Source organism: Asterias amurensis, chromosome 12 (genome assembly GCF_032118995.1).
Source record: "Asterias amurensis chromosome 12, ASM3211899v1".
Lineage (NCBI taxonomy): Eukaryota > Metazoa > Echinodermata > Asteroidea > Forcipulatida > Asteriidae > Asterias > Asterias amurensis.
Genome location: NC_092659.1, coordinates 16,895,459 through 17,166,922, shown reverse-complemented (window position 1 = coordinate 17,166,922; position 271,464 = coordinate 16,895,459). Strand labels below are relative to the sequence as shown.

Below are 271,464 nucleotides of genomic sequence, written 5' to 3'. Positions count from 1 at the left end.
AAGTGTCTTGCCTAAGGACGCAAGTGTCAAGACGGGGATTCAAACCCACTCTCTGCTGGTGATAGGCCTTTCTCAGACATCTGAAAGCACACAGTTCTGTGGAAAAAGGGTTGTTTCTTCTTTCACTATTTTCTAGAAACTTTGAAGACCATTTAGGTGTGACAAATTTTGTTTGTTTTTTGATACAGTATGTTGGGGTACACCAAATGAGAACGTTGGTCTTTGACAATTACCAAAAGTATACCCTGCCTTTAAGCAGCTCCGAGAAATTGGGGCCCAGACCTACATACTAAGTAGCATCCTGTTGTGTTGTGGCTTCCTTTGGCCATAATTTTAATTTCACAACAGAAATTTACAGACAAGCACAGATGGGACTAATGCCAACCACTGGAGTTGGTATTAATGAAATCACTTGGGGGAAAGGAGGGGGGTCGATGTGATGATAAACAGATGCGGAAATATAAGATTACGACATTGAGTCCAATCATTAATGGCTGATATACAGAGAGTGGAAATCAATCGTCATAAACGATTACAAAGTACATTCATTTGTCATATCAGACATTCGTACATTACCATGGATAGATCAATCGTCGGTTGTTCATTAAATGTACAAAGTGTCTCTAAAATGGAAACCCAAGTAGCAAAATTCTATGTAGGCTAATCGTTCAAGACTATTCCACAATTTATGAAGAATCTTATCTTCAAGCAAAGAGCAAGGACACCGTACTTGAAAATACCCAAGGCGTTGAAAGCTGGTAGTATGTTTTCTCCCTGGTGCCCAACCTCCTGAAACTGATTATGCCCATCCTCCTGAAACTGATTACAATTAGAAATACATAGGGAGACAATGGATTAGACGAGTCTGTCGATAGCCTAGGTTAAGTAATCGGTACCCTGCAGCAATGGTACCCTGTAGCCAATGATACCCAAGAGCTAATGTACATTAGAGTCAAACGATGTGGTGAATAGATCCACAGTATACAGTCAACCCTCCTACTGTCTGACCATTCAATAAAATCCACTATGGTTTTGAATGATTAATGAACTATGTAGGCCAGCCTTCATAACTCTCCACAGAGTTTAAGCTTTTCCAATAGAAGTTGCCATTTGCAAAATGAAAACTACCCGCCTTCTCAAAAATGAAATTCAGAACCTGTGTTAGCATACAGACCTTTCAAGAAAAAAAAATAGGGTTGTGGAAGACATGGCTTAGAGTATGACTAATAAATACCCGGGGGAAAAGTCTTTTGACAGTCTTTCTAGGTACAGCAACTAATCTTGGAGGAAATCCACTCTTGACTGACAGTACATTGGATTAGTCAGCAGAGTTTGAACTTCAAACTTTGTCAATTTATGGGTTGCCTCGTTGGAATTCTCATCCCCTATACGCCCCCCCCCCCCCTCGATTGAGAAGGATACAAGAAGGTAAAAGGGATACAGGGAACTTCCAATGATTTGTTACTGAACTGTGACGAGCGTCGATGTTCGGCTTGAAACATTCATCTGTCGAGGAGAGAGTACCTTGAAATGACAAGCCTCTTCTTGCACTGACGTCAAGCCATAGAGTTATATATATAAGAACTAGAGGGCGCACTGGTGATGCTTCTTGCACAAACGCAATGGGACCTCAAGGAGACATGCGCGCGCCATTCTGTACGCGCGTTGAATACGAAACACACGTTGGAGTTTGTGTTTATTGAACGCTACGCGATGCTGTTTTGTCAACTTACAAAATTGCCGCACAAACACACGGTGTGCGATGCTGTTTTGTCAACTTAGAAAAAGGCCGCGTGCTTGCATGTCGGGCCACGTATAATTACCAGTGCGCCCTCTAGTTCTTATATATATGCGTCAAGCGAAGCTTCAGTCTGCCCACTGTCTGCCATTTTAGTTATCATGCCAGGTACAATGTATATTGGGTCAAATGATCTGTGAAGGCAAAGATTTCTTCCAGCAATTTGGCGTAGCAAAAATATTTGGAAAGAATTCCTTTGGTACACACCGAATGCTAAATTAAGATTCTTTAGTAGCAATTGATATCCTGCATGTTGTGTAGCATTTTGCTGAATATGTACTCACTGATGTACATGTATACATGTGGGGTACAATTTGTGATCAGATCAACGAATTGTACACTTACATGTACCCATGTGCGAGAAATCCTGTTATTAGTTCCCATGTGAGATTGAGGAAGTCTGTTGGAAGTGAGTTCAAGGTTGATTGGATCAGTTGGAAAGATTATTACACCATTTCAGTTCTTGGAACATTCTGGTCGCTTGACAGCCAGTAGGGAATGAGTAAGAGTTGACCAAAAGGTCAAAAGGTCAATAGGTCAAAGGTCAAGAAGTGTTTGAATGCACATGTGCAAAACCAAAGAGGCATGACTTATTTTTATTTTGTTAAACGACTAAAAACTAAAAACATTTTTAAACACATTGACAAAAAATCCCCAAATCCCAAAACCATTTCCATTTCAAATGTGAGTTTTTAAAACCTTTTTGTTTTCTCCAGAGGTGTACAATGTCAAGATATCTTATATGATTATATTCCAAAGTCCCTTTTACAAATAATTTGCTCTGTTCAATTCTTCTTGTTGATACTAAACCCAGTCCAGTAGTCTTTCAACCTAACAAATTGAATACAAACATAATACAAATTCTTCCCACGGGTACTGTATGCTTTACAATGATTCCTAACTCCATGGCATTACACACTGTGTACACTGTACAGTACACCTAGAGGCCTCCCCAATTGAACTCTCTTGAGCAGTCCTAAGGGGGGAAATGACAGGCCTGAGTAGTCAAGGTCATTCGCATGGAGCCTGCCAGAACTACATGTACACAGTCAAGTTCACTCCACAATGACAACTTTATCATCTAGAAGCAGATCAACATGTAGGAAGAGACAAATTATAGCCCCCTCTATTGACTATATACTGCCAGGTACCAAAGTGGTTTTCACATAGTCTGAACATCTAACGTCACAATTTGAGACTGAATTACGCCAGGTACCAGCCATACTTGCATTCATTTCACATGAAGATTTGCAGTTTTAGCTTTACTTTCTTAGCAATAGTGTGGAGTGTTATTTGCTCTTAACAATTAAGCTGGATTTGAAACTTTGCATGGTGGAAATACGATATAGAAAGGTTTGCGGTAACACCATGTAATGACTACCTCTAATGAGTTGGGGTGGTTCTGAAAAGAACCGTTGGTTTCAACTCGACGTTTCGATCAGTCGAAACATCGAGTTGAAACCAAGGGTTCTTTTCAGAACCACCCCAACTCATTAGAGGTAGTCATTACATGGTGTTACCGCAAACCTTTCCATATCTCTTAACAATTGCTTCATCTGATAAGGCCTCTACTCACATACTTTATTTGGTGTTTTGTTCATTTCAAATATGATTATATAAGGATCCATAATTTGTGGCATAGCTGTCTCCTGAATTTCACAGGTGTGTCTATTATATGGAGAGTGAATTCTATTGATTTAGGTCGCAAAGAAATGTTCATTTATTATTGAGCTAAGAAAAGGAAAGTACATTGTACTCATTCATCAATAACGTGAACATTAATTTTTAAGAAGTCTCTTCTCACTTCCTTCCATGCTCTCTCTCTTACTTAAATCAACCCAAACCCTCCAGAATCCTTCCCTATGGGTCCTCTTTGCAGAAAAAAGGGATTCAGAAGGACTGGGGGCAAACAGCCAAACTAACAATTTCTTTTCATTTTAGGTATTTCAATCTTTTCCAAGTCCAAGCATGTTGCTGTTGTGAAGTAACATATAGGAGGATATTTGAGGATGAAGGTCACATGTCATGCATGTAGGAAGGCATTTCCACCTTTAACTAGATCCCTGGAGTTATTGATTCCAAGGAGTTTTTGTTTTTGTAAACAATCATCATAGCTGGAGAAGTAGATCAACAAACATGATTTCCATTCAGAAAATAACAGCTTAGTTTAAAGACACTGGACACTATTGGTAATTGTCAAAGACTAATCTTCTCACTTGCTGTATTTCAACAGCTGCATAAAATAACAAAGCTGTAAAAAATTTCAGCGCAATCGGTCGTCGAAGTTGCAAGATATTAATGAAAGAAAAAAACACCCTTGTCGCACCATGGTCACACAAAGTTGTGGGCTTTCAGATCCTTGATTTCGAGACCTCAAATTCTAAATCTGAGGTCTTGAAATCAAATTCATGGAAAATTACTTCTTTCTCGAAAACTACGTCACTTCAGAGGGAGCCGTTTCTCACAATGTTTTATACTATCAACCTCTCCCCAATACTTGTTACCAAGAAAGGTTTTATGCTAATAACTATTTTGAGTAATTACACTTAGTGTCCCCTGCCTTTAAGGTCTCCATGTCATGCACGAAGACAAACATGCCTCTGAGAGAGGTATTTCCACCTTTTGCTAGATCCCTGGATTTATTGATTCAAGGGAGTTTTTTTAATAATCCTCATAGCTGAAGAAGTAGATGAACGGACATGATTTCCTTTCAAAAAACAACAGCTTATTTTCAGACACAAAGACATCAGAATTCAGATGTATACAATTCTGCTGCAACGCCACCAAATTGATGAACTCAATAGATTGATATGATTGGGTTCTTTAAAAGAGTGTTTTCATCTATGACTCATCCAGCCAGCACATTAATGTAATATTTATGATGTCTGGAGACCGTCTTACAGTACCGTCTACCGGGAATGATCCATGATTACATTAATGTAGTAGACACCGGGTATGACTCAGACATGATTTTCAAATGACTGTTTATGTTGGGTTCCCTATTCACAAAGTAACCTTTTCTAATGACAATAAAGAGGTACCAGACTGTTTTTCCCTGCAAGCCTCAGTTTAGATACTTGGGGCCATAATTGAAACCACGGCTTAGATATTTTTGCGCTGGCTTAGGAACAGGTCAAAGTCCGATACTGAAAGTGCATGTTTTCTTCAGCCCAAGTCGAAGCCCCAGCCACAGAGCCAGAAATGATGTTGGTGAAATAAAGTTTCAATCATTCACACACATACAAGAAAAGTGTAGACACATTTTGTTTCTGCCGCAATGTGTGCACGCGCATCAATTGCAATTCGCGCACGTATCAGCCTAAAACGATAGCATTTGCATTATCGTTTGTCTCAAATCTTCTTAAAATGGCATTGTTTTGAGTTGTCAAAACATTTACGTGTATCCACATCTGATTACTCTAACTCTGGAGATTCCTGGATACTATCAATCAAAGAGGAAGGAAAGCCACTTCCTGGTTTCTGACACAGCGATCCAGATCTGGAGGTCATTCTAAACTGTCAAAATGATCTTTTCACTGTGTGTACTCATTCAATGTACCGGTACACTTTATGTTCATACCTGAGCAAAATTTCATGATTCTGCTAACGAACGCAGAGAATCGGCGCTTACTGAGCAGGGAATTTCGCGCTTACACATGTACCTCAAGTGTATTTCAAGTTTTATCAGGGAGTTTTTGCTTTTCTTGCGTGCCTTTTCCATGTTGCATTCTTCGCTCACACGGCTAGCGCAGAAATTCAGCTTTTGCACAGAAAGCGAAGAATGGTGATCGTAACACAGTTAGCAGACCCGCGAAAGTTTGTCTGTACAAAAAGTAGTTAAATTACTTTTCGGTTGAAAAAAAAAAGGTTCTAGTATCAACTTCATTATAATCAGTTGGCGTTCAGACTAAAACAAAACAATGATTCTTTTTATCCTTATTAATCCTGTTAAATAATACAATTGAAGGCTGATAATCCTGCTGCATTTACCAGCAAGGAATCAAAGAATGTGATCAGGATGTGATCTTCACCTCCAGTAGACACTGATCAACATTGATGTCCTGACTACAGGTAGACAGGATTTATGCGACCCTTAAAGGCACATGGACACCTTTTGGTAATATTGTCAAAGACCAGGATTCTCACTTGGTGTATCCCATGCATAAAATACATAACAAAACTGGAAATTTTGACTCAATTGGTCAACGAAGTTGCAAGAGAACAATGAAAGAAAAAAAACACCCTTTTTGCACAGTGCTTTCAGATGCCTAAAAATAGCTTCAGGCCTGAAGTCTTTTAATATTTTGAGTGAGAATAGCTCTTTCTCAAAAACTCAGTACTTCAGAGGGAGCAGTTTCTTACAATGTTTTATACTATCAACAGCTCTCCATTGCTCGTTACCAAGTAAGTTTTAATGCTTACAGTTATTTTGAGTAAACTACCAATAGTGTCAAGTGCATTTAAAGGGAAGGTATATGTTAAGTAATCACTCTGAAAATTAATGGCAACAACAAAATCTTTGGTTAGAAGCCTACAGTAGCATTTGATTATAAAGCATTTCAAGAAACATTTCACTTCAAATTAATTTGGTTACACTGAATATTCCTACATGTATTACGGAATATTCTTTCTGCGTGGAAATATTTTACCCGGATTTCTCCGGCTCATGTTCACCTGCATGTGCAGTACAATATTATTGACATGGAGGTGATTTGTATGACCCTTTAATGAACTGCCTACATGTCAGGTGGCACGTACGGTGATGAAATGGGGACGAAATTGTAGCATTGACGCAATGTATTTATAATGTACTGTATGTGACACAATGTGTTTATGTGACACGAAACAAAACTACGCAACTTATCATTCAGAATCACTGCAAATTTAACTCATATCCCTGAGAACTAAGACCCCAAAATGAAACTTTACATATTTGTTTTATATTTTATAAAGTATTCTTCAAGCAAAAAAGGTAAATTTCTTCAACAAAACTAACATTCTTTGAAGAACTTAGAGAGTTAAAAAAATTTGCAAATTCAACCACTGTCGAAAGATTGAAAATACCAAGAGATGGTTACTTAAGAGCAACAAACTCAAATTGTGGTGTTACGAGGGTGTGGGTTCAAGTCCCAGTCTTGACACTTGTGTCCTTGAAAGCCTTAACCATTATTGCCTCGCCTTTGGATGGGACGTAAAACTATAGGTCCCGTGTATTATTATCAACATACGGAAAAGACACTTATTATCGCTAAGACATGGGGTAAGCCTGCGTACTTTATGTATGTCTGACAGTGTGTAAATCTTCAATCATTTGAAGGCACGTCTCAAAAAAGGAAGAAGGAAGGACAAGATCATTAACAATGTTGACAGTAATTGGTCATTATCATTCGGAAAAATTACATATATGTACACAATAACAAAATGATTTAAATATATTTGACTGCAGATCCTTGCTAAAATTGTTTGACCAATGACCAATAATCATTATAATTGATTGGTCATAGACTAACTTGTGTAATTTCCTAATTTGCAGTGCATGCCTCCCTAAATAAAAAGCCAGCAAGGAGGGGGGTTAACATACAGTGAGACTCATATTTCATACTGGCTGTAACCCCACACTAATCTCGATCTTGTTACACCTTCTCAGACAATGCATGACACAGGAGACCAGACCTAACGATGCATCCTTCCCTTAATAAAAAGCCAGAAAGGGGGGGGGGGTACAACATACAGTGAGATTCATATTTCATACTGGGCTGTAACCCCACACCAGTCTCGATCTTATTACACCTTCTCAGACAATGCATGACACAGGGGACCAGACCTAACGATGCGTACTATCCTTCCCTTGATGGGGTGCACTGACCATTGCATGGAACCCTGGTGTGGACAGACAATATCCCACTCACCCCAGCAGGAGTAAATACTTCAAAAGTAGGTTCGGTTTCACAAGTAGAACATATTGCTCAATAATTTTCCGCTGAGCGTCAATGAGCAACATACCAGTCGTGTGACATGAGCCTAATTGCATAAAGTCTGTGTAGGCACAAAAACTTGCTGATTACGAAAAAAATTATTGCTTATCAAAATTAGGTAACCAGCCTGTTAGTAACCATTGCTGCGACTGATACCCCGCATCATATCTTGCTTAGCCAAGAAATTTGCTAAGCAAACATTAGGCCTTTTTCAGTTTGCAAAGGGCACAGTTTCATTTGAAAACTCATAAAGTCTATGGGAAAGGGGCACAAAGGCCAAGACATGGGGCAACAGAGGCCACTTCCTCTATGGCCTTAGTGTAATTCCTGGCCTGCCAGATGCCTGTAAAAATAGTTACACACCTACATTGTGTGTTTGGACAGACACCCCTATCCCCGAAACCCTTATTGTATTTTCCTATAACCCTAACCCTAACCTTAACCCTAACCCTAATACCCTAACCCTATCACCTAACCAAGTCCCTAACCCTTAACCCTAACATACATAACAAGGTTTTTTTTTATAACCTAGGGTTGTCCATGGAGGTAGAGCATAATGGTGTCTAAGGGTGTCTAAGCAAAGGGTGTCCGAATACAGAGCAGTCACCATGAAAGTTGTCTAGTTGTGTGACAATTAATTTAAAAAAATATTTATTGGCCTGACATCTCAAAGGCTCAATGACAATACATCAAACATGAACAGGTTTACAACTAAGTGTAACAATTCATTTTAGTCACAACAGGGAACTTGCACCATTAATGTGGTTTTGGGTTTTTTTGTGGATTTTTTTTGCATAAAATGCAGTTGATAGACAAATATTTTGTGGGTATGAAAGGGGTCTGTAGTTTCACTTTTTCTTGGTCACTTCTCCAGTTTCATTTTGGGAAAAATCACACCTGTGTGGTCTTCTCATAAAAACAGATGGCAGGAACAAAGGAGGCCAGTGTTTGTAACTCACAACGTGAATGTTGTGTGTGTGTGTTCTACTTGAAGTGTTAAGATCTCATCTTGATTTTTATTACCAAGGCCAAGGTTGTCGACGGGCACAACTGTTAAGAAGGCACACAGCAAATGCGTTTGTATCCAACAGCAGATCAAATTAATCATTTCAGGAAACTGTGGGGGACACAAGGTCTGGGCTCGTCACAAGGGGTAACGGATCGCTAAGCACTAATTAGCAGCCTAGTATGCGGGATGCCTTCTTAATGAGTTTAGATGGTGTCCATTACTTCAATCATTCATAATTACAAGTGTACCACCGAGTTAAGAACAATATCAGGCCTTGAAACCATCAGAACTAAACTTCACAAAAGTGGGTCTCAAAAGTGAAATTGAAAATTGAAATTTTTTAAATCCGATTGTTCTGGTCTTTTATATTTGTGATGATTCAATATCAACAAACTAGATAATAGGATGGGTTTGGCGCATTGTTATTTTTGTTCCGTAATCAGCAGATAAAAGTACAATCCTAAAAGTTCATTTCCTGCAGTAAACTTGAGGTAATAAATTATGTTGAAATCCTTAATTTTAAGGAGTGCTACTTTGTCCACTCATTGGACAAGATTTAACCCTGACAGTTTGGCTGAAGTGTGGCTCAAACCCTCTATTTCCTCATCTCTTACTGTGTACATCACTCCACAAAAGAAATCAGTTTTTATCCCCCGGTCAGAAACATTTATCACAATGTGTTCTACAATTTTGGATCATTGTTTTTTTTTCCGGCAATATCTCAAAAACACTACCAACATTTGAAATGAAATTTGGACGGGTTAGTTTTTATATATCATGCTTCCCTTTAACCCTACATGTATTTAAGGGAAGCATACATGTACAGTTAAGCAGCCACCATACAACAAAATTAATAAGTCATGAGATAATTAGTTGTACAAATGAAATAATAAGTCAAACGAACAAGACAATCAAACAGTTCCAAAAACCAAAGGATATACATCATTCCTGTTAAAACGGAAGTGACGTGGCCGAGCGGTTAAGAGCACCAAACTCAAACTCTGGTGTTTCAGATCAGCAGAGTGTGGGTTCGAATCCCCAGCCGTGACACTTGTGTCCTTTAAAAGCAAGACACTTAACCATTGCCTCGTCCTTCGGATGGGATGTAAAGCCGTTGGTCCCATGTGTTGTGTAACGCATGTAAAATAACCCAGTGCTCTTATCGAAAAGAGAAGGGGTTCGCCTCGGTGTTCCTGGCTGTGGCTGCTGTATGCGCCGTAGCACCTTGTAAACCCTTATAAGGTGCTTCATAATTGGGTCTCATAATTCATCACTTCAATAACCTATCTTTCTGAAAGTTTGTATATACTCAGCGCCTTGAGTACCTTGTTTAGTAGATACGTGCTCTATATAAGACTTCGATATTATTATTATTATTAAGCACAAACTCTACTTAAAAATGATGGTCAAGAACTAAGAGGGACTCAGTCTAAGAAGGAACACCGCCTACAAACCAAAGTACACACACTGTTGTGGACCACCCCTTTAAAACCATCTTAAAAGTGAAGGGAGGAAATGTCTTTAAAAAAGTTCAAGGTGTTAAGAATCGCAGATTAATTTGATATTTGAATGACAGGGACTTTCTGTAATCAAAAGGAAACTAGTGACGTAAAACGTTTGGACTTCACAGGATGTCGTTTGATGAAACTCGCACCTACGACGGTTAGGAAGCGCCGTACAGGGAACTCACACCCCAGCGTCGAGGAAAGATTAATGGATACGAGGAGATCGCAGATGGGTACATGTGGAGGACAGATTGGCCGGGAAAATATTCCAATCATCTGAAAATTATAAACACTCACGGTATGGTATGTCGCCTGGGACCTGGTCAGTTTTTTGATGGAATAACACTTAGCGTTACTATGTTTGTAAGGACTGAATGACGAACACGGGACGAACAAATTCCTTGGATAACATTGGAGATTCAGTTTCATAAGAAAGGGATAAATGTAGCTAGGATTGCATTAGAGGTGCATCTTGCAATCAGGGATTGCATCTTGCAATCAGGGAGATTTTGAACATCAATCTGTTTTCCACAGAACACGGGAAAGTACGTGGGTACTGAGAAATACACATCGTTGTAAGGGTAAAAACAAATTTAACTCTTTATCCCGAATTTAAAGTTACAAAACATCTATTAAATCGTTCTGTAACCGCTGCTAAAACTTGGGATCAAACTGCCTCTAGCCACCGGGCTAGCTCAATGGTCTAGTGGTAAGACATCTGCAATGCAAAGTGCTTGTGGATATTACTTTGCAACTCTATAAAATTCAGTCCTGGTCCTTTACTTTTACCACTGGTCTCCAGCTTTGAAGTTGAGAAAATAAGCATTTTGCATAAGAAAAACCATTGATAAAAAATTATATGATCAAAATTGCCAGTTTTGATAGCCACTCATATGAAAAATCCTGACAAAAACATCAGCAATTATTGTTATTATTATTTTCATTAAAAAAAATAGGGGAACACCTATTCAAATTTGATAAACATCTTATTGCTCAAACACAATACTTTTACTTTTACACGACCACTTCTTTCCGTGGTGGGCATACCCAAGACTACGCCTTGATTATTTTTCATAATTAACGACCCGCATACTGCATAACAGCCCACGAAATTGATTATCTAGAGGCATTGTCCCCAGAACCTTAAGACTTGGTGAACCCGGGACGAGGCAATGCCAGGCAGTTATTGTGGAAATTAAATCAGGGGTGTATTCAACGCAATTACAGCGGAAGGTCACGTGAGAATAGCGCTTGTACTTTTTTTCTGTTAAGGATGGAGGCGTTAAAGGGGTATGTTAATCGATGTTAATTTGATTTTTTTGCTGGGGATCAGTTAGTTGAAGTTAATACCGAGTACTGTTGTTATAGCTATCATATCCTTTCCGGTAATGAAACCAAGAAGGTCCTCGAAAGTGCCTTGCACTGTGACCCTACAGCTACAGGCCTGAAGATGGTGAGAAGATGTTAAAAGAAACCTCAGTTTTAGACCATAGATAATAACAAATTAATAATAACAAATTCTTATATAGCGCATTTCACAATAACCGTATCAATGCGCTTTACATTAGTGCCCTGGTCATAGGGCCAATAACATCCCTTTTTAATGTTTCTCAGCTCCCTGGGGAGTACACAGCCCTGAGCTGCCTATAAGGTGCTTGTGGCTTTTTCATACACAATATCAACCTCTACCCTCGCAGGTACCTATTTATACCCCTGGGTGAAGAGAAGCAATTATAGTAAAGACACAAGTGTCACGACCTGGATTTGAACCCACACTCCGGTGACTGCATGCACCAGAACTTAAATTTGATGCTCTTAATCACTCAGCCATGACACTCTACAGTGGGTAGGAGGGAAAACCCAGGACTAACGTAGGAACAGACAGGCTTTGAAATAACCCACAGCACCCACAGCAATCACAATGGTGCCCTGTGCTTTTGCTCTGGTGCCCCTTTGACAAAGTTCCAAAAAATTTTTACATTTTCCTCCAAGAAGTGCCCCTTACCAGAGAGAAACTGCTGTTCCCCTTCAAGACTGAAGTTCAAGGTCGAGACAGAAAAGAAAACCCAATCAAAAATCGTCAAATGAGATCATATTTAGAATTTCATTCTCAGAGCCTTTAGATCGATATTTTTGGAAGTCATTGGGAGACTTTTGGGGCGCTTGGTGGCAGCAGACTTACCAGGTAAAATCCATTGTCAGAACTACAAAAACAATGGAAATTTACCTGTAAAGTCTGCTGACACCTAGCGTTTCAAAGTCTCCCATTAAAAGGAATTTTGAGACAAGCTTGAAACATCAGAGTTGAAACATCAGAAACCCAGTTAGAATTCTCGCTTCCAGCTCGCTAGTTCAGTTTTGGAAAGCCTCCCTACATGTACTATGTGAATAACACACCAAATATTGTCCGACTTGTCAGCAAGACCTTCACTGTCTATCCCCTTTAACTTCCGATTTCAAACATCGGCGAAGACGAACACGGAATTAGCTTTCCACATGTCAACATCTTCTTCAGCAGCTCATTTATATGCAGTCGGTCTTATTGGTCTTAATACCTCATAAATGATGTCATGTTCAATTGCACTGACCTAATGAAGTAGGCCATGCAAGGTTTAATCAGACTCCGTTTTTACGGCTGTCAGATGTTCGTCATCAACAAAAAAAGAGCAACCCCAAATCCACTTAGGGTGCTTTGATTTATTTGCGCTTTTATGTTGACAAATCAGATTTGGGAGTTTGGAAATAAGATTGGTTTTGCATCACATGAAACTATCTTCCCAATGTACTGTTTCTGGTTGTAAAAAGAGTGACGCTACTGTCAGTTATGCTTGGCTCAAATTAACATTTGGGGGATAAAAACTTATATATTTTTCCATAACCACATTACTTCAAAATGAAATGATTCTCAAAATCCTTGTTCTAGAGAAAGCTGAGCCCGTACGTACTTCTAACCAATAAGTTTTTATTGACATTCTTACCTTCCCTTTAAAGGCAGTGGACACTATTGGTAATTGTCAAAGACTAGCCTTCACAGTTGGTGTATCTCAACATATGCATAAAATAACAAACCTGTGAAAATTTGAGCTCAATCGGTCATCGAACTTGCGAGATAATAATGAAAGAAAAAACACCCTTGCCACACGAAGTTGTGTGCGTTTAGATGGTTGATTTCGAGACCTCAAGTTCTAAACTTGAGGTCTCGAAATCAAATTTGTGGAAAATTACTTCATCTAGAAAACTATGGCACTTCAGAGGGAGCCGTTTCTCACAATTTTTTACACTATCAACCTCTCCCCATTACTTGTTACAAAGTCAGGTTTTATGCTAATAATTATTTTGAGTACCGGTAATTACCAATAGTGTCCACTGCCTTTAATAAGAATCTATTAAACTCTCATCTTTTTGACGAGCAAATAACCCAAATTTGTGGTTTTGGCAGGAAGTGTCTGTTTTTTGGGCATAGACCGTCACACAAATTTACAAAGTACACAATAAACCTTATACAAAGTCATGATTTCCATTACACAGTCAAACTGAGGACATGGCGATTGTAGCCTCCATAGCCTCCATGTATTTACAGACCTGACACTGTGTCAGATCAAACTAATTTGAAGCATTCCCCCTCCCATTTTTTAATATTTTTACCCCATGTCAGAAATTTGACCTTTTACCTCTTCATACAAAATACTGGAAAACATTTTATTGTTATTTACATGTCCATAATTTAAAACGCACAAATTATGCACACACATGTAATTTTAAAGCCCCTTGGGAGGTTATGATTTTCATGGTCACTAATTCCTCACTAAGTCAAATCGATCAATAAACTTGTTCTACATGTACAATGTACATGCACTTATCCGATCCCAAACAGGGCTTGAATATTACGCTTGACCAGGTTAAAGGAACACATTGCCTTGGATCGGTCGAGTTGGTCTTTGAAAAGCGTTTGTAACCATTTTTTATAAAGTTTGTTACCGTTTGTTATAAAATACATATGGGTAGAAAGATGTTGTACAAGTAGAATACAATGATCCACACAAACATGCCTCTAAATTGCACGGTTTTCCTTTTACCTCGTCGACTAACACAGTCGGCCATTTATGGGAGTCAAATTTTGACTCCCATAAATGGCCGACCGTGTTAGTTCGCACAGTAAAAGGAAAACCACGCATTTTCGAGGCAAACTTGTGTGGATCACTGTATTCTACTTTTAAAACATCTTTTCAACCATATGCATTTTATAAAAAAGGGGTTACAAACGGTTTTTATAGACCAACTCGTCCGATCCAAGGCAACGTGTTCCTTTAAGTGATAGTTTTAGCACCAGGCCAGTAAGCTCATGACTGGACAAGTCTAGTGCGCGTGTTTTATCAATTGAATAACAATCTTTACTGTGTTGGCGTTTGAGTTTTATAAACTACCTTTGAATGTTGTCTATCAAGTGGACTTGACCCATTCTGACAGAGATTATCCTCTCTAATGTCTTTTATAACTTATTCAAATAGTACCAAAAATTAAAAACAAATCGCATTTTGATTCAGTGCTGTTTCACAAAACACTAATGTTTTGTCTTAAGATGAGTAATCGTGACAATACATAACACTTTGCTGAGCAATACAGATTGAATCACTTCTTTAGATAATTCTTAAGCTGTTTGTGAAATCAAAACCTGGACTTGTAAAACAAAATCTAGTCCAGCAGACATTTTTAAACAACAAGCCCAATAGCCTTGTGCATTTTTCCCCCAAAATTCAAGCCCTACCATAACCCACAAACGACACCCTAAGGATACAAAATTAAACCCCAAATTAACTTGAAACAAATAAAAAGATCTTCTTACATGGATGAGCATATCCACGGTGTCCAAGGCTTCACTTTCCATCCTGTACGAAACCGAAACTCCGAGACGACGAAAAGTAACCAATAGCCAATGTCTCCAACTCCGAGATCCTTTAAATACCTCTTCAGGAGGAGTGTGTTATTTCAGCAGAACATCTGAGGAAAAATCTCGAGTTGAGATAGATCCAGTTTTTTATTGAGATGGGGGACTAATGCTAGTAATAATATCACTGGATACAGTGCCACAGCGTTTCCTGCAAGCCCACAGTTCATCTGACACTGTTAATGAGGCCGGTATGTATTTCAACGAGTCGGCCGTGTAGGGGATCGGGGGCCGTTGGAGGAGACCGGAGAGAGCTGATGAGGATGATGATGACAAATTACTTGAAGGATGCTCGTGAGATAAACACAGAGCGAGAATACTGGCTCGAGTAGGATAGTTCTGAATCAAAATACTTATTATTATTATGATCCACGTCAGTTACCGTAACTTGATGTTTTCACAGACGTTTCCACAGCAGAAAAAAAAATCATCACAAAGTGTACATTCTTAATGGGTCGCCTCAAATGATGAAACCTTCAACTGTAGTGTACAAATTGTATGTAGATATATCCAAAGAGTTTGTATTAACAAAATGTACAAAAGACTCCAACTGGAACAACGTTTCTCAAACTGTGTGGGAATACTGGCTCATGTACATTAGAGAATGCTTCCTTCGTATGAATCAAAAATACTTATTATGATTCACGTCAGTAGTTTGATGGCTGCACAGGCGTTTACTTTCCAATAGAAGAAACCATCAAAGTGTATAATGGATCCCTTCAAAGGAGGAAACCTTCAACTGTAGTGTAGGCGTCCAAACACACATAACAAATGCACAAAAGTCTCCAGCTGGTTGAAGGTTTCTCAGAAATTTAGTTCCTCAGTTTTACAGATCGCGATGGTATCCATAAAATGACAAACGTCCAACTACTGAGTCAGGAGAATGGCACATTAAATTTCAAAAGAAAATTTGTCAGTCACAAGTGAAATCCAAGAATCGCTCCACTGTAGTAAATCACCAACAAACAATGATTTATAAGATTCCTACATGTACTTCCCCACCATCGAAGTCCATCCAGCAAGATTTCATAAAATTATTTAAGCTTAGTTGGTTCTGGGTTTGAACCCCACCAAAACAAGTACTCCCATCAGACACATGAAAAGAACACCATACAAATTCTCAAAGGTATCATCCGGCAAGATTTCATCAAACTATAAGTTTAGTTGGTTCTGCGTTTGAAACCCACCAACACACATACTCCCATCAGAAACATTTTTTAAAAAACAATAAAAATCCTCAGATGTCTCCCAAAAGAGTAACGTTTTGACAACTGCTCAAATCTCCGTCAAAATTTGCTTCCCCAAAGAGCCTCAGAGCGGGCATCATCTCTCCAGTCTAGACGGTTAGAACAACATAGACCATGTAGAGAGAGGGCATCAGTTAGCATACAGACCCTCCAAGCAGAAAACCAAGCACTTCAATTAGTAATAGTACAGCACCATCCTCCCTCCTTCCATCAGAATATCATCCCTACTCTTGTCGCCGTGCAAACCCACATCAGAAATGCATCTCAGGGCTACAGGGAACAACCCCCTTTTTTTTTTACGTCAATGGGTAGGGTTTGGTGTTCCGTCATCAGAGACCAAGAATTATCTGTATCACTGCTCTGTGTGTATGTGGTGTTTGTGAGAAGAGCTGGTTAGGTTCATGGGAAGGAATACCTCTCTGGAGGTGCGGCGCGTCAATAGTATGTTTATTCGACTGTTCCATGGATTTTTTTTTTTTTTTTGGCGAATGCCGCCTTAGGGATCTGTCTGTATTTGCATCATGCTTATTAATAGCGCCATCGTTGCTTCGGGGAAGACTTGGTATTTTTTGTTAAAGAGTATTCGCTTATGGTTCGTGTAGTGCTTAGGAATGTAAATTGCTACACTGAAAATTAAATTGATTTCTATTATTGTTTATGCATTAACTATTATTGCATCTTTTACGGTAATGAAATTGAGGAGGCTTGAGAAGTGCGCTGCACTGTGACACGTAGCTGACTGAAGATGGCAGTGATAAAAGAGAAATCACAATTCTACATGAAGATGTGGGAGGGAAAACCAGACATTTTATTTATTGTTGGAGCGTGCAATACACACAGGCGCCATTCCAGCAAGCAAACGTTTTGTTATTCAGTGAGCAATGGTCGTTGTCAACACTGATCTAATTATGCAGCGAAGGAGTTGCTTGCTAAAAGTTTAAGTCCCCAACTTCCTAATCATTTAAAAAGAAAAACCCACTCAGTGGAATACCTACGCAATCATGTGCAGTGTAGGGACTGAAAACCCAATCCACAAGCTAAATTCTGACCTGACATTGGATTTGAACCAGAGTCCACACAAATGATAGGCAAGGGAAAAAAAAGTCATCCAACCTGGGCCTAATTTCAGAGTTGCTTTTGCCAAAAGAAAATTGTGCTTACCAGAACAAGGTTACCAGCCAAAATACCATGCCACGTTTGTGTCTGGTATCCTGCACATTTTTGCTTAGCAGAAAAATGTTAAGTGAAAACAGTCTGCTTAAGCAGTATGAAATTGAGCCCAGGAATTTGAGATTAAAGCAGCAGGATTACATGCATAAAATGAACATTATGCACACAGACTAATTGCAGGATACAGGCTGCTTACAAGATATTTCAACACAAAGCAGACTGTTCCTTTAATTGCATACACCTTTTTAAGTACGTCTGACCCCTAACAGAGCGACTTCATGAAGAAAAAAAACCTCTGATAAAGTTCATGTTATTCCAGCGATTTTAACTCCTCATTTTAACACAATGGCACACCGTTAATTTATGCCCTCCGTAACCTCATAAATAATACAGTGTGATGTTAAATTCATGCTAGACGAATGGGCGGCACGTCAGGTTTAAGGGCAAGTGCCTACATTAACGAGTCCTTGGATAAACAATTTATTCTTAGAGGCTCACTCATGAATATTTTATTTTGAACATCATTCTGAACCCAGTCTACACATCTTGCCACAAGATATGACATCATTCATAGGGGGTTTGTGAAAAGGTCTGTTGGACTCAATAAACTTTTGACCTTGACCCCATTGGTTGGTCTTAACTCACTTCAACTTTGACCCCATCATTTTGTCTTAGCACACTTTCAACTTTAACCTTTTTGATTTCTTATAGCCAACGTTCAACTCTGACCCCAATGGCTGATCTTTGCCAACTTTGAACTATGACCCTACTGGTTGGTCTCTTACAATGTAGCATACCTTTGAGATATCGCCGAAACACTGGAGCGAATAAAGTTCACGCAGGAAGAATAATCCCATACGGAATACAAAATCAGTCTGAAAAAGGTTACTTACAGAAACGCTTCTCAGATTTAAATCTGAAGCAAAAAAATGGTATCTTTTTACAAACCACATGTGACATACTTCAAAGTGAAATGTTTCTCAAAATGTTTACTATCGAAAGCTGATGTAGTCTTCTAAATAGTTTGTATTGCCATTAATTTTAAGATTGATTACCAAATGTAAAACTTCCCTCAAATATATTCAGAACTTGAAAGATTCTAAGGACATTAAAGGGACACGTTGCCTTGGATCGGTCGATTTGGTCTTTGAAAAGCGTTTTTGACCGTTTAATATAAAATGCATATGGTTAGAAAGATGATGTAAAAGTAGAATACAATGATCTACACAAATATGCCTCGAAATTGCGTGGTTTTCTTTTTACCTCGTCCAATAACACGGTCGGCCATTTATGGGGGTCAAAATTTTGACCCCATAAATGGCCGACCGTGATAGTTCGCGACGTAAAAAGAAAACCGTGCAATTTTGAGAGATACTTGTGTGGATCATTATATTCTACTTTTAAAACATCTTTCTAACCATATATATTTCATAACAAACGGTTTCAAACGCTTTTTATAGACCAACTCGTCCGATCCAAGGCAACGTGTTCCTTTAAAACAAAATTGGAATCCAAACTATTCACCGTCCACACAAAATTTAACACTGGGTCAATATTGAATGTGAGCTGAGGTGAAACGCACCTTGGCAAACAGTGCTGATGCCCTAAGTGAGACAGTACACAATTTGGAGCTATAAAATTATATAGCTTTGCATGCATGGCCGGTCACTAGTGGGCGTTTGATAATGAACATGGTACGTGCAGTAGCGGCACTTTATGAGATAGGAACTAGCGGTTATACTGTATAGACGATGTGACCTATGTTTACATTCAAACCGCCCTCTGTTGACAAAACACTCTATACGTCATGTTTAGCCGGGCACTGAGTTGCGCAGTCACAGTAAGATTGCGTACACTTTCTAGCTGGCTGCCAAAACACAAAGGTTTTGCCCGGCGGTATGCTCGCGAATCATGTTATGTTTTTCGTGTGACGTCAGAGGTCACATCGTCTATACAGTCGACTCTTGTTGTAACAAGATCGCTGGGAATGGCCAACTTAATAGGAGCATTGTTACAAGAGCAGTCCTCAAAATAACCAACTGCACCCACAGCAACTGCCAGGGTGCCCTGTGCTTTTGCGGTGGTGCCCTTTGCAAAGTTTTAATACACATCCTCATAGAAATGCCCCTTACGAACACATGTACCAGAGGTTTTTTACCAACAAAAAAACAAAACAACGAAACACGACGTGGCAGAACTGAGATTGAGGACTTAAGAATTTACTCTTCATGACAATGAGCCTTTATAACACCGGTTTTCTGCAGACCAGGAATTTTATCTTTAAGAGGGCAAGGCCATTTTAATTTTGCAAGGGGCACTTTTATTGTAAAATGTCTATTGGAGACTTTTGAAGGGGCACAAAAGCCAATACCAGGGCAACAGAGGACACGGCCTACATGTACAATGTATGGCCTCTGTGTAATTCCAGGCCTGTGACTATACTGTACATTACTATGCACCAGAGAATGTGATCGATTGTCAGGCCTTGACTTTGCTCTTGAAGAGGCACAGCAATTTTCCTCTGGCAAGGGCGTGGGGAAAATGTAAGATTGTATTGGAACCTTGCAGAGGGCACCACGGCAAAAACCCAATACACCATGGCAATTGCTGTGGGTGCAGTGTAAATTATTTTCGAGGCCTGCATGGGAGAGCATGTGACCAAAGGTGATTTTACTGGATGGGAGTTTATGAGTTAATAAAATGTGATCTTAGGGCACCAAGGCAATTGCTGTGGGTGCAGTGTTATTATTTTCGAGGCCTGCTTGGGAGAACGTCTTAAATGATCGATGGTGACTTTACTGGATGGGAGTTTGTGATAATGATTATGAATACGTTGTGATGCTTGAGCAGCATTATAATGGATAGGAGCTTTTAGTAATGAACCTGTGTAAAACTGACAGGTGTACGCATGAATGAACGGACACTGCTGAGATTAGTATGAGACACATCCAAGGGTATTTCTGAAGAGTGCAATGCCTCCAAACACAAAATTATACACTGCACACTACAGAGTTCTCTGTACAGTATTTTTCGAAACTCTGGGAAATCTGCCACACAAATTTGAAGTTTTGTTATCATAAAATATTCCATACTACACGTACGTACAATGTATGTCACCGTTGGATTAAATTAGTTTCACTGATGAATGTTTGATACCTTTTTCATTAAACATCTTCATCAACGTGCGCTTCGATGTTTGGAAACGTTATTAAATTATTGTTACACCCTCCTAATACGTACGTATGTCACATCTGCCAATTCAATATCATCCACTATGCTTCTGAATGACATACAACATACATCCCTGTGTACAAACCATGACAGAGTCATGAGAGAGGTGATGAATGGTACACAGTCCACCCTCCTACTATCTGACCATTTAATGTCATCCAGTGTGATTTGAATGACAAACAAACTACACCACTAACATCAGCCTGCAATGTGAAATGCATGCACAGTACAACCCTCCTACTATCTAACCATTCAATATCATCTGTGGTTTTGAACGATAGACACACACCACCATCCAGCAAAATATGATGATACATGTACATGTACCATGTAATGAATGCATGAATTTTCTGTGCATAGTAATCACCAAACGTCCAACACAGCTGAAGGATTTCAAATGGCTGTTCTGCAGTCAACTTTCAGGCAGACAGGGCCAAGGTCAGCGATATTAACTGGTACTCATCTTCAACAACATGTGTTGGGTACTAATATCGGCCTCTCATGGACAAGGTCCTTGGGTGAACTTGGCCAAGGGTGTCGGGGTTAGATATAGCAGAGTAGCGCATTTGTTGCAAAAGGCTGTATACTCCTCAGGGAGCTGAGATGGATTAAGGAATGATTTAAAGGAACACGTTGCCTTGGATCGGTCGAGTTGGTCTTTGAAAAGCGTTTGTAACCGTTTTTTATAAAATACACATGGGTAGAAAGATGTTGTAAAAGTAGAATACAATGATCCACACAAACATGCCTCGAAATTGCGTGGTTTTCCTTTTACCTCGTCGACTAACACGTCGGCCATTTATGGGGGTCAAAATTTTGACTCCCATAAATGGCCGACCATGTTAGTTCGCACAGTAGAAGGAAAACCACGCAATTTCGAGGCAAACTTGTGTGGATCATTGTATTCTACTTTTAAAACATCTTTCCAACCATATGCATTTTATAAAAAACGGTTACAAACGCTTTTGTTTTGACAAACTCGTCCGATCCAAGGCAACGTGTTCCGTTAAGGTCCAGAAACCAGGGGTAATAGTTTGAAGCGCTTTGGGACACCCTTCGGATAAAATAAATAAATAAATAATGAGACTTGTAATGCGCACATATCCACCCTGCTGGGTGTTCAAGGCGCAGTAAAGCCAAAAACAAAACAAAAACAAAACACAACACAAAGAAAAACAGACACAACAAAATAAGTCATTGAAAACCTGTGACAATAAGATAAGTTTTGAAAAGAGACTTGAATTCGATACAGAGACAAGATCGAGAGTTCCAGATGCGTGGCGCGGCTAAAGAAAAAGACCTGTCACCCCATGGGGGTGATAGAACAGGATGTGAAAAGCTCTATATAAAAACTTAATATTATTATTACATTTCAATTCTTGCTTTCCTACAAGAGGTAGGCCGTAGGAATATAATTTCAAAACCTTGTGTTGTCTGCAAGGCACCACAGCAGACCTTTGTACTATTTCAAATACATAACCCTTATATCGGTGACACTGACAAACAGTTAAAGGAACATGTTGCCTTGGATCGGACGAGTTGGTCTATAAAAAGCGTTCGAAACCGTTTGTTATAAAATGCATATGGTTAGAAAGATGTTTTAAAAGTAGAATATAATGATCCACACCAGTATCACTCAAAACTGTAGGGTTTTCTTTTAACACGCGAACTAGCACGGTCGGCCATTTATGGGAGTCAAAATTTTGACTCCCATAAATGGCCGACCATGTTATTGGACGAGATAAAAAGAAAACCACGCAATTTCCAGGCATATTTGTGTAGATGTTGTATTCTACTTTTACAACATCTTTCCAACCATATTGCATTTTATAACAAACGGTTACAAAATGCTTTTAAAAGACCAACTCGACTGATCTAAGGCAACTTGTTCCTTTAATTTTAAAGAGCTAATTAGTAAAGCTGCGATCAATGCAGTATGGTAATGGCTGGTGATTCATGTTCTGAACAGTGTACAAACAAAACACTTAATCTTGAAATATCCTAATTGTCTTGATTAGGCCAACAATATAGATTGTACAAATAGCCACTCCTCTTCACAATGAGTATTTGTACAGTGAGATACATTGGTTTCGTCTACATTGTTAATTAAAAATGTAAAGATGCGAGCCACAATATACCTGTACTTAGCCCCTGGGAATGTATTGTTCGCTGGCTAGACATGCTTCAGTCTGCTGGGCATTACAGTCTTGTTGGAAATGTTCACAGGCAACCTGGGCCAAATGCCACATGAAAGCAAAAAGGATTTCCCTAGATTTACAGTACATTTTAACATCGGACTCGGCCTTACTGGGCTTAATTAGCGGGGAGCCAGTTGCAAGTACTGCTCTTGAGCTAGTACTTTAGCTGGTAACCAATTTCTGCCACAAGCAATAATGTGATTAGCAAATTGTTCTGTTTTTAGGAATGGAGCAATAATAATAATAATAACCAGTTCTTATATAGCACATTTCACAATAAACCGTATCAATGCGCTTTACATTAGTGCCCTGGTCATAGGGCCAATAACATCCCTTTAATCTTTCTCAACTCCCAATTGGGAGTATACAGCCCCGAGCTGCCGTGGCGCTCCGAAAGCTTTTTCATTCACAATATCAACCTCTACCCTCGCAGGTACCCATTTATACCCCTGGGTGAGAGAAGCAATTATAGTAAAGTATCTTGCTCAAGGACACAAGTGTCACGACCGGGATTCGAACCCACACTCCGGTGAATTAGCACCAGAACTTGAATTCGATGCTCTTAACCACTCGGCCGCGACACCCTAGCACTTGTTTATTCAGAGACTTTTTTTTTTTCTCCATGGTTAATGTATATTGAAGTAGTCCGAGTAATGTTGGCACATGAATTTTAACCCGTACAAGGCTAGGCATTACAATCGTCTGCTAGTCATGCCATGGTTGAGGTCCGCCTGGAAACTAGATAACATGCTCCATAGAGCTGGTTATCCTAAGAGTCAATAGAAGACTCTGCATCAGGGTGTACTGTACATGCAGTCACCGGGTAGGAAGCCATGTGAGATAGACAAGATACACCAACTGATAATTACTTGCACACTTCACCATGCCATCCCCAGGTGTATTGTAATTTTATAACAATGTATAAAATGAGTGTTCAGCTGTAGGCTGTTCATTACAATTTATCAAGTATTGAATAATATTAAACATTAACAATGTCAAATGTAGGCTGCCCTTAACCAATCCCTTATTGGCTAACTTCAGACATGTATCACGTTTTTGTGGCCTCTGGCTATGGCTGCAATAGACCGATATGCACAAACTAAACTTTAAATTACTTATTTCCCCTAAATCATCAAGATTAAACCCTTTAATTGTTGGCCCGAAATGCTTGAGAATGACCGCTAGTGCATTTAAAAATTAAGATAAACAAATCAAAGTAAATTTAAGCATCCCGAAGACCTCTCTTCAATTCAGCGTCCTTCGGTCAAACTTCCAAAATTTGGGTCCAGAGGGACCCGAAGTAAAAACAACAAAAAAACGTGTACAAAAATGAGTCCATGACTGCATGTAGGCTATACCCCATTCGTAGAGAATTTTAAAAACACTATACTTGCTCAGTCATTTCATCCATTGTACTGTACACTGTACATGAACACGTACCTTCACGGTAATAAACATAAAGGAATTTTTCATGCTTGTGGCCTCTTAATATAATAAACACAATCATAAATCAAGTGCTTTTTTTCTTTAAGCTCAAGAATGCTGGCTTTCTTTTGTCAGCACAAATACATTGTATAAAAAACACTAAGTATTGGTTCCTGATATTTTACAGGGTTTTTTCGTGACAAAGGGATTAGCAAATAATTGTATGAAAAGTGGAACGGCAACAACCATACTGACTTGCAGTTGAAAAACAACACAATGAACTGTATTGATGCAGGCATGGAAACAACCCAAGGCATCCACAGCAATTGCCATGGTGTATGGTGCCCTGTGCACTTTCCTCATAGAAGTGTCCCTTACCAGAGGGAAACTGCTGTAAGCTTGGGCGAATACCACGATATTATACACATAATGAATGTTTATGAGTGCAATGGTGCGAATATGTTCATGAGTTGAAAAATGGAATGTTCTATTCAACGAGGCGGAGCCGAGTTGAATAGAACATTCCAGCTTTCAACGAATGAACATATTCGAAAAACATTCATTATTTGTTTTATATAACATCCAAGTAGATCTTTGTCATTTTGATTGATAGATACAAAATAAACAAAGCGTAGGCCTACAATTTTTAATTTTTAATTGTAGAAGTCGAATGCTAGTAATATTTACTAATAACAAAATGCCTTGCAGTAACACTGCTGCGTTACTACACGCGCACGCAGTGATGTTTTTACTCAGCTTTTTCTTTCCATCCGAAAAGTACCATTGCACGCTGGCAGCGTGCAATGGTACTTTTCGGATGGAACGAAAGAGCACGGTGAGTTACTCAGCGTGCAATGGTACTTTTATTTGCTATCACGTGACGGACAATCCTCCAATCAAATGGCAAGGATCTGCTTGGGTGTTATATAATATCAAATATCGCAATACTAATTTGGAAACTAATTTCGATTCGGATCGATATATGGTTTTAATCGAAATATCAATATATCACGATATATCGCGATATATCGCGATATCGATGAAGTATCGCAATATCGCGATATCGATTAAGTATCGCAATATTTCCTAGCTGAGACATCTTGCACCCCATAGGTTTGGAGTAAAACTAGAAGAATATGTCATTAGAACACCTCTCTTATGCTATGAATGTCTCTTCTACAATTTTCAGTGGGAGTTTGAAGACTGATGATGTCAAATTTAATTAATCGCGATTATATCGAATATCGCGATATATTGTCGGCGATATACCGTGAATAAAATAAATCGATATCGTCCAAGCTTAAACTGCTGTGTCCCTTCTAGAGCGAAGTTCAAGGCCTGAAATATGCAGGACTTCATGGAGACAACTGCGGCAAAAGTCTTTGCGGGATATAATTTTTTTTTTTTTAACATAAAGTCGCTGACACCACTACATGCTGCAGAAGAGATACGCATCCTGTAGCTATGTGTAACATCAGCACAAACAGTACAATATGCAAAGGAAATACAGTTTAATTTACTCCACGAACTTCCCCAACTTAAGTGGTTTCTGACTTCCACTATTCAATCTGAATTAGAAAAGTGACTGCATGAAGTGTTTGTGGAGCTGCATTGTTGATGGCCTCTTTCATGTCTTTCTCACTGCCTAGTGAGTAAGAGGTGGTCATTCCCTCACTGTTCACCATAGTCAAGAGGAAGGGTAAACATCCCACATAATTGCAAAAAGTTGGGGTTTTTTTTTGAAAAGGCAGACCCATAAACAGCAAACCCTGCTGGTTGTAGAGAATCTGTGATTGAAATAAATTTGAGATGTTCTGAAGGAAAGTTACCCTTTCAATAAGTATAAAGTACTTTCCCGAGTTCTGTGAAAAAAATACACACAGTAGGCAAATCACTTGGGTGAGGTTAGAACCCGCCACCCAACCTTGCGTTGCTATAGAGCTACATGTAGTACATGTAGTACACAAGACAACCGAACTAGCCCAGTGGCTAGAGGCAGTTCAACCTTTACAGGTTATATGTGTTACATTAGCAGTGGGTACCGCAACGAAGGAAACTTGATGGCAGTTATTGCAAACTCGTGACAGCAAAACAGAGACCAATATTACATACATTGTAGGCCTACATGGTTGTTTTTGCTTTTGTTTGCTAACTACCAATTAATACTTAAAAGGCCAAATTCACCCCAAAACAAAAACCTAAAAGTTGTAATGTATTTAGTGTACAGCACAGAGAGCAGTGTGTAATATTACACCAACGCCAAATCGTCTGACTAGTATTAGTTAAGTCAACAGCGTTGTCATCCCCACTTCCTACAATGTTTAACATTACATGAACAATTTATTTTAGACAACGCCCTATAGTTTCATTCATGCTGCGACAGCACTATGAGGAGATTGTTTTACAAACCACAGATAGTGATATGTGGAGATGGTCTGTAAACTGTTTCAGAGCTCAACCTTAACACTACCCCCAGCATACATTGTCTCGTAAAAACTGCTATGGGCTAATACACACCACTTATCAACTTGCATTATGTCCATGCAACCTACTTGTAACTAACTTTGTTTTGTAAGTGGAAGTTAGTTTTGAGTGTGTGACTGTGTTCTTCATTTGTTACATTTTTAAGCTGGTTGCGATCACTACCATTCTTCTTCTTCTTCCATTCCCAAGTAAAGTGCAGACTTCATGGTATGAAATGCACTAGTTATCAAAACTAATAAAAAAGTTATAAATACAAAGCATAATGTTTAGAATTCATGAGAGAAAATATCAACCAAATTCGACCAGGGAATTCCAAGAGAAATTTCTTGAGTGTGAAAGGGGTATCTGAATTCAGTGTTTCCTAATACAGCTTGCTTCTGAGGACCAGGCAAATTATGTCCAAGTCCTTGAGGTCGGTCCAGCATACCAGCATTTAAGAGACAGGCTACAAACACATCTCTGATGGCCATTACGTTTTAATTAGTTTCCTTAAGTTGTTTGTTTTCATATCAGAATTGTTCTTGTTTCCGCCTCCTAAAGACGAGCAGAGTAAACTTTTTGAAATGTTGAGACCAAATCGGCTCTCATAACTCCCTCAAAAGAGATTTATTACATGGTTGTACCCGCAAGTTTACTATTATTTAATATTCTTAATCACTGATTGGTTCATATGGCTTCAAGATCCGGTACCACGATGACAATGATGAAAGAAAATGTTGAAGGATGTGGACCAGTGAAAAAGCTTCAAATCTAATGGAATGACAAAGCAACTATAACTGGTCCCGCTGACCAGTTACTGAAAAGATTACAAGCAAACCCTGTTTAATTTTGGAAGATTTTGTACACATATCCAAGGCCTACACAAATGTACACACTGTTTGATGGATACAAGTTTCAGTGAGAGTGTGTGTGCTAGAATAAATGTTACACGGATTCTTTAAATGTTAAATGTAAACATGTGTGGGATGCCAGTCATCAGCTCTACCAGTATGGTTCAACCTCAGAGGATTATGTACACATCCTTCATGTATTGAAAGTTTGTTTACAATACTTTTACAGTCTCACCTCACTGGGGCTTTGGTCAAGGGTGTTGCGGTCTAGTCAAAGTTAATTCTCGGTAGTATGTGGTCTAGTCAAATATTGGTTTAAAGGAGTAATACAGAATTGGTTTTTACAAAAAAAAACAGTTGCTGGCAGTGTAAACACTTTATGTTATCCACCAGATACATAAACTGACAAACCTGTAGAAGTTTGGGATCGATCAGCCATCTGGATCACGAGAGAATAGTGGAAAACCGATTACAAATTTTGCATTGCATCGATGCCAAAATAAAAATGAATAAAACGCTCACTGAGCGATAAACTCCAAACGCGAAGTTAGGTTATTTATTTTTCATCAAATATGACATTTCAGACAGAAATATTTCAAGGGACGTTTTCAACCATCATCATCATTAGACCATGTAAGTTTTATGTAAATCTGTGATCTTCACGATTTTCGTTTCTTACCAATTCTGTAACGTTCCTTTAAATGTAAATGAGGGATGCTAATTTTTTCATCAGCTCTGGTTCATTTTTGAAAGTTTGTTTACAAACTTGCACAGCCTATAGAGTCACTAGGGCTTGCTTTAATGTAACCCCGCATGCAAAAATGTCAGTGTACTTTGGGGAGGCAATCGCCTACATGCCCCAAAGTCATTGCTTTTGTGCACTGAATTTTTACTTTCAACAAAGGTTTCCATGTCTCTAGCTAGAAGTTTTAAAAACGAATGTTTGAGAGAGATTGGCTGTTGCCAGCTTGGTGCTAAATATTATCCCCTTGTTTAATGTTGGAGTTTTAAATGAGTTCCCTTGTTGGAAAGATCATCTTAGAAACAGTCAAACAAACAGACAAACAAGTACACCCTATAGGATGGTTAATTTAAGATTAACATTTACAGCTTCACGGATTATAAGTGCGTTTCACATGTATTTTAAGTTTACAACTATGTTTTTGTTTACACTGAATTTATTCTTTTTGTTTCAAAGCTTTCACAGAGAAAGGAAATGTATTCAAAAGCTCCTTTTTATGTACAGAGAAGAAGTTGCATACAGTGTTAGTGCTTAAGAATTTGCAAACTATTTATAACAAACATTGAAATTTGATTTTCACCGTCAGGTGAGATACTACCAGGTGAGTATAGTTTATTGCTCCACCATGCTTCAATACAATACACGTAAGTAAACATTTTTAATTTTTAAATAACTTGTGCTATGTTGTTTTAATCATAAAATAATTTTAAAAATCCTTCTCATTATATTAATGAAACTGAAAAATGTTTTTTATTTAATTTACAGAGCAGAGAGAAAGACTGAGCCCTCATGGTGGGAGCTAGATACAATTACAACAAGCATGACAAGCTGGCACAGACTTCCCGCAGACCTGCTAAAGTTCTCAATCATAGTTTCAATTTGTGATAAGATTATTTACTTCCAAATGTTAAACTGAATACCCAAAATGCAGCCAAGAAACCGCCGAGGAGACTCAGTGACGCACGACCGGGTCGCCAGTGGCATTCGAACGGGGAAAACGGAGCGCGTGGTCGGCTTCCCTCTCCGGTCGACACTCAGCTCACAAAACCAACTCCAGGCAGTTCCGGGTATAAAAGAGACCAGATAAAACCACATTTCGTCCAGCTACAGTTATTACCACCACCACAGAATCATCAATAGAAATTTGGTGGATGCATTTATGGAGTGGTAGAGACAAATATTGATTTTTAATAAAGAAAATAAGGGGATAAAATGATAAACAATTGTACGGTTTTTGGACCGAAATGGTCACGGCAACTTACCCCGAGTGAGCGACTTTCGCGGACAGCCAACGATACCTTCTCTCTCACGACGGAGGCAGAGTCCACAACACTCTTTCTGAGCATCCTCGCATGAGGCCTTTCCCCAGACATTTTCACTTAATACTTTTCAAACTACCGGAAAATTGTTAATTATGGTTTTAACTTAAACGGGAAGTTATGACTCAATTCGTTCTCCAACATCACGCAGAAGTCCATGTTCTGCTGTCAGCCATTTTGGGTTTAAGCGCTATGAATTATGGGAATACCACATAAGAGGTGGGGCGTTCCCCCAAAACTGCGAATGCAATATTTACAAATGTCAATCAAACTTATTGATAACACGATATCGGCATATATTGGGGCAATCGATTAATTGTTAATTTAATTTGCAACTTATTAAAATTACAAACATTTTATAAGTGGCAAAAACACTGACAGTCCGAGTTCTCAGGACATCAGTTACATTGCGATCTAATAATATTATAATCAATTAATTGCGCTTCAGAACCTCTTTGCACCGCCCACAATTACTAGACTTCTTTTCTTCCCAATTGTCACATCGTTATGAGATTTGTAAACAATCTTTAAAGTTTACCGATGCTAAAGTTAAGATCAATATTCATCCTCCATTGACATTTTAAAATGTTTATGAAATTGTACTTTTTAAAGACAGGCCTATATCTGGGCCTATGTCCTTGCTCTATGAATTAGTGTTACTTTCTTGTCAACCTTTTTCTGTTGTTGTTGGCTTATTATATGAAACAGAAAACTAATAAAACAGCTTTTGAATATCTGTTTATCCTATATAAAATGTTGTTCGGCGCGCTTGTGGCAACGGCCCTGTGCCGTTTAAAGTTTATCGCTTGTACAACAGATCTTGGTCAGTGACATTTTGATGGCCAGGGTCGAAAATACGCAGCCAGGGCCGGCTATCTCTGGAAAGAGGAAAACGACAACTGGAGAAAACCAGTATACAATTGGGCAAACATATTTATATTTTAACAAGAAAAAGAAGATAAAATACCCATTGCCAAGCTTGTCAATTTCATCCTGATTGAACTATTATTATGTTTTTACCAGGAAAAGCCGTTGAAACTACTGATACCAGAGACCTTTAATCTATTCATCTGTGTTGAGGCGTTATTTTGTTCTTTGTGTAAAGATTATAATTGTAAAGCACTTTTTTGATGTTCGGGGTGGGTGGGTGGAAACAATAATTGCGAGAGAAATTTTTATTTTTTTTATATTGACTTCTCTGAATTGACCCTTATAGTTAAAGGAACACGTTGCCTTGGATCGGTCGAGTTGGTCTTTGAAAAGCGTTCTGTAACCGTTTGTTATAAAATCGATATGGTTAGAAAGATGTTGTAAAAGTAGAATACAATGATCTACACAAATATGCCTCGAAATTGCGTGGTTTTCGTTTTACCTCGTCGACAAACACGGTCGGCCATTTATGGGTGTCAAAAATTTGACTCCCATAAATGGCCGACCGTGTTATTTCGCGACGTACAATGAAAACCGTGCAATTTTGAGTGATACTTGTGTGGATCATTATATTCTACTTTTAAACTATCTTTCTAACCATATGCATTTCATTACAAACGGTTTCAAACGCTTTTCATAGACCAACTCGTCCGATCCAAGGCAACGTTTCCTTTAATTAACAGCCCGTGCATGGGTGGCCAGGCAGTAGGCGGGGAGTGAAGTACGTATCCACAACTAATTTGCATAGTCTCACTGTGTTTCCAGTTTCCACATGAGAAAATGACTTTTGTAGAATTTCAAAACGCAAAGTTCATCTGAGTGAACTCATGCGTGAATATACATCATAACAATAAAATACCTCTATAGCCATCCGAGATGCATTCATGCGTAACTAAGTGTCACGTGACCTATTTGTTGTCAAGCTTACAATTGAAACTGTCACAAGGTCAAATGTAGAATAAGTATAGAACTCAGGCTCTCATGCGATATACCAACAACCTAAAATGTATTATCATTTTTGTAAAGATATATTTTGTTTTAATGTAGTCTGAAGAGCATAAAGCCCTGAAACGCCCATGTATGATGATGATGTTACTCTTTTTTTACAATTTGTTTATAGTGCATGCATAAATTTGACACATGTGTGCGTGTGTTAGCACTGCATACTCAGCTCTGTGAAACGAATCACAGGCATATTACTCGGGTGGGACTCGAACCCACGACCTTTGTAATTATTCAGAGCAGTATCTTGTTCTACCTCCATGGGTCTGCAGCATTTGTTTCTAACTGGATCGTCCAGTTTGTTATTTCTTGCCTATATTCCTGTAAACATTTCTTGCATTTTTTTTTTCTGACTCGGTTATTATTTTTTACTACTCCCTTTTCATCGTCAAAATTGTCTCAACAGTTTTGGTATTATGTTCTGAGGTCACATGGTTTGTGGTTGTGGCGGGGGCGCGACAGTATAGACCTTTCTTTTGTTGATCAACAAACCGCCTTGGTTGGCATGGTCGGCCGAATGTTAGTAAAACACTAAATCGTAAAAACAAATGTTTAAACAATATTCAACATTTTCTGCTAACTTTCAGTTAAATTAAATACCTCTCATAATTAGTTGTTTTGCTTTAAACGAAATCGACAAATTTGGTTACATTATCACAAAAAATAGCAATCTTTTCTTGATTTGCACTTTTGGCTTTCCATAGTTGTCCAATCTGGGTTGGCAAAAGCTCGGGCTGTGACGTTGCAAAAGAAAGGTCTATTATTCACACCTTTGAAGTGCACGTGACATATCGTCCCTCCAAGGAAACTTCCCCTGCTATCCACTTTGGTTTCACCCAATGACCTCATGTGACCTCGGCACATGCAAAATTTGCATCGCAGTTGTATATTGCAGTGAAATGGTTGAGCTGTCGTAATCGTGATACAAATTTTGCATACAATCTTCCCGTAAAAGTTCGATTATTGAAATCATCTGCTTGGCTAAAATCTGAAAATCCACCGTCATGAAGAAGAAGGTAAGTTCATTTCGTGGTTTATTCAGAAATCGCCGTGAAGTTCACAATACAATACAACAAGTGAATGTTTGGTGTTGACAGTTTTCTCGATGGGTGATTTGTTTTTCTCCGTTCTGTTGTGCACAAACTAACTGTACCAGTACCGTGAAAAATAGTTTTGGATAATTTGGCGTACATCCATGATCCGACTGCTTACTTTTTCACTGCCATGACTGTCAGTGATTGGTTTATTTAAGTGTTACAATCTTCTTGTTATTGCTGTCATATAGTTGTAAGTTGTATTCTTGTTCAGTGAGTTACGACTTTACGTTTATCAGGCAGGGGCGATCAATTCAATTTCTTCAAATACGTTTGTTATTTTTGGCATCTAATTCTAAAAAATCAACTCAATGTCAAATTCAAAACGTATTAGTGTTTATTAAATTATTGGCATCAGGCTAGTGGGGTGCAATTTTTCAGCTGATCAGCTGATTTCCTCTTTTTCTATTAAAAACAGTGCCAGATTGTCAAAATTTCCTGTTCTTATTGCAACTAGAAAGTTGCATCCTCTGTATCGAGAGATGACCACCCTCGGGCAGTATTCAGCCAATAACAACATTCAGAGTAGTGTAGAACTCGCATGTTGTTCTGGAACATTCATGTTCAATGTTGAGACCACCTTCAATCAAAGGCATAAAGTGCAAGAGAACGCTTGGTTTCCTACATCATGGTCCCAACATGAACTAAGTTGTTCTCATCATGATCAAGTAATAAAGCTGCTGGTAAACCACATTCGTTCGGCCTATCATCATCGAGTATGCCACGGTGCATGGGTTCCTCCAACTAAAAAAACATCTCCCAAATCGAGTCTGTCCAACATTTCAAGGGTTTGCCCGTTGCTTGGTAAAAGTTTCATGGACGACTACTCCAAAGAAAGTAGTTTCAACACCATGCTTTGTAATCTGGGTTGGGAGTCTCTGCAACAGCGAAGAGCCATCTCCAACAAGGTCATAATGCTGTACTGGGCTGACTCATTGAAATCCCTGAAAACAAGCTTAAATCCCAAACTCCTTGTTCCATACACCCGCACTAATTCATTACTGAAAGGCTCTTTCTTCCTCAGTCAACTCCCCTGACTCTCCCCCAGGCCCCAGCAAAGTCGCCTCTCACTTACAAAGTCACCCCTCTCAAAGTCGCCCCCTCTCAAAAGCACCCCTCCCAAAGTCGCCCCCAGCTGTCAAAGTCGCCCCTCTCAAAGTCACCCCTCTCAAAGTCACCCCTCTCAAAGTCACCCCCTCTCAAAGTCGTTCCTCTCAAAGTCACTCCCTCTCAAATCACCCCTTCTCAAAGTCAACCCCTCTTAAAGTCACCCCTCTCAAAGTCGCCCCCTCTCAAAGTCACCCCTCTCAAAGTTACCCCTCTCAAAGTCATTCCCTCTCAAAGTCACCCCCTCTCAAAATCACCCCCTCTCAAAGTCACCCCTCTCAAAGTCACCCCTCTCAAAATAACCCCCTCTCAAAGTCACCCCTCACAAAGTCACCCCCTTTCAAAGTCACCCCCTTCTCAAAGTCACCCCTCTCAAAGTCGACCCTCTCAAAGTCACCCCCTTCTCAAAGTCACCCCCTCTCAAAATCACCCCCTGTAAAAGCCTCCCCCTCTAAAAGTCACCCCTACATTCTTGAAGTCTTTAATGAAAAATAATGAAGCACAAAGATGGTTTGTTTTACTTGTTTTGCATTTTACAGTGGTTCACACACCACTTCTGGTGGTCAAAATTACTGTGAATTTAGATAAAACTTCATCATCTAACAATTGGACCTTGATATCATTAAATGATGATAAAGAGGCAATTGCCTACATTGTATGCCCCAGGTACACATTGTAGTATGCAGTTGCCTTGGTGCCCATTGAAGTTGCCCTGGGCTGATTTCACAAAAATAGTCCTAACTTAGGACTAGTCTCTGGGGTGGATTTCACAAAGGTAGTCCTAACTTAGGACTAGTCCTAGGCAATGCTAAGAGATAGGACCAGTCCTAAGTTAGGATGAGTTACTGGTCCTAGCTTAGGACCAGTCCTATCTCTTAGCATTGCCTAGGACTAGTCCTAAGTTATGACTACCTTTTTGAAATCCACTCCTGGGCTCTCTAGAGTTCCTATGAGTTATTAAAAACTAAAGGCTAGTCCTAAAATAGGACGAGGAATTACTTGTCCATTTCATATGTAACTCGAGATAATAACTAGTCTTAACTCAGACAGTGTATCAGCTGTTCAATACCAGGTAAACATGGTCATGTGACCACCTTTCTACCAATAGGACTGCCTAAACTGTCTGGGGCATTTATGATTGTGTAAAAGTAGGGGCCTGGCTATACATGTAGCATCAAGAGATAAAATGCATAATGAGGCACTCAATATACACGTACCACACTGTACGTAAATAATGTGATGAATATACATGGTGTAACAACAGATTGGAAACTTGTGTGTACGTAACCCTTGTAAAGGGAACAAAGGTCTTCTCACATGTGTAAACAAACTGCAAGTTCAAGCGTGCAGTACCGTACTATCGAACTTTGTTTTTTCAGATTGCAATTGACAAGCCCAAAGTAACAGTTGTACATGTAGGCCTACCAGTACATTGCACGTACATGTAACCATGTTGGCATGTTTGTAATTTGTGGTTAATACGTGTAGTTGGGATTGTCCAGGTGTGTTTCATTGGACAATACATAAATCGTATGCAATTACACATACATGTACATGGACATGTATCAACAAGAAATATAAACTTCTTCTTTCAGTTTCTTCATTTCCTTGTTTGGTTTTTCCACGATTGTACAGTCAATCTGGCAGAATGGTTTGCTTGGAAATATTAGTAATCTTTTTCATTTCCTACATGTGTACTTGCACAATGGATTAACACGCTAAGCGTACAAAATATATCAAGTTTGTGCTACAGTAAGTCAGGATGCTGTAAAACTCAAATGGCAGTTTTGAACGGAGAGCTTCAACTGACTAGAATCTGATTTGGACGGCTGCAAGTTCTGTTTGATTCGTTCACCAGTTCTTCTAAATTGACGAATTGCAGGAGATTTTTCGACTGAACCTTTCAGCTTTGAAATTGAATATTAATCTGGCGTTTGACAACTGTTTGAGTTTTGGATGTATGATAGATTTGAATACTTCCACATATCAGTGCTACACATTGCACAGAATCACTTATCACTATGAATGATCGTGGACCATTGACTCCTAATCGAAGACGAAGCAAGGTTAGTTTAAATGAATTTTGAAGCAGACACAGACAACAGACAACCCTTCCCCTATTTTTTAAAACCAATATATACATGTAGGCCTAGTTATGTTTGACCTTCTACCCAAGAAGGTCATCAGAACAGCTCCCTCTTGTGTTCAATTATTGTCACCTTACCCGAGTTCCGTAGTCTTTTGCCTCCATCTCTCTCATCTTCTTCCATTGTTCAAACTCTTCAGTTTTATGATCGTCTCCGTCCAAAGATTGACTACATGTTCCTGCGTAAGGATAACGGGTTAGTCCATGTACTGTCATGGCCCTCTTGAAATGATCCGAGGAACGTTTCCATGTTAACTGGTGCCCGTGTGAACACCGGTAACCAGGGTGGCTGGCATACATGAATTGAATACACTGACAAAACACGAAAGTCTGTCTCAAAGTGAAATCACGATAAGTTTTCCAAATCAACTTTACAGGTAAAGTACATTGTAGCTTAAAAGCCACTCAGGATATGTAGGCTACCATAACGTCTCAAAAAACACAAATTTTCTATGCTACAACTTTTCAAGGTTTTTAAACCATAAAGAAGCTACATCATTGAAGCCCTGTGTTCTTTACAAGGCTTTCTTAAGTGTCACTTCAGGCAGAATTTTCTGGGTACAAAAATTCCTCGGAATCAAAGCAAACTCGTTGAAGTGAGCTGTGGTTTTGCAGGGTGCATTACATGTAGGCCCCTATTCCAGTAGAAAAACACAATGAAGTTTTTTATGTTTCCGCTTCCAGTAAAGAAAACAAACTTGGCAAAGGGCTCCTTGTGTCCGAGGCAATGTGATCACCCTTAACAATAGCTGGGAAATGTTTGTCACTTTCTTTGTATTGTGGAGAGAGAAGCCATTTTGTAGAAATGCCACAAACACTGGGTTTTGCCAGTGGCATTTCACCTCTACTTGGAATTTATTTGCATCGGTTTTAATCGGGTGGAGGGGGGGGGCAGTTGGTTATGTCTATTTAAAGCATTGTACTCATAATCTTGGGGTTAGCCTCAAGTATTTCATTGTTACAAAAAAAGGAAGGCTTTAAGTTCAGATTTAAAGGTACTTTATCATTTGGTATCTTTTTGGGGGAGGAGTTTGTGCAGCGTTCTCCTTTTACACTGGTCCACTGGCCAAATGGCAGTTAAATCGAGTGTTAAGGCCCGGTCCCACTGCAGCGATAACGAGAACGATAACGATCACGACGCAAAGAGAACGCGTTCTATTGGTTGAATTGCTCCAAGCAGAATACGCACACGCCCATTCAACCAATAGAATGCGTTCTCTGGGCTTCGTTATCGTTATCGTTCTCGTTATCGCTGCAGTGGGATCGGGCCTTAACACATGAGGACCACGGACCATTCAAAATACACTCAAGTGGTCCGGATGGCTAGTTCAGTATTAAAAGGCATCCCATTGTCATTTGAAATATTGACTAGTGAAAAAGCTGATGGACATGTGAAATGACTAAGCTAATGGTCCTGCTGGCCAGTCACTGAAACAGTTAAGGGCAAACCATGTTGGGGCCGGGAGATCTTGGAATTGAGTGGGTTCTTATGTGTATTCCACAAACTGGGGGACCTACATGTACATGTACAATATGTACAGCTTTACGTTCAATTTGATTTGGAGCAATAACAAATAATGGTCAAGTGTCTTGCTTTAAAAAGGACAAGGAGTGTCAAGACAGGGATTCGAACCCATACTCTGCTGATATGAAACACCAGAGCTTGAATCCAGTGTGCTTGACCGCTGGGCCACGCCATGCCTTTAAGCGAGAACGTTGTTTCTGCAAAACAACAATGCAATAATAAACAACTCTTTAATTTTATAGGATTGTCAAAAGTTAACAAATCACTAGCAAGCGTTCATTCATGCACCCTAGTGTATTTAACCCAAGTATGCCAAATATCCAGTTGCCTGGCAACCAACCTCCTTACTTTTCTCATTAGTTCGTGTCAGATATTGCTGTGGATTGACGCAAAAATGAGATGACTGGTGCCCATGCCAGGAAACCCATAGACAGCTTGTTATTTTAACCAGCGACCTTCTTGTCATTAGTCAATACAGTTTTGGAGCGATCTTCAATTATAGGCCTACATGTAGGTCTGGAATTATACTCTCTACGGCTGGGTGCTCTAGGCAAAATATTGATAAGTTTTTGCAAATCGAAAGCGTAAATTGTATACAGAGTGGATTAATATGTGGTGAAGTAGTCGTGTAAATATTATTGGTGTGTGTTTGGTTTTGGTTACTTCTGTATGTTTGGGTTACGGAAGATAAATTTTGGTTCCGTGATGACAAGAAATTTTTTTTAAGATCTGTTGAATTTGCATCAGGGACCTTTGCAAAATGAAAACTGCCTTGCCCTCTCAAAGATGAAATCCAGGACTGAAATAGTAGGCCTATAATTTAATTTTACCCATACACTGAGTAAAGCACTGTAGTGTATAACCTCAGTACTTTCCCGAGTCCTGTGAACAAAATTCACCTGCTACATTATTACTAGGGTTGGATACATGAACCATAACATTTGCCATTCTAGACTTACTAAACCACTCAGATTACCCGCTAGCTACAACTGTCTCTGCAGTTTGAATCCTATATTTTAGCAGAGGGTACGGTACACAATACATGGTATACTGCAAACCAAATAACATTGTACATGATCTTCTCTGCACATAATCAGCGTACTCTGCACATAAGCAGGCCTGATATTTCATGGAGGCAACAAAGGCAATTGCCTCCATGCCCCCTGGTCACTGCCTTGGTGCCCTTACAGTAGAAATTCACAATTTACTCATAGGGTGCCCTTTATCAAGAAGAAAATGCCTTGGTGCCCTTGCCCTTTCGAAAACGAAGCATACAGGCCTGCATGTACATGTATTACATCCATGTTTTAGGAATGGCATTGACATTATCAATCAGAAAAAAATTAACATATTAAAGCAAGTTTTTCCCTGTTGAGGGGGGGGGTACATGTAGTAAAGACTTACCTCTTGGGAATGTCTCACCTTCAGATTCAATTACATCTTGGCCTTGGGATGAGGGTACAATAAAGAAGGTCTTGGGATGAGGGTACAATGTAGAATATAGAAGATGGGTTTCATCCTTGGCCAGTCTGGAGGTGGGCACAGACAATGGTCAGGGATGAGAAGTTTCAGACTTATTTATCAGAATTCAGACTTTTTAAGTTTAGCCTGGTGAAGAAAACAGCCAATATTTTTTCCCCACATTCTGCATTGTGATCTACTTTTCTATTGCTGAGGACACTGTTCAGAGTGAAATCTATAACTTCAGGGGTAACCAATGAATCTCAACCCTGAGCTCAGTTTCCTAACGCTTATCAATCAATCCAAATCTGCTCAGCAGAGAACAATCTTGCTTAGCAGAAATTGGTTACCAGCCAAAACGCCATGTGAATTTATAGGTTGTGGCGGCTGGTACCCTGCTCATAGATGTGCCTGTGACTGCACATCAGATATTTTGCACAGTTGTTATGTAATGTATTGTGACTCAATTATAAATTTTATGGTTTGTGTTTTCTTTTTCGTTTACAGGTATTATTGATGGGGAAGAGTGGGTCAGGCAAGACCAGCATGAGGTCCATTATCTTTGCTAACTACATCGCTAGAGACACGCGCAGATTAGGAGCAACGAGTAAGTTGAAAATTATAATCCAAGTTGATAGCTAATTAATCCAAGTTATGCAACCTTGTAAATTTTTGGAAACCAGTCAATTTTTTTCATCCTATATAAATGTAGATAAAACCAACTTGTGAAAATTTCATTTCGAAAGATGGTAGTGTTTTTGAGATCACTGAAAATCTGGAGCGGTTAGGCTATGTCCACCCAGGAAGATTAATTCTTAATTGGAATATAAAATTTGAGAAACCTTTCATGCATGAAATGTTTCTCAGATTGAAATGTTTTTGAGTCTCTTTCTCTAAAACCACATTCCTCAGAAGGGAATCATTTCTGAAAATGTAATACATTATCAACAGCTGCAGTGATTTCTACCAAGTACGTCTTTGGTTTTTTAGGAAAAATTGCCTAAGGTATACGCTGCCTTTATGGAAGAGACTGACTTCTTCACTATGAATCTATTGAACCAATTTTGTAAATCTAAAGATGCTCTCATTTTCAAGTTGTCATTTTTGTACTGATTTATATAAACTAAATCCATTTATTTATTCATTTTCTTCTTCCACATCAGTCGACGTCGAGCATTCCCACGTCAGATTCCTCGGTAATCTGGTCCTAAACCTTTGGGATTGCGGCGGGTAAGTCCTAGCTAACACTCAAGACGAGAATAAACTCTTATATAGGATAGAATTTTGCAGGAAATCTTAGCCCCCTTGGGCGGCTTAACACTCTGACGCTGTGATGGAAATATTATCTTATTTCCGCGAAGGTTTTCTTGTTTTGGAGGTTGTTGTTTGTATTTGGGGCTTGGGTTTGAGAATTGATGGGGAAGGTGATGTTTGTTTATGGGTTTTAGTCTGTCTGTCTGTCGGATGTTGGTGTGTCTGTGGTGAAAATGCCAAGATTATTTCCAGATTTGTTGTTGATTAATTTTGTCACAGTTATTTGTTGGAAGATGGTTGATCTGATCTGGTTTGAATCCTGGCCTGGTTAGTCACAACACTTGTGTCCTTGAGCAAGGCACTGTTTGATAATTGCTTCTCTCCACCCAGGAGTAGCCTGCGATAGACTGGCATCCTGTCCATGGGCAATAGAAATATTCTCAGTTGTAATAAAGCCATTGGACCCTTTCGGTAAACAGTGTTGTCCAAGGCCCACACTTTGTGTACCACAACTTCTATATCAAATAACAAACCTGTGAAAATTTAGGCTCAATCGGTCATCGGAGTCGGGAGAAAACAACGGAAAAACCCACCCTAGTTTCCGCGCGTTTCGCCGTGTCATGACATGTGTTTTAAATAAATCCGTAATTCTCGTTAACGAGAATTTGTATTGTTTTGCTGTTTTCTCAAAAAGTAAAGCATTTCATGGAATAATATTTCAAGAGAAGTCTTTCACCATTGCCTTCTGTAAACCCTGTAAGTTATTTGTAAATCTGTGAACTTTTATTTATTTTTAAGAACCGAAAGGGTCCATTGGCTTTAATGCCAAGGAAACAGATAAACACCAGCCTGATAAACCATATTGGCTCGGGACAGACTTTATTTTACTTTTTACTTACATACCTGTTCCCCAAGAAATCCCCCTTTTACTTTGCCTGACCATTTAACCTTTTCCTTACCAGGCAAGAAGCTTTTATGGAGAATTACTTCACCAGTCAGCGAGACAACATTTTCCGCAATGTGGAAGTCCTGATCTACGTGTTTGATGTTGAGAGTCGAGAATTGGATAAAGACATGCATTACTATCAATCGTGTCTGGAGGCCATCTTGCAGAACTCACCCGAGGCGAAGATCTTCTGTCTCATCCATAAGATGGACTTGGTGCAGGAGGATGAGAGGGATCTGGTGAGTGGAACAAAATAAAAAAATAAAATTATATCGTACTCTTCGGGTTGTACAAGTAATACTTTCTTAAAAGGGTTTTGAAATCTTTTGTAAAACTTTTGTTGGCCATGACATGAATCCCTACTCACTTTGAATGAAGATCTAAATGTATGTTTTATAATTTACTGGTAGAAGTTTCAGCCTCATTAGTCATCAAGTTTTTGAGAAATAAAAATGAAAATCACACAGCGATGTTTTCTGGAGAGTCGCGTAAATCCTAAATTTATTTTTTGTCTCACTGAGATGAAAATTATTTTGGTGAAATTGTGTTACTCATTTCTCAAAAACTAAAACACCTCATGAAGTAATGTTTTAAGGGAAGTTTTCTACCAACATTGTCTTTATGGCGACTGTTGTAACTATTTGGGGTTGAAATTAAAATTGGTTGTGATATTTATTTTCTCTGGCACGTAGATCTTTCACGAGCGCGAGGAGGATTTACGGCGTCTTTCTAAGCCGTTATCATGCACATGTTTCCGGACCTCCATCTGGGATGAGACTCTCTACAAGGCATGGTCCTCAATAGTCTACCTTCTCATCCCCAATGTACATCAATTAGAGACAAATCTTAAGCAGTTTGCGGACATCATCGACGCAGATGAAGTCTTATTATTTGAAAGAGCAACGTTCTTGGTAAGATTTTATGCAAGTTTGCCTCAAACAAGGCTATTCACTCTTGGTGTAAGGGGCTTCAAAGAAGAAAATGACTAGACCAAGCTAGTCGAACCATTGTAACCAATTAAGAACTCACTCGCTAAAGTAGTAGTCCCGGCTGATTTCCTACCTTCGGCCCAGTAGCTAATAAATAAGCAAGACCGTTTTTTTTCCCCAACTGAGAAGTCTCCGAAAATCTACTCCACGGTAATAGAAAAGTCTCTTGAATCCCCAAAAATCTACTCAGTGGTTCAAGAATATATGGCAAGACGAGTTCTCAAAAGAATATAAACTACCTAGCTTGTAGATACACACATGGTATTACCGCAAACCAAATATATTACAAATTGTAAGGGCCTTGTCACATTACATTTAAGCTAATCGTTTTGTTCAAATTGCAGGAGAATAAACACATAAAAAAAACCATGTCAAACCCAATACTGGTTTGATTAAATATCATCAAAATTCAGGAATAAACTAAAATTAACTCTGAAAAAATTGCACTTGAAAGCTATCAAGCACAATGGCATTTTACATCGTTTTAACCCGAAGAAGAGACTGGTTTATATTTGTCCCAAGGACTCTATCAATAAATGGATCACAAAACTAAATTAAACCTTGGAGTCTGTCTTTAAGACCTTACTCAAGAGCCATTCTCAGTTATCACCATTTTAAATCTCTATATGTTTACTATCAATATTTTGTTACCCTACCCAACCTTTAGATTACAAAACAACAATTCTCTCCCGCTTTTTATTTGTATCGACAGTCAAACCATCAAACTCACTGGCCCACATTTTCTTGACGGAAACAAAAATAAAATATTTGAACACATTGATAAACTCTGAATGGCCTGTAATTATTCGTTTTTTAATTTCTATACTTTTCCTCAATATTTGTTTAACCCACCCAACCTTTGAATTACAAAACATCAATTTTCTTTCCTCCTTTCTATTTTTATTGACAGTCAAACCATCAAACTCATTCACCCACATTTTCAAAATGGAAAATTTGAACACATTGATAAATTCTGAATGGCCCGTAAGGTTGAGTAAAAGGTTAATTTCATTATCTAGTCGGCATGGAGCACGCTTGATTACTCTACATATGGCCACAGTGTGTAATATCCTCATGTCTGCGCATAATGTGCACAAATCCAATTTCTAGCTGCTCTCGCTCATTACTTCCATCAGTCCGTATTGAAAGACGCGACACCCTCTTTGCAAAATTGTCGTAAATTCCCGGGCGATGGAAGAGGGGGGGGGGTGGAAATGTGGGGCAAATTATTAACTCTTTCCACTCCTACCGGTCACTAGCGACTGATTTAAATCCCATCAGAAATTCTTTTGTAAAACACATTTTCAGACAGGGAAAAAGTACATTTTGGGGGTTGGCCATTCGCTTCGTTCTTGCTCCTCACCAGTCCTAGTTGTTCCCAGGTCTAGGACATTTCATCTCGGTGACCAGGGCCGAATTCGGCGCTTACGATCACGATTCCCCGCTTACGTGCAAGCGCCGAATTTCTGCGCTAGCCTTGTAAGCGTAGAATGCCTAGTAACGCGGAGTACGCACGCGCAGAAGCCAGAATTCGCAGCTAACCCGTGAAATACGCTTGCCGTAAGCACATAATTTCCTGCTTCCGTTAGCGCCGATTCTGTACTTACGGTAAGCAGAGCCATGCAATTGGGCCCTGCCTTTTCACACATTGGATTTGTACTACACCCAATTCTATTTGGAATCTTTCAAAACAGAACTTTTAAAAACACTGTTCTTTACAAAAAGAAAAATCTTGTTTTTTCTAGTTTGAAAACTTACACAACAAAGACCTTCTGGACAGGGGTTCGGTGTGGTACAGCTGAAACCTGAGCCATGTTTTCAAAAATGGCCCGTGAATCGGTTTTGAATCTAAGGCCATATTGGAATTGGCATCTGTGGCTACGGCTCGGACTACCTTAGCAACACCCTTCAGAACAGTCTTACATGTAGCAGTATCTGCAGCTGCCAGTTTTAATACGTCTTTAAAGTGAAACCCCTCTTTAATTGGGACTTTAATTGGGACTTTAATTTGTCTGTGATTGTTTTAGGTAATCTCACACTGCCAGAGGAAGTCACAACGAGACGTTCATCGTTTTGAGAAGATTAGTAATATCATCAAACAGTTTAAGCTTAGCTGCAGGTAAGAATGAAGTTGTCATTAGACTTAAGTGTCTGTCTAGACTGGGTTTTTTTTTCTTCTTGGCTGCGGGACGAAGGACTTAGCATCCTATTATTTGGTTTTGCCGTTACACCGATTTGTGTAAGCACTGTATAGTCGGTACTTTCCCCGAGTTCTGTGAACAAAAATCACAAGCACACTTGGGTGGGATTCGAACCCACAAAACTTTGCCAATCTAGAGCAGATGTCTTACCAACTTGACCACCAAGATTGCCCGGTAGCTAGAGCCTGTTCAAACCCAATATATTACCAGCAGGTACTGCAACGATTTTGCATATTAAGACTTAGGATTAATGACATTAGATTTGATGGAATTGATTTGTTTCCTTTTGGCAGTAAACTGGCAGCTTCATTTCAAAGTATGGAAGTTAAGAACTCAGCATTTGCAGCTTTCATTGACGTCTTTACATCAAATACATATGTCATGGTCATCATGTCGGACCCTACAATACGTGAGTATTCTTAACTAAAATTGTTGTTATTTTCTAGTTTATTTATTCTGCAACATGAGTGCCAAACCTTTAAAGACAGTGGACACTATTGGTAATTGTCAAAGACCAGTCTTCTCACTTGGTGTATCTCAACATATGCATGAAATAACAAACCTGTGAAAATTTGAGCTCAATTGGTCGTCGAAGTTGCGAGATAATAATGAAAGAAAAACACCCTTGTCACACGAAGTTGTGTGCGTTTAGATGGTTGATTTCGAGACCTCAAGTTCTAAACTTAAGGTCTCAAACTCAAATTCGTGAAAAATTACCTCTTTCTTGAAAACTACGTCACTTCGTAGGGAGGCTGTTTCTCACAATGTTTTATATTATCAACCTCTCCCCATTACTCGTTACCAAGTGAGGTTTTATGCTGATATGTATTTTGAGTAATTACCAATAGTGTCCACTGCCTTTAAGAGTACCAGCGCAATATAAGTGTTCTTATTATCATAATTATAGCAACAGCCAAAGTCACTTGATTATGGCACAGCCCGAGATATATTTGTTGTCTATTGAAATAGAGGCAGTTGACAATTTTCGCTCGGCCCCAGCGGCCAGTCTATCCAGGACCGCTGGGATGGGCTAATCGCTTGCACAGATTCTTGTTCAGGAAGTACGTCATGCGTACAGTGCATAAAAATATGGTGCAGTGTGAGTGTGATGCATGATGGGACTGTGCATTATTAAACCAATGACAGTGCATGATACGTTTGCCCATCCCAGCGCCTTTGGTTAAAGCAAGGCGCTGGGGACGAGCGAGTTGTCAATTGTAACTAACATGGCTAGTCTTGGCCAAAAGAGGGCAGTATTTATATCTAAAGGTGGTTGCAATATAAAGAATGCCAAGTCCACTGTGAAAATCTGATTTGCTGCACTCAAAATGTCCAGGATGAACATTTGAACAATGTCATGTAGCTAGTAATAATGCCTGGCATAGTCTCAGTCATAACTACAGTGGATGATATTGACTGGTCAAACAGTAGGAGGGTTAATTTACCTTGATTTGTCCGGTTGTTTGATGGTGATGTTTTGTTTTCTTCCACCAGCCTCTGCCACAACTTTGATCAACATCAAGAATGCTAGAAAACACTTTGAGAAGCTGGAGAGAGTAACGGATAGTCCCATGGTCTCCTAAGCTGACCTACCTCCAACTACGCATTCTTATATCTCATCCTAAAACTAAATAGAAAGGTTAGCTTTTGTTTACTTTGTAGAACTCTGTACGCACATGCCCATTAGTGTCGCTATTTGAACATACAGTTAGCGTTGGTTTGTTAACACTCATTACAAAGTGGCTTAGCAGGATAATATACTAAGCTACTAAGCAAATTTGTTGGTGGTTACCAACGTCCCTGGATTGATTTACTAGGATCCTCCCTTGTGCTTGCAAAATCCAACACCATGTCGTGAGTGGACACTCACACTGATCAATTCGAGTTCTTATTCAACCCCATGTACATGCCTTGAATTTCATCTTGGAAAGGGCAAGGCCATGTTTATTTTCCATTTTCAAAGAGTACTTCTATTGTAAATGCTTGAAGTCTTTGAAAAACTTTTTAAGGGGGCACCAGGACCATGGTATCAGAGGCCATGTCCTTTGTGTAATCTCGGGTCTGCAAGCACCAATTATTTGGTGCCGTCATGCAGCTTTGATCGACATCAATGGCCAGAGAGGCCTGTGATTTATAAATAATATGCCCGCCATCCAACAAGGTCATGGACCTTGGTCCTGAAAAAAAAATCAAGTAATTTTTCTTGGAATCAAAAAGCACTTTTGAAGTCCTGAGCATTTCTAGAAAACAATTTTAAAGTAAGATTTGTATAACATGTTTTGGGAGATTAATAAAAATGTTAAATAATGTACAAATCAAGTAATTAAGTTCATGTGTTGTTATCAGTGAGTTTGCTACTTGGAATTATCTGGGAACGCACTTGACGTGTGTTTAAACATCCGTTTGGTTGAGGTTATGCACTTAGACATAATGTTGGAAAGAAATGTTGCTCTTAGTGTTGTACAATGCTCGTTAACATGAACATGCCCGGTTGCATATTGATAGAACCAGCCACAAGCTGGCCAGGCATGCATCATGTGCACAGCTACACATGTACAAGCTTAGGCTTGATTGGCCTCACTAGATATTGCATTAGTTGCCAATAGAGGGCGCTATATCAACTGGCTCTGGTGGGCTGGGCAAGTCTTAGAGGTTCATTTTGATACAGATGTGTGTTCTCCAGGAATTTTGTATTATGATGTTGGCAGGAACGTTAACAAAACCAATGTCACCAGTCAAGACTGATACTAGCCCTGATACAAAGACTGGCATCCTACATGACGCCAGTCTCTGTGGTACTGCACTGGCCCCACCGCACTTGATAATGCTGTAACATGTACATTCAGGCCTTGAAATTCCTTCTTGAAGGGGCACAGCAATTTTTCTCTGGTTGAGGCACTTCTATGAGGAAAATTAAAAAATTTATGGGAACTTTGCAAAGGGCACCACAGCAAATGCACAGCGCACCATGGCAATTGCTATCTGAGCTATAGGTTATTTTGAGGCATGTATATTTGTACGGGTACATGTAAGTGTAACCCAGTGAACTCCACCATTGTATACAGCATAACTTTGTGCATGTACATCATGACAAAAACCTTCTCCTAATTCTAAAATGATCTTAGGATTTACATTTTATTTTAATACTAATTACTAGATTTGTTTTCCTTCTCATTCTTGCTTGTGTTTCACGATAAAGGAATAAGAATTGTTATTAAGCTGTCTGGTACAGTTTTCAACAATCGTTATTTATTCTAAACTTATGTAATTTGTTTATATTTTGGTTGAGCATTTTGAGGAATAGTTTACCTCAAAACACCTTTTAAAAGCTATCTTTTTAAACAAAGATAAAACTGCCTCCTACTTAGGCCCTGTCCAGATTGGCAGCTATAGCTATAGACCTTTATCATGGTGCAGCCATCTTGAATTTCTCCCATTGACATCAATGTAACCAAACCGAGGCTGGAAGAACAAAATAGTCTGGTTCCTTTTTGAAAAATGATCATTAGCATTCATTTTGGTTATTCGATACGAGGAACATGACCAAAATGGAGGCAGCATGATAAAGGTCTTTATGGCTACAGCTGGATTGCCACATTATCATGCATTAGCAACACCTATAGCAGCAGCCATAGCCGTAGCTGTAGCCACTTTATTTGGATACGGCCTTAGACTTGGTTTTGTTCCAATTCTTTTGATTTGTTTTCTTCTCTGTGAATGGGAGAAGCTGAAACGCAAGTGTTGTAATAAAATATATAGAAAAATTACATGCTTTTGAAGTTTGTAAATCGTCTTTCATTCATTGTTTGTATATTTTAAAAGTTGTGATCAAGTAATTAACTAGAAGGGATGTGTGTTTGAACAAAAACCAATTTACTGCAGCAGGACTTGGACCAACGACCTCCGGAGCAACGTACTCCCTACCAACTGAGCTATCCAGCCCTATGTTGGCGGTCTCCCCATTAATCAACATCTTTGTTTGGGGGTGCAAGTCAGAAGCAGTAAAAACGTTAGCTGCGGTGTGGCCAGGGATCACAGCCAAATTTATGAAACAACCTGGAAAGTTTTTGATTACCAGTAAGTTGTTATGGCGCTGTTTACCTTTTGTGAAAAGCTTTCGGTTGCAGAAAATGTGCGCAGGGATACTTCATGTTACTGTGCTGGCCAAGCAGTCTAGTGCTTTGTGGAATTGGTTACCTGTCATGACACTTGTGTCTTTGAGCAAGACATCATAACTGCTTCGTCGTCCTGATTGGGCATAAAGACAGTACACTTTTCAGTAAGAAGAGAAGAGGTTTGCCTTGGCATGGCTGGCAGCAGATTGCGCTGCGTCACCTTGTAAACCACCTTTACAAGGTGCTAAATTAATGGGTCTCTTGGGTCAAACATGGCTTAACCATATTTTTTACACAAAATGGCAGGCGCGGATGAAAGTCGCCTCGGCCCAATTTCATGGCTCTGCTTACTGCCGAATTCTGCGCTTACGATCACAATTTCCCGCTTGCGTGCAAGCGCCAAACTTCTGCGCTAGCCTTGGTGTAGAATGCCTAGTAACGCAGAGTACGCACACGCAGAGGCAAAAATTCGCTGCTAACCTGTGAAATACTCTTGCCGTAAGCACAGAACTCCCTGCTTTCGTAAGCACCGATTCTGTGCTTACGGTAAGCAGAGCCATGAAATTGGGCCGTGGTGACATTGGTGCAAGGGGGTCACTATATCATATGCAAGTATTACACAACTTTATTTACACAATGTGGCATAATTTAAGCACTTTGTAAAAATCAACGGTTGGATGAAGAAATCTGTACACAAAAATGCAACAAAAGTGTCGTCATAACATTTTCTTATCTGATATGTTCAACATGTATTCTCAGAAAGAAAGTTGTCCTTCACATAAACTTTTTGTCAATTTATAAAAAAGTGTGAACATTCTTCAAAAAGTTGATAAGAATGGCAAAATTTAATTCTCAAAAAAAGAAACTTACATGAAGCTTGTCACTTTGGCTTTAGACTCACTGTGATTATTCTTCACTACAATCTTGATTTCTTTATCAATCAATCAAGGGGGGGACTCTTGGGCCACTATCGGAAGACCTGTCAGCACTTAATACTTTCAGTCCATCCCTGTATAGAAAACTCACACAAATCAAATTCAGATCTCAACAAATTGTCCTTTAAATAGAGCCTTTATTAACAGCAAGAGACAGGGAGCCTACTGATGGTAGAGGCTTAACAATCAAAAATACTTTACATGATGCAACAGAAGAGATGATGTTATTTACAAAAAGAAATGGTTTCAGTAACAAAACGGAACCTTGTATACAAATATCTGAATATCCTGGGTTTTAAAATGAGTTCCTTCTTGTATTTCTTCTTAGGATATGTGTACTTTTCAGTGAACTTATTTTACTTACAATTTTCTAGTTCTGCTCTGTTAAAACTTAACTACCAATATCACCCAAAGTACTATAGTGTATACCACAGCTGATATCAGTTTAAACATGGTATACATGTAGATGTTCAACCATAATGATATGTAAACAGCATAGTAACTAGATATTCATGTACAAGCCTTCATCCAAAAAAACAATTTGGAAACTGCATAACAATAATAAACCCCTTCCATAACACAAAACCCTAAAGGGACGTGGAACACTGCAGGAACGCCGAGGTCTGGGATGGCGGATTTCGAGCGCAAAGAACAGACGTCGTCCAATGACTTGCCTCCTCGGCCTCAGTGAGGTCACTAATTGACCTTAGACCTTTGACTAATTGACCTTTAGAGAGTGGGACGCCATATGCAAGGGGCTTATACAGTAATGCTTTATCTGAATTGGTGGCTTCAGCTACGGCTGTTTCTATGGGTGTTGCAAAGGACATCCTATACTCCAATGCACAATGATGCAGCAATCCAGGCGTAGCCTAAGCGGTAGTCACAAATTCGGACCTTACACTAATCATCATAACCATAGTTTAGTCAGGGTAACCATGGATGGATTTCACAAAGAGTTAAGACTTGTCTTATCTCAAGTTAGGAGGAGCTACTCATCCTAACATTGGACCTACGTTTTTAATATCTCCTAGGACTAGTCCTAAGTTAGGACTACATGTAGTACGTTTTTAATATCTCCTAGGACTAGTCCTAAGTTAGGACTACATGTAGTACGTTTTTAATATCTCCTAGGACTAGTCCTAAGTTAGGACTACATGTAGTACGTTTTTAATATCTCCTAGGACTACATGTAGTCCTAACTCTTTGTGAAATCGACCCCATGGATTCAATAGTCTTTCAATTGGTAAACAATTTAAACAATTCTTAAAACAGTGTGGTGGTTCGCGTACATTATCCTGATCACTAGGCAAATCAAATAAACAAATAAAACTTTTAAAGACTCTCTGATGAAATAAAAGGTGATTTTAACTGAGAGTAATTTGCATATGCTAATATCTATCACTTTGCTGCATAAATTATTAATTATGGAATAACCTGTAACTGGAGTTTTTAATGAACTCAAAAAGCTTAACAGTTTCAAATATTTTAACGTACAAAATAAAAATTAATACTTTGATGTTTCTATGGAAACAAGTCCTACATGTACTTGAGAACACTTTTCAACAATCTTCCCCCTTTTTCAAATGACCAGCAAGTTTCACTAGAGGGCGCAAATCAATTAGTCTTCACCACAAGCTTATTTATTATGGTACCAGAGGCTTCTTTCCCAAACATTTGCTTAGGCTCCTACTCCAGCTGACCAAAGTCTAGAAACAGCCCCTCCAAGTTTAGGCTTGTGGACAAACCACTGAGCTTTCTAATAATTTTTGTTTTTACCAGCATATCTTAAACAGTGCCCTCTTGTGACCATACATGTATATACACCAGCCTGATTACAATCTGTACAAATGCAATTCACATTTTCAACTACGCCTGGTTAACACTATAACACTGAACAACACTTGTTTTTGTCAAGAATAAACAACCAGGAAAAATACTGGAAAAAAATAATGAAGTGTAATAAAGCGAAAGTCATTTACATGAGTAACGAATGTGTACAACCCTCTGATTTATAAAGTCACTTTTTTTTTCAGACAAAAGAAAAGGAGTGCGACTTATCAATGGGAGACTTATGGTGGCAGCAGACTTACCACGTAAAATCATTGTTCTCAGTAATGTGCGCAAGCTCAGAACTATGCAAACAATAAAAATTTACCTGGTAAGTCTGCTGCCACCTAGCGTTCCAAAGTCTCCCATTGTAGAAACAAAACAAAATGTATCTCAACAAAATGGAATTTATGCAGATCAACGAAGTGTCATCAAATTTCTCAGCGGACAAATTCGCTTAGCATGGAAAAGTCTCGCTAAGCAGAAGAAGCCTGTCATCAATCAAAAAAGACTTATGCTTGTGCCTTGTCCATGCCATGTTTGCACCAAAATTACTTTGTGTAGAGACACATTTTTCATTTGACATGCAGAGGCTAACCAACATTCTGTAAATTTGTCGCCTCATAAAACACTTACTTGCCACAGCGAGGTAACATGTACAGTTAACACAGTATGCCCTCCTTTCTTACATATTTAAAATCAAAAGTGCGACAAGTTTTTTTTTTTTACACACACACTTTTTCTGAACAAGGTCTAAAATACATTTAAAATCCATTTTCAAGTACACATGATTTTTTTAAACTTTACTTTTATCTACCCTGTGAACATCCGACCACCGGCAGTTTTATTTTCCCGTATTTTCTTTCTGTGCTTAACTCCGTCTCCCCACATCCACTTTTTGTCCATCCCACACAAAAATTAAAGGCTTTATATTACAGTGCACATATGACAGCCAATAATCTGTTCTTCCCAAAAAACAACCCAAACAACAAAACATAGTTTGAATAAGTTACACAATAATCTAGTTTCGACTACAGCAGCTAGCTTAACCCCCAAAAAACAAATAATACAAAAACTTTGCCACATTTTTTAGTTGTAAGTAGTAAATAGTTACAGGTCATGTTTTGTTAAAATACCAACGGCGATTTCTCCAATCAGTTTACAACTCATCACGTTTACGCACATTCGCTTTCTCTCTCGCATTTACGCTCTACTTTGACGTGGTTTTTTGTTTCTCGTTTTTTTTTTTTTTTTTTTTTTAATCTGTACATATTCACATTGTGTTAAACCATGGTGTCTATAGCAAAAATGGTCCACATTTTTTTAAGATTTCTTTTAAGTTATACAACTTGACGCAACACTTCTACACAATGCATTGCAAGACTACAAACACATGTTTGGTTAAGTACTAAATTATTTGGTAAAAAGCTTACAATGAGGTACATATTATTTACAACTGCGGGCAGTTTTGACTTCACCTCTTTTTAAATAAAATCCAAAACAAACTCTACAACTCCGGGGTATATCTTTTGAAAACCTCAAGATTTAAAAAGTAACATGGCCACACATATAAAAAGGCAGTTTTTAAAACGAATTTCTCTTAAAGTTAAAAAAACAAAGCAATATTTTTTCCAATTTGCTTTTTCCGCCAATTGTATGAAAAACCTTAAAATGTGAGGATAACAGGGGTCGGGAAAATTTCAGTTACATGGATACTTGTGAACACATGGATACCAGTGAATCTTTGAACTGGCGGGATAAAATACAAAAAAAATAAAACCAATACAAAACAACGTTTCTAAAAACCTGTGTCTATAAAATATAAGTAGAATGCATTCTTTGCATAGCTTCAGATTTAAAAAGAATATCAAAACAAAATTTCCTCCGGTGTTTTTTTTTCTCTCGTAGGTAAATTAAAAAATTGTCCAAACAAAAGGCAGGCAAAAGATGGGTGATGTACCTTTGTACTATTATTATATTTTTTTATGTGTAGATAAAATGCAAATTTAGAATCATTTTGGCGCCATTTGAATGCAAATGTAAAAATCATGATTTGAAATTCACAATCGTAAAAATGATTGAAGATTTTAGCGGACTATTAGACTGATTGTTTCTTGAAAATGTCATGTTTTTTTGCAGTTGTTTTTACTAATTGTTATTGTTTTGCAAGAATTGTTTGTCTCAAATGTACAAACAGTCTCATTTAACTTAAAATGTTTGTAAAATAGCTAGCAAGATCTAATATTTCTTTGTGTAATTTCTTCTAAGCGAATCTCACATGTTTATAACAATCACACATAATTTGCAAACTTTAGCAAAGAACTACAAAATTACTTCTAGGTTTTTGATTTATTGTTTCCAAAAAATTGTGATACTTTTTTTCAAAAAGAATTTATGATTTGGCAATTTTTATAGGATTGTACAAATTAGCTTTATAAAAACGAGCTCAAAACTGCAAAAACTCACATGAAGATTTCCAAACATTTAAACACTTAAGCTCTAAGACCATATCCCAAGCTCACAAAACTGTCAAGTACACAAATTTGCTAAGCTGAGAAAAATCTTGCTTAGCAGATACAGGTTACCAGCCAAAATCTAATGTAATGTACACTACTTGTGACTGGTACCCGGCTTATTTTCACTAAGCAAATTCATTTGTTAAGCAAGTTTTTCTGAGCTATAAGACTCAATGTGATCAATACATGTTAAATACTTGCTTTAAAAAAATCATTTTTAGTAAAAAATTACATACATTACGCTTAATGCCTTTGAATTAATCCAATGAATCTTTCAGAGGGAACATTTATTTATTTATTTAATAGTAATTTTATTTGATATGATCAAACTGTTTTAAAGAGATATGAAAAAACGGAACGCTTTACAACGCACATTATTGGATGTTCTAAAACTCTAGCTGTTTGGTCAAAATTATGGAAGGGGCAAAAAAGGTCACATTTATTCATTATTTTTTTATTTCTTTTTAAGGTCGAAAGTGAACTTGCAAATATTGGTTTAAATACTTGTAAAATGCATATAAGCACTCCGGCTGCAGCATGTTTTTTTTTCTTACAAAGAGCTTCAACTTAGTTTTTTTATAAAAGAGCTACTTGTACCGCAAGGGCTACCAATCTTGACTAGACATTATTAGGAAAAAAATAATAAGAAGAATTTTTTTACGCTAATTTCTTGACCTACTTACAAGATTAATATGGATTATGAGGGAAGAATAAATCCCTAGGTGAGCTTTTTCTTTTTCTTCGAAAAAATTCCAGTGCAAAATTCGCCGAGATGCTGTTTGTGACGTGATAACTACAAAAATAAAAAATAAACCCGACATTTAAAACAAACAAACATCTACAAACAATTCTGAAATAATAATATACCCTGTGGCTACCAAAGTAAACGGAACGTTAAGACGGTTGTTACACACACGGAGACGACCCATCGAGTTGCATAACTGATGTATAACGACGAGGCATCGTTCTGGGGCTTAATCGTCGGCCTGTAGACGGGATCTTCTATATCGGTGAACGAGACGTCACCGGGGTTGACTGTGACGTCATTACCGTCACCGGAACCGCTACCGCTGCCTGATCCGCTGCCGTATCCTTCAGCTATTTTGCAAAAGAGGAGAAAGCATGAGAGTTAGAGATGATGAAAACAGGAAATGTTTTAGTGATTGTTTTTTTTTATTTGAGAAATGTTCCGTGATGCGATGATGCAGGAAGTGTTGACGGAAACTTATCCAAGAAATATGTTCTTATGGTTTTAAGGCGATGTATAAAACAATAATCTTGTACTGCCTTTAAAGGTTTAATTGATCTGCTTTCCAAGAACCAAAAATGATATGAAATTTAAACAATATTTTACACCCAAAAAGAACATGTTAATGAGAGCAAAAGGACCTACCCAGGAAAAATCAATGTCTACCAATGTGTGAAAGGAACATGCAGGCCTGCAATTTCATCTTTTAGAGGGCTAGTCCATTTTCATTTTGCAAAGGGAACTTCCATTGGAAAATCTTTAAGTCTATTCGAAACTTTTGACAGAGTCACCAAGGCCACACCCAGGACTGCAGATGCCATGGCCTATGTGTATTTCCAGGCCTGACATATCATGATTTGGACATGACACTAACATTTTAAATAATTCATTAAGCAAAAATTATATTTATGTATATACATAAAAATAAAGTAAAATTCAAAGTCGTCCACTAAAAATGACTTTAAAAAAAGTTAAAGTGCAGAATTTCCAATCTTAATCTGGAATTCAGAGACAGTCTTAGGTTCACATTCGTCAGTGTTAAAAAAAAAACTCTCTCAGCTTTAATATCAGACAGATATTAATTAATGCAATTGGACCTTGGGGCAGAAGGCATCTTATAAGATCGGCAAAGTCTCATCAGCAGAGATGCTATCTAGGTCATGTTTGAACCAGACGAGAAATGTTTTCCATTCCGACGTTTCCACGTCAACATTAGTCTGGACATTACAAATAACTCTGTTCAACGCCCAGAGGACTATGATGGCAAAGTTTTTCCGCAAAGGTCTCGAGCTGGTTGGGATCCTCATGACTATGTTTAAAGGCACTGGACACGTTTGGTAATTGTCAAAGCCTTGTATATTCTCACTCGGTGTATCACAACATACGCATAAAACAACAAATCTGTGAAAATTTTGACTCAATCAAAGTTGCAAGAGAATAATGAAAGAAAAAAACACCCATGTTGCACAAATTTGTGTGCTTTCAGATTCAGATGCATAATAAAAGGCTTCAGGCCTGAAGTATTTTAATATTAGAGTATGAAATTACCTGTTACTAAAAAACTACATGTACGTTACTTCAGAGGGAACCGTTTCTATCCATTGCTCGTGACCAAGTAAGTTTTTATGCCAACAATTATTTTTAGTAATTACCAATAGCGTCCAGTGCCTTTAAGTTCACTTTCCTAGCAAAGATATTATCTACTATGTTTACAGAGTATGACCGGCCACGATAGCTTGAAGCTGACAGATTAATTAATGACCAAAGCAGACTCTGCATGGATGACATTTGCAACCAGATGCCACATCTTATTAATGCAGCTTCACTGAGGTGTTTTGGACGCCCTTTATATCCCAATTTTATCAGGATAGACCTTAAAATGCCCGACACACTTAACTTGCTCTGGGGTGATTCAACATTTCCACAAGTCAGGGGAGAGTAACCTGTTTCATTCCCCCCTTTCCAACCCGTCCCCCCTTTCCAACCCGCCCCCCCCTCCCCTCCCCCCCCCCCCCAAAAAAAAAAGTACACAATAATGTTGTCTTGCCTTTTTTTTTTTTTTTTCCCAGCTGGCGGCTCATTGGGTATACTGTGTTGTGGCCAAGTGGTCTAGCGCATCAAATTCAAGTTCTAGTGGCTGAGTCATCATAATGTGTTTTGAATCTCGGTCCTGAGACTCTTGTCCTTGAGCAAGACACTTGTTTCTATAAATGCTCCTCGGAGTTGTACATGTGTCCTGGCTTATGGACTTTACCATGCACAATGAACGAAGGGCACCAAGGCATTTTCTCTTTGGCAAAGGGCACCCTATGAGCAAATTGTGAATTTCTACTGGAGCAATTCAAGGGCACCAAGGCAATGGCAAGGGGCAACAGAGGCCTCCTTGCCTCCGTGAAGTATCAGGCCTGAGCCTGAGCTCATGCCCTACCAAAGGAGGCTTCTGGGGTATCAACATAAGGTTTTGGATATCGGCGGCTAGAATCACGGAGCTATCATTGTATTTCCTTCAACCTGGACTAGAGAGGTATCAGAATCAAAACACTTCTGTCCCGTGCGAATTTCAACATAAACTGAGCCTGCTTTACCCGTTGAGGCTCCAATGATTATTAGGCATGATATTTGGTCTTTGGAAAAATGTCGGGCAATAATTTGGGGTGACATACTTATTTTTCAGGCTATTTAATCACCTCACAGGACAAAAAATCATGAAGTCTGAATAGAATCATGCCTGGATTATCAAACGCCAACAGGAAATGTACTGTGCAAGTTATTTATGTAGGATGTCCGTAACAAAACAGCAAGTTGCTGTCCACTTTCCTGTCACACATGTTCTTTAATGACTTTATGGTCCTTTAAACAATGTCAACTTCCCTTGAAGAATTGCCCTTAAATGGTGCAACAGGGTAAGTCAGTTTCGATCACGCACAAATACTTACTGTCGACCCACTCAACATCTTCTCCGTTGAACGCTCCAGTCAGTCTGTTGGTGATCGTCCGTAGAGAAGTGATGTGTTTGTTGATCAGGAAATTTGGCTGTGATGATTCCATGGCAACCTCTGGATTATGGACTTGATTGGCTATGCCGTTACCAACAGGTGGATGGTTGTAGCTAGTATGGTAAAAATAGATGACAATTATCAATTAGTATTAACAGGTGCATTTGCATATGAAAATGAATAAAACCAAATAAATTTACAATCAAATGAATATGAAAAGTACAACCAAATATATCCCCCTTTAGTCATTGTTTTCATCCCATGCCTGTTTTCATCCCATTCCAAACTGAAGGGGGCAAGGCCGATCTCATTTTGCAATGAGCACTTCCACTGGGAAACCTTTATGTCTTTGGGAAACTTTTGGAGGAACACCAAGGCCAACCCCATGGCAACAGATGTGCTCTTGTTCCACTGGAAACTCTTTATGTTTTGGGGAAACCTTTGAAGGGGAAACCAAGACCAGGGCAAGGTGATGGCATCTGTGTATTCAATGTACTTTTTGCTCCCCAAAACATCTCAGCCCTACCCCAACTAACTTTCCTTTTAGTTTTCTAAAAGTAAAATTTCCCAACTGACATTCCTCACACTTTCAAACTGACCCCCCCCCCCATGTGATACTCCCAAACTTCCCAAGCGATATAAACCCCTCAACTGATACTTCCCCATTTCCAAACTGATATCCCTCGATTTCCACCATCCCCTCCCCATCGTACCCCTTCTCACTCACCTTCCTTTAGTCTGTCCATTCCAACAGATATCAACAACAGTGACATCAGCAGCGACGTCATCGCAAATCATATACGGCAGTAACGTCCAGAAGCCCTTGGTGTCTTTAATATGACCTCTGACATCCTTGATCAACTTCTCCATGCTGGTCGTGGTAGGCGTGATGGCAGGTGAGGACTGCTGCCCTCGACGCCGGGATGAACCTCCTTCTCTCTGTCTCTTGATGCTGCGTGCTCGCTCTCCCTCGATACCGACATCGCGCTTTGAGATGCGTGGCTTACCGCAACCTTGGAAAACCTAAACACAGAAAGAGATTTAAGAAATCAACACTAATTAATAATAATAAGAATATTTAAAATCTCTATTGCACCCCTTGGATACAATTGATCAAAAGCGCATAAACACATGTTAAAATGCATAGAATGGAAGACAAATATGGAAACAAAACCTGATCACCAGGCCAGGCCAGTAAATCTGTTGCTAAAAGAGAACTAAAATTAACTTTACAAAATATAGTCATATCCCTGCTGGCATCGGCAATGTTTGATCTTTTTCAGGAGACAGATGCCTCTATCCCTACCTATTAACCCAACTAATCTTGATCTTAACAACATTCTCATCAGATGTTTGAGGAGGGGGGGCAAATTGTGGAAAGCTCTTCAGAAATGTTGTTTACTTCTATTTGGGATTTGGGTGTAAACACTAAAAGTAAAACCCAAAACTTCCTTAGCGTACAGTGCTTTTACATACACACATCAGTGTTGGGTAAAACACAAATAATAGTGGAAAGGAGTTTGAGAAAATCTTTGTTTTATTTCACTATTTCTGAACCAATACTTCCCCATGTTTAACTGCAGCCAAACTAATCTTCACACACAGATTAAAATTATGTTAATTAATAATGAATGAACAGGAAAACTTAAGTCAAAAAAAAAAAATGTAGTTAAAATAACACTGCAGAAATGTCATCCTGCTTGAATGTACGGGAAAAATAAATAATTTATCTTAATAGCCAGGCTCCAGACCCATCATGTCCTTGCGCAATTCTCTCACTGTGTCGAAGCAATAAAATCCTACACACTTCATGCTATTCATACATTATTCCACAGTAGAAAGCAAACCATTCCTTAACAGAAGCAAACAGAGAGCCCAAAAGAGCTTTCCACAATGTTCAAACACTAAAAGCAAAAAATCCAGGAGTTTAGAGAAAGTCCTTGTGTTGTTTCATTGTTTCTTGATCCCTTCCCAGGTGTAGCTAAACCGTCTTAAGTTTAAAGGACGGGGATTAAAATTCTCGGGTTTGTTGACCAAGTGGTATCTGAAACCCTGTCTTATTATAATCATTCCCATGCTAAAGCAATAGATGGATATCTACAACTCATTTAGCACCAGACTGTAAACATATTTGTTTCCATTACTTAAGTTTTCTTTCTGTAACCAAGTCTTTGGCTCAACACCTAGCTTAGGTTCTGACTGCATGTTTAAAGCTCCATGAAAAAAGTGCATCTTGCCGAGGCAAATACAGAGCCAAAACCAAAGCTATGGTTTCAGTATTAGACTACAGGGGTGCGTTTTCTTGGTTGTAACCAATAACTGTTTCGGTTGAACTTGGGGTTTGTTAATCACTGGCCATTGACTAAAACAGTTATTGGTTTCAACTGCTAAAATACACACTAGGAACACAAACACAAGATGCCTACCAACATGTTTACTCCATGTTGACGAAGTATCTAGTAAGTTCAGAATAAAGCCCTTTTCACACGACAGCACTTGAACTGCGAACCCTTGCTTAATTTTAGCTTGTTTGAAAAATGTTGGTTTGACAATATTTTACAAGGGAACTTAGACAGTAAATTTGTTTTCGTCCTTTCACACAAGGTAAAATTTTACAACAATGCTACAATTTAGCGAGGGACCCTTGCTAAATTTCTCTCGTGTGAAAGGGTCTTAAGACTACAGGTAATCACAACATGTGTTGATTCTTTCTGATGATATGCACTCTTGAACAGGAATCAGATCAACAAGATGACACTCAAAACAGGCTACAACTAAACACAAACTTTATGAAAACAAAACACCATTAGAAAACATACAGAAGCCTGCATTCCTGACCCAGTGAACTCTATTCATCATACCCATTGACCATGCCACTGTAATTGCCCTCCACCTTAACACTATACACTCTCCGGAAAGGAAAAGAAATCCTGCTATATTTTTCAATTATTCTGTTGGAGTGAACCTTTTGAGTGATAATCTATGAGGTACGCTGTTAATGCGTAGAATAAACAAGGATAGAGAAAGCAGAGGTCTCATGTATAGGTACAGTGGGAGGTCTCAGGTTGGGGCTGAGTAGTAGGTGGTGTACATGTACATGTACATGTACATGTATTTACTGCTGGTGATGTGTAATAATATGGGTAATAATATTGATAAATAATCGATAGTTGTACACTCTGGAAATTATACATGTTTCTTGAGAAAATACAAGTACTTTAGCAGGTCCTAAACTTTGCTCTTGAAACATCTTGAAACATGTTGTAGGGAGGGGCAATCTTCCTCTGATAAGGGGCACTTCTATGAGGGAAATGTAAATTTGTTATTGGAATCTTGCAAAGGGCACCACAGCAAAAGCACAAGGCGCACCACACCAACTGCTGTGGATTATTTTGAGGCCTGCTTTAGTGATAACAAACTTCACTCAAAAAGCTTTTATCCTCAAAAGTTAATAAAGAAAGATACAGTTACGAAAAAATTTCAAAGAGAACATTGTGAAATGATTTCTCTCAAATATTTCTATGACACAATTTCTCAAAAAGGCAGATTAAGTTTTAGGAATCGGGGAAATGCTTCTTGCCTTTTTCGTGAAATCAATCATATCCTTAAACTGCAATAAATGTGAGATAATTACGTGAGTGATTACGACATTTGGCTTGCATGAGCAGATCTTCGATTTGAATCTAATTTAAGAGAAATAATTTGAGAGAATGAGTGTGCACAAATTGCCAGGAAAAAAGGGAGCAGGGGGCCTTCATAAAGGAATTTCCCCACATCTCTTTGCAATAACATCAGACCGTGTGTCGCAATGACACAATAGCGACACAATAGGGACTCCAGTATACACATTTTCCAAGGCTCCCTCCCAGTCATGTACAATTTATACTGACCGCAAAATCTAAAGAATTCCTGCGTTTTCCAGTTTGTCTTCTTATACATTGTATGTATCCATTTGGCTTCACCCCTAGACACGTGTTAAAGAAAATAACACAAAATGAGGAACTCCCACAAGGGTTTCTGAGTGAAATCTAAACTTTCTATTTGGTGCCTTTGTCATGTTTGTGTGGGAGCTTCAAAGGAAAATTACCCAATTATGATGTTTGATTTGGCAACTTTTACAAAAGGGTAGTTTCCCCCGGTGCCAATGGTGAAATGCAATCATATGGATGTATACCTCTTGTGAATTAAAACGTTCGGAGAATGTGTCATACAGAAACACTTCAGCTTTTCTTACAGGTTGTTACACTAACATAAAGAAAGCACGGAAACCACAAACTTGCCAAGAGGAACAGTCACAGTGTACTTTGCTCACACTTGAAGAAGAAAAAAAATAAAAAATAAAAAAAATGAAGAGAAAACTGTTGAAAATCTCCTACAATAAATCCACACTTGATATTTGAGATGAATATATTTCAACTTTCACCTATGCCCCCCCAAAAAAGTTCCACCTTTTTTCTTTTTGTTACCCATACAATTTTTGGAGAAAACTTAATTTAAGATCAACATTCATTCTTTCCCTCAAAAGTACAAGTACATGTACTTTTGCCTGTTTAACAATAATACAATTAAACTTTCCCCTATGTACATGTCAATGTAGTGCTAAAAGAAAAGAAGAAAAAAAGTTCCACCTTTTTTGTCTTTTTTTCTTTTCTTACCCTAACAAATACCAGAGAATATTTCAGACAAAAAAACAAAAACAAAATGCTTTCCCTCAAACGTACAAGTACCTAAGCATACTAGCATGTTACATAAATATATTTCAACTTTAACCCATGTCTGCACCAATGTAGTGCTTGAAGGGGAAAAAAGTTCCACCTTTTTTGTCTTCTTTCTTTCAATTTTTAAATCAATATTAACATTTATTTTTCCTTTAAAGAGTACAAGTACCTTTATAGCGTGTTAACATGAGTATATTTCAACTTTAACCCGTGTCAACACCAATGAAATGTTTGAAGAAGAAAAAAGTTTCCACCTTTCTTTTCTTACACTAACAAATACCGGCGAGTATGTTAATTCAAGATCAACATTTATTCTTTCCCTCAAAAAGTACAAGAACAAGTCAACCTGATTGATCTACCTTCCGTTTCTCCCAGAGTGTTTTCCTTGAGTTAATCAGAGCAAAAATACCGCCCTTTAAACGACTCACATCCTGCCCAATTAATTGCTCCATTTTAGTTTCCATTAAATTCCTCTCGAGAGAACACCTTCGCTACAAGGTCTCAGATCATTTGAGAGGATGGTGAAAGGGGGTCTGGTGCCTTCCTTGGAAGGACCCCAGAAGGGTCTCAGCTCAGACAAAACAAGAGAACCCAGTCAAGGCGCAGACACCTCATCTCTAGTTCTCTCCACCTTCCAAACGTGACCCCAATGAGAAAAAAACCCTGACAGTAAACCTTAAGAAATCGCCCCGACTATGTACATCAACACAGCGACAACTGCTGGTGGGGGGCATTGTAAAAACATCTGTGGAGATTTGGTGAGGTTGCGATGAGAGATGGGAGAGTGTGATCGCCATGGTTACTCCTCTTGTGAAGTGAAATCGTCTTACTGCATGACTCATCGCAGTCATTGATGGTTGGGAGCCGGCAGGAATTAACACCCAAGGGTTACTGGCTGAGAATTATTGAATTTATAATTTGTTGGGTATTTGGTGAGACTGTGACAGAGTAAGCAATGATCGGAGTGGGTGGGTATGAATAATTTATACTAGGGATTGGTCAGTAGATAGCTGTTGGCATGACTAAACCACAAGTCCTCAACATGAAAGTACGATCTACAAAATGACAGAGAAGTTAAGCTCCTGACATGGCTTGTCTGTATAACGGAAATTGTTTTGAAATCTCTCCCCGGATTCAACAGATTTGTTTTTCTCGCAAAATAGAAGGGATCAATTAAAGAGAAAAAGACTACTTTTAATCGCCTTGGAAATTAACAACTTTTTCCATAAGTATTTTAAGGGTATCTGCCATGTTCAGAAATATTAATATGAAAACTATTGTGAGATAAGTTATGTATTGCCGCATTATGCAGCTTGTAGCAGAGCTGCCAACATTCATATCTTGCAATTGGGGGAAATGTTTACAACAATCAGGGAGATATTAATAACCATTCAACATAATAAATAGGAAACAAGTTTCCAGAATCTGGGATATTTTCAAATTTGTTTATCAGCACCAGGAAAGATTGGTTGAGTTTTCAGGGAGCTTTTTGCGGAATCAGGCAAAGTCAATTTGCAGCTCTGCTGAACATGTAGCTAAAATAAACACTGCAAAATGAAACTTATTATAATAAAAATAAAATGACCAAAAAAGAAGACTTACTTCCATTAAAATGGTGTGATTTAAAATCAAGGAAAAATTGTTTTGCTTCCAAATTTCAGTTGAGAATGGGATATGTACAAGTTCGTCGGGGGGGGGGGGGGAGTCAGTTGTCTATAGGGGGAAACAAGTGAATTATTACACTTCAACAGGCTTAATTTGATGGAACCCTCACTTCATCATCACCTCAAGAACTCCCCTGTTAATAAATCAATCATTCCAAAGTGGGAAGTGTCATTAAGAAATAAAGAAGGTGAAGTATGTACTGTAGTGGTCATGGGACAAAATGATGGTCAGTAATAACACTGACTGACCCCAAAGGGTCAAGACACCAAGCTAAATCTTTCATCTTGGGGGCAGTACACTGTACTTTTGACGGGTCAGTCTAAACACCGAGCCCAATTTCAAATACTACAAACTGAGGAAATGGCAACCCAACTCTACACTTAAATGCACAGCCAAAACAAAGTTGATTATACCCCAACAATTCCCCCCAAACAATTGGGAGCAGTCAAACTAAACTGTTTACAATAGGGATATTCCAGTATCCCCACTCCCTCCCTCTGCTTCAAGCTCCTAAGAACATGTCATGTCTAGGGTTCATCCTACCATGATCCTACCATAAAGGAAGCACTCTATGATCCTACTCAAGGGTGGGGGGGGAGGGTGAGCAACCTGATTGGTGACCTACAATTGACCTAAAGTGGGTCAGCGCCAGGGCGGTGACCTGAGGTCATTTTGTGGTTGTGGGTAATTTGTCAGGATTGGATGTGTTGTTTGTTTGTGCCCAGGCAGAGTCTTAGCCTCCAGTGGTAGTTTCATCAACCTGGATACATTTATCCCTCGAATCCCCCAGACTGCTACCTGTGGTTTTATTTTCAACCCATGGATTGATTTCAGCAGGAACTACAGCGCTAACCATGTGTCTTTGCTGGGAACATATATCATGCCCAATATGGGGGCAGAAGGACGGGACCCAAATGTTCCCATTCTCATGAAGACGATCAGAGCATACTGATTGAAATGTTGATTTGTCAACCACCAGTTTACTTCAGAACCAACACTACTAAAAAAAAGATTTCCACATGGTATTACCACAAACCGCACCTAATTATACTTCCAAAGTTTCAAATCCTACTTTATGTTCCCATACTTTAAAGGCACTGGACACGTTTGGTAATTGTAAAAGATCAGTATTCTCACTTGGTATATCTCAACATTTAAGCATAAAATAACAAGCCTGTGAAAATATGGGCTCAATAGGTTATGAATGATAAAAGAAAAAACACCCTTGTTGGACGAATTTGTGTGCTTTCAGATAGGAATAAAAAGACTTCTGGCTAGAAGTCTTTTAATGATTTAGTGAGAAATTACCTCTTTCTCAAAAACTATGTTACTTCAGAGAGAGTCGTTTCCCACAATGTTTTATACTATCAAAAGCTCTCCAATGCTCATTACCAAGTCAGTCTTTAAGTTAATATTTGTTTTGAGTAATTACCAAACGTGTACCTTCCCTTTAACACACTATTTTCCTCTTGTACATCTCCCAAAAATCCTCTCAAGAATTCATGAGATTCCAAGCACACAATAAAGACAATAGAGGGGGTATCAGCATGCCCAATCATCTTCTCTGTCTTTCTAAACCTATGTCGATCCACTGCAGGAGGAAAGCCAAGATTCTTAGATGATTTTTTTTGATTTGGCTCGAGGAGGAACTGCTTTTCAAACTGAATAATTGTATAAGAGGCAACCAACAACAGCTGCTACCCATGAAGATCTAATTGGCACTACATGTAGGAGGCACAAAAAAATACTTTCAAAGAGAAGTAATCCCTTGAAGGGATGGTACATACATGTACATTTGGTAACTACTTGCTGTCACCACGATGGATAGATATCATTCAAAACCACAATGAGTTAGATACTGATTGGTCCGACAGTTGGTAGGGTTATAATGTAATAATGTGTACTGTGAAAGATGCATTCACCACATGACATTTTAGGCTGGCATAGTTTACAACTCAAAATATCAGTGGATGATATTGAATGGTCAGACAGTAGGAGGGTTAATACCCTCATTACAAAAAAGCATGCGTGTTTTCATAGACATTAGACAGCAGATTAACAACATCGTGATGACTTAACGAGTTACACCACTAAGCCATGCCGGTTTAGCATACCATTGGAATGGAGCAAACCCCATCATCATGAGTACTAAACAAAACCTGTAGACCAATCAAGTTTACTTCTGTATTTTAAGTAGCTTGGTAACTGAAGGAAGTTATAGACCTACACTGAACAGTATAAAGGAAACAGACACCCACAAGTTCCCGAAGTCCCAAGAACAAGACAAACACCCGATACCGACTTCAACCACACCCAAACAGTCATTTCAACACTTCTCAAAACATTCAGAACAAAAGCCTCACAAACAACCAACGTCAACAACCAAGTTGAGTCACGTCCCAAGAAAATCTACACCTTTTGTATCCCCCCAAGTTCAATTTCTCTCACTAAATGTCTACAAAATCGTGGGATTACAGCCAGTGATCTCACTTATTAAACTCTATAATCGGGGTGGTTGGGGCCAGTTGTGCATACAGTAATCAGCCTCATTTCTCAGGTGAGATATGACCAGACATCAAGGGCACATACCTCGAATAGTTGACAGGTGGGGCATACAAGTATGCCGCCAGCGGCTTTCTGAAAGTGTTACCCCCAATAGCTGTCTTTATCTCATGCTGGCTGGCTGGAAAGAAAGTGGCTGGCTTAGTATCTCAACCTCTACTGACGCTAATGATGCTGAGTTGAGGGGTAGTGGGAGTGAAAGGCATTGTAGACAGCTTGACCAGAGAATGACTTGACCTTCTTTTCGGATACTGCCCCTGATTTTGAAAGTATATTCCAGGGTGAGAGTCATTGCCGACAGAAGAGTCTGAAACCAGGCCCCATATTTCTAGGATGTGTATCGAAATGATGGCATTGCATTGTGTACCTTCCCTTTAAGTTATAGATTTCACAGAACTTTTAGGAACAGAATCCTCAGCACCAGAGGAGTAGATCAAAGATCAGTTTTGTTCACATGTGGGGGAAAAAAAGAGTCTGAGAAACAATTCATGCCTGAATCATTTCTCAATTTCTGGGGGGTTGGTGTAAGTTTGTGAATGGTGAGGCCAGAAAACCTGGATGGGTGCAATATTCAAATACCATGAAATTTTGTGCTGTTTTCTCAGCAAGTAGACACTGTATTCAGCCGACTTTTCTGCATATGACTTTCATTGTATCTTTCTTGATAATTTTGACTTTAAGTCAGTATTACATTGACAAAAACTAGTCTATGACCCCACCTTTAAGTGCCTTTGGCTGAATGGAAGTAAATGAAGATAGAAAAAATGTAGAGGACAAATTAGGCCACCTGACAAATGCTTTACACGTTCATTAAGAACTACAACTCTTTCTGTAAAATAGGCCACTCGACAAATCCTTTTCACATTCATTAAGAACTACAACTCTTTCTTTAAAATAGGCCACTTGAAAAAATCCTTTCCACATTCATTAAGGACTACAACCATCTCAGTGTCTCAATCTAACAAGAAATCCTGACATGTCCCTCTTGTTTAACCACAGGCCTCCAAACAGCTCCAATTCATCAGCGGAATTGTATTTCCACCAAGTCAAATGAACTCGGCGGCACGAAGTATGACATTCCTTCATGAGAGGAGAATGTCATCGTGTCTTGTGTGGTTTGTTTTTCTGTAACCCAGCCGCACATAGTCAAGTCATCCTGGAAACCAGACACCACTTTAACACTTATTGTTCTCCAGTCAAATGAAACTAGAACTGTATGAATCACCACTTAATGGTCGGCAATTTAGATAAATAAATCAGAATTGCTCATAATAGCACTCATTAGAACAACCGAACGTGCTTGGAATATAAATACATAAATCCACTTTTTAAAGAGAGTTATGCTTAAAAGATTCTCTGGGTTATGATGAACCAAAAATATTACTGAAAAATAGAAGATTGACTGCTTTTATTAACTGCTTTATGTGGTTTGTAGCACATTTGAATAAAACCCCTCTTCAAAAGCCCCTGAAACCTCTAGTGTCTGCGTCTCTAGAGAGTGGAGACCTTTTTTAACTGTCATCTTTGTGGTAACTCAAAACCCAAAGCAACGCCCAAATGTTCTAACTTATAAAAAATTGAAGCAATCATTTGGACATGTAGTCTAAATAATCTACAAAGTTGGTAGATTTTCATTTTGAAGGAATTTCAGATAAAATTGGGAACAAAACTCGGAGGCAAACTTCACTTCAATTCTCAAACTTCAACTACAAACCTAGAGTGAAATTAATTGCAACTAAATAGAAGACAAATCAACTGTAATGGATTACAATTGTCATAATGTCAAATGAAGGTATCTGTACAAAGGGGGTCTGTCTTATTGAAAGGCGTAACTTGAAGAAACATTACAGTCTAAAACCCCTATTCAGACAATTCAAACAAGTTACACTTCCCACAATATTTCCTGAGCACGAACTTCCGTTTCCACTTTCCAAAGCAAACTTCTAAACATCCTACAACAATTACTGAAAATATCTCCGATCCAGCTGTTCAAATCTCCTGGCTTTCAGACTATAGTATCCCAATGTTGCTTTGCTTGTACTCAAAATAACCCCCGGCAGGGCGTAAGGGTGCTTAGGGGTACACCATGGGTACACCATGGGTGCTCCCGCACCATGGGTACACCAAGGTCTCCCAGACAAAAACAGGGACACCATGACCAAGCTGAGAAAAGACCATTCTTGGCTGATTTGTGCGACAGCCAGGGGTGAGGGTAGGATTACTATGGAATTCCAACCATAGCATGTCTGGGGGAGAGTATTTTTTTGTGAAGGTTGAGTTTCTGGCTGCTGCCTGCACTAAGGGGTCAGTGGTTGGGGATTAATTAGGAGGACTGCAACAACAATGGATGGAGAGGAAGGGATGTAAATATTATCAGGGGTGTGATTGAAGGAAAATATGAACAATCCCTGCGCAAAAACGTGAACAAGTGGTGTCCTTCTGAAACTAGAGATGAAATCAAACCCTGTCAAAAACCCAGCATGTGTAACATTTTTACAGGATACAGAGCAGCCTATACACTAACTTAAATGTAAAAGTGTTAAAGTTACAGATAAAATGTAGAGTAACTTCGCTTCACATGAAGGCTACATTTAAAGGCACTGTACACTATTGGTAATTGTCAAAGACTAGCCTTCACAGTTGGTGTATCTCAACATAAGCATTACCCCATTACTCGTCACCAAGAAAGGTTTTATGCTTATATAATTATAATAATTATTTTGAGTAATTACCAATAGTGTCCACTGCCTTTAATAAGGTACACATGTAGTGATTTGTCTTTCTTCCCTCAAAAGAAAGTTTTGATCATCTGAGAACACACAGTGAGTCCAACAACAATAAAAGTAGAGAATGGTCATTTTAAGGGTATTTCAGTGAACGATTTCCCTTGTATAGCAGAACAAAATGCTATTCAAAATGTGTTAGTTGCTATTATTCAAAAATCATCGCCATTTGTTACTCAATATTACCAGTCTGTGTGCACAAATTTTGTTCAGTCAATAAATTTTGCTATGCAAAAATGCTGGATGAAATCGTTCACTGTATTTTGGGCAACAGTGGCTGGATGAGGGAAGAGTCGGAACTGTTTCTTTTATCTACCAATATTTATTTGATGTTTTATACTAGTCATTTATGCCTCATGCCAAGTTTGGGTAAAGTTTGCCATTACACTGCTGAATCCATTAAAACCCTCAACCTGTTGGTGAGATTATAAAAAGAGGAAACTCTCCTGTAGACACGACTTTGTACAGTGTTTTTTCAATTTTTGTCTAGGGTTGGCACGAAAAAGGAAGAGGGAAGAAAAAGAGAAACCCAGCTGATCTGGCCCAAATTTCATAAAGTTGTTAAGCAGAAAATGCTGCTTAGCAAAGAAAAATGGTGAAGCAAAACAGGAAGGAGTAGGGCATCAGTTGCAACAATGTAAACTTTTTGGAGTTTTGGACCAGTTTCTGTTCAGCAAGATTTGGCTGTGCGTAGCAAGTTTTTAATCTTAGAGGCTTTATGAAATTTGGCCAAGCTGGTTGGTAAATTTAGATGAATTATGGATAGGATTAACGGTTTTGATATTTTGGCCATGGTCCAATTTCATAAAGCCTGTAAGCACAAAAACTTGCTAAGCACAGAAAAGTATTGCTTAACAGAAACAGGTTACCAGCCAAAATTACATTAAGTTTGCATTGTTACGACTGGTGCCTCACTCATTTTTTGCTTAGCTAAGGAATGAACAGCTTTATGAAATGTGGCCTGATGTCTGAATCAAGGCAATGGCTAGGGCTATGGCTTTTAAGTGTTCCAGCCAAAGCCACTACCCCCAAGCCATTCATACGGACACTGCATGTTCTCTTGATGGATACCAACCTTGTTTGTAACTGTGAGGGCATTCTCCTGCATGTTCATTATAGCCTCAGAGATTCGGACATCAATGGGTTCCATGACAGATTCGATATTCACTGGTCCTTCCAGACGGTCTACCAGCGTCAACAGGGCATCTACAGAAAATGTAACAAAAAACCAAACCCAGGGTTAGCACCTAATAATGATAACTACATGTAGTTTTTAGCCTATAGACGATGTGACCTCTGACGTCACTCGAAAACCATATTATGATTCGCGCGCATACCGCCGGCAAAACCTTCGTGTTTTGGCAGCCAGCTAGAAAGTGTATGCAATCTTACCATGACTACGCGTCTTTTTGCCCCGGAAACATGACAGATATAGTGTTTTTTCAACAGAGGGCGGTTTGAGCACATTTTATAGCTTATATCGCCCTGGTCATTGGGCGAATAACATTTCTGTAAACTTTCTCAGCTCCCTACATGTACATGTACCTTTGAAAAACAAAAAATACATATTTCACAATTAAAATTCCAAAAATTCTCAAATAATTATCAGACTGAACAACATTTTCTGACAACATTTCTGTTATTATTAAGGCCTTCAAAATGAAATTCCTGAGTCTCAAGGATTTCCATGACTACGGGAGGTCTAAGTGGTTGCTAGCGGCGATGTATATGCAACAAAGAAACCTAAATGTTTGGTTAGTCATAAACTTAATTGGCCAATCAGTAGACTTGACCCTAGTCTAAAACCGCAAACATCCCAACACTCAAGGTCTTCACATTAGTATTTCATTGTTTGGAATAAAGCAAGCGCTTTAGGGACTGGCAGCTAGTCTAGCTTGACCTTTTTCCAAATGCCCCACATGACCCCATTCAAGTACAAAGTTTAGAAATATGAGAAAGGGTGAAAGGTCGTACCAATAAATTACCAAGGTAACTGCTTGGGGCAGGTCTTGGTGGATGTCAAATTATAATTACATTGCCTTCATACAACAATACTTTCAAGGAAAAATAAGCTATTGGTAAAATTGTGGAATGGCCAGGAAGCGCTGAGTGATGGTGTTATTATTAACAATAACCCATATTGATATTTTATTGGGCATATTTTTGAAAATCAAATCAGGTTTCCACACATGTTGTTGTAAGCTGAAGGCCACAAACCAACAAAACATGTTTGCATTTTGAGCAGAAGTTTGCAGGCATTGAATTCCGTTCTTAACGAGGCACAGCTATTTCTCTCTGGTAAAGGGGCACCCCTATGAGGAAAATGTTGCATTGGAAATTTCGCAAAGGGCAATCGAGCAAAAGCATGGGGCACCGTAGCGATTGCTGTGGGTGCCACGGGTTAATTTGAGGCCTGGGTTTACAACCTTACTGCTGTATGACATTCCTTGACACCGCATCAAGTTTCCTTTTACTTAGCCCAGACCAAATTTACCTTTCACCATTTGGGAGGAGTTGCTATTCATTTTCACCTCCATTTCTCCCACCCTTTCTCAAAGACCAAATATCTCTGCCACCCAAATTGCAGGATTCCTCTTTGAAGAAACCATGTCCCTGTACAGCTACTTCAGCTCCAGCATCACTTAAAAGAAAAGGTTTCTGACCCATGGGATAGATGAAATTGTCAGCACAAACACAGGTGGTTGCGACACCATGGTTTATTGATGCATGCCCAGCTATATAGTGCAATTTTAACCAATCAGCATTTTTGGGTAGAAGGTTGGCAGTTCTGATCAGGGGGCTTAGGGCTCTGTTGTTCCAGTAAGCCTCCATCCCATGGAAGCCATCTTGTTTTTATGTGTTGATGTCAGGTTCCAAGAATTACATGGGGGAATTGAAGACAAATACAAAGTTTCCAGCTTTAAACAACAAGGAACTAGTTTAAAAGACAGCTGGGGGCTTTAACATCTTCAGATGTAGGCCTACAATTGCAGCACAAGAGTTTTGGACAAAAACAACAAAAATGACTGGGGTGAGATTAAAACCAGTAACCACTGGTGTGACTGGTTTACTTGGCAGGTCCTCTACCATTAATTCTGTGTACAGTTATATATGTTTTTGAGAAAAAAGAAAGTTACTGGGTGTAGTTTTATGGTTCAATTGCTTAGCCTCATTCTGGTGCTCGAAATGTAAAATGGTGTACTACCAGCGTACTACCCCATCTCTCCATGATCTCACAAACCAGTTGAGACTAGTCTTATCTCGAGTTAGAACGAGTTTCTCGTCCTAACCTTGGACTAGCCTGAAGTTTTTAATCACCTCTAAGGTTTGTCCTACTACCTCCATGTCCTAAGAACTATCTTTGTGATCGACCTCAGGTATTCTTCATCACACTCTGTCATTATATCAGGCATTGTTGTACATGTAATGTAGGCTTCAGACAAAAAAAAAAACCCAAACCTGACTACCTGTATCCCCAAAGTATCAATATGGTATCAATTACTAATGACCATCACCCAGCAGGTTCTTTCTTCTCCTGTCTGTACCCATGGCCCCCCTGAATCCTGATCAAACAACCCCCACAAATGATTTTAACGGACAGCCTTTTGTTGGCAACATATCCAGTCTGTCACCGGAGGAATGTCTGTTTCCGGTCTCCCTCTGGACTGGAGAGTTTTACCCTTTCTCTATGGTTTTACCTTGTTGTTTTTTCTTCATCTAAACTGATGGTGATTTATAGAAGTGTTCCTGTGAAATGAGCTTCCAGACCAAGAGTTATTCATAGTCGAGGTATTTAGAGGTTAATAAAAAAAATTCACAATGATGTGTAAATTGCTCTTGCAGAAGTTGTGTGGGTGCAAACGACCAAAATATAATGGGAGTATTACAATTGGAATACAATTTAAAATATTTGATTTCAAAAGAAATTTAAAGCAACAAACATGATAACATGAACAAGGATGCTGTTCTTCTTTGCAATGCCGTGATTTCTACACAAAATTTCAAATCTTTGATTTAAAATAAGACAGAGTATTCTTTTCATAAAGTTGTATTGCATTCCTTTTTCAGGATGCATAGCTTGATTTCAATGTCAAACATTTGTACTTTGTAAACAGACAAACGACACTACTACATGTAATTTCCTCCAAAATGAGTGTGTCCTCAAAGATTGTACAAACGTTTAATTGGAAACAACTTGAGATGTGGATCTCCAACCCCTCGACAATGGAATTAACTTCCCACCCATGTTAGAAAATAAACTGGTCTCGCTGCTTTTAAAAAGGCCCACAAGAATGACCCCTCTTTTCCCAGCTTGCATGTTATCTGGGTTTCTCCAGATAAAATCCACAGACTACTGAGATGAGATTGGGGACTCCCCCCCCCCCACCCACCCCCCTCCTTTTGGGACTCAATGACAAAATGCCTTAATGTAGACTACTGATTATGCCCATCGACCAGAGCTAATTCGAATCCTGTAATTATCAGCAAAGTTCCTGTAAACAGATTGCAATGACTTGATTGAATTTTGATACTTCTAGATTATCAGCCATCAATTAAGCGGAGAGGACAAGCATCAGATTAGATCATTAACAGAGGTGTGACAGTCCCTTCTCTGGGTGGAGATGAAGCCACTTAATTGACAGCTGGTCACTTTTAGAGGTTGACAGACTCTCTAAATCATTTCAAAAAGAAATCATCAGGTTTGGTCATAATGAGAGCAGCATGCACGGAGGCACTAAAGGTGATCGACTTGATGCCCCTGGTCTTTGCTTGGTGCCCTTGAAATGCTGCAAGTACAGTAGAAATTTACAATTTCCTCCTAGGGTGCTCTTTACTAAAGGAGAAATTGTCTTACTGCTCTTGCCTTTTCAAAAACGAAGCATACAGGCTCGAGAGCAGAGTATTTTATATCTGCGATGGCACTTTTTGCCACTTTCAAGAAAATCTGAAGATATGTGAAAAAAATCTTGACATCCGGAAAAATCTAGGCAAACCACAGGCCTGAAATTAGACAAGTTTTACTCTAACAATTTGCATGTCTTTCAAATATGTTTTCTTTTTCTTTTCAGAAAACTGCAAGCAAAGATGAAAATAACCTTTCATTTCATAACATTGTAAGTTTCAAGCTTTACAACAAAGATAGAGGTCCATTGGCTTCAAATTCATTTAAAAACATTTTTTATGGCCATATCAGGGTTTCTTATAGGATTTGCTCTCAAGGTCAAGGGTCAAGACAGATGCTGGGACTACAATATTAAATTAAGCCCAATAAAAATAGCAATTTGGAGACTAATGTAGGGGGAGGTAATGGGTCAGAGGCCACATTTTTGTGGTAATTTTGAGGGGGAAAATATTGAAGGATTAGGCAACTATCCTTTAAATTGGGTATCTGACTATTTGGGTCATGCTGCGCTTGTTGGCATCACAGGGTGCGGTAGGCGTGTTGCTAGACCTTATGAAATAATGGTGATAATATAATAAGAGGAACATCTGTTTTTGCAAAATTCTTGTAATAAATCTGTTTCAACAGCAGACATGAAATATGTGCCAACCACCATCAAGCATGCCGAACTTTAACCACAGTCTCTATTAGTGTTCAGGCAGGTCAACTGTTGTATTTTTCTCAATTTGATAATCCATGAAAACAAAGAATCTGAGACAAAAAGTTGCTTTCTCCTTATTATCTATAAAACAGCATGGCATCCTTTAACATTTACTATGGAGTTGGTGACAGTATTAATGCAGGTCAACTTGTACATGTATTTTGCTCAATTTGTCCATGAAAACAAAACAAAAATGTGATAGCAGAATTTCCTTTCTCCTTAGTAGCTATAAAACAGCAGGGGATCTTTAAAACAAAATTTATAATGGAATGGCGTCTCTATCCCATCTGCTTATCAAAATAATCTTGCCCAGTTGTCTCAGCCTCATTAGTCATGTGACTTGTTGCCATGGCATCACATTCAGATGATGTTATAATGATCGTCTGTCATCAAAACATGGCCAGATTTCTGGCTGAGGAATCTCTGTCCCCCCACACCACTACCACCATTGGATTCCACTGGCAGACACCACATTTGTTCAGCCATGCAGATGAAAGAAATTGGGGATGGTGCCATCAAGAGAGACTTTTATTGAGCATGGTTCGCTTTTTTCATTTTTAACAGGTAGGCCCCTTTGGTTGTGATCCAACCAAACCACCCCTAAACCCACCCCCAAACCATCATACACTTTCAAATATTTTACCTTGAGAATACATCTTTTGTTTTAGAAACATTTATCAAATGTATCTATAAACAATCTTTTTCGCTTGATCCAAAATTTGAGCTTACTTCATCGTTCAACTGTTTGTTAATAATCAAGAAGAATTTTCATACCCAACTACTATGTCTGTGCCGAGGAAAGCCAGTTCCACAATTTTTTTTTTTTTTTCATTACAAATTTTTTCTTCTTCAAATGGCCTCACCGTGGTAATTATCCAAGAGCTGATGGTGGGCTAAGGCCCGCAGTCAAGACTCCAAATCAGACAAACCTAACCAAATTACCAACATGAGCTACCGAGATTTGCAAACATTGATCCCTACAACAGAGACAATATGAAAAATGGAATTACCGATATAATTGTTCCACGCTGCGTCCAGTTCTGCCTGCTCTGCTAGACATCCTTTCATTGTATTCAGACACATATTGTAGCAGGGCTTGGTCGTGGGTAGTCCTCGACAGTGAGGGCAGTATGACATCCGCATTAATGATTTCTGACATTCTGGTGATGGCAAAACCTACAAAGAGCAAAAAAGTAAAATTTAACTTAGTTAATTACCTTAGTGCCATTTTAATAAGGAATAAATAATCATTTTATGTAATCTACCTTAGCAGTGGTCTGCTGGACAAATGCTACATGTAATTAGAATACATAGGGATCAGTCAAAATATACTCCAAGTGGTCTGGGTGTCTACTTTGCATTATTGAAAAGCATTCATATTTAATATGAAACCTTAGTGGATGATATTGAATGGTCAGACAGTAGGAGGGTTAACTATGAACTGTGTAGTATGCGTTCATCTCATGATATTAAATATGCAAAGTGACAGTGTATCATTCAAAACCACAGTGGATGATTTTGATTGTTCAGACAGTAGGAAGGTTCACTGTGAACTGTGTAGAATGCAGTGTACATAAATGGCACATTGCTGGCTGACATAATTTATCTATCATTCAAAAACTTGTGGTTAATATTAAATGCTCTGACAGTTTGGAGGATTTAACACAAACATGGCCAAGATCCAATGACACAATCGTAGTGTGTTCTTACTAAGATCTTAGATTCCACCAGGACATAATTAGATGTAATTTTATTGGTGCCTTTCAGTATTATCTGTGTCCTGTGGTCCAGACACCGTGACTTCGGTTTCAATATTCCGCAACCATAAACAAAATTCTCCCTGACTTGCACTCTAGCTCTAATAAATTGCGTGTTAAACACGATGTATCCCTGAAGTTTCTCTTAAAGGCAATGGACACCTTCGACATAAGTGTCAAAAGACCAGTATTCTCACTTGCTGTATCCCAACATACACGTGTGCATAAAGTAAAAAACCTGTGAACATTTGGGCTCAATTGGTGATCGAATTTGCAAGGAAATCATGAAAGAAAAACACCCTTGTTGCATTAGAGTGTGTGCTTTCCGATGCAAAACAAAAGGCTTCACAAAAGGCTTCAGCTGAAGTCTTCTTTTACATGAGTGAGAAATTATGTCTTTCTCAAAACTACGTTAACTCAGAGGGAGCCATTTCTCACAATATTTTATGTAATCAACAGCTCTCCATTGCTAGTTACCAAGTCAGTTTTTATGCTAACAATTATTTTAAGTAAATACCAATAGTGTTCGTGCCTTTAAGTACACTAGTCTCGCAGGCTTTTTCACTGAAGGAGTAAATCATGATTTTATTCAGGAGAGGACAGAGTTACAGCATGGAGGTTTACCAGGGACTGTTCCTGCTGCATAATTATAACTAGTGCATCTCAGACACACTACTGTCATCGTTGGCTCTAAGGATGGGTCAGGACAGACTAGATGCACGCGTTTGATGATGAATGCCACTCTCTGACTGTGCATTTGATAGGCTCTAAGGGACACATCTGAAGTACCTCAGATGATGTTTTGATATTAACACTGAATATTATAGTAAGTGCAGCTATTATTCATGTAGGCTATCAATAGACCCCCTCGCAAAATGCCCACACTGCTAGTACACTGAGGTCACACTTATGTTTGAACACACTAAAGTAATAGCAGCTGAATGATCTGCCTCCTCTACCTCAGTGGGGGCGCTGTTTGCGAGTGTGCCCTAGTTCACTGAGGTCGCATGCATGTTTGTACATACTAAGAGCGGCTGTCGTCCAATGATCTGCCTCCTCTACACCAGTGAGGGCGCTGTTTGCGAGTGTGACCTCATATGCAAGGGGTCTAAAAAGTAATGTTTTGCACATTAATTTTAACAACACCTTACTGTAACCATTCTCACAGGGTTAGCTCAAAAGTTTCTGCGCTAAACGTAGCCATGTAAAATATGTGAAGATGACAATCAAACAAACATTTCTTGCCAACCTTGTACTCTTAAGTTAGCAAAAACAATTTTCTTCTACCTAAGTGTTGAACTTTCAATTACAGTTTAAGCAGCATATTGAGTCCTGATGTTATTCTTTATTTATTGTACAGAAACTGACACAATGTAGGGCTGAACAGTATTGACAGAAGACTAACGTACCCTCAATGACCAGTGTTTTGTTTGTCATTCACTGTGTCTGTCTGTCTGTGATTTCTTGACCATTAGGACAGCTATTCATTTCACTTATCAATCTTCATTAGCCTCCATAACTCTCCATGCATACCAATGATCTCTTCCTAAACCCGTTGTCCTTCTACACTGTTAATCAATAGTGCTGGTTGCATCACCTTAACACCTTCTGCATGAAGCCTAACTGTGTGATGAAGACATAACACAGTTGCTAATTTCTCCATAGTAGACTAAATACGGTCGATTAGAAAGGCTAACTGTGTCAACTGTAAACTCTCATTCTTAAATGTATTTTTCTTAATGCAGAACTATCCTGCCTAAATGCAGTTTAACTTGAGAAGTACCCATTGTGTGAAAAGCTCATATAAAAATAAAATCAATTAAACTTAGGATAATCACTTCATCAGAAATAGTAAATGATAAATCTGCAACTTTCTGAAAATTACTTACTGGTCTGGGTTCTATATGGGTTCACCCTTATTTTAGACTCAAAACCTCAAGATGCATTGTTACAATTCAGGAGGTTGTAGACTCGTAACCATCATCAGAAATGCAAAACACCACATTTGAACACAATGTGAACTGTTTATTTAACTACTTTAAGAAAATCCTGAAAACGGGAACATTTTTGAGGAATCACATGCCTACTGCATTGAGTGGACTGCATTTGGAGAAGCTGGAAGCACAAAATGTTTTGAACTATTTGGGATGTATACAATCAAAGTCACAAAGTGTACAGTTATTTTTTTACATTAAATGTAGGGTTTTTCATCCTTTTCCACGCTACACATCAACTAGACCCGAGCCGTTATCAAAACAATTACCCCATTCTTGCATCACTGCAAGTCCCAGCTATCTCACCTACACCCCATCCCCTAGGGGATCAATAGTGTTGTTGATCACCCCCTCAAACCCCATCCTCCCTGGGGAGGGTCAGACACGGTGGATATTTAATTCATGTCGGTTTTGATAACATAATTGGCGGAGGGAAAGCAAAGCAGAAAATGGGGCAAATTATTCGCGTTGAGCCAAACTGGAATATTCATGAGTGACTTGGCCGATCTCTGAGGAGAGTATGGATGGCATCTCACTGTCAGTTCGAAATCTTGGAAATTTCAAGATTGTTCAAGCAAGTATTTTTGTCAGCATCCTACTAAATATCAACTAATCTGTCTCAGAGAAATATTTCCACCTGAATACTCCATATTTCAGTGAAATTAATGAAAGTTGAGTAAATGACATTTGCAGACCCAAACAATCATTTGCCATATTTGGATCGAGTCTATTTGGTTTTCATGTCAGTTGTGCAGTCATTTTAGGAAAACTCGAAGATGGGAATGAATTAATTCTTGTTGTATTTTCCTCCACAAAATAAAAATCAGCATTTTATTGAACATATTTTTAGTAAAAGCATTGGATACATTTGAAAGTTCTTCCCACGTAAGCAAAAAAGTAACAATTTCAATTGTATGAATTATTAATACAGTATGTAATAATTTTGGGGGGTCATTACTGCGCCTTTGGCAGTCAGCAACATCAACCCATTAATGAGCACGAAGCACAGCCAGTTAGATTGAAAGTGTTTGAATTTACTCAAGAGAGGAAAAACTTGATGGCTGCAGAAAAAAACCACACGGTACACATACAAGATAACCAACACAAAACTCTACTCACAGAAGCCCTCAGCTTAGAATCGAACCAAGGCCACATTGGTGAGAGGCGAGTGCTTCACACACAATCCACCCAGCCAAACAAAAACATTCATATCATTCCAAACAGACGAGTCACTAAACTTAAACCCCCCCCCCCCCCCCCCCCCGCAAAAAAAAAAAAAAAACAAAAAAAACAAAACACAAGCACTCAAATCCTTGAGTGTCTCAATGTTGGCTTTGATGGTTGTGTACTTAAACAACAAACTGCCCAGTGCACTGACCACTGTCCGCTGACCACTAACAACATCCCCTTGATTTAATAACCTTCATCATTGTCCCCCTCCATACAAATGACCATTGGTTTAACCCATGGTGAGACCAGTGAAAACCACAGGGGTTTGATGTCTGAACAGTAACATCCTGAGAAAAGGTTGTTTTGTTTTCCTTGAAGGGGAAAAAAGTCACCTTCAGTTAATCAGAAAGTGACTTCTTAATGGGGTCACAGGGCTCAAAATTAGGGGAAAATCCACAAGACTACAGGGCCTTGTACCTTAAAGAACTTACTGGACCAGAACATAAATGTAACGAGAGAACTTCCTGCACAGTTTAAAATATAAACTATTTTAATTTGAACATGCACTACGAGAATGTCTCATTAATGTTGTCTTAACAAATTTGGCCTATAGCCCCTTTCACATGGGAGCAATTTAGCAAGGGTACCTTGCTAAAATGTAGCATGGTTGTACAAATTTACAAAATGTTCCTTGTGTGAAAGGACAATTGCACATGTTTTTTACTGTCCAAGTTCTATTGCAATTTCTTTTCAAACATTGCTAAATTTTACACCCATGCTAAAATAAAGCAGGGGACACCAGTTAATTTATTTTCATGTGAATAGCATTTGAATGTCTGCTTTAATACCCAACATCATTGAAAGATGTTTACCAGATTCAAGTATCAACATTAAATATCATTTTCCTTTATTTGTTATCACTGTGAGGTACTTTTAGTCCACTAGACTTGTCCGGTCCTGAGTTTACTACCCCGAGGCTAAAATCACAAACATCCTCGACCAATGTTGTTGATGCAACTACATGAAGTGCAAGCGTAAGATGAAATAAAAGCTCTGCGTGACGTGTACACAAGAATAAGCACCCGACTAATGGCGGTAACAAAAACTGGTTAGCCTACCAGACAATTTTATGCAAATGACTCTAAAAGGATTGTCTATTAAACACCATCTACGGTAGATGGGTGGATTTTGTTTCTAATTTCCAATTTGATATCGGTCGTTGCTGTTTGGAATCCAATTAAATATTCCTCCGACTCTAAATTGTAGCTCGTTGGGTTCATTAGGCGGCCATTACCATGGCAACACAGGCAGTAAGTATCGTTCTGTCAAAAGCTCTATATATGCTGAGCATTATTTATCATCTGTTTAGATTGTTCGAATGTCTCTGAAGTGGTTGGAAGTCGGAAATATTTATTAAAAACAGGTCTCTCAATGCCCTACAGATGGCCTATGACATCATAAAGATACAGCGAGAGAGAGTGTATATCATTTTCAGTTTCTCTCTGCGTCCCTTCGTTTCGTTCGATGAAACCAAAGCCTTTAACGCTCGTGAAACATTAATTCAAAGCCACTTACTGTGAAGCATCGTGGAGGAGTCGGAAGTTCTCTGAGAATACATAATTAGCTTAAGGCAATTATCATTATTAAAGTTCATTTCGCACCGGATTAAAAATTACAGAGAGATCTTGTTGGGCAAATAAGCTTGTTTATGCTTCACGGATGGCAATAGGTGTATAACTGCTGATAAATTTCGCCAACAGTGCTTCTTTTTATATTAAATGCAGTCGTAAAAGCACTCTTAACTGCTTCATCAATGTTGAATATTGATGTGAAAATCATGACGGAATACTTTTCTTAATGTGCATTCCATCCCAACTACTAATTTTAAGCAAATAATAAAACCTTTTAAAAAATGTCATCTTTACATCAACATTTTTTGTTGTGGAAGTTGAAAACCCTACAAACAGTATGAGAATACTAGTTCATGCAATATTTACTGTAATACGATACATTATGGAATAAAATACAATCCAGGTTCGGTTGTGAAAGAGATGATAGTACAGCAGTTGTAAAAACACATTGTGAAATGTGGGAATTCCATTTGTTTATGCTGGACAAATATTACCGCGTTCTTGAACTTTCAAGGGATAAACAATGCTGGGTTGATAGCAGTGAGCACAGTGTATGAGAAAAAAGAAAATGATTTCCTCATGCTGCCGAGCATGGAATATTTTAGGCCTTGTCTTAACTTGTGGCTACGGCTGTTATGGGCCAATGTAAATAATATATAAATGTTGTGACTTATCATCAAGTCGCAGCTGTAGCCATTTATTTAGAAATGGCCATACATGTAGCTTGAATTCACCAGACCTAAATGCTTTAAAGGCAGTGGACACTATTGGTAATTACTCAAAATAATTAGTAGCACAAAACCTTCCTTGGTAACGAGTAATGGGGAGAGGTTGATGGTATAAAACATTGTGATAAACGGCTCCCTCTAAAGTGCCATAGTTTTCAAGAAAGAAGTAATTTTCCACGAATTTGATGAATGCATTAAGTTTAGAACTTGAGGTCTCGAAATCAATCATCTAAACGCACACAACTTCAGGTGACAAGGGTGTTTTTTTTCTCCCATTATTATCTCGCAAGTTTGATGACCGATTGAGCTCAAATTTTCACAGGTTTGTTATTTTATGCATATGTTGAGATACACCAACTGTGAAGGCTAGTCTTTGACAATAACCAATAGTGTCCACTGCCTTTAAAAACTCAAAAATAACAAACCATGTTCTCTAGTCTCTTGTTAAAAGGTTCCCTTGTAGATTTTGTTCTTTTGAAAAATCACATACACTGAAAAAACAATTACAGACAGCGGTGCCCCTGTTTTGTGTAATCAAGGATATACATATACCGTTGTGCGAGTCAGGAACAAATGTTTAAAAAAACATGCACAATTTTCAGCATGTAAGCACACTTTCCTAAATTTTAGTTTTAAAACAACCCAAATCAGCGTGGGCTTTTGTTTTGCTTTTAGGTTTTCAGATGCAGTTCTCAAACAAAACTTCGTTTCGGAAAGCAATATTTCACAGTTCTTGTATGATGTTCATATTCATAATCAGTGCTTTCAGACTAAAATTAAACAATTATATATATCCTTACCAATCCTGGCTTTCAATTGATTTCGTTTAACCAAATCAAGGAAATATTACACACACAAAAAACAATTTAGAATCTTTGAATTAATATCATAGAAAGTGGTCTACTATGATGGAAAAAAGAGTGCATTTATGTAAAGGAAACTACACTTTATATTTTAGAGCGATAAAAACTAAGCAAATTTCATGGTTAACAACGAAAGTGCAATTCCAACTCCGCAAATTTCGTGCATTAATTTTAAAAATTGTCTTCAGACATTTGTCCTTGACTTGTTTGGTCGCAAAGACTGTATACAAAAACGTTCAATATACATGTAGTGTACACATACAATACTGTTTGAGTAAAATTAATTTAAAAGTGAATTTCAAAATAATATTGATGAGAAAACTCAATTACTTATTTATACTTATTCCAGTCTTGCAATCCACAATTTCAGTCCCTAGCAACGATGCACCTTCAGAAAGGTCAGAGTCTATCGATCATTTTGTCAGGTTAAACACAAGAAGAGACTTTTAAGAGAAATATGTTTGAAACAAAAAAAGTCTAGGCAGGAGTGTAAGACTAGACTCTACAAAAAGGCCCTGATCAATAAGCACGAGTGTTGTGTTGCTAACAAGTATCTGGAAAATCGTGATCTGGGAACGTGCCGCTGTGAGGGAATCTACTGGTCGGGGCGTTTGGGGAGCAGTGGGGAGTTGAAGAGAGTGTCTCTGCCTGCAGTGATATGATCATTAGCGATGAATTCACACAAACAGCTGGGTTAATTTAAAGCAGGCTTGTATGCTTAGTTTTTGAAAGGGCGAGGGCAACAAGGCATTTTCTCCTTGGTAAAGGGCAACTCTATGAGAAAATTGTGAATTTCTACTGGAGCATTTCAAGGGCACCAAGGCAATGAACAGGGGGCATTGAGGCAATTGCCTTCGTTGCCTCCATTTGAAGCCTGTTAAAGGGCGGTGGACAAAATCTGTCTACTTTTTCTTCCATGGAAACTGAGGTAAGAAACACAATGAATAGGCAATCACCATAATGTAGAATGGCAGTAGACTTTTTATGAACATGACGTTTGAGTTTGATGCCGTTACCTAGAGTTCAAACGAAGGTTGTCATTGGGCAATACAATGTGCCCCCCCCCCCCCACAAATCTCTGTGTTTCCCCATTTCATCATCGTACAATGCATTATGTCTGAAATGGCAGCTTGATGATGTCAATGCATCATAAGGTTTATTTCATCATTAAAAGGGAAAGGCCAATTTCGTTTTGGAAGATAAAGGCAACTCCAGTGGAAAATATTTAAGTCTATGGGAAACTTTCGAAGGGGCCAAAAACCGGGGCAACAGAGGATGGATTAGTCCAACTGTAGCTTTTTCTCAGCAAATTTGTCTATGATGAATTGAGATCAAATGAATGTGAAGCTAAGTACAGAAACAGTCTTGCATCTTTTTGTGATTGAAAATTGGTGCTGACAATTTGTAAAGTGCAAATATTGACACAGCTTGGTCGCAAAAAGTGCAGTTACAGAAAAAAACAACTATGTGACAAATCTGTTCACCAACTTAACCCCTGCAGATGAAAGCATTACATGTAACTTTGAAGCTGTATGATTTTTGAGACGTCGTCGGCAGCTGAGTTTGATATCAGAATGTCATCACCTCTGTTCTTATTAGAATGGTCCTGACGGTACTATGTCCTAAGAGATCCATGCCTCACATCGAATCATCCCGATTTATACCCGTGTGCGGCCTCTGACTGACAAACCCCATTATGCGGGAGATCCTACTTGATTTGCTTCAGGTTTCCTCAAGAAAAAAAGCAGACAACGATCTTGCACATAATCTATGTCGGGTTTCATTTATAAGGAGAAAATTTTATTAAGGGTTTGAGTGAAAAAGATACAGGCTGGTGGCCGCGATGTGATTGACCTTACGTATTGTGAATTGCTTGATGCCTTCAGGGAACAAGACTTTGAGAATGGCTGGTGTTATATTGCGGGTTATCTTCTGCATGGTGAATTGGATAGGGCTTCAGGGGACATGACCAAATATAGGCTGGTAACCCTGATGTGGTGACCCACTGCATAGTGAATTAAAAGCTACGCCTCCGGGGGACATGATCAATACATACATTTGTAGGCTGGTGCCATGATGGGGTGACCTGTCTCTTTATGTATAGTGGTCATGGGCTTCAGGGGACATGACCAATAAAGGCTGGTGGCCACGATGATGTGTTGCCACACCATGGTGAACTTTAATATGTCTTCAGGGGACAAGACAAACAGACTGGTGACAATGATGCAATGTCTCAAGTACTTTGCCCCTAGGGTTCATGACCATTGTGGCTATCGTTAATACTTTATTAATATCTTACACACAATTGCACTTCATCAATGCATCTGGATCTGTCATAACAACACGCACATTTGTCATTTGTAAGAACAAATTTGGCATGAATCAAGATCGATGTTTAAATTTACTAAATGCTGAACCTCGTTTAGTTGATTAAAAGCTGAATTTCAATCAACTCTAAAGGTACAATCTACTGTTATTATTCTTACCCAAAGTGTAGGCCTATTTAAATATTATTCATTTTTATTATGGTACGCCGTACGTACCAAGTACAGTTTATAAGGACTTGATCCAAATCTACCAGAATCTTTTTAAAATTTGGTGAAACTCCAAACCCAATCTCAGGTAGATAAGAACATCATATGAAACCAAGCACAGTTTAAAAGAAGTTAAAGCTCTGATATAAGTCATTCTTTGCAGACTTTGGAGAATTCCAGGAAATTTTGGGATGAAAAGTTCCAAGTGTCATTGATCTTGCACTGTAGACAGTAACGGTCCATTGAACTGGGATGGTATAAAACTTCGGTTATCAGCCGGCTACCCATAATGACTCCCCATGATGGGCTCATCAGACAAGATGTTGGTCACCATGACAACTACATGTACATGTAAGTAGGGGGTCACATGACTTGACCTTTTCTCGTCATCAGTAGATGAGATGAGTACATCTCAATCGCGTAATGGGCCACCAACTCTTAGACATTCCTCCGCTCCCAGCGACAAAAGTAGAATCTTCAAGAGGGTTGGATCTCTCGTCAGATGGGATCACTCATGGGGGAACAAACTAAACAAAATGATTAATGCTGAGCTGTTCCTTGCCCCCCAATCTTTCAACGGCGTTACACGATAAACAATAAACTGTAAATGCGGAATAAATCCATCCAATTTCATGGCTGTAAGACGACAAGTGTTGCGCACGGTGAAGTTCAAATAAACATGACTTGTTTTCACTGCTCTTTGTAGTGTTATGACATCACTATGGAAACAAATCTGAGTTACGATGTAACATCTGACATTACTCTTTTATGAAGAGCGCCCTCATTGACTAGGCTCGCATCAGGAAATTTAAACAACATCACTGGGTGAGTGACTATGAAAACAACTTTTGTTAGTCAAACTTCAGGCTTTGTGTGAAGTGTCCAAAAAATAAAAATGCCAATTCACCTGTTGAGAGGCAGTGACAAAGTGACCCTAAATCGGGACCACCTTACCCATGCTCATGGTAGCATCCCCAACAACGCAAGGATAGCTAAAATGTTGTCATACCACACACTCTATGGCTAGCCTTCTAAACAACACCTTTGCAAAACAGAACTGTAAAACAAAGCAATTTGTCATTTCAGTTTGTTGATTGCCTCTATGCCCCCATGTCATTGCCTTGGGGCCCTTGAAATGCTACGGTAAAACATTAAAATCTCCTCATAGGGTGGGTGCCCTTTACAAAGAAGAAAGTGCCTTGGTGCCCTTGCCCTTTCAAAAACGAAGCACACAGGCCTGGAACAGTGATTCTACAAGCTAGATTTTCACCTTCGCTAGACCAATTCCATTTATTCTAGATTGAAGGGATAGTTTTTTTTAATCTTTTAGAAGACCCTCCAGCCATTTCCATCTTTGGCTTACAGCTCAGTGGCAAAAAGCAAGGTACGGCAAACATTCCGACAGATTTGGACTTTCCATCTGACAGAAAGGAAGCCACGTGTGAAATTCAACCGCTGAATTCAACCGGTGAAATTGTTTTTCTTAACCAAACGCCTCCGGCACAAATGTCATCTGGAAAGCAAAAACCTTAACATCCTGTACATCCGTCCAGATGTGAGTCTGGACAAATTGAACATTTGATCCCTTGGAGCATAGTTTTGGGGTTGGGTTCTTTTTTTTTTTCGTTTTTTCCCCAAGAAACCTGTCCTTGTTTTGTCATTATCAGCAGGTCATTGCGGTTTACAGTATTTAGCTTAGTAATTGTTTGAAAAATTCACAATTTGAGTAGGTCCTCATCAACTTTGTATGAGCAGGACAAAGCAAGTTGGCACGGAACCCTCAACAGAGCTCTGGCTTTCAATCCCCTCCTCCCCCCCCCCCCTTGATAAATCTGCCTTAGGTCAATCAGAATCTACGCCGTGGGGTAAATTTTGTAAATGTCCTGACAACTATATTTCTCAATAGTTACGAGACAAACCATGTCATTGTCTTTCCAAGACATTAGGATAAATACTATTAGGGATTGAAGATATTTGTCGCAATGTTAAGTGTAAAACAAAACAAAAGAAATACAAACCTTTGACACTTGGGTTATGACATCTCGTCCCACTGAAAGCCCCTGAACAAAAGTTCTTGCGCTAATAAATGCTCTTTTGATATGGGAGGTGAGTTTAGCTGGTACGTCGCCAAACGGTTTCAGATCATCTGTATGCTGTATTAAGCAATCCCAGAATGACTCTGTGTATGTGTACTGTGGGTTGAGAAGACTGAACATCCGTTGCAGTAACTCCGTGAAAAAATCCTCCATGGTGCTGGCGAGGTCGATGTCGCTGCCGTGGTAATACCGACGAAAGTTTTCAAATAGTTCGTCAAAGAACTCAGAGTTTTGTTGGTATAGCGACCCGTAGGTTTTTGTGAACATGTCTCGGAGATCGGCTTGCCCTCTATCGATCAACTCTTTGAAAAAATCTGAGGATGAAAAGAGAACAAATTATTGATATAGCTGAAACATTCATGTTTTGTATGCATAAAGACAGGTTGTCCCATATCTGTGGTCCGCTGGCCAAATGCCAATACATGTAAAACACCAGCCCAGAGGACCAGTCAAATTGCACTCCAAGCGGTCCAGCTGGCTAGTTCAATGTTGAAAAGCATCCCTATGAATATTAAGTTTGAACTAGTAAAAAGGGACCAGGATTTGTCTTGAAAATATTTGTAGTATAGTTCTCAAATCTCACATAGTGAGTACCAAAGTTTTAAAGGCAGTGGACACTATTGGTTATTACTCCAAATAATTATCATCATAAAACCTTCCTTGATTACAAGTAATGGGGAGAGGTTGATAGTATAAAACATTGTGAGAAACAGCTCCCTCTGAAGTGACGTAGTTTTCGAGAAAGAAGTCATTTTCCATGAGTTTGATTTCAAGACCTCAAGTTTAGAATTTGAGGTGTCGAAATCAAGCATCAGAGAGCACACAACTTTGTGTGACAGGGGTGTTTTTTTCTTTCATTATTATCTCACAACTTCGACGACTGTTTGAGCTCAAATTTTCACAGGTTTGTTATTTTATGCATATGTTGAGATACACCAACTGTGAGGACTAATCTTTGACAATTACCAATAGTGTCCACTGTCTTTAAAAAACAAATCTTAGTAAAATGTGTGCTACATGTCGGTCCCTACAAATTGTTAGTTTTTCTGTTTTTAAAAGTATGCAAGCCTGGAACTGAATTTCGTCTTTGAGGGGGCAAAGCCCTTTAATTTTACAAAAGGCACTTCCATTGAAAAGTATTCAAGTATGAGAAACTGTTGAAGGGGCACCAAGGTGAAACCAGGGGCAACAGAGGTCATGACCTTGATGGCTGTCGTGGCAGGACTGCTGATCATGAAAAAAATGTGCATACTCATGTGGAATACATCATGGATCATACATTAGCCATAAATAAATTGAGCACATAACTGCATGAGCAGGCCCTAATGACATATCAACTTTATTTCTGACAAAATTTTCCCAGAGTTGGAACGCAGGGAATTTCCATGACAGTTTAGAAGAGGCTTAAGGGAGGAAATCTGGAACCTCAGTAAAGTTTTAATTAACATATACATTGATCGGGAAATACCAAATTACTGTCAATTAAACCTTTGATGTTTTTCTAAGAAAACAGCCACATTGAAACAATGACTAATTTATCTTGGCAATTTTTCACACACAGACATGATTGGCAAGCTTTCTGAGTGTTAAACCAGCACGTTGGGGAAACAAATTGATTGTCTTTTATCAAATGATAAATTTGTACAATGTATTTATTCTTCTTTTTAAATCCTTTATAGACAATTCACTATTTTGTTTTGATCAAACAAAATCCCACGGTACAAGGTAAAATGTATGGAAACATGAAGCAGTTTACCACAAAATTTCATCAGGTACTTTTGATGGGAAGATAGGTGGTAGGACTGGCAGTATACTTAAAAGATAAATTTTAATCATGTTCTTGGTAATCTGTGTATGCTTAGAACTAAGTAAACAATGCAAATTTTCCTGGAATGTCTACTGCCACCTAGTGTTTCGAAGTATCCAATTATGCCTCAAGTCATTTTGGTAGGTAAGTAGTCTATCTGTCTTTATCCTTCAACACTCACACACTATCAGACTGTAATAAGATTGCTACAAAGCTTCAAACATCACTTAAGATTTGGACGCTTTGTTCTAAGCCAAGTCAATCCGACAGAACCACGTTACGGTTATGGATTATCAGAGATCAGTTTCCGAACACAGCTTTGAGAAACATCCACAGACAAGCTAAATTTATTCCATGGCTCTAACGACTTTAATTTAAGCCCTCACTACTCTAAATTACTGCCTTCTTGAAAAAAACCTATTTAAGAATCTCCAGAGGAGCTGGAGTGTAGTAACGATGCTCCCTTCCTGGTTGAGTATCTCGGCAGTTTAATCATCATCGCTATGAATCATTTAAAAGCCCAGTCCAATTATTATACTCGTTAAGTTGAGGGCCCGTTCTACTGCCGATAAGATACACCCAATTTATCATCGATGAGATGAATAAGTCATGTCTGTTTTCAATACTTAAGTAAAAAGAAGAAATTGAACTGTGGCAATAAGTATTATTATTAAAATTAATTGGAAATATGACTCTGCAATTTGTATTTATTGTTTTAACTGCCAGTTGCATTAAAGTTAAATCATAATGAGTTAGCATGCAAGAATCTGAAAGTCTGGCATACAAAAATAAATTATGTGGTGTCAAACAATTCCATAATTTTTCTGATAAAATAAATGACAAAAATTTGATAAATTTGATTCATAATCAAATTATTGCAATGCTCAAAACACAAGTTCAGGATTTATTTCCATTCATGAAAAATGACTACAGGCAAAAACTGGTTTGGAATTATTCTCGCTGTAAGAATAAATTTATGGGTGCCTGCTGTAAAAAATTTAAATTCATGGCAAGTAGGCCCTTCGAACAAAATTATGGGCAAACTGTGAAGAGAAAATTCATGTCGGAGTAGGCCCTAAACCATAAAGAAGAAACAGAAAATCTTGCAAATTTTGCTCAAATTCCCTCAAACTACGATGACTAATACTGGTCTACCACTCTAAACTGCACATCCCAATCTCTTGACTGCTACACAACATCAACGCTTCAAGCATCGAGCCAGAACCTTGTGGCCTCCATTATAAATTTATGAAACTGTATGTCAACGACTACCAGTTGGTTGACACTGGTAGAAATCCAACCCTCATGAAAAAACATTATCATAAAAATCCATAGTAATAAAAAAGATAAAACCATCTAATTCTAAATCTCATTTTCAGCTTCAATGGAAGTCTTTCCGCATTAGAGCTCATTAAGCTAATTGGGTATAATTTACTGCGTGTATGCAAATATTGCAAGTTGTTGTCCAGCTACTAATTAGAATAAATTATGTAAAACACTACCACAAAGACTGCATCATGCACCATGGTGTGTGTATTGAACAATAAGAATTAGTGAGAAGAAAAGGGATGGTGAGTCACCCTAGACTTGCTACAATCGTTGCTTCAAAAACCAACATCCATTCTCTACCAGTGCAATGCAAGTGTATGAATCCAACTTCACAGTTCATGGAGGCATTAAAGTATTGGTAATTACTCAAAAAAATTATTAGCATAAAACCTTTCTTGGTGACGAGTAATGGGGAGAGGTTGGTGGTATAAAACATTGTGAGAAACAGCACCCTCTGAAGTGCCATAGTTTTCGAGAAAGAAGTAATTTTCCACAAATTTGATTTCGAGACCTCAGATTTAGAACTTGAGGTCTTGAAATCAAGCATCTAAATGCACACAACTTCGTGTGACAAGGGTGTTTTTTTCTTTCATTATTATCTCGCAAGTTCGATGACCGATTGAGCTCAAATTTTCACAGGTTTGTTATTTTATGCGTATGTTGAGATACATCAACTGTGGAGGCTAGTCCTCATAGAGTGCCCTTTTACCAAAAAGAAAATGCCTTGGTGGCCTTGTCCATTCAAAAACAAAACATACATGCCTGCACAAGTCCTTTTAAAATCTGTTGTGAAGATTGTATAAACCATGGATGTACATGTATTTCTACCTCTATGGTATCCTTTTAGACTGGTTGATTGGTAAAAGTAGCACTTTTGTATCGGTCATTGGCTAAACCAAAACATTTAGACATATATCTTGCAACAATATCTTGCAAATCTCAACATGATTCAAGAGTAGGGAATTGTATCAATTTGTATTGAAGAGCACTGTTAGACTCGTGCCAGTTAAATTATTACTGAAACAAAGTCACAAGTATTAATACCTCCTTTGTTATGATAAAGACCCCCCATCAACCCTTGTATGAATCAAAAGAACAATGAGGTGATTGAGAGAGACTCATAGCCAGTCTATGCATGACTGCTACACTGTTAATGCCTTCTTTGTTATGATAACGTTGTCATATGATTCATGCCACTTACTGAAGCATCCCTGGGTATGATGATAGATGAGTGTGGGATGGGAGAACGGCACAACTCAGCGTACCAAGATATTAGAGGCCTCCAGTCCCATAGTAATGAAGAACGAACAAAAAGGGTTAACATAAATCAATACTCTTTTGATATGGTTCTGAAATGAAACCAGTACACTGATTTGTTTTGTGTGAACAATTCATGTTTTGATCGGTATTCTCTAATCGCTGTCTATTTTTCTTTCGTTTATCTCTGGATGCCGATGGTGCAATCAAGATTTATGTTCTTTGGCATGGTGTTATTGGAAACCTTCCAATTTTTTTCTTTCACCTTGCAAATCTTGATACCAAAACCAGTGACTCATATAATAGTAACAATTTTTTTTATTTCTGTTGATTTAAAAGTTGAGAAATTTAAGGTCACTATATATCCTTTGTTTGCAAAATGTAATGTTTACAATATTGAAATTGAAAGTCTCTTTGAAGTTGCTGTTTGGACAGTGACTGAATGGTTCTTGGTTCTGACCAGTGACAATCCTCATCACAAAATAGTGATGTGAAGGTCACACAAACACATTTTGAAGCTGTTATTTTTCTCATTTTGAATCTGGTCTTGAGCTACAAGCAGTCTCACTTGTGGATTTTGGGGGAATTCCCCGTCAAATTCAAGCCCAAGAACTGGGATTAAGACTGAGACTGAGATGTAGTAGAGAGTAATATACCATGCCTTGAACTTCGTTTTTGAAGGGGCATAGAAATTTTTCTCTGGTAAAGGCCCCTTCTCGATGTGTGCAAATTTTACAAAGAGCACCACATCAAAAGCACAGGGCACCACAGTAATTGGGTTATTTCAAGGCCTGAAAGGCTACACATTGATCTCACGATGCAATGCCTCAAATCTCACATGCATAACGTAGAAGTCTGAGAGACTCTCTCTGTTTTGAACTGTGTGTCCTGCTTGAGATTTCAATCACATGGCTGTTACCCATAAACCTATAACTCATGTCATACCTCCAACAAAACCATCAAAGCTTCATATCACTGAGACCTGCATTTGACAGGGTCACTATTATTCAATACTACGATAATTAACATAACACTGATGTGTGTACGATATTATATCCTGCACTTGCACACTATTTAATTAAAAGCAACCCAATACCACATGATGTACTATGGAGAGTCCCTGGATAAACTATTTATGCCCAATTTAATTTAGTAAGATGTAATTAATGGTATTGGGACTGAATAAGGAGGGTGTCAGTGGTGGCGTGATTGACGAGTCCTTCCAAGCAATCCTTGAATATCTTTTTACCTTCCATAGTTTCCAATGACAAGATGTCTTGAGAAGATAGATTGAAGATCAAGTGTTTAATGGACGTGTTGTTGATAGTCTCTGTGTCATGGGGTTTATTTTCATTTTCGGTCCGTTGAGTATCTAAATGCCTTGCATGGGACTTTCTCTTGTGATTTGCTTTTATTAGGGTTCAATCAAAATTTCAGTAAGAGACACAAACAATGACTTGAGGTGGAATGTTGAAATAGTTTGTTGAAATATTTTGATTATCAAGAGTATGATCCAATAAAAAGATTGGCCATCAAAATTGTTTGGCATTATAGCTGCTTTTATAATTCGGGGAGGGGGTAGAGAAAACCCACGCAATCAGGTAAAGAACCTCGGTTCACAGAGGTGAAAGGTTAGGATTTAAATCGTTGAGCCAACCTGATTCCCATGTAAATGCACAACATGCTTGTGGAGCAAATAAAATCATGCACTTAAACGATTCAATTGCAGTTTATGAACAAAATAAGAAGTTTCAGACACAGCAAGACTTCATACCCTCTTTTTTAATGTTCATCTGCACACAGATGGAAACCACGAACACGGAATTCAGCTGAAAAGTCGCACGCCTAGTCTACATTCAATTACGCAAGAGACTTGTGAGATCTATTGTCAAGTATTATCAAATGCATAAATAATCAATCCCAGTCCCTAATCCTTTCGCAAATGATCAAAGGTGACCCAAGATTAGCTGAGCGTTAATTTGGAATGATCAGCCAACCTTCCAGACTGACAAGACAGATCCATCCTTCTCTAATCCACCAACAAGGTCGTCCATTCTCAGGCTTTGTCTTCTTGATCTCCAGATAGAAACTCTGCTGCTTTGTAAACTACTGTATCTTTACATAACCCAAGGTTGGCGTTTCCCTGGATCCACCACCCACTTTACTGAATGTCAAAAAGTCAGGTATGATGTTGCATCAATGAGACAAGAAGAAAATATTTCTTATTAAAAAAACAAAAAATGCTTAGAAGTTCTCAGAGATTACCCGGTTTAAGTGGAGTGTTCACACTACCATTTTCAGGGCTAAAACGTTTCTAGATTAACAAACTGGCTTTATACTCTTTATACTTAACCCTGCCCTGGACTAACCCACTAATCTCAGTGTTAGCATGAAACTGGTTAAACTTTTCTCTGGTTTATTTCTTCCTCCATGGTTATATGTTGTAGTGCAAAAAGAATTTCTGTGTCAGTTTTAATCCATGTAGAAGCCTTTTTGTTTATTACACAGGTTAAATATTGTAGTGCGAAAGGGTTGAGTATTGTCATTTGTAGTGCGAAAGGAATTTCTGTGTCAGTTTTAATCCATGTAGAAGTCTTTTTACAAGGGTCGAGAAAGTACACGGATCAAAGGTAGGTAGTGTGGAAAAGGGCTTTAGTCGGTTCACACCTGTACTGGTTATAGTACAGGTTTTGCCAATATCTCCTCATCCCTTCACGGTATCTGATCCGAAGGATAGTACTATGAGATATTCTGCCAGCTTTCTACCCCCTGGTACTGATGCACTTTGGAACTCCCTGCGAGTATCTTATTTCCACCATCTTTTAATCTGTTCCAGTTCAAGAGGAAACGAGAACAAATACTTTCTCTCCCTTTAAACTTATCCAACATTTTTCTCATAGCCCTCACCTCAAGTGACCATCTGTTTGGAAATTTTTCAAAAAAGGAACAGGAAAAAAATATTAGATGCCAAAAAACAACTAAAAGGGTAGTGACTGATGAGAGAATATTGCCTGCCAAGAACCTAAACCTTGAAGGAACACGTTGCCTTGGATCGGACGAGTTGGTCTATAAAAAGTGTTTGTAACTGGTTTTTATAAAATGCAATGGTTGGGAAGATGTTTGAAAAGTAGAATACAATGATCCACACAAATTTGCCTCGAAATTGCGTGGTTTTCATTTTATTTTGCGAACTAACAGGGTTGGCCATTCATGGGAGTCAAAAATTTGACTCCCATAAATGGCCGACCGTGTTAGTCGACGAAGTAGAAGGAAAACCGTGCAATTTCGAGGCATGTTTGTGTGGATCATTGTATTCTACTTTTACAACATCTTTCTAACCATATGAATTTTATACCAAACTGTTACAAACGCTTTTCAAAGACCAACTCGTCCGATCCAAGGCAACGTGTTTCTTTAAGTTTTCTCTACAGTTAAATATTGAGGTCATGAAAACAGAAGAATTTATCAATACAAAATCTAGAAACAAGACATAATGTTTTTGTTTCTCCAACTGTTTCATTTTCGTTTAAAGCCATTGGACCCTTTCGGTAAACAGTGTTGTCCAAGGCCCACACTTTGTGTACCACAACTTCTATATCAAATAACAAACCTGTGAAAGTTTAGGCTCAATCGGTCATTGGAGTCGGGAGAAAACAACGGAAAAACCCACCCATGTTTCCGCGCGTTTCGCCGTGTCATGACATGTGTTTAAAATAAATCCGTAATTCTCGTTAACGAGAATTTATATTGTTTTACCATTTTCTCAAAAAGTAAAGCATTTCATGGACTAATATTTCAAGAGAAGTCTTTCACCATTACCTTCTGTAAACCCTGTAAATTATTTGTAAATCTGTGAACTTTTTTTTTTTTTTCTGTACCAAAAGGGTCCAATGGCTTTAAACAACTGTTAATTAAGAAATCAGAAAACAAACAATGTGCATTTGATTTGATTGGTTTCGTTTTGGATGGCTGCTAAAGGTCTATATATTAACTTATTCATCTGCAAACGCATTATGTATGTCAGGCCTGGAGTATCAACGTTGAGAGAGCAAGGCAATGTTTAATTTAAAAAGGGCACGCCTACTGGAAAATTCTTAAGTCTGTCCGAAAATTTTGAAGAGACACCAAAGCAACAGGGCAAAAGGGCAACAGAGGCCATAACCGCTGTGGCCTCATGTAATTCCTGTCCTTGTTTGTTTTATTATCCGTTATCAAATTACACAAAATAAGTTAACACATTTTTTTATCAGCATCGTCAAAAAACAAAATCTAGAAATGTAGGATGTTTTAAAGGTCACACAAGAATTTTCTTCTAAGGAACTGAACCAGATCTACAGATATTATCATCTTTCACAGGAAACAAAGTTTGTGTAGATTGCAGATGATAAAACAAGGAAGGTAGTGGTAGCAGATGATGAGTAAATATTATTGCCCCAGAAGTCTTGAACTAAATTGGCAGTACTCTTTTCTTGCACAACAGAAGCTTCATTTGATGAAATCCAAAGTAACGATTTCCTTTATTTCCTTTAATCTGACTGAAAAACTTCCATAACACATTTATTTTCCTATTTCGCAACCTAGGGATCAGCTAGATCAGAGTTTACAGCAAAAGTCATTCAAAACATGGTAATTATGGGAGGTCAAAACAACATTTTCTCAGAAGAACCCTTAATAGCTCCTTCCAACAATAGAGCATATGATCATTAAGAGGTCTAGCAACAACAAAAGGCGTATTATTTGACTTGACAGCCCTGGCACAGGCAACAAAAGGAATCCATCAGCACTTTGAACAGAAGGGATTGTATCTGGGTGCTATGCTTAAACCAGAAGCCTTATCCATATAAATTTCCTGCATGAGCGGTAATGTTCTCCCCTGAAAACATGGTAGAAAAACACCTCCTTCATCTGGTAGGTTGACTGCGGATAATTGCGGTAATAATTATATTTAACAAAGTGTTTGCTTAGCAAACAAAACTCTTCCTGACAAAATAAAGACAAAATGTGAGAGGTCTGTATCCCTTGTTGTTAGGGCTATAAGCCAGTCACACCCCGCATGACATCACATTTTCGAATTGTACCCAAATAGACCCCTTGCACTGGCCGCCATTGCTGAAGTCGGACAATATAAACATGCATGTGTGAGGCACTGCAAACAGGTTTCAATCGATGATAGTTCTTCATTTACCTCACTGAGGGCGCTTTTGGGGTCTTATGATGTCATACGCAAGGGGTCTTTAGGAATAATATAATCATCAAACATATTTATTGTGTTTATCCACTTGTTTTACGCTTTGATGTGCAAATCTTTCTTTGTGCTGTTTATTACATCCCCTGTTTCTTTTAAAGTTGTTATGTATGGTTTTCTTCATTTTCTTAAAATCATCACCTTGGACTGGAGTATGTTTGGTCACACAAAGAAGGCGCTGTATAATTGTTTTGTTTTATTCGGACAACTATTATGTTCTAAAATGCTGGCTATTATAATTTGAATATACAAAAATACCTTGACTTCTTGCAAGAAAGCTACCATGTCTGTACAAGTGTTTATAGACAATGGCAAGCTCCCCTTGACCAATTAGGAATTCCTAAATGGGCAAAGTAAAAGAGTCTCACGCTCGCGAAGTGCCTGGCTTATTAACATGGAGCCATAGCCCACACCTTTTTAGATTGAAAGTCTCATCTAGTTGTGTGAGGAATTTCATTTCAATATACTGACAGTTGATTGAAACAGGGTCTATAGTTTATGGTCAAAGATTGCAAGCGTTGATTAAAAACATTTTCTTTTCAATTTAAGACTGCTTTGCAGTAAATTCAGAAACCTCAATAACTGTCTCAGGAAATGGTCTTTCAAAGGAATGTAAATAATGGACAGCGGGCCAAGTGCTTGAATCCATTCTCCATCATCTATAATTTTATAGATGCATGCTTCAGCCAGTGTTCTTCAGCCATCCACAAGCTAGCTTTTTAGGCCGATTGGCATGAATTGCAGGCTGACTTGCACCAAAAAAATGATTAATTTAATGTTCTTATTTATTTACTAGGCCTGGGCGAATTATTTGAATATCCGGTTAATGGCGAATAGGTTTTCCTATCCGTAACCGCGAATGCCTTTTTTTTTCTTAACCGGATATCCGCATAGGGCGCGAATACCTATTCACAAACCGGATAATTCTGTAATTACAACCTAGTAACCGGATATTCTTTAATATCCGAATATCCACGGAAGTCGGGCGACAACTGATATGAATGTTTTGTCTGAATCCTTATGAAACTTCTATTAAGACAGCATAAAACAGCATATATTAAGTATTTAACTATGCTTACCTCCGTGAAGAGTTAAAACAATGACATTTCTGACGTAATTTGTTCAAAGATTACAAAAGTTTTCCTTCATGTAGAGTCAATCACGATCAAAAGAAAAAGCAAATCGCCATCTTTAAATTAGATCCGGTCATTTTTATGAATGAACCGAGTGACACTGTCTAAAACTAATATCAATCCGCCCATAAGATCTCATTCACAAACGATTTTTTTTTTTTTTTAAATAGCGCCCTCTAGCGGCGAAAAAAACTATTCGAATATCCGGTTAATTTCGGATAGTTGGCCAGCGGTGTCCGAATAACAAAATTTCACTATTCGCCCAGCACTATTATTTACACTAGATTGAAGTCACAAAAATCTTGAGAAGATAAAATCATTTTAGGATGTGCCATTTTGCAGAGTAGGGCTGTTAAAACTAAATTGTTCTTATTTAAAGACAATTCTGTGCTTATTTCCTACTACCTAGCTCCAACCCAACTTCAAAAGGATGAATATTATGACATGTGTGTATCCTAGACTAAATGTTGTCCTCCTTAAAAGAAATATTGTTGTGTTCAATTTCACCCACTCTGAAACAGAATTACTGTATAGGGGGTTTGCGTAAATTCACAAACCAACAAATGATTAAAAAAAGACAAGGAAAATAAAAACCTGGATTATGTGGGTGTGTGGCGACAATCCAGCAGATGAGATTTGCATATCTGGAGCATTAAGAACCACAGGATCTTGTAATGAATAACCAGCATGAGGGATTATATTACTCCATGAATAACACCAACCCTGGCTGTTATTAGGATGGTGCTTAGGTATCTAAGCAGGCAAGATTCCTCTTGCCCCGGGCTAAATGCATCCGATTAACTGGCTTGCCCATTTTTATGAATAGCTGTCCACTATATTCTACAGTTTCAGCTTTCATGATATAAAGCGCAATACATAATGTGCAATATTTGGTTGATATTTTGTAGGGAGGTAAATTGAACCAGTCTTTGATATTGATTTCTGTGTCTTGAGTTTGTTTTTTTCTGTGTCTTGAGTTTGCTGAGCACCATCGGAATTTATGGTGTTGAATATTCATGTACAGATTACGGCAACCCAAAACACTTGAAATCAATGGTTGGGGTGCCACCATTAATTTGTAGGGGTATACCTGGTGATGTTGTGGGGACATTAGATGAGAGATTGGTGCACAGGAAATGAGGAAGGAGGGCTATTGATGGGAAGAAAGCTTCCTCCGTTAAGTGGTGAGAAACAGACAGACAAAAGACAAACAGACTTGCACTTGCAGTATTTGATCCAATCCTTCCTAACCTACCCCCCCCCCCCCCTGCCTTTCCGTAAATTCATTTATCCTATTGCAGACATATGAATTGAAGGCCGGATCTGAGTGAAAATCAGAAAACTGTATGATTTCATTAACCTTGGCTGCAGTTGTTGAAATCTAGACCATATTTGTCAATTCTTTTTGCAAGTAGCATGTGTACATGTACACCCATGTACACCCTTTAAGGAACACGTTGCCTTGGATTGGTCGAGTTGGTCTTTGAAAAGCGTGTACTTGTGTGGATCATTACAATATTCTCATTTTAAAACATCTTTCTAACCATGCATTTCATGACAATGGTTTCAAACCCTTTTTATAGACCAACTCGCCCGATTCAATGCAACATGTTTGTTTAAGAGTTGGAGCATCATAGTTCTGAAAAGCGCATTCTAAAAAGTGTTTTCCAAAAAAGCCTGCAGTATACTGCGTTGAAACTTGTGAAAAATACATTTTATTTTCAACCATACCCTGCCCAAATGGCACAAAAATGCACTAGATTGTGAGGTTTTCTATTTTGTCGCACCATACATTTGTATCAGTCAACTCAAATCTCATAGGTTGCAGGGTACAAGGCCCCAACAGCAGGGGAGTTGCACTGAAGGTTGGCAAAAACCAGTTCACTTCAAAAAGTACAGAAGTAACAGAATCTTCTGTTACGTTTAGCAGGATTTTCACTTAAGACTGCAATTTGATGCATTTAAAATAGCAGGGTGCCTAGATGTTGGTAAGGGTTGTCACATCAATGCCTTTTATGGTGTAGGAAAGCAGCAACTTTGGCACGAAAAGACAAACTCTCAAAATAAAAATACCTGAACCTAAGACTCATAATGCACATTGAAAAACCAAACTACATGTACATGTAGTAGTAGTTGGCTACATAACCAATGGTTCCAAATTGTGGCCTTAAAATAACTTGTTTTACCTCATCAACTATATGCCGTACATGTTCATAATCCTTATTCTAACTTCAAAATGGAGCCTGTTGAATTTCAGTGCTGATTAAACTTTAATACTTCATGAAAATGTGAAATATAAACTTTAGATCAACCTAGATCCCAGAGCTGACAAATTTACCGACTGAAATTTGATTTCAAGCCCAGGTGATCGCCTGATCTGATTTGCCAACTAAAATATTATCAGAAAATTACCGCAGTACGTCGTTGCTAGGAAATGTAGAGCTCCCGGGTTTGGTTACATGTGATCCTATTGATTATCAGAGAGTGAGGTTATACGATTTATGGAAGATGGGGAAATTGCAGAAGAGGAAGGGTAGATTTCCCAAATGGTTTTTCTGAGTGGTGAGGTACTGCAGGGTATAAGGGAATAGGGTTGCAGGGAAATACTAAGATGGATTTTTTAAGTAAAACATTTGAGCCGTCTGTGAGACTGCAAATTGGAAGTACAATGTGCAGTTGGTGTTAGGTTTTGAGGGTGACATGGAGTGCTGGCTTTAAAGGAACACGTTGCCTTGGATCGGTCAAGTTGGTCTTTGAAAAGCGTTTGTAACCGTTTGTAATAAAATGCATATGGTTAGAAAGATGTTTTAAAAGTAGAATACAATGATCCACACAAATTTGCCTCGAAACTGCGTGGTTTTCTTTTTACTTTGCGAACTAACACTGTCGGCCATTTATGTGAGTCAAAAATTTGACTCCCATAAATGGCAGACCGTGTTTGTGGTTTATGGTTATTGATGGAGATTTAATTCAATTCAAATCAACTCAACATTTCTGGCTAGCATGACCAGAAATCTAGTCATTTGACAAGTCCATCAGCGTTTTCACTAGTCCAACATCTAAGAAACAGGGATGCTTTTTAAATCTAAACTAGCCAGCGTGGATGGAGATAATTTTGACCGGTCCTCAGGTGTTTTACTGCTTTTTGTCCAGCAGCAAACTGTTTGTAAGGCCAGGGAGAATGCTGTACATCATGAATCAGCGGCTGCATCAAAAAGCAAGAAGGCCGCTGTAGCAAGCACTACAAGTTCTGGAATGTCACAGCTAAAGTCCCGGTTTAACCTAAGTGCATTATTTACAAACTGTGCTGACCAGCCACCTGGGCAGCTCAAAAGCACTTTCAATAGTTTCGGCGTTTCTGACCGGCTGACGACTTGAGAGAGAGCAGTTGAGAAATATTGTATTGATCCGTACATGTAGTGTGTTCAGTGAGAGGGCTGTAATGAACTCTCGGTTGGAATTCCGAGCGTGTATGGTGCATGAATGGCCGGTCGTGTTTACTGAGAAAACAACATGAGATGATTGCCGCAACTGTCTGTTGACTAGGGGTTGTATGTGCACACAAAGAGTGAATAATTCTGCAGTTGCGGGGAGAAAGGCTTGTGGATTTCTTGTGGGACTACGCCTGTGGCTATTCAGCAGCAGCTGAACAGGCTTTGAGAGGATCGCTCGTGTGTTTATCATGATTGTGTTGGAGATGTTCAAATACAAGTAATGTTGTTTCAACTGGATAATACTGGTGCTTGAATGTAGTAGAGAACATGAACACCTTTTTTAACTCAAAGTGTTTGATAGTATTAGGGTTAAAATCTTAAACCTGTGGAGATGGTTCAGAAACATGTACCGGTTAACCTCACTGGTTTGCCCTTAACTTTTTAGGTGACAAGCCAACATGACAAGAAACCTTGTTACATCACTCGGCCCCAGCTTTTGCACTAGTCCAAATTAGTATTATTAAATAGGGATGCTTTAAACTTAACTTGCTGGCCAAACCACTAGGAGACAAATTAGACTGATCATTTGGTATTTTAGAAGAACACTGGATTTACTATTAAATCAATGTTTATAGTTTTCTGTGTTTTTGAAAGTACCTGTGGCATGTACGTACAGTGTAGTGTATAAATGAGTCAAGTTTGTGATCGCAAGTTTTTTGACTATGTATTAATTATGGTTAAAAAGTTATTGACTATGGCTTTTATTTAGAGTTATTGGTTTTAGTTTATAGTAGTTAGTGATTATGGTTAATACAGTTATGATTATACAGTTATTTTGGTTTATAAAATTATTGATAAGGGATTAAATAGTTTTCTATTATGGTAAAGACAAAATTACTCTGAAAGTGTATAAAAATATGAACAAAAGTTTAATGTAAGTGGTAAGGGGTGTGCACATAAGAAGTGTGATTTTATGTTTTACAAAACAGCGTCTTAGAATCTGTGGAGTTTAGTGGTCAACAACTGGGCAAGGCAGTTTTCCCTCATAAAGCCCCATCAAGAAAAACGAAATGTCTTAAAGAGGCATCAAGTCCATGGCCTTGGGGCGATAGGTGTGATGTACATGTAAAGCCCATTGCCTGCAGCAAGCCGTTAAGTAAAATTCCCAAGCCAAAAGATGTGTCTGATCCCTATTCTGAGTATTATTGAAAACACAGAAAGCGTTCTCTTTCAGCCCCCAAAACTTTAACCATTTTCCCTCTGTAGTTCTTACTGCTTCTAAAATAAACAAACATTGAAACTGACAAGTTCCCCAACACAAACTGCGATACGATCGACATTATATTCAAATCACGAAATGGAATTCCTGAGGAACTTTTACAAATGTTTCTTTCAACTAACTTCCTTTTTCAGTTACGATTGCAGGCTGTCAATTAGTCTTAAACTAATCCCTTCAACGTTGGAACGAATAATGATAGGTTAACAGTTCGGTGATACTGTGTGTAGCCAGCATACATATCGATTAATTGATAACCCAGCATTTTATTTGATAAAATTGGCCCCACAAGTTTTAAGCATTTACATTAAAGCACTCACTAGTGCACTTGGGTTGCATATGACGTCACAAGATAAAACAGCGCCCTCACTGTGGTCAAAGGAAGACCGATTATTGGTTTAGACTTGAGAGTTGTGGGTGGCGAATACGCGCTATGCAGGTTTCCACTGTTTGGCCTCAGCGATGGTGGCCCATACAAAGGGTGTTTACATTTAAAACTATGTTCAGTTTGTTCTAGTCGTTTTGATTTTGCGTTTTCCCATTAAACTTTCTTGGAATGGTCAAAACAATAATTACACACTTCATACATTCACAGACTCCTTATGCCACAATGAGATCAAACCTTAGTTGAGCTTTCCATGGGCGTTCCATGGGGTTTCCAAGATATCCACTTGCCAGATTGAAAAAATAAAAATCAAGCAAATTATTTTACAGAAAGTACATTACAAGATGGTGCAAACTGCGACTGAGAGTTTCCCTTGGCTTGCCTTTGAGTTGAAATTTCAGCAGTTTTTCCCAACCTGAAAGTTCATGTTCACAGTTACCCGAGTTCAGATAAGTCCTCTGACAAAACGTATCTGTGGACACCCCATGGGCATGGGGTACAAAAGGCCCCCAAATCCACCTGTTTCACCCCCCTCTCTGTTGAACAAGGGACAAGCCCTCAATTCTAAAAGGGCATTTTTTACCAGATTACGAAAAATGATAAAAATCTAACCAGCTTCAAGGAATGAAGTTTGAGGGAGACAAGGACAAGAGGAAAGTGCCCAGAGCTGAAATGAATACGGGTTTCAATTCTGAAGGTTGTATTTTACACTAAACTTTATTCTACATGAACACTTCATGTGGAGGCCACCAGTTTGAGGGTTGGCTTAAATTCTATAGAAATTGTTACAACAACATGTACTTTTTTTTAAGGATCTTAAAGTTTTTTCAGGATCTATCAAAAACAGCTTTTGAATGGTAAATATTTTGAAGAAACTTACAGTTGGTAAAAATCTCTCTCGTAAATTATGGGTGTTTGACACTTCATTTATCATAAATTCCCATTAACTTGATCTTTTAGAAGATGATGCAACAATTCTGGTTTGGAAAAAAAAAATAATCCTGGGAGCAACACAAAGTGTTCATTGGAAGAAATAGGCTTTGCTAAATCGCAGTTTGTGTTTTGCAAATGTAGAAATTCATCTCTTCATTTTTATAAAGTACTAAGGATACTCAATTGTACTCCTTGATGCAACAAACTTTCACCATTAAACGTACCCCCATGTGGAAAACAATACAGGTCAATTGCATATTAATTAGAACAAAATGAACAACAAAATCAACAATGTGTTAATTACTATCTCTCTAATATACTTGTCACGGTATCATTAAGTGTGAGTGGTATGTTTACATGGTGTATAGATTAAATGTGTCAGATATTGATCCAAGTCATCATGTAATGCTCCGCATCGCTGACGGTATCATTGATTGGTATTTATGATTACTTAACCACACTAAATACCGGGCGGCATATAAGGCACACAGTCTTCTTAATTATGCATGCATTAAGACGTACGAACGGTCAGTTGCATTAACATGCCAGGGCTGTATGCTTCGTTTTTGAAAGGGCAAGGGCACTAAGGCATTTTCTCTTTGGCAAAGGGCACCCTATGAGGAAATTGTAAATTTCTACTAGAGCATTTCAAGGGCACCAAGGCAATGGCAAGGGGCAACGAAGGCAATCGCCTCCGTTGCCTCCGTGAAGTATCAGGCCTGACATGCACTATATGAATGGAGTTGAACCAGGGATAGAACTGGAGAGGTCGCAGACTATACTATTTGGTAGCTGAATAAATACTTTCAGGAACAGAATTTCACAAAGCCACGGTTGCCCTGGTTTTGGCCTTGGTGTCCCTTTTAAAAATTCCGATAGGCTTTAAGATTTTCAAATGGAAGCCTTAAAAAAAAAAAATGATACTCTAGGCCTGTACTTAAATAAAAATATACCAGATCATGATTCTTCTCAGGTTTTAACTGTGAGTGTGAGCCATTTTGGACACACATTTTGGAAGTTTGACCGAAAAATGTTAAACTGTTTTCATTTATTTTGCTATACCATTAAAAGCAAAATTCGCTCCTGATTAAATTAGAGTGAGGAATGCAACCTGCAGTTGGTCCCCCAAAAAGAAAGGAATACACCATTTAAAACGATATTTTGTACTGCGATCTCATATTTCAGCAGTAACCTGAGAACCCAAGAAACAAGGAAATCGGCTGATCACTGAAAAGTTGCATGCCTGTAGACTCAAATTTTTGTGAACATCACAACATCAACAACATAACCCCCTTCCCACCCAAGTCGCTGGTTAAGTGCAAATACCTCCTGAACTAATGCCTTGATAGGTCATGTGCTAGATCTTCATTCCCCTCAAGGAGCAGACTTAATGCACACTTAAGATGTTCTCCAAATTGAACCAAGTTCTGGAACACTCTGCATTCTGGTTTTGCAATCAAAATTTACCTTGATCGGCCACTTCAAATAAACCTTTCCATGGGGCAATTTGCTACGCGCAGAAAATAATGAAGAGAAAATTAATAAAGATATACTCCCAGTCTCTGTATAATATGACATATGTACAGAAATATATCCATGTGCAGAAAACTGCACCATGGATGGAGAGAATGCTTGTCCAATGTGCCAGTCGACTCCTTTTTATGTTTTTTTTCTTCTGCCAGTTGTTACTATTGCCCAGAATATCTTTAAAAAGATCCATGCGCGGAAAACTGCACCATGGAAAGATTTGTTTGTTCAAGGTGCTAGTTGAGGAAATTTTATTTTAGATGTTTTTGTTTTTCGCCAAGAAAACATGCTCAATTTTACGCCTAGTGGGTCCCAGATTCATACTACGTGCATCCTCAAACCCCCTCCCCCTAATTTCATGGATAAGATTCAACCGCTTTCTTCAGCTTTCCAATTTGCCAATTTCCTGCCATGATCTGTTGGCAGTGCCCGCCATTGAAGGAATTCCAGGCGGATGTGGAGCACACCATCCCGCTAGGTGCTGCTGACACCTTCCTTGATCGGTTACAACCGTCAGCTGGTCAGGTGCTTCGCTGGATGTCACAAGACGGATCTCTTTCATCTGGACAGATTCAATGGTGATGAGTTTCTCGGAATGGATCGACGATATCAAAGTGAATAATTAACAATAGTAACCTTGACGTCATTTGTGAGGTCAAAAACTACTTAAAGAAGAGCACCCTCATTGAATATGACATGCTTTGTCACAGTATGTTTGTTCACCATAGTTATTCAAATATTTTCACTATACTTTAAAAAGAAGTCCTTAGACAAAATGTTTAAGTATCGGGTACCACTAATTAACGCAGTTCATATTGTCAACATGAACAATAGCGTCAACACATCGTCAAAACCTCCACATTTTAAATCAACAAATAAGTTATGCAATATGGTTTTGCAACAATGCCTACAAATTTGACATAGTTAGTCCAGATTATTCTCCTACACTTTAATAAAGTCTTGGAGTCTATAACAATGAAAAAGAACACCGTCACGGAGGATTGTTTGCAGGGTATACGTTTCACAAAAAATACTAAACTAGTTTTCCTCCACATCGAAAAAGAATGAGTCATGAAACAGCTGCAGACAAATCATGAAAGGAAATATTGGCATTCCTGCATTATAGAGTCAACCCCTGTTGTTAAGGGAGTCTTTTTATGTTCAGACTGGTTCACGTCATGTCCAATTGCCCGAAACCAGACATGTTTTACTCAACCGTTTTACTCCTGTGCAGACAGCAAGTAACCAAAAGAATTTGACCCCGTAACCTCAAATGGCCAACCTTGCTTGGTTGTAAAGCTAGATGGTTGACAAAACATTCTACAGCACCTTTGTTACAAGTGTGTAAAATGTTGTTTCACTTGAAAGCTTTCTCTGTTTCCTTGTATAAAAAAAATACTGAGAGTTCCTTTCTTCACATGTTTATTCCAATTTCATATCCCCACCTATCGGTAACCCTCACCAAATACAATGTATAGCACCTTTTGCTCAATACAAAGACAGTTGTCAAATCTCTTTTAGACTGCTATTTTATGATCTAGCCCTGATCAATCAAGAATCTTAGAACTCAAAGATTTGCAAAGAGATTTTCACAAACATAAAGAACTTTTATGACTGGTGGTTTTAGGAGAGGAATGCTACAGACTGTTAAGATTTTAAGTGAGTGGACAATTAAGTCTTTTTATCTTCAGAAATATAAAATTTTGGGAAATGATCTCCAAAGCGATACATACATGTACAAAAAAAACATAATCAAAAATCTTTTAAAGCAGACAAATATTAAACTTCACATCAGTATGGTTTAATTTGTTTAGAAACCCTAGTGCTTAGAAAACCCCTATTTTATTGCGCTATATAAATGCATGCTATTATAATTATTTATGTCCACAAAAGAACAAAATCACTTTCTACTCTTTGATGTAAAGCTTCTAAATCATGAAGCTGGAATTTAAGCATTTACAGAACTTTGATTTTGTTAAGTTTTTGACTGGAAAGTACTCATCTTTTTGTCACGACCATGAGTCACAAGAGAGCTGCACTGTGGCTAATTCTAGAGGAGTAATCTTAACATAAACGTGCAATGCATCTCATGAATCCTACGACGTGAATGGAGACTGAATTATTGACGCTGTGTTGGGTGACACGTAAATGCGTTTGAGGCACACTACTTGTTTCGACATTATTTGCTTGCCTCGCAGCATAGGGGAAAATTCCTGAGTTTTATAGGCAGAAGGGTGTGGCAAGAAGATTTAGTGAAGTCTTTCAGGTTTCAAAAAAATACACATATTCACATCTTCAGTTTGGATGATTGTTACAAAAACACAATTTGTTGAGAAAAGTGGACACACGATTTACCAGGAAAGATTTAGATAAAAATTACACTTTTATTATCTTGCTAGAAGGGTTTTTTCAAAACCACTTTGAATTGAAAATGGCCTTTATCTCTCTGCCTGACTTACAGGTTTGTACTTTTTGAAATGGTTAATATTTTGTCAAGCGAGTCACAAATTTGTTTTTAAAAGCAGTCTAGATTAAATTGAGACTAATAGTTGTCTTAACAATGTTTCATTGATTACTCATGTTCCTGCTGGCTAACTTTCCGTCGAATCTTTGCTTCTTTTGATCATTCAAAATCTCAACCTGATCTCCAAACAAACTTACCGTCAAATCTCTCCGATCTTCTGATAAAGTAGTCTCTAAAGTTGCTGCTCTTTTCGTAAACTAAATCCTCAAACTCGGACCCGCTGGTCAGGCTGAGTTTTTCCTCCATGTCAGCAGTGCAACATGTGAAACCTTGTGGACATATTCTTAGATGTTCTCCTGTAATTCAGACCAAAAAAACCAACAAGAAAATTTAAAATCGATAGTCAAAAATGAAAATTAGTAACAATCAAGCAAACATGTTCAAGGAACTACACTCTAAAAACTAAAGAGTTGAATCCAACACTTGCATTAGTTCGGTGAGTGACTACACTTTGAAAGTGTTGGATCCAGCGTTTTGTATGTTAAATCTAGCATTTTAAATTTTTGATCCAACGCAAAAAGGGTTAATTCAACAATTTAAGTGTTACGTCAACCTGATCCAACAATTCAAAGGAAAAAGGTTGAAGTAACACTTAAATTGTTGAATTAACCCTTTTTGCGTTGGATCAAACATTTAAAATGCTAGATTTAACATACAAAACGCTGGATCCAACACTTTCAAAGTGTAGTCACTCACCGAACTAATGCAAGTGTTGGATTCAACTCTTTAGTTTTTAGATTGTACAAGCTCTTTTCCCAAATAAATCGTCCTAGATGTTCTCCAGTGAATCAGACAAAAAAAATACAAGAACATTTAATGTGTAAATGTATTGAAATAAATGTCTAAACACAACACATTTAAAAATCGATCATCAGAAATGAAATTTTAAACAATCAAGCAAACAAGTTATGGTTTACAAGCTCTTTTTCCAAAATAAATTCTCAAAGAAATATCTTGATTGTGTCCAAAGTACAACAAACATTATATAAGGCACCAATGAATGGTTTCCCTTGTATAGCAGAGCAAAATGCTACGCAAAATGGGTCAGTTGCTACTCCAAAATCATGATTTGCTACTTTATATTGGCATTCAGTTTCACATAATCTGTGCAGTCAAAGTATTTTGCTACGCAAATTTGCTGAATTAAATCGTTCCCTGAGCACTTATAAGAATATCACGAACAGAATAATGACACAAACTTCTCAATTTTTTTTAAACATGCCCTTTTATGGATTTCTGTTTTACATAAAAAAGCAAAACATTTATAATCTTTCTGGCACTGATACTGATTATCCACCTTTAAAGGCTTCAATTTCTGACAAAAGCCTCCCAAGACTCGTGACATTTGACCCTGCCCAGTTCACCTGTTCTCCTATAAACATTATTTATCCAATTGGGAGAGGCCGATCCCAGACACAGTGGGATACCATCCTAGTCTGTAGGTGGGTCTCAACATGAGTGGCGCCAGGGTAATTTCATCCTTTACCAGGCAGAGAGATCTCTTATGGAATTTTTAGGCCGGACATAAATTTTTTTGCCCCCAAAAACAGCACCAGTTGCTTGACTGTTTTGGGTTGCGTTTCAGGAAGCAGAACGGTCATTTTGTTTGTCATTTCATCATTCATTATCCTATACTTGTACATATATGTGTAACATTTGACACTACCGTTTGTATGAGTTCAGTACTGAAACTAGAGAGTTGTCCAGATCAGCAGAACAAGATGTTAGACTAAAGTAGAGCGCAACATGTGTACAACTTGCAGGCCTGATACTTCCGGAGACAACAAAGGTGATTGCCTCTGTGCCCCCTGGCTCCTTGCATTGGTGCCCTTGAAACGCTCCAGCAGATATTTTCCTCGCAGGGTGCCCTTTACAAAGGAAATGCGTTGGTGCACTTGCCCTTTAAAAAAGCACAGCATAATGTACATGCCAGCCTGAACTAGCGTAGTGCAAGTCAAAAAGGGTTAAGGTTTTTAAAACATGCGACTACCCTAACAAAAATAAACACATTGTCCTGTCCCGAAACAGCAACAACAGAAGTCAACTTCCTGTATAAAAGCCATTAGGGAAGTGTTTTAGCAATCTAAAACCCACTAATGGCTCCATATCTTCATATCTTATCAAACCAGTCTAACCATAGAGAGAGCAGCAGCCTGTTTCAACTTGCCAAGAACTATGACACAAATAGTTCAATCAGATAATGGTCAACTGTTTTTGTTGGGTTTTTTTTTTTCGAGATGGGGTGGAAGATGTCTGGCTTGGTCTTTGGCAAATTAAATTCCCAGCCCAGACAGAGCCTAACATCCTAGTTCAAAACCCACAACTTTGTGGTTCATACATGTAGGCTGGTGATTTATATTGGGGTCGGGTGCCAAAATAGCTAACAGACAAAAACAATTTTTTGTTTTTTGCTGTTTTACACTTCTGTATAATCATCACAATATTCCCATTGTATACACCTACTATTGCTGATGTTTTGGGGTAGTGTTTTCGGGAAAAAAATCAACATCAAACAGAAATCCTGATTTGTTTCACAAATCTGTAAAAAGGTATGTCAACATGGTAAACATTGTCAAAATATCAATTCTGGACATGACTTTCACCACATTAGTGTGATAGACAATGTCAATCAAATCTTGCGGCCATACACTGTAGATGAAAGCTTATAAGGCCATGTGGCCGCTATGGACCGTTTGGTACAAGCTGCTTGTTGCCGCTATGGTCTCTAAAGACCAAACCAAATTCTTGTGCACCTCAAGAATCTAAAATCTAACCTTTCAAAACTTAGTCCTAATACCATCTGATTAATCACACTTATTTCCATAGGTTTCAGGAAAACTTTAATTCCAGAATGTTTGTTTTGTTTTAACCAGCCACTTTAATAAAGGTGTCTACATCTCAGCGTTTTTTAATCTTCTACATTACGCAGAAGTCTTGCAATCCATGAACTGTGACTTGCACACTTAATGAGTCGAGTAATCGTCAACACCGACGCAAGCTACCTGGAGAAAAAGGGCAGCTTCCCTCGAGGATAAAAAACCTGAGAAGATTGGGGAGGCACGAGCTCTGAAAAATTGATGAAACTCTGAAGTTGACTTTCTTTCGTTTCGTTGATTTGTTGACAGGCATATATCTGATATTATCCAATCGAGGGTTGTTGTTGATGCAGCAGCTAGCTTGTCATGTGTAAAGACATTATTAGAAAATGACTCTCTCGAAATGTCATTCTTATTTTAGTCGCAGTCTAAACTCCAGCTTGAAAATTTAAATTTATGTCTTAATGTAGTTTATTTGTTTGGTTGGTTTATTTCCATTTGGACAACTAACATTAAATAACAACCGTTATAATTAGTAATAAAAATGTAAAAATTAAGGTACAAATTGAGATAACAACCAGAGGAGGTAGAAAAACCTCTTGTTGGAACTTGAGTGGAGCACCCAGACTGCTGAACTTATTCACTGCAGTAGATGAAGTACAAGTAACGTTGTTCAGTTAATATCATAAATTTGCTTTTTGGATCAATTCTCTTTGTGTGTTTAATTACTGGTGCATGGTTGACTCACTATGTACTTAAAGCCATTGGACCCTTTTGGTAACAGTATTGTTCAGGGCTCACACTCCGTGTATCACAACTTATATATAAAATAACAAACCTGTGAAAATTTAGGCTCAATCGGTCATCGGAGTCGGGAGAAAATAACGAGAAAATCCACCCTTGTATCCGCGCGTTTCGCCGTGTCATGACATGTGTTTAAAATAAATCCGTAATTCTCGCTAACGAGAATTGATATTGTTTTACTGTTTTCTCAAAAAGTAAAGCATTTCATGGAATAATATTTCAAGAGAAGTCTTTCACCACTACCTTCTGTAAACCCTTTAAGTTATTTGTAAATTTGTGAACTTTTAATTTTTTGTCTGTACCGAAAGGGTCCAATGGCTTTAATCAGCACTGTACTCAATGATAATGAGCAATTTACATAGCAGTGCCTATCATACTGGATGCTAAGCTTGGGCGATATCATGATATTATCGAATATCGCGATATTAATTTGGAAACGATTTCGATATCGGTTCGATTTGGTTTTAATCAAAATATCGATATATATCGCGATATATCGATATATCGATTTAGTATCGCAATATCGCGATGTATTTCCTAGCTGAGACATCTTGCACTCCATAGGTTTGGAGTAAAACCAGAAGATTAGGTCATTATAACACCTCTCTTATGCTATGATTGTCTCTTCTACAACTTTCACTGGGAGTTTGAAGACTGTTGATGTCAAATTTAATTAATCGCGATTATATCGAATATCGCGATATATTATCGGCGATATATCGTGAATAAAATAATTCGATATCGCCCAAGCTTACTGGCTGCATTTGTGATGTTTACAGTAGAACAGCATGTGCAACGACATGTACACTAACAAAGGTAATAGTCATAGAGCATAAAAAGGCACATGGAAACAATGAAAAACTGTTACAATCTCTGTGCTTTTCTTCACTACAAAACCCAACAGCTGTCTCAAAGCAGCAGTCTTGAATCTTTGTTCTTTAAAAAGGGAAGGGCAGTTTTTTTTCTCGCTAAAAAGGGTAGTACATGTCTATGAGATAAATGTAAATTACTGGAATGTTTCATGGGGCACCAAGGCAATGACCATGGACAATTGCCTCCTCCGCTGCCTCTATGAAGTATAAGACCTGATGCAGCTTTATAACCATTAAATTTATGAGAACATGACTACTGAAATCTCTACGACAAAACGTAGTACAAATTTACGCTGTTAGAAATACTGAAAAATATGAATTCTACAAGATGTCAGGACGCATGTCATTGATAACATTACCCTGGTTTACCTACATTACACATACAAGTATTGAACGCATCGAGTCGTTTAGCGCCCTACACTTCGCACGTCATCATTTTTTCTTCAAGGAGAGAGCTTCTAATTAAAATCTACCCAGCCCGTCCTTAGCACTAACATTACAACTACGCGCCTTCAGGGAAGATATGCTGCTTTCAGCCCAAGAGTAGAGAAACTGGGGTCATCTACTACTGAGGTTTATTAAATATTAAAGGAGTGCTTTGTTTATAATTTTTTTAGCCAGAGACCTGAATTCAAAGCACGTTTTTAAATTAATTTAGCGTGTATGAGAACAAAAGACCAATGTGATATGAAAACATTGTTCTGGTTACAAAAAAAACGTACAAAAGAATCAGGGTATTATAATGTACAATGCGGTGTACAGATTTGGAAGAGTTCATTTTGAAAGAGGGAATGCTTGAATTTGCATTTGTGTCTGTGTGTCTTATATATACAGTGTATGCAGATGTACAGCACTGCATATTTTGTCGTCGCATACATTGCCCTGGGCAGTTAAGAGAGGGAATAACCACACTGTATTCACGTCCAGTGTTCATTCTTTGTAAAGCTGGATAGATTGTCATTATAATATTGAACTTCCTTAGCAAGTAGCGCTGAATCCAAGGGTCATGTTTTCAATCATTATTTGGACAGCAATTGTACATGTTAAGAATCACCTCTACTATATTATTGAAACTCCACATTTTTGTTACAGCCAGCAAAATGCAGTAGGCCTCGGCTATAACTGGAAATCAATTACCACGCTTCAAAAGCTTGAGTAAAATACCAGATACAGGCGTTTTGAGAAAAACAATTTGGTACATTTTTTCATTTGCATGGTATAAGTACATGTAGAGGAGCACAGTTCTAAGAAACAGTGAAATGGTGAGCATCTCTTCATCTGAATGGCTAAATAAGGGTCACAGGTCAGAGATGACACAACTGACAGCCGGGAATCCCAGCATTTAGAAATCAAATTTGCATGTTAAAATTATAATACTTTATGTTTAAATGTACATAAATGACAATTCATGTACAATTCAATTGGATCAGGTTTGTTTAGTGATTTCTTCCCTGCCTTTCACCTCAAGAGTGCACTCTGATTTGAAGTCTACCAGACCAGTGCGCTGCATGGGGATTCGGTTTTCACTCTGTCCCTACCCAATTGCAAGGGGATTTCCCGATTGAGGTCTTGTTCCCACATCTACAATCCCGGCCAAAATGCTTGGGCCACCCTTTCCTGACGTTATATACATCAGTTCCCTGTGCACTTCCCAGTCACATTCAACAAAATTGTCCCCCGCCCAATGTTGACTGTTACTCAGTACACAGTCGGCAATTGGAACCAACACTGAAAGGGGGCAGGGGGGCCCAACGAGATATGGCCGGGATTGTAGAACTGAACATATCTTTTTTTGTTTCCTATTCATCATGTTATTGGCGCTAATTGTGCTGTTTGATATTGCAATAAAATGAAGGACTAACGATGACCTAAATTCCATATTCTTAGATGTTAGGACGAATTGAACCCAACCTAAGTTAGGACGAGTTACTCCTGTTTCGTGAAATCGGCTGCAGGTGTCCTATAGATGCCTAGACACCACCTTGACTAGAATCAGAAATTGAATGACCTCATTAGGGCTTACCCAAATCCCCAGTTCAATCCAAACAACAAAACAACCCAATTAACAATCAAAATCACTTCCCCTTCGTCTTAAAACTGTCATCTCCTCTTATTTTTCCAAAGTGCGTACATGTAAGTAAAAACTTACATAACTAACGAAGCTTTTATAACCAACGACCGTCTGTGTTTCTGTCACGACCTGGAACTTCTTTATTGCTGTTTCTTTTTTAGGAGATTTAAAATACAAAACATGCTACGTCATACAGCTAAGATTTGAACAGGTAGAGAGGCTAATGGTTAAAACCCTACTTGTGAAAGGTTGGGGATATGGTCAAACTCACTAGGTAGGGGGAACTCTGTTAAGTCTCCATTTGAACAGGTGAAAGGTCCGCATTCTTCAAAGAATTAGCTGATGTATTGAACCCTTCTCCTTTAGGCAATTACTCATCTATTCAATTAATCATAAGTCTCTATTCTTCAGGGGGACACACTGGGTGGATACCCAGAGTGGGGTAAGGGGGTGTGGGAGGATCAAAGAGATTAGGTGAGGGGATTACTGTTTTGAGGAAACTAATTAAAATGTTGTGTTTTGTTGTTGGGAAACCTGGGGTTGATGAATAATAAATGTGTCTTTGTCCATGGGATTGCGAGTTAGCGGAGCCCTTAGTTACTCATTGACCAACTCCACAAGACTAGATTCAAACTGTAATGTGTGTACATTGTTATACTATAAGCTTTGTCTGTCTTTGTTGTCATTGGGTGACATATGTACCATGGTATGGTGTATGGTGCATTTATTCAGACCCAAATGCTCACCGGTAATACATATAGGACTACACTGTACTGTACATGTAGGCCTGCGTACTACAAATAATGTACATGGTTGAACCAAAAAGTGTACACAACCAACACACTCTGATCACGCAGACATAAACTATTCTTCACAACAAATATTTGACTACAATTTCCAATCCATGCTAACTTGATCTAAAAAAGGGAGCCTTGATTGAATGTAAAAAGTACATTGTATGTATTTTAAATAAAAAATAAAAAGTCAGAAGACAAACTTTGAAAATGAATTAAGAACCAACAACAAGATGACAGACTGTTGCATAATGCATCCATTCTGTAAACAAACTACATTATACAAGAACCATGAATGCATTTGAACAGGCCTGTATGCTTCGTTTTTTAAAGGACAAGGGCACCAAGGCATTTTCTCTTTGGCAAAGGGCACCCTATATGAGGAAACTGTAAATTTCTACTGGAGCATTTCAAGGGCACCAAGGCAATTGCCTCCTTGAAGTATCAGGCCTGCATTTCACGACACTGGAAAGCCACATTGAATTCTTGCATTTTACAAGTACTCACAAATCTTATCACAAGAAACCACAGCCCAGCACAGGTCAAAACTGTGACACCCACTAGTTTCTTCTTTGTCTATCTTGCATAATAATCACTTTGAGCTTCATTAGCACCCTATTGAGCCATCAGTTTCCTGATCAAGCCATAGGTCCTATCCATGTGTTTGGTTTGTTTATCACTAATTATCTATGTTTGTCACACTCTGGTTGTTAGTCTTGTTACTGAGAAATACTTCCATGCTGCTTGGTTGGAGTGAGAGGGGTTCATCTTATCACAAAAAGCAGCCCTTTGTTTGGTCAGCTGTTAAGCTTCTTGACTCATCCAGGAAGTATGGTGTATGTTCAAGTGCTTGAATTCTTGACTCAGAAACGATTCTCAGGTTTTAAGGTTTTAAGCTGTCCAATTTGTGTATGATCAGAGGAAAATTCAGATTTATAGAACATCAGATGTTAACCCTTTTTTTAAGTACCTTGACTCATCAACTAGATTAGTGCAAACTATGTATCATGTCATACGTCGGTCATGATCATACATGTATGTACAGAGAGCGAGCACCAAAAATGGTTTTTATTTACATCAAAACAGATGCTCAGTATCACAAATCCTGTAAAATTAGAGGTGTTTGTACAGTGTACATTTCTTGTCTTGGTTTTTAGAAATTAAATAACCTTATAAATTTAATAACACAAAAGAAACTGACCCTCAGATGAGTCATAATCATGTTTTTATTACATTTTGATGAGTATATGTTGAGAAGGATGGACAATATTAAGAGCTTCACTGGAGCGAGAAGACGCCACTGGAAAAAAAATGTAAAATTATGAAAACCCTTTAAAAATTTACAATTGTTTGTGTCGCTGCGCTGACTCATAAAAGAATCTCCTATCCTCATGGGTAACGGTCATTTCTGAACGCCTTCGCTACTGACAACAGAAACCCCAGTCATCACACGCTCATGGCAAAGCCAATTTTCACTGAGTGTTTATGGTTAGAATCTAATTTAAGCAATCCGTTGGTTATTACAAACATGGATCTAATGGCCTGAAAATACCTCAATGGCTGAATGATCTATTTTAAGTGCAATTATGTAAATTATGAGAAAATCCCTCCCAAAATTGTTCAAATTATTACATTCAGGACATAACAACGAAAGCACATTTTTTAATGTACACAAATTGCAGGCCTTGCACTTCAGCTTGGAATAGATGTTGCAAAGTAACTTCCCTTTTTTTGATACTAGTACTGTGTGTTCTATGAGGATAATGCAAATTTGTTTTTATGCTTTACTAACCCAAAGGGCACCAACGTGAACCACAGAGAAAAACAAAGGCCACCTAACTCAAGGCATGGAGGAAGAAATTCTTCCTCCATGCTCAAGGTAACTGCAGTGGGTTCTGTTCCATCAATTAGGCCTTCGTTTCCATTCTGATAATGTCAAGTGTTTTGGAACTCTGTGAGTTTTCAAACAAAAATAAGGGGGCAGTCCTCATTCATTTATAATAATAAACTCAGAGGACAAACATGCCCGTTCATATTTACACTGTGGAGATTAACACATTAGCTTAATAAAATAAACAATAAACTCTAGGTCATATTTGAACAGTGACCAAAATGCCATATATTAAGTAAATCACAAGAAGGGCAAAGTTCAAAGTTCAAAGGGCATAACATAACAGTGATCTCTAAAGGAATTTATTCAACCAACAACAAATACTTTTATGTGGGTGTTCCTAGAACTAGCTACTTTAAATAAATACTTTAAATAGTCCACTTACTTTTAAACACATCATAACTTGAATGAATTTTGAAGTTTCTTAAAGATTGATTGACTTTTTTTCTAACATGCTATCTGTGGAGTGTGAGAGGGCTCAGCCATTTCACATGTTGCAAGGGTAATTTTTCATTCAAATATTCGGTATAAGTGTGAAAAATTGCTAATGAGGGCAACAACCTCTATGACTCTGTCTCAACTTCACACCCGTCTACAGAGTATAGACTTTCATTATGGTGCTACCATCTAAAAAAAATCCCATTTATATCAATGTAACTAAAAAACAAAGTTTTGAAGGAGAAGTAGTCCGGTTCCTTTTTAAAATTATTCATTCATGTAATTGTATATAAGGAATTATGGCCAAAATGGCGAGAGCAATGGTCAATACCAATACTTGATTGAACCATAGAAAATGAAATACTAAAACATATGTTTTAAGTGCCTTACGCAGAACAAAGGCTCAAAGTATTTTACAAAAACAACTAAGCAGAAAAGCCAAAGAATGGTGGGATTAAAACAATAAATGTACTGTAGCCTAAACACTATTCAATTTTTAAAATACAAGAAGTTGTAAGCATTGAGGGAGTTGCACATTGAACATTTTGAGCTGGTTCTGCCTAAATCTAAACGTTCAACTTAATGAAGTCACCACAAGTTGTTAGCAATGCACCCAAGGCTTTCCTTACGGAAATGCCTCCCAATGAGTAAAAACAGCGGATCTATTGTGGAATTAATCCTAACCTGAAACTAATTTGCCCACTACAAAGAGTAATATGTGGTATATTAAACCACATCCAGTTTTAACGCAATCGTAGAGAAGTAGTCTATTGTTTTAGGATGTTGTGGTTGAGACACACACTTATTTAGTTTTTTTGTTTTTCACAAATAAATCATGAAACTTCAAATGAATGTGTCATCATGAAGCGATCTTATTATAATATCGAGTAGCGAATGGTGAATTTTAGTAGCAACTGATATTTTGTGTAGCGTTTTGCTTCGCAACTATGGCTATAGAAAAAGGCAAATTGTTCAGTGGTCAGTCATCTTTGTTCTTTATCTCACTTAAAAATTTATTTTATCTTTTTTTGATAAAGTAAAGGAATGTGAATTGAACAATGATTTTTTGTTTTAAATATGCTGTCATTAATGATGTGGGTTGGCTACTTACACATCATCGAATGTTGTATCGTGTACCTCTTGCTTGAAGATTGAAGGATATTCAGGTGGCATAGGCATTCTTTTAGTAAACGATAATGAGCCTAGATGGTACCGACATGTACAGTGATTGTTTTCGGAAAATTATTTTACTGTGACAAATGTTCGTCTGGTTTGTCAGCATTGTTATTGTTGTAAATCTTTAGCTGAATAGTGTGTACTTCCTGAGAAAACAGGAGCGTCAACGTCAAATCCATCCGCGCTTTAAAAGCGAGTAGTTGCAATAACGTAACCCTCCTCCCGCCCCTCCTCCCGAAGATGGGAGGAACTGAAAAGCGAGTTGACAGCAGGTCTACTTCCGCAGCTCTTGCTAATGGACACCAACACTCAGAAATCTAAGAAACGATTCGTGCATTACGAATCGTTTGTTAAATTCAAATGTTTTGGGGTGAAAATTTTCCAAACCTTACTAATTTAACTGAACATGCTGAAGAGAACGTTTTCTCAAAAAAGGTTTTTTTCTCGCCTGCTTGGATGTGGACAAAAAAAACTTTTATTTTTAACCAAGGTAGCAATAAAACAAAGGGAACACTTAAAAACGAAACATTAAAAACATGTGAATGTTTATAACAATCATTAAAAAAAAAATATATAATGTATTAGTTACTCAAGCATCGTCTTTATTAAATGTTACTTTTCAGTTAGCTATGTATGAACAAACAATTGAAAGTTTCAATTGTTTGTCAATGAAACTGAAAGTGAAGAAAGCAAATTGTAATTCAACAGTCATTACCTGCAGTCAGATACATTGGGCAAGTTTACACTCTTGACGTATTGAAAAAATGTGTTCTTAAACATTTTCGATTTTGACTTTTCTGTATAGTGTAGCCTAAGCTAAGACCCTAAGTAATTTTACTCTTACCCGAAACTGCAAAGTCCGGTACTTCATTTGTGCTAAATCCTTTATCTTGATAGGCGTCCCGAACGTCGGCACATCCATTCTGTCCAGAAAGGGCTGTTGTAAGTCCAGAAAATACGGCCAAAATAGTCCCAACCAACACGAAAATAAAATCCAGTGAAAACGCCATGTTGCCTGGTGTAGTGTACACAAATGCGAGAATTCCCAAGCGAGGCACTATTTCAGCGAGTTCGTGTGTATTGTCCAAAATGTGATTGAATCAGCACGACCGTCGAACGACGTCCGCCCGGAAAATGCAGGGGTTACCTCTCTCGCCCGTAAGAATTTACAAAACTTGGTCGAAAATTCCACTTAGATCCACCAAAATGAACGACTTCATGTGTCCAACCGGTGCTTGTTGGATTGAAAAAGAAGACTTCAGGAGTTCACAAGAGTTTCACGGCATCGAAACATTGAGAAAGGCGATTTGACGTACAGTGAAAATGTGAAAATTTTGCGAAAGTGGTGGACTTGATTTCTAAACACAAGCTACCACATATCGTATGGGATGTACATTGTACATTACATATATACACACTACCACAACATCGATTGAACGACGTGCAGGTTGATTAAGCTGGGGTGTACCATTTTAAAAATAGGGGTCGGAGTACATTCCAACTAAACTACACACAATTTCTAACCATTTTGTGAATTAAACAAGCATAATATATTTTTTAATCACACCAATGAATTATAATCTTCAAGAAATTATCTTTATTTTATAGGAAGTACGCTTTTGAAAACATTTTGTTTAAAGAACATAAATTTGCCCAAAAATGTTCCCCTATTGAATAATGTCACAGTCAACAAATGCCTCGCCGCTGTTACCAGCAGGGGTCAACCTCCCTGTGTGTAAACCAATTTGACAAAAGAACACTTAATTTTTTTCCTTCAAAGGAAGTCTCAGCTTGCTCTATGGTTTCAGCATACGTTTAGCAATAAACTTCTGTAAGCCTACTGTTTTGAGGTGTTCGTGTGTGGGGAGGGGGTTCTTTCAGTATTATACATGCACAAATTTTGAACAGAAAGTTATCTTAATAACTTAAAACTATAAAAGAGTATTTTAAAATATTGAACCTTTAATTCTCAGTGACATAACTGCATGTTATTCTTATTGTTATGCAATCATAACAATGTACGAAAATTAAGTTAATATAAAGGTAATTCAATGAAGATTCCTTTTTAATGAAGAAGTTTAGCTTGAGTACCCGCTTGATTTGGGGGTTTGTTAAGTTCTGCATGAAAAGGAATGAAGATCCGCCGCAAAGTTGGGGACGAGAGATCTTATGAGATTTGTAGCTCATCTTGCTGTCACAAGAGGGCGACAAACAAACATTTTTCATTTCAAAGGGTGCGAAACTCTTGACTCCCGTTGCAACCAATTCTAAATGTGTTCAAATAATATACTCAGCAACAAATAAATAAAGTCTCTCAGTCTCATGAAACAGTCTTGTTTTCAGACAACTTCAGATCATCTTGTTAATTTTTGATAGGTCAGTCGTTTGGAATCTTCGCTATACTTACCCAAGAAATAAACATTCCCGAATGTGCTTTCCCCCGAATTGACCTGCTGCCAGTTTCTATAAGGCACTAAAACAAGCCACAATGACAACCTTAAAGACAGTGGACACTATTGTTAATAGTCAAATACTTGTCTTCACAGTTGGTGTATCTCAACATATGCGTAAAGTAACAAACCTGTGAAAATTTGAGCTCAATCGGTCATCGAACTTGCGAGCTACTAATGAAAGAAAAAACACCCTTGTCACACGAAGTTGTGTGCGTTTAGATGGTTGATTTCGAGACCTCAAATTCTAAACTTGAGGTCTCGAAATCAAATTCATGGAAAATGACTTCTTTCTCGAAAAACACATCACTTCAGAGGGATCCGTTCCTCGCAATGTTTTATACCATCAACCTCTCCCATTACTCGTTACCAAGTCAGTTTTTATGGCAATAATTGTTTTGACTAATTACCAATAGTGTCCACTGCTTTTAAGGCCTTACAAAATGAGCAAGGCTCAAATCTCTATTGGTCAATAGTTAAGCACAATATTCTAGGTTCGGATACATACGGGTACGATTACCTGACACAATTTGAATTACCCCAAATAAAATGTTATTATTATGATTAGTCTTGACCTCAGTTTGACCTGAACAGCTTTACCCTTGTAGCCAATCCACGGAGGTCAGCATTTAGTTTAACTTGCGAATTTAAAATAGGCACTATACCATAATAATTACTTTTGAATGACAGGTCGGTACAAACAAATTAATTTATTTCACTTATAATCGAAAAACACAGAGGTCATACAGGTGTACCAATCCTCCACCGAAAAAAAAAAAGTATCTGCGTACTAAAAATTTGAAAAGATAAAACTGAAAGATCCCCCAAATCATAAGTAATATTTTAACAAAAAATATATATATATATATAGGCACCCCCCCCCCCGAACAAAGATATTGACAAAATTGGGAGACCACCAACATAGGGCGAGATAGCTCAGTTGGTAGAGCGCCGACACGTTAAACCGGAGGTCGTTGGTTCAAATCCCGCTCTAGTCAATTTTTCTTTGTTCAATCCAAAAAATAATTTAAAAAATCATTTTTTTTTTTTTTTTTTGGGGGGGGGTATTACCAATTTAAAATAGGAGACCTCGTATACTTGGAGTGATACTTGAATACCAAGTTGTCAGGGCAATCTATATTATTCTTACGGAACGAGTTGGGGTACCGGTGCAAACAAAAAACAATATAAAAGCACAATAAAAATGTTTGTTCTAGCGTAACAGGATCTATTCTCTGGATATTGTTCTCAACCCCCAACCCCCCAAATGGCGAAAATTGTGTAGAAATTTCCCTCTGATAATTTTATATTTTGATCAAGTTCCTTCCGCTCATGTTAATCAATTATTTACTGGTGTTCATGGGAACCCATGTATTTTATTTTGTATCCTCTCCCGAAGGAAGATAAGTCAAAAGAGGGCGCTATCAGACGAAATTTCTAACCAGAGGCTCTGTCTTCAAGTACGAGACAGCAGACAGAATAATCAAAGGTCGAAACTAAGGAAGTTTTTGTAAAAAAATATAAGTATTTTTTAACATCATCTTTAATGAGGGTAAACCCCGATGAGCGACCGGCGCTCTTTACGAGGCCCTCAGAAAAAACCCTGTATTAGTACAAAATAGTATGATATACAGCATCAAAAATGTTATTAGGGAAATACAGCATGGTGTCCTGCAGCAAATCTTTCCACAAAGTTTATTGGAGATGGATACATATAAAATATGAATTAAGAGAAAGCAGAAGAAAAGGAACCACCGGTAGAGGGCGCAACATCGAATGTTTTAGATGACAACTCGGAGGGACTTGGCAAGTCTATCAATCTTGATCGAACGGCAGTACTCTCTTCTCCAGAAATTCTTGTTTAAAACAAAATAAACGTCCATCCATCAATCAAGAATTAGTAATGGGGGGATTTTGTGACGTTTGGTGGCAGCATATATCACTAATATCACTATTTTGGGGACCAAAGTAGAACAATGAAGCCATCTTACACTATCTTTGTAATCTCTCAACTCCGATTCAATAAAAAGTTAACGCCTCTTGATGCCTCTCCATATCTCAACCCGGACTTGAAGACGCAGCAGAAGAGGTTCAACGAGTAAGATGAAGAAAGCAACAGCAGATACAGCACCAGCGGTGAAGTAAGATGCGTCATAGCTACCGGTAATGTCATACAATCCACCTGTATAATAATTCGAGAGAAAGAAAAATATGTTTAGATCTATTGTATCATTTTTGCATGGCAAAGAAGCCTCACCGGACCTTTTTTTAATTTTATTATAATCATAGGATAATTTCTTGGTAAAACCGAGAGTTTCTTTTCCATTTCGGAGTTTTATAGGCATACTATGGGAGGGTGTGAATCTCGACCTGTTCTAACATTTTCATTACATTTTTTAACCAAACAACTTATCTCGGGCTATCTTTCTTTTCTAAAAATGTCAAGCAATAGTTAGGTTGTTTTGCTTGCCATGGAAGGGTCGATCTGTGGTCCCCGAATTTACAAAATAATATTGCAATGCTTCGAAAACAACAACAGAAAAACAAAGTTTTTTTCTCAAAGTGACTGACCGTACTTCTACTTTTCTTACCCACGAGCATAGCTCCAGCAAAGCCTCCTATTCCCAAGAAGAATTGACCCAAACTTAATGCACCGCCAATTCTGTCTGTCTCAACGTAGCTCGTTGTAAGCACGGCCATTAGGGGACTGGAAAGCCCATTACTGAGTCCAAGAGCGGCGGCAAAAATACACATCGTAGCAAAGGACTGAGTTAGTGGGCAGAAAAGGCAACTCAGCGTGTTCCCCAACAAGGCAAATGTACACAGTTTGATTGGTGAGATTATCTTGGCATCGACAAATGGTCCGTTGGATAGCCGGCCAATGGCGGAGCATATCCCGTTAACTGAGGGTATTATGACCGCCTGGATTTGAGGGATACCAATGCTGTTCGCTCGGGGTACTATGAAGACAATAGCAGCGTAATAAGATAAACCCAATGTGAGGTACACCAAACAGACTCCTAAGAATCGAAAGTTAGTCAAGAACAGATCGAGACAATAGGCTTTCACGATATTTTTCAGCAAAGCAGTACACGTGAAATGCTTGGACGAGGGTTTGGGTTTTTTGGTGTCAGCGGTGGGATCGACTTGATGGCATGTCTGCGAAGGCAGGTGATCTTCATGGGAACTGCTTTGAAGAGAAGTGAACGTCTCAGGAGAAAGATCTAATCCTTGGTTGTAATGCTCGCCCGATTCTTTGGGGTTTGTAGCATCCTTTGAATCAATATAATTCCCATCTACGTCTCTGTTGGATTCTTCGAGTGCAATATTTGAGTCTAAAGTTGAATTAATGGTTGCAGCGGTGGGATCAGCACAGTTCCTGGCAAAATCGACTTCGTCCTGTGACTCATGTGGTTGGAACTTGTTGGACTCTATTTTCTCTTTTCTTTTACTGACATTAATTTGCTTCAGCTCTCTATTATTTGGCTTAAATAGCATCCCCAAGACACAAAGATTACCAATAACTGCAGAGAGGATCAGCATAGCTCCCCTCCAACCATAAGATTCGGCAAGAAACTCCATAAGCGGTGGCATGGCTGTGCTTCCTATCCCAATGCCAGCAAATGTTACTCCATATGCAAGCGCCAGTCGTTTTTCAAAGTTGTATTTGATGATGAAGGTGGTTGGAAGGTAAGCTATTCCCAGTCCAATACCTGATGAATTTGAAGAAAGGGAAATGACACAGAGTTTTAACACATGTCCACTTCTCTACATGGAAACGAAAACTTGAGTAACCAAAATAGAATTTGCCCGTTTAGGAATAGAGCCACCAAGAGGTGGCACTCAACGGGAGGTAGGGCGAGGTGAGGTTGGAAAGGGGTTGGGGGTAAGTTTGATTAAATACACCAAAACAATTTGTTTTCACCAATCTACGATTATTTCGCTCCCCATTAACTTGTCTTGCCACCCAAAAATGTTTTATCATAAATTATCATAACAATGGTCTTGCACCACCGAGCACCGCTGCTAAAGCATAGTCGCTCCGTTTAACGATACTTATGCCCACGACAATTTATTATGAATGGCGAAACAGTCAAATTACCCAATACGATTTTGTTATATACGGTGTCCCAGGTACAATGTAAATCAGTCGCCGGATGATTACCTTATCCCCATTTATTATGGGAAATTAATATGGGCAGGGAAGGATAATTCAAAAGAGGGCCCTATCAGAATATGTTGGTACCACTTTTTGTGTGATTTGTACAAAGTTCGCCATATGGGGGAGGGGGGGGGGGGTGGGCGGGCATTTAAATCATCAGAGAAAAGAATCACTTGCCAAAATGGCCCAACTTACCTGCAACAAACAATATACAAATTAGTTGAGTCAATGACGACGTCAATGGGACCATGGAGGTGGACAGGCAACTGAGGGCGCCCCCAGCAATGACCAAAGCTCGACAACTAACTCTTTTTGACAAGGCTCCAGCTATGGGTCCGCCTTGACATTTCGAAGAATGTAAACAAAAATAGTATTATGGTTATTACATACTTCTAGAATAGTGGAACCAAGGCTGCCTCATAAGTGAAATAAGTCACAGGTGATCGCACTAAAGCCTGTGGGGAAACATAAATATGATTGCTAGGTGAGGCTGAAACATGGGTGTTTAGCTTTACTATTCCATGAGTGATTTCAAGCGTTCTGGGTTCTTAAACGCACACAACAGATCCCAGTACACGGGACCAACAGCTTCATGTCCCATCTGATATCATGGTAGAATATACTGCCTAAGGTCACGTGCCACGACCGGGACTCGAACCCATGCTGATCGGAAACAAGCTTGAGTCCGGTGCCTATTCGAACGCTTGGACTATATGCTATGGGAGTTTATTTAGTTTGGTGGTGTACACCCACAGAAGACTGTGTACGTCTCGAGGATATTTGAAAACATTGGGGACAACTTTGAATTGTCAAACAGTGTTATAAAACGTGAAAGGTCATAATGGTCTAATACCCGCGAGACTTGAACACAGTCTATGGTGGATTTATTTTAAGGGATATCAATATTACCAACGCATAATGCTGCAAGAAGGATCGCCGATCCTATCCAGCTAACACGAGCTGCCCCTACAGAGAACTCCTCCTGCCACTCGACATACAGAACACCTTGAGCTAAGACGAATCCAGCGATTATCGAGTGCATCATGGAGGCCGCCATTACAATCACCCATGCTCTGATTCCCCCATCGCCAGAGCCTCGATTTTGTTTCCTGGAACCTCGATTTGACGGCTGTGGCTCTACATCCATGCCCCCATGAACTGTTACAGCTGTGGGCTCCATAGATGTATGTTTATTTGCTGTATCCTCGCCTTGTGTATGGGTGCCTTCCCCTTCAAATGTCGGCTGACTTGTTGCCACTTCCCCAGATGTTTTGAAATCATTATCAGCCATTTTGTTGATTTAGACCACACTGTTCTTGTACCGTGATGTAACAGCATTTCCCCCACTGAAGAATTGAGCGCTTCTGTTCAGTATTTACAGTCCCTTTCTGTTGACAGTCTAGTAAAAACGGCCTTGGCAACTTATGAAAGAGCTCGCCATAATAGAAGCTTTATAACTGTACACGGTTGACGGAATTTCGTATTCTCTTTAAATCTGCTGATTCATTCAGGTCGGATGGGTGTACATGTATTGCCGAAAAATGCGTTACACAGTCCGTGTGAACGACCTTTTATTTTGGACCCGTTGAGCTAGGAACCAATTTGAAGGGCACTTCGACAGCATTTCTAGTCTCAGATGGCCGAAGCTGAGAGAGCAACTTGAGATTAAAAGTAATTTTCAGTAAACCCCTCCCCCCCCCCCGAAAAAAAAAAAAATGCGTGTATCGCGTGCACGCTCACAAAAAAAAACCAAAACAAAAACAAGCTGGTCAGACTCGGTCTTCGAAAAGGTATTCATTAACTTAACGCAATTATTAACTTTATTTCAACTTCATAAACACATTAAAGTCACCTGGAAGTGGTATTTTTTCAAAATAAAGCTTTTGTCACTAATATATTATGTGTTTTGATGAGTGGAATGTGAATAAACAGTTAACTAAGGTTTTAAAAAAATCAGTTCTTATGTTATTTACAAATTTAAGAGTAGACCCCGAGGGCGCTGTTCGTGACGTCAATCGAGGCAGACTTTGCCTGTAATGCGTAGAGTAAACACAATTGCAAAGTACATGTACGGACCAAGTCGTGAGTTTGTACGTTTCAAAAAAATAATTTTTTGTTTTTTTCCGGCAATGCCGACCAGGTGTATTGCTGCTGAATGCAGAAAAACACTTTTTGAAATGTACCAACTCACGACTTGGACGTACATGTACTTTGCACGTGTGTTTACTATACGCATTGCAGGCAAAGTCTGCCTCGATTGACGTCACAAAAGGGGTAGGCGGAGTCAGCCCCCCAAACAACTTTATATATTTTTTTAACATATAAATCGTGACAAACAATTACTAAAAAAATTGTTTTATTGTTCGTAAGCATATACTCTTATGTTTGAAAGAAAGAAAAAAAATCTATTTCCAGGTGACTTTAAATTGAAACAGGTCGCCGTACGGCCAAAATCGCTTCCATGTACAAATTAATAATTAAGAGATCACAAATTGCACTAAAATATTAAAAAGTTAAAATTACAAAAGTACAACGAAGACAAAAGCCAGGGCTTTAGCAATACACTGTACACAGTCAATTGAAAAAGAAGTCAACATTAAGTTGACAGTTTTTCTTCTTGTTTGTTTTAGGCGAACTTGCATTTAAACAAAATACAAAGTGGAACTTGGCGTAGTTGGTGTTACGTCAGTTTTATTTCATAAAACTGATTAAACTTACAAATTAGGTCCCCGCCCGCTTCCTTTTTAGAGACCACCTCCTCTGACATGTTTCCCCCTGTTTTTTAAATTTTGTTTAAGGCACTGGACACTATTGGTACTTACTGAAAAAAAATGTTAAAACTTACTTGTATACAGGCAATAGACCGAGGTTGATAGTATAAAACATTGTGAGGAACGGCTCCCTCCGAAGTAACATAGTTTTCGAGAAAGAAGTAATTTTCCACTAAAATATTATTTGAATTTGATTTCGAGACCTCAGAAGTAGATAGAAGCACACAACTTCGGGTGAAAACTGGTCTTTCAAATTACCAAAGGTGTCCAGTGTCTTTAACGAAAGAATATTATAACGACCTCAGCAAAAAGATCATTTGGATAAAAAAGCACAGCCGTTTTAAAACATGTGACTGGCGGCCATAAAAAAAAACCTCCTCATTCCCTTTTTCAAAGAGAGAGAGGGCTTTAAACATGTTTTATTTTTGCCTTATGGAACTGGTGCTTGACTATTAAGAATCCCAACGACGTATTGGCTCGATCGTCGTCGTCTGACTTCCACTTGCTCAACTTGACTTTGACGCCTTCGCCTACGTGTTGCGTCATATTTATGTTGAGGTTTCTTTAGCAGTGGTTCTAACGCCACAATGATGAAACAGACGAAAGAGACGAGTCCTGCCGTGATATATGACGTATCGTAGCTGCCAGTGAAGTCAAAAAGACCACCTGATTACACGGGAAGACAAGAAAAGCTGTAAACAACAATATTTTGGCTTCGTTTATTTTAGGCTTTCTAGAAAGCTCAGTTGGTAGAGCGACGGCACGTTAATCCGGAGGTAGTAGGTTCGAATCCCACTCTAGTCAATTCTTTGTTCAACCCCAAAAATCAAGTAGAAAGGTTCACTCATATCAACACTCACAGGGGCGAGAATTTACCTGGTTTCGAGTCTCAAGATACTTGACCCCCCCCCCCCCCCCCTCACTCTGGGTCATTTTGACCCACAATCTGTGCTGAAACTGAAGCAGCATCCGAATAAAAACCCGTGTATAACAATTTTCCGCAAGCAGACTCAGAAATCTTTCAAGCTCCATGTGGGAACCGGGCTCCAAGTAAGTTTTAGAACCGGGTGTTTTTATGTACACTGCAAAGTGGCAAAAACCGGTGCGTTAAAATTGAAACAATTAGCCTTTTTGAGATAATGATGACGGACACTATAGGAGTGCACTGTTTGGTTTGGGTGTATAAAGAAAACATTACCCAAACCCAAAAACCACATTTCAAAAAGACTCTCTGTGTTGTCACAATAGATACCAACAGGTTTACAATTTAAACGTAGGGTGTAAAATGACAGTAATCGCGACCAGGTGTTTCTGACAGCGCGCAGGACCCACACCTATAGACGATGTGACCTGTGTTTACATTCAAACCGACCTCTGTTGAAAAAATACTGTATACGTCATGTTTCGCCGGGCAAAAAGACATGTAGTCATGATAAGATTGCATACACTTTCTAGCTGGCTGCCAAAACACAAAGGTTTTGCCCGGCGATGCACGCGAATCATGTTATGGTTTTCGTGTGACGTCAGAGGTCACATCGTCTATAGAGTGAGTCTCCACTTGGAGAATAGACGAGAAAATGTACATTTTTATTGCCAGACTTACCGACCACAAGAACCCCAGCCACATCACCGAGTCCGAGAAACATCATGTACAGCCCAATGGAATTCCCTGCTTTGGATTCCTTCACGGACTGATGGGCGAGTACCGGGAAGAGAGTGTTAGCCGCTCCGCTACTCACACCGAAAAACACGGCATAGATTGCCATCGTCTCGAAAGACTTGGTGAAAGGGAGCACCAGGCAGCTTGCCGACATCACAAGGAGCATCAGTGCCATCATGCGAGATGGTGTAATCAGTTTTAACACGATGAACACACCGTGTGAGAGACGCCCTGCAAAGGAACCCGCCCCTATGATAGACGCCAGGAGGGCGGCCTCAGTGCTGGCGATATCAATACTCACCGCACGTGAAACGGTGTAGACCAGAGCTGCATAGTACCCAAGGCCGAATAGGAAAGCCACTATACAAAGAGCAAGTAATCGTAAATTAGTCACCAGGAGACCAAGCTGAAATGTCGTCACGAGATAGCTGCAAGGATTGCAACACCTTTTGATGTCAACTAATTCTGCTGTTGCGATGTCGCCATTTTGATTTTGTTGTCTTGACGCTTCCGAAAGTTCAACCGTAAAAATGACTTCAGATCTACGCCGTTGCTGATTCGGTGCGGGATAGTCATTCTGTTTCACTAATTGTGAGTCGCCGTCTAGGTTTTCTCCCTTGATTTCTGGTCGAGGTGTTGTTTGAGTACCCGACTGCGAATTCTCCTCGAAGTTGTTGGATGTAGAACCGCTTTGTTTTTCCGTGGCAACTGTTGGTTCCGTCAAACGCAAACCTTCGTTCACAAAACTGCCACGTCTCGCACGTGAGCTTTGCTCTGACTCTTCGCCTTTTGCACTATTACCGTTCTGGGCAAGTTCAACCCCAATAACCTGTTGAGTTGTATGAAGTTTTCTCTGTTCTCTGTGTATTGCCAGCTGTTCCTTTTCGCGGGTCGATGGATGATACAGGGCACCAGCGACGCATAGGTTAGTAGTAATTGAAGCCAGGATCAACATGGCGCCCTGCCAGCCGTACCAGTCTAATAAAACCGTCATCAGGGGTGGAAATGCAACAATGCCGATACCCACTCCTGAAAATGAGATGCCCATGACTGCTGCTAATCTAGCCTTGAAGTAAAAACTAATGATGATGATCGAAGGCTGGTAAACCAAACCTAAACCGATTCCTGACAAAACAAAATGTGGAAAACATTGTGTTAAACTCATGCAAAAGATGCAACATTTAATGTTGCAAAAGGCTGTGTAAGAATTGGCGGTTACACCTATACGGCTATACTACGATACCATGCCTCAATTCAAGGTACCGTCATCATTATTAAAAAATGCATTTTTCTTACAAATAGTCTTTTTACCTGCAGAAATCATCAGTAAGATGAGTTGATAGAGAAACGATGCCCGTGAAGCTACGACGACAGACGCTGTGGCCCAAAATCCACCAAACATGGCGACTGGCCGACAACCAAAACGCTTCGATAAAGCTGCTGCAAATGGACCTGTTTGGACAGAGTGGGAAATTGATTCGTTAAAGGTGGTAAATTTTCGGTATTTCACTTCACAGAAATTTGAATCATTGGAATGGATTGCTGGCAAGCGTATCTTTGTTTGTTGGTACCTTTTGGTGACAGGTGCTGAGTGTGGGGTTGAATCCCCTCGGTCATGCACATGTGCCATTGAGCAATGCACTTAACCATAATTGTGACCGGCTCTACCAAAAAGGGTATTAAGGGACGAAATGCTAATTATATTTAAAGAGGCGTTCAACGTTGAGATCCTGAAAATATTTTCACAACATGATTCTGTCTTTCTTGGTTAATTGGCTTCTATTGCATAAACAATTCCATATTTTATTCGCAGGAATATCTTTTTTTCTTTTTTCTTTTTAGTTGAAAAAACAAAGGTTTTTATGTAAATTTTAGGTAACTTCCCTAAAATTGTGCTAGGTTTAACGAGCTGTATCTCTGAAGGCACTTTCAATTAATTGTAAAATATGAATATGCAAATATCAGTATATCTCCAGAACGCAAAATGCCACAGGGTTCAAACCTACACCAAAATAGAGCTTATAATAATACCAATTCAGCTGTGTATGTAACTCAATTTACTTATTTTGTCCCTTAATACCCATTTTTGTAGAGCCGGTCACAATTGCTTCTTTAAAAGTTGGGAAGGTAGTGGATGATACCCATACCACCATCCATGCGTAATATTACGCACTGTGAAGGGGGTAACCCTGTTTCAGCCCAAGGTGGCAACATGCCCATAGTGTCAGTTGATTTGGGATGATGGCCCAAATCAGTTAAATGTAGCCCTCGCCTCAACTTTGAGTGGCCATCCGTGGCCTTTGTTATGTAAGGTGATATCTCATAATTTATATATTTGTTGAATGTTGCAATGCAAGGTACCGGACACAGACCACACACAGCATGACGTGGCAAGTTTGGTGATCATTAAACCGCTGCATATAGAATGGCAATTGTCGTGGGTTCGAATTCCACCTGAGTAACGTCTGTGGTTTTTAAACATGATACAGGGCATAACATATATCGGTGAGGGAGTGAAACATAGATCATAATCGACCTTATCGCTATTACTCGGTACGCGCGTAATACTAATGAGGTGCATGCTGGTTTAGCTAGTGATCAAGTTTGATCGATAGCTAGACCAGCATGCACCTCATTCAACATGAAGCGCTTGCGCAATTGGTATTGGCGAAAGGTCTACGTTCAAAAAGCCTCACCCGTAGACAACATGGCGAAAGCAGCGAGTGAACTAATCCAGCCCACAGATGCAGCGCCCTCATCGAACTCCTCCTGCCAGGTTACGAAGAACACACCGAGAGATTTGACGAATCCTGAAGTCATCATGTGGACCATGAAGGCAGACAACGTCACAACCCACCTCCTGGCACCACCCTCAATGCAACTTCGGCAGCATGTCTTGTCGCCGTCATCTTCGTTTGCGTTCGGTGCAGCGTTGCCTTCAGTGGCGCCCAGTTCCGAATTGGGCCTAAGGGTCGAACTTTCTGCATGGCATTCCGACATGGTGGTGATGGATTCTTAATGAAATTTGGCACAGTTCTGCAGGGTTCAAAGCCTAAAATAGAGCACAAAATTATTTAAATAGATGGTAAAACAAGGTGCTGTGACGCAAAATGCAGTCAATCAAACTAGGAACACCGGGGAGAACCCATTCTCTTTACGAAAGTGCACTGGGTTCTATTACGTGCTTTATGTCCCATCCGAAGGACGCATCAATACTTGTTAAGTGTCTTGCTTGAGGAAGTGTCACGACTGGGACTCGACGCACAATCTGCTGAATAGAACTTAAACCACAGAGCTTGAGTTCGGTGTTCTTATCCGCTCGGGACACGCCGTATTGAAGTTTGGAAAAAACGCCAGGCTTTAAAGACAATGTACACTATTGGTAATTGTCAACGACTAGTCTTCTCACTTGGTGTATCTCAACGTATGTATAAAATAACAAACCTGTGAAAATTTGAGCTCAATCGTCATCGAAGTTGCGAGATAATAATGAAAGAAAAAAACACCGTTGTCACACGAGATTGTGTGCTTTCAGATGCTCGATTTTGAGACCTCAAATTCTAAATCTGAGGTCTCGAAATCAAATTCGTAGAAAATGACTTCGTTTTCAAAAACTACGTCACTTCAGAAGGAGCCGTTTCTCACGGTGTTTTATATATACTATCAACCTCTTCCAATTACTCGTTACCAAGCTAGATTTTATGCTAATCATTATTTGGAGTAATTACCAATAGTGTCTACTGCCTTTAATGAGTTAATTGCATCTGCCCGAAATTCGGGCCGGGCCCCGAATATAACATAAAAGCCTATAACAATACAGCTGCAGTATAGCTTCTTTGGAATCGAAACTTTCGGGTAAAATCGAACAAAAGGCGGACCCGTGACATCTGGAATATTTACATACGGTACATGTTTTTTTTTTTTTTACCAGGACGAACGTGGGTAATTGTCTGCACACGTTCGTCTTGAAAAAAACCCCCACCACACAACGGGGTCGACCCCGGCACCCAGGGAAGCTAAACGAACGCACCCATAATTATTATACCGTTTGCAGAAGTTGTATATAGCCTATACATGGTAAATTCATATAAAACATTCACATGAACCAAACACCTGAACAATACGATCAGCATGTGAGTGTATACAGTAACTATACCTTGACACATTTGTTAACCTGAAGTAAATGCTATTGATGCATTAATAATATTTAATACACAGACGGGGGAATAACACCCTTCACTGAGTGTGCGAAAATGGCGCGGCGCAACGTCACAGCCCCGAGTTTTTGCAATCGATAGCCATAAATGCAAAACAAAAACAGATGATGGCTACAGTTTGTAATAGTACCACACAACTTTAAAAAACAAAACAAAAACATTCCATCTTTCATCTTTCAAAATATTCGCACCATTGCACTCATAAACATTCATTATTTGTATACCTATTGTACGAACCACAGATGTTTTATACGAACCGCATGTACTCAACACAAATTAAAAGGCGTATAAGCCCATCCGACAGCACCACACTGAGTGTGTACATGTAAGTGTTTATACTGATCTACCTTTTATTATTTTATTATTTATTATTATTAAAGCCATTATACACTTTCGGTACAGAAAAAAAAAGTTCACAGATTTACAAATAATTTACAGGGTTTACGAAAGGTAATGGTGAAAGACTTCTCTTGAAATATTATTCCATGAAATGCTTAACTTTTTGATAAAACATTAAAACAATATCAATTCTCGATAGCGAGAATTACGGATTTATTTAAAACACATGTCATGACACGGCGAAACATGCGGAAACAAGAGTGGGTTTTCCCGTTGTTTTCTCCCGACTCCGATGACCGATTGAGCCTAAATTTTCACAGGTTTGTTATTTTATATATAAGTTATGATACACAAAGTGTGGGACTTGGACAATACTGTTTACCGAAAGTGTATAATGGTTTTAAAGGTAGCCCAATCAGTGGGCCCTGTAGAAAAAGCAATACACAGAACAAGAGATAAATAAATACACATGTATAAAGAACAAACCCCACAAAAGCAACAACAGCACTCTATACCACCAGGAAAAAAGATCAGAGAAAAACAAGGCAACAAAAAACAATTATGCAAAATAAATCAATGACTCCGTAAACGCCAGTACCTTCAAGTTGTAAGCTACATCTTTCGAGTTTGGAGATACCATGGAGATACATGGAGATACTAACACACCAAGAAATACTCGCATCTTTTAGCATCGGTCTTGCAATAAACTAGTCATTATAGTCTTACCATAATGGAGAAATGACCACGGAAAGACTGATATTAGATGAGACTGATGTTAAAATAACAGAGAGACATGGTGACAGTATTGGAGATAACCCATGGGGGAAAGGAATTTATTTATCAATAAGATTATGAATTAAAATACAATGAATATATTAATCCTTGAGTCTTACCTTCGTTTTAATCCGTTGTGATGGCCCTTTCTAAACCCATGGTTTGTAAACCATCATGCACGGAATTAACTAGTTCTCGTCTACACACGAAGCTATATAGCATCATCTCTCGTTGTGTGCCGAAGGAGCAACACCGGGGGAATCGTCGTTTTCAAAGGCACCCCTGCTGCCTTTCATGGTTATCCAACAACCCTCCGGACTACGGGTCATTAGCCAACTTATAACACAACCCACTGCACTACTTTGATATTCAATGGTCTTATTACCTGACTAAACCAGTACATGCACAACGAGGTTGCTTATGAAAGCCAGCAAGAGCCTGCTGGTTCGAGGGAATAATGAAGGTCACAAACCTGTGTTGACACACGGAGAAAGTGTGACGTCAGATGTTCATTGTCACAAGCGTTCCTTGAAAAGTACACATCCTGGAGCAAGTTCGAGTGCGCACATTTAGTCCACCAGTGGTTGACCACACTCACCCGAACGACTCGTTAGTCTAGTCAACCTTCCACCTTTTCGCTAAAGTGTCACTGGTTCCCCTCTGCGCTTAACACATGTTAGAATGGAACATGCTGTTAGAATGGAACATGCTGTTGGGACCAGTGAATAAACCATGGGTGAGGCTGGTTCCAAATGGTCGACCACAGTAGTCAACCAATGGTCGACCAGCCTGGGTTCGAGTCAAAATGGTTAACCTTTAGTTAACCATTGTGCCCACTCGAACTTGCTCCTTGTGGTGGTTGTGAATGGGAGACTTTGAGGCGCTAGGTGGCAGCAGACTTACCAGGTAAATTTCCATTGTTAACATAGTTCTGAGCATGCGTACATTACCGAGAACAATGGATTTTACCTGGTAAAAATCGACCAAGCGTCAAAAGTCCCCCACTGCTCGGAGTTGGGAGTTGTGAGTTGACCGTCGTAGTTGTACACGGTCGGCCATTTTATGGCGAGTCAAAAACTTGCTCCACAAAATAGCGTGCCGTGTTTATTCACGACGACGTATAATGTTAACCATGCAATTTCGAGGCATATTTATGTCGAACATTATCATTCTACTTTCAAAACAATTTCTCTAACCATGCATTTTATAACAAACGGTTTCAATCGCTTTTTCATAGACCAACTCGCCAGATCCAAGGCAGAGATGCTATGTCAGATTTTTGGCCGATTTGATCCAAAATTGTGATTTAAAATTCAACAGGTATTTTGATGGGGGTCGAGAAAGTTACAAGCTTACATTTGAGCCATTGCTCGAAAAAATCCGCCAATTATTAGTAGCAGTGAAATAAAGTGCTCAAAATTAGTTTTTGTCGGGATCCCGATAATATATCACGTGACCAATTCTTATGTGTTTTATAAGAAACGTTTTAATTTTTTGTCATGGTTCCTGACCATTAAAAGTAAAAGTTAAACTTTTTTTCGTTAGAGCCGGTGATACTCTTTGAAATACCATTCACTCTGGTAATGATAAGTTTGTTCTGTTCAACGCTGTGTCCTGTTTCGCAAGGATTTGTCTATACTTTGCAGCGCTTTTTCACTGCCTGAACAACAACGTCTTGCACCAAGTACTATAAGTTGTAGTCCGGGTGTTTGTCTGATGTGCGTTTGCAATAATCTGTCTTAGAAAAAATCTATCGTTGCCGTTAATTTTTAGAAGCCAACAGCCAAGACCCACATCATTTCTCTTGAATAAAACTAGATTAACAAGTGAACAAAACGAGGGAAGTTGAGACTATGTTTTAATTTGCACCATGTTTATGACCTAAGCATCTTCAAGTCGGCCTGCAGTACTCAGGGACATGACTCCTTGTTTGGTCAGCAGAGGATCCGGAATCTGCGTCAGTTGACCCATTTCTGGGTCAGTTTGATCCAGATTCACTGACCCAGCTATGGACTCGCTGTAGACTTGGAATTTGGGGTATAAAGGCCTATACTTTGTTATAAGCAACGGGGAGTTCTAGAGCGTTGAGCGTATAGTCAGTTCACGAGAACTCTTTCAAGAAAAAAAGAAGAAAAAAAAAGAAAAAAAAAATTAATAGTAACAACAAAAAACAAATCAACAGTAATATCAAATTTGTCTTTTGATTGCATACCGTGTTTTTAGAAGATTCTCGGCTACATCGACTTGTGCTTTGATTGAAAAATATTGATCGTCTTTATGCACGCTGCCGCCGAGCCACCTCGCAGGCGAAGTAACAAAACATCTGCCATATGGTAACGATACTTCATACACATTGTGCACACATCCATCCAGCGCTATATAATTAAATGTACTGGGGTCGATTTCACAAAGAGTTAGGACTAGTCCTAACTTAGGACTAGTCCTAGGAGATATACAAATTGCATGGAGAGTCCTAAGTTAGGACGAGTAACTGGTCCTAACTCGAGATAAGACTAGTCCCAACTCTTTGTGAAATCCACCCCTGGACACTTTATTGGTACTCAAAATAATTATTAGCATAAAACCTAACTTGGTAACGAGTAATGGGGAGAGGTTGATAGTATAAAACATTGTGAGAAGCGGCTCCCTCTGAAGTGACATAGTTTTAGAGAAAAGAAGTAATTTTCCACGAATTTGATTTCGAGACCTGAAGTTTAGAATTTGAGGTCTCGAAATCAACCATCTAAATACACACAACTTCGTGTGACAAGGGTGTTTTTTCTTTCGTTATTATCTCGCAACTTCGACGACCAATTGAGCTCAAATTTGCACAGGTTTGTTATGTTATGCATATGTTGAGATACAACAAGTGAGAAGACTGGTCTTTGACAATTACCAATAGTGTACACAGCCTTTAAATGCACTGGACACTTTATTGGTAATTATTCAAAATAATTATTATCATGAAACCTTGGAATCGAGTAACGGGGAACTATTGATATAGTATAAAACATGTTTAGAAACGCTCTGAATAACGTAGTGTTCGAGAAAGAAGAAATTTTCAACTAAAATTTTTGAATTTGATTTCGAGACATCGGAATTAGATTTTGAGGTCTCGAAATCAAGCATCTGATAACACTCAAGTGACAAGGGTGTCTTTTCTTCAATTATTATTATCTTGCAACTTCGACGACCAAGAGTTAAACTTATCACAGGTTTGTGTTTTTGTGCATGTTGAGATACACCAAGTGAGAAGACTGGTCTTGACAATTTTACCAAAGGCGTCCAGTGTCTTTAAGCTAAACCACCACCAGCAGTCCAGCATTCTCCTGAAGACGAGCAGGGTCTGTTCGAAACGTCGAGGCCGGCTCTTCTCCAGAGCTAGAGCCGACACTCACTTATGGTTGAACCCGCAAGTTTACTTTTAGATTCTTCCCAGCTTTCTCCATGGCATGCAAAGCTTCAAACAATAATTTAGTTTGTACACTATTATTATGCACAGAACACGAAGGACATGCTTTTGAAACCCGCTTTGCAAGTAAATAGCAATCCTACACAGCAGATGATAACAACAAAATTCTAAAGCAAAGTATCAATAAGCAAAGCTTATGGCAGAGGGTTAGGGTTAAAAATAATTTTGTAAAAAAAAGATTTAAATTTGGGTAGGTAAGTTACTTTTAGACGGCTGGATGTAAAACTAGCTCGGAAGGTCACGTGATTGTTTGTACCCCTTTTTGGTTAGAGCAATCACGCGACCTGCGTTTTTGTCTTAAAATGCTCAAAAACGGCTAAATTTGATGATTTTTTTCTTCACTGTTCTTCATTCCTGGAAGACCGTTGAAGTCATATCTTAGTCTATTTTTGTAGCCCAAATAGCCCAATTCGGCCGGTGTGTCCCTTTGATGAGCAAATTCAATGTTGGATTCAGGGCAGAATTGCATAAAGCTAGCTCAGTGCCAAAGGCACGAAAAAAAATTAGTATGAAATTTCTTCCTTTCTAAAAACAGGATTGCCTATTCATGCTGCATATCAATCACGTAAGCAAATCGGTGTGCTTAGCAGCTCCATGCAATTGGGACAGGTTGACCATGGGTTGACTCAGTGGTTTTCTTTGGTTCGAATCAACCACGTGACCATCATCGCAGGTGAAATGAATTTCAGGTGGGCGGGTGGGTCAAATATTCTACTGACCAGCCACTTATAGGGATTACCCTGGCCTGAACATACGTCACACTTCGAGGCTCGTCAATAACTTTACAGGATAGAAGACAAGTATCTAGGAATACCCTGTGTGTTAAAAAACTTTTTTCCAAGGCCGCCAGCGGCGGGCACACAAACAGCCGTACTAGAACCAGTTTCGTAAAAGCATGGAGGTAGAAAGTGACGTTTTACAAAGCGCGCGACTACTCATAAAAAGGGGGACAATTATCTGCAATTTTGAAACTAACTAGATTGGTAAATAACCGACTGAATGTATTTTATATTGTTATACCATTATAAAAGAATAATTATAATATTAAATCAGTTAAAACTCATAAATCGTTACAAGTGTAATAAACAGTGCAATAAAAGCAATAATACGTTAAATTTAATTCACCCATACGTAGAATGAACTTTCCCGGATATAGCAAAAACATCACGTCATCCGTGTGTTTCTAAAGTTCGTTGTGCTCCCCTTAACGGTAAACTGCTATCGGTGCTAAGTTGTGTTTACTACCATTTTGATCATAATTATGTGCAATTAGGGACTGCTACTGTGTTGTCAAGATGTCAACGCTGATCGATAACTTTCTAGAGCCAGAAAGTCTGGAAATCTGGCAGAGTTTGCTATGAAATTGATGGGCCATCGTCAACTCCAATCAGTACACACACAGGTGAGCTATCCTCAATTATTATTGGCTATAGCCCACCTGGTTAGGCTGTTGTGTAGTAGTACTACTAGTAGTGTTGTTGCAATGTATTGTTAGTGTAATATGGTAACTAATTAATGGTGTTCACTTATGACTAGTTTAAAAATAGATCTTAACTTTTAATCATAGTTAACTATGGTAACACCGAAGTTAATACAGACCTTGCTCTATGAATATACAGTATATGATAAATTAAAGAGAGCCATAAAACAGCCAACGGATGGGCAGGCTAAGCCATGCCAGAGCAGGTGTGTGGTAAAATGGTAAAAGTAAAACAGTTCATTGCTGTTTTGACTTTTGTTAGTTGGTGTGTGTGTGCGACCTTCAGTTTCTTGTTGCCGGTTTGTATCCGTTTGTTTTTAATACAATTAAAAGTTCATTGCCATACCTCTGGTAGCAGGAAAACAACAACATGACTCACTGCATGCAATTCTGAGTTCATATTGGGGTTTGGAGGTGGTGGGTCAACTCACAGAGGAGCTTTAAAAATTAAAGTAGGGTCAATTGTTTTGTAATTGTGTAGTGTGTTGTACCTAGGCCTACACAGCATTTTCTCTCCTTTTTACGAAAGTGTGATTTTCTAGTGTTTTCTTTTTACTGTCTACATCTTTCTACCTGGTACATACACACGTATGTAGACAATTGTTTAAAGGTACAGTACATGTTTGATAATTGTCAAAGACCAGTCTTCTTACTTGGTGTATCCCAACATTTAAAATAACAAACCTGTGAAAATTTGAGATCAATTGGTCATGGGAGTTGGGAGGAAATGATGAAAGAAAAACCACCCTTGTTGGACAAATTTGTGTGCTTTCAGATAGGAATAAAAGACTTCTAGCTAGAAGTCTTTTATTATAGTGAGAAATTACCTCTATTTCAAAATCTATGCTACTTCAGAGGGAGCCGTTTCTCACAATGTTTGATACTATCAACAGCTCTCCAATGCTCGTTACCAAGTCAGTTTTTAAGTTAATATTTGTTTTGAGTAATTACATGTACCAAACGTGTACCTTCCCTTTAAATAACACTTTAATATAAATTGTCGGGGACTAGCTACGGTAACTTTCACTTAGTGGCTGGGACTCTTGTTATTTACTTCACTGCTAAAGTACAGAGTAAGGCAGAGTAAAAAAAGAATCATGTTTTTATTCCGGGTTTCTCAAAAAAAAGGAAGGAGGAGGGGCTTTTTTTTAATTTATTTTTTATTTCAAGATGGTCGCCATTCTTTTTAAAATGTCAAATATCCATTGTTTTTACTACTGCTCAAACACACAATACATTATGAAACATTTTGGTCAAGATATTCATATTGTTTGAGCTGAGATCGTTAAAACAACCCTTTTTTAGAAAAAACTCAAAAAATCATAAAAAAAAATAAAATAAAAAAAATCATAAAAAAAATCTTTAAAAATAAAATAAAAAAGGAAGCAGCCTGTAAAAAGGAAGCGGGCAGGGACGCTAAACATGTTTCTTTTTATTCTAAATTGGTCTCAACATTTCGACTAGCGTGTCAAAATTTATCACTGTCAAAAGTTGTTTTTGCCATAATTTTAAATGTGAAACTACCAAACACAAACAGATAAAGGGTATCTTCCCGTTCTGTGTTGTTTTTAAAGTTTAAAACAGGGAAATAAACAGGGAAAGCATTTCAAAACTTGTGGGGGGATAAATTGTTCTTCCCCGTTTGGCCAATAGGATTGTCAGTCATATTAGATTCATAACTTCCTTGAAATATGATTATTTGTAAAGTTTCTATAAATATTCTTAGGTTGTACAATGTTAGAGTGTAAAGTACAACACAGAAAGGGAAATTGGGTAGTGAGTATTTAATACACTGCTGTTGTCAGTGAGACGTGTGCGAATACAGACTTCATCATTCAAGAAGTACTTTCAACTTGCAAAAAAACTAAAAGCTTTCAAAATTCAATCTCCTTTTTGGAGACGAAGGTTAAAGTAGTACTACCAATCTGATGCGTTTTGAAGAACCTTGCAAGTTATTCAAATTTGTAAGTATTGTGCCATACATGTAGACAATATTGTACATCCATGTTTTGTACATTAGATTTGAGGCATTGCAATTTGCATGGTGAGGTATCTGTGTATTCCTACTTTCCAGGTTACAGTAGAGTTTGTTCTTTAGAGAAATGTCTTGCTATATATTCTACTTAACAAAGAACTTTTTTCTTTCATTATTCGCTTGCAACTTTGGTGACCAGTTGAGCCCAAATTTTCACAGTTTGTTTATGCGTATTATTAGGTTGGAATACACCAAGGGAGAATACTGGTCTTTGAAACATGCAACAAAAGTGTCCAATGTACAACACACTGACTTCAGGGCTCAAATTTGACACTAGACCACACAGGATTTTAACCTAGGCCAGTAGACCTACAATCATGACTGGAAAAGTCCAACGGCCTTGTGTATTTCATCATGACGCAACGTACCTCACTGAATTTAGAGTACCATGTACGACATGATGTTCAAATATTGACAGAGTCTGATAAATATCTTTCAATTCTGATTGGGTATCAAAATACAGCTACACATACAATGTAACCCATGATGAGATAAATTTGTCTCTTGGTCATGCAATCGCAAACAACCTTTGGGATAGACAACTGTCGCCCACAAACAAGGGACGTTGGTCTTCGGCTCTCATGTGAAAAGGGCTTTAGTGACAGACAGTTCACATACATGACAGTTGCATCTCCTTCTCAGTTAAATGTAGATTCTGGACTGAAAAATAAACACAACATTCCTTCGCGCCTAGAACGTAACCAACTTTTGAAATGTTCCCTTAATAGCAAGAAGACAGAATTGTCTACATCCTAGGTTTTGTTTCTCTAAAAGTGTTGCTCATAATTGTTATTTTTTTTCCCCCAGATATACTTGGGAGGCACATGAAGCTTGAAAGACATGGAGACTGCTTTTAAAAGACCCTCGACTTACACGGTTCTTGTCACTCTCTTTGTCACTACGTTTGTCGTTCATTATGTCGCAGGATCTCCACTACATGTACATGTTCATGAATGTCTGGAAAATCAAACTGAAGGTATTTGACAATTTTCTTATTGATTTTTGAACATCTCATCTTACCAAGAGCACTGACGAAGCAGAACTTAATTTCACTTCATTTCATGTAACAATTCTGGGCCCAATTTCATGGCTCTGCTTTCCGTAAGCACAGAATCGGCGCTTACGAATCAGCGCTTACGTTTTGTTTTGTAAAGGCCCTGGACATGTTTAGTGACAAGTTCAGTGTATAAGCATTAAAACTTATTTAGTAACAAGCAACGGAGAGCTGTTGATAGTATAATTTGCATTGTAAGAACAGACTCCTTCTGAAGTTATACTTTTTTGAGAAAGAGGTAATTTCTAACTAAACTATTAGAATCTGAGAAAAACTTCAGCGTTTCTCAGGCATCTGGAAGCACACACATTTCTGCAATAAGGGTGTTTTTCCTTTCACTATTTTCTTGCAACTTCTATGACCAATTCAGCCCAAATTTTAACAGTTTTGTTTTTTATGCATATTTTGGGATACACCATGTGAGAAGACTGGTCACGACAAGAACCATTGGTGTCCAGTGCCTTTAAAGACACTGGACACCTTTGGTAATTCAAAAAATTTAATTGGAAAATTACTTCTTTCTTAAAACTACATGACATCAGAGGGAGCCGTTTCTCAGAATGTCTTATACTATCAACAGCTCTCCATTGCTCGTTACCAATTCAGTTTGTATGCCACAATTGTTTTGAGTAATTACTAATAGTGTCCGGTGCCAAGTAGATCCCACCCACTGCTAATCCTCGATACCATCCTACCAGCCCACTTAAATAGTTTCCTCTCGGATCAAAAAATACTTATCAAACAACATGCCACATATTTAGGACTGTAGATCAATGTGCAATGTGTCATGGTGGTAAAGCCTTTGAAACCTATTTGAAGGTTTCGATTGATTGAACTTAATAGCCTTCACTTTCAAAGCCAGAATTAATGTTTATAAAAGTAACATGTTGTGGGTGGAGTGTTGTTTATTGCCTGATAAGAGAAGAACTTCCCTTAAGGAAGTATTACATCATAATTATTAAAATTCAGTTTTCATTTAATCTCTCTCTTTCACGGGGAAGCCTTCCTCATTCCTGCAAAAATGTCATTGTGACGTTGTCTGGCATTTTAGGCCAAAGTGTAGTTACCAATAGTGTCCAGTGCCTTTAAAAGAGATGCGGACAGACACATGACAGAGGAGGAAATCACATGAAACCCGGTAGTGATGTAATTAGTACCAGGAAGTTATTTATATCCCGGCTGAGCACTTCCTTAACCTTGCATAATAAATTAATCAAATACTACATTGATATTGGCAAATAGTAATTGTGACGTCCCGCACCCGATCATGTCGTTCTCGGAAGTAATCTATCGACTGACACATTTTAGCTTGATATCAATATGATTTCTTAAAGGCACTGGATTGGATTGCACAAAGAGTTTTAAGACTAGTCTTATCTCGAGTTAAAACGAGTTACGGTGTAACTTAGGTCTAGCCTTTAAGTTTGTTTTACTCACTAGGACTAGTCCTAAGTTAGGACTAGTCCTAAGTTGAAGGACAAGTCCTAAGTTAGGACTACCTTTGTGAAATCGACCCCTGTACATGTTTGGTAATTTTCAAAGACCAGTATTCTCACTGAAAACGTTGGTCATGGAAGTTGCAAGAAAATAATGAAAGAAAAACACCCGAATAAACTTGGCTTTGAAATTAAGGAGGAAGTAACCTTATTTTGCATGAGGCATCACAATTTACTAATATTGCGCAAATTGTATTAAAAAAGAACTAATACGCATAGACCAGACATACTGTATGAACAGGCCAAATACGAATACAAGCACAGATTAAAATTTGAACATTTTTCATCCTTTTATGTTATCTCTGTTTTTTTGTTTTGTAGATGGCGTTCTGCGATTTGAAGAGACATCAAATATTGAATTTGCCCTGGAAAAACAATTCAAAGAGCTTAGCTGCTATGCAGAAAACTTCTGTACCATAAAATGGATGAAGGACGGAAAGCCTATAGATAAGGATCTTGAACAGTCATTGCTAGTTCGGGGGCAGGTTTTGAGGTTTGAATCTGTCGAGGAGAAGGATGGAGGAGTTTATACTTGTATAGCTTCCAGGGACAGCGAGTCAATTCAACAGGACATTACCTTCGAGGTTATCAAAGGTTAGTTTCTCATCAGTGAGTGGTAATTTTTTTCTAAAACTAATTATTTTCTAAAACAATGTTGATGATGACGAGAAAAAACTTAATGATTTTTTAACCCTTTCTTTTTGCCCCCCCTACCCCCCTCTAAAAAAATATATTTTACATTTTTTTTTTAAAGATCAAATTACGCCCCAGATTGCAGAATAGGGCTTTTAAAACTTGATTGTTTTTGTGTCATGTCCATGTTTGCTGGGAATAATAACTTTCGATTTATATAGCGTCTAATAACTTACACTTAATTCTCTGGTCATAGGGCCAATAACATCCCTTTTTATTGTTTCTCAGCTCCCTTGGGAGTATACAACCTGGGCAACAGTTTATATCGCTCCAAAGGCTTTTTCATTCACAACATCAACCTCTACCCTCGCAGCTACCCATTTATTCCCCTGGATGAAGAGAAGCAAGTATAGTAAAGTAGCTTGCTCAAGGACACAAGTGTCACGACCGGGATTCGAACCCACACTCCGGTGAAAACACACCAGAACTTGAATTTGATGCTCTTAACCACTCGGCCATGACACTCTCCAAGAAGGGCACTGGGCAATAACCCATGAGCATCTTGTGTGATCAATCAGGGGTGGATTTCACAAAGAGTTAGGACTAGTCTTATCTCGAGTTAGGACCAGTTACTCGTCCTAACTTAGGACTATCCATGTAATTTGTATATCTCCTAGGACTAATCCTAAGTTAGGACTAGTCCTAACTCTTTGTGAAATCGACCCCAGGACATTCTTCAGATTGTTTGACTTATTATATATCTTCATTCCTCAGACTGTAACGAAAACCGTCCAGCGATCAACATTCAGCATCGAGGTTGTATCAATACCACCGCCGATGTTGGCAACAACGTTACGTTCCATTGTGAATACTTTGTTGGTAAACACACTGTCCAGATTATATCCGGGAGCTGGTTCAAGCATAACAAGTCCGCTGGCTTAGAATTCTCGTCAGACGCTTCGGATAACTGGTTCGTTCTTCCGAGTTTACCAGAAGGTCTTGATAAGCATGGGACAGTGTTTACAACGTCCGCCAGTTTTTCCCGAATGAAGGGTCAAGATGAGTAAGTTGATCCCCAGTTATTAATTTGCATCAATCAACCAATCAATCAATCATAAATAATTTGTGTACAGGCTCACAGGCTCTGAGGCACAGAAGAAATAAGAAGCAATTGATGGTAGGCCTCTTGAAACAAGTGGGCTTTCAGAAGTGCCTTGAATGTGTTGAATGATGTCGTGTCCCTGATGTGATTGGGAAGTTTATTCCAGAGTTTGGGTCCATATATCGAGAAGGCTCTACCATGTGTCTACCAGCAAAAGTGACGGTGAACAGGAGCTGTATTTGACCGAAGGAGTTTCGGTTCAGCACCAATTTGCAGAATATTTATGATGTAATGAGGGGCTTGGGATTGAGAATCTATTTTTTTTTTTTTTTACCCATACATAGGGTGCGTTCATTTAGCTGCCCTGGGTCGACCCCGGTCTGAAAATTTAGACTCAACTGGTCGTCGAGGTTGCGAGAGAATAATGGAAGAAAAATCACCCTTTTCGCACAAGCATGACAAGTTGTGTGCTTTCATCTGCCTTGAACTATTCCATTCAAATATTTTAGTAAAGAAATTACTTCTTTCTCAATCAACATTCTCCATCAGCTCTCCATTGATCTTTACCAAGTAAGTTTTTATGCTTGCAATTATTTTGAGTAATTACCAATGGTGTCCAGTGCCTTTAAAGTGGGTTAATTGAGCCATGAATTTGTTTTCCACTTTCAGGAGCAGTTGTGAATGTAGTTGCACACCCGTCTTTGTTGTGGAGCTGAATATATGGAACGTTTCCGACTTTGCCTATGGGACTTATGCACTATGGATCAACAACGATGGTCGGGGTAGTTTGAACACAATAACATTATTCAAAGGTGAGTTAGCCTTAAGCCTAGCTGTCTGAAGATGGGTGCCAGACTTCCTCAAATTTCACAACAGAGTCAATTCCAAAGACAGCGTTCCCCCTTTACAGTGGTCTGCAACGGAAATGTCATTTAAAATACCTAAGGATAGTTTCTCCATTTTGATTGGTTGAGAGAACATCACGTGGGAGAGTTTAAACAGGTGATATAACTACAGACAGAAGTGGTTAAACATGGGCATGACAATGACATGCGAGCTAAAATATTTGAATTGAATTGGAGACCTCAGCTGAGGTCTGGAAATCAAGTATCTGAAAGCACACCACTTACAAGGGTGTTTTTTCTTTCAGTATGTTCTCCCAACTTCAACGACCAGTTGAGTTCAAATTTTCACACAGGTGTGTTATTTTACGCGTATGTTGAGATACACCAAGTGAAAAGACTGGTCTTTGACAATTACCAATAGTGTCCTGTGCCTTTAAAAACTGCTCTAATGACATGTATTGGTAACTCAGAAACTTGAATTTGTTCTTTCATTTCTGAAGCTGTTACAGCTCCGTCAGTTAAAGTGCCCGTTGAAGATGTGATGCGTATCTTTGTTATTCCTGGGGCATGTGTGGTGATGATTTTAGTAGTCACTGCTTTGATGTGGCATCGATTCGCAACGGACATCAAGTTGATGTACAGGGATCACGTGACTATTACCAGCGAAGACGGTAAGTATAAAATGAATGTGTTGAACGTTTTTAATTTTTTTATAGAAAGATGACAGAGTGGGGAGTAGTGACATTGTTATCTAAATTACAGGCTTGGAATTACATGCAGGCCACGGACGCCATTGCTTCCGCCATTGACTTTAAGATTTTCCAATGGAAGTGCCCCTTTGCAATATGAAAATGGCCTTGCTATTACGGAAATTCCAGGCCTGAACTTTTGTTAAATTTTCACCGGCTAGATTATGTTCCCCAAAATTTGTTTCCTGCCGAGTGAATAAGACTGAGCACTGGACTCGCCAAGCTGTGGTGTTTCTGATCAGCAGTGTGTGGGTGCCAGTCTCAACACTTGTGTCCTTGAGCAGATACTTTACAATTGTTGCTTTTTGCTTTATTTAGATGGTTCATTACGCCAAGCTGTGGTGTTTCTGATCAGCAGTGTGTGGGTGCCAGTCTCGACACTTGTGTCCTTGAGCAGATACTTTACAATTGTTGCTTTTTGCTTTATTTAGATGGTTCATTACGCCATATGTCCTGTGCATTAGGATTGATAATGATTGTAAAGCAAACCAGATCACTTATCCTGGAAGAGTAGGGTAGTGGGAAGGTACTCGCTTGGTAATCACTCATTAAAAGAACACGCTGCCTTGGATCGGTCCAGTTGGTCTTTGAAAAGCGTTTGTAACCATTTGTTATAAAATGCATATGGGTGGAAAGAGGCCAGTCTATCCAGGACCGCTTGGAGGGGCTAATCACTTGCACAGATTCTTGTTCAGGAAGTACGTCATGCGTACAGTGCATATAAATGTGGTGCAGTGTGAGTGTGATGCATGATGGGACTGCGCATTATTAAACCAATGACAGTGCATGATACGTTTGCCCATCCCAGCGCCTTTGGTTAAAGCAAGGCGCTGGGGACGAGCGAATAGAATACAATGATCCACACAAATATGCCTCAAAATTGTGTGGTTTTCCTTTTACCTCGTCCACTAACAACGGTCTACCATATATGGTAGTCAAGTTTTTGACTCCCATATACATGATATATGGCCAATCGTATTAGTTCACAAAGCAAAAGGGAAAACCATGCAATTTCACGGCAAATGTGTAGATCATTGTATTCTACTTTTAAAACATCTTTCCAACCATATATATAACAAATAGCAAATGGTTACAAATGCTTTTTATACTGCCAACTCGTTCGATCCAAGACAATGTGTCCCTTTAAAATAAATGGCAATAAAGAACTTACTTAGTTTCAAGCAGGGTTGTAGCTAGACCATTTTTAGTTGTGGGCAATAAATCAAGATTTGTTGGAAGTCTACCGAGGGCAAGGGGATCAACAAAATTATCTTAATTCATTCATTCATTCATTCAGTCGATGCTGAGCATCGGATGATGGCCCTCCAAACACGTTGGTCCTCCATTGCTGTACGCAGCTCTTCCCGACGCAGTCCAGAGTCCCGGCACAAGGTGTCCACATAGGTGGTTTGTGGTCTACCTCGGGAACAGTGACCTTGAGTAGGGGCCCAAAGCACAAGCTTGCTCGCTGCCAGCTCATCATGTCTGAGACAGTGACCTGCTAGTCTCAGCCTTCTTGCCCTAATCTTGGGCAAATCTCTTAATTATGGGGCCATTATTGCTGAAGTGAGGCCAGGTTCCCAAACTGTTTGTATCATGGGGCCATGCAATAAGTTGAATGGCCTTTGGATTGTGTTCTTTCTCACTCCTTATCATTAGCTGTATCTCAGATCAATGCAAAGGGGACAATATTTGAAATCTGTGTTCGGCAGCATAATGTATTTTTCTCAGAGTGCTGGGCAAACATTTTGAGTCCTGGGCAGGCCCGCCCAGCACCGCCCACCGTGGCTACAACACTGGTTACAAGTACAGTAGCTTTCGTAAGCCTTTTTAGAATCATTTCACTTTGAAATACATTGTAATGTGGTTATTTGATTTTTTCATTCATTTTAACAGCTATGAAAAGCTACGATGTCTACTTGTCTTACGATTGGAACAGTGATGTGGATAGTGTATTTGCCAGGAAACTCGTCTGCTACATGCAGGAAAAGGGTTACAAAGTATTCTGGGAAATTAACTGCCTTCCCGGCGGAGGTAAGAACTGTTTTTTTTTCTGCAGGCCTGGGCCCGATCTCATAAAGCCTGTAAGCACATGAACTTGCTGTAAGCACAAAATAATATTGCTTAGCAAAACAGGTATATCAGCCAGAATACCATACAGTTACCATTGCTGTGACTGGTACCCCACTTATTTCTTGCTTAGCAAAGAAATTTGCCAAGCAGTATTTTCTGCTTAACAGTTTTATGAAATAAAAGGCGATGACCATAGTTGTCCTGGGCCAAACTTTTTGACCTGGATTACTGTTACTGTTAGTGAAAAATTTGTACATGTGGAAGCAGTAGAAATGGTATTTCACAAGGAGTGTTTGCTTGTGTGCATGCACACCTAAAGTTACTTTAATAGCATTTAGGAAACTTTTGAGGGCACATCAAGGACGAGACCACGGTCAGCTTGACGGCTGTGCTTACCACATTCTGCATTTGTTCTGCGTTTGCCACCAATGTTGACAATTTGTGAATGGCTCCATATTTGGTAAAAAACAAATTCTACTTACAAAATAAAATTGTTGAATTTATTTTCTTCAGATACGGATGATGACATTGTGAGAGCCTTGGAGCGCAGCAGGCGGTCCGTCATCATCTTCAGCCCAGATTATCTCGCCTCCCGACGCAATTTCGACGTCATCTTCTCCATGGACCAGGCCAAGCACTACAAGAAGGAAATCATCCCGATCATCTATCGAGACATCTCCAACGTTACGGAAGAAACTCAGAGTAATCTTGTGAAGCATGTCCTGTCATCCCGCTGTCTTCGCTTTGACCAGATCACGACACACCCCCCAAATGCCGTGAAGAAGATCGTCCAGAAGGTTTTGGGTGACCCTCGGTCGGAGCAGTCGCTTCATAAAGAGCTCCTGTTGAGGTTACCCCGTCCTAATCCAACTTCCCAAGCTCTTTCCACCTCTTCTGAAGAAAACTTCACCACAGCTGAGATCCGACCATACGTTTCGTCAAGAATGAGTATGACAAGATATACTGAAGAACAGAGACAAGTCTATGATCAACTCCATATTGAATCATTAACAGTCTTGGAAACAGGCCAAAACGCACAAAGGCTCTATCCAAGTATAAGTAGATATGTAAATCTTGAGGTCAATATATAGAATCTGTTAACATTCAGAACTGCAATCAGTACCATACAGTGGAGAGTCACAATATAGAGCGCCACCAAGTGTTTGCGAGGAGCCATGTTTCACAGAGTTTCTTTTGAAAGAGTTGCCCTGCAATACTTTACTGTACAAAGTATGAGTTCGCCCATGTCAGAGTTTGAGAATACATCGTTTGGACCTAGTGTTGGCGTGATTGCAACCCTATGTCGGTAGTAAGACCTTAACCAGCCAATCGTCAAAATGGATAATGCTAAAATACAGTCAAAATGATTCCTTAAAGAAAGGGTTTGCCTAGACTGGTCCCCTAGCTGTCTTAATCCACACAGATAAAGACAGGCACTGATTTTTGCAGAACCAATGATTTCATTGGACAAACGTGCAGTGACGTAAGCTTTTAAAAACTGTGTTTTGGTTAGTCCGAGGTGATGTTTAACAGCTGCACATATTGCGTTTGAAAGCAGCATGCATATTGTTTGTATATATTGTACAAAGTACATGGGTGTATTGTTGTTTCATACATAGAATGGACTCCTAATCTCTATGTGAAATGAATGCGAGGTCAAAGGAACATTTGAACAGATCCGGATGTACGCCCAAGACTTGTAACCTGGCGAAATTGACGAGCCTCGAAGTGTGACGTCAGGTGTTCATGCTAGAGTTTGACTTTCTGCCGTTGAAAACGAAAGCTATTCTTCACTGCCCCATTGAGAAAGTGCTTTTAGTTTTTCAGGACCTTGAAGTTGGGTCTTTATTTTTTGATAGGTAATTAACATCTGATAATTCAGAAGTGTACAAATATCTAAATAACATTTAAACAATAAACAAACACATTATTCAAATAGCATTCCTGTAAAAAAAAAATGCTCAAATGCCTGGTTTTAAAAAACAGGGGTGCTTGCCGTATTTTTCCACATATTTTTCCACGTATTTTTCCAAGTATTTTTCCAAGTAAATCTGTTTAAAGGCAGTGGACACTATTGGCAATTGTCAAAGACTAGCCTTCACAGTTGGTGTATCTCAACATATGCATAAAATAACAAACCTGTGAAAATTTGAGCTCAATTGGTCATCTAACTTGCGAGATAATAATGAAAGAAAAAATACCCTTGTCACACGAAGTTGTGTGCGTTTAGATGGTTGATTTCGAGACCTCAAGTTCTAAACTTGAGGTCTCGAAATCAAATTTGTGGAAAATTTTTTCTTTCTCGAAAACTATTGCACTTCAGAGGGAGCCGTTTCTCACAATGTTTTATACCATCAACCTCTCCCCATTACTTGTCACCAAGTAAGGTTTTATGCTAATAAATATTTTGAGTAATTACCAATAGTGTCCACTGCCTTTAAGGTGAACTTATGAGTATGACATACTCAAAATGTAAAGACGTTTTGAATAACTGTTTGGTTAATCATGATTTTCCTCTGTATTAAAAAAATTTTCTGCTGGCAGAAACTGTGATATAATAGTGCCTGATATTTTAGAAAGTGCTATAAAATGTAACTGAATTTTTGATTGACTGCGTAATGGAAATCATGACTTTGTATAAGGTTTATTGTGTACTTTGTAAATTTGTGTGACGGTCTGTGCCCAAAAAACAGACACTTCCTGCCAAAACCACAAATTTGGGTTATTTGCTCATCAAAAAGATGAGAGTTTAACAGATTCCTATTAAAGGCAGTTGACACTATTGGTAATTACCGGTACTCAAAATAATTATTAGCATAAAACCTGACTTTGTAACAAGTAATGGAGAGAGGTTGATAGTGTAAAACATTGTGAGAAACGGCTCCCTCTGAAGTGCCATAGTTTTCTAGATGAAGTAATTTTCCACGAGTTTGATTTCGAGACCTCAGATTTAGAACTTGAGGTCTCGAAATCAAAAATCTGAAAGCACACAATTTCATGTGACAAGGGTGTTTTTTCTTTCATTATTTCTCGCAACTTCAACGACCGATTGAGCGAAACATTTTTACAGGTTTGTTATTTTATGTATATGTTGAGATACACCTCTATGGATACACCAAGTGAGAAGACTTGTCTTTGACGATTACCAAAGGTGTCCACTGTCTTTAACATCTAGGCTAGAATGTAGAATGTAAGATTTCTCAACAAATAATATGTTTTGTACTCAAACTGTATAGCATAAATCTTACTTGTAACGAGCAAAGGAGAGCTGTTGATAATATAAAACATTGTGAGAAACGAATCCCTCAAAAGTAATGTAGTTTTGGAGAAAGGGGTAACTTCTCACTCAAATATTTGAATCTGAAAAAGACATCAGGCCTGAAGTTTTTTTCTGGCATCTGAAAGCACACACAATTGTGCAACAAAGTTTTTTCTTTCACTTTGTTTCTTTCAACTTTGATGACCAATTGAGCCAACTTTCACAGATTTGTTATTTTATGCATATGTTGAGACACACCAAGTGAGATAATTGGTCTTTGACAATTACCAAATGTCTCCAGTGATTCACGTTTTTACAAATTTATTTCTGGTAATAAAACCAATGTTGTCTCATATTAATCAGTTACAGCTTGCAACCCTGAGGAAAGTTGTAAACGAGGATGCTTTCTACATGTATTTAAAAGAGAAACACCAGGGTTAACCCCTACTCTTCCACGATAATTGTTTTTGGTTATCTTACGTGCACTACCAAGCCTTTTACGCAGGACCTACAAACAATAAGTCAATAGTAGTGAAAATGTATTCAAAGGACATGTTCATAGAGTTTCAACTTTTCAATTATTAGTAACATTGGTTTTTAAACAGTGTGTAGATAAGAACACCAGAGGGCATTAGACTGCTTTAAAAGTATAGGTCATAGACTTCAAGCAAATACCCATTGTGCAAGGGCTAACTGTTGAATGAGGTGCATGCTGGTCTAGCTGGCGATCAAACTTGATAGCTAGCTAGACCAGCTTGCACCTCATTCCACGCTTAACGCGCGCTTACCAAGTATTTGTGATAAGGGGTGGGTTTCACAAAGGTAGTCCTAACTTAGGACTAGCCCTAGGCAATGCTAAGAGATAGGACCAGTCCTAAGTTAGGACGAGTTACTGGTCCTAACTTAGGACCAGTCCTATCTCTTAGCATTGCCTAGGACTAGTCCTAAGTTAGGACTACCTTTGTGAAATCCACCCCAGGTCTATTATAATTGTGTTGATATTACAAAAATTGGGCCGTGCTTTCTTCTCGCGCATACCTGTGTTTGGTTGGATGATTTCAAATTATTATCTCCCCCTCTACTCTCTTCCCCCACCCCCAGCTTGCCAGCCTTCTTGTACTGGATGTGTTCTATAGTGTCTAAAGGCCAATATGAGTTTGAAAGAGTAGTGGGCAAGCCATGCTCATTTGTACTTTTGTTTATCTACCACAAGACATGCATAAAGATTCAAGTGCCTTGTTTGTATGATGTAACTGTATCACCTAAACTAAAGTATTTTTGCAAATAAATTGTATGATTAACAAACTTTCCTCTGTGGGTGCCCACTGTGCTATAGGAAGTTAGTCAAACAGTTTTAACTTTTTTTAAAACCTGGTTGAGGTTATCGGTAGCACCATGTGTAAATCTCTTGGGAGTTGTGTTGATTCTGAAAAGAACCGGTGGTTGAGAACAACAGTGAAGTGATTTACACTTGGTGCTACCGCAAACCTCACCATGCAAAGTTTCAAAATCCTACTTGTGTTTAAACCTTTTAGTTCATTGGGCTCAACAAGTATGCAAAATAGATTTTTAAAAGGATTTGTGCAGTACACAACAAAAGCATCCTTTCAAATTATATTTTTGCATACTAAGTTTTACTTTTATCATCCACATGGCACATTGTGCTGTTTGAATTATACTATCGCATTTTAAGTTGTACTTTTTATCATCTGTATTTAGCTGACACTACCACATGATAAGTTTTCATTCACATTGAATGAATTTTATTTGAATTTGGTTTGTATTTTTCAGATTTGTAGATTCTTATAAATGCTTGAACATTTTCTTCAACTGTTTTTTGCCGCACCATAATTTGACTTTTTTTTTAGTGAGTTCTCTGTGGACAAATGACAGCAGTAAACTAATTGTGTTTTATCTAAAAGTAAAACTAAACTTATTTTTATAATTATATTGATTACTTATTGACTTAAATAAACAAATTATTTATTTAACATGTGTTTGATCTACTTTATGATGCTCAATAAAACACCAAACTGATAAATAATTGTGATGTTTCAGTTACTTTTTGTTTCCTCTTCTAGATTTATATCAACGTGTTTCCACACAACTTATTTTTCATGTGAAAAAGTGGAGTTTGCTGATGATACAATAATTTATCCTCCTCACACCAACTGTGATGTTTATTCTTTATGATGAATATATTATATAAATATTGCGTGGCCTAGAAATAGACAACAATGAAACAGTTCTTTTGAGAAGTTGTTTTCATGGTTTTAATTTGAGTTACATTAATATAGCCTATTCATATTGTAATTTTCATTCTTTATGATGAAAATAAAAATAAAACATATTTGAAGTGGCCATTAACAACATTGATGCTTTTTTTGAAGTTTTTTCCAAATGATGTTTGAATTTGAGTAACATAGCTAAGTTTTGTAACTTTTCATTCTTTATGATATGATTATATCTTAAATTTAAAACAACAATTAAACCGTTTCTTTTCAGATGTTTTTAACCACATGTTTGAATTATAGCGACATTATGCACATTAGCAATTATTTATCATCAACTGATGATGTAACATTATAAAAAGCCATGAGTCAAATAAAAGTTACACATGTCAGATGACACGTCCGTCTTCAAAAAAGTTTTGGCCAAATTACAATTGTTTATGTTTCCTATTTGTAATAGTTTTTGTTTTTAACTCTGTACAATTTTGTTTTTTTGAGCAGTCGCCTTGGTTGATTTTTTATCATGGATCTACTTGGAAACATGATGCATGGAGAACGTACTTATTATTGATTTTAAAACAATGAATTTGAGTCGCTTCACAAGAATTTAGTAGCAGAACAGTCTTAAAGAAAGTCTTCTTTCTAGAAGTACACGTAGAAACACGTTTTTATTTCATCTTGGCTTGTGATTCACCTGCAAAAGTTCTGAGTCATCCTCACCGGAGGTAAGAAATCGCCTCCAATCAAACATTTACATGACACGAAAATTATACTGCGCTTGCGCAGTTCACACATTGACGTTTTAACGTGGCGGAAGGCTGGGCCGATATTTTTTACTCGAATTGGCGATTTTTGAGAGAAAATAATACGTCAGTTATTGCGCATTTTGTCAAATTTCTTGTGTGAATAATAAAGGCCTGTTCAACATGTCTTCTTCGGGAGACTTTGGTAACCCTTTGAGGAAATTCAAGCTGGTTTTTCTCGGCGAACAGAGCGGTGAGTATCTGTCGTCGTCCGTGCAAATTTCGTGTTGTGTCAGGTTGTGTGTGCAGTGCCGACTGTCATTTTTGTTAAAATATTTTTTTTCAATTCATTCACTTTTATTATATTAAACTTAAGTCATATTCAGTCAGTGTCTGTGGTAAAATTTTGGAAATGTCTCTGTAAAATGTAGTAGAAATTTATGACGGGAGTTCATACTGTAAATTTTATTTTGAAATATCCCATTCAGCGTTCAGTTCTTCTTCATCTCGTCTGCCAATGTCTGCATGCACTGATGCAGGGTCGTAAAAAACGTACAAATTACAATTACAAATCTGATACTACTAGTATTACTAGTGATATATGCGATTGACCTGTGAAAAGTGTGATTGAATGTGTATGATTTTTGCAATTTATTCGAATGATGAGTTCTGAAATAATTGTTTGGGGGTTTCTAATTATCGTTGATTAACTGTTGTGTGTTAACCCATCGTCAACTCAAACAGTTACGTCAACACTCTCCTCCACAAACTTTTAAAAACTAAAGTCTAAAAAGATATCACTTATCAGACATGGAATTACATGCAGGCCTCGCTCGGACAGACAAAGGCTATGGCCTCCATGGCATTTTCCTAGTCCTAGAACAGTGTTGTAGCCACGGTGGGCGGTGCTGGGCGGGCCTGCCCAGGACTCAAAATGTTTGCCCAGCACTCTGAGAAAAATACATTATGCTGCCCAGCACAGATTTCAAATATTGTCCACTTTGCATTGATCTGAGATACAGCTAATGATAAGGAGTGAGAAAGAACACAATCCAAATCCAAAGGCCATTCAACTTATTGCATGGCCCCATGACACAAACAGTTTGGGAACCTGGCCTCACTTCAGCAATAATGGCCCCATAATTAAGAATAATTTTATTGATCCCCTTGCCCTCGGTAGACTTCCAACAAATCTTGATTTATTGCCCACAACTAAAAATGGTCTAGCTACAACCCTGTCCTAGAACTATTAAATGAGGTTCGATCCACTATTGTCTCTGTGTTATGTTATCTTATTATAGCGGAGGATAGTTTTAAGAATAACATTGCCCCTGCTCTTGGCCTTAGTGCTCCTTTTAGTTTAAAAGTTTCCCATTCATTGACTTGGGCTAAGTAAAGATTTTCCATGGGAAGTGCTCTTTTGCAAATGAAAATGGCCTTGCCCTTTTAAAGATGAAACTCAAGGAGGGATAACTTTCCGTATGGCGCCACCACTTTTTCACTCATTTTTACAAAAAGGGATATCTCATTGAGGTAAATTAGATACTGTTTTATTTCATATCGAATGAAAAAGTGGTGGCGCCATACGGAAACTTTTCCTCAAGGAGTCCTGGCCTGGGGGAGGAGGCATAGTTTAGTAAGTGAAAAAAATAAAATGAAATGGGCTAAACTAATGAAGGAAAATTTCCATTGGTTTGAACATGCCTCAAAACTGTCAAACAAAAAAAACAAACAATGTAGATGGTTGCTGTGTTCATTAAAGGAGGCGTGGCATGAGGGACTAGTTTTGGTTGTACATAAGGTTTAACACAAAGTATAAGCGATGCGTGCGTAAGTCCTGCATGACAACCTACACCACGTTAGCAAATCTGCCCCATCTGCCTAGCCATAACACATTGCAGTTCTGAATTTGATAATTAGGAGGATGACATTTCTGCCAGAAATGTTAATTCGTGATCACGTAAGCAGGACCATTCTTTTTGGAGTGAGGCTTTTGAGCTTGAAGATGCGTCTTCAAAAGGACATTTAGAAAACCACTAGCCAGTCGGAATTGTTAGAATGTGAGGTCACTGGCCTGTTGCTAAAATTACAGGTCTTTGACCAGTGGTGTTCAAGTCGTGTTGAAATCGGTCTTAGATCTTGCTACTGGATTACTCATAGTCATATTGAAGCATGGTTAGTCACTGATTATTCAGTTTCTTCAAGGAATTCAGTTTTAAAGACAGTGGACACTATTGGTAATTTTCAAAGACCAGTCTTCTTACTTGGTGTATCTCAACATATGTACATAAAATAACAAACCTGTGAAAATTTTAGCTCAATCGGTTGTGGAAGTTGCGAGATAACTATGAAAGAAAAAACACCCTTGTCACACGAAGTTGTGTGCTTTATGCTTGATTTCAAGACCTCAAATTCTAAACTTGAGGTCTCGAAATCAAATGCGTGGAAAATTACTTCTTTCTCGAAAACTATGTTACTTCAGAGGGAGCCGTTTCTCACAATGTTTTATCATGGAGTTCTACTTCCATGGTTTTATGCTCTTAACCTCTCCCCATTATTTGTTCATAAATACATGTAAGGTTTTATGCTGATAATTATTTTGTGTAATTACCAATGGTGTCCACACAGAATTATGCCATGTACAAAGTGGTGACTGTGGCTGTTGCTAAGGACAGCCTATACTCAAAGTAGTGATGTGGTAATTCAGCCTAAGCCTTAGCTGAACCCGTGTATGTAGCTGTCGTTTCTGACATGGCCTTCATCAGTGACTTTTTGCATCCATAAATTTTACTTTATGTCAGTGTAATACGCAGTCGTTCTGTATGATGCTATTCTAACACTACAGGCTTGACATTGTTTGTTCTTGAAATGAAAGACAAGGTATTTCCTACTCCGCGTTAGTAGAATAAAGCAAGACAGTTCTCTAAGAACAAACTCTACCTAGCAAGTAGATACACACATGGTGTTACCGCAAACCAAATGTATACGAGGTATTTCCTCTTTTGAAAGGGGGACCTCTGCTGTACAGTAGGTGGTACATGTTTGGGGAAATTGCAAATTTCTATGAGAACGTTTCAAAATGCAATGACAAGGGGCATTGAGGCAATTGCCTCAGTGAGGCATCATTGCCTACATGTAGTTGTACAGTGCAGGTACTGTGTGCTAATATTCTGATGTACATTGTGTACACTGTACGTTAGACGTTGTGCTTCATTCATTATGTATGCTGTAGGACTTGGCATGATTTGAGACATCAATATAAACCAGGTTGTATCGTAATTTGGGTGTGATCCCTGGCTACACGGCAGTTAAGGGTTGTATGGCTTCTGACTGGCACCCCCGAACAAAGATATTGACAAAATAGGGACACCGCCAACATAGGGCTAGATAGCTCAGTTGGTAGAGCGCCGGCACGTTAATCCGGAGGTCGTTGGTTCGAATCTAGTCAATTCTTTGTTCAACCCCAAAAATGATTTGAGACAATTACATTTATGGTAAAGGTGGACAGTTTGGTTATGGCTAAGGCAAAGGTGTTGCTGAAGAGCTGTCAAGTCTTAACCTTAATCAATCACATGAAAGATCTACTGTAGTTATTTTTATTCCGTTGTAGACAATAATTGTGTTAGTTAGACTAAAGGAATTGTTTCCTAATTGATCAGGCTTACATTGTACAATGTACCAGCCAGACATTTATTTAACCATACATGTACATGTAATGTACAGTCCAACAGAACAAATTTTGAGTTTGGACAATGTGTACGATTACGCTCAGATCCTTAGAGTTGAATCGGGACAGAGGATAAAATGCCTTGGTGCCCTTGCTCTTTCAAAAAAAAAAACCAAAGCATACAGGCCTTCTTTTCAAAATGAAATTGGCCTTGCCATCTCAAAGAAGAAATTGCAGGCCTGGTATACAATGGCATTGTTCTCTCTTGGCTTAAAACTGGGTGTGTTGGGGGGGGGGGGCATTCTAGACCCAAATTTTGGAAGTTTTGGATTCATTGTTCAGTGTACATGACACTTAAATTTCAACATAAAATTCTTTATCCTTGAATGCAGTCATAACATAGATTACGTGTTAAGATTGGTTACAAAGTATGCGCATGTTCATTGTGCAGATATGACACGACAACTTAAAAATAAAATTCTTTATCCCTGATCAAGGTTTTAGCCAGGATTTGGTAAAAGGGTGTCCAAATTTGCTGGAAATTTTAAAACTGGGTGTCCAAATTGTTCACCTACAATAAATTTACATGTAAATGACAGATGAAACAGGGTGTCCAAATTAAAAACAGGGTGTCCAAAAGACACCCAGACACCCCTCTGGCTAACACTATGTCCCTGATGCAATTATTATAGGCCTATGATACATAGATTACATGTATAAGTAAAACATTTTATCTTTTAAATATTATCCATGGTAATGACTGTGTAGAAATTTACATTACAACTGAGCCTTGAGCAAAATTCTTAGATCGTTTGCAAGATACAAAGTGTGTGTCCTTCAATTACAGAAATGTTTAGAATAAATAACAAATAAAAATGTGCAAGGCCAATGAAGATTGTGAATACACGGTATTTAAAGGGCCCAGAGCATGCAATACTTGTATAATGTACATGTAGAAACACAATTTATCAATTAATTTAATGTTTTCATATGTTTTTCCAGTTTTCAAATTTGCTTTAGCTTTTCATCTAAGTTTTCAATAAACTGTAAAGTGTAAATACAATTATTGTTTTCTGATTCAACCAAGCAATAAATACTGATTGCAGCAGAGTTGGCGAACTAGCAGCTGATAAAAAATTTAAGCATACCCCATTCATCACACAACAGAGTTGGTGACACTGAAACAAACCTGTTGCTCTGTGACCAAACCATCTTTACCAGAGATGTGATTTCTCCGTTTTGAAACAAAATTGCGGTTTTTGTTTGCCCTAAACAAAAACTTAAAAAAACTGGGTTTTTTTCCCCACCCCAACCCCCAAAAAGAAAAAAAGATCAAATCCATAATTTTTGTTTAGATAAAACCGTATAATATCGTCCCACATTGCAGAGTTATGGCTTTTAAAACCAGAGATAAATGTTAATTTATCAGGCTTATTAAGCTTCGCAAGGTTTCAAGCTCACGTGCTTTCTCGCTTTGCGCGCAGGGTTCAAATTTGTTTCTTCTCAACAGCCTTCACATCCCTGATCTGCGCAGTACAAGTCACGTTAACTTTTGAATGGCGCTCAGCATGGGAGTGACTGAACATTTTCCACCCTTATTCAATTCAATTCAATAAACATGACTCCCTATACGCATCAACAACCTCCTTGGCTTCTAGCCACTGGTCATTACCAAGGGATAGTGGTCATTACCAAGGGATAGTGGTCAAGCTATTATGCTAGTAGAATAATCAACAAGTGTCTAACGCGTTGATCATCAGTCTCATGAGCATTTACTTACAGGTCAACCCAAGCAGTTATAGACCTTTATCACGGTGTGGTCATCTTAATTTTTACTCCATTCCAACTTATTGTAACCAAACTGACGCTGGCCAAAATAATAGTCTGGTGCCATGCGCAATGAATGTTAGCACTCATAACTGTTATTGGAAACAAGGACCATGACCAAACATGGATGGTTGACCTGGGGCTCCCGGGACTGAGAATCGGGACACCTGCCTCATTATAACCCACAGCAATTGCCGTGGTGCCCTCCTGTATACATTGCTGTGGTGGTGGTGCCCTGTGCAAGGTCACTGTGCAAATTTACATTTTTGTGTGCTCCTTCAAGAGTGAAGTTCAAAGCCTCCATACATGTACATGATACCAATGTATTTTTTAGAGCATTTTGAGCTTTGTTTGATCTTCAAGCGTGTGACATGTCAGTCAGTGCATATTCTTCAGAAAAAAATCAGAGAAATTGAGACATTAAGTGTATCAAAATCAGGCCTTGAATTTCAGTCTTATTTCTATGAAATTATTTTTATAAATTGTTGATCATGTACACACTGTGTACATGGTAAATGGAAATGACGCTTTTGTAGTGAATCCACAGTCTGTAACATTTTTTCAAAAATATCTGTTGCCTTTCTCACTCCGATTCCAACTACTTCCCAATGTTTATTCACGTGTAAATACTCCATTAAGCTCCATCGGAGTTCAATTTTATTTGCTGTGAATATTACAGTCAAAATGTCAACCCTCATCCCATCCAATAATTCGGTTTGATCAGCGCTCTGCATAAAAAAAAACTCCCCTTGCACGCCACTTCCAAATCAACATTGAGTATTTGGTCCAAACATAATGCATAATGCTACACGGTCGTACCACATGCTTACATGTAGGCCACATAAAAAATACATGTTTAGCGTCCCCGCCTGCTTCCTTTTTAGAGGCTCAGCTGCCTCTTTTTTTTTTTCTCTCTTTATTTTGTAACGAAACAAAAAAGTATACATTTTATGGATTTCAGACGAAAATGTGTTTTGTGGTAATTTAAAAAAAATAGTAAAGGCCCTTAGCGGCTTCATTTCATTTTTGATTTTATTATTTTTGTCTTAGATTGTTAAAATGCATCCTTTTTTTCTTAAAAAAAAATTAAAGAAGAAAAAAGGCAGCCTCTAAAAAAGGAAGCGGGCGGGAACACCAAACCTGTTTTATTTATTTATTTGGCCTTACGTGTAACCATCATTGCCTACATCTGTATGGCCAATTATGCGTACTCCTCAGACATCGGGCTGTAGAGACGGGCAGGGTGTCATCAGCCATACTCAAAGACACTCAGCTCATGAATATTCATTAGGCTCATCTTCTGTTTGGGAGTAGACGTCGCATTGGGGAGGGAATGAGACAAGTTTACTAGCGGTTAATGTGCAAGGGTGAGAAATCCGTGCCGAGGCATTGTTTTTATAACGGGGGCAGGTGCTTGTACAGTCTAAACGTCGTCGTTTAAAACTGTACTTCTGATTTGTATGTATTTGTGGGTACAGTCAAATCAACATTTTTTGGGTAATAAAGTAAATCAACACTTCTATCATCTTCTGGACAAGGTCTGGATATAAAAAGATGTCAAAATTTGCTGCAACTCCAAACCGATCTGTCCAAAATCGTCGTCTCCATCTTTCACACGTACACACATACTATACTTTGCATATCATCAGGTCTTGTCTGATTTAGTGACTGCTTTGATCTTCGTGGTGTGAACAAGCAATGAAGCATAGGATGCTCATACATGTAGCAACCACCTTCAGTCTGTCTGTCTGTCTGTGATCTTCCTGTCCAGGGAACTGGACTTGAACTCCCACTAGGGGATATCAACGCCAAGCTGGCAACAGCCAATCTCTACAAATGCAAGAATTGTGAATTGTGGTTCAGTAATTATACATACTACATGTATGTACAGTGCTTTGCTAAATTTTTGAATGACTAGTTTGATCATCATGTGAAGAAGAAATGAAGCTTAGGATGCCCATAGCAACCACTTTCAGTTTGTCTGTCTGTCTGTCTGTCTGTGTGATCTTCCCGTCCATGGAACTTGGCAAACTCCCACAAGGGGGTATAACTGCCAAGCTTTGTGAGATGAGACAATCTCCTTCTGTTATCATTTAGTACTGTAGTAGAAACGGAAATACCAGGAGAGTACAGACAAGTAGAGATTGTGAGATAACATGCTCCCAACCAGAACGTGATGAATGCAAAATTCCTCCCTGATTAGTTTTGATTAGATTTTCTTTCAGAGGTCCTCATGGATGCTACAGGGGGATACTAGACGTGTGATCTTATGACAACTCATACAGTCTTTCAAAATAATTGCTTTTCTCTGAAATTTAGCTGTTTTTTATGGGGGGGGGGGTTAAGAGAATATTAATCAAAGAAAAGACCTTTGGAAAAGAAAACATTTTTTTGTTTTGATGCTTGGAGGGTAAATCCGCAGTCTTCATTACATTTCCAACACTCAGAAATGGGTTACCTTGCCATACAGCTTACAGTAGAACTGCACTTAGTGAGAACAGGCTCAAATTAACCCATGGGTGCCATGGGAATTGCCGTGGTGCCCTGTGCTTTTGCTGTGGTGCCCTTTGCCCTAAGGTAAATGTGCATTTTCCTCATAGCAATCCCTTTGCTATTTAAGGACAATTGCTGTGCCCCTTCATTGCAAGAGCGAAGTTCAAGACCTGCCCCGAATTGACCCACGGCACACACAGCAATTGCCGAGGTGCCAAATACACCAGGGTCCATGAAGGTGAAAGGCAAGGACAACTTGAGTGCCCAAATATGTTAATTACCAGCGAACAATTATGGATTTCAAGCTTAGCAAAATATTTCGACTGTTACTTATTTTGTGCACACTGAATGCCAATGTTGAGTAGCAAGTGATGATTTTTTAGTACATGTAGCAGAGCCTGATACATTTTGTTTGTAGCAATTTGCTCCGAGTGTCCACTGGTAACATATTATGTTTGTGATACATCAGGCGATATGCTTCCTTCTTGAAAGGGCAATATTGTCACTACAGGAGTTTCTCCTTTGTACAAAGGACACTCCAATCAGGAAAATTGTAACTTTCTATTTGAACGTTTCAAGGGGCACCAAGGCAATCACCTATGTTGCCCATGTGAAGCAGTAGGCCTGAGTGATGTCATACTTGAAAACAAAAACTGAAATATGTACGTTTAGCATTAACTAAAAGCATGACGAGAGTGTGATACTACATTATGTTTTCACAGTCTTTTTTTATGAGGTCATTTCACCGTAATGTGGCCCTCTCACTATTGATTCTTCCTGACAGCCAAGTCAAGCAACGGCCTCATCAGTTTGGTAACCCTAACCATCACCTTAAAAAAGTCTAGTCATGTGTACCAGACTGAGGGGGAAAATGTCCTGTCATAAATTAGAATGCACGGGCCCGGCAAGCTTCGTCCTGTCGAGAGGGAAGAAACGTTGCCGAGGGTTTGTGGTCTGAGGGAGGCTAGGGCTAGTGGCAGATGATAATGTCATGTCAAGTGTGGGTTTGGGAATAGATGGAAGCTTACATGATACATGTACATGTATGCACTGTATCACTAAAAATTTACACGTTTTGTTCTCCTTAATTATTCATAGCTGAATAACAGAATTCTCTCCATGTCATATACTGAAGGATTGGATTTTTGACATTACTGTTTACAAATTCATCACAGTGATTTGATAATTCATTGTGACAGTGGAATATTAATTAATGCATGGATGTTTTATTTACTTTTCATGTGAACCGTAAGCCATTTCGAGATATGTTGGACACATTTTAACTTCACTATTACTTTAGGTTTGGGTAAATTTGTCTGTATCCAAACCAATTAGTGCACTCTTGTAGTGTCTGTCATCTCAAAAAGGCAAATTTACTTTTATTATTAGCTTGGAGCGGCCATTTTTTTTGGCCTCATAATTACTGTATGTCCTACATATGTACTACATTATGTACGACTTACATGTGCCTACGTAATAATGAATGTACATGTGTACAAGTGCATGTAATTGTAACGGATAAGACACATATGGCTAATTGTAGTTGATGCTTGTTTCTGTAAAAAATGCATAATTACTTGATATTACTGACAGCGTAATAATTGTCATCCTTCACATGAACACATGTAGTTTCCCTGACAACAGAGTATTGATTTGACCCAGATCATGTTGACCGCTCATGAAAGGACGTCAAAAACTAATATCTTACTTTCTGTCTGGTTTTTTCTATCTTTCAGTGGGCAAGACATCTCTCATCACAAGATTTATGTACGACAGTTTTGACAACACGTACCAGGTGGGTGTTTTAAAAAGTCTGTGGAACTCCATACATATCATGATTTATTCAGGTTTTGCTTGAGTTTGATGGATTCAGTACTGCATAGTCAAATCGTGGAGACAGGCATACCAATCTTACCAGAGTCTAAAGGTTTTGCCTGAGTTTGATGGATTCATTACTGTACAGCTAGACCAACCAACATGCTAAGCATTGGGGCCAGGCATGCAGCACTACCAATCTTATCAGAGTCTAAAGGTTTTGCCCGAGTTTGATGGATTCATTACTGTACAGCAAGACCAACCAACATGCTAAGCATTGGGGCCAGGCATGCAGCACTACCAATCTTATCAGAGTCTAAAGGTTTTGCCCGAGTTTGATGGATTCATTACTGTACAGCCAGACCAACCAACATGCTAAGCATGGGGACCAAGCATGCAGCACTACCAATCTTATCAGAGTCTAAAGGTTTTGCCCGAGTTTGATGGATTCATTACTGTACAGCCAGACCAACCAACATGCTAAGCATGGGGACCAAGCATGCAGCACTACCAATCTTATCAGAGTCTAAAGGTTTTGCCCGAGTTTGATGGATTCATTGTACAGCCAGACCAACCAACATGCTAAGCATGGGGACCAAGCATGCAGCACTACCAATGTTATCAGAGTCTAAAGGTTTTGCCCGAGTTTGATGGATTCATTGTACAGCCAGACCAACATGCTAAGCATGGGGGCCAGGCATGCAGCACTACCAATGTTATTAGAGTGGTGTCTGAATTTGATCGATTCTGTACTGCATAGTCAAATCGTGGAGACAGGCATACCAATCTAACCAGAGTCTGGAGGAATGCCTACATGTATATAAGTTTGCCTGGGAACTAAATAAATACCCATGACATGCTTGAAGAGTTAATTGTATTTAAGAACTTTGCAGAAGTGAGTGAAATAAATTGTGTATTTAATGATGTAAATATTGCATGAGTTTGCAATGTATTACTTATTCCGCTTGCATTTCAAATGGTTTTAGGACAAACTGTGACAGATGAAATCAGTAGTCGTGGCAGATTGTTTTAATTCCAAACCTTCTGGATTGTTTCGCAGGCAACCATCGGCATAGATTTCTTGTCTAAGACGATGTACCTGGAGGACAGGACGGTGAGACTTCAGCTTTGGGACACGGCGGGGCAGGAAAGGTTTCGCAGCCTCATCCCAAGCTACATCAGAGATTCAACAGTCGCAGTGGTAGTCTACGATATAACAAGTAAGCAGCAGACATTATATTTAGCTGTTTCGTAGCGCAGCGCAGCGAAACAGCTCTTGTTTTTGTTAAAGTTTGTTAAGCTGTTTCGTAGCAAAGCGCAATGAAACGGCTCTTGTTTTTGTTAAAAGTTTTTTTTATTATTTTTTTTTTTATTTGTCATGTTCAGAACTAATTTTCTATAAGTGCTGATTTGCAATGTTCCCAAAGAGCAATTGCAATGAAATTTTCAGTGATGATAGGTATTGGTGCAATGATCATTGCAAAACAAGGATGTCATTATGACATCATCAGAAGTCACATGACGTCATCTTAAAGGTGTTATATTTTAAATTTTTGAAAATTTATAACAATTTGAGCCACAAGAGACCGTAGGTTCCTGTTTGCGGGATTGGGGAGGGATAAATAAGGTCTTCATTTTGTTTGGAGTGCGTGACCTCACATGACCTCTACATCCGGTCGAAACGGGCCAAAAACGGAAGTGCCCTGTAACTCAAAAGTGGCAAAAGTTATGAAGTTGCTTTCCAAGGACGTATAATGCAACCAATAGAACTGCCTGTTAATTACTGTTTTAAACCCTTCACTCTTTTTAATCCCTCTTCCTTTTTAGATGCGAACTCATTTCACCAGACGTCAAAATGGATTGATGATGTTCGGACAGAGAGGGGGAGCGATGTCATCATTATGCTGGTCGGAAACAAGACAGACCTGGGAGACAAAAGGTTCGGTTTCCCCTGTTTTGTTTAACTTTTTTTTAACTCATTATAAACAATACGATGCGTTCTAACCATTTTAGATCTCTAACAAACCAGCAGCACCTGTTCTTTTTTTTAACAGGTTGAATACAGCAAAGACTCACAAACATCAGCTTAAACACATCCTTCCTTATTCCTACCTTTTTAGGATTGTACTTAACTTTACTGAAAGTTTCTGAAAGCCAGAAATCAATAATGCTGTTGGTCGTTAATGATCCCTTACCATCCCCCCCCCACACTAAGGCTGAATTGATGACTGTAGTGACTCTGTAATTGAAATCCTGTTGTGCTTGTTTTTTTCGTCGCAGGCAAGTGTCACGAGATGAAGGGGAAAGAAAAGCAAACGAACTCAATGTATTGTTTATCGAGACGAGCGCCAAGGCTGGCTACAATGTCAAACAGGTAAGCAGATATTTTAATATTGGCTAAGCAGCTTAGCAGCTACCCATGCAATTTAAAGGAACACGTTGCCTTGGATCGGTCGAGTTGGTCTTTGAAAAGCGTTTGTAACCGTTTTTTATAAAATGCGAATGGGTAGAAAGATGTTGTAAAAGTAGAATACAATGATCCACACAAACATGCCTCGAAATTGCGTGGTTTTCCTTTTACCTCGTCGACTAACACGTCGGCCATTTATGGGGGTCAAAATTTTGACTCCCATAAATGGCCGACCATGTTAGTTCGCATAGTAGAAGGAAAACCACGCAATTTCGAGGCAAACTTGTGTGGATCATTGTATTCTACTTTTAAAACATCTTTCCAACCATATGCATTTTATAAAAAACGGTTACAAACACTTTTGTTTTAACCAACTCGTCCGATCCAAGGCAACGTGTTCCTTTAATGGTCATGGTTGACTCCAAACTGAGCTGCTTTAGCAGATGCTTTTGCTTGAGACATTTTTCTGTCAAGCAGAAACCAGCATCTTAGCAGTTATAAGTGGTGCATGTGATGTGGTATTTTTGTTGGTTACCTTATTCTGGTTAGCATTATTTCGTTGTGCTTAGCTTCTTTGGGCTTAAGCAGCTTTATTACATTGTTCCCAGGTCAGCAGATACACTAATACCAGGGGAGCACCGACTTATGTACCTACTAATAATAATAATAAGACCTGTAATGTGCACATATCCACCCTACTGTACTTATTCAAGCTAAGCAAATACACATGTTTCAGCTTAGCAAATATGTTACCATCAATAGATACTTATTTCTGGTTCTCAAGATTAACACTGACATGGGGTCAACGTACATTTATCATGGATCTCACTTTTTGAAACACCAAATTGATAGGACTACAAATTGATAAGAATCGACTACAAGTAAATTTAGACAACACTTCTGTATGTACTTGGGAAAACATTTTGAAAAGTTGATTGACCAAGGCTACTTGGTTTCCCTCACATGTTTTCTCAAAATTTTCTTTTTCTTGTAGCTATTCCGCAGAGTAGCAGCCGCCCTACCAGGAATGGAGACAACAGAACCTAAGAACACTGGAGACAGTATCCTTACAACTCAATCAACAAATCTTTACTCAGACATCCTCATTAAATCTATACCCCCTCAGGTTTTGAAATTCACTCTTGAAGGGGCACGCCAATTTTCCTCCGGTTGAGGCACCTGTGTGAGGAAAATTTGTATTGGAACTTTGATAAAGCACAGGGCACAGGGCACCACGGCAATTGCTGAGGCTGCACCCTTTCACCCAAGACAAATTTTACACATGAACATGATGAATTTTTTTATTGGTGTTTCACACTGCAATTTCTTACCCTGGGAGTTTCCCAGAAGTTGACTCCAGTGTGAACGGATATATTTTCACAAGGTACACACATCCAAGGACTTATAAACCTTCGTATAATGTGAGACTTTTGGGACGATAGAGGGCCTCCCATTCACTGGTCCCTTTACATTGTGTCGGGTCGCTGAGAGACACGCCCTCTATTGTCTTAAACATCTCACATTTACAAACCTGATTTATAGGGAACTCGGTTCTGAAGTTTGAATCTTTGATATTTAATTCTCTGTCATCGGTTGTTTTCTTCTGCTTCTTCATGTTTTGTTTTGATTGTCAAGCTCACTATCATGGGATCTATAACATTTAAGGAGTCTGGTTTTCTGGTTCCCCCCGCCTTAGTCGCTTACTGGTAGTTGAGCTCCCTGCTTAGCCAAACCGAAACCTACTAAACAGATTCATGGTGGTGTGTGTTTAATAATAAACTAACATCTGAGTTTACTGACATTAGAAGTAGACCAAGTGTGTTTGGTTGTTTTCTTGGTGACAGAAATTAAGGTTTTAGTTGTTATTTACAGAGTTTGTATTTAGATCAGTAGGTATGGATTAAACTTAGAGCTGAGTTGATGAACATTAACACATTTATACCATGCTTAATCATTTTTACACAGGGATGTGGTTTCTCAGTTTTTAGTAGGGCGCCCTCGGCTGTGGGTCAAAAGAAGGTAGCTCATTGGCTGATACTATGCGCCGCGCATACTTAGCTGCGCATTTTCCATTGTTTAGTCATAGTTTAACCTCTAAGATTGTGGCTCGCCTACGTCAATGCATACAGTCTAATGAGACAGCATTTCTTGTGTAGAATTGCATCATTGTATTTCAGTATTCAGGTCTTGGAAGACTTTTCAGAGACTTGAGAGCTCGCCAGTTTCTGGGTAAGTGCAATCTACAACTGCATGATCAATTAAAATACCCCCCGAGCCAATCCCAAACCCTTTCAGAATCCCAAGTGCCTGTTCTGCTTGATTTTGATGGATTCAGGACGGCATAGCCAAAGTGTTGCATGTGGCTGTGGCAGTCCATCAGTTTTTGTCTTGCATAGGCCGTCATTGCAGAGGTCAGGCAATGAAAATGTACTGTTGTATACGTGCCACGCACTACTCTCAGGCAATGACCTGTGACCTTGTTGATGGGGTCATTTGAGTTCGTGACATTATATGCAAGGTGGTCCATTAGTTAACTCTGAATATTGCAGTCGAGTTGGCGCTTTTGTTGATGGATCGCATATGAAGCATTTAGCCAAGATACGTAATGTTTGCGAAAACATTTCTGTGTTCGGTAGAGTTGTTGATTTTTGTTGAGAATGATTTTGTAACTGTTTGCATGCATTGCTGTTTGTGGATGTGCTGTTGTTGCATTGCGCCATCTTGGCAGTTAGACACACAATGAGTGTCAGAAGGGGCTCGTAGAGGAAAAAGAATTCATTGTTCATAGTTAATTTGTTCATAAATTGAAGTTTGAAGTTAATATATTGTAATTTGACATTTTAAGTGTTGAATTAAGTTGTTATGTTATTATGGCTTTGCTACTGGCTATTTATTTTGCTTTGTGTCTTTGCCTGTTGGTGTCTACAACTTAAAATCAATGGAAGAAAGAAATAAGTGGTTCTTGTTGAGCGCATAATACAACAAAGTCTGTACAGGCTCCACATCAAAGCCTCTCAATTACGGCTATTGCACTGTCCTGTTTTTGATATGAAGTTTGGGTGGTAATTAGGATAAACGTCACATAGGACTGCAGTATCTCGCCTGCCACAAATGCCTGGACATTACAAGTCGCCGATTTCACTATTCCTAATTTAAGACTAATCTTAGGACTTAGGACGAGTCCCAACCCTGCACTGTAGCATGCAGACCTTAAGATTAATCCTATGTTAGGACGAGTTACTCGTCCTAACTCGAGATAAGACGAGTCCTAACTCTTTGTGAAATCGACGGCTTGTCACTCTTTTTGTAAACAATGTTGTATTATTACAAAGAAATACATTTAAACTTTTTGGGGGCTTTTCTGCATACTAATTACTGTGACTTTATGCCGTGTTTTAAGAACTTCCCCTTCAGTCATATTTCACTTTGATACATTCCATCAACCCGTACTAAATACCTCCACATTCCATGCTCATCCATTATCTTTCTAGATGTGTATATTTCTTTCTCATTAAATTATGCACAACTTTGATTTAATGCTACCTCTCCCTGACTGCCACAAAAGGAAACGTTTTTTGGGGGGGTTGAACAAAGAAACTTGGACACTGGCATAAGCAACAGTTTACTGGAGCTGGATATGAACGCAGGTTTAAATGCCGCTCTAGTAAATTTTTCTTTGTCCAAACCCAAAATTATTTAGTCTTGGTTTCGAGACCACTGTGTTTTTGTGTACACACAATCAACATTTTGATTTATCTTCTCTGTAAATGTACGTAATGAATTAACATAGAGGGTGCTGTGGTCATTGGTGGTGGAAAGTATACCACGAGTCGCAGCACCCTTTATGTAATCCGTCGAATGTTAATTAACCAAGGAAAGAATCTGCAGAATCCACTGCGGACTTGTAATTTTTGTTTTAAGATCACAATTTCATAGAAAGTTTCTTTGTTTGTCAACTCCACATACTGTCCGTTTTAATTTTAAAATTTCATTATCATCCAACATGTTCATTTAAATGTTCAGTTTATATTTAATATTTTTACCAGTGTGCTGTTAATTTTCCGTTTTCATTTGAGCTGTAACAAGAACTACAAACTTCATCTTACTCTCATCCTAACTTGCTTAATTTTTTTCGATTTGTTTGAGTTCCACTTCTTCAAGACTTCTAAGCTTATGATTTCAGTTCTTCATCGTCATGATTTAAATTTTTCGTTATTTCATTTTGAGCTTTGTATGTTGAGTTTTTTTGAGTTGCTTTTGGAGCATGTTTTCCTTGACTGTGATTTCTCTTTCTCCAGTGATTGAAGTCAAACTAGAAAAGACCCCGTCACAGGATCCCCAACAGCAAGAAGGTGGATGTGCATGCTGATCTATAACGGACACTCTCATTGGCTACCTATATATATCATGTATCAAAGCTGATCTCCAATTGGCCAGAAAAAAAGCCAAATTTGGTGGCCGGTTGGTTATTGCCACCTTTTTTTTGTAACATCGTGTCTGATTGGTCAGAGTGTTAGTAACCCTGTTTCTGATTGGCTGAGCAGTAGTCATGGTAGCCATTGGCCAGAAAAAAAAGCCATTCGGTAAATTTAGTGGTCGGTTGGTTATTACCACCTTTTTTTTTAACATTGCGTCTGATTGGTCAGAGTATTGGTAACCCTGTTTCTGATTGGCTGAATACTAGTCATGGTAGCCAATTCAGGATGTAATTGGTTGGCAGTTCATGTATAAAATACAACCAGGAAGTCAAAATGCAACCACCAGAAAAGTTGAAATTCCTGACATTTTGATAAGCAAATCAGCATTGTATAGATAATTTAATCTTTGAGTGTTTTGCACTTAACATTTAGTTAGGGACATTGAAACAAAATGTTTTAAGTACAGTAATGAAAATATGAATTTTGTCCAACGATTATTTTTTCACATATTGTTTAGTTTGGTGAAATTCATTTCATCGATCAGTCTTAATAATTTTTTTCTTTTTTAGGATAATGACCTTTTGTCGAACGCAGTTGATAAATGTGACTGGATGTCATTTAACAGTCTAAGACCGGACCATTCCACTTATCTAAAGAGGGATATCAGGTCCCAGAAATGTGCAGGGTTCGATTTCACAAAGCAATAAAATTCAGACAAATTTGTCCGTATTACCATTATTTGCAGTAAAGATCAATCTGAGCTCTTTGTGAAATCGGCTCCTGGTTGTTGTGTTTTTATGAGGGGCTGGAAAATAAAATTCCACACTTACACCTGGTACGCAAAATTGCACAGACATACAGTATGGACATACCTCCTATATCTAGCCCTCTGATTAAGGAAAGCCATGTTCTTTGTAGCAGGTTTCCAGGGCCCAATTACATGGCTCTGCTTACCGCCGAATTCTGTGCTTGCGATCACGATTCCCCGCTTACGTGCAAGCGCCGAATTTCTGTGCTAGCCTTGTACATGTAGAATGCCTAGTAACGTGGAGTACGCACGCGCAGAAGCCAAAATTTGCGCTAACCAGTGAAATACGCTTGCCGTAAGCACAGAATTCCCTGCTTCAGTAAGCGCAGAATCTGTGCTTACGATAAGCAGAGCCATGAAATTGGGCCCAGATGTCTTGCTGAGAGCCTGTGCTAGATTCTGAGGTTTCCAACTGAATTCAAAATTTTCTAACTGCTGGAGAAATGTTTAAAAAAGATCTCCTTCAATGATATCTGACTGTATATTTGTTTGACTTTAATTTGTTGGGAATTTTGTTCAATAGATTTATTTATTGTAATATTTTTTTTGTCATGAGACTAGGGGCTCCTCAAAAGTGACTAGCATTGTATAGGAATGTTTCAGTTTTAGATGTTGTTTTTGCATGGCTCCATTTTATGTTTACCTATTTTGTGTACTTCAGTATGTGACCATTCATTGTAATCAACAACAAATAGAAGATGTAGGGATTTGTGAATCCATGGCTATCGTTCGGCCCTTCCATGGCCAAACAGCCATTCTCAAAAGTATAAGATCATTTCTGAGTAAATTGAGGTCGTTTTTTTATTCAGTGTTTCAAAGGGATTCTATACAATAAGGATGTGAATGTAACACATTCTATCTTAGCCTCTTTTTTACACTTTCATCCTGTTTTTTGTGGCAAAACAGCTTATCTCTGTACTTGCTTTTCCCTGAATTAGGCTTTTTTTGCCATGAAAGGGCAGGGGGTGTTTGCTCTGGTTTGTGCTTTAGAAAACATCAGCCCTTATTGAAATGACAGCTTCAGGATCAGTTTAAACTATACTTTGACTTTGGCTCTGGCTCTGGCTTAGGCTCTAGCTTAGGCTCTGGCTTAGGCTCTGGCTTAGACTCTGGCTTAGACTCTGGCTTAGGCTCTGGCTTAGGCTCCCTCATTAGTTTTCAAATTAAGCACTTTCAATATGGCATTTTCAATTATGGTTGTATGGAGCAGAAGCAGCTATGGCTGCTGCTGGATCATAGCGTTCACATAGCCTAAGTCGGAGCCAAAGTTGATGTCGTGGCTCTGAAAAAAGAGCCATAATTCATATCAATAATTATAAATATTTTAGTAAGTAACATTTGTACAGTACAAGTCGATGATAAAGTTAAAGGTTTAGCCCTACATTAAAGTACTACAATTTGACTTGTGTAACAGGGATATTTATTAAAGATGAAGGTTTTTGTATGTGGTTACGTATAGGATTTTTTTAAGCCATTCAATTTTGGAGCTTTTCAACTTGCTAGGTGGCAGTAGATTTACTGGATAGATGCTTGGCTACTGACATTGAGTCCAGGCTCATAGTTATCTAACAAAACAAAAAAAACAAAAAAAAAACCAGGTGTTTCTGCTGCCACCCTCCTTTGGGGTGCTGTGAGGAGAAAACAAGTTTATTGTATTTTGTTCACTTTTTGGGGGCAAAATTGGAACTTAAGTTTGAAAGTTAGTGATTGACACATTTTTCTCTTGTAAAACTTATCTTATGTGCATTCTTGATTATCCGCTTGTGTCACTTTGGTTTGAAGGATAACTTTGCGTGCTGTTGGTTCAAATTGTTTATTTGGGAGAGTTTTTTTTTCTGATATCATTTTGATTTGTAGACTGTTGGATGTTTCTACTACAAGAATTGCTAGAAACAGCACTTAAACTTTTGAATTGCTGCGCTTCTGTTATATAGAACTTTTTGGTGTTGTGCTGTTTCTCGTTTTATTTGAAATAGCAATTTAATTGTATTTTGAAATTCACTCGAATCGGAGCTGATAAAAAACAGTCATATGACACATTCTGAGCCAAGCTACCGAATGTTATCTAATCTTCAAGTGAACAAAGAAAAAGTGTCTAGAGCAGGATCTGAACCTCTTACCTTTGAGTTTACATGCCGGTGCTCCACCATTTGACCTCACTAGCCTCCTTATTTTTGTCAATATCTTTGTTTGGTGGGCGCTAGTCACCAAGTGTTATCTTGTGATGATGTAAACACAAAATTTCCTCTAGGGATAAATTGAAAGTGTGCTTGGCAAAAGATTGTAGGCAATTAAGGTGCAAAATAGTAAAGCAAAATTTATGTAATTGTGATAATTTTTTAGTTGTTATAGGTAAAGGAAACTCCACACGGGATTGTCAACATTATGTTTGGAGTATTTATAACTAAAAATATAAATCAGTTATGTATAGTTTTTTTAGGAGCCATTTTATTGCATTGATCTGCTGCTTAAACAAAATGTTGTACTTTGTTTACCTGTCAAAGGGTCATAGAGGGTCGCATCCATCTTACACCCAATGGACAACCACAATGAAAATTGTGAAAGTTGAAAATTGATCCTGAAAGGGGCGATCTTGATGATTATTTAATGAAAAGAGAAAACAAGAAGGGAAACAAGATTACAACGAAAAAGGACTTTACCGATACTTTTGATAAAATGTTGTTTTTTCTTTACAAATTGGAAACTAAAGTTTTTCAACGAGGTTACTTTCATTTGCCCTTTTAGTAATTCATGTTTTGTGATCTTTAAAATCCAGGAGTTCACATCATTCATATTGAATTTTGTTTTCATTTTTTTTTTTCCAATTTTAATGTGAAGGTGGCTGCTCAGTGTTCTAGCAATATTCGTTTTAAAAAAAGTGTATTTTTTAATAAACGTGACACGTATTATTTTCAATGATTTTTTGATGTGTGGAATAGATGTCATTTATTATTTTATGCATGATCAAAGAAAGTTGACAAGATTTCGTTTTTGCCTTTCAAGCCACCTTGGCCTTTTCAAAGTTAGCGGCTAGGGTTATGGCTTGATCACCATGGGAACATGCATTGAAGCATAGGCGGCCCCTGTGTATCATCAGGTGTTGTCTTCTGTAAGAAGTTTACCGTCAACAGACGTTTTATTTTTCAGTTGTGCCAGTTATTGGATCACTCCATTGCTGAGACCAGACCAATTGCATCAACTACTTTAAAGTTGGTCAGACAATGGAAACTGACATGCATGTACATGCGTATTACAACTATCAACAAGTTGGGTAACCTTTTACCCCAACGAGGGAGCTATGTATGTGCTTGTTGCGTCATGTGGTAGGGATCTGTTGAAAACTATATTCAGATTCCATGCCCATAGAAAATCATTCATGTTGTCAAATATTCCTGGCTAAAATGGCTGTCGGAATTCAGTGGGTCAAGACTTGGTTTTGACTCTTTGAAGGCTGGGTTCAGTAAAAGGTGTTAACATCTTGAGCAGTAACAGATGATTTTGACCTGAGCTTATCTTGATGCGCTTGTAGGAGAAATACTTTCTCGACAGGTTTTTGTGGTTACCGAGCAAACTGTGACGACATGTTGATTTCAACTGGTACTTTACTTTGTAACAATGCTTTGCTAGAATTCCTGTTAAGCGTTATTGCTCTCAGTGCTTATTTTTGAATGAAATTTCCCTGAGTAATGAATACTATTTTATTATAACTTGAATAACACTTCTGTTTTGTTTTCTTCTTTAGGTTTAGGGAATAATTGCTAACGTTGAGTTTTGCAGAATTTTCCAAAAGTGTTTTCCTTAACCCAAGATGTTCTCTCTAAAGTTCCTGTCACACTAACGCCCAGAGAGCCCGATAATGATATGCAACAAGAAGAAGGTGGTTGCTACTGCTAGAACAGCCCCTCCTCCCTATTGGTCAACTCATTTGTGTGGATGTCTCTCATTGGCTGGTGCGGCAATTGTTCAACCAATCAGCTTGTTTCTCTGTGAAGTACTGGGTAATGTTACATTTCACTCTAGTATGTATATGCAAAATCCCAATCTGGTAAGTTTCGGCAAATGGTCTGGTATGCATTTCAATATCTTTTTTTTTAATGAATGTGATAGGTTAATTCCAAGGTGGCCCATTATTCCAAATTGGGCCATCAATAAGTGCACTTGATTGGGTGCATTTTCAAAATGGCGTCTCGGAGTGCCATATCAGTTAACACTCATAGTATACATTTGCTATATTTAACATAATGTAACCTGCTGTACACGTTGAATGTGTCGTAAACTAACTCGTGTATTGGTGGTTTGTGGGCGAACACTGGGGGCCAGTATTGTGTGATAAAAGCCGGGGGAACAAGGTTGACATCATTGTCTGAACACCATACAAGACTTTTCCCGATCGTCCCCTTAATAGGGTTACCAGTTGCCACTCTTAATATGTAAATTATGTGTGAAATACCAGTATTATTGGCTATAGTGCCTCATGACTTTCATCCAATCAACAAGTTGTTTATGTATCTTCGTTGGCACTTCCTTACCTTACATGTTCTGTGATTGGCTAATAAATTTGCTCTCAGTTAGGCCACAATGTGAACTTTTATTGGTTGCATAACAAAAAATACTGAGAATAACTAAAATTTCAAATTAAGAAATACTGTGTTTTTAACTTTGGCTCCATATAATTTGACCACTTAAAGGCTTGTCATTTGAAACCAATGATCGACCTCGGAATTAATGTGCTGGCGCTCTACGAACTGAGCTGTCTAGCCCTATGTTGGCAGTCTCCCTATTAAAAGATGTGTCAAGATTCTAGTCTTCGCTACATTAAAGGATCTGGCTTTTTGATGTCACATTTGACAGTCTTTTTTCAAGAATTTTAGTCTGGTTGATACTCATTAAACAGCTCATCAACAGAGGGGGCTTTTCAGTATATTTGAATTTTCTGTTATTATGAAGAATCGGGACCAAAATAGTGTAAAATGCTTCATGTTGAGAGCAGTGCACTGACTTCACTGGTTACCTTGATTTAATGAGACTCTACTCTAGCTGGTGAATTTTGTGCGAAGGGTGCGAGTGATGCAGTAATCCAGCTTTGTAGGGCTTAACTCGAACAGAGGGGTGACTATTCAATAAAGGAAGAGCCATAAGTGTATGGTTATTCTGTCTTTGAAATTCTTATCAGTCTGAGTTGCTATAGATACTGGTTTTTCGTTATTTTTTGTAATGCATAAATAGGTTCTATAAATACATGTAGATAGATGTTGTAGTTCACAGGGAGATGTAGGAGGAATAACAAAGGCCTTTGTTGCACCGGAAATGCTTAAAATGTCAGGTGGATCAATAATAAAAAACATTCATAATTTTGTTGTTAATCAGACTAAATTTTTGCCAACACAAAATTGTAAGAAGGCAAAGAAAATCAGCATCAGAAATGCAGAAGTGTAACCCTGCCACAAGATTAACTGCAAAACTTGCAGAGAGCGTGCATTGTAACTGAAGAGAACATGGCCGAAAATGGTGTTAATATGAGTTGGGTGTTGTGTGATTTCCAGATGGCATTTGTCTACAGTGCTCATGTGGAGCTGGAGGAATGATGTAAAATTGGGCATAGGGCTTTATACATAGAGAGATGACTTTATAGGTCTGACGCAAAACGGCTCTAATTACTAGATCAGGTTTCCAACTGGATGGTGTTTGTTTCTAGCCTTGACAAAGCAATCAAGCACTTGAATACAAGAGAAGATTTATAGGGAAGAGGCTGACTTGATGAGCAAACTTTATTGTCGGATGAGGAATTGATTGGTGAAGGGCTTGTTTGGGAAAGATTTCAGTATACTGCCACCACTTTTTCACCCATTTTTACCAAAAGGAACATCTTAATTTGAGTAAATTAGAAACATATTGCAAATGAGGTGGCTGGATGCTGAAATTTTCCCCTTGATAGTCTTGGGGGGAAAACAAATTCTTTCCTATGATGTTCAGGTGTTTTATTCCCACTTTGCATTCTTTCTGATGGAAAAATTCAATTATTTTGTTGGGTCATTGAAAGCTGTTGAAAAAAGGGCGATTTTCAGCACAGTGAAACTGTGGAGAAAACAAAAAAAATTATTTTCAGCACGGTACACATTTATTGCGGTTTAAGAAAATGCAAAGTTTGTTTTTTGTGAGTGTGATGTTTTTGCACTGACAAAAGGATCAAATGCTTTTCTGGTTGTTTACGTCAATGGTTGAATTTTGTCACGTGGGCTTGAGGCAAATTGTACAAGTTCTGAAAACGAAAAAATGAAGGGGGGTTTTGGTGTAGCCTGAGCATCTGACATCACATTTCGAGGCTCTTGAATAACGCCAGAGACCGGCCTCCAGCCGGCATGTACATACATGCACCTTTGACCTACATTAATTTCACATAGAGCACATACATGCCCCTTTGACCTACATTAATTTCACATAGAGATATGCAGTCAAATTCTATTGCGGACGTGATAGGAGTGTACTGTTTGGGCATCTATGGAAAGCTCATGTCACTGTGCACGTTTATCCAATATCATTTTACCCAATGGAATCACTGGATTTGAGTAGCAGGTACCTGTCTTTATGGGCCCAGTCCTAGAGTTACGGATGAGCTAGCGTTGCGTTAACATAGCACGGCACGGTAAGCACGGATCTGAGTAGCAGGTACCTGTCTTTATCCTTGTGGATAAAGACAGGGGCCCAGTCTAGGTTTGGTGTAGTAATTCTGTTTGTTTGTTCTTGAAAGATGGTGAGTAAGGAAGCATTAGAATTCGTAAACTTTTGATTCAGTCTCTGGACAGATTCTCTAGTCGAGAAGGAAAACTGGCAATAATTGTTTCAAATTATTTGGGGTTTGAACAAAGGAAAGTTGACTAGAGCGGAATTCGAACCAAAAACCTCCGGATTAACGTCCTGGCGCTCTACCACCTGACTTTATTATTCCACATATATCTCCCTAGTTGCTATTGGCAGTGTAAATGTATGAAGAAAAAAATTGTAGTTACTTTTTATATAAATTTGATGCAAAAATGATATTTTCAAAGGATTATGTATTTTAATTATAAATAAAAAATATGTTGTTTTGTTGATGTCAGCGCTTTTTGCTGAAGTAGCTACAGCCATTTTTGAATTTTAAGTTTTTATTTTATTTCAACAAATGTCGCAGTAGCTGTAGTTTATTTTCTACATTTTGTACATATTTGACGTTGACAATTATTTCTTAAAAAGAGTCAAGTGTGGTACATGGATGTGTGTTAATTGGCCAGCAGTATTTACAAATATTGATGTTTACCACTTCAGAGATTGTATAGATGATAAACCTTGTCGTATTTTGCTGTGTCTAGTCTTGATTCGAGTTGGTAGTTCAGTATTTTTGATCCTGTAGGCCAAGATCAAATCTTGTGGATGTTTATTGGCACAAGCTAGTAGAATTTGGTGCAATTCGGACAAAAGGTGGTCCGAATATGCTTTCTAGGGTTAGAAGGTATGTCGAACTTGCTCACTCACTATATTTGTCCAGATAATTTTTTTAGGAAAGTAGCATCAGGGTGTCTGAGTTCAAAAAGGGGTGTACAAAAAGTTACCCAGACACCCCTCTGCCACCCTTCTTCATGGGTGCGTTCGTTTAGCTCCCCTGGGTCGACCCCGGTGTGTGGCGTTTTTTTTTTCCCCAGGACAAACGTGGGTAATTATCTGCACCAATCATCCTGGAAAATAAAACCGCCACACACCGGGGTCGACCCAGGGAAGCTGAACGAACGCACCCCATGTGATAGCTGTGTCTAGCCCCCTCAACTGATCCATATGAACTAATTCCCTATGGATCTTAAATACTCAAGCTGCAGCTTGAAGAGAGACTATGTTGAACCCAGCCATAAGAATTTGTTGTTAAACTATTCTTTAATGAGTCCGCATTTAACAGTTCGATCACCATTTCTAAGAGAGGTTGCCAAGCTCAATCAATTTTGTGAGAAGAAAAAACAGAATTTGACATAAAAAAAGTGTATTGGACACTGAAGTCTTAAAACAACTCTTGCAAATTAATAAACAGGTGTACGAAATTGGCCCTTGGTTGGCTGAAAAAAATACCTCAAAACTTGAAAATCTATTTCCAGCTTGTTAGTTTCTTCTCACAAATGCAGACTCTGTGATTCTTGTAGGTGTTCTAATATTGTGAGAACCTCGCTTGAATTATTTCCACGTGTGAAGAAAGTATGCTCTTTTAACGTTCAAATGCGTACAAGACTCTCACAGTCTGCTCTGAAGGAGGCAACCTTTCGCTATTATAAGATGAAATTGTAACGCTTTGATGTAAATGTACGCCAATAATCTGATAATCAGTCATAAACGATCCAGCTTAAAATATTGTAAATTCAGTTGATGTATTCGTAAGTAACATAAAACAGAAGTTATAGGAGTAAATGATTGATCACGCTCAAGTTATCCCCCAAATATTTTGGGGCAGAAAACCTTTGTTTTAACGTTTAAAATAAGTTATACATTTTTGGGGTAGAAAATCAGATAGAACTGACTCTAGAGATGGTCTACACAGCCTGATGGTCTTAGTCAGGTTCCTTAAGATTCACAACATTTACTTCAAGTGCTGGCGTGAAAAGGAGGCAAGCTTTTTAGTTCAGAAACTCCATGGTGGAAAAAACAAAATGGCGGCACTGTGAGGAAGGTCAATAAACTCATACGGTAAATGAGTTATGGAATTAAAAATTTTGAGTATCAGAAAAACTCACAATCATTCGAAATAACAAAAGGTGTGATTTTAAGTAGCATTTTACCAAAAACTACCATGAAAATAGTATGCCATTGCTGAATTCATGCGGAGGGAACAATCCCCACTATTAGTTTGGATTGACTTAAGTGTTGCGAATAACCAGAAAAGTTATTGCATTACCAAACTTGTTTACTTTCCACACCCTCCCAGCATTCAAATTCATTCTTTTTTTTTTTGACTAAAAAATATGAATATGTATAATAAAAAAAAAGGTAGCTTTAATTCTGTAAAAAGTGTTTGGGTGTTTCAAAGTGTAGCTAACTATTACTAGCTTTGATATAATGCAGATGTGTATGTATTAGTAATAGTTATAGTTAAATTAACTAATAGTTGTTATTAAACTGGTTTAAATGGGGGTTCATACTGAAGCATTTTAAAGACATCCATGTTGACACTTTGGCTTATCTTGAAGTGAAATGATAGATGACTAGTCACAAAACATCTATTTCTTCTCTTTTTTTCCTGAAAACCCAAGTCACAATGAAACGACTAATGAACTATAAAAGTGTACTCCACAAAGGGAAATAGAGATATCTTAAATAATAAACTTGTAATTCTATAAATGTATTACTGGAAAAGGCATAAAATGTCTATATCTTTAAAACCAAGCTGGACATGTCTAAAAACTGAAGCAACCTTTAGTCCACAATAAACAGCTATAACTACAATAACTTTCCCAAATTATTGAGTGTGAATGTAAAGTGCACCTCCTGCCAAAAAATCACCAAGTACACTCAAAGTGTACTGTAAGTGTTTATGAAGGTAGTCAGTTAATATAGTTAGTGGTAATTACAACTTATTTATAAATTAAGATATTGTTCTTGTAATGCTTTGATCATAAATGTGTTCAACTTTAGTGTGAAACAAACTTTAAACCTCTTGAGTATAGACGATGTGACTTATGTTTACATTCAAAATGCTCTCTGTTGACTAAACACTGTATACGTCATCTTTCGCCGGGCAAAAAGACATGTAGTCATGGTAAGATTGCATACACTTTCTAGCTGGGTGCCAAAACACAAAGGTTTTGCCTGGCGGTATGCGCGCGAATCATGTTATGGTTTTCGAGTGACTTCAGAGGTCACATCGTCTATAAAGTTACTGTTTGGCTTTTCAAAGTGACAAGTTACTAAGGTGTTTAGGTTTCTGACATTTCCGTGGATCATTACAGGAAAAACTGTATTGAAGAAATAAGCCAGAATACAACATCCTTTTCCTCTGGCAACTCACACCTGGTATCTCCATGTAATTTCTTTTCCAAACAGTGGACTTAATTGGATCATGCACAAACAGTAGAGCTGCTGACTGCCCCAGGCAGATTAACTGCTCATCCATTAAGTTTAATGGCCGAAGTACTATTCACACACGCACTAAAAAAGATGTACCCTTTTCAAGTTTTTGTTGCCAAACTCAGAAGTTCTTTTATGAGTATTTCCTCTGAGAATTACAGGGGGGAAAAAACTGAATTTAGTAGGAAAGTTCTTTAATGGTATCTAACACTTGGGGTGCAATCCTGTATTTGCAAAAAGTCACATTGAGTTGATGTTTGTGTTGAAGTTTGGCCCTCGATCCTGTAGTTGCTCTGTTCATACAATGACAGTCAGTTTATCTGGTAGCAGTCTCATGGATTCACACCTAAGAAAAACTCTCAATCCGTGATTTTTTTTTTCAAAACAAAATCTTGCCTGTTGTATTTTGCATGATAGCATTTATGATCAAAGTAGACAATGATCGTATATCGATTGTGTATCGTTAAGTGGCGGTGTGATGGTCTCCCACTGCTGCTTTACATATTTGCTGGAATGCTTAATAAAGTCAAGTCACTGCAGCAACCATTAATTCTTGGCTCGAAGATCTTTTATTTGCTAGAGTCGGGAAAATATTGTTACCTTTTTCTCATAGTCCATCCTTTTTCTTACAATACACCCTTTCTCTTACAGTAGAGTGGGAACTCTTGGTAATTATTTTCCCCAGCTATTTTGAACTTTTGTGGTTTGGGTATTGTGGAACAACTGTGCTCAAGACATATACAGTCAACCCCTGCCTGATAAAGAGCACTGTTTTATAGAGGTTCCTGCTTATAAAGAGTAAGTCCAAAATCTTATTTCTGCTTTGTTTTTCTTTGTTTTGCTATCCTCTTTAATAACAACATTCTTGTTAACTACAATCCTGTTATAAAAAGCTTTTGCTTATAAAGAGGTCTTTTTGCCAGTCCCAGCTACATTGTTAGAGAGTCGACTGTGTTATCATTGTAGGCTGGCGATTGTACGTGTCTATCATTCTAAACCACAGTGAATGGTATCAAATGGTCACCTAGTAGGAGGGTTAACTGTACAGTGTAGATGTATTCACCATATCCATATTATATGTTGCAGGCTGGTGTAGTTTGTCCATCATTTACACAAAAGTGGATGATATTGATTGGTCATACAGTAGGAGGGTTGACTTTGTACTCTGGGGGTGAATTCACCAAGTGATAGTAAAATGGTAGATGGTATGGTTTATTCAAAACTACTGTGGATGAATGGTCGGATATAAAAAAAGAATACTATTTGGTTTTTATTCAGAGGACATTATTTGTAAGTTCCTGAAACAAAAAAACGCCAAAACACACCAAATAATCTTACAATAACTCACTCAATTTTGAAAAGATTTATTTTGCACATAAAAATTTCAAAAACAAACTGATTGGTAACTATCAATATAAATAATATTTATTTTTGATTTGATAAATAATTAAAAAAAACGACAAGACTTTGGTAATCATTATAAAACAATTTTTCTATAAATTTTCTTCAACAAATTATATATGCAGTTTGTGTTTCTTATACAATTTCTTTTAAAGATATTCTAAACCAAAATCCAAAAAGCCATCTATTTCAGAGTTAGACAAATTGTTAGTAAAGAAAACATTTGGCACAATTTGAAATCTTTGGTTTGGTCAGCCTTTTTGCGAAACCACAGGTAAGACTTTCGGCTCGGGCTTTGGATTTTGCACCACTCGCCAATTCAAAGCCCACAGTATGGATATCTCCACCTTCTCTCAAAAGGCCATCTTAATCCCCCCTCTTACAAAGCTACTCCTTCTTGATTGGCCATACTCTTCATACTCGTTTGACTCCCTCTAATAACCCCCAGACCCTCAAAAGACAAATGCACCTAAAATCCCATCTTTACTTGCCTTAACATCCTCTACCCCCACCCCCACTCAATGCTGGGCTAAACCCCCCACCTTAACAGGCAATGTCTTTACCCTTTCTCTACAGGTCATCTCTACCCTCTGAATACACAAGCCTGCATGTAACTCCCCCTTTTAAAAGGTCAGCTTCCCCAGTATTCAACAATCCTTAATTGGGCGTCTATACCAAGTCTTTCGAAATAACACACTTCTGTTAACATTCCCCAAACTAAAACGTTGAGCTTGCCCATTATACTAACTTTGATTGTATAAGGCACCCTAACTTTCAACCATCAAGCCTAACATTTCATCCATTTTCCATAATTTATGTCTGTTAAAATCCCGTTCTAAAATGTTGAGATTGCTCATCATACTAGCTTGGGCTGTACCAGTCGCACTAACTTTCATCCCCCAGCCACCCAGCCCATCATTTCATCAATTTTCCACAATACCTGCTTGTTAAACTTTCCTTGGATAATGCTTATCATTTTGGCTTGACCATGACATCCCACCCTGCCCAGGGAACGAGTTCGTTTAGCAGTTTTCGAAGTGAAATATTTAACTGACTACTTGTATAATGTGCATCATTTTGGCTTGTAATTCTACCCAACTCCAAGTTGTAATTCCCTTGGCTCCCATCCCCACATCAACATAAAACGGGGTTCAATTTCATAGAACTACTGAAGCACAACAAGTAGCTAATAAGCATAACAACATTTTGCTTACAAGAATAAGGTTGCCAGCCAAACTACCATGTCACAAGTGAATTTTGTGACTGGTATCCTGGTCATTTCTGCTAAGCAGAAATTTTTTTATGGAATATTTTCAGCTTAAGCAGCTCTATGAAATTGGGCCCAGGTTACACCTTTGGACCACATACTGCACCACACTTAATCAATTTTCAAATGCAGTTAACGATCCTTTTACTAATTACTTTGATATTGCTAACCATCTTAGCTGATCGATGATGACACTTCCTTTCCTAAACTTCAGTACAACCTCTGAGATATATGGGTTTAGAGGCAGTGCATGGTGAGGTATCAATGTATGTTTGGTTTGTGGTAACACCATGTGCATATATCTACTTGCTGGGTAATGTTCTATTGAGATTTTGTCTTGCTATATATTCTACTATCACGTAGTAGATGTCTTAGAATTAGGGAGACTTCTCTACTACCATGGAGGTAGAAATCTTACTTGTTGAAGTGGCAGTGGAGGGTTGTAGCATGCACCTATGCAGTCCATTCTGAGCCGCCCGTTCTATCTATTTTCCATAGTACATGCCCTTCAGATCATCCTTGTAATGGTCAGCGATTGCTCGACGTTTGAGCTTGAAGGCATCGGTGATTAGACCAGACTCCGGCATCCAAACCTCGGAGCAAAGTTTGACCTTCCGTGGTACCTCCCACTTCTGCAGTTTACCTGGATGATAAATAAAAAAACAATAGATATATATTTTCAATCGAAAAAATCTACCTTAGATGTGTTCCACTCACACAACTTTTTGCGATATGGTTTGTAAAAGTTGCTTTACCAACTTGACAGGGGTGTGTTTTCGCGGTCATAACCAAGAACTGTTTTGGTCATTGGCCAGTGATTATGAAGTAATAACCAATTCAACCGAAGTTTACCCACCAAAACTTACCCTCCTTAGCAGTTTTCGCCATCGAAACCAGAACCACTTGCTGCATTTTTATGTCGTCACACAAGTCCTCAAATGACATGTTGGATAAGCCTTGCTCCAGCGCTGCACTCTGTCACAAAACAAATCAACAAAACTATCTTACTAACCATTCCTTACTTTCCAGGGTTCAATTTTAGAACAGTGCTTACTGCAGCTGTCTGTAATTACGGCCCAAATAATCACATTATTGGACTATATGCCATTTTGAAGTGTTTTTTTTTCAGGAAACAGTTTTGGTGTTTTCCAGCTTTGTTCCTTAAAAAATAAAAACACTTTTGACAGGAGATCAGGGCTCGATTAACTGCTTTTAAAATCAGAAAATAATGCGTCAAAAGCTTCTGCTCAACAAATAATTACAGGAAACCAGTCACAGATTGTACATGAGAAATGGCATTTTGGGTGGTAACCATATTCTGGTAAGCTTAATTTTGTTGTGGTTAGCCACTTTTTGTGCGTTAGCAGCTTTATGAAATTGGACCCAAGGGTAGACCTCGTGTTTTTTTCCAAGTTTCTTGAAGATAATAATAACTGCATACCTCAAGATTCTTTCTGTAAGGCACAACCAAAGCAGTACAATAGTCAAAATCACCGTCAGCGTAGACGCAGATATTCTCAACGAAGGGACTCTTCTTTAGGACGGTTTCTATGGTTGCTAAGGAAATGTACTCCCCTGTCTGAAGCTTCACTAGATCCTTCTTACGATCTGATCCAAGGAAAACAAAAAATGAGGTAAGAATTTGGTTTAACTCTTGTGGCATGTTATGGTGACGGCCTACCATGTACAACTTTAAAACGTGTTTAATCAGTCATCATATCTTTTGGTTCATTAAAGTTGTGCATGTAGACACGCCGTCCAGCCTTAACTGGTAATAGAATTCTGCTTGCATAGGTGTCATGGCCAAGTGGTTTAGAGCACCGCATTAAGTTCTGGTGGTCAAGACATCGGAATGTGGGTTCGAATCCTGGTCGCAACACTTTTGTCCTTGAGCATGATACTTTACTTTAATTGCTTCTCTTCACCCAGGATCATCAATGGGTACCTGCGAGGGTAGGTTGATAATGTGTTTGAAAAAGCTATCGGAGCGCCACGGCAGCCCGGGGGCTGTATACTCCCCAGGGACCTGAGAAAGAATACAGGAATGTTATTGGCCAAATGACCAGGACACTAATGTCAAGCGCATTAATCTGGTTATTGTAAATTCGCCATATAGAAACTAACTATTATTATAAGAGAGGTCGGGCGACTTGGCGGAAAACTCCTTACGAGAGGGCGACACATTTTGCATAACTTACCAATAAGTCTAAGAGTACCATTCGCAAGCACTTCCCCGATGTCGCCGGTATGGAACCAACGTCGTCCATTAATAGTTTCAAAGTATTCCTCAGTCAGGGCTTCATTCTTGTAGTAACCCATGGCAACGTTACCTCCACCAATCAGAATCTCTCCCCGTGGGTTAGGCTTGTCCTCTGGTGTGTAGTTCCCTAAAATGGAAACAGATGAGGTTTAATCCTACTGTAGCGTAGACCGTGTACACTTGCCTTTTAATGTTCACACAGCTTCCAAGGAGACTTGTAAGCAGAGTTTTTCTTGTGTTTTCTGAGCGTCTGGCGAGAGCTTTTATTGAGTTGTACTCCACACTTTACATTCATTGAACATACTAGTAGGAGATGCATCACTGTTTACCAGGTTACCCAATGGCCCAGGAGGGGGCAACCAGCAGCGGAAGCTCCACAGCGGAGTTATGCTGGCACCTCCTACAGGCCGATCGGCTCCGTTACACTCTCTTACAACTATTGAGAAAAGGACACCTTTCTGCCATGAGTCTATATATTTACCTTCCTTCCATTCCTTGAGTTTGATTTCACAGCAGGATATCGGTTGACCAACATGGCGGGTCCTGTAGTCACCAGCTGTAATTCATAACAACAACAAAAACATTCTCATGAAGGCGAGCGGAGTATACTGTTCGAAACGTTGAGACCACACCGGCTCTTTTCAGAGCCAACACTCGTCCAAAAGAGATTTACCCTTGGTTGTACCCGCAAGTTTAAAAGTTAAGTTACTTCTTATTTTCCATACCATGCAAAGCTTCCAACATCACTTAATAAGAGAACTGTTTAGTTGGATCAAGGTTAGTTAACCTTTCTTGTCCAAACGAGGCAACAACAAAAATGACTGAGAACTTTTTTAGCCATTCCTTAGCACTAAATGCTGTGGGTGCTATGGGTTATTTCAAAGTCTGCAAATGCGCTTATCATTTGACTGCCATGGCAGGGGAGTATGATGTAAACAGAAAGTAAATCTCCCTCATTTACAATCACAGAGGTTGGATATTAAAACAAGTTGTTATCACTTACGTTCACCAATGGTTCCAGCCCCACAGGTTTCTGTCAGTCCATACCCCTGAGCGACACTAACACAGAAACAGCATTGCATGAAGCGTTGTGCGCTGTGCGACAGCGCAGCACCTCCGGTCAGAACAAATCTCATCTCGCCTCCGAGCAATTTACGAAGCTTGGAGAAGACCAACCTGTGAAACCACAAAGGTAATCCGTTAACTCTTCTAATATGTGAACATTCAATATCATGTGCTTTGGTTTTGAACACAGTACACAGTCAACCCTTCTACTATCTGACCATTCAATATCATCCAGTGTGGTTTTGAATGATCCACAAACCATGCCAGGATGCAATATGATATCATGTGGTGAATGCCTCACAATACACACAGATAATTCTGAGCACAGTTGTGCTACCATACACAAGCCGTGCAGAAAAATGGAACAAAGAGTAGGAGGGTTAACTAATGGGCTAAAATATCAAGTTCAGATAATCCAGTGATCTTCATTCCAATAACAAAATGCACACAATGTTTAGAATACACATAAGCAAATTATCTTCAAAATGTCATTTACTTGTTGAAGATGGGTGTGTCGAATCCTTGTGCAACGTGCTTCATTTTATAATCCAGCGCAAACTTGAACAGTGCCCTCTGTATGGCCGAACCGCTATTGACTTTGTCCAGGACACCTTTGTAGAGACGGTCAAAGATCAGCTGCAGAAAAATAAAATTCAAAGATTTGCGAAAATGTTCACAGTGTACAATTGAACGAGGTTGGTCACAAACACAAGCACAGTTTAAGTTGATAAAATTATTTCCCACTTATACTTACAGGAACAGCGGCCATGATGGTTGGTTTGAGGATCGTCACATCGCCCTTTGACCCCTTCTTGATCTTGCTTGAGATATCGGTCATGGTCAAGGCTGAGGAGTACCCAAGCTTGTAGCCACTGGAGAGAAGGGTACACTCAAGCACCACCTCCAAGATGTGTGCAAGAGGCAAAAAGCAGACGCAGGTCTCGTCCGGAATAAGTTGAAGAACACCACTGGTCGGGAAGAATTCAAAGGGTATGACCTTATTGGTTTTTGAATAGGTAAGTTTATTCCTCTAGTTTTATCCCCCAAACAAGACTCGGACAAAAAAAATCTGTACAAATTTCATCAAGTTTGAAAACATCGAGCTATACACAGAGGTGAGATTCTGAAACTAGGATCAACGTTTTAGGAGAGGTGTTGAAATGATTGCATTGCCACCTTTTTGGTAAACCCCTGGGTTTAGATTTCACAGAGCTTTAAGAACATTTTTTTCTCAGCAAAAGGTGAGAAGTAGATCAAAGAGCAGATTACTTTACATTTTGAAAAGAAAAAGCGGTTGATTTTCTTCACAAGGTTGATTTCAAAAGAATGATTATAGATAAAAGTTGCGGACCAACCATTTGGAAAGCTTATATCACAGTAGTTATCCAATGAGATCATTGTATCCAATGAATTAATTTGTTTGGGTCTGTAAGACCAGTGCCTGTCTTTATCCGTGCGGATAAAGTTCTTACGCTACAGCTACAGTCAGTAGCAGCATCCACAACACTGAAGAATACACCTTTTCATTGATCCACACATAGCCAATGTCGTAAATTCTTACCTAGAGTGAGGAATTCGGTTCCCTGCACCGGCGACCATTGACATGATATTCCTATGAGATATCATCACACCTTTAGGGACACCAGTGGAGCCACTGGTGTACATGATGACAGCAAGATCGTCAGGTGTGGGCATCACTCGTGAAAAATCTGTACAAAAATAATACAAAATATGAGCATTATGAATAAGAAGGTTGCATAGTTTTTAGTAGCCCGAAGGGCAAGTTAAGAAGTGGTATTTACTAGCCTGTAGCAGTTTTTACTAGACAACGTACGCCGGGATAGTGTATAAGGTTGAGCCCTGCCTATATGTATGCAAAACTCAAATAGTGGATGTAGGTGTTTGATGAATGGAGTCTTCAGACATTTATATGAATGCAGCATTCTCGTCAGTTTACAGGCATTCAAATTTAAACCACCTCATTCAATTCCATTATAGTGTGAAAAGGCCAGCCATTATTAACCCTGGGAAATTGAGTATTGTGAAATGGGCGTATGGGAATCTTTTGAAGGGGCATGGCCAAGACCAGGGGCCCAAGGCCTGTCTCAGCAGTAGAATTACAGAAGACATTAAGTGTTCGGATAAATATTCTAGATAGGCCTAAATGTCTGTATTATTATGATATTTATCATTACATTATACTTCATATTTTAATTCCTAGTTTATGTATCATTATACCGGTTGCCAGACTGTACATTCCTTTTTTCACTTGTTTAATTGTATGAAATAAACCAATAATAATAATAATGTATTACTATGATAGAAGGATCAAATCTCACAAACCTTGGGCGGCTTTGCCACGCTCGATGACTGATTGAAAAGAGCAGAGCTCAAAATCCAAGGAGAAACTATCGGTGTTGACTTTTGAGATCTGATCATCCATGTAGATTATGTTCTTCACACTGGGTATTCTGTCATGAATTGCCTAGAAATAATACAAATGATATATTTTTGTAAGATGTCCCTCCTATCAACTTATTTATGCACATTGCCGCTTTCATTGTATATAGCGCCCTCTAGGGCAGAGACATGTAATCCCCCTTCCAATATGGCAAGTAAAACAGGTGAGCCTTTTACAATTTGACATCAATAAACCCATGGGAAATCTCACAATATTGTTATAATATTCTATAACAAGCTCTCTGGATATCTTCATTCACAGAGTCCAACAGAGTCGAATTTCAAGATGCTGCTGAAGCTGAAAATATTGCTTAAAAACTTCCTTCTAAGCATGTACCACTAGATGGAGACGATAACTCGGATGGAAACTAAAGACGTACGTCCACATCACTAGTATACCATTCTTTTTTTGTTTTTTTCTCAATGAAATGGTGGCCAGCAAACATCCCAACATTTCCCCAAACCCCGACTATGGCAATTGTTGCCCTCAGATACTTCTTGTTCCTAAAGGCTCCTTAGTTTCACATCTAGAAAAGCATTATAAGTTTCTGACCTGAGGTTCTCACCTTAAACTTTGGCAGTAGACTTGCACTTGTAATGACGGTACTAACTTGTGTCTCATTAATGCCATGGATAATGGCATCCTCTCCCAGTGTAGCATACAGAGTCACAACTATCAGGCAAGAAATTACAGCAATTCTACAATTATCGACTGCAATAAGTGGAATAGTAAAACTATTGTCCACAGAGTTCTATTTTTAACCCGTGCCCCCATCTTGTCCCCTGCTCCCCCACAAATGTGATTGAAAAAAAAAAGGTTTAAAACTTACCAGGAAAGCCGTATCTGAATCCAGCCTGAAGTCCGATCAGGAATTCAGCTCTTGTCTCGGAGAAGATGAGGACGTTCTCTTTGTGTCCGAGCCCCAAGCTGTGAAGGCCACGCCCAAACCAAACTACATCGTTGAACACTTCCTCGTAAGACTGCCACACATAGTCTCCCATCACAAGCTAGGATTGAAAATATATTACAAATGTGATTAACAGTTGCCAGTTGCTTATGGCTGTACAAAGAAACAAAGGAAATTAAGCTGGAGATCTTTTTAAAATATTAAAAATTTTGAAAAATTCTAATGAAAAATTTGAAAAACTCCAGAAAAAGTAATGTTGAGAATTTTGGTTAGAGCACCAGTAAGCTGGCTGGTTTTGAGGAACCAACTCATGGGGTGATGCTGAGGGCCAGACAGAGAACGAGCTTTGTTGTCAGTGTCTTCACTGTCAGGGGTGATAATGTTTGCTGGTGCAGAGACCGCTAATCGAGCTATCAATCTGCCTGCATATGGAACAGAGAAGATTTGGATTTGTATGGACTTGTATGGATTTGTTTGGATTTGTTTGGACTTAACAAATCTATCTTATATTATGCTTTCTCTGTTGGGTCAAGTTTCCTTGAAACTACCTTGACTTCATTCCATTTTTTCAACATCTGGTCGGGTGATGATCGTCTGTAAAATAAAAAATTTAGTTCTGGGTTCAACAAAGAATTTAATCAACAAAGAATTTAAGTTTTACCTTCTTGAAAGATTTCCCATTTGGCTGCATCTCGTCTTCCTCCTTGTAAACTTCTCTAGTCCCAAGACAAGGCATCTTGTCAAACTTAAAGGTCGCCCGTTCAAACTCCGCATCCAACGTCAAAGACTTCTCATAACGATGAGTCAACAACTCGTCCGGGAAAGAGGCATCTCGGTACGGACCCGAGCCATCCGTCCCAACATTGACGGCTTTGGTTCGGTTGACTCGCTCACGAGCGACGGATGATGCAAGGTAACATGGGAAGTAAGTGATGATGTCATACAACCATGTGACCAACGTGAGGAGGGTTATGATCACCGACACGTAGAAAGGTTTGAGGGGCTCACCGTCTGGCATCTTGTAAGATCCTAGATAGATACCTGTTTCAAATACATCATTGAAATTTCATTAATTTCAGAAATTTCATCATCTAGAGCAGATGTCTTACCAGGGCGAGAAGCAGTTTGAAAGCTATTTTTTGTTCCCGCTGCTAAAATATAGGATTCAAACTGCCTCTTGCTACCAGGCAATCTCTGTTTATGGGTAAACAAAATAATCAAATCAACCACATAAGTAAGGCATTTGTTTCAAATAAACTAAGTTGGCTCCGTACACCAGATGAGATAGTGATGTGAGGGTTAACAAACAAAAGTCACAAAACCAGAGAGCTGTTCAATTAAATTAAAGAGCAAATTAAACCCAGGCGACACCCACCTTCAACTGAAAATTTTTGGGACAAAAATATAATCTAATTTTAACTTTGTGCAGTAGTACCACGCACCAGGATTTATAGATAAAAAGTAGACGACAAAGAGCAAAGTTTATTTGCATAAATCTTATCTACACGCACCTCCATCAAGGTGGTGCCTGATCACCAAGGTCCATGGCCATGATCGAAAAAGAAATTATAATAATGTTAACAGTAACACAAACACTATTGTTTGTTGTAGCTAATTAATAGTAATATTAATAAAACAAAACAACATGTGTCACCACGTCTACTCAACCCAAACAACCAAAACGTTCATAATGAACAAACTTCTAAAACGGAAAAGATGAAAATAACTCGGGGGAGCTGAAGGTATGAAATGAATTGAAAAGAAGAAAAAATACAAATACGCATCTGGGAACTACAAAGAATAGTTCCCCAGTCCGTGCTTTGTGTACAAACATATGGACACGCGTCTGGGAACTACGAAGAATAGTTCCCAGACGCGTGTCCGTATATTTGTACTTGAAACGCGGATTGGGTATCTTTTCTTCCCAGGACGAACGTGTGCAGATAATTCTACACGTTTGTCCTGGGAAAAAAATCTGCGCACGGTCGGGGGACAATCGGCATATCGCGGCATTAGCGGTAAAAGAGCGTTAGTTGAGAAAATTCACACGCAAAATTCACTTGATTTTTACTCAAAATCTGTGATACCTATTTGAACAATTTCAAGTGTAGTGCTATCTGCAACTTCTGAAGCATTAGATCGGTAAGTTTCATGATGCAGAATGTTGCAGATGATTTTTCAAGGAAGCGAAAGGTTTTGATTTCAGTGGTGCTGGGGCAAGGATATGGAGTGGATTGGACCGATTTATAGGGCTACATTTCACCCAGTAACTGGGGCGATAGATTCCTAGAAATTTTGACATTATTTTTTATCTGTCTTTTTTTTTCCTCGCATCGAAGTTTTGACATTATCGATCGGTCATGACCGATAATGTCAAAATTTCGAGCGAAAAAAGGAATCTAGCGCCCCAGTTACTGAGCCTACGTTTCAAACAAAGATTAGAAAACAAACTCATCGAAACAACTAAAATGGTCCTGGATGATGAGCAAACTGCAAAGTCCAAACAAAGCCGAAGGTCAGAAGACCATCGCTTTACATACAAAATACAAATTACAATAATAATATTTATAAAATAAAATAAGTTACAATTCTATTGGATAAAATCAGCCAACCTTTTTCACGAAATCCTGCAGACTTGCTCTTTCAATTTCAACTTCACCTGTGAATATGATTACCAACAAACATTACCAATCAATGTCACATCGTGCGATCATGGTGCGATCGTCCGACCATGAAATGTTTGTAAACAAACATCGACCTATAGTTTGGTCGTCTGCTTTAGTTTCCGTGAGTAACCATTTGTTATGAATTGGGTACCAGACAGCTCCGACACGTGTTTGCGATCTCGTATCCACAACGTACTTCAAAGTTTCCTTCCTTCGATCTCACGTATTTAATGCACGTTTCCAAACATCAGAGGAAAAGGTTACCGTGTACGCAAGCGCACTATCACTGACCGCACAAAAAAGCTGCACACAAAAAAGAGCAGACGACATTTTCTGTCAGAGGAGCGAACGCAATCTCATTTCGCTGATATTTGCTCAATATTTTGGAGCCTGTTTGTCCCCGAGAATTGTATGAAATCATGGCTGACGACGAGGAACTTTTAGACGACTGGTTTATAACATCTTTGAAGTCGTAAGTATTTACTAAACATATTTCCAACTCGCCAACCAAATTGCAATAAAATTTAAAAATAAGTAAAGAAAGTAGCCCCACTCAAAAAAAAGTGCAAATCCACTTGATTGATGCTCCATGTTGTTTAAAGTTATTAATATCTTAAATTAAATAAAGCGTTAGTTTTAAATGACGGTATAGAAAAAATAGCCTATATATAAAGTGGGCTATATTTTACAACCAACAGTTCTGTGTAGACAAGACAAGCATGCAGAACACTCTAGTTCAGAAAACACTTGGCAGTCTAGGTAGATAGTTAGTAGTACCATCTAGATGAACAAGGCAGGTCACAGGTGATACAACTTTTACTCCTAGAACTATCCTCTGCAGTTTCGTTTCGCTATCGTCTCCTGTAGCGAAACAAAACCGCATAGTTGTTTCTAGGAGTAATGCCCGGTTCATACTTCTTGCGAATGCGATCTGAATATTGACGTCACAAATTTGCAACGAATTCGCACTGAGTTGAGTCGTGTTCAACTCGCTTGCAAATGTCGCTGTAAAAGGAGGGGTGTGACGTTGAATTCACGTCAAATTCGCTTCCCATTCGCAGGAAGCATGAACCGGGCTTAACACAACTTTAGCTGGATCCAGGATTTGATATTTGGGTTGTTATGGTTGGTGTGTGTTTGAAACTTGAAAGTTCTTTCCGGGTAGAAAAATGCGTTTTTATGTAGGAAATTTGGTTTGTATTTTCCTTGGTTGTTCTCCTAAAACTATGATTGATGAGGTTCGTTCTGCTATCATCATCTTCAGACTCCACGACAGTGGAATGATGATCCTGATGCGTCCACTTCACTTGGTCTTGACTGAATCAAACAAGTTCTACATTGTATTTATTTAAAATAAAATTTGACATCAATAGCTATTTTTAATTTTATTGTTCTGTATTGCGTCCCATTTTCTCACAATTAGGTATCGTCATCTTCATATGTTTGATTTGCCAAAACCAACTTGTGTAATTGAGTGGATTGACAACAATTGTAAGTTTGACTTTGAAAGCCAGTAACATTCACATTCTGATTAAATCTTATCGCCATGCCAACCCGATCATTACAAAAATAATAATAATAATAAACCGTTCTTATAAAGCGCATTACACACGGAGTCCCAATGCGCTGTACAAAGTCAAAAGAGTGTCATTTATTCAAGTTGAAAAAATATCATTTTTGTTTTAAACTTATGGGTTGTATTTAAAACCTTTCTTTCAATGACTGCACTCTTTAAATCTCAACAAATCCCTCCATACTCCTTGGTGAGAAAGGCAATGGTTATTTAAGCAAGGTTTTAGCCAAAATGTTGTACAAACAAGGGTGTCGAAATTTGCTGGAAATTTAAAAACTTGGTGTTCAAATTGTTCACGTACAGTTCATTTGTAATATGTGCCCCGCCCCCTCCCCCTTCTCCTTCCTCAAATTGGAATGTAAAGTTAACACACTGTGAAACATTGAGGTGCAGAATGGTGTTAAAACTTATTTTAAATATTTTTCTTGGAGGCATTTGTGTTGCTGGATGTGAACCCAATGCCAATAATGAGATTCTAGAGCTGAGCATCCCCGCTAAGCTGATGCAGCAGGAGGGAACGACGGCAGCTGGACTGACTAAAGACAGAGACTTCAAGATGAAGAGTGGTGGGTTCAGCGGTCAACCTGTCCACTGTATGAAATACCTGCAAGGTTCCTCAAGAAGGTTAGTGTAACTGGGCGTGCAGGCCTTGAGCTTAAAGGCACTGGACACCTTTGGTAATTGCCAAAGACTAGTCTTCTCACTTGGTGTATCTCAACATAGCATAAATTTAAAAACCTGTGAAAATTTGAATTTAATTGATCGTTGAAGTTGCGAGATAACAATGGAAGAAAAAACACCCTTGTCACACAAGTTGTGTGCTTTCAGATGCCTTGAACTCAAGACCTCAGCTGATATCTCAAATTCAACTCAAATATTTTAGTGAGGATTCTTAAAAACTACGTTAATTCAGAGAGAGAGTGGCAGTTCTCACAACGAGCTCTCCATTGCTCGTTACCAAATAAGTTTTTATGCTAACAATTATTATGAGTATCTACCAATTGTGTCCAGGGGTGGATTTCACAAAGAGTTAGGACTAGTCTTATCTTGAGTTAGGACGAGTTACTAGTCCTAACTTAGGACTAGCTGTACGTTTTTGATATCTCTTAGGACTAGTCCTAAGTTAGGACTAGTCCTAACTCTTTGTGAAATCGACCCCTGTGCCTTTAAAGGGACACATTGCCTTGGATATGGTGATTTGGGGTGCAAAAATGGTTCGGTATGAAATTGATATGGTTGGATAGATGAATTTAAAAGTAGAATATTATGATTCACACAACCCTGCTCTAAATTGGGAGGTTTCCTTTTACTTTGTGAACTAACACAGTCCGCCGTTTTGTAGAACCAACTTGTTGACTCCACAAAATGGTGGACCGACATGTTTCACAAAGAAAAATCACATAAATTTAAGGCATATTTGTGTGGATCGTTTATGTTCATTTTTTTAAGCTAAATGCTACAAAGATGCAGGTTGTGCATAAAAATGTACTTCAGGTGGTTTTATAAAACTGTAATTTGAGAGCTTACCTTCACAAAATCTTGCTCCACAAAATGTGCAGTTTAAAAAAAGACTTGTTTGTCCTCTGTCCACCTTCCTAAAGTAATTCAGACAAACAGAAGTATTATTGAGCCCTAGATCTGGCAAACCAAGGTGACTCCAAAGGTTTAATTACCACACGTTTGGTTAAAGTGTACCTTTATCGGAGCCTTTCGACCTACAATGTAGGTGGTGTTGACACAAATCACACATCCGGTACTAAAGAGGGGAAAATATATTTACATAGGCAGGGTCAAAGCTTATATAGCACATGTCTGTGTTACATGTAACTGATGTTGGTGATAAGTTTCTAAAGATTTCGGCAGTGTGTTACAAAGTTCAGGTTGCTTCCTCATTGACTAGACTGGACGCTTCAGTGAGGCATATATAACTTGTATTGTGTAGTAAAATCTTAGCCTTATTATATTATTCGCATATTGTTTTTCTGGAAGAGGTTTTTTCTCTCTTTGTGACTGATTAGTTGATTGGTTGCTTGGTTTGAATAGACTCATTATTTACTGCACATGGGGCTGGAATGAAGAGTAGACTGATGACCTGTTGGTTGGTTGGTTGGTTGGTTGACTGGTTGATTTGTATCTAGTCTTGTACTAGTTGGCCAAAACTGTACTATGCAATGATTACTTGACAAGTAGCAGAACAAACACTGACGACTGAATTGGGCTGAAACTGCTCTCTCTCTAGATTTTGTATAAATTCCATTATAACTTCACACTTGCGTTAAGTGTTAAGTAAAATATATAATATTGTAAAACTAGACAAAGGGGCAAACTCTACTGCTGATAAATGTTTGTGTTTATTCAGTTTATTGTCTAGTAAAAGTAGACTAGACGTAGCAAGTGTGATATTTATTTTCGCTCAGACATCTTTCTGAACAAATACTGATAACGGTTGTTTTGTTATCAGGTAATTAATCGGTGAATGATCCAGTCGGTCTCTGAGTCTGAACCTGGAATAACACAGTCTTGGTCTTGGCCTTGGTGCCCCTTCAAAAAGTTCCCATAGACTTTAAGATTTTCCAAAGGAAATGCCCTTTGCAAAATGAAAATGGCCTCGCCCTCTCAAAAATGACATTTGAAACCTACAAATGTTCCCATCCATTATTAGGTTTCACTCTTGAAAAGGGTCCTTTCAAACAGCAATTTGAAATGTCTTGAAGAAGGTTTCAAGCTCAAAAAGACAATTACTTCCAGACTTGTGCAGGCCTTGAACTTGAAGGTGCTATTAAGCAATTCACCTCAGGTAAGGGGGCACTTCTGTGAGGAAAAAGTACATTTGTACTGAAACCTTGCAAAGGGCACCACGGCAAAAGCACAGGGTACCACAACAATAATTGTGGGTGCCTTGGGTTAATTCAAGGCCTGCTTGAGAGTGAGTACAAGATAATATCATTTAGAAATGATTCACATTAAATTTCATGTCAATCAATTAGGCCTAAGTTTTTGTGTCGATTTGTAGATTTTGTATTTTCAGCTGTGGCCTCTTTTTTCCACATTCAAACTCCAGACTGATTGTTACTGGTAGTCACCTGAGCACAGATCTCAATGTATGGCAACTTGGAACAGAGACCACTGATGTTGTAAAGAAACTTTCATCCTTGCCAGGGTCAGGGGTGGAAAGGTCAGGGGTAAAGGTCATAGATCAAAGGCCCGGTTGTCAAGGTCAGGTCGCTTTCGGCTCCACCTTGTCCGACGTGCAGATTGTGGATGTGGAAACAAGTAAAGTCGTCAGGACAAGTAAGTTTTGAATGGGAGTAATCTAGTCTTTTTAAATCAACTCAATTAATTTCAGAAACCTTCCACAGCCACCGACTCAGATTTGGCTTAGGGACTTTGTCAAAATTAGTCATGGACAAACAGGACAAGGTTTTATTCTTGCCATTATATCACCTTGTTTTGTATTTTATAAGCAGCTGTATGAAATTGACCTGTCCAGGTTAAGTGGTATTGCATAAAGTAAATTTCAACTCAGGTCTTCTTTGCTTAAAGTAAAGCAGTTGTCTTAATCATTCAATATGCAAGCTTTTTAATTAATTAAGACAGCTGGCAAAAGTTTCCTGTGCAAAATAGTATGTCTGTCTGTAACATTAATCAATAAATTTGTTTGTTTCTGATTCACTTCACAGAACTTGGAAGTGCATCGTACAATGTTGAGATTCAGTTCTTGGATGATGATAACTTAGTGATGTGCAATACTACAAGTGGACACATAAATATTCATGACATGAGAGCAACTTCCAGCCAATCAGAAACTCCCAGCCAATATGCAAATGAAGCAGCCTCCTCTGAAATACGAGGCAATATTGACCAGTCAAATGAAGGCTTAGACACTCTGTCACCTGAAAGGACGAATGAGAACGTTTCTAACAAAGAAGAGATATCGTGGACCTTTGACCTCAGCTGTTCATCAGATATCCCAAATGAGGGCGATACTAAGAAGCGTAAAATGGATTCCACTACGGCAACCATTGCTCGACTTTCCACAAACAATGAAGTCATTGTAAATGACTTGAGAAATCTCGCAAAACCTCTTCATACTGTGAGATTAGATGATAGCAAGAAACTGCATCCATCGACAGAATCTTTGGCTGTAAAGGTAGGTAGTTTAATGGAAACAATCTGATATCTTCACTCATATTAAACAAATTGTTCTCGACTGTCTAAGACATCATGAGAGCCCATTTTCCTAGCTCTGCTTTCCACTGAATAATGTGCTTGCGATCACCATTCTTCACTTACAGGGTAAGTGCTGAATTTTGCACTAGTCGTGTAAGCCAAGTATGCCTAGTAACACTGGGAAAAGGTACATTCACACGCAAACATTCCTTGCTAACCTAACATTAGTGATGAATTCTCTGCTTCCATAAGTGCAGATTCTTTGCTTACAGTAAGCAGTTCCATGAAATTGGCCCAATGGGGTGTTTTTTCAGACAACTTACTTCCTTATTGTCTAAGGCTTGTGAAATTATCAAAAAGGATTTGCAATTTTTTTGTGTGAATGATATTTTTGCTTTTTTATTTTTGTTGTGCAGTGGAGCCCAACCACCAAACACATGATCTCTGTGTCAGGTAAGCCTACTTTTTCTTGTTCATTGTGTGTTTTTGCTCTATGGTATTAAATTAACTATTTTTTTACTGACTTAATGGTCTACTTTATAATTTGTTTTGAATTGCTGTACAGCAGTTTGAGAAAAATAAACTATTATCATTATTAAATATTCATTTGATAGGACTGAATGAATGTGTAGACATCCATGACATCACACCATGGCAACAATCTTCAACTTCTCCACCAATCAGCAAGCCAATATTCAGGCATGAGGGTCACATGTTTGCAGAGTCAGCCAATCAGCAGACGAGGATTCTATGTCATACTTGGCATCCATGGAAACCACAGGTGATGATGTCATCAGGTAATGATGGTTCTCTACATGCTTGGGATTGGTCGACAGTTTCATAAAAATAGTGTTAGCAATTCAAAGCTACTTATACATATAATATCAAGTTTTGTTGTGGCACATACAAAAGCTGACACATTGAAAGTGCCATTTTGATGTCTCACAATGACCCCTAAAATAAAGAGTACATAAATGGCCTAGTTTCCTGAGTGCTTAGACGACATCTGTTGCGGATCTTGCAGTACGTTACAGCATCCAGGATGACATTCTCAAGAAATTGAAATAATTTAAAACTGCTCATAAATTTAACATCAAATTTATGTGCCACATACTAAAAGCCAACACCTTGAAAATACCCTTTCTTGGTCTCAACCTACCCCTAAAATAAAGAGTTATAGAAAACCAAGTTTTCCTAGCCTCAAATCTTAGCTGGGATAAGTGTTATTTTCCCCACACTTTTGGTTGTTTTTATTATAATTTTTGCTCTGTTGTTTGAGTTTGCCATTTTTAGTTGGTTTGCTTGTGTTGTTTTTAAGAAAGTTCTTTTTTGTTGAAGTTAGGAGTTGGTTTGTATTTGGAAGCGCTAAAACAATACTAATGGTTTGTTCTTTAACTAAAGGTATTGTCATAGATTTGCTTTTGTTAAAGGAATGCTGACTTATAGCCAAACTTATCATTCAAGATATAGTTAAAGTCACCTGTGAAAATTTAAGTTGAGAAAACGGCAGCAAACTTTCCACTTTATTTTCAACAAGAAAGTTCAATCCATCCACTTTCTGCCTCTCTGGCCCTATGGAGGGCAGCAGTAAAGCTGCCACCACAACAATGCGTGAGAGTCCCGTATACAGGCAATCTTTGGAGTTTCGTCTAATCAACTAGGGCATTTCAAATGAAATAATTACACCAAGTATGACCTTGCTTTAGAATATTTCTTGTTTATTGACTTACATCATTCATACTAATCTAACAGGTTTCACAGTTTTAATATGTATTTTTGTTACTAAAGTCATGCCAATAACGTTCTTTATAAAAAAAATGATCACAATGAATTTGAATTACATTGAGTTATGTTTTTGTTGATGTTTGAGTTGATTTTATATTTGTTCCTAATTAACTAAGTTCCCCTGACTTTTCCGGACGAGCGAAAGGTACAATTTTATTTACTACCATACAATCCCAAAAATATTTTTGAAAAAGCCCTTTAAAACACCATAAAACATTTTCTTTTAAACTCTGGATCCTGCCCCCCTCCCCCTTATGGAATGGTCCATTCCTGGACACTAATGATTTGACTCCCCGGCCGGGCAATTTTTGTAAGCTTAATTAGTTGTAGTCAATGTAATTTTTTTGCCACTCAGTTACGGGCTATTGACCCCCTCCCAATCTTGAGTTTGAAAAGGAAGGTCACTGCAGCAGAGGAGAATGACTCGACCATCAGAATAAAATAACTTCAAGTCATCTGAAGTTACTTGAGGAAAGTAGTACAATAGCTGTGTGCAGATGCGACTCTGTAATATGACTCCCTTAGAAGCTGTAAGCGTACTCAAGTCAGAATCAATCCCCTATGTGTTCTTGGAAATATATATTTACACTTGTCAATTAGTGCGTGAAATAGACCTTGGCATAACGGCTAAACGCAAAAAAAAAGATTTTGAGAAAAGCAAGTACAGAGAAGCTAAAGCTAAAAACGGGACAAACGTCTACAAAGAGGTCGAGCTGAGTAAGCACACTGAGTTATACATCCGCATTTCATACAATCGTGCCTTTGAAACTTTGAAATTGAATTAAAACACTTGTCATGGGAAAGTAGCCCTTCGTATTATAGGGGCCTACTAGTACTGTACTCCTTTGGTTTAAACGTTGTCCCTGACATGTTTAAAACAAACATGGTCTGCAGTGATTATTTTCTCATTGACTCCCTCAGTGAAAGCTTTGGTTATAAATAGACCGAGTTGTTTGCCAAGAGAGGAGAAGTAACTAACCGTAGAGTATAAACATTTGCTCCCATATTGTTGAAACGTACTTCACTTTCTATTGTCGTCGGCTCAACAAACACTTCGCAGGGTATCTTTGCTCTGAGATTTGTACCGGAATTGGTGCGTTCCACACGGCATAAAGTGATCAGAGATGTGAGACAATCGATGTTCGGCACATTTTTTTTGGATAACTATTATTTGATTTAGGATGGATGGCGTTTATGGCTCGTTTACAGTGTTTTATTATCCGAGTTGATCATTTTATTGCTCAGAGTCGGAGATATTTAAGTTGGTATCTGCGTGGATTCATTTCCTCCATAGATAGTGCGAAGTGTTTTGTGATACCATGTCTATAGATACGATGCACCCCGCACGTCTGCAAAACCGACGGTCTTTCCTCCATGGACTAAACTTGATGACGAAACTTCAGGTTCACCAGTAAGAACCGACACTATAAGATGTTGACAGGAATTTTCAAAACATAATGCTGTTATGAGAAAGGGAGAACTACCTTTGGCGGGAGCTTGATCTGTCGGGAAATGACACCTGTTTATGTTGCTGCATGCAGGTTCAAACTTCTTGCACAAGCGGAGTCGTTCCTTCAAGGTTGTCTATGTTTGAAGGCAGGACTTCGAAATAAGCATACATCAACATTTTCCAGTCTTGAAGAAGGCCTACATAAAGATAGTCTGATGCAAGTTGACAGAATTTTCTTTTTGGCCACAACAACGGCAAGTTGACTTCTTGCGTACCCACCGAGAAAACAAAAGGGACAAACATACGCGCGTGTATGGACGCGCTTTCGTACTCGACCTCGAACGCGACTTTACAGAAAGTGTTTTTTAGAGGATATTCCACGCTGATCCATTACTTCTTCTGTGGTGTGGTGTTGAGGAAATTCTACGTGTAACATCAAGACTGATGATTCGCGTAAGTAATACTACGTGTTTGCTTGAATTTAGAAAAATGTTAAACAATAAAATATTCTGACCAAAATTAAAACTCAATTGCATAGAGCTGCTCCTCAACGTCAAACAAACGAAAAGTAGCTAAGCACAACAATTATGCTAACAAGAACTGGGTTTCCTGCCAAAGTAACGTCACAATCATGTACAACTTGTGACTGGTATCTTGCTCAATTCTGCTTAGCAGAATGTTGTTTAGTAAGAAATTTGGCCGTCATTATGCTGTTTTTAATCATAATTAATAAATTGTCGATGTTGTTACTTTCAGTTTTCTTCACATCAGCAAATTGTTTAAAGTATTTGCTTAGGTGGGGTGGGTGTGGGGCGTGAAAAGGCCTTTTTGCCCTTAATCTATTCTTTTAAACTCTTGATGATCACTACGTGTATGGTGGCAGATTGAGGAAGTATTTCCCATGCGTCTTGATAAAGCACATCAAAAATCCTATTATTATCAGATTTGGTGTCGAGGTTTTACATGTTTTTTCTTTAATGGGGGCGTACCTTCTGGTACAAGGTTCCCACTCTATATGTGTGTGGATTTATTTCAACTTAATCTTTTAATGGCTACTTAATCTGATTTTCTACTTTAAACGGATTAATGACAATAATACGGGATACGTTTACGGGATGAAGAGGCATTATGGTTCATTGTATTACGATTATACTGATATCGTTGGTTAAATTTTGACCCAAAAGGTAAGATCGAAATACTTTTGTTGGGATACATGATAGTATAACGTTGTTAGTATTGGGCCTTCTCCTGAAGAAGACCATACCATAACGTTGAGTTTTCAACTAATACCGGTTCGTATCAGAACAATCACTGGTCAAAAGCGATGTACACATGATGCTACTTAAAAACTCCCATCATGCAAAGTTTCAAACCTATACTCATACTGGGTGCGTTCGTTTAGCTTCCCTGGGTCGTCCCCGGTGTGTGGTGGGGTTTTTTCCAGGCGAACGTGTGCAGATAATTACCCACGTTCGTCCTGGTGAAAAAAACCACCACACACCGGGGTCAACCCAGGGAAGCTAAACGAACGCACCCTAAATGGGCCTTTGTCAACTTTTGATGGAGACAGAAGGAACTTATTTCCATTATTCACTTCTTTTAAATTTTAAATAATTAATATCTGCTTAGACTCATTATACAGGATGGGACATACACCAACAAGCGATGACTACGATGTAGACCACAGCAAGGTACTTGGACGCGGCCGCTTCTCGACCGTCAGACTAGCATACTGCAGACGACAGCAACGTCACGTTGCCGCCAAAATCATCCCAATATCGCGAGATAATGACGTCACGATCGCCAACGTGTCGCGAGAGTTCGCTATTCTCTCCGAACTGGATCACGCAAACATCATCGATGTGTACGATCATTTTCTGGACGGAGACTTTGCGTGGATCACTATGGAGAGAGCACAAAATGGCGATTTGAGAAAGTTCGTCCACCTGCGAAGACGACTGTCTGAAAAATTGGCGCGAAAGTTCTTCGCTCAGATTTTAGATGGGGTTGCGTACATGCACAGCAGAAATATTGTCCACAGAGATATCAAGTGTGATAATATTCTTGTGACTGGCAATGAGGAGATTGTAAAGATCTGTGATATGGGTTGTGCTGTCATCGTAAAAGAGCACGAGGAGGATTTGATACCACCGCGTCAGAGTGATCAACCCCACGGGCCCAGCGAGCGATTTTACGGCTCTCCTTCCTACGCCGCACCGGAGGTCCTCGATAGGGTTGTTTATGATTTCAAACCTGCTGATGTATGGTCAGCTGGTGTGATGTTATTTTTCATGGTGTCTGGTTATCTTCCGTTTGGATGCGATGACGTTGGGAGGATACGAGCGAGAATGAATTCTTCTTTACGGTGGCCGAGACCCATCAAACAAATCAGTAGACACTGTAGAGATTACACGAGTGCTCTACTGCAGCTCAGGCCAAGTGACAGACTGACCGCTGAGGGTGCTCTTCATGAAATATGGCTGGATAAAAAAACCTTGTAACAGTTTTTTTTAAGAAGAAACAAAGTTGAATATTTTTGGGTAGTTTCAACACTTCTGCCGAAGTGCCGAAAAATGGCAAAAAGAGTCTTTGTTTAATTTACTGCATTATGTTTGCGAAATTAACCTGGATGTAGAATAAAGATGATACTACACAAGTGTATTCATAATGTGTTTCTGTTGTATTGGTTGTTTTAACCCTCCCCAATTCCCCCCCCCCCCCAATCCCCCCCCCCCACCCCCAGCCACGTACACCCACCCCACCCAAAAAGAGATATGGTGTTGTTTTCACTATAAAAACATGACAAGTTTGCATGAAGTTTTCACAGGGATTGGTTTGAAAATCTATCGGAAACAAGAATGGAAATGATTTGGCTACACTTTAGAATGATAAAGTTTTCGTTTTCACGGGTGAAACAGAAAGTTGTTGAGCTGGACTTTCTATTGTGCAAAATAATCGAGATGGGCGTGGCTGCATAATATCTGCACGCAGGCGCTCCAGTCAGAGGGCGCCCTCTTATATTCTGTCAAAACAAGATGGCGACGCACATGGAGGCGCAAGTTTTGTAAAATTGTGCCTGTTTGTGCGTGCCCTTCGGTCAGCTCTTAAGCATTGAGGTACTGTGACTGTGTTGTGGAATTGATGCTTTTGGTGAGTAGATTAATATTGTCGTATTAAACTATTAAATTAAGATTTTGGGGAGGTCGTTAGACTTGTTTCCTTGGTTTGTGCAGCACTTCTTTTTATTTTTTTTCTCGAAATGTGTCGTCGGTACGATACGACCGATAATGACAAATTTTGAATTTGAATTTGATGGTAAGAAATTTGTTTTGTCAAAAATTTTGTTTGATAAAGTTGAGACGTGGTGATGCTTATTCGCTCACCACAGACGGAGTTGTTAAACCTGTTTATTAGATATTAGATAATGTACAGTAGTACGCAGGGTAGCGTTGCGCCCTGTAGTAAGTATTTTAATTAGGTATACTCTTTACAACATATTATTCAGGTTTTAGTTCCGATCATCACAACTACATCATACATGTAAAAGTTAGGATCACTTTACCTTCTGCCACCACTTTTTCACTCATTTTCCCAACAGTGGATATCTCGTTGACGTAAATTAGAAGATACTATATTATTTCATACTGAACGAAAAAGTGTTGGCGTGATATAGAAACTTTTCCAAAAAATACTCAATTTTGTGTGTGATACTTACATTTTTGGTTATGTTTTACTCTCAGCTTGTTTAGAAGATTTTTTGTACCATTTCTAAATGAACTTATTATAACACTTTTAGATTGAAGCATTATGACCACACCCAAAGATGACCACCACTGTTGTGACCACTCCCAGTCATCGTCCGTCACGCAAACTCTGGATGAGCTTGCCTTTGAGCGAGGTGTCTGGTCAGCTGCACTAAACGGGGAAACAGCAAAAGTTATCAAGTTTATTGAAGGGGGAGGTGATCCTGATACAGTCGACAATGCTGGCTACACGGCCCTAGTAAGTAGTTGACCATTACTCCTGGGCCCAATTCCTTAAAGCTGTTTAGCAGAAAATTCTGCTTAGCAAATGTCTTTGCTACGCAAGGAATGACGGAGGTATCAGTCCCAGCAATGATTACTGTGTTGTGTTTTGGTTGGTAACCAGGCTTACAGGCATTTGACATTGGTCGCTGGGCCCAATTTCATAAATACTGCTTAGCAATTTTGTTTTGCTGAGAAAAAAAAAAAAAATCTGTTTAAAATTCTGTTCTCATTCGACTGGGTCTTTCTAGGTCTTTTCTGCTCTGAGCTGATGAGTGACTTCAATTTTATAGTAGGGTCCCATTTTTGTAACAGCATGTCTGTGCAGTTAGTTTTTTTATTCAGTTTGTTGGGTTTTGAAAGCGTAAATTTTGTGTTTGGATAGAATGTGTTATGTGGATGATGTTAAAGAGCTTACATGAGAAGGTTTAATGAAGTGTTCTTGTTTTACTTTTACAGCATTATTCTAGCAGAAATGGCCATGTAGAAGTCGTCAGTGTGCTTCTTCAAAATCGAGCTAATCCAAATTGTACAACACGATCAGGGGGCGTAACACCGCTACATAGAGCAGCCTACAGCGGGCACACAGATATTGTGAAGCTGCTATTGAAAGCAAAGGCATCACCCCTTCTGTGTGATGAGGATGCCAAATCACCTCTTCACAAGGCAAGTGAAGTTAACATTTGATTCTGAAAATGAGTTTGCATTACGGTTTTTGAATTTAATTAAAAAATAGTGCTTAATAAGTGCTTTTGAAAGCAGAACAATCAGTTCTTCACTTACATGGCTGTTACAGAAACTCTATGCTTACCCTGTATGTGGAAAAGGGTGATTTTCATTGCAGAATTTTGCAGCAAGCAGATTGGGTGTGTAAACATTAACAACTTTGGCACAGTTGGTTTATTTTTGCTATAATCTTCAACCCTAAATGATAAACATGACTAAGAATTTACTTTTTGTGTCATTTCTAATCTTTCTTAGAGTGCTGAGAGAGGCCATATGGAAATTTGTAAGCTCTTGGTGGCAGCAGACAGAACACTTGTCACGTTAAAGGACAAAAGAGGTAAATTGCCCGTTGATTATGTCATGGAGTCAAATGTCTCCCTGAAGACTCTCCTTCAAGAAAGTTGACAGTAGTTTGGAAAGATTTCATTTAGATTTATTATGATAAAGGAACTCAAACAACTGTCATCGTGTCCAGATTTTGGAAAACTCATCATTGAAACAGTTGAAATGAACTGAGAAAGATGTATTACCTCAATGTGAGGTGACAGAATGAGGAATAAAGTTGGATGTGACCCCTTGCTCCATGGCAATCCAGGTTGTTGATGTACATGTAATCTTGATGATTTGTTAATGACTTCTGACGATATTTAGAACAAACTTTAGCAGAAAAATACCCATTACTTGACTTAACTATTTTAGTTTTTAGCTCGTAAAATCAGTCCAGGGGCCTTCATTGCATTGCGATAGCTGTCACCGCATACGTACGGCTCCAAAAGAGGTGGAAGACCTATGACCTTCACCATGTGTGGGAAATAAACCATGGGTGCAACTCCAACAGCAAGTCGGATAACCTGACGGCACATGTACTGTAGAGACTGCGGTGTGTCATCAACCTCGAACTGTTCACGGAGGGGTTTCAAAGCTTCCGTGTTGAGGATGGAGAGGGTCTGGCCACTGATGTCTCTGATCATTCGGGGTGACCGAGGGGTGCATTCCATCAAGGCCTGGAACCCTGGATAGGATTCGAGGAGTTCCATGGTCAGAGGATGGATTTCAAGAGTGTCTGGGATACTGAATGCAATCAGGTACTCGTACAAGACTGAGTGGTGCATTGTGTTGAGGATGGATGGATCGGCTTCATAGAGTAGAAGCTGATGCACGATGGAGCCCTCAGCCCGCCCACGAGCTGCAAGATGTAACGGTGTATTCCCGTTGATATCCTTAACGTTGGGGTCGGCGCCCGCTGCTAGGAGCATCTGGACACACCTCTCAGCACGCGACGTCGGTAAACCGTTGACTGCGCGGTGTAACGGCGTCTGTCCACGCTGACTGCGCACATTGACCCTGGCCTGGTTCTCAAGGAGACACCTCACTGACTCCACTGCCGCTGATTCAGCTGCCACGCTTAATGCCGTCTTCTCTTCTATATCTTGAGCTTCGATTAAGGCTCCGTACTCCAGTAATATTTCAACACAGGTGTTGAGGTTACACCTAGCGGCGTAGTGGAGAGGGGTTCGGTTTGCTCGCTTCTCGTGGCGGTTTACGTTAGCACCAGATTGGCACAATGCCAATACAAATCTAAGACAGCAAACAGTCAACATTGGGAAGAGATTGTGAATACTAATTGATTCCTTGTAATTTTCATTATTAAAATATTTCTGAAAAACCTTAGTTGAGGCATTGCATGGTGAGGTATCAATGAATATTTGGTTTGTGGTAACACCATATCAACTTGCTCGGTAGGTTATGTTCTTTTGAGAACTTGTCTTGCTATTCTACTGACGCGAAGTAGATTTTGGTATTCGGGAGACTACTTAGAAAAGAATTGTCCTGATTATTATAAACTACTTACTATCTGGGCCCAGTTTCACAAAGCTGCTTCGGCATAAAAGTAGTTAAGCTTAACAAAATTATGCTAACCATATTACCAGCCAAACTACCATGTGGCAAGTACAATTTTTTACTGGTATCCTGTTCTTTCTGCTTAGTAGAAAATTGTTCAGCAGTATTTTCTGCATAAGCAGCTCAATGAAATTGGGCCCTGGGCGGAAGGTAGGAAATCGGCCCGAACAACTACTTTGGCTTAGTGGATTAAGGGAACTTCTTGTTATTAACTTTACTGCATGAGTTATAGCCTTGTCCAAGGCTTTCTACGCAAGCACCAGCCCGCTCTGAGGTCGAAGCATGGCTGTTTTGTAACCTCGTTGATACCTCGAAAAGCCATGCTTCGACCCCACGGTATCAAGTACTGTTATGTTCCGTGGGTAAAGTATCTATGCTGTTCATGAATTCAGAGCAGGTGCTTGCGTAGAGAGCCTTGTATTGGACAAGGCTACATGAGTTACAGTTGTTGGCTGGTAAAATTTTTTGTTTTTGTTTAGCAAAATGTTGTGCTTAGCCACGTAGTTTGCTTTTTATGTGTTTTATGATTGAACTTACTTTGTAGTATAGGCCTCTCTGCATCTAAGTAACCTTGCTGAGACCAAGACACTGAAGAAGTTCACTCTCATGAGGGCGGCATGTAAAGCCACTGCTCCCTTTTCATCCATGACATCCGGGTCATAACCATAGTCCAGAAGAAGCCTCAAAAACCTAGATTGGAAAAAGTTGGGGTCCAACAAGTCATATGTTAGATCCTTGGCCTTTTCTATAGTTTTTTTCCCCCCTAAAATACATATAAACTGTTATGGGTAAGCAGTCATCATGTTACTGTTATTCATTTCAATATTGTTTCTTGGTAACTTAATTTATGATTTGGGATAAAGTTTATCAATGTAGTTTTTCTTTGCACATTGTGCTTTACAAATCCAGGGGGGGGGGGATCAACCCTCAAATTGGGTCGGAAAAAATGGAGGTGAAAAAAGTGAGTGCGCAAGCATTGCAGGGGTTGTCGGTTTGAATCCTATCGAGGGCTTGATTTCATTGAGCCGCTTAAGCAGAAAATGATACTTAACAGTATTCTGCTAAGCAAAAACAAATAGGATACCAGTCACATAATATTGTAGATTTGACATTGTACTAACTTGTTATATTTATTGACTTATGTTTGTTTGATATTAAACCAGAAATGTCGGTGACAAACAAAGTAAGTTAGTTTGGATGCAATTACTTTGAAGTGGTGTTGTTATTGACCTGAGAAATGAGCGGTCATGCAATCCGTTTTGACTGACTGCAAACATCAGGTGCAATGGCAGGTCCATGATCCGAAGGTCCCCGGTCTCACCGTTGCGGCCGCGCTCTATCTGCTGCTGCACAACCTGACAAAAAATGTACCAATATTAAGAAATCAAATAAATATGACCATGGCTGAGCATGATTTATTTACCAACTTTTCAAATAGCTTAACCCACCCACCACGACATTTCTAATATATAATACAAATATAGTTAAATCAACAAGAAAAGATTAGGTGTGCATCAAAATTTTCATCTCCCACCTATTGAAGCCAAGCCCCTCCCACATGTTGAAACCCAGCTCCTCGCCCACCTATTGAAGCCCGAAGCCCATCCCACCTATTGTAGCCCAGCCCACCTCTTGAAACCCAACAGGCCCCTCCCACATTGAAGCTCAGTCGCCTCCTATAAGCCAAACCCCACCTATTGAAGCCCATCCTACCACCTATGTTCACCCACCTTCATCCACGTGCCTTTCTTGACGAATTTCTTACAGCGCCTGTAGTCCCTCTTCAGGATGCAAGACGAGATGTAACCAATGGGATCGTCCGCTGGGCTAACAGTGGACGGGATTGGTCGGTGAATACGAGTTGAAACTCCTCCCATGCCCCGAGTGTTTATGATTTCTCTCCTAACACCTAGCTTGTCATCTCTACCGGAGTGTGCTGGTTATAATCAGGTATGTTTTGGCGTCCTTGTATTGTATTTATGGAGATACTTGTATTTTGTTGACCTAAAGGTATAGGGTATATAATATATATATTGTTTTTGTCAACGTAATTCTACGAGAAAAATAATAATTGTAAAATTTGATTCAAGTCGACCCTCGGGAAGTATGAGAAAAAATTCTTGTTTGTTTCTCACATACAAATGTTTTTGCGTTAATTTTTTAAAAACTAAAGCTAAGTAGGTTTTACAACTTTGAATGATGGAAGTATATAACTAAAAGAGAGGTATGTGGCAACGCCATGTGAATTTTTTTTTGAGTAGTTTTAGTTCTGGAAAGAATTCTGTGGGTTAGGCCTACATCTACAGCTGTGATAATTCTTGTCAAAGCCTGTTCAGTGTTCAGAATCTAGACAAGGTGAGAATTAGACAATGAAGACATTCCAGTTTAAGAAGTGGGATGAAAACATCAATCCACATTTGCGCCAACGTGAACGTTTCGATCAGTTTGCCCCGAGTCATCTTCAGGAGAAAGCCATACTTCGGAGAGATTCCTTTCTCAACATAGTTTACTTTAACCAACAGGCCTAAGTATTGGTCATTAAAATGTTCAGTATTTAATAATTTAACACCCTACCTTGGAAGGTTTTTTCTCCTCATACTTTTTGTGAAAAGCACTCAACAGCTTCCATAATTGATCGACCTTAAAGCCAGCGAGTGAAACTAAGTCACCATGATGCAACACTTTAAATGTTTATGAGCGTAATGGCTCTTTGTTTCGCTCTCATATAAATAAATAAAACAACATTATTATACGTTTCTAGAGAGACCATTGTCATAACTCTTGATTACGTGACAATAGACTGAGCAAAGTGTACGTCGCGCGCGTGTACGAACAATGGTATCTGCCGCGCGAGCGAGTGTTTCTTTCACGTGTTGTATTACGTTGAACTAAATGGTCCAGAAAGTATTCGAACATTTTGTTCGAATACGCGCGAGCACAGTCAAACGTTGAGTCTGTTACGCACAATAAAAACTAAACCCAATGGATACGCAAGAATAAACGCATTATGACGAATGCATTTAAACACGCTTTAAGATTGTGACACGTTTAATTCAAACAATGTTTTGCTCAAAAAGGTATTAAAGGAATAACGTAATATTGCACCACAGACAGCATGCATTATAGAATTAAAATAAACAAATCAAGGGCCCTGGCTTCCTCACGCCGTAATGGCTTTGCGCCTGGCGCTCGCATTGACTCCTAACTCTGCTTCTCATAATGGGTCTGACCAGTGTTTTGAGCTTCCTGTGGGCATGCATGCCTTGGAAAAAGAACAGCGAACCTTAGGTCGATTATCGACTAATTATAATCATGCTTAATGTAATCCATACCAGATAGGGCAAGCTAACGACTTCATTGCCAGTGCGAGAAAAGCTTTTACGAACCGCCCGTTAAAAGCACTGACGATAGAGCGTACTGTTCAGTTTTTTTTAAACATTTTATTTGTTTCCCTTGTATAGATGTGTAGCACATAACGTCATTGCAGCAGTCGATTTCGAAACACTAGGATTATTCCTAATTTAGGATAGGTTCACTGCGTCCTAACATCTTCGGATACGGAACTGAACCCATCCTAAGTCCTAATATTAATCCTAAAGTTAGGAAGAGTTTGGTGAAATCGACGTCTGCGTCTTTAATCAATGTTTAACATAGTGAAGTGCACACGCGTGTACGTGCTGCGCAGCCAATCAAGGGCTCTATGGCTATTGACTACAAATTAACCTTCCAACGGCGTATCATAAAACAAAGGGAAAGATAAATCGTTAATTGGCTAATGGCAAGCTTGTTCACCTGCATAATTAATATAAACCCTTTTAACGCGACTTTTCATCCATTAATAAACGATGAAACTGGTAGCGAAGCTTTTAGGATCTCGCATTAAAAACCGACCAACGACAGAGCGCACTTTCAGTTGGCATAGTTATTATTCCGAGTCAAGTTCGTCTCAAGTGATGTTTTGTTGACGACTTAATTACCAATCCTTAAGCGGTTGTAGTAGTTTGAATGATCTTTTCTGATTAAGCAGCAGTGACTATGGCAGACAAAAACGAGAATATCAGCCCGGAAATGGAAGATCCAAAACAAGCAAGTTTGGAGTTTGAGTTTGCCACAACTACGACCCTCCATGCCATAGGTCATGTAGCCGAGAGCCGTGGGATATGGGGTAAAGCCCCTTGGGTGATCGTGTTGCTGGTGGCAAGTGGGTTTTACGCGGCCGTTACGTTCGATCGCATCAGTGCGTACTTGAGATACGAAGCAAGCACCAATGTCATGGTTGATTTCATGCCGAAACTCGACTTTCCCGCCGTGACCGTTTGTAACTACAACCGGTTCATGAGTTCTGCAATTCAGGAAAAGGACAAGAAGCACGTAAAACAACTCATACAAGTTTATGAACGAACTTACGCAGAGTTTGACTTTGGAGACTACTTGTTCGGTAACTTGGACGATTTGTATTCAGATGATTCGTTTGACTTCGAAGACTTTGCCTTAAAAACTGGTTATTCCTTGAAAAAGTCAATGCACACGTGCAAATGGAAAGGAGCAAAGTGTGGTGTGAAAAACTTCGAAAACTTCTACTCTCCGCACTACGGACTGTGTTACACATTTACCTCCCGCGGCAACCAAACCCTACCGGGGATCGGGAACGGGCTTCGGTTGGTTCTAGACATCGAGGAGAACGAATACACCGAGACCGAGCAAGGCAACACCGAAGCAGGTATAAAATTTGCAATTCATCCTCACAACGAAATTCCTGCTATGGACACCATAGGACTGTCTGCTGCCCCGGGGTTCCATACCTTTGTGTCCATACGCCAGACACATCATAAGAACCTCCACAAACCGTGGGGAGTTTGCGGTATCAACGAAGCTTACCAAGAACCTACAAATTATAGCAGAAACACATGTCTGTCTAACTGCGAGCGTGATGCCATCATCGACAAGTGCTCCTGTCAGCCTCTTGGGTACCTCCGATTGGACGAAATATCTCTGTGCAATATCACCCAGCTAAAATGCACAGAGAAGGCCTTGGTTGTTCATCGTGGACGTGCGGCGGAAGGCACTTGTACCTGCCCCGTATCTTGTGACTACTTCACCTACGAACCCACGATATCTATGGCGAGGTATCCGAGCATTAGTGTTCTTCAAAGTGCCATGGACTCCTACGGAAGTCGAGAGAACGCATCATTGTACGATGAACAGTACGTCACCAAAAGTCTTGTTTATCTGGACGTGTACTACAACGAGTTGAGCACCACCACTTACGACCAAGTAGAGGACCTCCCCTTCACTGCGCTGCTGGGAGAGCTCGGCGGGCAGCTCGGGCTGTTTCTCGGCGCAAGTATTATCACCGCCGTGGAGTTTATTGACTACTTGGTGAGACGGATTAAACGCTTACTCGCCAAGGCTAAGGTGGGAGGCAATAAAGTACACTGTTCAACGAAGGACCTTAGTGAGGCACCTCAGAAATCCTAAGCACACGTTTTGGAAACAGAGCAAAACATGTACATTTTTAAACCGATATATCGGCAAACTTTATTTTGTTTCAACTTATCAAAAACTGTTTTATCTCGTTAAGGTTAGCTTAACTCTTTAGGTAGCTTGTTTTTTACATTGCTTGTTAGTATTCACCGATGTGTAAACTCTCTGCACAATTTCATTAAGCTGTTTTAGCAGAAATACCAGTCAGCAAATCTCTTCGCTTCGTAAAACATCGGGAGTATTTGAACGCTGGGTGGCAGCAGACTCTACATCATGTAAATTTTCATAGATCTTTTCTCAAATACAAATAGCATGCACCTTAATCAACGCCTACAGCGTGCGTACCGAGTATTTGCGGTAAGCTCTATTGTTTGACTTATGAGTCTGCTGCCACCTAGCGTTCCAAACCTTTTTGGGTTGGCGAGTAGTGTGGTTAGGTAAAGCATGATTCAGATTAAGCAAGATAGGTGATTTTGCTTTTTAGATTCAGTGTATATTTTTAATGAATCTCTATTTTTGTGTAGCTGTCGAGCTTGCTGAAGGCATGATTATGAACTCTTTCAGGCATGCTTGATTGAGACGGCAAGAATAACGTTTAGTTTTTGTCTTTATAGAAAAGGGAAACTTTCTAAGATAGCAAATATGAGAGCAAATATATTGGCAGCTCTACAGACGATGTGACCTATGTTTACATTCAAACTGCCCTCTGTTGATAAAAACCCTGCATACGTCATGTTTCGCCGGGCAAAACGACACGTAGTCATGGTAAGATTGCATACACTTTCTAGCTGGCTGCCAAAACACAACGGTTTTGCCCGGCGGTATGCGTGCGAATCATGTTATGGTTTCCGAGTGACGTCAGAGGTCATACTTATCCTGTCGTCTATACTAATCCTGTATAAAACCTTTCCATAGAAAAATAATTCATTGCTTTGGGGTAAACAAATTTATTCCAATCCTCTAGTTTGCAAAGAAATATATATGTTTCTCCAACTCACAGTGTATCCATTTACTCTTTTTTTTGTCTTCAATAAATAAAATAGTCAAAAACAGTTCAAGACATTTTGAGCATGACATCATTTCAGTTGGGCTACTTCGTAGTGGTAAAACAGTTGCTAATTGGCCCATCCTGTGCGCCGCGTGCGTACGTCGTAGATGTTCGTTTTCCACAGTAATAAAGCATGAAAAGCGCCTTCTTAGGGACTAAACTATACGCCTTTCTTAATATTTATGTATGAGGTACGTCACAATGCTAATCCAAAACGCAGTCACTGCGCAAGCGATGGGGGAAGTGCGCCCATAGCATCTTTTTGGGTAAGAATTATGACGTCATGCATTAATATTAAGAGGAGCGTATACCCTCGTTCGCAAACATAAACCGAACGAGGGTACATGTAGACTGGTTCCCTTGTCCTGGCCGCAAGACTAAAAACTTGTATTGAATTATATGTACATGTATACACAAGTACGTCGGGTTAGACTGCGAATCTCCAGAACCGTACAGACCATGTGAAATGACACGAGGTCAAAGGTGATTATGGGCGTTGGCTCGACTCAAGCGAGCCTCAAAGTGTGACGTCAGATGTTCAGGCTATGGTACAAGCATCACATATCTTCTGCTGTATAAACCAAACTTTGGGGATCAAAACCGTGCCAAACCAAACATCACGCATGTCTTGAGCCCGGCTCAATACTTCCTTGGAATGCGAATGTGATACGATCTTTGACGTCACATGGCTCTTTTCGCTGCCATTGTTTCACAGCAGGTGAACACAACTGTTGCGAATTTGTGACGTCAAAATTTGTGTCGCAATCGCCATTCGCGCACCAGCATTGACACATACGGAACTCGGTGCCGATATTAAATCTCTCAAACTTTGCCATCGGCTTCTATTGCATTAACTGAACGTGACTGCATAAAGTTACGGGTAGGTGTTCCATCGCTGTAAATGCAATAAATCTTAATGAAGGCGTTAAATCACCTTTCCACCAGTATTTTGTAAAACCATTTGATGTGCCATCCCAAGGTTGTCGTTTGAACATGAAAATGGAATGTAAATTCCTTTGTTTTGTATCGTTTTGATCTGGCTATTCACGCCACCTACACGAGAAAAATACTTTGACATGAAATACATTTTATAATGGCTTTTCATAAAATCGACTGGAAATAATTTTTGCAATGAATATCCTATAAAAGTTAAGTCAAGCCAATAAATTTTATACAGAATCAGTTATTACTAAATCATAATCCGTTGTTACGGATACACATTGTCGCTCAGTACCGGAAATAAAACACAACATGATGTGCAGTGACATTATTTTGAAAGGAACACGTTGCCTTGGATCGGTCGAGTTGGTCTTTTAAAAGCGTTTGTAACCGTTTGTTATAAAATGCATATGGTTAAAAAGATGATTTAAAAGTAGAATACAATGATCCACACAAATTTGCCTCGAAATTGCGTGGTTTTCCTTTACTTTGCGAACTAACACGGTCGGCCATTTACTGGCCGAACGTGTTAGTCGACGTGGTAAAAGGAAAACCACGCAATTTCGAGTGATACTTGTGTGGATCATTATATTCTACTTTTAAAATAACTTTCTAATCATATGCATTTTATAACAAACGGTTACAAACGCTTTTCAAAGACCAACTCGACCGATCCAAGGCAACGTTCACTTCTGCACAAAGAAAAACACTGTTACAGGAAAAGTGCCAACTTCCAATGGAAACTGGCCATTTGGGAAATACTCGTGTGTGAGCAAAATGGGGTCAATATTTGTTTAGGCCTAAAAGCTTTCCAAATCCACCTCATATTGAGCTTCAATTACCCATGTAAACAATCAGATGATGACCTTCAAATCTGTTATTAAATAAAAAATGATTATGACTTTGTACAAACAGTACCTCTGACTTACTTTCACATTGTTTTGACTCTTCTCTACATTTTCAGACCCAAGTAAAATAATTGATGTGTAAAGGTGTTTCGGCCACCTCTCATTCTCAAATATTATGTATCCCTGTGGAGACATCTTTGGTTCTTTCAATTGTCCCTGTACTTAAGATATTCCAATAGCCTTTGTACACATAATTTCTTATGGATCATCCCGGTCTTTATAACTTCCCGATAAAGTGCTTTTATTTTCCCTGTTTTGTCTTGTCCTTGGTCTCAAGAAGGTACCGAATATGAGAGCACTGTTTCACATTGATTTGTAATGAATGTATCATACTTCATCTTGTAATGAGTAGGGTAGCTGGCCTTAGCTTTTGAGCCAAACCGGACCTTCTTCAGAGAGGCATAAGACAAGTACAAACAAATACTATAAATTTATAGAAAAAGAGAGGGGGAAAGGGTTTAAAGGCAGTGGCCACTATTGGTAATTACTCAAAAGGATTATTAGCATAAAAGCTTTCTTGGTGGCGAGTAATGGGGAGAGGTTGATGGTATAAAACATTATGAGAAACGGCTCCCTCTGAAGAGTCATATTTTTCGGGAGAGAAGTAATTTTCCATGAATTTGATTTCGAGACCTCAGATTTAGAATTTAAGGTCTCGAAATCAACCATAAACGCACACAACTTCGTGTGACAAGGGTGTTTTTTCTTTCATTATTATCTCGCAACTTCGATGACCGATTGAGCTCAAATTTTCACAGGTTTGTTATTTTATGCATATGTTGAGATACACCAACTGTGAAGGCTAGTCTTTGACAATTACTAATAGTGTCCAGTGCCTTTAAGGGAGGGATCCAGAAAGAAGCGGGAAGATTATAGCCAATCAAAGTTTCTATTTCAGAAACAGTTGGTGGTTATTACTCCAATAGGAGTAAAGTGGTGAGGCCAAAATGATGTACAGTATGAAAAGGTGGATTAACATCTATAATGTTTTCTTCTATATTTTATGATGTTTTAATTTTTTTACTCATCACAGGCGAAGTACAGTATTGGTTATATTGAGTTACACGTTTGTAAATCTTCAAGCTGACACTTTATAAAGTTCACTTGGAAACAGTTCTTAAGAGAAACATTTGTATCTGCACTAACTGCTTAAATTTGAGAACAATAGCATTTAAAGAACACTCAAATATTTGTTTCTTATTTTGATTGGCCCAATTAAGTTAAGCATAGTAAATGTGCGTCAAATCCGAAGAATCAAAAATGTTTTGTTTTCTTTTGAACGCGAGCCACCCAGTGTCTGCTAGTTTTACAACGTTGATGTTTGATATGTTTTTTTGTGGCTTACTATAGAGGATGGGGCAAAACAATGTTTTCCCTTTTTTTTTAAGTGAAAACAGAAACCTTTGTTACAGAAAACAAAAATTTCTTCAATTGTATTGGTTCTTACTTCATGCTCCGCCAAATTAGCTAAACAAATTGTTTACATAAGATTTCTTATTACATCAAGAACAAATTGTTATAAATCTGGGATATATATTAAATACTTTACTAATAGTAATTACTATTATTAATACGATTGTTATTAATTACAAACGACTTCTTAGAAACAATGGATGCTATGCCTCAAAGATAAATTTCCGCATGCACGTCATATATACATACATTAAAAATGGTAATATACCGGATTGAGAAATAGAACAAAAACATATTTTTGTTATTTTTTTCGAGTTTATAGCTTAATCGTATAACTATTTGTTGTGATTGAAGAAGGGAATCTGCATTTTGAAACCACAAAGTGAAATCATCGCTGGTCCCGTTAGGTCCTATGCTCCACAGCCACCCCAACCTTTTTTTTTAGAGAGAAATTGCAATGGAAGTTGCACTATATTTTTCAACTGCTTGTTGTTCCCTTAAAAAACACAAGAAAGCTACATTTTGATATGATTTCTTTCTTGCAATAGGAGACTTTTAGGACTCTTGGTGGCAGCAGACTTACCAGGTAAAATCCATTGTTCTCGGTAATGTGCGCATGCTCAGAACTACGTAAACAATGGAAATTTACCTGGTAAGTCTGCTGCCACCTAGCGGTCTAAAGTCTCCCATTGTTTTCGTGTGTACTAAATACTTTCTAACCATACAGTACGTCACTTCGTGTATACGAAAACAACTTATAGTTTTGCTCATAGAGCGCTGCGTACAAACCAATGTATTTTTTAGACAGATACGATGGATGACTTCCTAAAAATGCAAAAGTTGATCGAGTACAGCAGATTACAAACTGAAAATGTATACTTTACTTACTCCATTTCGAAAGCACGCACTTCAGTTACTTTAGGTGTCTCTTTTTTGACAAACAAGCGTTTGATCCGTCTCATCAAGTAGTCAATAAACTCCACGGCGGTGATAATACTTGCGCCGAGAAACAGCCCGAGCTGCCCGCCGAGCTCTCCCAGCAGCGCAGTGAAGGGCAGATCCTCTACTTGCTTGTAGGTGGTGGTGCTCAACTCGTTGTAGTACACATCCAGATACACTAAACTTCTGGCGGTGTATTCTTCATCGTAGAGAGATGCGTTATCTCGGCTTGCGTAGGAGGAGTCAATGATACTTTGAATGACACTTTTGCTCGGATACCTCGCCATAGATATCGTGGGTTCATAGGTGAAGTAGTCACAAGATACGGGGCAGTCACATATCTCTTCCGCCATCTTAGCACGATGGAGCTCTAATGCCTTCTTGGTGCATGGTAGCTGCGTGATATTACACTGAGGTACTCCGACGGCTCGGCCGGTCCCAAGAGGTTGACAGGAGCACTTATCGATGATAGCGAAAACTTGACAGTCAGACAGACAATCGTTTCTGCTATACTTCGAACTGGTGGTGTTCTCTGCATGCTCTGGAGGAGCTTCGTCGGTACCGCAAACTCCCCACGGTTTGGGGAGGTTCTGATGATGTGTCTGACGTATGGATACAAAGGTATGAAACCCAGGGGGTGCAGATAGCCCCGTGGTGTCCATTTCAGGAGACTCAGTATGAGGATGAATGGCAAATTTGAGTCCTGCTTCGGTGTTGCCGTCTTCAGTCTCGGTGTATTCGTTCTCCTCGATGTCCAGAACCAACTGAAGCCCGTTCCCGATCCCCGGTAGGGTTTGGTTGCCACGGGAGGTAAATGTGTAACACAGTCCGTAACTCGGCGAGTAGAATTCTGTGAAGTTTTCTACACCACATTTCGCTCCTTTCCATTTGCACGTGTGCATTGATCTTTCCAATGAGTAGCCAGTTGCATAAGCAAATTCTGCGTAGTTGAACGAATCATCCGAATAGAAGTCGTCCCAATCATCCACCGAGTCTTCGTCGTCCCCCTCAAAATCGTCATAAACTCTTATGAGGTTTTTGACGTGTTTTTTGTCCTTTTCCTGAATTTTAGAACTCATAAACCGGTTGTAGTTACAAACGCTCACGGCGGGAAAGTCGAGTTTCGGCACGAAGTTGACAATAACATTGGTGCTTGCTTCGAATCTAATGTACGCCCTGATGCGATCCACCGTAACGGCCGCGTAAATCCCACCAAGCACGAGTAGGACGATAATCCAAGGGGCTTTACCCCGGACACCACGTCTCTCGGCTACACGACTTATCCCATGAAGTGTCGTAGTTGTTGCGAACTGAAACTCCAAACTTGCTGGTTTTGGATCTTCCATTTCCGGTCTGAAATTCTCGTTTGTGTCTGCCGTTGTGACTTGCTGTCGAATCGGAAATCGACTGCCTGAGGATTGGTAAACTAAGCCGTCAACAAACCGTCACTCAGGACGATCTTGTCTCTGCAAAAGTAAAATGGCAACTGAACAGTGCGCTAAATCGTCGGTTAGTTTTAACATAGTCTTTTCTCTATAGTTGTAACGAGCGGCTCGTTAAAGCCTTACTGGCAGTGGATCGTAATCCTTGCTCTTAACCACTGACTTGGTGCACCGTCACACATGGACTGATACGTGTATTGGTAGCCATTAACCAATTAACAGACTCGTCCTTCTCTAGGCTTTTACTTTTTGTTTGTTATCTGATTAATTTATAGTCAAATTGAGGGATAATGTTAATTTATTTAGCTGCTTCAATATTATACATCCTTAGAAAAACGATTATGAAAGTTGAACAGGGACTGTTGAGAAATTACAAGAACTATTCAAAGTAGTATAGAAACTATCCAAAGATGTGTGCAACCAGAATTCTGCCAATAAAGGAAATTTGTAAACAAATTGTTAAAATTGATTTGCACACACAACATATTTTTTTAATTTAGGCCTACACGTCTATAAATAACCGTTAGAATTTTTAAGGTTAGAAATTTTCTACAGATGATGTACCTTTCTTGCCGGGGTACCATGAAATCCTCAAGGGTCACTCTACGCCATTATGGCGTGTGTGAGTAATAATTTTGGGTGGGTTTTTTTGTACATGTTTTTTTTCTACTGTTATGATGACATGAGACGGAGTTTTTAAAAGGGATTTTTTGAAAAATATTTACATTATCTGTAAACTTTTCACAAAGTCTGTGAGCGAGCCTAGTGCAACTAATGGAGCATTCCTAATTTTGTCTGGTGATGACAGCTTTTTGTGCTATAAATAAAATATGTTCACTGGGAATACTGTATTGGTTACAGGCGGGTGGCCGTTACGCTAACGATAATTATAGTGAAATGGGTAAAAGCAGTGACCGTGAGAGTGCAAACGACGAACGCGGGGTTTTAAATGCCATTTTAAAGGCAGTGGACACTATTGGTAATTGTCAAAGACTAGCCTTCACAGTTGGTGTATCTCAACATATGTATAAAACAACAAACCAGTGAAAACTTGAGCTCAATCGGTCGTCGAACTTGCGAGATAATAATGAAAGAAAAAACACCCTTGTCACACGAAGTTGTGTGCTTTTGGATGGTTGATTTCGAGACCTCAAGTTCTAAATCTGAGGTCTCGAAATCAAATTCGTGGAAAATTACTTCTTTCTCGAAAACTATGGCACTTCAGAGAGAGCCGTTTCGCACAATGTTTTATACCATAAACCTCTCCCCATTGCTCGTCACCAAGAAAGGTTTTATGCTAATAATTGTTTTAAGTAATTACCAATAGTGTCCACTGCCTTTAAGTGCCTAGGTAATCAGAGTTCGCACCGAGCAGACCGTCAATCAACACATGAACACGCTGTCATCCAAGAGTTTGGCACTATGGCCAGGCTTGCCTATGAACTTGATCATATAAATGGCAAGGTTCTTGGCCTTCATTTAGAAGAACAATCCTGTAGAAGGACAAGTCCAAATCCCGTTCTGCTCAATTTCTTGTCCAGCCCCAAAATAACTTATTTTCATCACACAATCGAAACGAGAGCAGTGGTTTGTGTTACTCTTTAAAAGTGCTATTTCCTCAAATTTGAGCAGTATTCAAAAAGGTATTTAAAAAAAGAATACCAGGGAATTGCTACTGACTTCAACTTGATAACCAGATAGCCATAAAATTCAAACTTATCAAGTTTGAAATTTTAGAATTTTCTTATTTTACATTTAAGTTTTCGATTTTCTTAGAAAGGAGATTCAAACTTAAGATTTTGTATATATTAATGACCATTTTAAAGGAATTTGATGTAGACTTATACTTGGTAAGTTCAAGCTTGTAAGATTCAGAGTAACATACTCATGTTTAATCATTACTTAATAGATACATTTATATACAATACCTAAGTACATTGATAATATCATGAAAACTTGAAAGTAAAAATGATATGTTACATAGATGACATTATTTCATTACATTATGTACATGTTGGTTGCAGAAATGTTTCATAGATGAACACATAGCTTTGTCAAATGCCAGTAAATGTTGACCTAGGCTGAAAATGAATGTACTCGTTGTCAGAGTGGTCCAGTGGTTAGCTGCAGGAGGACTTGTAATCACAAGCTTGTAGGTTTGGTTGAGTCCTACATGATTCCACCAAGCTAACCACTGATTTCAAAGTGATTAGAATAAGTATTGTCGTCTAGTTAGGCTCGAGATCTTTCTTCCACAGTAAAAAAAAACGCCCCTGGTATCCCACACAGTGTCTTTAAAACTGGGTGTACTTGCCCAGCTTCAAGCTCTTCCCTTTTGGCCATTGTTGTCGAGTCCACAACCTCAGCTCCCCTCCTGGAACCAAACAATACTAGTGGAAGAACAGATCTCATGCCATACCGATTTACCATTTCTTGGTTTTGTGCAATTCATAATCATAGACGATGAACAGAGGTGAAAGGCAGGAACAGAAGCCACTGAGGGAACTTTTTACTGCCCTGACGGTCACCATGCTATGAAGGAACCTAGAATTTCTTGACATTTTTTGACAGAATTCCGGGTGCAGTATACAACATTTGTTTTATGCAACTACACCACTGTTATAAAATCCTTCACTTCATCTGAAGCGTAAAAAGGTCAAATCTTGTGGCCATTTGTGGCCGCTATGGTCTGTAACAGGTTTTAAAGTATCTGCAACCAGTGTTTGAAGGTCAAATCTTGTGGCCATTTGCGGCCGCTATGGGAATTATTGTTCAAGACGCTTGTGGACACTATGGTCTCGTACAGGTCTTAAAGTATCTGCAACCAGTGTTTGGTAAAAGCTCTAGCTACTAGCAACTCTAAGTTGATTTTGTAAATCTCGTTTTTGTTGTTGTAATGATATCAGCTTGTGTTTATTCCTTTCTAATCTTGTCTCCATACACTGCATAAGCGGCCCACTGAGAACGTCCATTAGATGACACAGGGATTTGGTATACACTGTAAAAAATACACACCGAAAAAATACCATTATAAGCACAAAGAGAAATGCCAAAGCTTTAAAACAGCCTGGAATTACAAATAGGCCACGTAGGCAATTGCATTGGCCTCTGTTGCCCCTGGTCTTGGCCTTGGACCGCCTTCAAAAGTTTCCAATAGCAGGCCTCGGAACAACCCATTGCACCCCCAGCACCTGCCTTTGTGTCCTATGGTTTTGCTGCTGTGGAGCCCCTTTGCAAAGTTCCAATACAACTTTACATTATGGCCGTTACCAGAGGAAAATTGCCATGCCCTTCAAGAGTAAAGTTCAAGGCCTGCTGCAAGAAGTGAAACGGTTATTTTTATGACGCAAGTAACTACACCCATGTAGGGTGAGACTGGAAATGGTTGTAAAATGGTATACTTTGGGCAATAACGGGTGGATGAAGTCAATGGGTATATTCAAGCCAAAAAAGCAACTTTATTGGGAGATGGTTGTAAAACAGCTAAACCCAAATGGGGAATCTACAAATCCGTTGGTTAATGTCCATAAAACAAACTTTCTATAGCCCTTTTACTGAGTCGAGTTTCAGCACTCTTTAATATTGCATAGCTATACTAGATAGATGGGTTACCATTTGGTATTGGATCTCGTTTAGGCCTAAATATTTGAAAGTACACGTAGAATAAGAATCAACGCTAGCAAACCAAGATGTTCATTAAATTATTCTTTCATTTGCTGTGAGCCAATAAACAGGTAGTGTTAAAGGCATGGACACCTTTGGTAATATTGTCAAAGACCAGTCTTCTCACTTGGTGTATCTCAACATGTGCATAAAATAACAGACCTGTGAAAATTTGAGCTCAATTGATCATCGAAGTTCAACACCTCAGATTCAAATATTTGAGTTAGAGATTACTTCTTTCTCAAAAACTATACTTCTGAGGGAGCCATTTCTCACAATGTTAACTGTCACCAGCTCTCCATTGATCGATCGATACCAAGTCAGTTTTTATGCTGGCAATTGTTTTGAGTAATAACCAACAGTGTCCAGTGCCTTTAATACAAGTTGTAGACTTACCCGCCCCGTTGTGTACTGTTGTCAGTAAGTCTTCTCCCCCTGTATTTAGAACAGCCTTGTTATAGGCTTCCTGCTCCTCCTGGGATAAGATTTTCGGCAGCTCTGCCAATGCATCTAAGCAAGCTGTACTTATTGTGTCTTTTGGTACGATGAAGAGTGGGATTTCCAATCGGTCGTAACTGTCAATGGAAATAAACATTCAAGAACTACAGTAATTCTGTTATGTTTCTTCCTGGAATCAACATTTGGTGCTTGATATGGGGCACAGTGGTACCCCTCCCCCTTATCTTTATTGGGTGCTTGGAATTTTGGGAGTTATAAAGTGGAATTTAGTTTTGGTGGGGGGGGGTAATTCTGTACAGGATGAAAATATTGAGTGGCTTAGAGTGGAATGGGAGGAATATTATCGCAAGGTAAAATTTGAACTGTTCCATTTCACGAGACGAAGCCTCTGTTTGTTCAGATGATCTTTCCAACAAGGGAACTCTGCAATGGCTGTTGGCTGCATCAACACTGTTAACAAATAAAAGCCTTTTCAGTGATCCAGATTGGACTGTCAATTCAGACATGGCCAAGCCTTGCCAAGAAACAAAGATGTACAATAGTCTGGTGCAAATTTCCAAACCCTGCTAAACACACAACTTTGCAAAGTAGAAACAGGCTACAAGACAAACTAAAAGGCTTGTCCATTTGTAGGGCACTTTTTCCCAATAACCTTACTTTGGCGGTTCTCCTTCGGGGCTCTGATTGGTCGATTGAAAACATGTGACTTGCACCTGACCAGCATGTGTTTCTTTCTCTTCGTTGAAACAGGAAAAGATGAGACCAATGAAGCCGTCGTCGAGGAACTGATATGAAGCTTGGGTTCGTACGTCTAGGTTCAATGTAAGAAAGGAACATCATCATTGGTTATGAATATTCATTAAAACATAGTTGACACTATGAAAGAAACTTTTTGGGTTATTAATATTCATTGCTTACAATTAGACAGAAACTTGTTTGTTATGAATATTCATTAAAACTTTGCTGACAATGAAGAAACTTGTTGGTTATAAATATTCATTAAAACATTACTGACACTATGAAGGAAACTTTTGGGATCATGAGTATTTATTACTTACAATGAGAAAGAAACTTGTTGGTTATGAATATTCATTTAATCATAACAGCTTTATGAAATTGGGCCCAGCTGGGTAACTTGATGAATATGTTTAAATGAACTGTGTTGTCAAGTGTTGTAAAGGCCTATGGCTTTACATGGAATTATGAACTTTTACTCCGTTACTGCAGTAACTCAATTTTTTTCAATGCCCCAGTCATCGCATTGGTGCCCTTGAAACGCTCCACTAGAATTTTACAATTTCCTCCGTGCGGGGTGCCCTTTAACAAGGGGTCATTCCGTGTCAAATCACCCCCCAAAAAAGACAATTTTAAACCCTACCCTCTTTAAATTTGCTCAAATTTTTATTATGGGGTAATAATGGCTCAACAAGCTCAAATTTCGATTTTCAGCTCTATCCGATAAACGGTTTTCGTGCTACGGCATGCACTTTCTCGTTGATTTTGGTCAAAATGCACCTGACCTCTGACATTCAAACAACCATAAATCGGTAACCATTGGGTCAAATTTGTTGAAATTGGTGTCTTTGGAAAGGAAATTGCATAAGCTTTCCAAATCTGCCATTACTTTTTTTGTAGGAACATGTTTAGGTTTAGTAACCTTTTGACCTCTACTTTGACCTTGGATTTGACCTTGTGGATCACGTGATCTGGAGATGAACCTCGGTGAAAATTTACTCCCATATGTTTTCTCAACAATATAAAAAAATTAGAGATATAATAATTTTGGCTTGCTTTCAGGCTCCGCTCAAAGTTGCCCTACTTGCCTATTCCTATTCAAAGTACATGTACATTACATACATGTCCATACATATGTATATCATGATGTTGCTAGAGGTCCACTAGCCTCACTTGATATACATACGTATGGACATGTATGTTATGTACATGTACTTTGAATGGAGCTTGAAGGCAAGCCCAAAATATTATAACTCTAATTTTTTGATATTGTGGAGAAAACATATGGGGGTAAATTTTCACCGAAGTTCATCTCCAGATCACGTGATCTACAAGGTCAAATTCAAGGTCAAAGTAGAGGTCAAAAGGTTATCATACCTAAACATGTTCCTACAAAAAAAATTAAGACATATTTGGAAAGCTTACACAATTTCCTTTTCAAAGACACCAATTTCAACAAATTTGACCCAATGGTTACCGAATTATGGTTGTTTGAATGTCAGAGGTCAGGCGCATTTTGACCGAAATCAACGAGAAAGTGCATGCCGTAGCACGAAAACCGTTTATCGGATAGAGCTGAAAATTGAAATTTGAGCTTGTTGAGCCATTATTACCCCATAAAATTTTTTTTAGCAAATTTGAAGAGGGTAGGGTGTAACCCATTGGGTGATTTGACACGGAATGACCCAAAGGAGAAAATGCCTTGGTGACCCTTGCCCTCTGAAAATAATGCATGCAGGCCTGGAAGCTGGTTGAGAGTTAATAATTCAATACAGCCAGGAGCCTGCTTTGACCATGACGGTGAGTCCCCCTTTAAGGTTAGCTTACCAACATGTGAAGGCCACACAGTGATGTGAGGATGAGAGTGGTACCAGCCTATTACCCTCAAGGGACGCTTCATTAACGTTGCTAAGCTGTGCCGTTAATCATTAAGGAGAATTTATCTACTGACCTTCATAAGCTACATCTATAGTTGTAAAGCACCCTCTCTATTAAAACTTGGACAAATTGCTGTCCGTATAAAGTGAAATGCACTGTTGCACTTTTTTGCAGATCAATAATTAATGTAATGGTGGAAATACAATAAGTAAGGATTATTTGCGATATCAACATGGGGTTTAAAAATCTCTCTAAGAATTATGGTTGTTTCCTATGGAACTAGTGGATTCAAATTGTCAGGTTGCAGTAATGGTATCTTTCCTAGCCTTCCACGTCTGTTCAATCGGTTCAAAGTGAATTCCAATGACCCACACCATTAAACTCTTAGACTATGATTATGGTGATATGCCTGATCCCATGTAAAGCAATAATCAATATTGGCAACACCTAAACTCTGATTATGGTGATTTGCCTGATCCCATGTAAAGCAATAATCAATATTGGCAACACCTAAACTCTGATTATGGTGATTTGCCTGATCCCATGTAAAGCAATAATCAGTATTGGCAACACCTAAACTCTGATTATGGTGATTTGCCTGATCCTACATGTATGTACAGCATGATCATAATCAGTTAACAATGCAGTCCTCAGAGCAACACCAACAGTTAGCGAACACCAAAACTATTTGACTCTGATTGTGGTGATATGCCTGATCCTATCTAAAGTATAATCAGTAACTAGTCCAACTGTGAGTCAAACAAACAAAACATGCTGTTAGATTTTAGTTTAGGGTTTTAAAGGATATTTCCGCCTCGGAAGCTGCCATTGAGAGTTGCTCTGGAGAGATTTCCACACGGTCCTTACTCTTATCTGATCTTCGTAGCATGATGACGGACATAATGTGCACAGCTCGGTTTGTGTCGATCTAAAAAAAAGAAAATACCGTAACAAAATAAGAACTGGAATTACATAAAGGCCATAAACCATTTTGAGGTATGGCGATAACACGGTTAGTTATAGGTTTTGGTCAAATTTGTCTGTATGTTTTTACATGCAAACCCAACATATTCCTATAGTGTCAACCATAACTCAAAAAGACCAATGACCCATGTCGTGGCCTTGTGCCCCTTCACAAGCTTCTCATAAACTTTAAGATTTCCCAATGGAAGTGCCCCTGGCATAATGAAAATGGCCTTGCCCTCTCAAGGATAAATTTCCAGGCCTGCAACATCCTTATTTTTGAGGTAGTAGAATTTTTGCCGGCACCAGCTATTTTTATATGTAACATTTGAAAGCTGGAATGTCACTGAAAGTGCACAACAGTGACTGCTTTTGGGGGACTTTATACATCAGGATGAATGTTAGTCTCGTTTTGCAAACATTGTCATTTGTTACTTTGTCGTTATCTTTTACAATGGCAAAATAACAAATAATTTATAACAATAGGGCCTAATGGTCCACACTCGCCCAAGCATGAACTAAAATTAAGGCATTAATCAAGTATCAGGCATGGATACCAACTAACCTCTCCAATACAAAGTCCCATGATCTCTTCTCTCTCCGTTGATAAAGCATGAGTTAGGCAGACCATGTAGGCATCAGCCGCTAAATAAACACATGATGCCGTCATCGCTGTATGAAGCCTATAAAACAATAAAACAAACAGGGGAAAAGTTTCCGTATGGAGCCACCACTTTTTCATTCAATATAAAATAATATAGGAACTTATTTACCTGATTGATAAAAACGAGTGAAAAGTGGTTGCGCCATACGGAAAGTTATCCTAAACAGGACAGGTGGCTGTCAATTATTTGGGAATTTAAAAATTACTAAGGAAAGCCTTAGTATTTTGTTTTTGTTTTCATAAATTTTTTCTTTTTATTAAAAAATATTTTTGTTAAAAAAATCAATTTAGAAATTAGTCTTAGGCCTACACCGTCACTAGATACACAAAAATCCAATTGCTCTACCTAAAATTAGCAAAAAAATAAAGTCACTTCAATCACTTATTTGATCAACAACGCACAAAACAAAAGTCACATTTAAAGTTCGAAAGGAGGTTTTGGCAGAATTTGTACACAAACAAATACCGTCTGCTCAATGCTCTGGTACCTGGACGTCCCAGTATATATCACTGAACAGTAAGAGGCGTGTATTCTAATCACCAGTCTACTTGCCATTCAATCTTTACACAAAAAAGTGACACACTACACAGGAAATATTTTGTGATTGATATCAACGTATTCTACCTTTCAATTGTTCAAAATGCTGCTAGTACTTGAAGATGAACACAAGGAACACCTGAATTTCTTAGTTTCGGTGAATGTGGAAGGTAAAGATTTGCATTTTAGTGATTAAAAAACAGGAAGCGAAACGACGAAGCACTCACCGTTTCGTGTGTTAAAAGCCTATAAGCTGCTGCCTTGACCTCTTGAGGGCGCTGTTGTAAATAAAAAATCACTTCCAAAAATGTTGTTTATGACCGAATTATATATAGGCCATTTTGTCATGATTTTTCTGCTTGTATTACCTTTTCTTAAAGATCTCCCATATTGCCTTTAACTTGGTTTGAATATGAATGACTTTCCTAGCCCTATCCTAATCCTAGTTTATTATTTTATTTTTGTTAAAAAAAAATAAAAAAAAATAACCCCACACACAGTCTATTCCAATTCTGCTATTCAAAATCAATTTAATTTTAATTCTTGTTTTTTATCCAACCCCTTAAATTTAAAAACCAATAATTAAAAACAACTTAAAGCTGCTTTTAATGGTAGTTGCGATAACGTAACCCTCCTGCCGACGGCTCCGTCGGCAGGAGGGTTACGTTATCGCAACTACTTTTAATGGCTGATATTGTGCTTCATGGTGCAATTTCCATTTCATTGTGCTGGCACTGCTACTTGTGCTAAACACAAGGAAACCCATGGCCTCATACCTAGCAACATCACTCGTTATCGCATCAGCACCAACCAACCAAGACCAGAAACACGCCTGAGTAGTGGAAAATTACTGTATAAGCACATCTCTGCAAGTAAGAACTGTTACCAAAAGTCACTGTACCCTAAAACACTTCCTGCCTGGAACTTACTACCTGAGTCGATCCGCGGTGCACCAACTCTGGATAAATTCAAGGATCTCCTACTTAAAATTGAGTTGGCTGATCTATGTAACAAAAATTAGTGTATACCGCCTCCTTGCATCGTGCGTTCTGTCTGGGATAGCCACAACAGGCGTTTGTACAGTAACTGACAGATGCAGATGCAGATGCACACAGCGAGAAAAAAAGGTAGTTCTAGTTGCGATAATGTAACCCCCCCCTCCCGGCCGTCGGGAGGAGGGTTTACTATCGCACGTAGAAAAAAGGCATTCATTACGATAATTAAATTGAACGGGAATGACCCGCCTCCGTGCCCTCCCAAGGATTATGATTATCGCAGTCATATGTATCAGTCAGGATTAAAATCTGTTAATCAGCTGTCAGAAATTAATAGTGTAAATAACAAGTATAATTGAAAATAATCCCCTATTGAAATGTGTGCGGTAGTTTTGCAGTATTTAATACCACAGGTTTCTTGGAGATTTATTTCTTTCTCTATAACAAGGACGTCCTGCCACCACCCATTTTTTAGGATTTTATTCAAGTTCGAATGGACCCAAATTTTGAGAATTTGTTCGAGTAATATTGTTAACATTAATTTGTAGAACTCTTTTTTTAAAGACAATATTATAATCAACAATATTTATCTAACTTTTTTAATCAGTTGTTCAAGAATTCTGTCGAATTGCCATGGAATTCATCAGGAAAGGCATCAACAACAAGATGTATCTCATTGCAGCCCGTAAGTTAATAAACTAATGCTCGCTGAAGAAGCAGCATCTGATGATGTCGCAACCTTTACTAAGTGTGTCTGTATAAAAGGATATGTGTCTGTTGGTAAAAACTCTGAAAATTAATGCCAATGATAATGTACTTGATAATAAGAACAGCAGGTGTGAATAGTTATAAGCAAATAATTGAGAAACTTTTCACTTCTAAGCGCTACGATTATGGCAAAATAGATCACTTTTTTATCCCCAAAAGGGGGTCTATAGGACGGTATACCTTTTTTGTAATTATTTCAGGCTGGCGCCTCTATCTTTCTATACTGCATTGGATGATGTTTAATGGTCAAACAGTAAGAGGGTTAATGTTAGTATTTCTTGGATGTTTGTTTATCAGAGAAGCTAAGCGTTGATGCAGAGACAGTGCGTCATGGTGTAGAAGGCTTGATGTACCTGTTGGCTGAGAGTGCTAAACTTATGGTAAGTAAGTAGACAGGGACTACTGCTCTATAGGGTGCGTTTGTTTAGCTTCCCTGGGTCGACCCCCGTGTGTGGCGTTTTTTTTTTCCAGGACGAACGTGGGTTGTTATCTGCACACATTTGTCCTGGAAAAAACCACGCCCACACACCGGGTTCGACCCAGGGAAGCTAAACAAACGCACTCTTAATTAACTGTCTCAGATTTCATGTTCAAGAACAATTTTTTCCCACTGAACTTTTCCGACTGGCTACGGTGGATGTTTTGTTAACTTTGAGGCATCACTTGACAGGCTGAAAGGTCACACTTTCTCAGTTGAACACTTCCTAGTTAAAATAACACAAGTGGAAACAGCACGGTTATCATATTGGAATTAACATAAATACATTTTTCTTCAATTAGTCTCGATATATTTTTAACCACTGCCACCATATTATTAAAAGATTTTAAAATAACAAAAACCAGTTTTTATATAGCGCTTTTCACACCGGAACACAAATTGTTTCCAACATTATCCCTGGTCACTGGGCCATTTAATTAATTCCTTAAACCATCTCGGCTCCCTTGGGATTATACAGCCTGTGCACAAAATATGCTTTACTTGGCTAAATCAATCACAAGAACCATCTCTGACCTCACAGGTACACAAGCAATTATAGTTAAGTGTCTTGCTCAGGGACCCAAGTGTCCTCGAACCCACATTCTGCTGAACTGAAACACCAGAGCTTGGTGACAGATTGTTTTGTCCTTGGACTTAATTAATGGGTCGATGCCTTTGAAGGGACACACAAGAGTGAAGAGGTTCTTCAATTAGTTGAAGAGGTTCTTCAATTAGTTGAAGAGGTTCTTCAATTAGTTGAAGAGGTTCTTCAATTAGTCTAGAGATATTATTAATTGTTAGCACCGTAATTAAAAGATTTCACTGTCCTTAGACTTGTGGGGTCGATGCCTTTGTAGGGACACACCAAATTAAAACAACTATTTAGAGAAGCCACGTCTGTAAACAGCGCCCTCTGTTGGTGCATATTAACACAGATATTTTTTTTTTTTACTTTCTGGTAAAAACAAAACAAATACCAAGCCAAATGAAATGTGCATAAAGATTGTGTTCTCCTTAAATGATTTGGGTACTTTTTCAAAATTCCACAGACTTACATTAAACTTACAGGGTTTGAAGAGAATGATAGTGGAAAGCTTCCCTTAGCAGTGGGTTTGAATCCTAGGTACAGACACACAAAATTAAAACTATTTGATGGGGAAACAGCAGCCTCTGTTGGCGGGAATGAACACAGTTACAAAAACCCTTAAACTTTCTGTTTCACTTCTAAGGTGACAGATATTGACTTCCAAGACTCCATTTTGACGCTGGGTTTCTCTGATGAGATGAAGAAGGAGCTTCTGAGGTTTTATGTTGACAACTGCAAGGAGATTCGAACAGTCCAATCAGAGATGGTTATGGATCTACCTCATTACCATAATCTCGAATGGCGACTTGATGTCGAGGTTGGTTCAAAATACTTTTCACTTATTTTTATAGACATGTTTACTATGTAGATTCATACATCACATGATACTTTGTTGCCGGCTTGCATAGTATACAATTCAAAACTACAGTGGATGATATTGAATGGTCAGACAGTAGGAGGGTTGACTGTGTACTGTGTAGATTCACTCATCATCACATGATACTTTATTGCCGGCTTGCATAGTTTATATACATCTCAACACTACAGTGGATGATATTGAATGGTCAGGGTTGAGCCACAAAAATGTATTACTAAAAAGTGCAAAACCTGCCGCCATGAATTGTAAAAACAATGAGTGATCTATTAAAGAAAAAAGGCTAAAAAGACACATCCTTATCGTTTGGCAACTCACACCTGTTATCTCCAAGTTATTGCTTTTCTGAACAGTGGACTTAATTGGGTCATACACAAACATGTCTGGCTGCTGACTGCTCAAGGCAAATTATTTGGTCCTATATTATGTAAACACACTCGCTCACTGAAAAGGATTCATACTTTAATAGGTATTAAATTTGCATCAGGGAGAAAGAATATTCATTTTAGTTTTACCCATGTACTGTGGCCAAACTCAGAAATCCTTTTATTGAGTTTTCCCGTAATGTTTTCCTTTTTGCAGCTTGCTAGTCGGTCACTCCACCACCAAACAACCCCGTCCCTCCTCCTGAAGTTACACACCGAGGACTCTGGGAACAAGACCACCCAGCTTCTCGAGACTGACCCGTCCAATCTACTTCACATGACAAAGTGTCTAGAGGGCGCCCTTGCAGAGGTCAAAAGTCAACATTGCCGGAGAATAATGAGGAACATAAACAAATGAAATACCAACACAAAGGGAATTTCTAGAAAACTAATTGTGAGAAATCATACAAATATTACACATATATTGGATGCACTTGTGTGCATTGTTGCAAGAAATAATCTCAAGATAAAATCTGGTCTTACTTCTAGACTTGTGAAGAAGTCATCATTGGTTTGTCACGGTGATAGTCGTGTCGGGGTGGCACGTTATGAATAAGGTCCACCGATCAAGTACTGCTCTTGCGAGATCACTGCTCTCGAGTGAAGCTGCTGGCCGCCGACTACTCCATGAAACTGCACTGCTCAAGAGCAGTAGTCTCACAGGGCTAGCAGTTTCGCAAGAATATCCACAGTGTTGCTGGAATCGCAGAGAGTCAAAACGCTATCACCGCGAAAGACATTTAACGATCTGCCCACCAGTCTAAGACCCTCCTGATATTATTCCAGATAAATGTGCAGGGTGTGATATGGACTGAGCAATATGGTATAATATCACACAAAGGGGCAAATTTTGCAGGCAACATGGAGGCAACCAACTGCATAGCCTTGTCCAAAGCTATCTACGCAAGCACCGGCCCGCTCTGAATTCATGAACAGCATAGATACTATACCGCATGGCACATAGGGGTCGAAGCATGGCTTTTCGAGGTATCAACGAGGTTACAAATCAAGGCCAGAAGATATATGCTGTTCGTGAATTCAGAGCGGGCCGGTGCTTGCGTAGATAGCCTTGGACAAAGCAACCAACTGCAGGGCATGTTTACAAGACCACTTCGAGTGACATGCCTTATGTTGTTGTAGATCCACTCTTCAGAATTGATGATTCCATTTTGCGTGAAGATAACAAGTCTCACAAATCTTATTTTCGGGCTTTCTCTGCTGATTGGTTAAATTTATTTAACTTTCATAATAATATTTCCTAGTATATAATATAATTTTTATAGCCATAAACTACTAACTAAAGTACATGATGAAACAGGATAGCGCACAAACAATACCAACTTGGTCGCGGGAAAACGAATATGGGCGTCAGCCTTCACTGTGTTCTGAAAGTTTATAAATTTATTCAATGAATAATATAATCACTTTTATTTCGTCTGAATTAAACAAGAAAAGTTAATGGTTTGTGCAGTATTTGTTCATCTCATCAAATATTAAAAATATTATATTGATTATGTAATTATCTTGTACATTGCTAGCAACAAATAAATTTGTAAGAAATTTACATATTCTGTGTTATTGTTCTGAATAATTTTAGGAGGTTTATTAACACATAGTTATATTCCATTCACAATAACAAAGAGTACCAACTATATATTTTTATTAGTTAAACATGCATAACCCTAATGCCACAATATGTGTGATAAACCGGCCACAAGTGGGTAAGCATTGACAATGTACGACCTTTTGATGATAAAATTACAGTATCTTACGATGTTGGAAAAAACGAAGCTAAACAAGCAAGACTTACTTCTTGATTTTATAAAGAAACAGTCAAAAATGGACTGCAAGACCCTTGTGGGTGTATCATAAATCAGTAAAAATGACTTTAAAAGATAACCAATCTAAAGGCAAAACCAAACCAGTAAATAAAGAAATAAATGATATGAGTTTACCTACTTGTCATGAGTTTGTTATGATTAAAAGAAAACTGACAAGACGTCACCATAGGGGACGTTTGGAACCAAAAGATAAACAACTATTATTTACTCCAACTTGGGGGATAAACATAAAACAATTTTTTAAATAACTGCAACTGTACACCTAGAATAAATTGGGTTTGGATATCAAATTGTGTTTGAATATGATTATGTGACGAAGATAATCACATGGCGCCTTAGCTAAACGACTAAGACGTTGGAGTGGGACCTACGAGACCCGGGTTCGAATCCCGCTTGTGTTTCTTTATTTTTGCATCAGCGCCATGAATTATTTAAGTAGTATTAAAATCATCTCCAAATACCAACGGGCACCGTGGCGACACGGTGTACTGGATAGTTCCATTGTGCGTGCAATCCAGAGCTGGTACACCGGTTCGAATCCTACCCGTACCAAGAGGGACATGACTTTTACTGTTAGCACCAGTAATGGATTGGGGTCCGTCATGTCTATCCCCAAATTAGGTGTGGATGAGTAATACCGTGTGGGAGAGTAAAGGAGGGACCGGGACCTGCCAGTCCCTTAAGGGTTCTAATGGGTGATCACCACGCTGGTTTCGATCAGACTTTGAGTCCCCTGAACGCCTGGTCGACACTCTGACTAACTCTTTGCACAAATTTGCTTTAAATTTAAATCGTTTTAGTTAATTAAATTATTAACGCTATATATATTTTGTTGTTGCTGGGGATGAGAATGTTGTAGTCTTTGCCACTTTTAACGATTAAACATTGAGAAAATGTTAATATTTGAGCATCTAATTTTTCCAGCAACCTGTAACTAAAGCCTTGCACTGTTTCGGAAAAATTTGAAAAGTTCACAAGGCCTTAACTTTTTCGGCAAAATTTGCAAAGTTCACTTTTTCGGCAAAAATAGCAAAGTTCACAAGCCTTGTTCAATTTTTTCGGCAGAATTGTTCATCTTTTTCGGCAAAAATGTGCAAAGTTCCTCGTGAACTTTTCGAAAAAATCATAAGGCTGTAGCCTTGTGAACTTTTCCAAAAAATCATATAGCCTTGTGAACTTTGCGGAAAAATCATCAGGCTTATGAACTTTTCGAAAAAAGTCATAAGGTAATAACCTTGTGACCTTTTCGAAAAAGTCATAAGGCTAGAGCCTTGTGAACTTTTCGAAAAATCATGAGGCTATAAAGATAGCCTTGCGAACTTTTCGAAAAAAATCATAAGGCCTTGTGAACTTTTCCAAAAAATCAAATAGCCTTGTGAACTTTTCGAAAAAATCATAAGGCTATAACCTTGTGAAATTTTTGAAAAATCACAAGGTTATAGACTTGTGAAATTTGTGAAAAATCATAAGGCTTGTGAACTTGTGAACTTTTCGAAAAAATCATCAGGCTATATAGCCTTGTGAACTTTTCGAAAAAATCATAAGGCTACAACCTTGTACAATATTTGAAAAATCATAAGGCTATAGCCTTGTGAAATTTTTGAAAGATCATAAGGCTATAGCCTTGTGAACTTTGCGAAAAAATCATAAGGCTATAACCTTGTGAAATTTGTGAAAAATCATAATATAGCCTTGTGAACTTTTCGAAAAAATCATCAGGCTATATAGCCTTGTGAACTTTGCGATAAAATCATAAGGCTATACATAGCCTTGTGAACTTTTCCAAAAAATCATGTAGCCTTGTGAGCTTTTCGAAAAATCATAAGGCTATATCCTCGGGAACTTTTCGAAAAAATCATAAGACTATAGCCTTGTGAACCTTTCGAAAAAATCATAAGGCCTTGTGAACTTTTCGAAAAAATCATGTAGCCTTGTGAACTTTTCGAAAAAAATCATGTAGCCTTGTGAACTTTTCGAACAAATCATAAGGCTATAACCTTGTGAAATTTGTGAAAAATCATAATATAGCCTTGTGAACTTTTCGAAAAAATCATAAGGCTATAACCTTGTGAAATTTTTCAAAAATCGTAAGTCTTGTGAACCTTTCCAAAAAATTATAAGGCTTGTGAAATTTTTGAAAGATCATAAGGCTATAGCCTTGTGAACTTTTCGAAAAATCATAAGGCATAGCCTTGTGAACTTTTCGAACAAATCATAAGGCTATAACCTTGTGAAATTTTTCAAAAATCGTAAGTCTTGTGAACCTTTCCAAAAAATTGTAAGGCTTGTGAAATTTTTGAAAAATCATAAGGCTATAGCCTTGTGAACTTTGCGAAAAAATCTTGTGAATGTTTCCAAAAAATCATGTAGCCTTGTGAGCTTTTCGAAAAATCATAAGGCATAGCCTTGTGAACTTTTCGAACAAATCATAAGGCCTTGTGAAATTTTTCAAAAATCGTAAGTCTTGTGAACCTTTCCAAAAAATTATAAGGCTTGTGAAATTTTTGAAAAATCATAAGGCCTTGTGAACTTTGCGAAAAAATCTTGTGAATGTTTCGAAAAAATCATAAGGCTATAGCCTTGTGAACTTTTCCCAAAAATCATGTAGCCTTGTGAGCTTTTCGAAAAATCATGAGGCTATAGCCTTGTGAACCTTTCGAAAAAATCATAAGGCTATGGCCTTGTGAACTTTTCGAAAAAATCATGTAGCCTTGTGAACTTTTCGAAAAAATCATGTAGCCTTGTGAACTTTTCGAAAAAATCATAAGGCTATATAGCCTTGTGAACTTTTCGAAAAAATCATAAGCCTTGTGAATTTTTCGAAAAATCATAAGGCTATAGCCTTGTGAACTTTGCGATAAAATCATAAGGCTATACATAGCCTTGTGAACTTTTCGGAAAAATCATACGGCTATAACTTTGTGAAATTTGTGAAAAATCATAATATAGCCTTGTGAACTTTTCGAAAAAATCATCAGGCTATATAGCCTTGTGAACTTTTCGAAAAAATCATAAGGCTACAACCTTGTACAATTTTTGAAAAATCATAAGCCTTGTGAATTTTTCGAAAAATCATAAGGCTATAGCCTTGTGAACTTTGCGATAAAATCACAAGGCTATACATAACCTTGTGAAATTTTTCGAAAAAACGTTGCGAAAAAATCATAAGGCTATAACCTTGTGAAGTTTTTCAAAAATCGTAAGTCTTGTGAACTTTTCCAAAAAATTATAAGGCTTGTGAAATTTTTGAAAGATCATAAGGCATAGCCTTGTGAGCTTTGCGAAAAAATCATAAGGCCTTGTGAACTATTCAAAAAAATCATAAGGCTATAGCCTTGTGAACCTTTCGAAAAAATCATAAGGCTATAGCCTTGTGAACTTTTCGAAAAAATCATGTAGCCTTGTGAACTTTTCGAAAAAACCATGTAGCCTTGTGAACTTTTCGAAAAAATCATAAGGCTATATAACCTTGTGAACTTTTCGAAAAAATCATAAGCCTTGTGAACTTTGCGATAAAATCATAAGGCTATACATAGCCTTGTGAACTTTTCGAAAAAATCATAAGGCTATAACCTTGTGAAATTTGTGAAAAATCATAATATAGCCTTGTGAACTTTTCGAAAAAATCATCAGGCTATATAGCCTTGTGAACTTTTCGAAAAAATCATAAGCCTTGTGAACTTTGCGATAAAATCATAAGGCTATACATAGCCTTGTGAACTTTTCGAAAAAATCATAAGGCTATAACCTTGTGAAATTTGTGAAAAATCATAATATAGCCTTGTGAACTTTTCGAAAAAATCATCAGGCTATATAGCCTTGTGAACTTTGCGATAAAATTATAAGGCTATACATAGCCTTGTGAACTTTTCGAAAAAATCATAAGGCTATAACCTTGCGAAATTCTTCGAAAAAACGTCGCGAAAAAATCATATGTGAAGTTTTTCAAAAAATCGTAAGTCTTGTGAACTTTTCCAAAAAATTATAAGGCTTGTGAAATTTTTGAAAGATCATAAGGCTATAGCCTTGTGAACTTTTCGAAAAATCATAAGGCATAGCCTTGTGAGCTTTGCGAAAAAATCATAAGGCCTTGTGAACTATTCCAAAAAATCATAAGGCTTGTGAACTTTGCGAAAAAATCATGAGGCTATATAGCCTTGTGAACTTTCCCAAAAAATTCCCAAAAAATCATATAGCCTTCATAAGGCTATAGCCTTGTGAACTTTTCGAAAAATCATAAGGCTATATCCTCGGGAACTTTTCGAAAAAATCATAAGGCTATATTGTGAAATTGTGAAATTTTGTGAAATTTTTGAAAAATCATAAGGCTATATATAGCCTTGTGATTTTTTCGAAAAAATCATGAGGCTATAACCTTGTGAAATTTTTGAAAAAATCAAAAGGCTTGTGAAATTTTTGAAAAAATCATAAGCTTGTGAAATTTTCGAAAAATCATAAGGCTATATAGCCTCGTGAACTTTGCGAAAAAATCATAAGGCTATATATAGCCTAGTGAACTTTTCGAAAAAATCATGAGGCTATAACCTTGTGAAATTTTTGAAAAAATCATAAGGCTTGTGAAATTTTTGAAAAAATCATAAGGCTATATATAGCCTTGGGAACTTTTCGAAAAAATCATGAGGCTATAACCTTGTGAAATTTTTGAACAAATCAAAAGGCTTGTGAAATTTTTGAAAAAATCATAAGCTTGTGAAATTTTCGAAAAATCATAAGGCCTTGTGAACTTTTCGAAAAAAATCATAAGGCCTTGTGAACTTTTCCAAAAAAATCCTTTAACTTTGATTCTAAAGCATCGTTATGTCGAAAACTAGCAAATAATAACCTAAAAAAGTACCCTTGCACTTTCTCAATGTTTAATCGTTAAAAGTGGTAAAGACTAAACCGCTTCTCATCTCCACCAACAACAAAATATATATAGCGTTAATAATTTAATAAACTAAAACGATTTACATTTAAAGCAAATTTGTGCAAAGAGTTAGTCAGAGTGTCGACCAGGCGTTCAGGGGACTCAAAGTCTGATCGAAACCAGCGTGGTGATCACCCATTAGAACCCTTAAGGGACTGGCAGGTCCCGGTCCCTCCTTTACTCTCCCACACGGTATTACTCATCCACACCTAATTTGGGGATAGACATGACGGACCCCAATCCATTACTGGTGCTAACAGTAAAAGTCATGTCCCTCTTGGTACGGGTAGGATTCGAACCGGTGTACCAGCTCTGGATTGCACGCACAATGGAACTATCCAGTGCACCGTGTCGCCACGGTGCCCGTTGGTATTTGGAGATGATTTTAATACTACTTAAATAATTCACTGCGCTCATGCAAAAAGAAAGAAAACGCAAGTGGATTTCGAACCCGGATCTCGTAGCTCCGAGTCCAGCGCACATCTGGATTAGCTACGGTGCTATCTGCTTTTTTACAAGTATATTATGAATAATAAACAACCCCAATTAGAATGATTAATTGTTTAAATCAATTGCACCATTTAATTATCCTCGGAAGTGTTTATTTTCTTCTTTAGGAAATCATATTGTTTGTCAAAATTGTCGTACATCATTTTGTTAACATCCCTAGTTCAGGCATAACTGAATTGTTTTGTATGGGGTGTTAAAATGGCCTCCGAGGTCGACGTCTTTGGCAGCCTCTTAACTTCGTCGTTAAAATCTCAAACCAAGAGCTTCGAAATATCACTTTTACAGTTGTCATGTAATTACAAATTATGTCTTTTTTATTTATACTCATTTTTATTTATAATTTGCTTGTATATTCCTTAATTTTTTACCATTTTCTGATCACAAAGCTTGCCTATCTGCGTTCATTTAAAAAACCTGTTACAAGGCTTAAAGTTAGAGAGTCCATTTTATAATATTTCCCGAACATTTAAAAAAGAAATAACGAAAGGTAAGCTTTGTCCATTTCCCACCGTTATGTTTAAAGGCTTCAAGAGAGTCCAATTTAAACTGTTTTTCGATCAATTTTTTGTGTGTATAAAACCTCAAGAGGTAAGCCCTACCATTTTCTCTACTTATGAACGTTTCTTGATACAATCTCATGCGAATAAGCCTTGCAATTTGGTCACTTTTACAGTCCTATTTACATAAAAGGAGAACCAATGCAAAACACTACCCACACACACATAAAGCACCCTAGCCGAGAGCGAACCTGGGCCACAGTGGTGAGAGCGAATGTTATTGGGTGGTTTTAGGATTTGAAACAGTAAAAGAACTTCAAAGGGAAGACAAAAATAATGTAGCATCTACAAACAAGTCAATTATTTGGATAGATAATTTAATTGGTTAATAAAAACATAAATTTATATTATTTTGTCGAAAATAGTAAAAACATAAATAAAGATTTGTTGTTCAAAAACACGCACTTTTCGTTTTTGTGTTATAACAAATTGTTCATCTCACAAGTATTACATTACCTAGATGTACATTGATTAGTGAATTACTAGAAAAATAAATGTACATAAACTGTGACATTCATGTTGAGTTATTTCAGCACGGCAAAGATTTCATATTTAACTAGTACCTTTATTTACATACACAGATATGCCAGTCACAATAGCATTTGATTCAAAGCTATTTTTATGAGTAAAACATGAACTATTATGTCCACTGAATATGATTGATTTCTAATTAATTAAAATCTTATCGCTCCAAGGTTGGTAAAAAGATTCTAGTCTTTTATTTGGTAAAAACTGCTCTGGGCTTGTTAACACTCAATTTCTCATGTGAGCTACTAAAAAAAAAACTAACTACAGGCACTGGACACTATTATAAGTTATCACACAAGCGCGAGTGGAATACGAAACAATATAGCGCTTCTGCGTCCCATATCCAACGAGGCAGAAGGTTTGATTTGCAGCATATTGGTTGGTCTGTCTGTTCATAAGCTGGGGAACCAAAGCTGTGCTTCTCCCCGGACCTAGATGTTGCCTTTTGTTTACAGTTTCACCCTGTAAGATAAACTGCGCCAATAAAGTATCTAAACTCTTACAAATGGTCAGATATATCGGAACCTGAAATAGTATCCCAAAAAATAGTTATTTATTTCGAGTCACCGTTAATTTCTGCACATTTTGACACATCTTGTGTTGCGCTACGATGTGGTTTGGTGCATTCATGGGGTCTTGAGTGGCTTAAAGTCGAATTTCAAAAGTTGTAAAAGCCCCTTTTCAAGCTAAATCGTTGTATTGTAACGAGTAAGATCAGCGTTTCTTTTGCCCGCCTTTTATGAAGTTTTTTTGTCGCATGTTGGATAAATCGGTTGTGATGAACATACAGCATTAATTGTCAGTAACTAAGCAATGGGGCCAAAGATGGGAGGCATACATCATATGGGTTAAGAGCCAGATTCCCCGATATGGTAAGACAGAGAAAGGTGTTTCAAGATAACAGGACAGATGGCTCAACTGACCAAACGGGAAAGAGGACGGATCGTTGGTTGATAGAAGCCAGTATGTTGATTCGAGCTGCAGCTCATCGAGTTGGAACCTTATCAGCGACGGTCAGTAAAATAGTGGAATCGCTACCAAATTCAGGGAAATGTGGACGACCTGTCAAGGAGTAGCCGTTCAAGGGTGATTTTCTGCGAAGAAGAAAGTGAACAAGTCCATCTAGCCTGACTCCACTCTCGAGGGATTGCGACGCATCCTGATTAGGAAATGACAAGGGAATGACCAGGGAAAGATCAGAGGTCTCGTTGGGAGTATGAGAAGACGACTCCTTGCCGTTCAGGGCATTGATGTGGGACACACCAAGAATGGAGGACAGTATATCAGCAGTTTTAAAGTTAAAGATACGGCAATAAATTTCATGGTCAAATAAACCAAACGAGTGTGTGTCTTCTGTCTTGATTTTGTCTGTGTGTGATGCTTACGAGAGTTCCCTTCTGGAATTGGGATGAATAGGGGCTTTTGCAACTTTTGAAATTCGACCTCCAGCCACTCAAGCCGCCATAAAACCACCAAACAACATGGTATCGGTACACAATAGGTGTCAACATGTGCAGAAATTAATGGAGAATAAAAATGAATAATAATTTTTTTGTATACTATTTTAGGTTCCGATAAATCTGACCATTTGTAAGTGTTTAGATACTTTATTGGCACAGTTTATTTTATATTTACATTAATTTTGTCCATAATACTCTGTATTATACACTATTTGCAAGATTGAATAAACGTTTATAAGTATCTATCTATCTACCTTAAAAACCATTACATGGTGCTATGTAAAAGGAGTAGGTCTCATACGTCAAGTGTAAGCGCATATATACCTTGCAGGAAAACTGAAAGATTAAGCTCCTTGAGCTACACTAAGTGGCAGATATGAGCGCTATATAAGAAGCCACTATTATTATTACAAACAAGGCGTCCCAACTTGACCCTTTCCTTCTACCTAAATTCTAAACCTTTCTGAGTGACAACCTTCAACTCTCTTACAGTTCTCCTCAGCGATGCTAGCGATTCTTTTGACTTCTGGAACTTCCTGTCAGCACTTCTCGTGTGAAGCTGAAGAACGACCTTCCCGATGATGTCGTCACAGCGGGAGTACAGAAACGAGTTGACATATTTGGGCCCGAAGCGTTGGATGTTGCGTTGAGATGGTCTGATGTATAAACACGGTGTAAAGTCCTCGTGCCCCTGTAGCGGGATACAATTCAACTCAAAATCATTGTCCACATTCACGTTCAAAACAAAGAAGTTTACAGTACATACCGAGAAAAATGTTTATTTTTATTTACCTTTTTTTTTTTTTTTTCTGAGACTAAATGGTTAATGGGCTATCATTTTCATTGTAGCAGAGTCTTCAAGAAAGACTCTGCTAGGGTCGAAACGAGAGGACATTTGCTATGTTTGGTATTTATACCGTAGGTCCTTTTGGTTGGTAAGTAATTTACAACAGCTAATTATATTTTCTCTTATTTTTTGCTCTTAACCGCTTGGCCACGACACTTCCAAGCAAACGAGGTAGGAGGAGTCATGAATATTCATTACCTTGAGTTGTATCTTAATGAAGGCAGTGATCTGATTCTGACGCTCTTCCCAAGTCTCCTGTCCCTGTTCCTCAATGATCTGTTTCAAGTCTTTCTGACAAACCTTTAACAAAAAACACAATCCCAACATCAATGCCCTGTACATGCCAAGTACCAAATAAGAATGTTTGGAATTTAACCCTCCTACTCTTGTTTCACTTCCCAAATGGTCGGTCAGCCTGCTGGGAAGTGACACAAGAGTAGGAGGGAATACAAAATGGCAAATCTAGTGACACATCTGCTGTTCTAGTGTTAGGGTTAAAGTCATGAAATGTTAACAACAATGAGTATAAACCCTGTGCATGTCAGCTCTCAAAAACTGCCATCCCCGAGGCCAAAGGAGCGGATCATTGGACGATAGGTGTTCTTTGTGCATACAAAACAGTGGGCACAACATCAGCATACCTGGTAGCTTTTGCGCTATGTAAGGGGGTCAATTGATTTCTATAGGCCTCTTACACAACGCGAAATGCACTTCTGAACAATGTGCAATACCATTTCCGTCATTTTGAAAGTCAATTATATTATGCTATTTTAGGGCCCACCAATAATTTGTACATACAACATTTTTTTTCTTCTTTTTTTCACCCACACTTTAGTTTGTTGTGTTTCGACGCAATTGAAAACAGATTTATTTTAAAAGTCTAGAAGTAAAATCGCAAACATCTTACCTCGTAAGTATCTTTGATTACTGCGGGTAACTCTTCACTCAGCTCATACTTGAGACATATATGCAACGACTCGTAGCTAAGCTGACCAATGGAGAGGCACGTTGAGTTTATTGACTACAAGCGAGGAACACGCAACCAACGACCCAGCACCAACCACCACCCATGCAGTAAAAGACGGTCATCACCAAATGTAGCAGGCAGAAGAATGACATATGCAACCAAACAAAAATGAAAATAACCAACAATTAGTTGCTGGCCAATCACAGCATAACTTATTGCCACTTATTGTATGTCAATCTTGTAATTGTCACAAGTCCCGTACAGCCATGTCTTTCACTTAAAAGGCAGTGGACACTATAGGTAATTACTCAAAGTAATTGCTAGCATAAAAACTTACTTGGTAACAAGCAATGGAGAGGTGTTGCTATTATAAAACATTGTGAGGAACGGCTCCCTCTGAAGTAACATGGTTTTTGAGAATTTAAGTAATTTGAGTAATTTTCCTCGAAATTGATTTCGAGACATCAGAATCAGATTTTGAGGTCCTGAAATCAAGCAAACAACATCGTGTGACAAGGGTGTTTTTTCTTCCATTATTATCTTGCAACTTCGATGACCATTTGAGTTCAAATTTTCTCAGGTTTGTTTTCTTGTGCATATGTTGAGATACACAGAGTGAGAAGACTGGTCTGACAATTATCAATAGTGTCCAGCCACTCCAGTGTCTTTAAGGTCACCATAGGCATCTTAAACAATGAGCACCTGGCTTTCTGAATTGTCCGTTCAACAATATTTTTAAAAGATTGTCAGCAACAAAACATCAGAGGCATGATATTTGGCCCTTGAAGAAAAGTAGGACAATTTCTAGTGAGAAAAATAGTCAGCCAAAACATAGAACCCTTGACATCCCGCAACGAACTTACAGCTGGCACCTTTCCTATCTGCCATTTTGGAAGGCAATATGCATACAATGCAATTGATCCCCAAAATGGTGGAAATGGTAGATGGGCAATTTTATCACGGTGCGGCCATCTCAAATTTCTCCCATTGATATTTATGTTACCAAGCTGAGGCTTATATTATGGTTCCTATTTATAAAAATGATTATTAGCATTCGTTAACGTCTTTGATCTGAGGTACACGACCAGGATGGATGGAGGCAGCATGATCAAGGTCTGTACATTGTGTGCAAGGGGTTTATAGGTTTTGATTTGTATTTCAGGCTGTTCAATGACAACTTCCCTGATTTCTCTGAGGGAAAATAAAAATGTTGAATTTATAAAGTGGGAGGAGTATCATGCATGGGAAGATGAACAGAGATATGTGACAGATCAATGGAAAACAACAATTTAGACGGATGAACTGTTCATGAATTTAGATTACTGCAAACGTCATTAAAGAAGTTTTTTGTTGTAAATAATGAAATTTTGTCAGTTTTTTGTCAGTTCACAATTTTTATTTTTTATTTCACCACTGGTGAACTTACTTTAAATAATTGCCTCAATAGAATATTAGAAATAAATGTCTTAAAATAAACACATTTTAAAACGATTTCAACTCAAGATTTAGAAAATAAACAGGCAGTATTTTTGACTGCCTGAGAGTACTATGAACCAAGTTTACTTGGCCCAAAAGAAAAGGGAAAATAACTGCTTTCATTGCTGTTATTTGGTTGTTATTTTGCCATCTGGCATTGTTGCAAGAAAAAAACATATATGCGCAATCAAAAAACAAACAAACCTGTATTTGTGCTGGAGGAAATTTGCTGTTGAAAGCGCCCCCCATGCAGTCAAAAATATTTCTCCGTATTTTTTAAATCAATACACATGTTTACTTTGTCCTGTCTCTCTGTATCAAGTATCTTACAGTATATAATCAGGAAAACAATAAAAAATAGTAACGTATAAGGGAACAAGACGTAGAATTTAGCACATTGGAAAGTATTTATCAATAGAATTGACAGAAGAAAAAAAATCTTCCCTTTTTTGTCAGACTACACGTAGCAAAGAATATTACATCTTTTAAAATGCTAAACTAAAACAGAGCTGTAAAGTTAGAAGAAATAAATTAAATAATTTCTTTGGAATGTTTAAACTGAAACATTGCACAGGAGACTATTATCATTGTGTAACACAATTTCTATAATTCAAAAATCAAAGTAAAAACACTACCAATAATAGCAACGACAAGGAGCAATGCAGACACTATGTAAGTCATTCTTTGTCTTTCATAAGTGATTTGAATAGCATTTCAAACTTCTGTCATGTTTTATTTTGACTGATCCCCCTTTGTCCATAATATTTTAATGTATATCTTATGAGTTGTGCGTATACTTAGACAGTTTTCGCAAATACTGGATCAGTTTTGTAAATGTTTGTTAAAATTTGTAAATACTTGAAATGTTTTGTGAATACATGAAAAGTTTTGTGAGTACTTGATAAGTGTTGTGAATACTAGATAAGGTTTGTGAATAGGGGCCCTACTTGATAAGTTTTGTGAGTACTTGAAATGTTTTGTGAATGCACATTGAGTTTTGTGAATACTAAAAAAGTTGAACACATATGAATGCAAGATTAGTTTTGTTAATAGTTGAAAAGTTTTGTGAATATTTAAACAAAATTATGAATACTTAATATGTTTTGTGAATACTTGTATCAGTTTTGTGAATACTTCATGGACGAAGAAATAGACAAAGCTGCACAACTTATTTGAATAAAAAAATGGGCCCCCAACCTTCACTTCGACAATACCTTAAGACGGGTGTAGTGCACAGGACTACACAGCCCTGACATTACCACAATAAAATGAAAGCGGGACTAAAAGTGCAATAATAGTCTGATACCTTGCGGGTATGATGAGAAACTGTTTTTGTTACTGCTATTGCACATATATAGCAGGGATCAGGGGTCGAATCACAAAAAGTTAAGACTACAGTCCAATCTCGACTTAGGACGAGTTACTTGTCCTCACTTAGGACTAGCAATACATTAACTTAGGACTAGTCCTAACTCTTTGTGAAATCGACCCCAGGTCAACGATGGCAGGTTGCTGGCGGTCTAGTTCTCGGACTGCTCCTGCTGGTCATCTGATAGAGTTTGAATATGTGAGGCAGGTATCCCACGCTTTGAATTTCCACTGCTGAATACTTTTGTTGCCCAAATTTGCTTTGAGAAGCGTTTGAGGGGACCGGGATGTTTAGAACCCACCTCACCTTCAGCAACAGAAGCCCCTTGGACAACGAACCTTGAGATGTCTTTTGGTGGCCGCAAAACAAGTGGGTCTTCTGTCTGGCCGTTTACTTTCACAGCGCCAACCACTTCTCCCTCGGAAGTCTGTCCAGGTTTTTCTGTAGTTTGCTTTGAGGCAAGTGGGTCTGACTGGCCCTCTTCATCAGTGGCTCTCTCAACCAGCACTTTCTCGCCAGACTGCCTGTGGTTAGGAACAGTATTCCTATCCTTATGATTTCCCCAGCCAAACCTTTTTGTAGCAGAAATCTTCCCTCGAAGGCTTGAGCGAGTCTTTGGGAGAGCCTGACTTTGAGAATCAAGACTTTCACTACCAGGAACCTCCCCTGGTTCTGAAATTTGCTGTGAAGTTTGAGCTCTGTCTTTCCTGATATTAACTGTACTGACCACTTCTGGCTTGACATCCTGCTCTTGTTTGCCTGTAGTTGGCTTTGAGGTTAGTGTATCTATCTGGCTCTCTACGGTGCCTTTATCAACATCCACTTTCTCACCAGTCTGCCCATGATTAGGAACATTCCTATCCTTAGAATGTACCCATCCAAACACTTTTGTACCAGAAATCTTCCCTCGAAGGCTTGAGCGAGTCTTTGTGAACGTCTGACTAGGGGAATCAATTTCAGGAACTTCCTGCTCTGATTCTGAATTTTTTTGTGAAGTTTGAGGGCCTCTGTCAATGTCAATACTGACTGTACCAGCCACCTCTTGCTTGACAGTCTGTTCTGCCTTGTCTGTAGTAAGGTTCGAGTCAAGTGTATCTGTCTCAACAACTACGTTCTCTCCAGTTTGCCCATGTTTGGAAACGGTTTTCTTACCCTCATGATTTCCCCAATCGAAAATTTTTGTCAAAGAAATTTTCCCTCGAAGGCTAGTGCGAGTCTTTGGGGATGCCCGAGTAAGAGAATCATTTCCATCTCTACCAGGAACGTCTTCCAATTCTAAACTATTCTGTGAAGTTTGAGGACCTCTGTTGGTCTCAATATTGAGTGTACCGACCACTTTACCCTCAACAGTCTGCCCTGGTTTGGCTGTAGTTGACTTTGAGTCAAGTGGATCTGTCTCCCCCTTAACATCACCTTTATCAACAACTACTTTTTCTCCAGTTTGCCCATGATTAGCTGTCTTAACCAAAACTCTCTCGCCAGCTTGCTCGTCTTTAGAAACAGTTGTTTTACCTTTTGGATTTACCCAACCAAACATTTTTGTTGCAGATATCTTGCCTGGAAAACTTGTGAGAGCCTTTTTGAGTGTTGGTCGTTTAGAATCCAGCTCATCTCTACCTGAACTTTCCTCCTCCACAATCTGCCCAGGGTTGTCAAAAACATGCTGCGAGGTCTGAGGAATTCCGTGGGTCTCAACAATACCTGCTTGAATGTCTTTTCCCTTGTCGGTCTTCCCTTGTTCATCTGCAAGAGTTTGCATGGCAAGAAGGTCCCCTGTCGGGTTCTGAACAACTCCTGAACCATCTACTCCCTTCTCGTCAGTCAACTCTTGACTTGCAAGGTTCGGAGAAGCTTTTCGACCTTGAGAACTTACCCACCCAACCATTCTTGTCGAAGAAACCCATCCTGCCAGACCTTTGTGAGTCTTTCCAAGCGTCTGATTTTCAGAATCAAGGTCATCCGACTGTCCTGTTTGGTTTGCAAGTTGCTTTGAGGTTGGTGAATCTGTGTGAACCTCAACACGGCCAAACACTACCTTCTCATCAGTTGGCTCTGCTGTTTTCTTTGAGGTACTTGGATCTGTTTGCCCCTGAATATTGGCGGTCTTATCCACACCCTTCTCGTCAATCTGCTCTTGGCTGTCAAGGCTCAAAGAGTTTCTTTTATCATGTACCCACCCAACCATCTGCCCAGGAAAACCTACAAAAGTCTTAACAAGTGGCCATTTCTTTGAACCGACTTCATCCATACCACCCATACCCTCCTCACCCGTATGTCCTGGTAGGTTCGCAAGTTGCTGTGAGGTTTGTGGATCTGTCTGGCCCTCGACAATGCCAGCTCCAACCATTTTCAAGTTGTCATTTTCTTGTGGTTTGTCAACTTCAGTTGCCTTTGAGTCACTTGATTCCATTTGCTCCTGCACATGGTTTGTCTCATCGACAGACTCGCCGTCAGTCTGCTCTGTCTTGTCGAAGCTCAAAGTACTTCCTGTAACCTTAGAACTTACCCAGCCAGCCATTCTTGTAGCATAAATATGTCCTAGAAGACCTTTACGGGTATGTTCAAGTATCTGATTTTCAGAATCAATCTCATCCACACCAACATCAACTCCAGCCCCTTGTTCATCTGTGACTGACTGCGAGACATGTGAATCAGTATGACCATCATGACCTTTTGCCACTCCATGAACTGTCTGCTCTAGGTTTGCACCTTCCTGTGAGGTTTGTGAATCTGTCTGGCCCTCGACATTTCCACCAGGTCCAACCATTTCCCAATTCTCATTTTGCTGTGATTTGTCAGCCTTACCAACCACTTCACTCTCAAGAGTACGCTCTGGGCCATCTATGGCCATCTGTCTCATCAAGGTTGGCCTCCTTGCTGTAAAGCTGACCCTTCCTACCATCCTCCACATCCAATTTAGCTCTGGGGTGCTTACAGGTGTCTGACCTTTTGAATTATCCCTATCTCTACCAACCTCTAGCTCCTCTTCAGGATGGTAAGGGTATTCAGTTGGCATCTCTCTTCCGATTTGAGATTCCTCTAAATCTATATCAATTTCTGTGCTATCAAAATCAGTGTAATCATAGTCGAGTGAGGTCTGGAGGGGCATTTGTCGGTGTGTTTGTTTGGGTATCTGATTGGGCGTGTGTCTGGGTGTTTGATTGGGCGTGTGTCTGGGTGTTTCATTGGGCGTTGAATTGGGTGTATGACTAAGCGATTGTCTGGGTGTTTGATTGGGCGTTTGTCTGGGTGTTTGATTGGGCGTATGCCTCGTACGCAATCTTCTAGTCACCTGTGAATCCACGATAGACTGAATGGCTTGAAGAACTTCCGGGGGAGATATCTGCTCCAGTCGTCTCTTCAGTTTACGGAATGTATACATGTTGTCATTGTAGTAGTTGAACTTGCACTGTTATCAGAAAAAGTAAAACAATATTTTTTTCTTTTTTCTTTTTTACAGACTCAGAGTCCTTCCCTTCTGGGGCTTCAAACAGGTGTATGGAACCCTTTCCAGCACCCGAGCCCAAGCCTAAGCCCAGGTCTAAGCCAGCACCAAAGTCAGAACCCAAGCCTGGTTCAAGCCCAGGCCCAAGCCACAACCGAAGCCAGTAGTGCCCAAGACCAAGCCCAAGCCTTGGTTTGGAAAATGGCCAAAGTCACCCGGAGTACATCCTTAACAAGGGACAAAACTTCAGTGGTGTATGTATAATTCCTAGACTAGCCTCTAGTCACACCTTCCTAGAGTAGCCCCCAGTCATACATACCCTCAGTGTACGGTTCCTAAACTAGCCCCCAGTTATACCTACTCTGAGTGTGTGATTCCTAGACTGGCCCCAAGTCATACCTACCCCCCAGTGTTTATTTTCTAGACTAGCCCCCAGTCATACCTACCCTCAGTGTATGATTCCTAGACTAGCCCCCAGTCATACTTACCCTCATGAGAGCCTTGACAAGCTTTAACTGTTTATTGGTCTGGGGTTTCAGTTTCTTCAGACGACTCACAGCAACCACAAAAGACGTGAAGTAATCTGTCAGATCGCCCTGCAATGAAAAAAATGGGAAAAAAACATTTAAAGTCAGAACTACATGTAGTGTTCAGTTATTTGCCTTAACCCTCTTACTCTTGGCGACATTCTTCCAGCGAGTTGACAAATCATTAGGAATCTTCCAGTTGACCAGTCTTGGAAACCAAGCATCTGCATGGGTTTTGCATGGTAGCACAGCTGTGGAACTGTATACATGCCATTGGGAGTCAATACACTTGTGCAAATTACCACAAAAAATGGCCTACAAGATAGGTGCGTGAAGGTGCACTGTGTCTATCCTGCATGGAAATCTCACTTTGTGTTACTTATTATTGTGTTACTTTTTATTGTACATGTGTACTACATTATGTTTGTCATATCTCCACATTTGAACTTAACAAGAACTGGACAAAACCTTCGGTAGTTTTCTTTACAAATTCCAAATCTCAAAAAGGAACTATCGGTGTGACCAATCAGAACCTTTAAATACCTAAAAGAAGTTTGGCAGCCTCATGCTGTGACAAAACTTGTAAACAAGCAAAGAAAATGTCACGTCATATGTGCTTTGGTCTTTATACAATTAAACATTTCTCTCATACAATCACTTTTTTTACAAAAAAATATGTTTGATATGTATTTACCTGATGTTTTGCGAGAGTTTGCATGTTGCTCCTTGAAGCTGGTAAGACCTTTGGACTCTCTCCTGCAATCTCTAGTGCATCAATCAGCTGCTTATACTGTAAAGTATAGAAAAGAATAAATGGTAACAAACCCCGAACTAATTATCTTTGCACAAAATTTGAATCTGAGAAGGGTTTCTATGATTTTTTGCAATATCTCACAAACGCGACCAATTTGAAATGAATTAAATTCAGTTATTTTTTTTTAAACCAGAGATAAGAACCTTTGGAAGCCAGGCGTCAATCTTGTCTTGGAACTTGATGATGTTATCAAACAGATCCTTCATCTGCTTTAAGCAATCCTCACTCTCCTCTCCCTTAATTGACGCCTCGTAGTTCTCAACTTGAACGACCTCTAACGCCTGACGACAAACTGTACAAACGCGTACGTAGTGACGGATGTCAGGTTCCAATTCAGGACTCTGTGATCGGTGAAAGAGAAATCCAAAATCAGGCCCTTAAAGGGTTTGGGTACTTTTTGTAAGAAACAAAACAATGATATGTACAGATTTACATTTAACTTACACAGTTTAAAGATAATGATGTTAGAAAGCTTCCCTTAAAATATTTGAAAATATATATGCTGTAGTTTTTGAGAAATGAGTAAAACTATTTCACAAACATTTTTTTTTGTCTCAGTGAGTCAGATTTACTTGACTCCCCTTAAAACATTGCTCTGTTATTTTCACTTTTCTGAAAAAAACTTGAAATTTGTTAAAGCAGACTTTTTCGAGCAATGTCTCAAATGAAAGCTTGCAAAATACCTATTGAATTTTAAATTAAAATTTTGGGGTCAAATCGGCCGAAAAACTCTGACATAGCATCTTTAATTATTTAATTAATAAACCAACTCACCCCAATGACTTTGATGATGGCCCACCTTGCAAGCTTCCCAACATGTTCTTGATCGTCTTTATCAGGTACATAGAGGAGCAGGTCCTTAACGGAGCAGGAAAAGCATGCAAGACGACCGCAGATGTAACAATTGTGTTTCTTGTACGTCATCGTGAAGGCCGTGCTGCAGAACTGACAATTTGCACCAGCAGACTGCAACGAGCCAATGACAAATTAGAATAAATTACATACCAGGCTTGCTTTTCCAGTTACAAAATCCATTTTGAAGCGCCATCCTTTACTATCACCTAAACTTTATTTAGGTGAGAATTGCGGTAACATCATACAGTGTGTAGATCTCATCGCAAATACTTGGTTCACGTATGTAAGGTGTAGAAAGAGGTGCACGCTGGTCTAGCTAGCGCTCAAGTTTGATCGCTAGCTAGACCAGCATAAACCTCATTCAAAAGTAAGCACCTGCGCACTGGGTTGTTAGCGCTTGCACAATGAGTATTTGCGTAAAAAGATCTATGTGTAAATCTCTTTTGAGCAGTGTTGGTTCTGGTTGACTACACTCAACGTTTTGTCCAGTATGCTCTGATTGTATTCGGGAGAATAATGGACTCTGTTGCTAGATGCTGCTTAAGTACTGCCTTGGAGACTAACTGGTATTTTGGTGTGGCAGATTCTAGCAACAGAATTCAGTGTTCTCCTGAAGACGATCAGAACATACTGATGGAAACGTTGACTTGTCAACCACTGGTTCTTTTCAAAACCAACACTACGCAAAGGAGGTTTACACATGGAGCTACCACAAACCTCACCTAATTATAAACTCACCACTAAAAGTCCTAGTTCCCCAAAGTGACATTTGGTACTTACAATCCATGTAATTGGTTTCTTCCACTCCGGAGGTCCTATCTTGACCAGACCAGGCACTTTACTGACGTGATTCTTGAGAGCACTCAGTTTCCTCATCAAGATGTTCTTTCCAGTTCCTTCAGACTGAGGAAGACGAACTTCCTGAGATGGTGGTAGGTCCGTCAGGTTCATCGAGAACCCTTCCACGAGACGCTGACACTCTTTCTCAAGATGTGCTCTATAAGTATTGAGAGAGAAAAACAAGTCAAATTGAGGACTGATCTAACAGGTTAAATTTGCATCTAGGATATAGATTACTATTTGGTTTTACCCTTTCATCGATGTGAGTAAGCATTGTATACTCAGTACTTTTCCCCGAGTAAGATTCAAACTTTCTCTAGCTACCGGGCAATCTCAGTGGTCTAGTAGACATCTGCTCTAGTATTGCAAATGTCGTGGGTTCGAATTTCACCCAAGAAATATGCCTGTGGTTTTTGTATCACAGGACTCAGGAAAGTACTAACTATACAGTGCTAAGACACATCGATGTAAGGGTAAAACCAAAATTAATAATGTTCAGTGTCTTCTTTCATCTTAGTTTACCTGCTTGGCTTTTGAGTTGTCTCCCCGATGGCCTCAGCATGGGCTAATAGAGAATCTCTACGCATCTCAAGAAATGTTTGTGTCCAGATGCGAGCTTGCCCTGGTCCTTGGGTCTCAGAATTAAAACATTTTGAGCAAACCTACAAAAGGCATAACAAAAAATCAACATTTGTTTGTTTTATTTCATTAATTGAACTTAATTAAGAGTAGAGAAACTGAAGAGAAGGTCAATGGTTTCAAACCAAACAAGGATATTAATAATACAGCGCTCAGGTCTGTCACGCAGTGACGCTCATGGCGCTCCAACATTATCACCAGAGCTTGAATTCCGTGCTCTTATCCGCCCGGCCGAGACACCCCATATATATCACAGAGTCAAAATAATATGTAGTTAAACTTACCATGAAAAGTTTACCATTTGGATCATACTCCGCTGTTGGAGATAGCTTCCTCTGAAATGATAAACATCTCGCACAAAACACCTCACCGCATCTACAGACAAGACAATGATTAACAGTTAACTTGGAACACGGCAGAATCTAAAGCATGGGTTTTTGCATGAATGTGAAAATTCCTTAAACATGGCTTGCTGGCCTAGCTTGGAACCTTGGAAATGGGGTAAAGCATTTACTTCTTACTTTCTGCAGTGATGTTTCCGGAGCTTCAAAATGAACTTGGCCTTACAGCTGGAGTTCTGACACCTTGACCGTTTGCTTGGGTTGATCCAGTGCAACCTTGTGATTGCTGTCAAAACAAAAATAGCAGAGGAAACGATTGAATAACCTTTGTTTACAAAGCCTTTTTTTTTACCGCCTTTTTTTTTTTTTACAAAATTGGGCCAGATGAAAAATATAAATTTTTAAAAAAGCCCCATCGGTTGTCCTAAAAAATGCGCTGGAGACCTTTTTGTGAAAAAAAGAAAGAAAAGGCCCTCCTTCTTCTACCTCTATTCAAAAAGGCAAGACGGAATTTTTTTTGCATTTTTTTTCTTTGGCCTTATATGAACGACATCTGAACAAGTTTCTTCATATTAAAAGTTGATAAAAATCAGACAGTGCAAAATGAACATTGTGCGATTATAATTTTGTTTCATTTGAACTGTGTACAAATCATGCCTCCAGGAAGTCCGGCTTTAGCAGACCCTTTGTAAACATGTGATGTGACAGGGCAGGTTAAACCTGGTCTACAAGCAATACAATTTAACCAGTCGGAAGATTCAGTACTGATAACAAAACAAACCATGAAACTTGGATACAAATCTTAGAAAATGATGGTATTTCCACCTTTTGATAAGGAGTAATTGATTCCAAAGGGCTTCCGGGAACAGTATACTCGATGCGTACATTGTAGATCAAAGAGCAGGATTTGTTTTCATCCAGAGTTAATGACTGCATTGTTCCAGACATAAACCAGTCGGAATTCAGATCAAAGTCTGAAACTTTGCATCCCTGTTCTGAAGAAGAACTTGCAATGTACATTTAGTAGGCCTATCTGAACAAAACAAATCAACACAATGAAAATAGGTAGAATCAGGAACCATGGAATCGAGGATAGTTACATTACACGGTCTAGGGTCATTTGGCAAAAAAATGCTACGTAGAACTTGTCGGGCTGCATCATATGGTTTTGTACTTTGCCCTCTCATGTTTATGGGATGGATAAAATCAACACCTAGCCTCCCCCCCCCCCCCCCCCTCCAAATTTTCTAGAAAGTTCCTCTAGTGTGGGCGGAGCTTTAGTAATAGATGTCTACAATGAACACAGCTTTTTAAATACTGCGGTAATTTGGCTCAGTTTCGTAAGTTCATTTCTCTTCCTGAATACTGTAAGCAAATAAAAATATGAAAACCAATATCAAAGCTATGTTTACACAGCTACACTGGACTGTGACAAATAATACAACCCTGCCCGTTCGAAGATAACATTTTAATTATTACTCTTTTAGCATGTGCTCTTTTAAAGGCAGTGGACACTATTGGTAATTCTTCAAAATAATTATTAGCATAAAACCTTTTTTGGTGACGAGTAATGGGGAGAGGTTGATGGTATAACACATTGTGAGAACCGGCACCCTCTGAAGTGCCATAGTTTTTGAGAAAGAAGCAATTTTCCACGAAATTGAATTCGAGACATCAGATTTAGAACTTGAGGTCTCAAAATTAACCGTCTAAACGCACACAACTTCGTGTGACAATGGTGTTTTTTTCTTTCATTATTATCTCGCAAGTTCGATGACCGATTGAGCTCAAATTTTCACAGGTTTATTATTTTATGCATATGTTGAGATACACAAACTGTGCAGGCTAGGCTTTGACAATTACCAATAGTGTCCATTGTCTTTAAAACAAAATAATCCATAGAATTTCAGTCAGCGCCTTGTATCTCAGAACTTGATTATTTTCTCTGCAAAAGTCGCCTTGTTCACAGTCATTAATAAAGTATTCAGTTCCAGGGAAGTACAAAAACATTTAAAAGACAAAACATCATACAATTAAAAAGAGCCAAGGATAGCCCAAGAGCGGACTCAATCAAAACCTACAGAAGAATTCCAGACAAACAGAAATACATCAAAGAGTAAAAAGAACTGTGAACAAGACATTCAAAGTCGGTTCTTCTTCTAACAAAACACCCTTTTCCAGCACCTTGTTTGCTTTGAAAATAATGTTCTGTTTTTCTCCGTAACAGCCCTTACCTTGCCAATATTTATTTAATCTTTCTTTATTCATTTATTCAATGGGAAATAACCGTTTTAACCAAGGGCAAGCTCAATCACAATCTCAAAAGGAACCAAGGAAATTCGTCAAAGAGTAAAAAGAAATTTTACAAGGTCAGTCCATGAAACATCAGGATGTCAGACTGTTTTGCTTTCTATGATGACTATTTTCTCAGTGAAAGTTGCCTCTGCCCACTTCTGTTTAATCATTGATTTGTTTTAGCGGCAGTCTTAAAAACTCAAGAAGACATTCACATTACATACACAAGCCTGTTGAGGACACGTAGAAATAACTAAATCTTGAGCAAACCCACTCATCTCAAACTGGTAATTTGTACAATCAAAAATGAAAACTAGACTCAGGCAGTGGGGAAAAAAATAGTAGAACCCACACATAACAAATAAACTTTGCACATTTAATTAGTGCACAAAAATTATTGGGAGACCACCAACACAGGGCTAGTACATTTACATGTACATGTAGCTCTGTTGGTAGAGCGTTGGCTTGGTTCAAATCCCGCTCTAGTAAATTTTTCTTTGATCAACAATAAATCAAGAAAGAAATGTGCTACGTGGGCCCATGTCTCCTTTTGTTTACACAAACATGACGGAAATACAGGATTCAACATTGCTTACATAGGCCTACATATAGAAAGGTTTGCGGTAACACCATGTAATGACTATCTCTAATGAGTTGGGGTGGTTCTAAAAAGAACCGTTGGTGTTAACTCGACGTTTCGATCAGTATGCTCTGATCGTCTTCTGGATAAATCAGAGCATACTGATCGAAACCAACGGTTCTTTTCAGAAACACCCCAACTCATTAGAGATAGCCATTACATGGTGTTACCGCAAACCTTTCTATATCGTATTTCTACCATGCAAAGTATCAAATCCTACTTATTGCTTACATAACATACATAAACAACCAGTAGGCTTAAGCTCCACCCCTATAGATAACTCAAATTTACCCAGTCGGTTTCCCTTTCCCTTTTCCCTGTTGTTAATATTTATAACTAAAATTAAAAAAACAAAACAAGGAAAACTGCTACGCCCTAAACGGCAGTTTCAGTTACAAGATAGAGAATAGCTTCTGAGACTGGCACTCCAACAAAATTATACTGACAAATTGACAAAAAGCTCAGTGAGTAGAGCATGTTAATTCAGAGAATGCATAGCTGTATAGTCAATTTGTCTTTGTTCGTTCATCCTGAATTTAAATTAAAATTTCACCCAGTCAGTTTCTATTGCAGTTTATTACTAAAAGAAAAGAAAAAAACATGAAAAAATGTATCAAACAAAATTCAAAAAAATAGAATCGGCAGGGTACCTTTGCTTCCCTCGGTGAAATCCTGACTTGACGAGTCTTCATGCTGACTAACAAACCTCTGGAGTTGAGTTCGAACCTGAGCCAACTCAGTGTCATTGAACATGTCGTAATCCATTGATTGGTTACGGCGGGAAGCTGGATTCCACGGACTCTGATCAATCGGTGACATGGGTGACGATAAGGGCGGCGATGCTGCGGCCATGATGGTGTCAGAGCTTGTGTCTTCGATGGTGTTCTGCCTCACGTCATCTGAAGGCTCTATCAAAGAAGATCAGAAAGTAAACATTATAGAGTCTTGTTTGTTTTTTCAGCAATTCATTTATTATTTTACAGCGCTCCTCCGCGATCATTACGGTGTATTTTATTTATAACACAAAAGCAGATTTCACGCCAGTCGTTGTTACTAATGCGTGCGACAATAAATAAAAGAAACATTGAACGCTAGAGGTAGCTTTGGAACGATGCACTAGTGTGATATTAAACGCCCTCTATTGGTAAAATCTACGCGAACCAGCAATAAACGCATTGAGACAAGACTCGACGTGTCACGTGGGAGTTTTCGCGCATTTCCAGGCGGCGCAAATGCAAAGGCGAAGCGCATACCGTCAGCATACGTAGCTCAATCAACATCTATTGTGCAATCTCGAGATTGAGCAGCGCAATTAACAGATTGCTAGCTTTATGAACTCGCAGCCGGGTACACTACTACACGTACGTACGTACACACACACGCTACTGTATACGTCGTCCGTGCAATACTAGAACTACTACAAGATCAACCATGGATCAACGACGTATTTTCTCGTAAGAAAATGTGTATTTTCTCATGCTTTATATCTCAAATGTGAAAACATTTTAGAAAAAAGGACACATTAAACATAAAAACCTTAAAATCGTGCGGTATTTTCTCACACGGGAGTGGGATTGTTTTATTTTATTTTGTCTGTAAATTTTATTTGTGTACGTCCGAGTCCGACCCGACCTGACCATTTAAGTAATCATAAACTGAGTATGCTATCAAACAAATTAAGCTCCTGGACAATCTAAGAAGAGTAATTATTTTAGGAGCTCAAATTTAGCTCCTGAGTATTCTCAGGAGAGCGATTAAAAGAGCTCCTTCTATTTCTAGAAACGAAGGTCTGAAGCTCATTGTAGATTTGTCCACTGCTTGAATGAAGCACCACACACTGTTCCAATTCCCTCATCAATAACTATATTAACTAGTTCTAGATGCTGAACATCAGGCTTTGACTGATGACAACTCCCGTAATGTAGAATACAAAAAACGGGCCTACATAATTTTAGCCCCACTTGTGTGGCCATGCCAAGAATTCAGCTAGCTAGAATTCCACACAACACAAGCATGACAAGTGGGGCTAACATTCAATGTTTTAATTAATGGTAGCTCAAATTATTTCATACATTCAATTAAATGAAAAAAAAAACATCAATCATTCGTCAGTCTTAGTTCTTACCCCTTACCGAAAATGTATCCGTGTAGAGATTTGCCGATTAAACTTCTCAAGATCCAATTATTTCACAAAGGCCTACACAATTCATAATCGTAAATTGATCATCAGCAGACACGGGGATTTTGCAGGCTGCCGAAATAGAAATAGAATACGTAATGTGATAATAATAAACAGTAAACAAGTAATTTGCACAGCGCCACCTCGAGGCAGCTTTGTGACAGTGTGAGGTCAGGGCAGATGATTCTGAGTCACTGTAAACAATGAGTTCCATAAGGTTTCTCTTTACAACGGCTTTGTAAACTTAAAGGAACACGTTGCCTTGGATCGGACGAGTTGGTCTATAAAAAGCGTTTGTAACCGTTTGTTATAAAATGCATATGGTTAGAAAGATGTTGTAAAAGTAGAATACAATGATCTACACAAATATGCCTCGAAGTTGCGTGGTTTTCCTTTTACCTCGCCGACTAACACGGTCGGCCATTTATGGGAGTCAAAATGGGCGACCGTGTTTCTTCGTGACGTAAAAGGAAAACCGTGAAATTCCGAGGCATGTTTGTATGGATCATTATATTCTACTTTTGGGTTATCTTTCTAACCATATGCATTTTGTAACAAACGGTTTCAAGCGCTTTTCAAAGACCAACTCGTCCGATCCAAGGCAACGTGTTCCTTTAAAGGGCACAATACACAAACTCTTACACGTGGTGGTAATTAAGCAGTTATATAAATACTAACACCGAGCACAGTTTCACAGCATCCAGTTGTTTACTGATCTTTGTGATTCTTGAGCCGTCTCAAGTTGCTCAAAACTTGCCAATTATGCTTACCCCAATTTCAACTTTTGCTTGGGACCGTGTTGCGCTGTCACGTCACCAAACAACCGATCGCAATTATTTTTTGTCGTACCACACGCTGGCCACGGGGTCAACAGTGAAGGGATCCGGGAAGCGACCATACCTTATGCGTGTCTGCGATGGTCAGCGGGTGGTACGAATAAAAAATTGCCAACCGCTCATTCCACCATTGCGCGTACTTGACCCATATTGTGTTTCCAACCCCGCCCCCCATCCCCATTCCAATAAACTTGTTGGTACTGTATTGATCAAGGCGCTACAGCCAGCCGCGACCCGCAAAATCCCAGTCCGACCCCAATCACTGAATTCCGCCAGCGCACCCCCATACATAACACAGTGCATATAATACGTGTACAGCGTATGTACATGAACATTACCATCTATATGGTACACATACGGTACATGAGTATTTCTAAAGTAGCGCCTTGATGGTTCTGTAACTGCCAAAATTTAGGGCGGAGCTCATTATGCTAATGTTTACTAACAACCCGGTCTCATTGGTTGTTGGTTGACCTATAAACTCTCGCTGCGATGTCAATCACAACGTAGTCTTGGTCCCAAGACCATTGGTGTTGCGCGGTCACACACAACCAACGTTCCGATTATGCACGGCAAAAACTGTCCACGCTTGTAATGAACGAACGCTAGCGGGCGCTCTGTTTCTCTGATTTAGATCTCACCATGGTCTTGAATATTTGCAGCGACGGGTCTTAACTTTTTTATTGTTTTTCGGCAAATCTCCCCCGACTTTCCGGTGGAGCCAATCAGAGGCTGCGTTGCGGTTGGCTCATGAATAATTCATCAGTGTTGTGCATGTAGTGTACAATGCATGCAGTAATTCCGTTGCATGACTTTTGCTTTACTCTGTGCGTGGGTATATATGTTTTTATCGGAGTATAATAATGTCCAGATCAGTAGGATTTGAAACTTTGACACAGGGTGGAAATACGATAAAGAAAGGTTTGTGGTACCAGCACAAACATTTCTATGTATAATGTCCAGATCCAGACACCTGCATTGCCATGATAATGCAGCTTGAAATGCGATCGTGGCGTTATGCTCCCGACGTGCCAGGGCCCACACTGATGAAGCCTGTATTGGCTAAACAATTTGCTTATAGTTGGCACAAAATAGTATTGCTTAGCAGAAACTGGTTGCCAGCCAATTTTTAATTAAATTTGAAATTTTGTAGTGCCCAAGTAAATTTTTGGATAGTAAAGAAATTTTGTACAGTATTTTCTGCCAAACAGATATTAACTGGTGGGCCCTGTAGTGTTATTCACAGTGAAAGTTTTTTAATCTGGGGGGAAGGAAATCTTGAGGGATTCAAAAGCGTCTTTGTGAGAACGTATTTTGAAACGTAACCGTAGCTGCATATCTTGGAACGTAAGCGTAGCTTGGCTCGGGATTGAAAGCGTACTTTTTGATATTGTAGCGTAACGTATTAGTATCTTGGAGTGTATAAGCGTAGCTGAGTAGCTGCGTAGCTTGGAACGTAACAGTATCTTTTGGTGGAGCATAAGCATATCTTGGAACGTAATTCGTAGCTGCGTATCTTGGAACGTAAGCGTAACTTGATTGGGATTGAAAGCGTACCTTTTGATATTATAGCATAACTTGAAGGAACGTAAGCAGATCTGTAAGCGCAGCTGAGTAGCTGTGTAGCTTGGAACGTTGACATCTTTTGGAACGTAAGCATATCTTGGACTGAAGCGTAGCATCTTGGAACATAAACGCAGCTGCGTATCTTTGAACGTAGGCATAGCCTGACTCGGGCTTGGAAGCGTACTTTTTAATATTATAGTGTAACTTGAAGGAACGTAGACCTAAGCGTATCTTGGAACGTAAACGTAGCCGAGTAGCTGTGTAGCTTGGAACGTAACCATATAATATTTTTTGGGAATGTAGTCGTAACAATATCTTTTGGAATAACTCATGAGAAATTTCGAGTTTTGATTGCTTTGTCCAGCGGCGACTAATGCTATTCAACTCCCAGTTATTTGAGGCGAATAGTCGGGTCATTAAATTCCACTAGTTGCCCAGTTTAATCATTAACTCAAAAATAACTCTTCATTCACAGAACTAAAAAAATAATACTTTGTTTGACAAAATTATGCTTTGAGGGAATTTTGTTTTAGCATTATTTTTATTTAAACCTTTTATAAAAAATTCTCATAATTTTTTTAAGCTACTCACACAATAACACTGTCAGTATAACAATATGCGATATTCCTACGTTTTGACATCATCATTACCTGAAAACTCATAACAAAAAGAAATTAGGGGCCATGAATTAAAAATGGAGCGATAATAAGAAACAACGGATTCGACACCCGCAAGCTGGGAGTTCATAGCGCCTGGGATTTAACATCTCCAACCCCCACGAGACACGGCATGGGCGGTACGTGATATTCCACAAGGCTTATTTCACGTTCCGATTGCTCCACGCCGTGGGGCCATACAGCGTCTGATACACGGACTCTCTGAATGCTAATTTTACGTTCGATTTTTGACCATTATTTACGATTTCAAATCGTCACGTATCCATAATCTGAATAGGTACCTATACTTAAAATTTCACTGTTTTCCTTTTAATAGGCCTATAATGACCACGGAATCACTCTTTGAGCAAAGATTATTAAAAATAGACCGCCGATCATATTGACCTTTGACTCGATCTAGTTTGAATAGTCATCTTCAATTCGTCACGTGATATGAATATTGCATACATTAAAAGTAATTTACATAGTCTGGCCACGCCTTCAATTTGCAAATATCCAAGACCATGGTGAGCACAGGACATGGTGAGATCCGTAAATCAAAGAAACAGCGCCCGCTAGCGTTCGTTCATTACAAGCGTGGACAGTTTTTGCCGTGCATAATCGGAACGTTGGTTGTGTGTGACCGCGCAACACCAATGGTCTTGGAACCAAGACTAATCACAACGTTCTGCAAGCACACGCACGTGCTCTCCGACGTAAACAACAAGCCTTGTGGCTGCTGTGCAAAAAATTGCAATGGCGGCGGGCGCGAGGGAGAAATCCCTACCCTAAAACAAAGTTGTGTACTGTATATCAATGGTTCGGTGTATAATTTGCAACAGTACATCGTGGCACAGCTGGAGAAGCAATAAAACAACCAGGTTTAATGCACCAATAATGGATTTAGAAATAAGAAGGAAGAAAATTAGACCATACATTGTGTGAAATGTGTTTGAGAAAGGTTCAAAAAGTATCAAGGTGTCATGGGTTTCCGGCAATGGCTACTTGGTTAGAATTCTTAGATGTTGGGCATACCCATCCCCTTGAAGCACAAACACTTAATAACATTACTGTTTTCCCCAATTCAGACCAGATGAGATAAGAAACCCAGCTGTTTATTTTGTCTAGACATATTATTCGTTACGTTTCTCGCGGTAAATCAAAGTTGGGGATCGAAAATAAATTATGTGTTGGTCGAAAACATACCAGACGGTAGAAGATGGCGTGTGGCTTAACAACAACTACAAGATAAAGATCAATTTCATAAACTATAACTCTTGCCATACTACTACACTACAACGTTACACTTATAGTAAAGCAGCTTCCCATTCAGGAACAAATCTACCAGCAACATTGTACTTATGATGCTAGTCCTCGTGTTATAATGAAGCACAAGACAACAGGGCCTTCGAAGTTGTTCGACACTGTACCGACCGAACGAGGCTTGTCCGGCTCACACCGGTGGCCCGTATACCGTCCGGCAGCGCATTCAGACCCATTATACATCATAGCGATCCCCACTTATGTCCATACAGCTAGCGTACAGCGTACACACACACACACAAGTCAATGGGAAACTACACACCATACACAAGTCAATGGGAAACTACACAACCATACACAAGTCAGTAGGACACGTTACAACCATACACATGTCAATGGGAAACTACACAACCATACACAAGTCAATGGGAAACTACACAACCATACACAAGTCAGTAGGACACGTTACAACCATACACATGTCAATGGGAAACTACACAACCATACACAAGTCAATGGGAAACTACACAACCATACACAAGTCAATAGAAAACTACACAACCATACACATGTCAATGGGAAACTACACAACCATACACAACTCAATGGGAAACTACACAACCATACACAAGTCAATGGGAAACTACACAACCATACACAAGTCAATGGGAAACTACACAACCATACACAAGTCAATGGGAAACTACACAACCATACACAAGTCAATGGGAAACTACACAACCATACACCAGTCAATGGGAAACTACACAACCATACACAAGTCAATGTGACACTTCACAACCATACACAATTAACGGGTAACACAACCATACACGAGTCAATAGGAAACTACACAACCATACACAAGTCAATGGAAAACTACACAACCATACACAAGTCAGAGGACACTTTACAACCATACACAAGTCAATTGGAAACTACACAACCATACACAAGTCAATGGGAAACTACACAACCATACACAAGTCAATGGGAAACTACACAACCATACACATGTCAATGGGAAACTACACAACCATACACAAGTCAATGGGAAACTACACAACCATACACAAGTCAATGGGAAACTGCACAACCATACACAAGTCAATGGGAAACTACACAACCATACACAAGTCAATGGGAAACTACACAACCATACACAAGTCAATGGGAAACTACACAACCATACACAAGTCAATGGGAAACTACACAACCATACACAAGTTAATGGGAAACTACACAACCATACACAAGTCAATGGGAAATTACACAACCATACACCAGTCAATGGGAAACTACACAACCATACACAAGTCAATGAGAAACTACACAACCTTACACAAGTCAATGGGAAACTACACAACCATACACAAGTCAGTAGGACACTTTACAACCATACACATGTCAATGGGAAACTACACAACCATCACAAGTCAATGGGAAACTACACAACCATACACAAGTCAATGGAAAACTACACAACCATACACCAGTCAATGGGAAACTATACAACCATACACATGTCAATGGGAAACTACACAGCCATACACAAGTCAATGGGAAACTACACAACCATACACAAGTCAGTAGGACACTTTACAACCATACACATGTCAATGGGAAACTACACAACCATACACAAGTCAATGGGAAACTACACAACCATACACAAGTCAATGGGAAATTACACAACTTTACACCAGTCAATGGGAAACTACACAACCATACACAAGTCAATGTGACACTTCACAACCATACACAATTAACGGGTAACACAACCATACACAAGTCAATGGGAACTACACAACCATACACAAGTCACTGGAAAACTACACAACCATACACAAGTCAGAGGACACTTTACAACCATACACATGTCAATTGGAAACTACACAACCATACACAAGTCAATGGGAAACTACACAACCACACACAAGTCAATGAGAAACTACACAACCATACACAAGTCAATGGGAAACTACACAACCATACACAAGTCAGTAGGACACTTTACAACCATACACATGTCAATGGGAAACTACACAACCATACACCAGTCAATGGGAAACTACACAACCATACACAAGTCAATGGAAAACTACACAACCATACACCAGTCAATGGGAAACTATACAACCATACACATGTCAATGGGAAACTACACAACCATACACAAGTCAATGGGAAACTACACAACCATACACAAGTCAGTAGGACACGTTACAACCATACACATGTCAATGGGAAACTACACAACCATACACAAGTCAATGGGAAACTACACAACCATACACAAGTCAATGGGAAACTACACAACCATACACCAGTCAATGGGAAACTCTACAACCATACACAAGTCAATGGGAAACTACACAACCATACACAAGTCAGTAGGACACTTTACAACCATACACATGTCAATGGGAAACTACACAACCATACACAAGTCAATGGGAAACTACACAACCATACACAAGTCAATGGGAAACTACACAACCATACACCAGTCAATGGGAAACTATACAACCATACACAAGTCAAAGGGAAACTACACAACCATACACCAGTAGGACACTTTACAATCATACACATGTCAATGGGAAACTACACAACCATACACAAGTCAATGGGAAACTACACAACCATACACAAGTCAATGGGAAACTACACAACCATA

The 271,464-nt window shown here is 38.8% G+C and overlaps 15 protein-coding genes and 1 long non-coding RNA gene across 28 annotated transcripts; 8 read left to right on the top strand and 8 right to left on the bottom strand.

The window, feature by feature from the left end:
* Positions 1 to 32,672: 32,672 nt before the first annotated feature.
* LOC139945275 (ras-related GTP-binding protein A) lies at positions 32,673 to 48,300 on the top strand. Of its 2 annotated transcripts, none has more exons than XM_071942609.1 (8): positions 32,673 to 32,826; positions 39,651 to 39,750; positions 40,307 to 40,373; positions 41,360 to 41,582; positions 42,036 to 42,254; positions 44,360 to 44,451; positions 44,827 to 44,942; positions 46,028 to 48,300. In XM_071942609.1, exons 1-8 carry the CDS (start codon positions 32,815 to 32,817, stop codon positions 46,114 to 46,116), a joined length of 918 nt encoding a protein of 305 aa, XP_071798710.1. In that variant the 5' UTR covers positions 32,673 to 32,814; the 3' UTR covers positions 46,117 to 48,300. The 2 variants fall into 2 exon arrangements, with proteins under 2 accessions (XP_071798710.1, XP_071798709.1); XM_071942608.1 differs by lacking the exon at positions 32,673 to 32,826 and adding an exon at positions 35,361 to 36,077.
* Positions 48,301 to 49,700: 1,400 nt separating this feature from the next.
* Positions 49,701 to 156,342, bottom strand: LOC139944851 (uncharacterized). Its single transcript, XR_011787028.1, has 2 exons — positions 154,993 to 156,342; positions 49,701 to 50,763 (listed from the first exon to the last, which is right to left on the bottom strand). It is a non-coding gene; the product is annotated as an uncharacterized lncRNA (long non-coding RNA).
* On the bottom strand, positions 52,652 to 120,854 carry LOC139944850 (glypican-6-like). The gene is made up of 8 exons (XM_071941984.1): positions 120,334 to 120,854; positions 108,765 to 108,923; positions 87,700 to 88,091; positions 76,015 to 76,180; positions 70,477 to 70,607; positions 58,401 to 58,696; positions 57,614 to 57,786; positions 52,652 to 55,027 (listed from the first exon to the last, which is right to left on the bottom strand). The coding sequence occupies exons 1-8, from the start codon at positions 120,497 to 120,499 to the stop codon at positions 54,804 to 54,806; spliced, it is 1,707 nt and encodes a 568-aa protein (XP_071798085.1). The 5' UTR covers positions 120,500 to 120,854; the 3' UTR covers positions 52,652 to 54,803.
* On the bottom strand, positions 122,808 to 136,152 carry LOC139945324 (uncharacterized). The gene is made up of 9 exons (XM_071942676.1): positions 135,982 to 136,152; positions 133,229 to 133,584; positions 131,844 to 131,984; positions 130,476 to 131,657; positions 129,305 to 129,538; positions 127,011 to 127,400; positions 126,297 to 126,440; positions 124,531 to 125,652; positions 122,808 to 124,121 (listed from the first exon to the last, which is right to left on the bottom strand). The coding sequence occupies exons 2-9, from the start codon at positions 133,530 to 133,532 to the stop codon at positions 123,970 to 123,972; spliced, it is 3,669 nt and encodes a 1,222-aa protein (XP_071798777.1). The 5' UTR covers positions 133,533 to 133,584; positions 135,982 to 136,152; the 3' UTR covers positions 122,808 to 123,969.
* LOC139945294 (interleukin-1 receptor accessory protein-like 1-B) lies at positions 140,532 to 154,912 on the top strand. The gene is made up of 8 exons (XM_071942640.1): positions 140,532 to 140,736; positions 143,657 to 143,825; positions 145,721 to 145,993; positions 146,807 to 147,095; positions 147,804 to 147,946; positions 148,480 to 148,650; positions 150,625 to 150,762; positions 151,315 to 154,912. The coding sequence occupies exons 2-8, from the start codon at positions 143,690 to 143,692 to the stop codon at positions 151,890 to 151,892; spliced, it is 1,728 nt and encodes a 575-aa protein (XP_071798741.1). The 5' UTR covers positions 140,532 to 140,736; positions 143,657 to 143,689; the 3' UTR covers positions 151,893 to 154,912.
* Positions 156,343 to 157,085: 743 nt separating the features above from the next.
* Positions 157,086 to 185,088, top strand: LOC139945097 (ras-related protein Rab-6A). 2 transcript variants are annotated; one of them, XM_071942362.1, is made up of 7 exons: positions 157,086 to 157,287; positions 166,758 to 166,816; positions 167,897 to 168,056; positions 168,664 to 168,775; positions 169,117 to 169,210; positions 170,241 to 170,307; positions 178,296 to 185,088. In XM_071942362.1, the coding sequence occupies exons 1-7, from the start codon at positions 157,218 to 157,220 to the stop codon at positions 178,364 to 178,366; spliced, it is 633 nt and encodes a 210-aa protein (XP_071798463.1). In that variant the 5' UTR covers positions 157,086 to 157,217; the 3' UTR covers positions 178,367 to 185,088. The 2 variants fall into 2 exon arrangements, with proteins under 2 accessions (XP_071798463.1, XP_071798462.1); XM_071942361.1 differs by lacking the exon at positions 178,296 to 185,088 and adding an exon at positions 173,545 to 177,392.
* Positions 185,089 to 185,897: 809 nt separating this feature from the next.
* On the bottom strand, positions 185,898 to 205,796 carry LOC139945094 (long-chain-fatty-acid--CoA ligase 4-like). Of its 5 annotated transcripts, XM_071942354.1 has the most exons (16): positions 205,589 to 205,657; positions 199,677 to 199,744; positions 196,523 to 196,569; positions 194,572 to 194,951; positions 193,833 to 194,010; positions 193,569 to 193,675; positions 192,886 to 193,027; positions 192,104 to 192,251; positions 191,297 to 191,510; positions 191,039 to 191,178; positions 190,481 to 190,653; positions 189,959 to 190,033; positions 189,416 to 189,604; positions 188,659 to 188,825; positions 188,084 to 188,192; positions 185,898 to 187,860 (listed from the first exon to the last, which is right to left on the bottom strand). In XM_071942354.1, the coding sequence occupies exons 4-16, from the start codon at positions 194,926 to 194,928 to the stop codon at positions 187,703 to 187,705; spliced, it is 2,157 nt and encodes a 718-aa protein (XP_071798455.1). In that variant the 5' UTR covers positions 194,929 to 194,951; positions 196,523 to 196,569; positions 199,677 to 199,744; positions 205,589 to 205,657; the 3' UTR covers positions 185,898 to 187,702. The 5 variants fall into 5 exon arrangements, with proteins under 5 accessions (XP_071798455.1, XP_071798453.1, XP_071798456.1 ...); XM_071942352.1 differs by lacking the exon at positions 196,523 to 196,569 and having other exon boundaries at positions 205,589 to 205,796; XM_071942355.1 differs by lacking the exon at positions 199,677 to 199,744 and having other exon boundaries at positions 205,589 to 205,790.
* LOC139945095 (WD repeat-containing protein 73-like) lies at positions 196,881 to 205,077 on the top strand. The gene is made up of 7 exons (XM_071942357.1): positions 196,881 to 197,048; positions 198,000 to 198,067; positions 198,581 to 198,773; positions 201,211 to 201,440; positions 201,830 to 202,299; positions 202,736 to 202,772; positions 202,934 to 205,077. The coding sequence occupies exons 1-7, from the start codon at positions 196,996 to 196,998 to the stop codon at positions 203,161 to 203,163; spliced, it is 1,281 nt and encodes a 426-aa protein (XP_071798458.1). The 5' UTR covers positions 196,881 to 196,995; the 3' UTR covers positions 203,164 to 205,077.
* A 70-nt stretch (positions 205,797 to 205,866) lies between the features above and the next one.
* On the top strand, positions 205,867 to 208,190 carry LOC139945096 (testis-specific serine/threonine-protein kinase 3-like). 2 transcript variants are annotated; one of them, XM_071942358.1, is made up of 2 exons: positions 205,867 to 206,007; positions 207,197 to 208,190. In XM_071942358.1, the coding sequence occupies exon 2, from the start codon at positions 207,198 to 207,200 to the stop codon at positions 208,053 to 208,055; it is 858 nt and encodes a 285-aa protein (XP_071798459.1). In that variant the 5' UTR covers positions 205,867 to 206,007; position 207,197; the 3' UTR covers positions 208,056 to 208,190. The 2 variants fall into 2 exon arrangements, with proteins under 2 accessions (XP_071798459.1, XP_071798460.1); XM_071942359.1 differs by having other exon boundaries at positions 205,898 to 206,007; positions 207,184 to 208,190.
* Positions 208,191 to 208,566: 376 nt separating this feature from the next.
* LOC139944900 (uncharacterized) lies at positions 208,567 to 210,724 on the top strand. Its single transcript, XM_071942067.1, has 4 exons — positions 208,567 to 208,704; positions 209,351 to 209,556; positions 210,039 to 210,245; positions 210,561 to 210,724. The coding sequence occupies exons 2-4, from the start codon at positions 209,362 to 209,364 to the stop codon at positions 210,708 to 210,710; spliced, it is 552 nt and encodes a 183-aa protein (XP_071798168.1). The 5' UTR covers positions 208,567 to 208,704; positions 209,351 to 209,361; the 3' UTR covers positions 210,711 to 210,724.
* An 18-nt stretch (positions 210,725 to 210,742) lies between these two features.
* Positions 210,743 to 214,932, bottom strand: LOC139944899 (uncharacterized). Its single transcript, XM_071942065.1, has 5 exons — positions 214,782 to 214,932; positions 213,938 to 214,211; positions 213,438 to 213,562; positions 212,745 to 212,897; positions 210,743 to 211,883 (listed from the first exon to the last, which is right to left on the bottom strand). Exons 2-5 carry the CDS (start codon positions 214,082 to 214,084, stop codon positions 211,001 to 211,003), a joined length of 1,308 nt encoding a protein of 435 aa, XP_071798166.1. The 5' UTR covers positions 214,085 to 214,211; positions 214,782 to 214,932; the 3' UTR covers positions 210,743 to 211,000.
* A 1,343-nt stretch (positions 214,933 to 216,275) lies between these two features.
* On the top strand, positions 216,276 to 218,021 carry LOC139945441 (acid-sensing ion channel 1-like). The gene has a single exon (XM_071942793.1). It carries the CDS (start codon positions 216,276 to 216,278, stop codon positions 217,683 to 217,685), a length of 1,410 nt encoding a protein of 469 aa, XP_071798894.1. The 3' UTR covers positions 217,686 to 218,021.
* A 4,547-nt stretch (positions 218,022 to 222,568) lies between these two features.
* On the bottom strand, positions 222,569 to 225,530 carry LOC139945151 (acid-sensing ion channel 1-like). The gene has a single exon (XM_071942428.1). The coding sequence runs from the start codon at positions 224,282 to 224,284 to the stop codon at positions 222,884 to 222,886; it is 1,401 nt and encodes a 466-aa protein (XP_071798529.1). The 5' UTR covers positions 224,285 to 225,530; the 3' UTR covers positions 222,569 to 222,883.
* Positions 225,531 to 226,227: 697 nt separating this feature from the next.
* LOC139944896 (lys-63-specific deubiquitinase BRCC36-like) lies at positions 226,228 to 233,541 on the bottom strand. 2 transcript variants are annotated; one of them, XM_071942062.1, is made up of 7 exons: positions 233,508 to 233,541; positions 232,644 to 232,761; positions 231,924 to 232,043; positions 231,065 to 231,152; positions 229,160 to 229,313; positions 228,440 to 228,618; positions 226,228 to 227,378 (listed from the first exon to the last, which is right to left on the bottom strand). In XM_071942062.1, exons 2-7 carry the CDS (start codon positions 232,746 to 232,748, stop codon positions 227,224 to 227,226), a joined length of 801 nt encoding a protein of 266 aa, XP_071798163.1. In that variant the 5' UTR covers positions 232,749 to 232,761; positions 233,508 to 233,541; the 3' UTR covers positions 226,228 to 227,223. The 2 variants fall into 2 exon arrangements, with proteins under 2 accessions (XP_071798163.1, XP_071798160.1); XM_071942059.1 differs by lacking the exon at positions 233,508 to 233,541 and adding an exon at positions 233,368 to 233,507.
* Positions 229,251 to 239,806, top strand: LOC139944898 (COMM domain-containing protein 2-like). Of its 2 annotated transcripts, none has more exons than XM_071942064.1 (5): positions 229,251 to 229,324; positions 234,883 to 234,960; positions 235,341 to 235,423; positions 236,751 to 236,924; positions 237,564 to 239,806. In XM_071942064.1, exons 2-5 carry the CDS (start codon positions 234,909 to 234,911, stop codon positions 237,762 to 237,764), a joined length of 510 nt encoding a protein of 169 aa, XP_071798165.1. In that variant the 5' UTR covers positions 229,251 to 229,324; positions 234,883 to 234,908; the 3' UTR covers positions 237,765 to 239,806. The 2 variants fall into 2 exon arrangements, with proteins under 2 accessions (XP_071798165.1, XP_071798164.1); XM_071942063.1 differs by lacking the exon at positions 229,251 to 229,324 and adding an exon at positions 233,312 to 233,450 and having other exon boundaries at positions 237,564 to 239,804.
* Positions 239,807 to 245,537: 5,731 nt separating this feature from the next.
* Positions 245,538 to 264,545, bottom strand: LOC139944917 (uncharacterized). 4 transcript variants are annotated; one of them, XM_071942094.1, is made up of 14 exons: positions 264,417 to 264,545; positions 262,935 to 263,192; positions 259,530 to 259,635; positions 259,293 to 259,383; positions 258,892 to 259,031; positions 258,310 to 258,526; positions 257,449 to 257,640; positions 256,818 to 257,015; positions 256,555 to 256,650; positions 255,822 to 255,929; positions 255,181 to 255,297; positions 248,984 to 249,097; positions 248,275 to 248,376; positions 245,538 to 247,920 (listed from the first exon to the last, which is right to left on the bottom strand). In XM_071942094.1, the coding sequence occupies exons 2-14, from the start codon at positions 263,134 to 263,136 to the stop codon at positions 247,672 to 247,674; spliced, it is 1,932 nt and encodes a 643-aa protein (XP_071798195.1). In that variant the 5' UTR covers positions 263,137 to 263,192; positions 264,417 to 264,545; the 3' UTR covers positions 245,538 to 247,671. The 4 variants fall into 4 exon arrangements, with proteins under 4 accessions (XP_071798195.1, XP_071798196.1, XP_071798198.1 ...); XM_071942095.1 differs by having other exon boundaries at positions 264,410 to 264,526; XM_071942097.1 differs by having other exon boundaries at positions 262,935 to 263,183; positions 264,410 to 264,515.
* Positions 264,546 to 271,464: the final 6,919 nt, after the last annotated feature.

Coding starts and splice junctions, on each gene's coding strand:
- LOC139945275 (XM_071942608.1), top strand. CDS start 36,033: ATGAATGATCGTGGACCATTGACTCCTAATCGAAGACGAAGCAAG. Junction 41,583..42,035: donor AGGAGGATGAGAGGGATCTG/GTGAGTGGAACA, acceptor TCTGGCACGTAG/ATCTTTCACGAGCGCGAGGA. Junction 42,255..44,359: donor TTGAAAGAGCAACGTTCTTG/GTAAGATTTTAT, acceptor TGATTGTTTTAG/GTAATCTCACACTGCCAGAG.
- LOC139944850 (XM_071941984.1), bottom strand. CDS start 120,499: ATGGCGTTTTCACTGGATTTTATTTTCGTGTTGGTTGGGACTATTTTG. Junction 108,924..120,333: donor ACCGGACTTTGCAGTTTCGG/GTAAGAGTAAAA, acceptor TCTGAATTACAG/GAGAACATCTAAGAATATGT. Junction 58,697..70,476: donor CCCTCACAGTTACAAACAAG/GTTGGTATCCAT, acceptor TTCTGTGTTTAG/GTTTTCCAAGGTTGCGGTAA.
- LOC139945324 (XM_071942676.1), bottom strand. CDS start 133,532: ATGTCGGAATGCCATGCAGAAAGTTCGACCCTTAGGCCCAATTCGGAA. Junction 125,653..126,296: donor TTGTATATTGTTTGTTGCAG/GTAAGTTGGGCC, acceptor CAAATTCATCAG/GTATTGGACTGGGAATAGCT. Junction 124,122..124,530: donor TGCTGGAGCTATGCTCGTGG/GTAAGAAAAGTA, acceptor ATTATTATACAG/GTGGATTGTATGACATTACC.
- LOC139945294 (XM_071942640.1), top strand. CDS start 143,690: ATGGAGACTGCTTTTAAAAGACCCTCGACTTACACGGTTCTTGTCACT. Junction 147,096..147,803: donor CGAATGAAGGGTCAAGATGA/GTAAGTTGATCC, acceptor TTCCACTTTCAG/GAGCAGTTGTGAATGTAGTT. Junction 147,947..148,479: donor CACAATAACATTATTCAAAG/GTGAGTTAGCCT, acceptor TCATTTCTGAAG/CTGTTACAGCTCCGTCAGTT.
- LOC139945097 (XM_071942362.1), top strand. CDS start 157,218: ATGTCTTCTTCGGGAGACTTTGGTAACCCTTTGAGGAAATTCAAGCTG. Junction 157,288..166,757: donor TTTTCTCGGCGAACAGAGCG/GTGAGTATCTGT, acceptor TCTATCTTTCAG/TGGGCAAGACATCTCTCATC. Junction 169,211..170,240: donor CTGGCTACAATGTCAAACAG/GTAAGCAGATAT, acceptor TTTTTCTTGTAG/CTATTCCGCAGAGTAGCAGC.
- LOC139945095 (XM_071942357.1), top strand. CDS start 196,996: ATGGCTGACGACGAGGAACTTTTAGACGACTGGTTTATAACATCTTTG. Junction 198,774..201,210: donor CTGCAAGGTTCCTCAAGAAG/GTTAGTGTAACT, acceptor TTCAAACTCCAG/ACTGATTGTTACTGGTAGTC. Junction 202,300..202,735: donor CAGAATCTTTGGCTGTAAAG/GTAGGTAGTTTA, acceptor TTTGTTGTGCAG/TGGAGCCCAACCACCAAACA.
- LOC139945094 (XM_071942352.1), bottom strand. CDS start 205,641: ATGCAGCAACATAAACAGGTGTCATTTCCCGACAGATCAAGCTCCCGC. Junction 194,952..199,676: donor TGGAGCAAGATTTTGTGAAG/GTAAGCTCTCAA, acceptor TATTTGAAACAG/GTATCTATCTAGGATCTTAC. Junction 192,252..192,885: donor GCGTGGCAAAGCCGCCCAAG/GTTTGTGAGATT, acceptor ATTTTTGTACAG/ATTTTTCACGAGTGATGCCC.
- LOC139945096 (XM_071942358.1), top strand. CDS start 207,198: ATGGGACATACACCAACAAGCGATGACTACGATGTAGACCACAGCAAG.
- LOC139944900 (XM_071942067.1), top strand. CDS start 209,362: ATGACCACACCCAAAGATGACCACCACTGTTGTGACCACTCCCAGTCA. Junction 209,557..210,038: donor ATGCTGGCTACACGGCCCTA/GTAAGTAGTTGA, acceptor TTACTTTTACAG/CATTATTCTAGCAGAAATGG. Junction 210,246..210,560: donor CCAAATCACCTCTTCACAAG/GCAAGTGAAGTT, acceptor AATCTTTCTTAG/AGTGCTGAGAGAGGCCATAT.
- LOC139944899 (XM_071942065.1), bottom strand. CDS start 214,084: ATGGGAGGAGTTTCAACTCGTATTCACCGACCAATCCCGTCCACTGTT. Junction 212,898..213,437: donor CATGACCGCTCATTTCTCAG/GTCAATAACAAC, acceptor TTTCCAATCTAG/GTTTTTGAGGCTTCTTCTGG. Junction 211,884..212,744: donor AGAGAGGCCTATACTACAAA/GTAAGTTCAATC, acceptor TTGCTGTCTTAG/ATTTGTATTGGCATTGTGCC.
- LOC139945441 (XM_071942793.1), top strand. CDS start 216,276: ATGGAAGATCCAAAACAAGCAAGTTTGGAGTTTGAGTTTGCCACAACT.
- LOC139945151 (XM_071942428.1), bottom strand. CDS start 224,284: ATGGAAGATCCAAAACCAGCAAGTTTGGAGTTTCAGTTCGCAACAACT.
- LOC139944896 (XM_071942062.1), bottom strand. CDS start 232,748: ATGACGGCATCATGTGTTTATTTAGCGGCTGATGCCTACATGGTCTGC. Junction 231,153..231,923: donor TGGCAGCTTCCGAGGCGGAA/ATATCCTTTAAA, acceptor GATTAACGGCAC/AGCTTAGCAACGTTAATGAA. Junction 228,619..229,159: donor CCCGAAGGAGAACCGCCAAA/GTAAGGTTATTG, acceptor TTCCATTGACAG/TTACGACCGATTGGAAATCC.
- LOC139944898 (XM_071942063.1), top strand. CDS start 233,384: ATGCTGCTAGTACTTGAAGATGAACACAAGGAACACCTGAATTTCTTA. Junction 235,424..236,750: donor CTGAGAGTGCTAAACTTATG/GTAAGTAAGTAG, acceptor TTCACTTCTAAG/GTGACAGATATTGACTTCCA. Junction 236,925..237,563: donor AATGGCGACTTGATGTCGAG/GTTGGTTCAAAA, acceptor TCCTTTTTGCAG/CTTGCTAGTCGGTCACTCCA.
- LOC139944917 (XM_071942094.1), bottom strand. CDS start 263,136: ATGGCCGCAGCATCGCCGCCCTTATCGTCACCCATGTCACCGATTGAT. Junction 255,298..255,821: donor TTGTCAAGGCTCTCATGAGG/GTAAGTATGACT, acceptor TTCTGATAACAG/TGCAAGTTCAACTACTACAA. Junction 249,098..255,180: donor AGTCTATCGTGGATTCACAG/GTGACTAGAAGA, acceptor CCTCGCTTGTAG/TCAATAAACTCAACGTGCCT.